General features: G+C 40.7%; 1 protein-coding gene and 1 pseudogene across 1 annotated transcript; one reads left to right on the top strand and one right to left on the bottom strand.

The window, feature by feature from the left end:
• The first annotated feature begins 41,098 nt into the window (after nucleotides 1-41,098).
• On the top strand, nucleotides 41,099-265,294 carry SYTL5 (synaptotagmin like 5). The gene is made up of 19 exons (XM_060292910.1): nucleotides 41,099-41,210; nucleotides 142,169-142,647; nucleotides 174,805-175,014; nucleotides 195,320-195,435; nucleotides 196,863-196,971; nucleotides 200,066-200,200; nucleotides 212,062-212,203; nucleotides 218,030-218,162; nucleotides 219,804-219,910; nucleotides 221,450-221,542; nucleotides 222,372-222,437; nucleotides 226,147-226,325; nucleotides 228,491-228,590; nucleotides 230,191-230,352; nucleotides 238,932-239,040; nucleotides 240,582-240,717; nucleotides 243,548-243,756; nucleotides 244,687-244,831; nucleotides 264,055-265,294. The coding sequence occupies exons 2-18, from the start codon at nucleotides 142,529-142,531 to the stop codon at nucleotides 244,827-244,829; spliced, it is 2,268 nt and encodes a 755-aa protein (XP_060148893.1). The 5' UTR covers nucleotides 41,099-41,210; nucleotides 142,169-142,528; the 3' UTR covers nucleotides 244,830-244,831; nucleotides 264,055-265,294.
• On the bottom strand, nucleotides 153,771-154,946 carry LOC115841151 (E2F-associated phosphoprotein-like; annotated as a pseudogene).
• Nucleotides 265,295-271,800: the final 6,506 nt, after the last annotated feature.

The following is a 271,800-nucleotide window of genomic DNA, read 5'->3' as shown; positions in this document are numbered from 1 at the left end:
TTGCGGAGCACAGGTTCCGGACGCACAGGCTCAGCGGCCATGGCTCATGGGCCCAGCCGCTCTGCGGCATGTGGGATCTTCCCGGACCGGGGCACAAACCCGTGTCCCCTGTATCGGCAGGCGGACTCCCAACCACTGCGCCACCAGGGAAGCCTTGGAGAACATTAATTTTTAAATTGGCTTACTTAGGATGAACATGGATCAACAATGGGGCAGGGAATAGAAGATACAAATGGCCCAGGAAGTTACTATGCTGACATACGCTTTCTTCCATTCCAAAAACGCTGATCAATAATGCAGATGTATGAGGAGAAATGCCCTATCTATGAGGATTGCTATGCTATGAAATTGGTCTTCGGAGGATTGAAAAGAACAGGATTTGAACCCAGGCTGCAAATCAGGATCACAGGACGAGGTTTTTAAAAGTCTCTATGCTGGACACCACCCCCCGAGATTCTCATTTAATTGTTCTGAAGAAAGGGCCTGGCATCAGTAGTTTTTCAAAACCTTCATCCAGATGATTATAACATGCAGTCACGGCTGAGAACCCTTGGTACAAAATCAATTTTAACCCCACCGCCATGTCATTAAAACAAGGTAAGTTCACTTTTGCCGATAAGGCTTAAATACAGTTTTGCTGGAAGTTCGGGCAATAACATTAATTCTTGGGATTTTTTGGTGACCTATGGTTTGGTGATTCCTTCATTCATCAAACGTTTGCTTAGCACCCACTGTGTGCTAGGCATTGTGTTAGAGCAGCGGTTCTCAATCAGGGGTGATTTTTGCCCCCTCTTGGACCCCAGGGATATTTGGAAGCATCTGGAGACAGTTTTTTTTTTTTTTTTTTTTTTTTTTTTTGCGGTACGCAGGCCTCTCACTGTTGTGGCCTCTCCCCTTGCGGAGCACAGGCTCCGGACGCGCAGGCTCAGCGGCCATGGCTCCTGGGCGCAGCCGCTCCGCGGCATGTGGGATCTTCCCGGACCAGGGCACGAACCCGTGTGCCCTGCATTGGCAGGCGGACTCTCAACCACTGCGCCACCAGGGAAGCCCTGGAGACAGTTTTGATTGTTATAACTAGGGTGGATGGTACTGCATATAATGAGTAGAGGTCAGGGTTGCTGCTCAACGTTCTACGATGCACAGGACAACCCACCCCCACGACAAAAATTATTTTGCACAAAATATCAATAGTGCTCAAGTTGAGAAATCCTATGTTAGATGTGGGTGAATGGGAGAAAGTCCCTGTCTCTCTGGAGTTTATGATCTAGTGGAAGTAGCAGGCCAATATGCAAATACTATATATTTTGTGCATATATGTGTGTGTCTGTGTATGACGTCACGTAGTTTGTTATAACTGTTACAAAAATGATTTAAGCAAAGTAAGGGAATAAAGTGTGATCGGGGAGAGTCTCTTTTACATGAGGTGATGAAGGAAGGCTCCTCTGAGAAAATGATGTTTAAGCAGTCATTTGCATGTCAAGAAGTTAGATGAGAACTTGGGAATTAGGCTCGAAATTAGATTAGAAACTGGAAGTTAGTGTTTTCTCAGAGAGTGAGAAATAATTAATTAGGAAAATATGATAAGACTTAAGGCCGCTCCATTGGGCTTTGTGGTCGTTATTTCCAAGTGAAAACAATTATTGAAGTTACAGGGCTCTAGCCACGTTCAGCTCTTGGAAGCAGGTGCAGAAGAGTAGCGTTAAGGAGGGGGTGGATTTTTCCAGGTCATTCTAATTGAGAAGGAGTGGCACATGGGATCCGAAGGCATTTTCAGTGAAGAGACTGTGCAGATAGCTCATGGATTCTAGGCTGGGTAAGTAATGATGGACAGAGGAAAAGTGATAGGGTCTTTGCTTTCAAGGTCCAAATGGGGTCAGAAAATTACTGTGGTGAGGGTTCTAGAAGAAGTGAGATGGGAAGAAAGAGAGTAAGGGTCAGAAATTCAGATGATTGAAAATAAAACCTTTTGAGGCCAAGATCTAAAGAGCAAGGAGGAGCCTCTCTTACTTGGTGCCTCCTTTATAGCCCACTGTGGGCAGCGAAGCCAGGGGACAGGGGGATTCCTAGGAGTACAGAAACTTTGTATATATGGGGTGTTCTGAGCGCATTGGCTGTGAGGAGTGGCGCGAGCCGGGCGGGGCGAGTAAGCAGGCACCAGGGAAGAAAAAGAAGGACTTTTCCATACAGGTTGATCCTCTCCTCCAAACTCATAAATTCCATATGAGATGTCGATCTCTTTTTCTTGTCCTTGTCTCTGTGTGAATTTTTTTTTTTTTTTTTGCGGTACGCGGGCCTCTCACTGCTGTGGCCTCTCCCGTTGCGGAGCACAGGCTCCGGACACGCAGGCTCAGCGGCCATGGCTCACGGGCCCAGCCGCTCCGCGTCATGTGGGGTCTTCCCGGACCGGGGCACGAAACCGCGTCCGGTGCGTCAGCAGGCGGACTCCCAACCACTGCGCCACCAGGGGAGCCCTCTGTGTGAATTTTTATTATGATTTAGTACTTGTTCATGTAGCTAAAGGTGAAATGACATTTATGTCTCTGGTATGCTCTGCTTGTCCTCACAATTTCATGACAACAATGAGAATGTTGGGGGCTAAGGTTTGGAGGATTCATTTATTTGTATGTTTTGCTCCCTCCTGCTCCTGCCATTTCTAGCGAAGGTAGTAACTTTTGAACATTTTCTTAACTAAAAATTTTGTGTATGTCATGGGCAATCCATGCCCCATCTCATCCACAAAGTGCAAAGTTGAAACAAATCTAAAGACTCAGAATATTTCCTTCCATTACAGAGAAAAATAATCTGTTTCTTATTGTCTTTTAGTGAGAAGAAAGGCTGACCTTTTCATTCAGGGTCTATAGCCTGACCCTGCTGTCTATTATAGCGCTTTATTGCACTGATGGGAACTATAAACGGGTTAAAAAATAAATGTGCTTCATGAATCTGCTCTGTACTGATTTAGGGAAAGTACAGGTGCAAAGAGACCAATTAAGTCTCACCCAGCCCTTCATTTCTGTGATTCTTCTGAACCATGTCTCATGAAGTACATTTCTTGATGATTTTGAAGGCTTGGAGTAAAGTATTTGCAAGGATAAAATGCCTTCATTAAGTTTAGTCATTTTGCTCATCAAAATTCTGCAGGAAATCATTCATTGTCCAAGCTTACATGCTAATGACCCTCTTCATAGGCAAAGCGCATTATAAATATTTATTCGCAGGCCAGATGAGAACTTTTAAAGTGGTTAATTTTAAAACAAGTTTTGTACAGGGAGAAAATAACACTGAATATGAACAAAATGAGCATTTGTGTCACGGTTTCCACATAATAAAGCATTCGCTAAGCACGAGTACTAATCACACATATATATTCAACACATCATACAGCCTGGTTTTCAAATGCATAATCAAATATAAACATATATAGTTTAACCTCAGTCGACCTTAAGGGATTGTGGATAGATTTTTGTTTTGTTTTTTATTAATTTTTAATTTTTTATTTTTTTAACATCTTTATTGGGGTAAAATTGTTTACAATGGTGTGTTAGTTTCTGTTGTATAACAAAATGAATCAGCTATACATATACATATATCCCCATATCTCCTCCCTGTTGCATCTCCTTCCCATCCTCCCTATCCCACAGGACACGGGGAGGGGGAAGGGTAAGCTGGGACGAAGTGAGCGAGTGGCATGGACATATATACACTACCAAATGTAAAATAGCTAGTGGGAAGCAGCTGCATAGCACAGGGAGATCAGCTAGATTTTTTTTTTAATTTTATTGAAATATAGTTGATTTACAGTGTCGTGTTAATTTCTGCTGTACAAAGTACAGTTATACATATATATATTCTTTTTCATATTCTTTTCCATTATGGTTTATTACAGGACATTGAATACAGTTCCCTGTGCTATACAGTAGGACCTTGTTGTTTATCCATTCTATATACGATAGTTTGCATCTGCTAATCCCAACCTCCCAATCCATCCCTCCCCCACCCCCTCTCCCCTTTGACAACCACAAGTCTGTTCTCTGCCTGTGAGTCTGTTTCTGTTTTGTAGATATGTTCATTTCTGTCATATTTTAGATTCCACATATAAGTGATATCATATGGTATTTGTCTTTTTCTGACTTTGCTTAGTATGATAATGTCTAGGTCCCCTCATGATAATGTATGATAATGTCTAGGTCCACTCATGTTGCTGTGGGTAGATTTCTCATGATAACGATCATCATTATATTCCATTCTCGTTAGGTAAAGACATGGATGACACAGATGTTGAACAATGCACTGCAGCAGCATGATTTAACACATTTCTCATTCCTTTATTCCAAGATATAAAAATTAGGAATCAGCACCAATTAAAATGTTCAGGGTTCAGCTGTCTCCTTCCAGACAAAGACAAGTGCATAGAGTACAATAAAAGCTGTTTATAAAGGGTTTTCTGCCCACGTAGTCTTAACTCTGTTTCGCCCCTAGTTAACGTTTGATAGAATGTAGGATTCAGAGCCTGGAGAATGCCGGCCTTTATGGCAAGGACATCAGGCCAGCGTGGCAGGAATTCGTTCAGATGTGAAGGAGGCCCTCACTGGGGGATTTTTACTAGAGGTGTCTCTCTTGGAGTCACTTTAGAATTTGGCTTTGGCTGTTTCTTTTAGAAGTTATCACAAAGTGAAGAAAGCTATGGTTTCGATTCCTTGTTGACTAACCGTTTAACACAGTTGAATGCTTCAAATGATCTAGCTCATCTGCCTTTTCTCTACCTAAATCCAGGCTGGTGGGAAAGCCCTTCAGTGAACGGAGTGGGGCCTCTATAACTCTGTGGTTTCCATCCACAGTGGGGTTTCTGGAAAAGCAGGGGAAACCTCTGTATTATTCTCTGGTCGGCTCAGCTCTGGCTCTCCATCATGGCCATTACAAACATTCTCCCCACTCTCCGACCCTCTGACTCCAGAACATTCCTGTCAGAATTATCAGAAGATTGCTTCCCACTTCACCAAGAAACTGAATCCATCACATGAGACCTCCTTTAACTTCTTGCCACCTAACGTAAGAACACACCTGCAAGCCAAGCTATTCCTTGCTTCTCTTATAAGAGAAGTGGTTATCTCTCTACCAGTTCTTTGATGTTTATTCTTTCTGTCTTACAGACTATGGTAAGACACTTTTTAAAATTCCCCCTTTGTTTATAATCCCCCTCCTTCTAGGGTTTATTGTAACTGCAAAACTGCGTGCAACTTTCATGCAAGTATAAACCCTGTGAGGGTGTGGACAAAGAAAGTCTCCTGCCATATCAGTAAATAAGGGGTGTTGTGGCCACCACGCCATCAGCTGCTGCTCCCACACCTGACTGCACCCTGAGGGGACTCAGGACGGAGAAAAACAGGATACTGGCCCTAGATATTTAAGGTGCATATCAAAGGAGTAATTTCATTAAGCCTCAGCTCTTGCATCTTCCCATACATAGAAAAGCAGTAAATTCATTAACTTGAGAAGTATGATTTTTCTTTAATTAGCAGTCATCTTTTGATGTTCAACTACCTGGTTTGTTTTTGTTTTTGTTTTGCAAAAACTTCTATACATCCTGGCTCCTCCCTTACCTCTTTGGAATAGTCCCTCAGTTATCTGAGGGGCTGTATCCCAGGCTTAAGTCCTCAGAAATGCCCCCAATAAAATGTAATTCATAACTTTTAGGTTGTGCATTTTTTTTCAATTGACAGTTTTGACGGACAATGAAGGGACCCAGGGCAGGCTTCTCTCCTTTGCCTGAACACTACGTGGAACCTGAGCCTTGGTACAAGGAGAGGCCTTTTGTGCATGTCCTCCTCCTTGGAGAGTCCAGACGAATTTGGGTGAGTCTTTCCTGGCTTTCAAATCTCCTGATTATTGGTTGATGATCCAGAGTTTTATTTGGCAGTGTCTAACAGGTGCCTGGCTCCGCAGGTGAAAGATACTGGAAGAGCCCAGCTGAAAGACCCTGGGAGTTGCTTAGTTGAGAAACACTGAGCCCTCTGGACTGGTTGATTGGGTAAGAGGCTGGTCTAACATCTTTCCTAAATGAGGGGCGTCAGAAGGCCAGCCTCCAACTAACACCCCAGCCAGGTTTATGTACTTACATAACGTACACTTAAAAGTTCTTAATTGGGGGCTTCCCTGGTGGCGCAGTGGTTGAGAGTCCGCCTGCCGATGCAGGGGACACGGGTTCGTGCCCCGGTCCGGGAAGATCCCACATGCCTCGGAGCGGCTGGGCCCGTGAGCCATGGCCGCTGAGCCTGCGCGTCCGGAGCCTGTGCTCCACAGCGGGAGAGGCCACAACAGTGAGAGGCCCGCGTACCGCAAAAAAAAAAAAAAAAAAAAAAAAAGTTCTTAAATGGGAATTAAAGGAAATCTCGCCTTGAAAATGGCCAGTATGGGGCTCTTTTATTGCATATGCAGTTAAGTTAGAGAAAGCCAGCTTGATTAAACATCTTTTCAGAATTCTGACCTTAAAGAAACAAAAGCCCTTCTAGGGGGAACTTGCATTTCTCTCCCTGTGTCTTTGAGATGTAAATGTTCTACTTGATCTTCTTAGGTGGTTTTCTTGTGTGTGTGTGTGTGTGTGTGTGTGTGTGTGTGTGTGTGTGTGTGTGTGTGTGTGTGTGTGTGTGTGTGTGTGTGTGTGGTTTGAGAGCTTGGTCTCTGCCAACCAAAAGGTACATACATGGTGTACATTTGGCAGCCAATCAAATAGACTGAGATTCTCAGCACACTTGTCTGATTGTGCCAACTCTCAAGGGCTTTTGCCATCTTAACCTTCATTGTGTCAGCCTGTACTTAGACTATTTTCGGGAGAATACTTTCTAGATCTTGTATAGGTGGCAACTTCACACTCTCTTGTGGGGCCGCCTCTTACATCTTATTGGTTTGAGTCACTATTTTATTTATTTATTTATTTGGTTGTGCTGGGTCTTAGTTGTGGCAGGCAGGCTCGTTAGTTGCAGCACATGGGCTCCTTAGTTGTGGCATGCAAACTCTTTATTGCGGCATGCATGTGGGATCTAGTTCCCTGACCAGGTATCAAACCTGGGCCCCCTGCACTGGGAGCACAGAGCCTTGAGCCACCAGGGAAGTCCCTGAGTCACTATTAAGAAATATCTCGTTAATGGCCAGACAATGGATCCTTTAAACTGGAGAAGCTTCTAAATTGTAAATTTTTTAAAACTCTCATTATAAACAGCTGTTTTATTGGTACCAATGAAAAAACAATTTAGAAGTTGGAAAAAATATATGTAATGGTTAACCTAAGAACTCTCTTAATTTAAAACAACTTAAAAAAAACTGGTTTGGGAAGGCTTATTTGTGGTCTCTGCTTTCCCACAATGAGTCTACAGATAGTAATAAAAACATTAGGATAATTAATGTTAATTAGGTTGATTAACAGAGAGATAAGAAAAAACTGAAGGAAATTCTAGAGACTTCCTCCCAACAAGGTAGAAATTTTAAAGGGACTCATCCCAAGAGGATAAAGAAATCTTTAGATGGTTATTTAAAAATGGGATAAGTAAAACAGGCATTAATGGGATTAAAACAAAAGGTTTTGATACAACATTACCTAAGGTTGGATGGGCCGAAGGGACCCCTTATTGGTTCCCAACATTAAAGGGCCCCAAACAAGTCTGCTCTATTTACCTCAGTTTAAATATATATATATATATTTATATAAATATATATATTTATATATATAAATATATATAAATATAAATATTATATATAAATATATATTATATATTTATTATATATAAATATATATTATATAATATATATATTTAAATATTTAAAATATATATATATATATTTTTAAAAGACTGCAAGACAATTACACTGAGATACCTGACCAGCAATTGCTTGGGGCAACAGTTAGGCCAATTAATCAAGTTTTAAAAAAATTAACAAAAGGCCTGAGTCCTGTGGCTCAACCCTCATTGGGGATTCCAAGTATTAAATGGTCAGGATAAAAAGAAAGGTTTCTGGACTCCTTGTAAGAACAAAGGTTCCTGATGGGGTCCGAATAGAAACAAAACTTAAACGTATGAAAGTTGATAGAATTGAGATGAAAGCTTATATAAACTGGTATATTTAAATAGGCTTTATATAAGATGGTTACATCTCTTTTGCCTAATTATATTGTGGGGTAGATATGTTTCACTGGGGAATGCTTCCCGTGCTTGATATTACAAGACAGGGCATATAAATCTGCCCCTCAGGAAATATTAATTAAACATAGTCGTTGTTTCTGGATGGAAAAATAAGGGCAAACTAATATGAATACAGAAAGTTGTGGAAGGTTTTTAGTAAGGGAGTCCTGAAAAAAAGGAGTTTTGTGCATGGTCAGCTGGGATTAGATTAAATTTAATTAGGTAAATGGATTTTGTTATTAAAAGTAGGCTGGTGTAGGACTGGATTTGGTTCCTCTCTCTTATGAGAGCAAAGTTTTCTTGGAATACTGCTTTTGATAGCAGGTTGTGTGAGTTTCTTTGCTTTTAAGTGATCTATATTTGCTTTTGAAATCTTTTGTCATTTTGGTTAAGTGAATGAGTATTGTTTGACTGTGACCTATGATCCTATTTGACCGAGTGCTTTGAAACCTTTTTGATATTTTTGACAAACTTCCCAAATTCTAACTGAAGTTCTTTTCATACTTGAAGAAACCCTGAGGCTCTCAGAGAGGAATGTTAAACTAATTAGGCTTATTTGGTATGTTAAATTACTTTAGAAGCATTGTCAAGTAATCGGAGATAAACCTTCTTAGGTTATATTGTATGGGGAAATGTCATGAATATAGATATTCCTGAAGTTATATGGAATTCCTGAAAGTCTGATATGTCCTGGTGTAATGTTATCAGTCATAATTCTAGTTATTATCTTAAAGTGTTGTATGTCACAGAACTATCCAAGTTTCTTGTCAATGGCATTGTAATCAGATCTTTGACCATGCTATTTTATTTATTTATTTTTTAAATTAATTAATTTATTTTTTGACCATGCTATTTTAAATCTTTCGCCATTTATAGATAATCATTGTTTTACTCTGATGCTTTTATAAAATGAAAATCTTCAAGAAGATTAAAAAAAGAGACTTTTTGACAAATATAAGTTTCTGTTAACTTTTAGATCATACCATTGTACTGGGTAAGAAATAACAAAACTCTAATGGAAAACCTGATGACTTCATCCAGATCAACAGAAATTAATTACAGGGGACTGAATGTTCTGATAAATATTTATAAAACTTTATGACTATTTCTCTGAAAAATACTGGCTGTTAATCTTTGTTTTCCAGAAAAACTTTTCTCTTATGCTAACTATGACCTACAACAAGTTGATAAAGCATAGCTTTTGTAAACAAAGGTGAAACATTTATCTTTTTGTGTCTGCCTGCTCCCTCCAGAATTTGGCTTCTCCAGCTGGCTCCCCTGTGGTCTTGATAGCTTATTGTGACTAGATAACAACTACTTATACTAATCATTGTTCCACTTCTCTCTTTTTATTTTCAAATTATTTATGCCTGGTGCCTCTCTCTGCTGTACTATGACTTTATTAACATTACTAGCTGTATTACTTATATCCTGTCTATTTTATAAGAATGTTGTCTCTTACATTACCAAATGTGTAACCGGGCCTCCAACAAAATTAATGATGGTTAAACATGTTGAGGCAATCTATCTATCTATCTACATACACACACAGACACACATGCACACACACACACACATAGAATAATCGTAATAGTGCAACTCTAGGTATGGGAAGAAGCAACAAGAAAAAACATTTCCTGGATCATAATAGACCAGTAAGAAAGGCAAATCCAGATAATTTTAGATTATCAATAGGGCCTGATCCAAAAATTAGCACATTGTGTGTCTTATCAGCAGAATCTTTGCCTGATCTAGGAAGGAGCCTTCCTAGTGCCATGGGACAAAATTGGTCATGAAATGCCTCTCAAATGTTGGTCAAATGTATGACCAAGGGGAGGCACTGTGGACAAAGAATGTTGCCTCCATATCAATAAACAAAGGATGTTGAAGCCATCAAGCCTTCAGCCATTGCAATCAACTCCCAATGGTGCACCCTGAGGGGATTCAGGATGGAGAAAAACAGGGTACTGGCCCTGGGATAGTTAAGGTGCATATCAAAGGAATAATTTCATTAAGCCCACACTCTTGCATCTTCCCATACATAGAAAAGCAGAAGTCTGTTGACTGGGTGAGCTGGGTTTTGCTGATTTGGGCTGGGCTCAGCTTATTTCAGCCTGGATCATTCGTACATCTCTGTTTAGATGGCAAGTCAGCTGGTGGCTTGCTGGTCTAGGATCGTCTCAGCTGGGATGACTACACTCTGCTCATCGTGGCCTCTCATCTTCCATCAGGCTAGCCTGGACTTATTCTCACACAAAGGAAAGAGTCCAAGAGAGAAAGCAGAAGTGTGCAAGGTTTCTTGCCACCCAGGCTCGGAATTGGAACCGTATTATTTCTTCTGCATTGTGTTGGCCAAAGTAAGGCACAGTTTGGCCCACATTCAAAAGGTGGGGGAAAGGACTCCACCTCTTGGTGGGAGGAGCTGAAATATAATGCAAAGGGTATAGATATGGGAGGGGAAGAATTGGAGCCATTTTTGTTATCAATCGACCACATTGTTGGTTTTTTTTTGAGTCATTTACTGAAATTCAAGACCATGGTATGGTAAATCATGATATCTACTTCATGAAAACAAGCATAAATGCTTACAGCTTGACTAAGTGGTTTCTCTTAGATTACTTACATGAGATGATTTGAAATGTCAGTAGTTGGTAGTCATAAATACGAATGGATATAAGCCACCTAGTAGCTGGAATGGTTCTTTTACTCCAGGTTGTATTGCTAACCCTAGTAGCTACTATGCGTCTTGAGGTCTTTTGTCCTTTCTTCAATAACTTTATCCTCATCTCGCCAGCCACGTAATGACATACGGACTCATCATTGAATTGCTTGGCTATCATGTGCCTGATTTATTCAGCAACTTGTTATACTGGTGAAGCTCAGGCAGACAGTAATAACTTCCTACTATTTTCATAGGAGAAAAGGAAGAGAACTTCTCGTAAATCCAGTGATCCTTCATACATCCGAAACAAACAACCGCTAGCCTAGTATGCTGAAAGCTGTGACCACAGATTTTCCCCTGACTGTTTGCCCCCATCCCGATCACACACAGATCTACCTGTGTCAGCATGGCTCGTTCTCTTCCCTTTCCCCCTCTCCAAGTTCGCTCTATGTGAATACAGGTTTGGAAAAGAATAAAAGCAGAACACTCAGCCTGCTTTCTCTGGATGAGTGAGTTTCTCTAATAGTGACACTCCCGAGTGCCACACAGAAGCTGTTGTCAGGTTGTGGGACCTGAGGCCACAACTCCCTCACCAGTTGTTCTTTGATGCGTCACTTCAGGAGCCATGAAACAGACGAGATTTAAGGGCAAGAATAGCTCTTCCCTCAGTTCAATGAAACAATCTGTCCCTTGAAAGTCACTTTATTTCCAATGGTACTTTCCATGCCAGTGTGTTAAAAATATCACTGAATCAAGCTTTTTATTAACTTGTCAGTGTCTCCAAAGTGTTCCTCAGAATCTCCGTGGGGGGATTTTTCTTGTCTTTTAAACCTACACGTTGCCACATAGGCTTTCCTCCCTAATTAGCACTGACAGGTTCTCTTTAGTGCAAATATCCCCACTCTCAGAGCACAGGAGAGCAGGTGGGTGGAAATAGAGCTCGATCATTTGCTAGACACAGAAAGAGAAACCAAGAGTGCTAACGGCATATGGCTGTGATGGGAATATTGAACGAATGAGTCCATGGCAGTGAAGCCATACAAGTCAACAGCGGACTGAGATATTAACACAGGCTGCTTATTCTGAGAAAACTGGAACATCTTGGATCCTCTGGGGACTGAGATTTTTCCTACTATTGGAGTGAAGAATCATTTTGGCCACATCCAAGTTTCAAATAAAAAAACTAATTTGCAATTTCCATATAACACTTAAACATACTATTAAAAGTGAAGATAGGGCTTCCCTGGTGGCGCAGTGGTTGAGAGTCCGCCTGCCGATGCAGGGGATACGGGTTCGTGCCCCGGTCCGGGAAGATCCCACATGCTGCGGAGTGGCTGGGCCCGTGAGCCATGGCTGCTGAGCCTGCGCGTCCGGGGCCTGTGCTCCGCAACGGGAGAGGCCACAACAGTGAGAGGTCCGCGTACCGCAAAAAAAAAAAAAAAAAAAAAAAAGTGAAGATAGTGGACTGTTGGACTGCTGGTTTCAGCTTCAACATGTAAAGAGCTTGGAAGTTGTCACTCTCATCCTTATGACAAGAAAAAGCTGAACTGAAAAAGCAGTGATTTTTCTTGGACCCGTCAGAGAACGGAGGTTTCAGGGCAAACCACCACCTGGAGAGAGAGGCACATTCAAGGAGTCACAGCTGAGACCTGTTTACCTGGCGAAGTGATTAGAGCCATAAACTGGTAGGAACACTTTCATAGTGATTTTGAGGAATTGCTGGAGGCTGAGTATGAACTAGGTTGAGAGGGAAAAACTCTTGGGGGATGCAGTCTTGTTGGGTCGGGGGTGGCAGTACTTTCTTGGGAATTACCTCTAAAATCCCCTCCAGGTTCTCATGGCAAAAAAGAGCTGGAAAAGATCCCCTGGTAGTTCTGACAGTGAGAAAGGAAGAGTTAACCATTGTGAACTGTGCCCAGAGTATTCTCCGTGACACGCCTACTCTCCAGGGAGAAATGACTTTACCAGAGACTTATCCCACTTTGAGGAAGGGCACTTTCCCCTACTCTACTCCCCTCTAACCTTCCTTTCTCACCAAAAAAGGGAAAACTAAGGCTAAGAAATGCTTGTGAAAGTCACAGCCCAGGGGCACAAGCCCATCAAAAGAGCAGCAAAATGCAATGAAGACCCTCTCGGAGGAGGAGTACTTAGGTTAGCCCGAAGTCAACAGGGGAGGCGCAAACCAAGACACTAGAGGAATGTGAAGCCTCTGGCACCTGTAGCTACAGCAAATATTAAACATAGCACAGGGACTTCCCGGGCGGTCCAGTGGTTAAGACTCCACACTTCCACTTCAGGGGGCACGGGTTCTGTCCCTGGTCAGGGAACTAAGATCCCGCATGCCACGCGGCATGGCCAGAAACAAACAAACAAAATAACATAGCCCAACTCCTAGCCAGATTAACATGAAACCTCACACTAAAGGTCTACTTACCGCAGTTTCTATTATCTGATATATCATGTCTGGCTTTCAATAGAAAACTCCAGCTATGTTAAAAGGCAATAAAAGTCACAGTCTGAAGGCACAAAACAAATGTCAGAACCACACTTATCTGAATTATCAGACGGTGAATTTAAAATAACTATGATTAATATGTTAAGGCCTCTAAATGGACAAAATAGACAACATAGAAGAGCAGACAGGTAATTTAGTAGAGGGGTGGAAGTTTTAAGAGAAAAAAGGTTAGAAATGAAAAACACTAACGGAAATGAGAAATTCCTTTGATGGGCTCATTAGTGGACTGGACACGGCTGAGGAAGGAATCAGTAAGCTAGAAGATAGGTCAATAAAAATTTCTCAGGCTGAATTGAAGAGATAGCATACTGTTTGAAAACCTTCAGCAACATATAAAATAATTTTCACCATAATTATATCCGCCAACAATTAAAACATATTTTGAGAAGCAATATGAGACTACATGACTTTCAAGAGAAAAACTGTGTTGGTTTACATGTTTCAATAGGTTGGTAACTTATAAGCAGCTAATTTTGAAAGAGGAGGAGGGTTTCTAGCAAAGGCATTATAATTAGTGTCTTATTTGAGACAACTGGAATTATTAAGAAAGCAGTCTGTGTATACCGGTTTGGCTGTTTTAGCAGAGACTAAACAACAATGGCTTTAACAAGAAGGAAGTTTTATTTCTTTTCCATATGAAAGTCTAAGCTGACAGAACAAAAGAATAAAGAAGCTCTGGTCAGCAAAGTTACCAAAAGGTTATCATTCCTTTCTTCTTGTTGCTTTGCCAGCCCCTAGGATATTTTCCTCATCCTTGGAGCCTAAGGAAGCTCATCGTCATCACAAAAAAAAGAAAAGAAAAGAAAAAGAAAATGAAGTAGAAGCCAGGCATCTTCCTTTTAGGGATGTGACCCAAGAGTTGCACGCCAGAACATGGTAGCCACACCTAGCTGCAGGGCATCTGGGAAATGTAGTCTTTAGCTGGGTGGCTACCTACCCAGCTTAAAAGTAGAGGTTTCTAGTACTAAAAAGAAGAAGAAAGAATGAATATCGGGGACATTTAGCACTCAAAGCCACAGTCCACTCTCTGGTCACCAAAAATCCATGAATACCAATTTCCCCTATGGAAACAATCCAAAGGGCCAGGCAGTTACTTTACCTGACTCAGAACCCAGCGTCTCCTGGTGATGCACAGTTCTGACTTTCATGTTTGGATGTGACTTCTCATGGTCTGGCGACCTATGAACTTAAAGACAAATCATCAGCCTTCTCATCATCTAATACACCGTGCTGAGGAGGGATAGGATAACCATACTTAAAGCTCTTCTTTTGGAAAAGGGAAGAATGGGAAACACATGATACTCACTGTCCACGGCAGTTATCAGATTCTGCTGTACAGCAATTGTGAAAAGTTCTTTCCTGTCAGTGGAGTGCCACTGGGTTCTACTCTGGAAGTAACTCTCTTGTTACTGGAATGCCACATTTGGAACGTATTGGGAAGTGTACCCTTCCTGGGGGTTGTGCAGTTTTTTATAGCCTAATTCCTACTGGTACAGATTTGAGGGACTAGGGGTTGTCTTAGGGTTTAAATAGGTTTTGGCATTATAATTCCACCAAAAAGTTAGAAAACTACTAGTTTATTTGATTTCAATCAATTCCGTGTAAAAATAAACAGGGACAAGTAGTTTTAAGTTTGCCAACACTTTATTTACTAACTTCTGTGCTCAACTCTTGTCCTCTTCCTCAATTACGTTTCTTCTTCCTCAGTACAATGCTGGCTATCTTGAAGGCACCTAAAACAATGAGCAGAGAAGGTAAAACATGTTAATCTGAATTTTCCTGCTGGTCTGACTCCTATGGCCTGGCCAAGAACAATCATGTGAGATGCTCTGGAGAAAGGCTGGGAGCCACAGTCTTCTTTGTGGTGTTGGGAGTGTGGAAGCAGTTGGTTTTTCCAAACGTGCAAAACCTTAAATTGTCAGATTCTCAATCAATTTAGATTGTCGGCTACAGGCTGAAAGCATCCGTTCATATAACTGTATTCCATTCCGTTTTTGTTTGCAAACTGGTTAATTCTTGCCTGTGTTTAGTTCTTAACTGTAGTACTTTGCTAAAAGAAGCCAAGATATGCCAACCAAATGACTTTTGTAACCACTTCCCCATGAGTTACAAGTTCAGTAGGCAAATGGCTTTCCTTTCAAATGCACTGACAATAGGTTTACCAGATGTTTGCTATGACATAGTAAGGGTCACCATCTATCCAGCCCACATGATGTGTTTCCTCACTGCCTGCTGCCCAAAATGTGCAAATAGCACGTATTTCAGATTCTGTTACGTCAGCCCTGTTCCTGGTAGCAAACTCCATGTTAGTTTGTTTGGCTGCTTTAGCAGAGATCAGACAAAAATGATTTTTTAAAAGATACACAGTTTATTTTTCTCTCACAGAAAAGTCTGACATGGAAGGTAGACTGAGGAATAGGGAAACTGCTTTTAAAGGTCATCCAGGGACTTCCCTGGTGGTGCAGTGGTTAAGAATCCACCTGCCAATGCAGGGAACATGGGTTCGAGCCCTGGTCCGGGAAGATCTCACATGCCGCAGAGCAACTAAGCCCTTGCACCACAACTACTGAGCCCTTGTGCCACAACTACTGAAGCCCACACGCCTAGAGCCCGTGCTCCGCAACAAGAGAAGCCACCGCAGTGAGAAGCCCACGCACCGCAGTGAAGAGTAGCCCCTGCTTGACACAACTAGACAAAGCCCACGTGCAGCAACGAAGACCCAACACAGCCAAAAATAAATAAAATAAATTAATTAATTAAAAAAAATTTAAATAAATAAAAGTCATCCAGGGACCCAGCTTTCTTCTCTCTTTTTGCTATACCAATCCTCAAGGATGTTGTCTTCACCTCTTTGGTTAAAATTGGCTCACCACTACTTGATCTGTGCTCTGGACTACAAAAACTGGAAAAGGGGAAGTGGAATGCAAGAAGCTTCCTTCTAAGAATGTGCCAGAGATCTCACACATTACAGTTAATCCTTGAGCAGCACAGTTTGAACTGCATAGGTCCACTTACTCGTGGATTTTTTTCAGTAGTAAATACTATAGTACTATACGATCTGCTGTTGGTTGAGCCTTTGAATGTGGAACCACGGATACGGAGGACCAACTCTAAGTAATACTTGAATTTTCAACTGCGCAGAGGGTCAGCGTCCCTAACCCCCGTGTTGTACAAGGGTCAGCTGTACTTCCACTTAATGGTGTACCAGAGCTGCCTCGCACCAGCTTGCACAAGCTCACAAGAGGCAATTGTTAAATTTTCAAGAACTTTGTTAGCCAGTTGTTAAACATAGCCATTGTAAAAAATTAAATATATAAATTTACCATTAAACAAATTGTATTGAAAAAGTAAATACTCAAAGCTTGTCTCTTCTCAGTTACTTTACTGCACTTTACAATTCTCTATGTAATTGATGTTATTTGCATCTATGAATCCATACAGTGAGAATACAATATAATGCTATTGCAAATCATTTCCAAAGTGCGTTCAGTGACATTGTAGCTTTCAATCAGATATGGTGGGAGTATTCACAACATAGAAATCAGCAAATGCTACAAATCTGGGTTTCTCCTCCCTTACACCCAAGAGCTGGTGATTAAATATTTACCAACACATAATTGCTTCCACTATATCTCTTTGGCCAGAATTTACTCATATGGCCACACCTAGTTACAAGGGAGGCGAGGACATGCAGTTTCTAACTGGGTGGCCATATGCCCACCTATAATTTAGGGATTCTGTTACAAGGAGGAAGTGGAGAATGCATATTGGAAGACCATGAGCTCTCTCGTGTTTTGATGTAGAAGAGGAAACTCTGGTCAGGTTTCCAGAACTGAGATGCACTCCATCAGTAGTTCTTTGTAGAGATGGTAATAAACTCAAAATGGAGATTTTAGTGCTTGTGTAGTTCACCATCACAGGATTAGTGGAGAGGGGAGCAATTTCAGTTTATGATAGTAGACTGAGCACATAAGACAAGCCTCCCTTGTCCTGTGTCCTGTTCCCAGAAAATGCAAAAAATATATTAAAGTATAAATAAATGTATAAATGTGCCAGAAAACAAGAAAGTGAACCCTTTGTACCTCCAGAAACTATGAGGAATCACTGAGATGAAGAAAGATGATGTAGGATTTAAGAATGTACCTAAAACCCAAAATATGCCTAAGTGATGGGAGCATTTTGAAAACTGGAAACCACTCACAGAGAACGACTTTCAGGGAAATCCAAGTTAAGACATTGAGTATACTCTGGAATAAAAGAAAGTCTGTACTTTTGATTTGCTAAGGAATTGGGATATATGGAGGTACCTAGCCCCTGCCTCTTCCTTTCTCAATGTGTTCTTATAAAGGGCAGATCTTGTTTTAAAGTTTGAAGTCTGGGGGTATTTTATTTCAGCTAATATACCAAGCTCTACAATTTAGTGCCCAATAGAGACTCCTAAGGCCAGAAAACATATGATGAGCGACTGAGTGCAGTGCTTATCTTGGGTATTTGCTTGCAGAGTAAACATTCATGCAAGCTGTTTGCTCTTTCTATATTAAAGTATAATGAGGATATTTGGACTATGGAATATGGTCAGAGACTTGTCTTATGCATACATGAATTATATTAAATGAGCATTCTATCCAAACATTTTATCCTTAAAATCATGTTAGAACCAAGTACAAAAAAAAACAGAAGTAAAAATATTCCCAGGATGATGGATGTTAAACTTCTTTCTTCCTCCTCACAAAAAATAAAAAATTGTAGGTGTCTGTTTTTAGCAGCATTTTCCACAGGAGATCAGAAAAGCCTTTACAGGGTTATGGATGAATTCTTGGGGTTTGATGATAAGTTCCATGACTAACGCGTCTATGGATTTAACAGAGCTGGAAAAGACTGTACAGATAAACAATACTTTAGGATATTGGGCATTTGGATTCTGGAAGGAAGAAATATAAAATTACAAAATTATATTCAAATGATTTATCTATTTCTTTTTTTTAAGGAGTAAATAATTGTTTTTATTAAAAAAAATTTTTTTACAGTAGGTCCTTATTGCTTATCTATTTTATATATAGTAGTGTGTACATGTCAATCCCAAACTCCCGATCTAACCCTCCCCCCAACCTTTCCCCCCTGCCGCAACCATAAGTTCATTCTCTAAGACTGTGAATCTGTCTTGTAAATAAGTTCATTTTTATCATTGTCTTTCTTATTTTTTGATCATTGGACACATACTTGTAATAATATTAATTGAGCACCTACTATATATAAAGTGCCACTAAGTCGTAAAATAAACACAACAGTGCCCTCGAGGAGCTTGCAGTCTAGAGCAGAATATAAGAGAGACATTTCAGGTCAATTTTTTTGTAAAAATATTGACAGCAAGTACTTATGGACTGTCCCACATTTAGAACAGATGCTATCTTTCTCAACAAGTTGGGGGATTTGGAATACTAGGCAAGAGAGCTAGAATTCCACAATTTCTTCAGTATTCAAAGGGCACAGCCTGAATGTCCTAGTTTAGAGGGAGAGAGAAATCCTTTGTAATAAGCCTGCTTTTCCCTAATTGGGCTGAATGAGCATAGGAGGGAGAGAAGACAGGACTGAACAGACAATTTTCCACAAAAACTTTGCAGTGTTGCCTTTAGCTCTGACGGGAAGCAATTTTAGTAATGTATGCGTATTTCCAGTCTTTTCCCTACTTTCTCCTTTTGAGAATCCTGGGTTGTTGGAGCACTGATGCTAGAGTATGACGTGGAGAGAAGAATTGGAAAAAGTGAAAACACTAAGTTAATTTACGCATGAAAGGGTATAGAGCTACTCCCAGAAGATGAGAATAGTCTGGAAAGGCTGGCGATCTGTGAGAGAAAGGCACCTGGGAGATTTATGTGAGGAGAGAGCATGAGGAAATCAACCACAAAGGAACTAGCAGACTCACGCCTTCAAAAAGGACTTTGGGGAAGTCTTGCTCCCTGGTGAAGCTTAGTTCTTCTTTACTGCTTCGTGAAGAGACATCAGGAAATGCCTTCGCGGCTTTACAATGCTTTTTAGAATCAGATGTGTGGGGTTTCTGCACGTGTTTTGTTTGTTTGCTTGTGTTGGATGTCACTCCACTACAATATGGGCCTTAAGCAAGGGGTGAGAATAGCCACGTTAACTGAGAATAAACGGGAAAAATTCTGCCACCCACAAGGGTGCACTCTGAGGGGACTCAGGATGGGAAAGAACTGGATACTGGCCCTAGGTAGCCAAGGTGCCTATCAAAGGAATGATTTCAAGGAGCCCAGTCTCTTGCATCTTCCCATACAAAGAAAAGGGCTAACTTCATTCACTTGAGATGACTGGTTTTCTTTCATTAACACCATTCTTTTGATGTTCCTACTACTTGGATTTCATTGCAAATCCTATACATCCTGGCTCCACCCTTACCTCTTCAGAACAGTCCCTCAGAGCTGCCAGAGAGGCTGTCTCCTGGGCTTAAGTCCTCAATATGTCCACTGAATAAAACATAATTCTCAACTTTTAGGTTGTGCATTTTTTTTTCAGTCGACACTGTAATCGTGTTCTCTAACTTATTAGTTGGTACAAACCTGCTCTTCCTTCCAACAGGTAGTTGCATCTTTATATAGAGGACTTCTAAAGATTAAGTATGCTTCGACGCCTAACGGAATGGTAAGATTTCAGCACAGAAACATATAGTGCTGGGGAGGTGGAAGGGGAAGCTCTTTTTCAAATATATCACAGAGGTCTTTCTTGAGGACAAAGCTAAACATATTACTCCAATGTTTAATCTTTCCATTTCATATTTAATTATGCTTTAAAGAATAGTACCAATTTTCTACTTGAACAATAACTCTCCCCCCATCTCACTTCTCCAGTCCTATTTTCATCCTTATGTGATAAATGGACAAACTTTCTCAATTTGACTTTTCAGAGCATTACTCTCTAAGTATATAGAAAATTGAGGGAATTCCCTGGTGGTCCAGTAGTTAGAACTCTGCACTCTCACGGCCAAGGGCCTGGGTTCCATTGCTGGTCAGGGAACTAAAATCCCACAAGCCATGCAGTGTGGCCAAAAAAAAAAAAAAGAAAGAAAGAAAATTGACATTGGGTTGTTCAAATAATGCCTTTACAGCCTTATACTAAAGTATTTACTGGGACTTCCCTGGTGGCCCAGTGGGCAAGACTGCGCACTCCCAATGCAGGGGGCTCGGGTTTGATCCCTGGTCAGGGAACTAGAGCCCACATGCATGCCTCAGCTAAGAGTTTGCATGCCGCAACTAAGAAGCCCGCCTGCCACAACTGAGCCCACATGCCACAACTAAAGATTCCACATGCCACAACTAAGTCCTGGTGCAGCCAAAATAAATAAATAAAATTTTAAAGAAGTATTTACTATAATTGAAATAGAAGTTTCAAATCTAGATGCAAATGTTACTGAATGCAAGTGCATGTGCCCAACACATACTGAGGCCAAACAAACTGAAACGTTGAAGTTTGGAGCAGAGAAAGTTTATTGCAGGGCCATGCAAGGAGAATGGGTGGCTCGTGCTCAAAAAAATCCAAACTCCCCGATGGTTTTTGGGAAAAGTTTTATAGGCAAAATTTTGGATGAGGCTGCAGGGTGTGTGACTTTCTTCTCATTAGTTGGTGCTGGGGTAACAGGGCGGTGCTCCAGGACTCTTGTGCTCAGCCTGAAGTTACCATCCTCCACCTGGCTGGGGGCCATAGTTCCTGCAGAAGAACTTAAAGGTATTAGGTATTGATATATCCCTTCGGCAGGAGCCAGGATCCTGCACTGTCATTTCTTGATTGTTCCTCCTTTGTTCCTGTATTCCCTCACTTCCCTGATTAGCAACTGTTTGAATCTGCTCTTTGGAACTCAGGGATGTCTAGGGGCTGAAGCCTTTATCCTGCAAATAAGAAAGGGGGACAGGGAAAGGCTTTTGTGCCCAGGAGGGCCCCACAAAGTCCTGCTCCATTACATAAACACATAGCATAAATGATTTAACTTTTTTTCTCTCAGATTTAACAGTTCATACTGGACATTACAAAATCCAGGATTTTTATACTAGAAATGCAATTAAAAAATAATACCTCACCTTGGGCATTCTAAGGTAAATTAATGTTGTAATGGATGGGAAAGAGAATGGGAACTTACTAAGAAAGAAGACCAGAAAGATAAAATGTAAGGTAGTGGGAATTACAAGTAGTTTATTTTTTATTTATAGTTTTCTAGCTTTTAAAAGTGAGAGTGTATAATTTAAAAAATCATGAGAAAACTAATTTCATTAAAAATTAAATATGAATAAGAGATCTACTTTTATAATCTTCAGAGAGTTAACTGAATCTGCTAGGATTACTGGATTTAAGAACCAGTTTTAGTAACTGTTTGGGCCAATTGTTTCATTTTGGGGATGAGGTTATTGAGGTCAGAGAGGTTCAGCGCCTTGCCCCAGCTCACACAGCGAATGAGTTGGCAAATCTGGGTATGGAATTTGGATTTCCTGGTGTCTCATCCAATATTTATTCCACTGTGCCCCCAATCAATTCTACATGTCCATCTTCACAGGCTATTAAAGACAGAAGATGTGGCAGGCTCTCTGTTAGTTTTATTTTTTTTTAATGTTGTCAAATAGAGCTGTATTTTGTAATGCAAACTATACTGCACAATGATAAACACTTCTCTATTGTAAATGTCAAGATAGAAGATATTGGGCTGGCCAAAAAGTTTGTTCGGGTTTCGCTATGCCATCTTATGGAAAAACCCGAATGAACTTTTTGGACCCAATAGAAAGTCAGTGTGTGGGGCAGCTGTGTTGCTAGCCTAGGTGGTGGAAGAGGGCAGCTCTGCCATGTGCCCTGGGAGTGTTATCAAGAAGTTCAGCATAGAGACTGTTCCTCCGACTCTTCCAAAGCTCATTCTGTGAGCTTTTCATATTCATTTACAATTCTCTTTCTGCTTAATTAGATTCTGAAATTTGAATCCCAGAACCTATCAAATAAGCTTGCCTACAGCATCACAGCCAGTAACAGGAAGATCTAGAGCTTGAAGCCAGGTCTGACCCTCTTGGTTGACAGTCTTCAATTCTAAGTTCCTAGAAAGAAAAGGGAGAGGTTTACCCTGACCTTATTCCAGAGTGAATTTCTTTAGTTTTCAGAAGCAGTTATGTTGCAGGAAGGGGGACCCCTTCCAGGGCCCGAAAGTGGGCTCTCGTCTAACACTCGGAAATGAATTGTCTGAGGAGACACACGTGCTGAGAAAGCAAGAGACTTTATTGGGAAGGGGCGCCTGGGCGGAGAGCAGGAGGGTAAGGGAACCCAGGAGGACTGCTCTGCCACGTGGCTCACAGTCTCGGGTTTTATGGTAATGGGGTTAGTTTCCGGGTTGTCTCTGGCCAATCATTCTGACTCAGGGTCCTTCCTGGTGGTGCGTGCATCGCTCATCCAAGATGGATTCCTGCGAGAAGCATACTGGGAGGTTGGTAGGACTTATGGACTGGCATTTCCTCTCTCCTTTTGACCTTTCCCGAATTCTTCCGGTTGGTGGTAGCTTGTTAGTTCCGTATTCCTTACCAGGACCTCCTGCTGTAAGATAACTCATGCAAGTGGTTACTATCTTTCCTGGCCAGGGTGGGAACTTCGGTCAGTGGTTCCCCTAGCAATCATACCATAAGTAGAGAAGCTTTGGGAGACAAAAATCTCTAATCAGACACTTTATTGAAAGGATTGTTGGTTCCACTGAAAAAGCTGGAGTTATGAGCAGAATGGGAGAGGATATTTGCTGATTCCTTTGTCAGTGTGGCATCAAGGGAAACCTAAATGGCCTAGATGTTAAAGGAAAGACATTAGGCTGCAGAGGATACTGAATTAACCACAGCAGCCAAGAGTAGTAAGCAGACAGGTAGTGGGAGTGTTTTTGCAGAGTTACTAACAGGAACTGTAAGTGACCTGGAGAATACTCCTGTTACCGAATGTAATTTTGTGTGCCCGACGCACAGTGAGGCCAAAGAAACCAAAATGTCAGAGTCTGGATCAGAGAAAGGTTTATTGCCGCGCCAGGCAAGGAGAACGGGTGGCTTGTGCTCAAAAAAACCCCGAACTCTGATGGTTTTCGGGGAGAAGTTTTTATAGGCAAAATTTGAGGGGAGGGTTGCAGGGTGTATGATTTTCTTCTGACTGGTTGGTAATGAGGTAACAGGGCGGTGCTCCAGGAATCTTGTGCTCAGCCTGAAGTTACCATCCTCCACCTGGGTGGGAGCCTTAGTTCCTGCAGAAGAACTCAAAGATATTGTTATGTATATTCCTTCAGCAGGAACCAGGATTCTGCTTTAATCATTGCACTATAGTTTCTTGATGGCTCCTCCTTTGTTTCTGCATTCCCTCACTTCCCGGATTAATAACTGTTTGAATCTGCCCTTTGGAACTCAGGGAAGGTCTAGGAGGCTGAATGAAACCTATTTCCTATAAACAAGAAATGGGGGAAAGGACTTGTACTGGGAGGGGCCCCATAGAGTCCTGCTCCGTTTCACTCACCGTGAAGTGGTGGAACACCATCAGGCCCCGTGGGACTTCCAGTTGCATCATTTGGCTTGTTGCATATTATGTAGTGGAATTATTCTTCTTTACCATAAAAATCCCTTGTGTTGTGTGGCCAGAGCTCTCTACTGAGCAGTCCAATGTAGACAACTATCTAGGTTTTTTTTCTTGGAGGTTCATACTAAGAAAGAAAAGTTAAATTGTCTCTTCTACTACAGATATTGTTAATCTTAGAGATAGTTTTAGATGACACATAGGTTTTAATGTTTTCATAATAAGGTTATATGAAGCCAAACAACTCCTGGATATGGGATAGGCTCGTGTTTGGGGGATCATCATACAAAGACTCTTTATTAGAAACATTTAAAAGCAAAGTACAATTTGCCTAATAATAGCCCACCCAGTAGAAAAGAATTTCTTTAACTTCTCTTGAATGCTTTAATCTCTACTCTGACAAAATGAACGCCTGTTGGCAATTTAACAGTTCCTTGGTTTTTAGCTGAAACAAAGTCAAATAAGTGGAGTGCTGTTAATGCTTGAGGTAAGTGTGCAGTCTTGCAAGACTGGATTTAACTTGTTTTCCAAAACATATCACTTTAAATATATGTGATAAAAATATATCACAATTATACTTCATTTAGATTTTTTCTGCATTATTTTATCTTTATTGTGTTATACTGATGCCTGATATCCCCAAACCTATGTGTATATTGGCCTTGCCACTGTGAGAGAGAATTAAAAGCGAATCATGTGTGAATGAAAAATGTTGCCTGCCATATCAACAAACAAAGGGTGCTGAGACAATCAAGCCATTAGGCACTACCACTGCCCTGACGGTGAGCCCTGAGGGAACTTAGGATGGGAAAGAACCGGATACTGGCCCTAGATGGTTAAGGTGCATACCAAAGGAATGATTTCAATGAACCCAGACTCTTGCATCTTCCCATACAAAGAAAAGGGCTAAATTCATTAAGTTGAGATGTCAGGTTTTCTTTCATTAACACTAATCTTTTGATGTTCTAAGTACCTGTTTTTTGTTGCAAAAACTCCTACACATCCTGGTTCCTACCCATCCTCTTCCCGAGCAGTCCCTCAGAGCTGCCCGAGAGGCAGCCTCCCGGGCTTGAAGTCCTCAGAAAGTCCGCCAAATAAAACAGAATTCTCAACTTTGAAGTTGTACAGTTTTTTCAGTTAACAATGCGTCCTCTTAAGTTTCATATTTTTATTTTCCTCTGTGTAAGAATCATCCCCAAACACTCCAATTAAAGATGGTCAAAGGATCTAAATAGACATTTCTCCAAAGAAGATATACAAATGACCAATGAGCACATGGAAAGATGCTCAACATCACTAATCATTAGGGAAATGTAAATCAAAACCACAATGAGATACTACTTCATACCCACTAGGATGGTTATAATTTTAAAAAAAAAGATAATAGTAAATATTGATGAGGATATGGAGAAATTGGAACCCTCATAGGGTTCCACCCTCACCCTCGTAGAGTTAAGCACATGACCCAGCAATTCCACTTCTAGGTAGACACCCAAGAAAAATGAAAATATATGTCCACACAAAAACTTACATATAAATGTTCATAGGAGAATTATTCATAATAGCCAAAAAGTAGAAACAACCAAAAACGTCTATAAACTGATGAGTAGAATGTGATATGTCCATACAATGGAATATTACTAAGTAAAATAAATGAATGAAGTACTGACACATGCTACAACGTGCATGAACCTTGAGGACATTATGCCAAATGAAGGAAGCTGGTCATAAAAGAACACACATTGTGTGCTTCCATTTATGAAACACCCATAACAGACCATTCTGTAGAGACGGAAAGTAGATTATTGGTTGCCTAGGGCTGAAGAATTGGGAGAAAATGGGGAGTGATTGCTGATGGATATGGGGTTTGTTTTTGGAGTGATGAAAATATTCTAAACTTGATTGTGGTGATAGTTGTACAACTCTGTGAATATACTAAATACTATTGAATTGTATTCTTTAAATGGGTGAATTTTGGGAATTCCCTGGCGGTCCAGTGGTTAGGACTCTGTGCTTTCACTTCTGAGGGCCTGGGTTCAATCCCTGGTAGGGGAACTAGAATCCCACAAGCCATGTGGCATGGCCAAAAAAAAAATTTTAATGGGTGCATTTCATGATATGTCAATATATCTGATATATACATATATCTGACATATGTATATGGAAATACAAAGGGCTTATCATGAGTACATATGTTTTAAGGCAAATATCACAGATTTACATATAAAAAAGAATGACATGGCTCTCTTTTTCCTTCATGGGCCTCTTGGCAATAATACGCAACAGTCTTTTAGCATCACCTTACTTTTTCTGGGCATCTGATAGATGTAGGGAAAAGGAAATCTTGGAGGAAAGAATGCTTAGGGAGAAAAGTATACATGCTAAACTTGTCCCAAATTGTTCATCTCTTTGGAGAAGTAAGATGTGAGTGAAATAGATGAAGCAATTTATGCTGCGGTTTAATTCAACAACTATACTAGAGCTCCTTAATCAGCATTGCAGTGAGGCAGGAGCTGTGGGGAAACAATAACATGAAAGACAGAGAAAGTACTGTCGAACTGGTTGATGGTGCATGAATAGATGGACGTCAACTATTCATCTGAGCGCTAAATGTAGTACAAGCCATAGATGTACCAGGGATGAAGGGGGAGTTTAAGCAGAGCAGTAAAGAATAGGTTGCCCTCTGGGTAGATAAATAACAGCAAAAGGTATAATTTTATTCAGTGCATTTAAAGCACATGACATTGGAGCTGGTCCATGTTAAAGCAATTTCTCAGACAAAGTGATTGCCAGTATGTGTCAAAGGTTTTATTCAAACTTGCAACAAGTGAATGTGAAGAATCTTTGTGGAATTGGAGTTTTTATATATATTTTTGAAGTATAACGTACATGCAGTTAAATATGTTAATCTTGAGTGTACAGCTTGATGAAATTTTACCCTTGTGTAACCACAATCCAGATCATGGTACAGAACATTCCCACCACTCCAGAAAGCTCCTTCATGTCTGTTCCCAGTCAATACTACTTTGACTCACCCAGGTAACCATTGATGAGTTTTGCTTATTCTTGAACTTTGTAATAAATGAAATCATACCACATGTCTTCTTTTTTGCCTGGCCTTCTTTTGCTCTACAAAAGATGCCTGTGAGCATCAACAGTGCTTTCATGTGCAGCACTAGTTCATTCCTTTTTATTGCTGTGTAGTATTCCACTGTATGAATATACCAAAATTTACTTGTCTCTTTACCTATTGTTGGACATTAGAGTTGTTTCTAGCATTTGGCTATTAGAAATAATGCAGTCGTAACCCTTCTTGTACAAGTCTTTTGGTGGAATGTGCACTAATTTCTCTTCAGTACATACTCTGGAGTGGAATTGCTGGTTCATAGGGTTTGCATAAGCATAGCTTTTGGATAAACTGCCAGTTTTCCAAAGTGGAGGTACATACTTATACTCCTTCCAGCAACGTCTGAGAGTACCAGTGGAAGTGTTTTTTTTTAATAGAGTAAGAGTGTTGTTAGATGCTGATGTTAAACTAAGTAATAGAAAGAAGATCTGGTTCTAGGATACACACAAGAAAGATATTTGGTTCTGTGGTTAATGCATTGGGAGCATAAATTTAACTTCCCGGACAGGGCTCTAAATCTAATCAACATTTATCAGAAAAGTGCTCAAACATTTTTATCAGAAATGTAAATACTTCCTAGGAGAGATTGTTAATAGCATCCTCAAAAAGTTCTACTCCAGTCTACCTCTGCTGAGATTTGAGAAAACTTTTGTTCTCACAGACCTAGGTTCAATGCCAGATATGCCATTTAGTAGTTTTATGACCTTTGGTAAATTAAACTCTTTGTGCCTTTGTTTTCTTAGCTATGAGATGGGGACAATAATATCTATCTCACAGGCTTAGTCTAGAGTTTTGGGTTTTTTTTAAAAGATTTATTTATTTAGTTATTTAATTTTTTTTTTTTTTTTTGCTGTGTCGGATCTTAGTTGCAGCATGTGGGATCTTTGTTGAGGCACGCGGGACCTTTTCGTTGCAGCGTGTGGGCTCTTTGTTGTGGTGCGTGGGCTTCTCTCTAGTTGTGGAATGAGGGTTTTCTCTTCTCTAATTGTGGCGCATAGGCTCCAGAGCATGCGGGCTCTGTAGTTTACGGCATGCGGGCTTTAGTTGAGGTGCGCAAGCTCAGTAGTTGTGGCACATGGGTTTACTTGCCCTGCGGCATGTGGGATCTTAGTTCCCCAACCAGGGATCGAACCCGTGTCCCCTGCATTGTAAGGCAGATTCTTTACCACTGGACCACCAGGGAAGTCCCTAGTCTAGGGTTTTAATGCCTGGCACAGAGCAAGTGTTCAGTTGATTCTAGCTCCCTTCCTTTCTTCCTTCCTTTCTTCTTCTTTGAGAGGTTAAGTGAGTTGATATGATGACAGCATTGTGCCCATGTAATAATCTTAACAAACACACAAGTATAGGGTGACATTGGGGAAAGTGGGAGAGTATGGCCGGAGATGAGAAAAGAATAAAAAATGTAGGAGGGGGCTTCCCTGGTGGTGCAGTGGTTGAGAGTCCGCCTGCCGATGCAGGGGGCACGGGTTCGTGCCCCGGTCCGGGAGGATCCCACATGCCGCAGAGCGGCTGGGCCCATGAGCCATGGCCGCTGAGCCTGCGCGTCCGGAGCCCGTGCTCTGCAACGGGAGAGGCCACAACAGTGGGAGGCCCGCAAACCGAAAAAAAAAAAAAATGTAGGCGGGTAAGACATCACGTCCCCATTAAAAATATAAAGTTCTCCATAATAATGATGACAATGGGGGTGGAGAAGTGGTGAGCAGAATAGAACATCTGATATTCTGAAAATTAAGCCTCATTGTCTATATCAACATTAACCACACACATACACACACTAGAAAAGAGACTGATTCAGCCTTAATGATACACTATAAGTAGATTTGCATTGAACTGAAAAATACGTCCATGTGGAAGTATATCAAAATTAAAATCTCATCTGCATATATAATATGAGTTAGAGCAAATGTTCACTGCATGATAATCCTCCCCCCAGGAGAGGCCATTAGGTTGATTTGCATTCATTTAAATGTTCATGTGGGATGTTGATTTTGTCTGTGTAAATTACTAGAGCAGTTAATACATGTGCTATTAAAACACTTAGAAGACTGTTCAGAATTTGTAACACACAAATGTGGCAATGGATGCGCCCAACTCAAAGGAAAGCTTCTCACGTAAATAGACTCCATTTCTCCAGTGTGGGCAAAGAAACTGAAACTAATTACTCCACACAAATCTCTCCCCACCCAGGGTTACTTTTGTGGCAGGGATTCACGAATGAATGGAGACTCATTTTTACAGTAAGCAAAATAATAAGTAAATTACATGATACGTTAGAAGATGTGGTAGATTGCAAGTATGGCCACGGATTTTTCCCACCCGTTTGTACACCCTTTTATCATGTTGTTTTGCGATATGACTTTGCAGCTCTTCTTATCAAGCATTGGAGTCTGTTTCTCAACCCCTTAAATCTAGGCTGGTCACGTGACCTACTTTGGCCAATAGGACCTTAGCAAATAAGACACAAACACAAGCAACGTTTGAAAAGTGCTAGCTCACTGGGGCTTACTCCCTTACTGCTCTTGGAACCCTCAAACCACTATGTGAATGATTCCAAGGAGGACTGCTGGAAGATGAGAAAGCTACATGGAAGAGAACAGAGGTCCCTCAGCCTGCCAACCACTAGAAATGTGAATGAGGCCATTCCGCATTGTGCAGCCATCAGCTGGCCTGCCAGCTGACCGCAGACGCATGAGCAAACCCAGGAGAGGTCAGCTGAGTCAGTCCAGGCCAGAAGAACTGCACAGCCAACCCACAGTCTACAACCTAGATAAAATGGCGGTTGTTTTAAGCTGCTAAGTTTGCAGTATTTTGTTATGCAGAAGTAGCTAACTGGTACTGCAGGTTTTAAATACTTGAGAGAGAAAGAGAGCAGAGAAAGAGGGATTAGAAGTGTGTATGTGATACAGCCACTATGGAGAACAGTATGGAGGTTCCTTAAAAAACTAAAAATACAACTACCTTATGACCCAGCAATCCCACCACTGGGCATATACCCTGAGAAAACCATAATTCAAAAAGACACATGCACCCCAATGTTCATTGCAGCACTATTACAATAGCCAGGACATGAAGGCAACGTAAGTGTCCATCAATAGATGAATGGATAAAGAAGATGTGACGCATATATATATGATGGAATATTAGCCATAAAAAGGAACGGAATTGGGTCATTTGTAGAGACATGGATGGACCTAGAGACTGTCATACAGTCAGAGACTGTCATACAGAAGTAAGTTAGAAAGAGAAAAACAAATATCGTATGCAAGGGAGACGCAAGAGGGAGGAGATATGGGAACATACGTATATGTATAACTGATTCACTTTGTTATAAAGCAGAAACTAACACACCATTGTAAAGAAATTATACTCCAGTAAAGATGTAAAATAAAAATAAAATATATAAATTCTTTAAAAAAATGGTTCTGAAGAACCTAGGGGCAGACAGGAATAAAGATGCAGATGTAGAGAATGGACTTGAGGACACGGAGGGGGGAAGGGTAAGCTGGGACGAAGTGAGAGAGTGGCATGGACATATATACACTACCAAAAGTAAAATAGATAGCTAGTGGGAAGCAGCCGCATAGCACAGGGAGATCAGCTCGGTGCTTTGTGACCACTTAGAGGGGTGGGATAGGGAGGGTGGGAGGGAGACGCAAGAGGGAAGAGATTTGGGGATATATGTATATGTACAGCTGATTCACTTTGTTATAAAGCAGAAACTCACACACCATTGTAAAGCAATTATACTCCAATAAAGATGTTAATAAAAAAAAAAAGTGTGTATGTGGATGTCTGAGGGGATATGTTGCCATTTTAAATAACTTTGTTGGGAATTCCCTGGCAGTCGGATGGTTAGGACTCTGTGCTTTCACTGCCGAGGGCCCATTTCGACCCCTGGTTGGGGAACTAAGATCCCACAAGCCGCGTGGCGTGGCCTAAAAAAATTTTTTTAACTTGAAAAATAAAATAAGTAACTTTGTCAGGGAAGGCTTTGCTGAGCAGATAACATTCGACTAAACATATGAAGGAGATACGGAAGTGACTCATGGGGTTATTTAAGAGAATAACATGCCTTGAAAAGGAAATAGCAAGTAGAAAGTTCCTGAGGCACTACGTGTCTGGCTGTTTTGAAGAAAAGCAAGATCAGAGTGTCTGGAGCACTGTAGGAGATGAGGGCAAAGAGGTAACAGGAGGCCAACTATTCCCGGAGTTCCCTATTGACATCTGGGAAGAGCCTTCCAATATATAGGACATGACACCCCTGTGGCTTGCCATGTCTGATAGGAGACCACGCTAATGAATCAGTCTAGAGGAAGAGAACTGACACAAGCTGGGCCAACCAGGTTCTTCCGCCTGGAAATTTGAAACTTGGGACACAGGAACCCAAGATTGGGAGGTGTTAAGGGCTGAAGTTACCTTACTTGCTGAACTCAGGAGACCCAGGGTCCACACCCAGATCTTGCTGTTGAATTTCTAGAGCTGGCTTGCTTGTCCATGTCAAGGTTTAGGAGCTGAACTTGTTTGTGAGGCTGTGGAACAGCCCTGAATCATTACAGTGAATTTGCTCTGACTCTCAATCTTTTTTCTTAAATAAGACAAAGTTAATTTCTGTTGCTTGCAAATGAAAGAACCTTAACTAATGCAATCATCTGTGATTTCTCTCTTGTTGTTTAATATGCGCCTTTTCTTCTGAAATGGATTGTCTGAAATTGAGACAAGAATAATTTCTTCAATTTGTTTCATATCCTTCATCTATCTATCCAGCTGTGCTTATAGGACACGATAATAACAGCTAAGTATATTCATTCAGTGTCTGTAATGTGGTAAGCACTGTGCTAAGTGCTTATGTAGATTATCTTATTTAAACTTCACAATAATTCTATGAATAACTACTCTGATTATCTCCATTTTTACAGATGAGGGAACAGAGGCCAGAGAGGTGACATGGCTAATAAAGGGTGGAGTGTGGACTCAAACCCAGACAATCTCACCCCAAAACCTACATTCTTTCAGGACCCGGCACTGAGAAGGTACTTAAAGATACTTGTGTATTTTTTTCATTGAAGAGTGCTAAGTACCCACAAAATTACTTTCTGGGGTGATCACCTGGCCTTCACCATCCAGACAGGGTTTTGCCAGCCTCCCTCCACTGTGGGCAGAGAGGTTTCATTCTAGGAACTTACTATCCGTGACAAGTTAGGGGGTGTGATGTACAGACCGCTGAAAAGCATTCCTGCTCAGAAAGTGTTCCTTACCCCATCAGGGCCAGACATGACAAAAATGGGTCACATTTTGGGTTAATATTCTTGTTAAGATGCAAATAATTTATGCAAATGTGAGTAAGCATAACATGACATGAATTCATTAACATACATCAGTACCTATTAATTTACCAGGGAAAAAAACAAAGCTCGGTGAGGGCAAGGCCTGCGGCTACTCTGCTCAGTTTTGCATTACCTCGCGCAATGCCTGACTCACAGTATGTGGTCAATAAAAAATTGCCAAATGCATTGGATGGATGAATGAAGAGTTAGGCATCAGAGAATAAGGGTCCAGCTAGGAGAGTTTAAATACATAGGGTTTAAATCTACTCCTAATGGATGCATAGGAACCTTATCGTGTGAATTTTATGATTCTGCTGATTTGTAGGGGTTTCTATGCTGTAAATGTGCACAGGGTGAACTTAGATGAGACCACTCCCCTGTGTTTTGGAGGTAGGTCTCCCCGGAAGGGTGAGATGATAGTTTCATTAATAACCCAGACAAGACTGACAGAGAGAAATGCAGTGGGAGAGCCATGTTGGGTGGCAAAGCAGGAACATGTCCTTTGACTCTAGTTTGAGGACAGAATAGACATCTACTGTGTCAGCCGTAGGGAGCTCGAATGTGGATGAGAAACCTGTGTGGAGAAGTTGCCTGGTACCGTGGGGAAGAGCATTGTGGTAGAATACACTGATGGCTCTAGTTCCTTGTCCCTTCCTATATAGATGGCCATTGCCATCTAACTTTGCGGTGCCTTCCTGGGTTGGGTGCACTTCTCTGTCCCTTGACTTTGAGTTCAGCCAAAGGATTTTATAACATAAAATTTGGCCAAGAGAATGAGGAGGCAATGATGCTGCACAAGTTCTGAGCCTGGCAAGAGACTCTGCAAGTTTTCTCTTGTGTCTTGCCCTTGTACTATTACCATAAGAAAAGTATGCAGGCACCAGCCTTGTTGTCCCGTGTGATAACAGACTCAATGCAGCAGAGTCACCTCCAACCAAGTCCAGCCTAAATTAGCTGACTCTCATCTAACCTGCAGATACATGAGAGTAAACGATTCTGGTTTTAAGCCACTGACTTATTTTTTTTAACATCTTTATTGGAGTATAATTGCTTTACAATGGTGTGTTAGTTTCTGCTTTATAACAAAGTAAATCAGTTATACTTATACATATGTTCCCATATCTCTTCCCTCTTGCGTCTCCCTCCCTCCCACCCTCCCTATCCCACCCCTCTAGGTGGTCACATGGCTAGGGCTAACTGATACAAGCACCAGACTTGTAGAAGAATAGACCTTAGTCTGAATTCTGGCTGTTTCACTGACTGGCTATGTGCCCATGGACAAAGCATTTAAACATTCTGAGCCTCAGTGTTATCATCAGTAAAATGGGCACAATAATACCTACCTTATCTTTTAAGGCTGCTAAGAGGAATATCAAAGACACATGTGAAAATCTTCATAAATAAATACTAGATTAATGCTTTTTTCTTTATTACTGGAGATCACTGATTCTTTCTACAATACTTTTTATTTTTTTCTCTCTTGGTATGTTATAGGATTCTCACTTAAAATTTCACATTGTCACAACTGTTCTACCCCATGCCAAAGTTTTTCTTTTTTCATTTTAAGTCATGTATTTATTTATCTTTTATGTTTTAAAATCTCTTTTACTTTTTTAAAATTGAACTATAGTTGGTTTACAATACCGTGTTAGTTTCAGCTGTACAGCACATGCCAAAATTTTAATGAGCGAACAGTGAGCCTCTGGGGGCCACAGTGGTAGTGGGAACAGCTAGAAGATTGAAAGACCCTCAAGAGGAATAATGGAACTCAAGTGGGAAAATTCAATACCTCCCCACTTGATGATGGTGCTCTAGCATTTGGTGTCATAAGAAATCATTTCCTGATACTTAGAGGGAAGAACCATCTTTTTTTTTTTTTTTGCGGTATGCGGGCCTCTCACCGTTGTGGCCTCTCCCGTTGCAGAGCACAGGCTCCGGACGCGCAGGCTCAGCGGCCATGGCTCACGGGCCCAGCAGCTCCGTGGCATGTGGAATTCTCCCGGACCGGGTCACGAACCCACGGCCCCTGCATCGGCAGGCGGACTCCCAACCACTGCGCCACCAGGGAAGCCCCTCGGGAAGCTTTTGAAGAGAAACCTAAAGTTGTTGAGAGAGCGAGCCCTGATGATATTTGGGGGAAGAGAGTTCTAGGCAGAGGGAACAGTCAGTGCACCAGCCTCACATGTGGAAGGAAGAGCAGGGGGGCCAGTATGAACAGAGTGGAGGAAACCAGGGAGACAGTGGAAGAGGACAGGTTTAGAAAGATGGCAGGACTTAGATCATGTAGGGACTTAGTGACCATTGCAAGAATTGGGGTTTTACTCTGAGGGAGACAGAGAGGCAATGGGGAATTCTGAACAGATAAATGACGTGTTTGGAATTGTAATTTTGTTTAAATTAATTAATTAATTTTTGGCTGCATTGGGTCTTCATTGCGGTGCACGGGCTTCTCGTTGCTGTGCCTTCTCTTGTTGCGGAGCATGGGCTCTAGGCACGTGGGCTTCAGTAGTTGTGGCATGCAGGCTCAGTAGTCGTGGCTTACGGGCTCTAGAGCGCAGGCTTAGTAGTTGTGGCGCACGGGCTTCGTTGCTCTGTGGCGTGTGGGATCTTCCCGGACTAGCGCTCGAACCTGTGCCCCCAGCATTGTCAGGCGGATTCTTAACTACTGTACCACCAGGGAAGCCCTGGAGTTGTAATTTTTTGATAAATCAAGGATTGAATTATTAATAAATTGTAGAGAAGAATTTTAATTTTTTAATAACTCAAGGATTGAATTATTAATAAATTGTAGAGAATAGACAAATTTCATGTTCAGAAAAACTGCAAATAATTTATGCAGATGCCTCACATTCAAGGAGATGGAATATAACTTCCCACTCCTTGCAAGTGTGGATTGTGGGACTTCCCTGACAGTCCAGTGGTTAAGACTCCATGCTTCCACTGCAGGGGGTGCGGGTTCGATCCCTGGTCAGGGAACTAAGATCCCGCATGCTGCACAGCAAGGCCAAAAAAAAGTGTGGGTTGTGATTTTCTTCCAAATAATACAGTATGAAAAGGGAAAACACAGTAACTTTAAAGTAGAGAAAACTGCCAAACACTTCCTCAGCCAGGTGACCAAGGCCAACATCAACAACGATAGGTCATATTGCATATACTATCAATACCCTTGTATATACTATCAAGCATATGTACTATCAACATGGCATTGTATTCTTTTTTTTATGTTGGGGGTAGGAGTTTATTAATTAATTTGTTTGTTTTTGCTGTGTTGCGTCTTCGTTTCTGTGCGTGGGCCTTCTCTAGTTGTGGCAAGCGGGGGCCACTCTTCATCGCGGTGCGCGGGCCTCTCACTATCGCGGCCTCTCTTGTTGCGGAGCACAGGCTCCAGACGCGCAGGCTCAGTAGTTGTGGCGCATGGGCTTAGTTGCTCCAGCGGCATGTGGGATCCTCCCAGACCAGGCCTCGAACCTGTGTCCCCTGCATTAGCAGGCAGATTCTCAACCACTGTGCCACCAGGGAAGCCCCATGGCATTGTATTTTTAAAGGATCATTCCAGCCACTGTGGGAGAATAGACTAGAGGGGGCAAAGGGCAGAAGCAAGGAGACCACTTGGGCTGTTTGTAACAACACAGCAGAGATGATGGTGGCTGGACTAGGATGGTGGCAGTGCAGGTTGTAAGAAGTGGCTGGATTCTAGATGTGTCTTGAAGGTAGAATAAGCAGGGTTTGCTAATGTATTGGATTCGGAGTGTGAGAAAGAGAAGTCAAAGATGATCCAGCAATCCCACTCCTGGGCATATATGCAGAGAAGACCATAATTCAAAACAATAATGCACCCCAATGTTCATTGCAACACTATTTACAATAGCCAAGACATGGAAGCAACCTAAATGTCCATCGACAGATGAATGGATAAAGAAGATGTGGTATATATACACACAATGGAATATTATACAACCATAAAAAAGAATGAAATAATGCCATTTGCAGCAACATGGATGGACCTAGAGATTGTCACACTGAGTGAAGTAAGTCAGACAGAGAAAGACAAATGTCATATGACACCACTTATATGTGGGATCTAATAAAAAATGATACAAATGAACTTATTTACAAAACAGAAGCAGACTCACAGATCTCGAAATCAAACTTATGATTACCAAAGGGGAAAGGGGAGGGGAAGGGATAAATTAGGAGAATGGGATTAACATATACACACTACTATATGTAAAATAGGTAAACTATATAGCACAGGGAACACTACTCAATATTCTGTAACAACCTATATGGGAAAAGAATCTGAAAAACTAAATGCTGGAGAGGGTGTGGAGAAAAGGGAACCCTCTTGCACTGTTAGTTAGAATGTAAATTGATACAGCCACTATGGAGAACAGTATGGAGGTTCCTTAAAAAACTAAAAATAGAACTACCATATGACCCCACAATCCCACTACTGGGCATATACCCTGAGAAAACCATAATTCAACAAGAGACATGTACCACAATATTCACTGCAGCTCTATTTACAACAGCCAGGACATGGAAGCAACCTAAGTGTCCATCGACAGCTGAATGGGTAAAGAAGATGTGGCACATATATACAATGGAATATTACTCAGCCATAAAAGGAAACGAAATTGAGTTATTTGTAGTGAGGTGGATGGACCTAGAGTCTTTCATACAGCGTGAAGTAAGCCAGAAAGAGAAAAACAAATACCGTATGCTAACACATGTATATGGAATCTAAAAAAAAAATGGTTCTGAAGAACCTAGGGGCAGGACAGGAATAAAGATGCAGACATAGAGAATGGACTTGAGGACACAGGGAGGGGGAAGGGTAAGCTGGGACGAAGTGAGAGAGTGGCATGGACATATATACACTACCAAATGTAAAACAGATAGCTAGTGGGAAGCAGCCACATAGCACAGGGAGATCAGCTGGGCGCTTTGTGACCACCTAGAGGGGTGGGTTAGGGAGGGTGGGAGGGAGACGCAAGAGGGAGGAGATATGGGGATGATATATGTATATGTATAGCTGATGCACTTTGTTATAAAGCAGAAACTAACACACCACTGTAAAGCAATTATAATCCAATAAAGATGTTAAAAAAATAAAAGACCTACTGTTCTTTAAAATTAGAAAAAAAAGAATCTGAAAAAGAATGGAGATATATATATATATATATATATCACTGAATCACTTTGCTGTACACCTGAAACTAACACAACATTGTAAATCAACTAGACTCCAATAAAATTTAGAAAAATAAAAAAAACAATTTTCTTTGATTGCAGAGGAAAAATAATGATCTAAGGATTTTTATCTTGGGCATCAGTATGGATGGAGTTGCCATTCGACAATATGAGGAAGACCTCAACAGGAGAAGATCTGGTTGGAAATATCAAGAGTTGGATTTTGTACAAGGTAAGTTCCAGATTCCTATTCGTCATCCAAGTGAGGATGTTAAGCAGGTTGCTGGATAAGTGTCTGGAATTCAGAGGAAATATCTGGACCAGAGATAGAAATATGGGCGTTATTAGCAAATAATTGGAATTTTAAAACACAAGCCTGGATTAGATCACAGGTGCTTGATAAATATTTGATAGGTAATAAATAAATATACACTATCTCTTCTGGTAGAACACATTTTCTATAAGAATTGTTTATATGCAATTGCAAATAGGGAAACAGTGTCTGTATAACGCGGAAATTGTGTTGGAGTATAATCATAGCCTTGAGCATGAAAGGAAAAAGGACTTAACTTGGCTGCTGCACAGTCAGAAGCCTTCTTAGCTTTACTTTAAGAAAATGAAAAGTGACAGTTTGCACCAAGGGCTTCCTCCCTAAGGAATCCTTGCATGGTTCTTGCTCCAGGTAGATTGCACTTCCTCCTGTGCTTACCCTAATGGTAGCCTCATGTCTTCGAGCTCCACTTCCGTGTGCGCTGTCTCAGCTCTATCAAGTCAGAATTTCCTCTCTTTTGGTTTCTTGCACTTTTAATATCCCCTGAGGCAGCCTCTGGCCATACCAAGCTGTGTGTCTGAGATATTCATTTTTTTATTTTATTAGTGCTCTGCTAATAAAGTTGCATAAGTTTTGAGTGATCTGCCCCTAACTCTTTTTTTTTTTCCTAGAAGCCTTGTTAATTAGTGTGTTATTTTGCAAAATGAGAGATTTTTCAGGGCAATGATTGTATACATGTAGAGGACATGTTATTTTTGTCCACATCTTTCCTAGCATCTTTTTCTTTAGGAACTGTACATTCCTCGTCAGGTAAGGCTATCAATCTATCCATCACGTTCCTCTCCAAAACAGACTGACAGGAATGGGCACATGACCCAGGGTAGCCAATCAGAATACACTACCTACCTGGCCCATGGTGATTGGTTCAGGAATTGACACATGACCCAAGCAGAGCCAATCCCTGGAGCTTTGCTGGAGCTATTAGGAAGGAGAACTCTTTCCTCTCTGGAGCTGTCTTGGACATTATCTGCCTAAAGAAGATGCCATCACAAGAGAAAGGAGGTACAAATTAAGCATTCAAAGTAAATTATTCAACTTCTGTATATTTCTCCCATCATTATTTTCTTGGAAAACTCCTAGTCTTTCTTCAAGGCTCAGTTCAATTATCTTCTGGTGAAATGTTTCATGGCCACCGCACCTCCTCCACGGAGGGCTGTGAGCTCCCTTCTCATGCCCACACCACTTTGTACACATCCCTCTTATAGCATTGCTGCGGGAGTTTATTGTCTGCTCTCCCTTCCCCCACCCTTTGGTGTATAGTGTATGGCATTCTTGACATTAGTTACTTTGCCTTATTCATCTCTGTAAGCCCAGGACCTAACACAATGTCTAGTACATGGTAGGTGCATAGTAGCTGTGAGTTGAATTGAATGGATGACGTTATGATTCTAGTAATGCTTATGGTTGATCATCTTGCATGAAAAGAGACATTGTCTTAGATACACACACGCACACATTCTAGGGGAATATAGGATTTATGATAGGTAAGAATTTTGATCCAGGTACCTAATAGCTTAAAACAAAAAAGCAATTCATTGAGATGAACCTTGAAAATAAGATAGCAAGGGAGAATGCAGAGTAGGGGACACTTTGGAAGAAGAGAAAAAATAAAGTTGGAAAAGAAACAGCACCTTATAAACTTAGAGAATAGAGATAGAGAAGCTGAGGGATGATATTATTCAGGAAAGTAGGTATAGATAAGGAAGAAAAGTAAAAGGAAATAGTTGGGAAAAGATGAAAAGTATAGAGGTGTTGGTGGAAGGCAGGGGTGGGAAGGTCCTGAATGTTAGACCTTTGAGCTTTCAGTAAAAATTTGTTTTCCACTGAGTGTCAGGCTGTATGCTGGGTTATTGGAACATTGAAATGAATGTCATAGTCTCTGCCCATTGTGGGGGAGATGTAGGTTTATAATGGTGGTTAAAAAAAAAAAGCAGTGGGATGATGAGAAGGGGTGTGTGTTGGGGGAGATTACCCACTTTTCTGAATGGGCAGCAACGTTCCATTCTTGACCAGAGTTGTAGGAAGTATGGCAGCTGAAATGCTGTCCTTAAGTTGGGAAAATGTGCCACTCTCTCCCCATTCTTGTCTCTTTCTCTCTCAATTCTATAATCCCTCACCCTTGCCGATACTAATGGGATTCTTATTCTACATGCTCTTCCTCCCAGTTTTGATATGATGGAGGCGGGACTGTGGTCTCATCGCCCCCCTCCACCCAGCAGAGCAAGATTACCTCTACCAGAAAAATGCCAGGCCCCAAGGCAGAATTTCCAATCCATATTTGCCAGAAATATTACTTCTATAAGTCCTGGCACTATGTGGCACCTTGACTGTCCCAGCAAAGCTTGGGTAGGGCCTAAGCTGCTCTTCCCACCCCAAGTCAGAATAGGAGGGTGCCCCCTTGCACCAGGGTCCCATCATCGCCCCTGCGCTCTTCCAGGACCCTGGAGGATCTGAGAGGGTAGAGGTTCATAGCCACGTCTGCAAGGCAGGGTACTCCAAGCATATGGGAGTCATCTGTGCATTGGCTGTGGTGGGCAGTAGGGGGTCCCCAGTCATAGACACCACCTGTGAGAGGGTCTGGGCATTGCCAAATCCAGCCGGCAGGTGGAAAGTGTGTGGGATGGGCGGCCCTGGGGGCAAGATAAGGGCCCGTGGAGAGGGGAGGCCTAAAGGAAAGGATACACCTGGGATCTTGAGGCGCCAGCTGTGCTCGTTTCTGGGCTGGGTGGGTTCTGGCGCCACCACAGTGGGGACACCGAGGGTGGCAGGGCAGGGTAGGGGGGGCCGTGCCGGGCTGGTGGTGCGTCCCCGGAGCCGGCCGGCACTGCCTGGGGGAGGGCCTTGGCAATGCCGTGTCCAGATGGCACACGGGCGGTGTGCTGAGCTCAGATGGGCAGCCCAGGGGCAGCGGGTCCCGGGGTGGCGGCGGAGAGGGGAGACCCACGACGGAGGCGCTCGTCCTGCAGCGGTCGTCTCGAGGGGTGGGCTGTGCCTGGCGCGGCTCCCGCTGGGTGGGCTCTGGCGCTGCCGCCTAGGGGCGTCGGGCAGAGGGCGCTGTGTTTAAGGGCGGCTGGAGACGCCCCCCAGCGCTCCGACCAGGTACCTGCCGGGGGCGGGCGGCTCAAGGGGCGCGCGGCGCAAGAGGCGGGCGCCGAGCGCGTGAGTCACTCGGCTCACCCGGGTTCGGAGCGGGACTTCGCCTCCCGCCTGGGGTCTGCGTTCATCTCCAGCTTCAGCGACTCACCCCTGAATCCCGGCCCCCTACTGAGGCTGGACGAGCCGCCTTTCCGTCTAGGTGACGGTCAGGTAAGTTTCTCGTCTTTGGATGCTTGGGTGACTCGGGCGGGGGGGGCCTCCCAGTCTGTGTCTCGGTCTGCCTTTGCTTCCACCCTCTGGTTCTCTCCGTTGGAGACTGAAAGTTCGATTTTTAAAACGCCAACAGAGAAGATCAAATCCATGCCCAGACCCCAAACAAGCCAAACTCTGGGGCCATATTCTTAATTTCCCGGGTATCTTCAAATGTCCGGATGCGGCGTTTATGGGGCTAGGAATGTTCTATTTGTTTCTTGTGTCTCCCTCCTCCCCCACTTTCTTCCTGGGTGATTCTCCGAGGTGGCGTTTGGGGGGCGGAGGTGGCAAGAAAGCTGGAAGGGTGAGCTGGAATCCCTTGCCAGGGCGGTTTCCTCATTCTCGGCGAGGTGGCAGATGTTTTACTGTAGCCTGAGTTGGGATCTTGGAACAAGCCTCCCCAGCCCAGGACGTGCCAGAGCAGTAAGGTAACCGCAGTTGCTGCATATCAATCTCGGCACCATTGACCGAATCACAGTGTTCCGGAGGCACAATTAATGTGAATGCCACGATCATGTTGAAACAATTCACTGAAGGACTCTCTTGAATATTTTATTTTGAATGTATTGTATTCCAGGAAAATTTTAGGAGGTTACCGCCGGTCTTATTTTCTGAGGTGCTTCAAAACCTGTTATTTCCTTTGCAAGAAAATCAATGAGCACTCTTTCTTTATAAGGATTTATAAGAATGCAAAGCTATATGTTAGTTTTCCTTTTCCTCTGCCAGTGCGTGTGGCTGAGGGTGGCGGGGGCGTGGGAGGGGGAATGCTTCCATTAATTGCCTTTAGAAAAAAATCACAGCGGGGAGGGTGCTTCCCCCTTTCTCTACCATTAAGCGCAAGTGTTTCTGTGACTATTAAATAGGTACCAATTGTTGCTGTCGTTTATTGCTTAAAAGTAGCAGAGGAAAAACCTAGAACGCGTGCATTTGTGGCTCCTGTTGACGGCTGATTGCTTTATCATCTGTTTGGTTGGATGCAGTGTTAACAGGTGGTCTTAATTCACGGCACAATTCTTCTAGATGAGCAACCCTGCTGATATGGGAGGAAAGTAATATGCCCCCTCGCTCCCCACCAGACCAAGTCTTTCTCTAGCTTTGGGGGAGAGAGAAAGACGGTGGGAGCAGCATTCCTGGCAGTTGATTGGGTGGCCCCTCCTAAATTGCTCTTTCCTGAATCATCATTTGGTTTATAATCTGTGATTATAGAAATGAACCTTCATCCCCCCTCCCCCCTTGGAAGAAAATCAATAAAACCTGAGACATTTAGCTCACAGGGGTAACTTTTTAGAGTTAAGTGGAAGCTGCGATGATCCTTTCTTCCCAAAGCTCTTCCCAGGGAGCCCCGCAAGCTGAGTTAGGTTTCCCACCTTTCAGATAATGTGACTCTTCTCCTCTGTATCTTGTGACTCTTGGTTTGCACACCAGTTTTGCTCAAGATAACAAAATTTCTTGGAAGGCAGGGTAATATCTGTGTATCCTTGGAGCCTATTAAATTGGTGTGTGTGTGGGGTCTGAATGAATGAATGAATACATGAATCTGGGAGTTTAGATAGGGTTTACCATTCCTTGACCACCACCTGGGCATGCTTTTTCTTCACTCCTAGAAGATAATCCTTCGAATTCAATGATTCTCAGAGTGTGGATCCTCAGACTGCACTGTGTTGTGAATAAATAAGAGTTTGACATATATGGAAAACATTTACGTATTAATTGTGACTTTTTTTTTTGCTGCAAGTAACAGAAAAGTCAACTGAAAGTGGCTTTAACAAATTAGAGAAGGGTGACAGCAGGTGATCACTGGAGTTGGCTCAGTGGTCCAACAGTGTCAGGGTTCTGGGTCAATGCCTTACCCTCATGGTTTCAAGATGTGGCTCTAACAGCTCCAGACATTTACATCCTTATCCCATGTTCAAAGGCAGAAAACGGAGTAGAAAGGGGTAGAATAATTTCCCTCATGCAACTTGCTCTTATCAGAGAAGAAATAGCTTTCCCCAAAATTCCCCAACAGAATTTCCCTTGTATTTCATTGGCCAAAGCTGGGCCACATAACAGTCCTTAGTGGCAAGGGAGGCCAGGAAAGTGAGTATCTGGCTTTTTAGCTTGTATAGTGGGAAGGAGGTTGGGGAGAGGGGCTTTATAGATGGCTTTTGAGAGTTAACGGCAACTCTGCCGGACTCTCATGAAAGAAAATGGTTCTGTTTTAATCAGTGATTATATTACCGATTGGTCCAACTAAAGCATTAAATATTAATCAAAAGCACATTCAGAACAGGATTATTTTCCCCCTAGGGTATGGTATTTTAAGGGTGCTAAATGACTTTTGTAGATTGTGTTAACTTTTAGAGACTGCAGGGAGAAAAATATATTTCTATATATAGAAAAATATATATATATACAGCTTGTATGGTTTGCATTATAGTAAGTGTGGGTCAGATCCTCCAGCTCCTGACACAGAGTAAACATTCAGCAAATAGTTGTGCTGTGAGTAGACTACTGAGTTCGGGAGCTTCACAACTTCGCAGGGACAAGCGGAAAGGGGTTTACCAATAATAATAAAAAAAAAATTAGTGGTTTCGCACCAATGCCCTGAAATTCTGGCTTACACAAACCCAGAGTCTTGAATTTGGATCTTAGGAGTTTGGAGAGCAACTTAAGAGGAGGGGCAAGACGAACATAAGAAGTAGTAGATACTGACAATTTAGGGCGACCGATTTTCTTTGGGAGCCTGCTCTATTCCTTACTGTGGAAGATGTACTGCAGAAAATGGTTAAGATGATTCTTAGCGCACACGAAGAAGTTTAAGTTGATGCCGAAAAAGAAGAGAACATATATCACTGCCAGCTTGGATTCTTGACTCTTTCCCAGTAGGAGTCCTGATATATTTACAGAAGGACCAGGTTTGAGGACATACTGACTGATGGGAGCTCAGCTAAGCAAGTAGCAAGAGATTGAGATCTAACAATTGCAGAATCCTATGCCTTAGATTTCTCACCAGTCAAAGGAATGAAGTAGACTGTCGGTGGTTCAAACTGGTGCACTTTAAAAATCACCCGGGGAGCTTTTTAAAATCCAGATTTATGGGCTGACCCCTAGACTTTTCTTTTCTTAATTGAGTTTTAAATTTATTTATTTTTGGCTGCGTTAGGTCTTCGTCGCTGCATGTGGGCTTTCGGTTGCGAGAGTAAAACAGCAGACTGTCTGTAAATGTGAGACTAAATGGTTTAGGAACATCCAAAACTTATGCTAGTGACCTGGGTATAATTTCAAGAATATGACTGTATTTTACAAAGTAGAAACCCATCCTCCAAATAGCTATATATTTCTTTGGTGTGCTGGTCACTCTACCTATAGTATCTCATTTAACCATTGTAACCTCTAATATATCAGATATGTGTGTGTGTCAGTTATCTACTGCCATAATAATGCTGCATAACAAGCAACCACAGAATCTCAGTAGTGTATGACAGTAAGTGTGTATTATAAGCTCATGTGTCTAGGTCAGCTGGGGGTGAGCTAGACTGTCTTGCTGACCTTCGCTGGGATTGTTCACATGTCTTAGGGTTACCTGGGTATTGGCTGATGTAGGCTAACTCTGGTTTTTCAGTTTTATATATATATATATATATATGTACTTGTTTCTACATTCTCTTCCATTATAGGTTATTATAAAATATTGAGTATAGTTCCCTGTGCTATACAGTAGGTCCTTGTTGGTTATCTATTTTATATATAGTAGTGTATATATTTTAATCCCAGACTCCTAAGTTATCCCTCCCTACCCCTTCCCCTTTGGTAACCATAAATTTGTGTTCTGTGAGTCTATTTCTGTTTTGTAAATATGTTCAGTTGTATCATTTTTTATTAGATTCCACATATAAGTGATATCATATATATTTGTCTTTCTCCATCTGGCTTACTTCACTTAGTATGATATCTCTAAGTCCATCCATGTTGCTGCAGATGGCATTAGTTCATTCTTCTTTATGACTGAGTAATATTCCTAGACTAACCTTGAATGGAGCAACTGGTGTGCCTGTACTCAGTTTCACATGTTTCTCATCCTCCAGCAGGCTACCCTGAGTCGTGTCCTCAGGGCAGCAGCAGAAGTGCAAGGAAGAGCAAATGGAAATACACAGGGCTCTTGAGGCCTAGACTCATGACTGTCATATTATCACTTCCACCTTATCCTGTTAGTCAAAGCAAGCCCCATGGTTAGGCCCAGAGTCAGAGTGGGAGGGCCCTACAAAGTTATGTGACAAAAGAGATGGATGTAGAGGGGGTAAAGAACAGGGGCTATTTTTTGCAGTCTATCACAGAGGAAAAAAAGTTCAGAGACATTAAATAACTTGTTCAGATCACATTACTTACAAGAGGGGAAGCCAAGACTCAAAAGCAACTTTGATGCCAACGTTTAACACTGTTTCCTTTATTTATTTAATAAATTTATTTATTTATTTACGTTTGGCTGCATTGCAGTCTTCGTTGCTGTGCACAGGCTTTCTCTGGTCTTGGCGAGTGGGGGCTACTCGTCTTTGCAGTACGCGGGCTTCTCATTGCGGAGCACGGGCTCAAGGCGCTCAGGCTTCAGTAGTTGTGGCTCGCGGGCTCTAGAGCGCAGGCTCAGTAGTTGTGGTGCATGGGCTAAGGTGCTCCGCAGCATGTGGGATCTTCCTGGACCAGGGCTCGTACCTGTGTCCCCTGCATTGGCAGGCGGACTCTTAACCACTGCGCCACCAGGGAAGTCCGTAACGCTGTCTCCTTTATAACACATTTCTCTCCTACTTTTTGTTGTACCCTATTTACAGAAAAACTGCTTCAAGAGAAGGTATATGTTCAGCCTAGAAGATAAAAAAATTCTTTGTACTTTGTTACAAGTGAGATTTTATGCACACATGTATATATACATAATATTTTTCTATTTGCTCAATTTATAGCATTTTATGTTTTTAATTTTTATAAATGTTCTCTATTATCTCTATATGGAGCAACTAAAATATTTCCATTTAAACAAAAAAATGGACTCAACTTGTAATCCCGTAGATCTTAAAGATAAAAGAAGGTTTCATCCTGCCCCCATTTGCTCTGGGGCTGTTATCAGAAGAATGGGTCTTGTTAAACCATTTCCTTTTCTTATGACTTTTTCAAAGTTATACCACGTGTGTAGGGCCTCTATTCAGAATGAATTTGCTGATGCCATAAGTGTTTTGAGTTTACCCTCAGGGTTTTCACACATTTTCCTGGTGAATTTTGCCAACAGTTGGTAAAACCTCCCAGCACTGTTACCTGTGGTATTTTCAGCTTCATCATCTGACCCACCAGGTTAGATGAGCTCAGTTGTGGAGATGGATGCAATAGACTGTCTGAGCCTAATGCCATTAAATAGTTGAATTGTATAACTAATTCTGTTTCTCCTGATTTCATGCTCGGCAATCAGCCTTATGATTCTCCGTGTCCATTGCCTTCAGGGAGCGAACAGCCTGGTCAGGCTGTCTGGTCTGTGTGAAAGTTATATTTCTCGTTGTAAATTACTAAGCTGCCCCTCTGCCTTTAAACACTTATGAGCGTTATAGAGGTGAGTCGGCATCCAGCACCTTCAAGCCTGATAAATGCGGAGACGCTGATAAGATCAGTTATCTGAGCTTGTACTGCTCAGTGCCAGGCCTGACGATGATGCCTTGCCAAAGTGAATTAATACCAGCTAGCATTTATTAGTCATTTTCTGCATACCAGCAACTGTGCAGTTTTATTTATATGATCTCATTTGGTCCTCATAACAACTTTGTGAGGTAATACTTTTATTTCCACTTTACAAATGGGAAGACTGAAGTATAGATTAAAAACTTGCCCCACATTAAAGGGGTACTTTGGCAGAGACCTCTGATCGCCTCTCAATATCCTTTCTCGCCTTCTCCCTTAGGGACAGAATGCAGTTTTATTCCTGGGGGCAGTCCATCCAGTGAGCATTCTCTGTGACCCAGCATCTCTTGCACCAGGGTGTGATCCTATGACTGAGTTGTGCCAGTGAGATAGAATTGTTACGTTGTGTGGGGACTTCTAGGAAGCCTGCCTAAAGAGAGTTGGCTTGGCTGGGAGGACGGCCCTTTTCATACTTCCTGTTTCCTCCAGCTGCTAGCCTGGAATGCAGGCATGATGGCGAGAGCCAGCTTGGACCCTAGAGTGATGTCTTGGATGTATGTCAGCAGTGAAGTTGTCAGAATAGAAAAGTAGAAGGAATCTGGGCTCGTGATGGCATCATGCAGCTACTGTGCCAGCTCCATTCCAGAGATCTTTGCATGCTTCCTGAAAATATTAGTGTTCTCTTAGCAGAGAAGAAAGGTAGTGATGGCTATTGGGTAGGCAGTGGACAGCGTTTACGCGCTATGTGCCAAATGCCTGATATTTGAACTGTGATAAACACACGTGTTTGCGTTCCGTCTCTGCCACTCACTAGCTGTGTGTATTGGGCACATCTTGTGCCTCACTCTGCATCCTTTCAGCCTACCTTTTAGTCAAGCCATTGATCCAGTAACCAGTTTCATGTGGGTGTAACCAGACAGGACCTTGCCTGAGCCTCACAGTGAATATTTCACTTTCTACGCCAAGCCTTCTTTGACGTTTCAACACAGAGGCCTGCTGGAACCGCCTGGCACCCACTTGGGTATTACGGAATGTGACGGTGTCAAAGGCCCATGAGTCATTCCTTGACTAATGTGGGCTGGGAGCCAGGGATAAACGCTCCTTTCTCCCATCCTTGGCTAGATAATTTGGAGCTGCATTTTAGTATTGTTGGCTTCTAAGAGGTTCTCAGAGGGTCTAAGCAAGATGAAGGCCCCAGTTGCCTACAGTTTGTGGCCAACTCAAAAATATGCCCCTGTATTGATTTTCTCTCTTTCTGGTTCCATTTCCCAAATTCCCTAATTCTATTTTCTGAAATCAATTCCCAAAATAAATTACTTGCCTGCAAACCCTTGTCTCAGGCTCTGCATTTCAGGGAGAACTCAGGTTAAGACATTGTATAACCTTGAATTAAGCTGTACTGATAAAACTTTGGCACTTGCTGACACTTTTATGCCCCTTACATGATGAAGCAGTGTACTATCTTTAGTGTGCAAAGACAACAGTACATTATGAAAACTGATAGTATCATGTACTGCTGTGTACACGGATCAATAGGAATTGACTACCTTGTTGATGGGAGTGCACATTTGGTGAAATCATTTTGGAAAATAAAACTTGGCACCGTCTTGTGAAGTCGAGCACACATATACTCTTTGACCCAGCAATTTTATTTCTAGGTATAACCCCTAGAGAAATTCTTCTGCATGTGAACCAGGAAATCTCCTGAGGCATGTGCTTAGCAACATGGCTTATAATACAGAAATACTGGAATACCTTAATTGTTCATTGATGGGAACATAGATAAATTAAAAAGTTTGATATTTCACAATAGAATAAAAATGAACTAACCACTGTTATATGCAAGAACATAGCTGACTCTTAGAAACAAAATACTGAATGAAAAACTAAGTTACCAAAAACTTCATGCAGTTGGGCATAATTTTTATAAAGCTCGAAAACAAACAATAATAAACAATACCTTGGGAGGAATCATACATACATGATAAACTATAAAGCAAAGTAAATCCCAAATTCAGGCTAGTGCTTTCCTCTGATGGGGAGACAGGGATGGGAGAGGTAGGAACATACAGTAGATGCACTGGCATTCAGAATGTTCTAGGTCTTGCATTGGGTGATGGGTTCATTAAGGTCATTTATCGTTATTCCTTATACTTTATTTATAAGTGATATAGATTATTTTGTATATATCAGATAATAATTTTTAAAAAATACAACTACCACCTACAAAGATGCTGTGCTAACAGAGCACGGCCTTGGTGAAAGCCTGCTCTAGCCCTCACTCTGAGCTGATGGCTCTCAGAGTCAGTGTTCTTCATCATGTGATGTGTTTCTTCCCTTTGTGTTTCCAAGTGTATTATAATCAGTTAGAATGGCAGGGCACAAGATTCAGTTTCCTTATGGCCCTTAAGGGTTACGTCCTTTAGTATCTTTAGAAAAGAACAGTTTATTGTGTCCTCTGCTCCATCATCCACTTGCCTGTGGTTTCTGTATGTCCTGAGGCTCCTCCCTGCTCTCTGCTGTACACCATCCAACTGTCGTTTTACTGCTGCTCTCAGCACTGCACTCATGGGCTGCAGTCCCACTTGTTTCTATGGAGAGAGAGAGAGAGAGAGAGAGAAAGAGAGAGAGAGAGAGAGAGAGTAAGAGAGTATGTATGTATTGGGAGGCAGTGTCATGGTAAGGAGTGATGAGGCTATTAACGTGACATTTCTCTCTAGTTTCAAACCTGCTTTCTTTGACAGCACTACATACAAAGCTGTAAGGTTGTACCAGATTTTAAACTCTAGGCCAGGGTTTATAACCTTTACAGCATTTTTGTGCCATGGACCCTTTGATGAAGGCGATGGACTCTTTACCAGAATAGTGTTTTAAATACATAAAATCAAGCGGATTGGATTACAAAGGCAACAAATTATATTGAAATACAGTTATCAGAATATTAAAAAAAATTGTGATGTACTTCTTTATTAACTTACTACACAACAGGATCTAGCGGTGGGCCTAATGACCACCCAAATTTTAAAGTGGTAATGAACATAAAGGATGTTTCACTATATCAATAACTAATGCGACATGCAAAATATCTGTGATTTCTATTGGTGACAAAGTCACAGATGCTCATACTATTGTGGTCTGTTGCCTGTATCCATATTTGAAGCAAATACTAAATTTCAGGTAGAGATTAGTGAATATTAAGGATGTAATTTTTTTCCATCCAAATTCATGGACCCTCTAAAGTCTATCCATACACCCTTGGGGGACCGTGGATCCCAGGTTGAGAAACTTGCTGTAAGCGAAACAAAGGAAATTACAACCGATGAAGGAAATGATTTAAAGGGAATACCCAATATTATCTAAATCGTAGTCCACAAGGAAAGCACTTAACTCCAACCCTTCTTGGGGGGCAGGAGAGGCACAATGCATAGCAATTGCCTTTGGGATCTCACAGACCTTCTCTTTGAGAGGAACTTCCTCTTCATTGTCCCTGCAGACAGGCCTCCATACTTCCCTTAGAAAGTCCTGCTTCTTCTCAGAGGAGTTGGCCTTACCTTTTTTTTTTTTTTTTTGCGGTACGCGGGCCTCTCACTGTCGCGGCCTCTCCCATCGCGGAGCACAGGCTCAGCGGCCATGGCTCACGGGCCCAGTCGCTCCGTGGCATGTGGGATCTTCCCGGACTGGGGCACGAACCCGTGTCCCCTGCATCGGCAGGTGGACTCTCAACCACTGCGCCACCAGGGAAGCCCGGCCTTACCTTTTGATTCATCCGTCTCCCTTCTCCACTCTATTTTCCCCACTCAGGGTTGTCCACCTTCAAATAACTCTCTAGTGATGACCCGACAGCAATGTACGCTGGGCTTTGGCTCCCTGAGTCTCTTCTCCTTCAAGGCCTCTCCACCATGGTGAGCTGTAGTGAGCAGAGCACGTGTGGGTGCCCCTCCTAACTCCCCAGTAAAAACACTTATTCTCAGAGGTAGCTGAGTCTTTTTAAAAAAAAAAATTTTATTGAAATATAGTTGATTTACAGTGTTGTGTTAGTTTCAGGTCTACAGTAAAGTGATTCAGTTATACACACACACACACACACACACACACACACATATATACACACACGTAAATATGTATATTCTTTTTTAACATTCTCTTCGATTATAGGTTATTACAAGACATTGAGTAGAGTTCCCTGTGCTGTATAGTAGGTCTTTGTTGGTTACCTATTTTATATATAGTAGTGTGTATATATTAATCTCAACCTCCTAATTTATCCGTCTCCCCCGCCTTTCCCCTTTGGTAACCGTAAGTTTGTGTTCTATGTCTGTGAGTCCATTTCTGTTTTATAAATAAGTTCATTTGTATCTTTTTTTTTAGATTCCACATATAAGCACAACTATCATCGTGTGAGACTTGTCTTTCTCTGCCTTACTTCACTTAGTATGATGATCTCTAGGTCCATCCATGTTGCTGCAAATGGCATTATTTCATTCTTTTTTAATGGCTGAGTAATATTCCATCGTATATATGAACCACATCTTTATCCATTCATCTGTTGATGGACACTTAGGTTGCTTCCATGTCTTGGCTATTGTAAATAGTGCTGCTATGAACATTGGGGTGCATGTATCTTTTTGAATTCTGGTTTTCTCTGGATATATACCCAGGAGTGGGATTGCTGGATCATATGGTAGCTCTATTTTTAGTTTTTTAAGGAACCTCCATACTGTTTTCCATAGAGGCTGTACCAATTTACATTCCCACCAACAGTGTAGGAGGGTTTCTTTTTCCTTCACACCCTCTTCAGCATTTATTATATGTGGACTTTTTGATGATGGCCATTCTAACTGGTGTGAGGTAATATCTTGTAGTTTTGATTTGCATTTCTCTAATAATTAGCAATGTTGAGCATCTTTTCATGTGTTTGTTGGCAATCTGTATGTATTCTTTGGAGAAATGTCTGTTTAGATCTTCTGCCTATTTTTTGACTGGGTTATTGGTTTAGCCCAGTCTTAAAACAGAAGGAAACAGAAGCATTTCCCTGACTGCCCCATAAATCAAAAAGCTGTTCAAATGTATAGTGAAGCTTGCACTCTGCAATTATTATGCTGATCAAGGAGAGTTCCTTATTCATCCCACAGCTTCTTTCAAATGGGCTCATTACTGAGCCATAGGCCTTTTTTTTTTAAAAACGTCTTTATTGGAGTATGATTGCTTTACAATGGTGTGTTAGTTTCTGCTTTATAACAAAGTGAATCAGCTATACATATACATATATCCCCATATTTCTTTCCTCTTGCGTCTCCCTCCCTCCCACCCTCCCTATCCCATCCCTCTAGGCGGTCACAAAGCATGGAGCTGATCTCCCTGTGCCATGTGGCTGCTTCCCACTAGCTATTGATTTTACATTTGGTAGTGTATATATGTCCATGCCACTCTCTCACTTCGTCCCAGTTTACCCTTCCCCCTCCCCATAGACCTTTTAATGTCTGTTCTCTGAGCTTCACTAACACCTGGCTTCAGTGTGAAATTTATGTTTGGTGGATTCTGATTGGGTACTTAGATATTGTCATTGGTATCCTCCACAGTACCTAATTGACTGATTCACTGATTGATTATTTTAACGATTTTTCCAGAATCAGTAGTGATTTTTTTTTACCATTTTTCAGTTGAAGTATAGTTAATTTACAGTGTTGTGTTAGTTTCAGGTGTACAGCAAAGTGATTCAGTTTTATATATATATATATATACATACACACACATATATACTTGTGTGTATATATGTATATATACACACAAGTATATATGTGTGTGTGTGTATGTATATATATATACACACATATATATTTGTGTGTATATATATGTGTGTGTGTATATATATATATGTATATACTTTATCAGATTCTTTTCCCTTATAGGTTATTACAAGATATTGAATACAGTTCCCTGTGTTATACAATAGGTCCTTGTTGTTTCTCTATTTTATATATAGTAGTGTGTATATGTAGTAATGATTTTTAAATTTTATTTAAAAAAATTTTATTGGAGTACAGTTGATGTAGTAATGATTTTTAATATATATTATTTTGGGGGATAGTTTTGATTTACAGAAAAATGGTAAAGCTAGTATAGAGTTTCCGTACACCTATACCCAGTTTCTCCTATTATTACTATGTTACATCAGTATGGTATATTTGTTGCAGTTAATGAACCAGTATTGTACATTATCATTAACTAAAGTCCATACTTTATACGGTTTCCTTAATTTTTGCGTAATATCCTTTTCCTGTTCCAGGATCCCACGTTCCATTTAGTCATCATGTCTGCTTAGCCTCCTCTTGACTGTGACTGTTTCTCAGACTTCTCCTTGTTTATGATGATCTTAACAGTTTTCAGGAGTCCTGCTCAGGTGTTTTATAGAATGTTCCTCAGTTGGAATTGGTCTGATGTTTTTCTCATGAGTAGACTGGGGTTTTGTGTTGGGGATGAAGGCTGTAGAGGTGAAGTGCTGTTCTCATCACATCATATCAAGAGTACATACTGTCATCATGACTTATCGCTGTTGATATTGACCTTGATCACCTGGCTAAGGAGTGTTTGTCGGGTTTCTCCACCGTAAAGCTACCCTTCTCCCACTTTACCATACTGTTGTCTTTGGGAGGAAGCCACTATGTGCAGGCCGCACTTAAGTTGTGGGGAATTATGTTCCATCTCCTTGAGGGTGGGGTCTCTGTATAAATTATTTAGAATTCTTCTGCATGGGAAAGTTGTCTCTTCTCTCCCACTTACTTGTTTCTTCAGTCATTTATTTATATCAGTATGGAGTCATGGTAATGAATTTTTAATCACATGATCCCAATCTTATTTATGGCCAGTAGCATGAATTTCTGTACCAAACTATGGCTAGGCCTATAGTTTTTAAGCACACAAAAAAGAGTAAAACAATGGTTACACATGGATTTTGTTTCACTCTTTGTGTCTTTCCTTTTATTGGTCAGATTTTTGGTTTAAAATCTAACCAAAAGAACAATTCAGTAATGTGGTTAAAAAAAATTCAACCATCAAAGAGCACACAGAGAAAATTAGGACTACTTCCCACCCCATATCCATGTATCCTTCTCAGATGCATCTCCTATTAACGGTCACTGGTATTTTTCAGAGATTTTCAATACATGTATTAGCATATTTCTATTATTTAGCTTCTTTAGACTCTAAAGCAAAGGGTCGGGAGAGGGAGAGCAGGGTAATGAAAGAGAAATAAGAAAGGCGAGGGTAGGAGCAGACCAAAGGTGATTAGGTCAATCATAGAATTCTTAGTCACTCTACTTGCTTGTAAAACAATTCATTTTTCCAAGGTGTTTTCTTGTGGAGTTTTGCCACATTTGTGCATTTTAACCCCTGATTATCAAGCAGTGTAGCTGTATCAGGCAAGTTTCTTAGCTGAAAACAACCAAGTCCTCTCTACCTAGTTTAAGCAGAAGAATTTATTTGAAGGTATTAGGTGGTATGGTGTTTCTGGCCCCAATTCTCTCCACCTCTACCCAGGCCTTTTGGACATGTGACCTTGTAGTTTTTTCTCACTCAAGGAGACTATTTCTATGTGCCTTGAGTCTGAGGTTGACCACGTGACTTGCTTTGACCAATGAAATGTTAGTAGACATGATGCACGCTGAGGCTTGAATAAGCATTTGCACATTTATACTTTTGTTTCTGTTCCTCTGTCATCTTCAAGAGAACATGCCAAGCTTTGCCTACTGGAGGATGAGACACACGGGATGCAGAGCTAGGTCATTCTGGTTGTCTCAGTTAAAGGTATCCTAGATGGGCTCTCAGCCAGTTGACGCCCAGACATGTGGGTGAGCTGAAGCGCAGCTGACCACAAGACATATGAGCAAGCCCAGTCTGGCCCATCTGAACCCTACAGATTCATGAGCTAAATAAATGCTTATTTTTGTATGTCACTGAAATTTTGGCCTTGTTATGCAGCATTACTGTTGCAATGAATAACTGATACAGTAGTTTACAGAATCCCAAGGAGGTCCAGAGAACCTGGTGTGGATGTTATTTGACTAGGAGAACTGCCAACTACACCCAGGATGTTTCTAGCAGAAACTTCACTCCTGCTGCCTTGTAGTATTCAGCACCTGAATAGAATAGAAAGAACCTTTACCAGTGTTGTTTAGAGGAACCAAATGCCTCCAACCATTGCTTTCAAGAATCACTGCTATCCCTCACAAAGTTTACTTCCTCATTCCAGTCCTCCTGTGGATTCATCTGACCAGTAGAATCTAAATCACACCTGGAACCTTAGCTGCAAGGGAGTCTGGAAAACGTGTTTTTTTAAGTTTTCTAGCCTGTGCTGTGCAAGAAGACCTGCTAGAAGGGGTTTGGAGTAAGTGTGAATGAGTCACTCTCCAGTATCTGCCACAGAGGCATAGAGAAAAGAACTCAACATCCTGATCCCCTGATTGTCTGCCATCACCTCATAGGGACAGTCAAGGTTCAACACTCCCAGGACTTGAAATTATGAGGGGAGGAGCCCTGGACCCTTCAATTGCTCTACGCCAGACTTGCTATAGCAGTCTTAGGTCTCAGAAAGCAGTTTGGTTCTGATACTGTTGACTGAAGGTACTCCCTGCCTTTTCCTCCCTTGGCATCTGGCAGGGCGAGTAGCACGTGAATAACTCCAGGTAAAACAATATTTTAATTACATTGGATACTGTAAACAAGGAGTTTGACCCCATTTCGCTTTCCCTGTAATAAGTGGAAAGTTGAAAGGAAAGGCATATAGAAAAGCATATTCATCCTCGCATGTAGAGAAGATGTTGAGGAAGAAATGTATCCCTGTCTCTGTCCATACCCTATATTCATATGCCAATTCCTTTGACCTAAGTATCCTAAATACCCAAAGGGTGACAGTGGTGGGCTGATGGATTTGAAGCTCACCCTTGCCCTCCAACTTCACTTCCACCACAAGCTAAAATGGCCCTCTCAAGTGTCTGGTCTGGGTCACGTGGCATTAACTGATTGATAGAAGACATTTCCATTAAATGAGAAGGCTTTGGGTGTAGGTGTATTTATTTGTTAAGTGCCAGTTGTGAGACTGGCCCACATGAAACCTTTATTTGTTCTTTTTTTTTTTTTCCTCTGAAGACCTTATTCCAACTAAATATTTGCTGAAACATTTTGGTGACCTTTTTGCGGTTTAATTTAATAGGCAAAACCATGCTATTGCTAACAGTACAAATACCAAACAATACTGCATTTGTGCAGTATTGTAAGGGGGAATTTTAGTACACCTGGGTGAAAAATGAAGTATATAGCTGTATAGCCAATATGTGGATCCTTGACTAGTTACCAATGAAAGTAGGAATTGGAATATATGTATAGGAATATATATATATGTGTGTGTGTGTGTGTGTGTGTGTGTGTATATATATGCTTTAGAAGAGCATATAGTCTATAAACATTCCCAGCTATGGCAACACGACCAGGACATTTACTTGGAGGATCAAAAGATATTGTGATATTGGCAAGATGCTGCTTGGTCCATATGACCTTGTATATTCAGTCATAATGCTTTGTATGTGTGGGGTACCAAAGCGGTGTGGCCTCTGGCCTGTGGGCTTGGCTGATAATCTCATTTCATCCTCACACCAGCCCTAGGAGGTTGGTGCCATTATGATTCCTATTTGGAGGTGAGGAAACTGAGGCAGGGAGAAATGAAGTAACCTTATGTCACAAGCTATGAAATGGAGGGGCCAAGATTCACACTAGGACATTCCGGCTCCCAAGTCAGTGCTGTCAACCTCAACACTGCACTGCCTTTCCTGATGCCCGCTTGGTGACCGTCACATGATCCTGTAAACCTCAGCGTTTCCCTAGTTAGAAAGTTTAAGCAGCAAATGGAAGGGATTGCTAATCCAGGAACAACTTTTGTTTTTCTCACTGTGCTACCGAGATGTTCAGAACATCCTCTTGGTGGAAGAATTAAGTGGGAGGAGTATAAGTATGATATTCCCCTAAGGCCACAACATATAGGACTTCAGAAACATCCATGTCATTAAGATCAAATCTGGTCTATAAGTACAGGCAGAGCCAGGATGTGAGTCCACACTGAGTAAAGCACAGAGGTTGGAATTTTGCTATTGCCCTCTATTGGTTAGAACATGAGTGTGGTACTTTACCTCTCTTACCTGGCACTTGGTAAATACTAAAGTTTTAGCAGTTATTTCTATGCCATAATATTTCCTTAGCCCTTTATCTTTCCTTATGACAGAGCACAGTGTAACTAGCTTTTATGTCGATTGGAAAGCTGCCTGCTTCCACCTCATGGAATTAAATAGACATGTTAGTAAATATGAGAAGGAACAGTGATGATGAAAAAATGGATCCCCAAGAGTCTAGATGGTCAGGGTTACTTTGTTTCTTTTGTTAATACAATGAGTAGTTGGAAGGAAAAGGGGTGAGTCACGCTGACGGTGAACTACCAATTTAGGATTTGTTTTAATTTATTGTTTTATGGCTGTTGCTTGTTTCCTGTTGCTATCATTTCTTATTCATGGGGGGAACAACAATCCTTTTTTGGCTTTGTGAGTTTCATAGCTGAGACATTCACTTCAAAACACACCTCATCAATCATCTCAAACACGAAAAATCAAATTTCCAAAGTTTTCCAAAATGATGTTGGGTGGAAAGCCTCTAGGTTAGAGCCTCTAGGTTAAAGGATTTGACAGTTGACGGTCCATTTTAAAGGGGAGAGTCTGAAGTAATAAGGTAAGTAAATATTAGCCTAGGGAAAGTGTGGATGTCCTTTTTTTTTTTTTGAGTGCGGATATACTTTATGGAGTGTTTAAATACAAAATCTTTTTCCACTTTGTACTGTGCCTTACCTGGGACTGCTGAATCCATTTTCCACCTGTACACATTCATTCTTACATCATGTGCGTTTTGCCAACAGCCTTTATTACCCAAAGGCCCCTCTTCTATGATGTAATCCAAATGTGTCTAAATTCTTCAGTCCTCAGAGGTTGGCGGAGGCATGGCATTGCCTCTCCCTTTAAGAAGCCAGAAACATGTTATTTGCCATGCCGGGAGTCAGTTTTCTCCTCCGGTATGCTGCAGGAGCCCTGAGTGTCATTACACGTATCACAAGTTTGTCCTGATTGTGTCTTGTCCCCTCACTTAGCTGATCACACGTATCAGCTTTTCTCCCAGTCACCTCTGCTGCCTAGTGACTGAGTCTCCATGCTGCTGCCTGTCTCTCACCCCTCCCATCCCCACACTGTGGACAAGGGCCTCTTTCTGAAAACCCTGCTCCCAGAAAACTGTCTTGTTTAAGGCTTGGAGATAACCTCAGGGGAGTACAATGCAGAAAGGAAATTTTCAACTGGGTATCAGCCATATTGTGCTTTTAGTCCACTGGCCCTGCCCCTTCATTCTGCTTACCTCCCGTCCTGCATCTGTGCTGCAGAGGCCCACCTGTGCCCCTTCCGTGAGAGTCATCCTTTTCATATCCTCGATCCTTTCTTCTCCTCCATGCCAGAAGCAAAAGCCCTTTACGATCATCATGAGCTTTGCCAAATGGGGATCATAAAAACACCGTTGTCCATCATCCTACAGAACCCATTGTCCCTCACATGGAAGCATCAGCTCCTGGGTTTCTCCCACTTGTCCAGTTGTATGCGTGTCATACTCTCTCACCTGCTTGGCTACAAACACTCCCCAAAGTACTGTCTTCAAGAAGGAAAGAAACACTTTCGGGGTTCTACTCTGAAGAGTACGTACAGCTACGGGTTCAAAGACAGCATTTTCTTTGTCCCCTTGTCCAGTGGTTTACAAAGGGTGAATATGACTATGATGGAATCTGGAAGAAAGGTAAACTTAAACTATAAAAACAAACCACTGTGCACCTTCTCAAGGACACCTGAGACCTAACTCTATGGGTCTAATTCCCCCAAATTTCACAGAACTCATGTGCCTCTCAGTAGGTGGAGTTCCATGTGTTCCAAAACAAAACAAAATCAAATCCACCAGCAGGGCCAATCAAGACTTTGATTCAGAGAACACTTAAGCCCACTTAGTCAATACTGTGAATTTCAGGTGCAGGTGCTATTTTTTAAGTGCTTCTGGTTTAACTCTTTGTTAATTACCCGATGGAAGCAAGTGACATTCTTAGTTACTATATGGATTTTTTTTTAGTTTGGTGTTTGAAAAACATTACTGTCTGAGGAAAGACTTAATTCTAAGCTTTTCAGGTTGTTTCATTCAGTCCTTTTTTTTTTTTCCCCTCCTGTGCAGCTTGTGGGATCTCAGTTCCCTGACCAGGGATTGAACCTGGGCTATGGCAATGAAAGCCCAGAGTCTTAACCACTAGGCCACCAGGGAACTCCCCTCAGTCCAGTTTTTAGACATGTGTTTAATAGGTTCCTGCTAAGGGTCAGATATTACCAGACACCAGAGGTGATTCAGACCCAGATCCCACTCTCAAAAAGCTTACATCACCTCCTGGGGAGAATCAACATACATATTGTATATGTAAATAAATACAAGGTAGAAGGTCACGAGTGCCCTAAGAGAGGTGTGGATAAAAAGTCCATTTACAGCACTTAATATTCAAGATCAGTATGATTCTTCTGATTGGCACCTTCTAGTAGCTACCTAGGGCATCCCACGTTATTTGCATGTCTTCGGATCTCAACAGACTTCGGGTCAAATCCTGCCTCTGACACGTAACAACTGTATGACCTTGGAGTGTTCCTTTATATTCAGTGAAGTTCAGTGTCCCCGTTTATACAGCGAGGTCAATAATTTCTCAGAGAGTGATGTGAGGATTACATGAGATGACACGTACAGCGTATAAAGTACTTGGTCCATGGTAGGTGCCTAGCAGGTGTCTTCTTTCCCGTTGCTCCATAAACAGACCAAATAGATGTAAGTGCCCTAATGTATGAATATGTATTGGATAGGCCAAAGAAGTGGGAAGTCACAGCTTCCATTCTGAGGATATAAAAACTTTATGACATATTTAAAATTTACTTTATCACGAGGTCTTCCCTGACTGCCCTAAATAAAATACCAACATAGTACCCCTAACTTCTTTTCCACTTTATTTTCTCCCTAGCACATATCATCTGAACTATTATATATTTACTTGTTTATTTACTGGCTGTCCACCCCCTTCCCCTTAGAGAATGTATGTTCCACAAGAGCAGGGGCTTTGCCATTCAGTTCACTGCTGTATCCCTGGGGCCTAGAACAGTGATTAGCATATAGCCAGCACTTAATTAATATTTATTAGATGAATGAATGTAGGGATTAAAACAAATTTTAAAGTAAATTTGGTTCTTTTTCTTTTCATTGGCTTCTGTGATAACGTCAAACTTTTTGGCAAGTGAGTTGGCATCATGGGTACGTTGGATACTGAGGTTTTGCATCTCCATCATGTCTGGCAGTAATGGTCATCTCTTAGCTATTTACAGTTTTTTCCTGCGTGCTATCTGCCTGTCTCCAGAAACCCCCTCTACCCTTGAAACTTATCAATCTCTCTCAACTCTGGTGGTTTATTTCCTGCCAGGGGTATCCCTGACTTCATGTTTGTAACTTCTACATCTTTGTTTATTTTCTCTCTCTGGGGCTCAGTGGCTTCTGTGTGATGGTGGTCTGTCACATTTCCACCAGTAGGTGCCAGTATCTGATATGACTTGCAGAGACAGATTTACCACTTATGGAGGATTCTTTTTCTGGAAACTGTTCTCTTTTGAGGAGAATTCAGACAGCACAAAACCTTCTCTCTGCTTGTAGGAAGCCTGGGTTGAATCTTATTGACCTATAAAAGATGACATAATTGGAGGTATTGTATTCCTTTTTTTCTCCATTGTTCTTTTAAAGTAGATAATAGAGGTTTTATTGACTATATTTACATGGTTTCAGAAAAAATTAAATCAATTTCCTGCTTATTGTGCCAACATAATCGCCAAAAACTATTTTGGAAAAGGCACACAAAAGTAAAAATAATATAAAAGTGAGTGTAGTATTTTAAAGTTTTTTGTAAGATAAAAAGGTTTGGTTTCTTAAATTAGATGACTTAAGTGGAAAATATGCACTTTCAAGATGAATATTTCAGTAATACAAAAGTTAAAGCTGTATTATATGCCAAGATTTAGAATATTAATGTATCCCTAAGAATCTTATCCTTGTTTCTACCAGATATAGGAAGAGTCTCAAATAGAGGTTTCATGTGTTCCCTTTTAAAGTTTTGAAAATAAAAATTCAGTGGGTAAATATTTAGAGAGTAATAACAATGACTAGATTTAATGTAATGATTTAAATTCTGGTTGGACTAAATGTCCATCAACAGAAGAATGGATAAAGAAGATGTGATACATATATACAATGGAATACTACTCAGCCATAAAAAGGAACGAAATTGTGTTATTTGTAGTGAGGTGGATGGACCTAGAGACTGTCATATAGAGGGAAGTAAGTCCCTCTATTGTAAAGCAACTATACTCCAATAAAAATTAATTTTAAAAATTCTGGTGGGAAGGTTATTCCATATTAGAAATCTCTTCATATAATATTTATCAAATAAAATTTAAGATTATGTCTTTTTTAAAATTGAAGTATAGTTGATTTACAATGTGTTAATTACTACTGTACAGCAAAGTGATTCAGTTATATATATATAGTCTTTTTTTTATATATTCTTTTCCATTATGGTTACCATAGGGCATTGAATATAGTTCTCTGTGCTCTACAGTAGGATCTTGTTGTTTATCCATTCTATATGTAATAGTTCGCATCTACTAACCCCAAACTCCCAATACATCCCTCCCCCGCCCTCCTCCCCCTTGGCAACCACAATTCTGTACTGTACATCTGAGTCTGTTTCTGTTTTGTAGATAGGTTCATTTGTGTCATAGTTTAGGTTCCACATATTAAGTGATATCATATGGTTATTTGTCTTTCTCTTTCTGACTTATTTCACTTAGTATGATAATCTCTAGTTGAATCCATGTTGCTGCAAATGGCATTATTTTGTTCTTTTTTATGGCTGAGTAGTATTCCATTGTATATATGTACCACACCTTCTTTATTCATTCATCTGTTGATGGACATTTAGGCTGTTTCCACGTCTGGGCTATTGTAAATAGTGTGGGGTGTTATATTTCTGAACAGAAGTCTCTGACACCATTTATCCTCACATAAGTAAATGCAAATTCTTTATGGAATCTTTCTGATGGATATGTCTACACACTGTAAAGCTTTAAAAGGTGTATTTAAATCAACCTCAAAAGCAATTATGCCATTTCATTTCCCAAATGTTCAAGGAACTCTTCCATGCATTTGGACTACTTACCAAAATATTCACAATCACGGTTCCCAGTGTCCACTGAAAAAAAGTGCACAACCTAAAAGTTGAGAATTTTGTCTTACTGGGGGCATTACTGAGGACTTAAGCCTAGAATACAGCCTCTCAGATAACTGAGGGACTATTCCCAAGAGGTAAGGGAGGAGCCAGGATGTATAGGAGTTTTTGCAACAGAAAAAAAAACAGGTAGTTAAACATCGAAAGGTTACTGCTAATTAAAGAAAACCAGACATCTCAAGTTAATGAATTTAGCGCTTTTCTATGTATGGGAAGATACAAGAGTCTGGGCTTATTGATATTATTGCTTTGATATGCACCTTAACTATCTAGGACCAGTATCTGGTTTTTCTCCATACTGAATCCCCTCAGGGTGCACCACTGGTGGGTAGCTGCAGTGGCTGAGGGCTTGATGGCCGCACATCCTTTGTTGACTGAAATGGTAGGCGATGTTTTTCTTTTTCTACACCAGTTTGCATCTTAGTTTTAGAGAGATTTGTTCAAGGCTCTCTGGTTTGGGGGAATAGTTTAATGTTAGGTGACCTCAACCAAATCAGGACACTTAAAAGAATGATAGGGGTTGCTGTTAATAATTATGCCAGCATGATAGATAGGCATATACTGAGACCATTCCAGGCAAACTGAGATGTATAGTTGCCCTAGATGAGTGGGGCATGTGAAAGCAAACTTTTCCATTGACAGTAGCATTTGCCTGGGAGAGATCAAAACTAAATGTTGTTTCACTACAAGTGGTCCTACGCATTCTGTTCAAAGAATATGAACTTCAAATGACCTAGAATACTAGACCATTACTTGACCTGACTGAAATCTCTTCATTGACCAGTGAAAAATGGGACCCGTTTTAAACAGTTGTATCTAGACCTAAAGACTTACTCTGTCCTATCCCTAGTGCTGCTTTTGGATTTGATCCTTAATTAACATACACCGCCAAGAAACCTAGCTCTTAAAAACTACTGATTTTAACCCTCTTGTGAAATATTCAGTGAATTCCTTTACTAGCATGTGTTCCTTGACTGGCCAAGGATATTTTTAAACTCTGGAACAGAAACCCAGCAGGACCCTGTGGAGTCCTCCTAGGCACAAAAGCCTTTCTGTATCCCCCATTTCTTCTTTGTCGGAAATAGGCTTCATTCAGCCTCCTAGACCTTCCCTGAGTTCCAAAGGGCAGATTCAAACAGTTTCGAATCAGGGAAGTGAGGGAATGCAGAAACAAAGGAAGATCAATCAAGGTACAATAGTGCATCCTTGGGGCAGGGTTCTGGTTCTCCTGAAGGAATATACATAACAGTATCTTCGAGTTCTTGTGCAGAACTAAGGCTCCCACCCAGGTGGAGGATGGTAACTTCAGGCTGAGCACAAGATTCCTGGAGCACCGCCCTGTTACCTCATCACCAACCAATCAGAAGAAAGTCACATGCCCTGCAACCCTCACCCCAAATTTTGCCTATAAAAACTTCTCCCCAGAAACCCTTGGGGAGTTCAGGGGTTTTGAGCATGGACCACTTGTTCTCCTTGCTTGGCACTGCAGTAAACCTTTCTTTGCTCCAAACTCCGACGTTTCAGTTTGTTTGGCCTCACTGTGTGTAGGGCACGCAAACTTCCATTTGGTTAACAGAACTCTCCATTTTAATATCTGACACTCCTATGAGAAGAGTTAAATCCTTAAATTCTCCCTTACCCTTGAATTCTTTGATGAGTCTCAGAAATAACCTGGTTTGTGAGATGGACTATTAGAACTCAGTTCCAACATTTCTAACTGTTCAACTTTATTCCCTCACCTTAGAAACTCCCAAGGGATGGCAAGCAGAGGAAAATGCATGCCAGTGTGAAAGGCAGTGGAACTGTTACTGGAAGGGGGACCCTTTCCGGGGCCTGAGAGTGGGCTCTTGTCTAATACTCGGAAATGAATTGTCCGAGGAGACACACGTGCTGACAAAGCAGAAGAATTTATCGGGGAGGGGCGCTCAAGGGGAGAGCAGGAGGGTAAGGGAACCCAGGAGAACTGCTCTGCCACGTGGCTCGCAGTCTCAGGTTTTATGGTGATGCGGTTAGTTTCCGGTTGTCTCTGGCCAATCATCTTGCTTGTGCCCAAATTTGGTCTGACTTAGGGTCCTTCCTGGTGGCGTGCGCATCTGTCAGTCAAGATGAATTCCAGCATAAGCGTTTCTGGGAGGTTGGCGAGACATATTATGGGCTGGTGTCTCCTCCCTCCTCTTGGCCCCTCCCGAATTCTTCTGGTTGGTGGCAGCTTGGTGTTTCTTATCGGGACCTCCTGTTGTGAGATAAGTCATGCCAGCGGTTATTATTGAGCCTGGCCAGGGCGGGCGGTTTCAGTCAATGGTTCCCTAACAGAACTGTTCCCTTGCTCCAACTCTTCCTAGGATAACTGATCCGCCTGTCTTACTGATCCTTATGAGAGACCAAAGCAGGTGAACAAAGACAGCGGAGATTGATACCTGTTTGGATGTGAATGGGGAAGATGATTGTGTGCAATTTTACAAAACGGGCAGAATTAATTCAGCAGTACTCCTTATGTGTTATCTTCTGCTTCCCCTGGATTCCACCTCCCATCGTTGGTTGTGTCATCCTGACTTTTACTGGAAGTGAAAAAAAAAAAAAAGGTCTAAAAGTATGGCTAATCCTTTAAACAACTTTAGAATACTTTCAAAAATAGTTTCAGAGAAGACACAATGCAAATGCTGAGGTCTGGCTCAAACCTTAACTTAGAGCTAGTGATTTTTTTGTGTGTGTGGTTAGCCATCTTATTTCTTATTTGGAAGGTAGAATTTAAGTGATAAGTTACCATGATACAGTATCGTCATCCAGCCTAACAATCAAATGGTGCTTTAGAATACATGAAGCCAGAGCAAGATTGCTGCTTTAAAAGCTCCCTGCAGTTTGTGCTTGTAACTTCCATGGCGAGGACAGAATTTATCATGGGACACCTGAGCTTTTGTGTATGGGGGGAAAAAATACCACTTTAATGCATCTCTTGGTTATTCAGAGGCAAGGCCCAGATCCTATTATGCATAAAAATGTAAAATGCTGTCTTCTTTGGAGCACAGCTGTGTCTCTGAAGGATTATTATTTTGTTAATAGACTTTTCTCCTCCTTTTGCTTCCTTTAAAGGGAGTAAGTTATGGGCCCAGGAATTTGTGGGAGAAAGCAGGAGAGGGAGTCTCTAATCTGAGGAGAAAGGGGCTTTCGTCCTCAACAGCAGGGGTATGCTGAGTGGATAAACAGGAAGTGAGGTCAGTATGAGACCCCTAGGAATGGGTGTGACCTGTGGGCTCTAGAAAAAAGAAGTCTCGGGGCTTCCCTGGTGGCGCAGTGGTTAAGAATCCGCCTGCCAATGCAGGGGACAAAGCTTCGACCCCTGGTCCAGGAAGATCCCACATGCCGCAGAGCAACTAAGCCCGTGTGCCACAACTACTGAGCCTGCGTTCTAGAGCCCGCGAGCCATAACTACTGAGCCCGTGTGCCACAACTACTGAAGCCTGCAGACCTAGAGCGTGCGCTCCGCAACAAGAGAAGCCACTGCGATGAGAAGCCCGCACACTGCAACAAAGAGTAGCCCTGGCTCACCGCAACTAGAGAAAGCCCACACACAGCAATGTAGACCCAACACAGCCAAAAATAAAATAATTAAAAAAAAAAAGTCTCAGAACAAGGGTTTTTTTTGGGTAATTTTGTTTATTTATTTATTTATGTCTGTGTTCGGTCTTGCTGTGCGTGGGCTTTCTCTAGTTGTGGCGAGTAGGGGCTTCTCTTTGTCGCGGTGCACAGGCTGCTTATTGCGGTGGCTTCTCATTGCGGTGGCTTCTCTTGTTGCAGAGCACGGGCTCTAGGTGCGCGGGCTTCAGTAGTTGTGGCACACGGGGTCAGTAGTTGTGGCTCGTGGGCTCTAGAGCGCAGACTCAGTAGTTGTGGCACACGGGCTTAGTTGTTCTGCGGCATGTGGGATCTTCCCGGACCAAGGCTCAAACCCATGTCCCCTGCATTGGCAGGTGGATTCTTAACCACTGCGCCACCAGGGGGGTCCCCTCAGAACAGGTTTTAAAGCTTTCAGATTTGTGTAGCAATTCGCCTTTGACCACGTGAAGAAGAAGTGGTGTGCACCATCCAGAAGCTATCTTTGACGGGAGAGGGGACATATATTTATTGTTTTCTTTTTTCCTTCATGGTCGCTGGATATGGAACAGTCATCTTTTACAATGAAGTGACCAATAGTACAGCAACAAGCTAGAAGGAGTCTGGGCCCCTGATACCATGAAACTGTTGTACCAGCCTAACTGCCTTTGTCTAGACTTTTACATTAAGGGTAAAGACATTTCTACTTTTTTAGCTGCTTCTGTATGTGAACGTAATCCTGATAAATATAGGAACGTACTCTGAATTCACTTGAAATGAAAATATTTTGTCTTAATTGGTAAGTATATTTCCAAACAGGGAATATATAGGAAAAAAGTAAGGATTGTATCAGTTATCTGTCAGTACATAATGCTGTGTAACAACCACAACATATCAATACCACAGCACCACTTTCTTCCATGTGTCCCTCATCCTCCAACAAGTTAGCCCAGGCATAGTCTCATGATGATGGTAGACACACAAGAGAACAAGTACTTTTCCAAGCCTCTAGTTGTCTCATGGTTGTTAACGCTCCATTGTCCAAAGCAAGGCATGTGCCTGGACTCAGAATCAAGGGGAAGGAAAAGATATTCTGTCTCTTGCTGTGAGAAGCTGCACGGTCACTTGGCAAAAGGCATGGATACAGAAATGAGTAAAGCATTGGGACCAGTAATGCAATCAGTCGAACCTTAGTATTAATGTTTAGTACCAATAATTTCTCTATATTTGGTATTTAATGTATTTGTGATATTGAGGAGAATTGGGCACGTTAGGGAGTGTGACAGACTTAGATTGTGATTCCAATTTCAAATGTATAATTTTGTCATTAATTTTAATCTTTTGATTCATAGTCAAAAGGTGTAAGGTTACTTAAGTAAGCAATATTGAAGGTCTAGAGAACTTGAAGCTCATTATATTTTTAAATTGAATTTTTAGATTTTTCTAGGATTTGATACTTATGAAAATACTTCATTTAGTGCTATTCTTAGATGTTAGCTCTCTTGAAAGGCTTTTCCTGACCAGGCTATTAAAAAATGATGACAGTATCTTCTTACCTTGTCGTCTTTAGTGCACTTATCACTATCTGGCATTATATTATATATTTTAAAATTACTAGTTTTACCCCTAAAGTATACTTTCCATAAAGGTAATAATTTTGTGTTGCTTCCTGCTGTATCCAGAACACCTTAAAAGTGCTTGGCATATAGAATGTGTCCAAAACATTTGCTGACTGACTGAATGAATGAAGCTTTTAGTTTTCGGTCATGCATTTGAAATACTTAAAAAGGAATTTGAATATAATACATTAATGAATGTAATTTAAATCTTGTAAGTGAATTAACTGATTGTAAACAGGACTGATTGTTTAAGGAGTTCAGTCTGCTCAATTTGAATTGACTATTAACCAAAGATTTACTAGTCAGTGACTTAAAATTTACTACATTTATAAATAGGATAATAGGATTTTCAAATCGATCTCGAGCATGTAAAGGAAGGCTAGGTTGCTCAATGTGACTTTAGTAATTTGAATATTAATGTAAAAAATTTAAGATAACAGTAACTGGTCTTTTCTGAACATAAAATCTTCCCTGGGACATAAAGGGCCTCACATTGTCTCCACAGAGTCTTTATAATGCACATGTGCGGAAGCATGAAACAGTAAACATATGATTCCCAGAGAAGGAAAGAGTAAGGAGACACTGGTATTGCTGTAATTGGGGGGAATGATGATGGTGTAACATAGGAAGTGTAGAGGTTGAGGAAAAATGGAGGAGGTAGGGGGCTCTATTTTAAAGAGATGATGGATAAACCTTTCCATGTCTTCAAAACTGAAATTGACTGTCTCTCGGAAAACCTGAAGATCGGGAAGACATTAGAATTATGGAGGAAAAAGGAGAATATCTAGGAAAAAACATGGTGACATTCCTGCTATAAATCCACTGAAAAGTGGAGCATATAAGTAATTGTCAAAGGCTTCATAATGAAGGCACCCACTGGGAGTGCTGGAATAGCAGCAGTGGCAGTCACAGAGTCTGTGGTTTCCATCACAGCAGAATTGCCTGTCTCTGGATTTAGTTATCCACCACTTTGGTTATACTGCCACATATCAAAGTACCTCAAAAGCTAGTGGCTTAAAACAACCATTTTATTTTATTTTAACTTTTTATTTTATACTGGAGTATAGTTGATTAACAATGTTGTGTTAGCTTCAGGGGTACAGCAAAGTGTTTCAGTTATGCATACACATGTATCTATAGCAACTGTTTTATTCTGCTTATTGTTTTGTGGGACAGGAATTTGGGAAGGGCTCAGCAGGGTAATTGTCTCTGGTTCAGGTGGTATGAGCTGGAATAGCTGGGATTGGAAGATTGGCTTCCAGGAAGGAATTTTTTTACTCACATGTCTAGTATCTTAGTGGTTTTTGGCCTCTCACTTTCCATATGTTGTATGATTCTTCAAGGCCCCTTCATATAACTTGAGATTCTCACAGCACGGTGGTCTCAGGGTAGTTGCTCTTCTTACAGGGTGGCCGACTTTTAAGTGGCAGGAACTGGAGCTTTCTGGCCAGTTAAGGCCTACAAGTGGAACTGGAATAGCATTCTTTCCACTGATTCTATTGGTCAAAGCAGTCACAGGGCCTGCCCAGATTCAAAGGGGTGGAGATACAGACTCCGCCTTTTAGTGGAGCAGTGTCAGTATCACATTGTAGAAGAGCCTGTGGAAAAGATGTCAGTGAAAATGGCAGAGAAAGGACCTCTGAAAATCTCCTCCAGAAAAGCAATGAGAACACTGGCAAAAATCGTCAGAATCAACTTTTTCAGGACTCCGGCAATTAACTAAAGGCTTGCAACAATCCAGGGAGGGATTGTTTATTCAAGAACATTGTTTATTCAAGAACAATGCCTGAATCTCAGTGAGAACAGTGAGCTTTGTGGTATTTTAATTTTCCATATTCCTACTCCCTTCTCTTCAGCTCCATAGTAGCCTTGAAAACCAATAGGTGATAATCAGAGTGAAAAGCAGTATCCTGGCAGCCACCAGAAGGCGTAGAACAGAGTTGGAGCACTTACAGAGTTACATTCCCAGCGAATTATCATTATTTGCCCTGTGCGGTAGTTGCCTAGAAGACTCCACTCTCCAGGCTGTCTTTATTTGACCTGATTTGACTTGGAGCTTGCTCAGTGTGCAAAGCTTTTTCTTCAGAGCATTTGCTTAAAAAAAAAAAAAATCAGAGACAGTTGTTGAACTTTGTAGCTACCTGACATGGTAGACAACAACTTGGGGCAAACAATAGGCTAATAACCAAATAACTTAAGTGGAAAAACTGGGGCATGAGATGTCCATAGGGGACTTTTCTAAAATTCTGAGTATGTCAGAATTCTTCAGGCCATACACATATATAGGGCTGTGTACACGCTCAGGAAAAACCTGAGAAAACTCTACGCTCTTATGTCTGACTTATCTTAAGTCATGTGCAAACAGGAAATAAAGGCTAAGGTAACGTTGTAAACTGTCTGGCTGCGTATTGAAGGCATGCCTGACATGTGCACAGAGCCCCTCAACAAAGATTAGGAGACATATTGGTTGTAGGCATTTAAGGAAATTTCTGTCCAATCATTAGCTGAACACGAAGCTAACAAAGCAGAGACTTTAGTGGAAACATATGACAAAGAATTCAGACTTCACAGAGTTAAGTTCACAGAAGTCACCAACAACAAATTTTAAGGAGGGGAGAAATCAATTTCTCGGGTTGCAACATTATATTATTTAAAATTTCCAGTTTTTCAAAAAAGTTATGAGGCATGCAAAGAAAGAAGAAAGTATGGCCCATCCACAGGGGAAAAATATGTAGTAATTAGAAACTATCTCTGAGGAAGCCCAGACGTTGGAGTTATTAGACAAACACTTGTAATAAGATATTTTAAATATATTCAAGGAACTAAAGGAAACCATATCTGAAGAACTAAGGGAAAGTATGAGAACAATGTCTCACCAAAAAGAAAAAGCATCAATAAAGAGAGAAATTGTTAGAAAGAACCAAATGGAAATTCTCAAGTTGAAAAAGACAATAACAAATGAAAAATTCAGTAGAGGAGCTCAACAGTAGATTTGAGCAGGCAGAAGAAAGAATCAGTGGATTTGAAAATAGGTCAATTGAGATTATTTAGTCTGAGGAGCAAAAACAAACAAAAAACAGTAGAAAAATAAACAGAGCCTAAGAGACCTGTGGGACCCCACCAAGCAAACCAACATAATCATAACGGGAAACCTGAGAGGATTTGTCAGTACCAGACCTACCCAACAAGATGCATTAAAGGGAGTCCTTCATACTGAAATGAAAGGACACTAGTAAGTTTCCCAAATCCACACAAAAAAATAAAGAGCACCAGTAGGACTTCTCTGGTGGTCCACTGGCTAAGACTCGTACTCCCAATGCAGGGGGCCTGGGTTCAATTCCTGGTCAGGGAACTAGATCCCACATGCTGCAACTAAGAGTTTGCGTGCTGCAGCTGAAGATCCCGCAGGCCACAACTGAAGATTCCCGCAGGCCGCAACTAAAGATTCTGCATGCCACAACTAAAGATCCTGTGTGGCACAACTAAGACCCGGCACAGCCGGAAGATAAAAGCACCCATAAATATATATATATAGGTAAATGTGTAAAAGACAATGTAAATGTATTTTTTGTTTGTAACTCTTTTACCATATCTGATTTGAAAGACAGTTGCATAAAGCAATAATTGTAATTCTGTGTTGACGGGCAGACAATTTATAAGCTGTAATTTGTATGAGCATAACAGGACAAAGGGTGAAGAATGGAATGGAGAAAAATTGGAGCATTTATTTATTTATTTATTTATAAAATATTGTTTATTTTTGGCTGCATTGGGTCTTCATTGCAGTGCGCAGGCTGTCTCTAGTTGTGGCGAGCGGGGGCTACTCTTTGTTGCAGTGTGCGGGCTTCTCATTGCAGTGGCTTCTCTTGTTGCAGTGTGTGGGTTCAGCAGTTGTGGCTTGTGGGCTCTAGAACACAGCCTCAGCAGTTGTGGTGCATGGGCTTCGCTGCTCCACGGCATGTGGCATCTTCCCAGACCAGGGATTGAACCCGTGTCCCCTGCATTGGCAGATGGATTCTTAACCACTGCGCCACCAGGGAAGTCCCTGGAGCAGTTTTTGTATACTATTGTAATTAAGTTGGTATTAATTTGAACTAGATTGTTTTAAGTTAAGATGATAATTGTCATTGCAAGGGCAACCACTAAGAAAATAACTCAGCAATATAGTAAAATAAATGACAAGGGAGTGAAATGGTACACTAAAAAATATCTTTTAACACAAAAAAGGCAGTGGTGGAGGAATAGAAGAACAAAAAGACATAAGACATATGGAAAATAAGTAGTGAAATGGCAGGAATAAATCTTACCTTATCAGTAAACACATTAAATGTAAATGGATTAAACATTCCAATTATAACACAGAAATTGGCAGAATGGATAAAAAAATGATCCAACTGTATGCTGGCTACAAGGGACATACTTTAAAGTCACAAACAGGTTGAAGGTTAAAGGATGGCGAAACCATGCAAACAGTAACCAAAAGAGAGCTGGATCAACTATTCTAATATCAGACAGCATAGACTTTAAGACAAAATTGTAGCAACAGACAAACACATTTTACAGTGATAAGTCTCAATCCACCAAGAAGATATAACAATTATAAACACATATATGCACCTAACAACAGAGCCCCAAGCTACATGAAGCAAAAACTGACAGAAGAGCATATGTGACAGAGGTATCATTGTGGCTATCTTTAGAAAACATAATCTGCCACATCCACATATATTAAAAACGGGGAAAATTACACAACTTTTAGAATTCACATTATCTTGTTCCAATAACTCTCATTTAGATATATGTTGTGAAGATTAATGGGCTGATTACCCCTCAAATCTCAAGATTGTTTATTGAGCCCAAATTAGCATCTAAAGGCTGAGGCAATGGAGAGTGTATACAGTTCAGATGACTTTAAAAAGAAAGCACCCTTATGTCTAGGTTGGTCATCTCTTTTGTATCAGTCTGCCTTCCCCTGGAGGTCTGGATACCATGTATTGATAGCTAGGTATTGTGAGGGCTGTGGATGATTGAGTATCCTCCAAATTATGGAGGGCATATTTTTATGGTCTTCCAGGAAGCTGAGGCTTCCTTCATTGGACATTTGGAATGCTGTTCCTTACCCAACAGTGGAAATAGTCTATGTTGTACTAGTGAATTGTCCCCAGAAGGGGACGGTATGTGTCAGTGTGTACATTGATAGATGTGATAGGCAGGTAGGTAGAAGTGGCCCCCAAGATTCCAGGTCTCAGTCTCTAGGACCTGTAAATATATTTGGATGTCACTCCTGTTGTTGTGTTATAAGACACAGTTGATCTTAAAAAGGTAGGTTATCAGATCGGGCCTAATCTAGTCACATGAGCTATTAAAAGCAGAAAACTTTCTTCAGCTGGTGGTAGAATAGGAGGGCAGAAGGGAGGTCAGAACATGAGAAAGATTTTTTTTAAAAAATTATTGAAATACAGTTGATTTACAACGTGTTAATTTCTGCTGTATAGCACACTGATTCAGTTGTATATACATATATATATATATAATTTTTCATGATCTTTCCCATTATAGTTTATCATGGAGTATTGAATATAGTTCCCTGTGCTATACAGTAGGACCTTGTTGTTTATCCGTTCTATATATAATAGTTTGCATCTGCTAATCCCAAACTCCCAATCCATCCCTCCCCCACCCCCTGTCCCCCTTGGCAGCCCCAAGTCTGTTCGCTATGTCTGTGAGTCTGTTTTTATTTCATAGATAGGTTCATTTGTGTCATATTTTAGATTCCATGTATAAGTGATACCATATAATATTTGTCTTTCTGACTTACTTGACTTAGTATGATAATCTCTAGGTCCATCCATGTTGCTGCAAATGGCATTATTTCATTCTTTTTTATGGCTGAGTAATATTTCATTGTATATATATGTACCACATCTTCTTTATCCATTTATCTGTCGATGGACAGGTTGTTTCCATGTCTTGGCTATTGTGAATAGTGCTGCTATGAACATTGGGATGCATGTATCTCTTTGAATTATAGTTTTCTCTGGATATATGCCCAGGAGTGGGATTGCTGGCTCATATGGCAACTCTATTTTTAGTTTTTTTTTTTTTTTTTTTTTTTTTTGCGGTACGTGGGCCTCTCACTGCCGTGGCCTCTCCCATTGTGGAGCACAGGCTCCGGACGCGCAGGCTCGGCGGCCGTGACTTACGGGCCCAGCCGCTCCACGGCATGTGGGATCTTCCCGGACCAGGGCACGAACCCGTGTCCTCTGCATCGGCAGGTGGACTCTCAACCACTGCGCCACCAGGGAAGCCCTACTTTTAGTTTTTGGGGGAAGAACATGAGAGATTTAACACACTGTTCCTAGCCTTGAAGATGGAGGGGACCACTTGATAAGAAATGCAGGTGGCCTCCAGGAGCTGAGGGAGATCCTCAGCTGACAGCCAGAAAGGAAATGGGAACCTGAGTCCTACAACTTCAGGGGAATGAATTTTGCCAACAAAGTAAATGAATTTTAGTTTGAAGTAAATTCTCCCCAGAGCCTCTAGATAAGAGCGCAGCCTAGCCCACAACATGATCTCAGTCTTATGAAACCCAGAGCAGAGAACCCATATGAGTCCACCCAGACCTCTGACTTACAGAGCTGTGAGGTAATAAATGGTGGTTGTTATAGGCTCGGTTTATGGTAATTTGTTAAACAGCCATAGAAAATGAATACAGTGGATTGAGTACCAGTGTACTCCTGTTATTTCTCGTCATCCTCCCACGATCACATGAATGAGGTAGGCACTGGATGTTGGCTATAACGCACTAGAAAGGTATCTGTGATGGGCATCACAAATTCAGGGATTTCCCTGACACAAATGGAAAATCTGTGGATTTAATGATTTTCACATATGTGATATGGGTTTGCTTTACTATTGTTTCAAAACATTGTCTTCCATTAAGGAAGGGAATTGGGTTATAATCCTGCCTGGGTTTTTCTACACAATATTTCTGACAAGTGATTGGGTGAGTATGTGAGAAGGGCCTACCTAATCCGTGTGTACAATTTCCACTTCGTTTTTAAAGCAGCAAGTGATGGTAAGGTATCTTTTACTGAGCCTGCAGAATTTGAAGGACTTGTTTAGGGAGACCTTTTTGTGCATGTTTTTGGAGACTTCTTTGGAAAGTGAGTAGAGAAACTTATTTAGGGATATCCTTTATTGTGAAATTTTCCCTCATTGAAAATGTCCCTGTACCAAGCACAGGTGATAAACATCTCATTGTTGGTCATTCTGCAGCCACACCAAAGTCGAAAATATTTCTGTTCTCAGGTGCTGGCTCTCACCAGTAGTAACAGCCTCATCTTGCATCTTCGCATGAATCAACCCATGGCTGACTTTAAAGGCCGGCTTTCAGCAAACCCTTCTTTGCCTTGAATTTTTCATTCTTTTATATTTCACCATTGTTCATAGGGTCAAAATGCCTTAAAGCTTTGGTTTGAATAGAAAAGGAATTTGAAGATCCGTGGAGCTGAACTGGATCCTTAACCCACAAAATAAGAATTTTCCATCTGTGTCCATTCATTCTCAGTGTCTTTCTTTCCCCCTCCCTCTCTCCCTTTATCTCCTGGTTTTTTAAATTAATTAATTACTTAATTAATGGCTGTGTTGGGTCTTCGTTGCTGCACGCGGGCTTTCTCTAGTTGCGGCGAGCGGGGGCTACTCTTCATTGTAGTGCATGGGCTTCTCATGGAGGTGGCTTCTCTTGTTGTGAAGCACGGGCTCTAGGCACGCAGGCTCAGTAGTCATGGCTCACGGGCTCAGTTGCTCCGCGACATGTGGCACCTTCCCAGACCAGGGCTTGAACCCGTGTCCCCTGCACTGGCAGATGGATTCCCAACCACTGCACCACCAGGGAAGTCCCATGTGTATGTATTTTTAAGGAATAATTACTTGCTCAGAGTATTTTCGGAAGAGCTCTTTTATGTAGGAGGACTTTCAAATATCATTTGGTAAAACATATTTGAATTACAGTTGACCCTTGGACAATGTGGGATTGAGCTTCCTTGCTCCATTTAACATACAGATGTTTTTAACAGTAAATTCTGTAGTACTGCAGAGTCATGGTTGGTTGAATCAGCGGGTGCAGAGGAACCACGGTTACAGAGGGCAGGCAAGCTATGTGCAGATTAACCCCCATGTTACTCAAGGGTCAACTGTAGTGCATTTCAGGAACACTCAGCATGTAAAGCAGAGGAGATCTTCATTTACTTTTACCTTTCTGAAGTTTTCGTATATGCGTTCAGTCCTCAGAAGCTGTACTTGGAATTGTTTATAACCAGGAGATATGTAATGCTTTCCTAATTCAGACCATTGTGTTGCTTTTTTGGTGGTTCTAATAATTATTGAAATTACCTTTAATGTGTGATGTGTGTTCAGTTGGTTGTCATTTAGAATAGCTTACTCAATAATAGTTGTATTTCAAAAGTTAGTCATTTAATTGTACTAAATATTGGCTTTTGACCAAACAAAATAAGTTCTTTTTCTGAGAGCTTTTTAGGCTATGAAAGTATAAAGACGTTTGGAAACATACCTTGGATATGTGTGTTCATTGTCAGGTGAATTGAAGTTTTTGAATTGTTTAATTAGTGGTACATATGATGGATATTATCCATCCAACGTGTACTACTAATTTTACTTTTATAGCAGTTACCAAAATTGACTCTGAGGTAAAGAGCCTGAGTAGAACAATAACAATGGAAAAAACTGAATAGGTGCAGGTTGATCAGATCTTAGAGGATGAAAGAATTTCATAGCATAAAAACAAGTCATGGATCCATTAATGAAAAGAAAAATGGTTGTGATGAATTAAAAATTTAAAAGTTTGGAACATCAGTATACACCAAAGAAAAGTGGCATCTAAGTAAGAGGCCCAGTTCTCTTCTTACGAAATACCTGTTTAGATGTGAAAGTAAATACAAACTCCCAACCTTAGAACTTTTGGAAATAAAGAGAAATGGAGAGATTTTGAAGCTATTTAGGAGATAGGATTTAGAGGATGTCAGGGTTCTCTAGAGTAACAGAACCAATATATATGAAGGGAAGTGGCAACAGGAATAGAGAGGGGTTTTGGATTCAAGACACATGTAAAACATAGATTTGCAAGACCTAAGGACTGTTAGAATATGCAGGTGCAAGTGGGGCAGAAGAATTAAGGATGACTTCAGGTTTCTGCTTTGGTGAATTCAGTGCTACCAGCTAAGATGGAGGGGGCAGTTGTGTCAATCAGCTAATGTTTAATAACAAACCACTCCAAAACCCAGTGGCTTAAAACAATTATTTCTTCCCCCGCATCCTTCTGCACTTGACTGGGATTTACTGTTCTAAGCTGGGCTTCTCTGGACTTGGCTCCAAGTCGCAGATTGGGTCCAGTTTTTGTTTACCCAGCTTTCATCCTTCTAGGACCTATGGGCTAGTCAAGGCATGTTCTTTTTTTTTTTTTTTTTTTGCGGTACGCGGGCCTCTCACTGTTGTGGCCTCTCCCGTTGCGGAGCACAGGCTCTGGACACGCAGGCTCAGCGGCCATGGCTCACGGGCCCAGCCGCTCCGCAGCATGTGGGATCTTCCCGGACCGGGGCACGAACCCGTATCCCCTGCATTGGCAGGCGGACTCTCAACCACTGCGCCACCAGGGAAGCCCGGCATGTTCTTTTAATGGCAAGGGCAGAAATGCAAGAGCCCAAGTTCAGCCACGCAAATACATGTCAAACCCCTGCTTGAGTTATATCTTGAAACATTCAGTTGGTTAAAGTAAGCCATATGGATAAGTCCAAAGTCAAGGGACAGGGAAGTATATGGTAGGAGGAGCTTCAGAGTCATGGCAAAGGACATGGATACAGAGAAGGGTGAAGAATTCAGACTGATAATTTAATACCCTGATGGGTATGTGCTTGATGTATTTGAGGAGGACAAGACTGGAGGTTAGGAGACTATTGCTGTACTTCAGAGGCGACAGGAGTCCAGGGCAGTGGCAGTAGGAAAGGAGAGGGGATGGTGGATTTGAGAAGGGTTCAAAGAGTGGATATTGTTGTAACATCAAGGCCAGATTCAGGGGGAAGAGTCAAGGATGACACTAGCCTTCTAGTTTGCCTGACTGGGGCATCGGAGGAATGATGATGGGTTCAGTTTAGGAAACATCGAGTTTGAGGTTGGATGATCAGGTACTTTATCATCCAAACCAGGACACTTCTGAGAATGTGAAAGAGTACTATTAATAATTATGCCATAAGGGTCCTGTCCTGAGACTGACCTCAGGAAGACCGGTTGATACTCACCCTATAGTGAAAAATCAAGATAAAGTTATTTAGCATCAAGTTGATACTTAAGTGCGAAACACAAGGGAGAGGTCTGATCTGGTGATAGAGACTTGGGAGTCATCAGCACCTAGTTCAAGGTTTAAGAGCATGAGCCTGGTTGAAATCATCCAAAGGAGCATATGTAGAGTGAAATGAGTAGAATGAGAAGAGGGTACAAGGTTGTAGTAGATAATGGGTGAGGGACTTGAGAAGAGAACAAATAAGAATTTGGCTTCAGCCAAAGAGGATAATTTAATGGATCAAATAGTCATATCAGGACAGTCAGGGTGAGAGCTGGCTTTGGGTGTGATTGAAACCACCAACTTGAACACTGTCATGTCTTTTTTTCCTCAGACTCTCTATATATGTTGGCTTTTTTCAGGCTGGGTGAGACTGTGAGGCTAGAGCTGTGGTCTCAGGCAGCTCTAGGCTCATATATTCTTTTAGCTCCAAAACCAGAAAGAAAAGAGCTTTTCCTTGATAGCTCCAAATGCAAAATAATCGTGGAGGAAGAATCTGATTGGCCGGGTATAAGTCACATGCCCATGTTTGTACCAATCACTGTGGCCAGGCGCCATGATTGGCAGCTCCACCAGAACCACAAGAAAGGGGAGTCTTGTTATCAGAAGAATGAGGGAAGAGAAGGAAGATGCCCTGGGAGGAAGGAAACAACTGATGTCTTCCAAGATAGAGATTGGAGAGTAGAGTCACAAAGGTCATGGGACCAGGAAGTCTTAAGAAAGAGGAATTAAATACAACTTCAAATGCAGTCAACAGTCACTACAGTCAATTATTCCACCTGCAGTAATATAAAGACTGACTTAGTCCTATTGTATTTGACAATTGGGATTCATTAGGGCAGTTGCAGGAGAGCAGTGAGATAAAAGTCAGGTTACAGCAATTTGAGAAGTGACTGGGAGGTGGGTTGGACACAGAAATTGAGGACAAGCATTTCAATAAATTTAGTAAATGTGAAGAAGATACAAACTGTGCAGTAGATTGACCAACAGTGTACATATTTTAGACTTGTTTACAGGGTAAGGTTTAGGAATAAGTGAAATTGGAGATTTAAGATAAAGAAGAGCATGTTTGCTGGAACAAGGTCATGGAGCAGGGATGAGGGGAGGAGGGATGAGGGGATAAGGTCGAGGAAGAAGAGGTGAAGGTACTGGATTTGAAAAGGAGGAAGGTTGGAAGCAACCTAAATGTCTATCAACAGATGAATGGATAAAGGAGATGGGAGACACACACACACACACACACACACACACACACACACACTCTCTCTCTCTCTCTCTCTCTCTCTCTCTCTCTCTCTCTCTCTCTCTCTCTCGAATATTATTCAGCCATAAAAAAGAATGAAGCAATGCCATTTGCAGCAACATGAATGGACCTAGAGGTGATCACACTAAGTGAAGTGACTCAGACAGAGAAAGACAAATAGCATATGATATCACTTATATGTGGAATCTAAAAAAGATGATACATGTGAACTTATTTACAGGATAGAAATAGACTCACAGACATAGAAAGCAAACTTACAGTTACCAAAGGAAAAAGGGGAGGAGGGATAAATTGGGAATTTGGGATTAACAGATACATACTACTATATACAAAATAAACAACAAGGACCTACTGTATAGCACAGGGAACTATATTCAATATCTTGTAATAACCTATAATGGAAAATAATCTGAAAAAGAATATATATATATTTATAAAACTGAATCACTTTGCTGTATACCTGAAACATTGTAAATCAACTTTACTTCAATTTAAAACAATGTAACGAATAAACCTTTATTTAGTGATACTACAAGTCTTAGAGGTCATTGCAGCAAAGTCTTATCAATAGCTAGAAATATTTTGTAGCATAGCGTAAAGAACACAGAATCTGTTGATCACAAATGCAGTATGAGATCCAGGGCAGATGAGTTTTCCTCTCTCTGTGAAATTGGGACTACAGTTTCTTCTTTTATACCTTACAGTGTGGTTATAAAAAAAAAAAAATCAAAGAGGGAATGTAACAAAAACCTTTAAAAATAATAAGTGAGATTATAATTTGTTGAGTAATAGGTTTTTATTGACATCATATTTATATTCATTTGGCACCATAGCATGGATTATTTAGAAACTGTTGATGACACATTGGTCTCTTTCCAGTGAACTTGGAGGCATAGTATAAATTGGTTATACACTATATGAAAATTTGTTTAAAAATATCTAAATGCTTCATACTTTTAATTTATGTAACAGATTTTAAGACTGCAAAGACAAGGATTCAAACCATTTACTGTATTTGCAAAATTAGTGAGGTGAATAACTGGAATTATCTGTCAGCACCATCTGTATCTCTTTATCCTGGAAACGTAACTAGACTGACATCTGTTAACTTGTTTCTGTGCTTATCATTAGGATTAAGAGATGACAGCCTTGAATTTTTTAAGTCCAGGGGAATTGCTCATGTCTTCTTAGTTGGAATTCACCTTTATCCAGTGATTTCCTGACCAGTAGGTATAAGGAAGGTCTCAGATTTTAAGTAAGTGGATTTATGGTTACCTTCCCTCAAAGGAGTCTATGAATGGCTTAATACCTATTTCCTACCTGGGGACTTGAGTTCAAGGTCAGGCTTTGGCAAGGACCCATTCACTCTTCTACACTGAACCCCAAGTTTGCAACCTGAACATTTGTATTTTTTGGAGTTTCTTGGGTATCACCGTAGTGTGATTATGAGAGGAACAGGAGACAAATGCAGAATTTAGTCATTTATTGGTAGCCTGTTTCCTATGGGGAATCATGTTAGAAATGAACACACACACATTTTACCGATTCTCCTAAACCAACTCTGCTGCTTGAACTATGCGGGAGAGAGAGAAAAATAGGAGTGTGTGGCATAATCTTGCAATTCCAAGTCAGGCTTTTTATTTAACATAAAATCTCATTTTGAGACCCAGGAGAGGAAATTATATGACTGTAGCTAGAGAGCTTAGAGTTGCTGGTTTTTGCTTATGCTTAGTATAATTGGGGGCACTTTCCTGAAAATCTATGCTTAAATCAAGTCATATTAAATGAAATAGAGAAGTTTTTTTTTTAATTAATTAACTAATTAATTTTTTGGCTGCGATGGGTCCTCGTTGCTGCGTGCGTGCTTTCTCTAGTTGCGGCGAGCGGGGGCTACTCTTCGTTGCGGTGTGCGGGCTTCTCATTGTGGTGGCTTCTCTTGTTGCAGAGCATGGGCTCTAGATGTGTGGACTTCAGTAGTTGTGGCATGCGGGCATAGTTGCTCCGCGGCATGTGGGATCTTCCTGGACCAAGGCTCGAACCCATGTCCCATGCATTGGCAGGTGGATTCTTAACCACTGCACCACCAGGGAAGCCCGAGAAGTTTATTGTTAAAGTAAACTGAGTGTGAAGCTTTTTATAAAGTATATATATAATCACTTAATTTGCATGCTCAAATGTTTTTTTTTTTTAATAAATTTATTTATTTATTTTTAGCTGTGTTGGGTCTTTGTTGCTGCACGCAGGCTTCCTCTAGTTGTGGCGAGCGAGGGCTACTCTTTGTTGCGGTGTGCGGGCTTCTCATTGCGGTGGATTCTCTTGTTGCGGAGCACGGGCTCTAGGCACACAGGCTTCAGTAGTTGTGGCATGCAGGGTCAGTAGTTGTGGCTTGCAGACTCTAGCGTGCAGGCTCAGTAGTTGTGGCGCACGGGCTTAGTTGCTCGGCGGCATGTGGGATCTTCCCGGACCAGGGCTCGAACCCGTGTCCCCTGCATTGGCAGGCAGATTCTTAACCACTGCGCCACCAGGGGAGTCCCGCCCAAATGTTCATATATCAGGTTTTCTTAAATGAAGATTTTTTTTTCATTTAGATAAGTAATTTTAACTTAAGGTACCTCTATTATCATTTTTATTATTATATTTGAATTAAGAGGAATTTCTTTTATCTAAAGAATGGTCCATTTTGTAAGTTACAGTGAAATTGTGCTCATAAATTCCTTGTTTTTTAACTATAGATGCTCATTTTAGGACTATGTTGAAGGCAATTTACACTGAGTTTATTCACAACCGGCTTTACGGCAATGTTGAATGTCCGCTTCTTTTTAAAGAATTGTAACATCTTAAAGGTTCAGTGCACTAAAACTTGCATTTTTTAAAGAAAATCAGCCAATTTAATTGTCCTGATACAATTTGTAAGTGATAATTTTTTTAAAAAAAATCAGCTTTATTGAAGTTTAGTCTACATGCAATAAAATTCACCAATTTAAATTGTATAATTTGAAAGTTTTGACCAATGTATCTTTCATATTTTGCCTTTTCTAGAATTTCATATACATGGAATCATATTGTTATGTAATCTTTTGTATCTGGCTTCTTTCACTTTGTATGATGCTTTTGAGTTTTATCCATACTGTTACTTGTATAGTAGCTTTGTTCTCTTTTATTGCTGAGTAATATTCTGTTGTACAGATATATTACAATTTGTTTATCCCTTTACCAGTTGATGGACATTTGGATTGTCTCCAGGTTGGGGCTACTGTGAATAAAGCTGTTAGGATCATTTGGATTACAGGTATTTCTGTGGACATATTCGATAATTTTCATTTCTCTTAGAAAATAACTGTTAGTGGGATTCTGTGTGTTTATGGTAACAGTAAGGTTTAACATTAAGAGAAACGGCCAAATTGTTTTCCAAAGTGGCTCTACCATTTTTCGTTCTCAGCAGCAATGTATGAGAATTCAGTTGCTAGCATATGGTATAGTCAGTCTTTTTAATTTTAGCCATTCCTGTAGGTGAGTAGTTGCATCACATTATGGTTTTAATTTGCTTTTCCATAATAGATGATGGTGTTAAGCATGTCGTCATGTGCTTATTGGGCGTACATATAGCTTTGGTGAAGCATTTGTTCAAACCTTTTGCCCATTTAAAGAAGTTGTTTGTTTGTTTTCTTATTATTGAGTTTTAAGATTTTTTTAAACACTTGTTCTGGGTAAGAATCCTTTATCAGGTATATATTTTGCAAGTATTTTCTTCCAGTATGGCTTGGCTTTTCATTTTCTTAAGAGTATCTTCCATAGACTAGAAATGTTTAGTTGTGATGAAGTGCATTTTATCAGTGTTTTTTTTCTCTTGTGGTTCATGCTCTTCGTGCCCTAAGAACTCTGTCTAACCCAGGGTCACAAAGATTTTCTCCTATGTGTTCTTCTACAAGTATAATTTTAGCATTTATATTTAGGTCTATTACTCACTTCAAGTTAGTTTTTGTATACGGTATAATGTAAAGTTTGAGATTAAATTTTTTCCAAATGGCTGTGTAATTATTCCAGCAACATTTTTTGGAGACTACCCTTTCCCCATTGAATTACCTTGGCACATTTGAGTGTGCCAAATCAGTTGAGTGTGCGTCTGTGTGTGTGCGTGTTGGAGGGTCTATTTCCGGACTCTCTAGGTCCCTGGTATACATGTAAGATAGTTTCTGAGCTGTGAAAAATTTGTTAGTACCCATTTTCACCACCGCCACCATATTGCTTACACTGTTCTCTGTGCTAAGTCTGTATCATATATATTTCTGTCATTGAATATATAATGTACTATAATTGTTTGTCCATAGTAATTATAATAATGATAATATAATAATGTATGTGTCTTTCCTAGTAATCTATGAGCTTCTTGAGGGCAAGGATTGTGTCCTATTATATGTTCTGTGTGCTAATACTAGGTACATAATAGGCATCCAATACATATCTATTGAATTTCAATAAGTAGAATATAGAAAATAGGTTAAAAGATTAAATCTTTAACCTATATGATTGTAATTAGTGTTATTTTTATAAAAGCTAAGCTAATTTTCTTACCTTGTTGGTTGTCTAGTACTGATACATAACACCAATGTCAACTTTTTTCCTGATAGCATGGATAGTTTAATTTTGACTAGTTGGTTAAGGTTTTCTTCTTGGAATCTGTTCTTTGATTTGATAATAAAAACAGATTATAACTATTAGGATATGCCAGTCACTGTACTAAATGCTAACGTGTATTATCTCATTTAATGTTCATAACAACCCTATGAGGCAGATACTACCATTATCCTTTCTTTAGATCATGGAACAGAACTAGGAACGAAAGTAACTATTCCAATATCACACAGGTGATCAATGGCAGAGGGAATGAGGGTAGCCCTTAATTTAAACACGATGCTATAGTCATTGCCTGGCTTCATCCAGGAAGGTTAAGTTGTTAATTAACTTTACCCTGAATTAAGTGTTGTCAGTCATCAGGGTTTGAAATATGGTACTGTATCCTTGATAAAAAGAGGTGCTGAACTTATCATCATTGAGTGTACGGGCAGTTAGTTACTAGGCAACGTTGATTGTTTCATTTCGTATTTCTCAACAAGTAATATTAAGTGTCTTTTATATCTTGCTCAAGATATTATAGAAAGTGTCATGATGTGACATTTAGCCTGACATCTCCCCTTTACAAAGACGTTCCTTTGGGCATGAAAGCTATTTGTCCTTCTGAGCCTTGTTTGAAATATAAATGCCACAGGGACAAACTCCTAGTCAGCTAATACCTCATTTAATTACTTACTCTAGACTTTAGTAACATACTGGAAGCAGGATATGCATCTGGGAAGAGTGGAAAACCTTGGGAAGGATGGGTCTTACAAGCAAAGAAAGCCTAAAACTTTTCATAGTTTCCATCTCAGTATTTCCTGACTCTAATGGGGGCCCAAATCCTACCCCTTCACAGCTTCAATTTTTCTGATACGTATGAGTTTCAAACCAGTTTTCTCTAATCTCAGGAATGGTGCTCCCTTACCCCATCCCAAGACTGAAGAATTCTTATGTGTAGCTTCCCTTCTCAATATGCCACTGATTATCTTTGAGAATTTCTCGACACATTCCTTCTTTTCCACAACAGTCTCTGAAATCTGGCTTTGTGGTGATGCATTCATTCCAATAGTTATGACAGTAATACGAGGTATATTGTAAGCTAACTTTAAATAGCATTTATCATCCACTGTTCGCCTCACTTTACATTGACTTTCATTAATCCTCACAATGAGTGTATGAAGCAAGTTTTATTATCACCCTCATTTTATACATGAGAAATGTGAGATCACATGGTCCGTAAGTGGTAGAGACAGGGCATGGATCTAGCTTTGTTTGATGGAGGAACGAGCACTCTTTTTTTTAAAATTTTATTTTATTGAAGTTTAGTTGATCTACAACGTTGTGCTAATTTCTGCTGTACAGCAAATTGGTTCCATTATACATATATATATATACAGTAGGAACTTGTTGTTTATCCTTTCTATATACACTAGTTTGCATCTGCTAATTCCCAGACTCCCAATTCATCCCTCCCTCACCTTCCCTCCCACTTCACAACCACAGGTCTGTTCTCTATGTCTGTGAGTCTGTTTCCCAGATGAGTTCATTTGTGTCATATTTTAGATTGCACGTATAAGTGATACCACGTGATATTTGTCATTCTCTTTCTGACTTACTTTACTTACTATGATAATCTCTAGGTCCATCCATGTTGCTGCAAATTTCACTCTTTTTTATGGCCGAGTAATATTCCATTGTGTGTATGTACCACATCTTCTGTATTCAGTCGTATGTCGAGGGACACTTAGGTTGGAGGAACGAGTACTCTTAATTACTGCGTCATAATTGCTCACAGAAATCCCAAAATGTCTCAGAAATGGATCTGAAACCAGTTTTTGAGCCAAACAGAAGATAGTATTATAATCATCACAACTTTTATATCATACATTCCTGCTCATAAAGCCGTATCATATCCGCATATGATTTGTATGCTGCCATTGGTTTTTTTCTATGAAGTTAAGTTTGCAGCTTACCAGTAATGTTAGAAAGACATTGGGGAATTTAGGAAATGTCTTCTTCAGGAATAAGAAAAGGAATCTGATAAGATGACCTTGGAATGAGTGACAAGATCAATTTCTTTGCAATCACTTTACTGGGTCACCTCCCTATGTTGTTTTGAAATGAGTATACTCAGCTTCTTGACTAAATAATAGGAGAGGGAATTGAGAGGGAATAATTAAATTTACTTCTAACCTGTCTGATTCAGAATGTGTCAGTTCATTTAGAAAGCTGTGTCCGGAACAGACTCTTACATCCCCTGAACATTTGTGTGGTTCCACCTGAAGGTTAAAGGATGAAGTGGATGGTCTATTTGGGCCTTTCTGAGATTCAAAACAAAAGAAAAGCAAAAAACTACTAAGAACTCGGAAGTCCTGTGTTCTAACCCTGCCCCTTCACTACTACCTGTGTAACTTGGAGCAGGAATATCTCTGAGCCTCATTTTCTTCATCTATTAAAAAGATGATTAGACAACAACTAAAGGACCTTCTATATCTAAAATTCTTTGAGTTTGACTCTATTTTTACTGTTTTCTAAATCTTTATTTATAGTAGATGCCTTACATTAATATTACTACTGAAGAATACCACAGAACAGTGATTCTGAAACTTTTTGGTCTTGAACTTTTAAAAATGATGGAGGACCTTAAGAGCTTTTGTTTATCTGGGTTCTATCCGTCAGTATTTCCCAGATTAGAAACTAAAACTGAGACATTTTTAAAACATAAGAATACAAAAGCACATGTTCCATTAGCTGTCAGAGCGATGGCACCTTTGCAGGTCATATAACCTCTGGAAAGTTCCACTGTACACTCCTGAGAAAATGAGAGTAAAAAGGCAAATAAGTCTTGGTATTAGTATGAGAATAGTTTTGACCTCACTGACTCACTGAAAGGATCTTGGGGATTCCTAGGGTTCTTGGATAACATTTTGAGAACTGATGCCATAGAACTTGTGTATTTAATTTCTTCATGAATGGAAGCAAATTAACATTTAGATAGTCCAGTTCACTATTATTTGCCCCACATTCAGCTCTGGTTCCTTCCTCCATTGTGGGGGACAGGCTTTATAGTGATAACTGAAGGATTAATTTGAAAAAGAGAAACACGCATTGTGGGATAAATGTTGTGTACTAAATAACTTGAGCACGACTTAGATAAAACAAATTTAAAATAATAGAGTATGGGGCTTCCCTGGTGGCGCAGTGGTTGAGAATCTGCCTGCCAATGCAGGAAACACGGGTTCGAGCCCTGGTCCGGGAAGATCCCACATGCCACGGAGCAACTGGACCCGTGAGCCACAACTACTGAGCCTGCGTGTCTGGAGCCTGTGCTCTGCAACAAGAGAGGCTGCGATAGTGAGAGGCCCGCGCACCGCGATGAAGAGTGGCCCCTGCTTGCCACAGCTAGAGAAAGCCCTCACACAGAAACGAAGGCCCAACACAGCCAAAAATAAATATACATTAAAAAATAATAATACAGTATGGTTTCTAGTATTAACTTCCAATCCTACTGTGCTAAAAATGGGTGAAACCGACAAAGTGTATGTGAAATGTCTCTTTGGTACATCTTAGGATTTTTTTCTCTTTAAGTCTTCTGTATTCTAAGTCATCTACTGATCCTCTGCTGTGAGCCAACCTCCCCCCGCCCCCCTTCCCACCACCAACTCCCACTGTACTGCTTCTGCATAAAGAATTTTCTCTCAGTGGTAGAGGATTTTCATCGTCTCCGTAATTGCTTAGAGTTCAAACTTGAAGTCCATTGTTCTCTCCCACTGTAATGTATTGTTATAGCTACGTTGTTCTTAGCATATTGTTATGTAAGTTTGCTAATGTTTAAATTTAATGAAGCTCTTTGCCCTTCAGAGTCACCTGAAGTGGATTACTGATGAATGATCTCAGTCTCTTGACTCTAATAGGATGGTAGAGAGGTATGATGGTACATCTTGGCTTTTTGTTGGAAAAGAACAATTTGAGGTGGAATGCCACTGAGAAAAAAGTCTTCTCCAATGCTGAGTCAGTGCTGTTAATTTCTTTGTCATGTTATTATCCCTCCTTAGTATATATTGTTGATGCTTCACCCATAAAACCTCAATACTTATTCCTCTACAGGCTGACAGTTTCTTATTGTAAGCATGTGTGACTCTGCCTGGGAACTTTTTCTGGCTATAGATATGTGCTTTGGAATAAAAGGGTAGGCAAAAAAAAAAAAAAAAAAAAGATTCCAGGGACTTAAAGCCTATGGAGGAAGCTCAACCAATGATAGGTAGGAGTTTGTTAATAAATAACTCCAGCTCCCTCACTTTCAGTGGAGATAATTCTGAGGCGTGTTCTATGCATTCTCCTAGATATCTCCAGTGGAACTGAGCCCCAGTTGGTCATAGCTGAAGCCACTTGGTTTATGTATCTTGCATTGATTTCTCTTCTCTTCTCTGACTCACTACTGGTATTCCCTGGGATCACCTCCCATTTGTACTCAAATTCTTGTCTCAGAGTCTCCTTTGAGGGCATCCTGAACTTAGACTACTTAAAACCCGCTTAGGGACTATCCACACCAACACTTCTTGTTCCAGTAGCGCTAAGGCTCATTTTTAATCCAGGGCTGGTCACTGTCCCACAGTAGCGGCCAGAGCTTACAGTCAGCAGTGTCCTGGTAAATGTTTAACAACCAGTCCCCGCCACCAAACGTCCCTCACTTATAGCTTTTGTTGATCACTGTGGTATTCGTACTCCCACCATGGCTGATTTCATGCTACCAATATGTCACTGAATGCGAGACTGAGAAGAGATATACACATTTGGCTCTCATGAGCCCATAGAAACTAGCTGTAGCGCTCCAGTGCTCACTGGGGTAAACTGTCAACAAAATGGGGCGCTGCAGAGATGAGTGTTTGAATGCCAGAGTGTTAATATCATCTAATCATATTTCCTCATGGAATAGATGAGGACCCTGAGGTCCAGGTGAGGAAGGGATCTGTCCATTATCTAACGCAGTTGGTTAGGGAGACCAAAAATCAGGTCTTTGTGGTTCTTGTCTATTGATGCAGATGACAGAGCAGAGTTTGGGTCATAAGGGGCGACAAAAAGGATCTGGTTTTCCAAGTTCAGTGATAATGGTGAAACGTGTTGAGGGTGTAGGATCAACAAGGAGATAGGATTAGGTCAGGAAAAATGTGGCTAGTGCATTCATAGGTGATTTTTCTACTCTCCAGCCTTCCACAAATATTTATTGATTGCCTCCAATATGCCTGGAATGATGTTAGGAACTAGGGATTCAACGTTGTACAAAACAGACAGTTCCTGTCCTCCTCCAGCTGACATACTAGTGAGAATAAAGATGCCAAACTACTAACTGCAAGTAGAATAAGTATTAAGAGAAGTACAGGGTGCTGTGTATTAACAGAGACCTAACCTAATCTGGAACTTCAGAGGAGAATTCTAGGGAGAGCAAACAGACCTGAGGCTTATTTGAAAGACTGATTTGCAAAGCCAGATTAAGGGTGGGAAAACAGTGCTGGAAGTGTAATAAAATAGAGACAATGAAAAGAACTCTCAGAGAGCTTACTGTTTATGATTGTAAGGAATATTTAATTTGCTGTTTGATGTAGGATAGGTTTGGGGAGTGAGAGATGGGGAGTCATTAAACAGATTTAACCAGGGAAGTAGCATGCTTTAGTTTATGTTTTTAAGAAGATCCCCCATGATTATGGAATAGAAAAGGAACCAAGCTTGGCGAAACCAGGAGAGTTACTCTGGTATCATTAGGGCCCCATAAATATTTGGTGGGTGGTCACTCCAATAATTCCATAACACTCTGTTGGTTTAGCTTAGCAGTTTGATAGGTAGATATAATATCAATATTATCTATGATATTTAACTTTTATTTTTACTTGCCAATGTAATTTCTAATCTTTATACTACCCTAGTAAGTATCTGGCTATAAAACCAGTACCTTAAAATGTAATAATAACAGTACAAATGCCAGGCACTAAGTACTTTACAAATATTAATTCATTTAATATGTATGATAACCCTATGATCTGTACTTTTCTTTATTTGAACGAACTAAAGCCCAGAGAAGAAATTTGTGCAAGGTTGCCTAGATAATAAGTGGTAGGGCTAGAATTCAAACCCAAGCCTTCTCACTGCAGTTTCTGAGTATTCTCCGCTGTGTCATAATCACATTTTGTAGTTTATCATCCATGTGGGTAACTAGTTGTAACAATTTCAACAATTATATTCTCTTAGTGAAATAAATTCTCTTCAGACATGTGATTTGCCAGTTTGACTATATCTGTTTTATAACTTTGTTACTTGGTTGGAATCATTGAACTTATTTAGATAATCAGAGTCCAAAAGTCATAGACCCTTTTTCCTCTCTTATTACTTAACGAACACATGTGTGGTACTTATTATGTAGCAGAACTATCATAAATGTTTGACAAACACTAACTCATTACAACCCAAAGCTGCATGTACTGTCATTTCCATTTTAGAGGTGAAGTAACTGAGGCACCAGGAACTTAAATAATAAGGCTAAGGTCACACATTTAATAACAATTGGGAACCAAACCTAGGCAATCTGGCTTAAAGGCCATGCTTTTAATCTCTAGACTGCCTGCTTTCTTACCCAGAACAGTTCAGGTTAGTCCAAAAACAATTATAATTTGTTAAATGATGACAATGGGTGTTTCACCTTTTTAGACTAAATGTTTTCAGTTCTTCTAATCTTTCCTGATAGTACAGTTTGGCACTTATGTGCACTGGTTATTTTCAGTTTGAGATAGGAAAGACAAGGTTGATGAAGTGAAAGCAATACATTATTCTGAACTTTTCGTATAAAGTACTTGAAGGTTAATTCTATAGCCTATAATTGTTTAAACCTCTCACAGACCCCAGGAGGGAAGAGCCATGATTGGTGCTCCATAATTTGTTTCTTGATGAATTGATATGTCTTTGATTTTTACATTAGAACTGATGTACTGAAGGGCTGCCTCATTTTAGGTCCTACCACATGAACAGCAACAACAAAACCCCCTATTTTGCATTATTAGATATATCTAAATATGAATTACAATAGGACCTCCATAAAAATTCTTCTCGTGTCACGTATGAATGCTAGAGAATAGTTAGCATCCTTAAAAAAAATTGTATTTAGCTTTTGTAAATGGAGCTATAATGGCTTATGATTAAGGAAAATCACTTATCAATGTCATCTGTCAAATTACATCTTTGTCATTACCATTTCTTAAACAAGTACTTGAAACAAGTACAAATCTGCACTGTGCAATTCTGTGTCTTGATGGGCTCAGGTAATAAGAGTATCAATTTAGCTTTTATTTTTTTAAAGAATTGGCTTTCTATTATATATTTTTAAATTTTATTTATTTATTTTTGGCTGTGTTGGGTCTTCATTGCTGCATGCGGGCTTTCTCTAGTTGGCGGCGAGCTGGGGCTACTCTTTGTTGCGGTGCACGGGCTTCTCAGTGTGGTGGCTTCTCTTGCTGTGGAGCACGGGCTCTAGGCGCGTGGGCTTCAGTAGTTGCAGCACGTGGGCTCAGTAGTTGCAGCACGTGGGCTCAGTAGTTGTGGCTCGTGGGCTCTGGAGCGCAGGCTCGGTAGTTGTGGTGCACAGGCTTAGTTGCTCCTTGGCATGTGGGATCTTCCCGGACCAGGGCTCAAACCCATGTCCCCTGCACCGGCAGGTGGATTCTTAACCACTGTGCCACCGGGGAAGTCCCTCATTTTAGCTTTAAATAACATTTCTAGTTTGGGGAACATTTTCAGATAATCTCTTTTGATCTTTTCTGACTTTCTATACTACTCTCACTTCACTGATACTGTTTTTCCTATCAAATTGTAACTCCAGGTGTTGCCACAATAGCCAGAGAGGACGTGATGTGGGGTTTTACTGTAAATATGTTGGGTTGAGCTTCAAGTCAGTAAAAGGCAGCCTTTTAAATGATACCATAAAGGATTGAATGACTCGTAGTACACTTTTTATTTTTGTAGGTGACTAATGCTTTACAGATGTGTGATTATTTGGTGATCACAATGACAAAGAATGACTTTGCCCTCGTTTCCTGGATTTAATCCATCCCTTCCCTCTCCCTACTTCCCTTGATCTTGATAAGATCCACTTTGACTGTATAAGTGTTTTCACTACCCATATTCCTAAAATGGCCTCCTGGCTATTTGTTTTTCCTGGGGCTATTGTTGAACTACCCAATGGAAAACATGAGCTTCTTTTTTAAAAAAATATTTATTTTATTTTTGGCTGTGTCGGGTCTTAGTTGTGGCACGTGCGCTCCTCATTGCAGCACGTGGGCATCTCTCTAGTTGTGGCATGTGGGCTCCAGAGCACATGGACTCTGTAGTTGTGGTGCACGGGCTCTCTAGTTGTGGCCCGTGTGCTCAGTTGTTGCGGCACACGGGCTTAGTTGCCCCATGGCATGTGGGATCTTAGTTCCCCAACCAGGGATCAAACCTGCATCCCCTGCATTGGAAGGCGGATTCTTAACCCCTGGACCACCAGGGAAGTCCCCAACATGAGCTTCTTGAGTTGAAGAAACATCCAGATCTTCTGGGGAAAGGCACCCAACCAGGATCTCCTGGGCCATTTAATTATTTAGCAGACACTATTGAGGACCCAGTAAATTCTTGGCATTGGGCTTGGCATTAGGTATTCAAAGATGAATAACTTTGACCCAACCTCAAAGGGCTCTTGGTCTTTTGAAGAATATGAAACCAGACTGAGAGGTAGAGTGAGAAGTACTTGAAATTGATACATGGATATTCTATTCATCAGCTGTCTTTCCTGTGTAAATTGAGGAGAAAGAGAATGAATAGTTATTAAATATTTAACATAACGACATGCTTTTTATATATTATCTCATTTAATTTTTCCCCAGTTTGTAAAGAAGGGTATAAATCTGCAAATTTTACAGATAAGGAAACTTAGAATCAGAAAGGTTAAATAATTTGCTTAAAGTTACAGAGTTGGCAGGGCTGAGGTTGAACACAGGTTTAGGCTGAAGCTCAACCTGACATATCGGAGATATCTGTTCCCAGTGTCTGAGCTCGTGGATCCCCATCACTCCAGCCTGGCTTTTCACACCGAAAAAGAAAATCCTAACAACAACCACAACAAAAAAGGTGAGAGAGAAAAAAGCCAACAAAACACCAACAAAGTAAATTGGAGTAACAGCTAGGGCTTAAAAAGTATGGAAATTTAGACTGAAGGAACAAATTCTATCTTGTACTGTGGATTAACATATAACATCTTGTGAACAGCTATGTGAGATGTGAAAATGCATAGGCTCTGGAAGTTGGAACTTTAATGACCGTAAGACCCTTTTATGTTAGGATGGTTTACGTCATCTGCCATTTCACGGCTCTAAAGGCCAGTCAACTATTTCAAGCAATTTCAGTGACAGAAGATACATATAATATTTGAGATAGTCCGTTCCATTTTTTTAAACTACTGTCATGGTAATGATGAGCAAACTTCAAATACCTGTGACTTCTACTTATGGGTCCTAATTCTGTCCCTGAAGCAACATAGAATTTTACTAATTGAGCAAATGCTTTTTGGCTATGTCTCAAGTATGAATTGAAGAGAATTCTTGGCCTGCAGGGAACGAAGATCTGCTGGGTGTCTGAATTTGCAGTATTCTGGTTCCCGGGATAGTTTCTCCTTATTGTGTTTTGTGAACTTGTTTAGTGTCAGTAGATCCCTGATCCACACTTTTAGTGTGCTGACAGGGATCAAGTTTCTGAGCCTGGGCTGAGGGTGGACTCCTTGAGGTATTGCTTATCAGTGTCATGACTAACACTCTAGCACATATCTCAGTAGCTGAGCCATTGGGACAAGCCACTCTGACCTTGCTACATGGAACATGCACGTCTTTATCTTTTTCCATGTGCTGATTCAATTAAGCATAGAATGCCGTGGGAACAATTAGGAGGGCAGCTAGCCCAGATTTGGTGCGAAAAGGTTTTCTAGATCCAGCAGACATTAGAACTAATATCAAAGGACAGAGGAGGGGCTTCCCTGGTGGCGCAGTGGTTGAGCGTCCGCCTGCCGATGCAGGGGACACGGGTTCGTGCCCCGGTCCGGGAAGATCCCACATGCCGCGGAGCGGCTGGGCCCGTGAGCCACAGCCGCTGAGCCTGCGCGTCCGGAGCCTATGCTCCTCAACGGGAGAAGCCGCAGCGGTGAGAAGCCCGCGTACCGCAAAGACAGAGGAAGAGTTAGCAGGCAAAGTTGGATAATTGGGGTGAGGAACAGGGCACGTTCTAAAGAGAAGTAACACTATTTATTATGGCACCGAGATGAGAGAGAACGTGCCATGTTTAAGCAACAAGAAAGGATTCAGTATGACTTCTTTAAAATTTTTCAACTTTATTGAGATATAATTTATGTATAGTAAAGTGCACCCACTTAAAGTATACAATTTGATAGGCTTTTAAAAATTTACTTTATTGTGATGAAATTTATAATATCATGCACATATTTTAGTGTATAGTTCGCTGATTTTTTTTTTACATTGTGGTATGAAATACATCACATAAAATTTACCATCTTAACCATTTTTAAGTGTACAATTTGGTAATGTTCTGTATATTCACATTGTGGTGCACAGTCTCTTTTGAATAAAGCCATACTGACTCAACCTCTTTCATAGGATTTCAACAAGAAAAATAATATAGCATTCCCCTTTATATTTTCATGATACTTGGATTGAAAATGTATTGGTAATGAGGACATTGATCAAATGAGGTTCAGATTGTAATCATTAAAGCCAATTTATTTTTCTCTATCACTATCCCACTAAATTTAATGGAAATAGTTCTTTTTCTTGTCCAGGATGAAATGTGAGCAGGCTTTACAACTTTTTTTCATCACTTACAGATAACAGAAAATCTTGTGTTCACTATAAGGCCATGGACTCAGAATAATTTAATAAATTGTCTGTGGCCAAGAAATTCATAGGTAAGGCAGTTGTAATTAAAATGAAATTCCTTTGATTCTGAGTGTGGAAATCTTTCCCACATACTTTCCTAAAAATATATAGCACTAAGGATAAATGTGAAGGAATGAGTAGTAAATGAAAGTGGCCATCACTGGTCTCTGGAGATGGTTCTCCACTGATGGGGAAGGGTTTGAAGAGTTTATTCACTTTCATTGCTACATAAAATTTCGCGGTATAAGCATACCACTGTTTAATTATTATTTCTGAAGAATTAACTACTGTGTTGTTTCAGATATTTTGCCACATCGAACAGTGTGGTAGCAAACATATTTATCATAGTTCTTGTGCCTGTGTGCAGGAGTTTCTCTAGATAGTTTATTACAGAGTAAAATTCTTGGGTCATAGGGCGGTGAAGATCTTCAACATTTAAAGACATTGGCCAATGGCTGTTTAGGAGTTTGTCTCATTACTATCTTTATAAAAACCTTCAAATGTTTATTAATCTGATGGGTATGAAATTAAATTGTACTTCATCGGCATTTTAATTTGCATTCCACTGATCATGAATGACATACTAGTCAGATTGCGCCTCTATAACAAGTTACCATAGACTGGGTGGCTTAAACAACAAATTTATTTCTCATAGTTCTGGAGGCTGGAAGGCTGAGATCAGCTTGCTGATGGCAGCCTTCTCATCGTGTCCTCACATGGTGGGGAACGAGAGACTCAGCAAGCTCTTTGGTGTATCTTTTTATTAGGGCACTAACCCCATCATGAGGGCCCTACCCTCATGACCTCGTCTAATTCTAATTACCTCCCAAAGGCCTCATCTCCAAATAGTATCATATTGGGTACTAGGGCTTCAACATGAGGAAATTCCATAAGGTTTGATCCGTGTATACACCCATGAAACCACTGCCACAATGAATTTACAGAATATTTCCAGTTTCCTAGGGCCCCTTGCCGTCAATCCCTCCCTCCACCCCTGGCACCAGCACAATTATTTGCTTTCTGTCTCTATGGATTAGTTTGCACTTTCTAGAATTTCATGTAAATGGAATCATACAGCATGTACAATTTTGTGTCTGGCTTCTTTCACTGATTTTGAGATTTATTCATACTGTTGTGTCTATGAGTAATTTGTTCCCTTTTATTGCTGGGTGGTATTTCATGTATGGATATTCCCCATTTTGTTTATCCTTCACTTGTTGATGGATATTCACATTGTTTTCAGGTTAGGGCAATTATGAATAAAATCTTGTACGAACATTCATGTACAAGTTTTTTTGGGGTCATATATTTTCATGTTTCTTGGGAAAATGCCTAGGAGTGGAATGGCTGGGCAGTTTGGTAAATGTCTAGCTTTTTAAAAAATTATTATTATTATTATTTTTGCTGTACGCGGGCCTCTCACTGTTGTGGCCTCTCCCGTTGCGGAGCACAGGCTCCGGACGCGCAGGCTCAGCGGCCATGGCTCACGGGCCCAGCCGCTCCGCGGCATGTGGGATCTTCCCGGACCGGGGCACGAACCCGTGTCCCCTGTATTGGCAGGCGGACTCTCAACCACTGCACCACCAGGGAAGCCCCAATGTCTAGCTTTTAACAAAGCTGACAAAAATTTTTCAAAGTGGTTTTACCATTTTACTTTCCTACCGTTAATGTATAAGAGTTCCAGTATTTCCACATCCTCTCTAACACGTGATATTGTTGTTGCTGTTGACTTTTTATTTTGGTCATCCTAGTGTTCATGTACTGGTATCTCGTGTTTTAATTTGCATTTCCCTAAAATTCCAGATATATTTTAAAGATGTTGGATATTTTTTCATGTGCTTACTGGCCAATTTTGTTATCTTCTTTTATGAAGTTCCTGTTAAAGTCTTTTGCCCATTTTTAATTGGGTTGATTTTTGAAGCATAACATAGTTTTGTATATTCTAGATACAAGTTCTTTGTCAGACATATGTATATTGTATTTTCTCCTGTTCCTTGGCTTACCTTTTAATTTTCTTAATGGTGTCTTTTAATTTTGATAAAGTCCAATTTATCCTTTTTTAATGGTTCATGCTTTTGGTGTCTTACTAATAAATCTTTCTCTAAACCAACATCACAAAAATTTTCTCCTATTTTCTTCTAGAAGTTTTCTAGTTTTAGCTTTCATGTTTCAGTCTGTGATCCATTTCTAATTTATGGTACATCATATGTAAATGTCATATATTACTATGATTATATATTATATATATCACAGTACATTATTATATACATCATACATAATATCTAAACTAATATATGTGTGTATATATCACATAATATAATAAAAACTAATACACATGTTATATTAATATATAAATATATAATTATAATACTATAATTATTATATGTATTATATTAGTATGTATATATATTAGTTTATATTATATATGATATATATATATGCACACACTATATTATGATAAGATGTTAATTAATTAATTATAAGTAAGGGCTGAGGTTCATTTTTCCCATATGGATATCCAATTATGCAAGCACCATTTGTTGAAAAGATTATCATTTCTCCATTAAATTTTCTTGGTGACTTTATTGAAAATCAACTGACCATATATTTTGGGTCTATTTCTGGACGTTTAATTCTGTGTGTCTATCATTTCACCAATACTATACTGTCTTTATGACTATAGCTTTATAATAAGACTTAAAGTCAGGTAATGTATGCCCTGCAATTTGTTCTTCTCTTGAAAACTGTTTTGGCTATTCTAGGTCGCTGTGACTTGAGCTGTAGAGGTAATTGCAAAAGATTAGGACTGAGAGTTAGGCTGAGGCCAGATAATACAGGGTATTATTAGTCAGGCTACAAAGCTTTTGACCCCCAAACAGTGGAGGAGTATTAAAGAATTGCTAGCAGGGGAGTAACATGGTTACGTTTGCGTTCTGGAAGTCATTCTGGGAAACAAGTGGAGCATAGATTGAGGGGATAGGACAAAGGCTGAAAGACTAACACCTAGGCTGTTTTAGTAATCTTGGAAAGAGATGGTAAGGCTCTGCTTTAGGGCATTGAAGCTATAACAGTGGTGTCCAGTAGAGTTCTCTGGTATGATGGTAATGTTCCAGAGCTGCTCTGTCTGATGCGGTAGCCACTGGCTGCATTTTTCTACTAAGTTCTTGAAATGTGTCCAGTGAGACAAAGGAATTGAATTTTTAATTTTATTATTTTATTTACTGTAAATCTAAATTTAAATGTCTACATGTGGCTAGTGGCTACTGTATTGGACGGCACAGAGCTCGAGGAAGGAATAGACTTCAGAGATAAGGAGAAAAAAATGGAAAGGGTTTCATCACTGATGGAAGTCAGAACACATGGGACAAGGGTAAGGGGAGAGAAAGAAGAAGATGACATCCAAGTTACTGCACTGTAGTGAATTAACTAACATCTGTATTACCACTAGAATATAAACTTAATGGGTGTGGGGACTTTTTTTTTTTTGAAGTATAGTGATTTACAATATCGTGGTAGTTTCAGGTGTACAGCACAGCGATTCAGTTATATCTGTATATATCTATCTATACTTTTTCAGATTCTTTTCCCTTACAGGTTGTTAAAGAATATTGAGTAGAGTTCCCTGTGCTATACAGTAGGACCTTGTTGGTTATTTTATATATAGTAGTGTGTCTATTTTAATCCCAAATTCCTAATTTATTCCTCTCCTGCATTTCCCCTTTGGTAACCATAAGTTTGTTTTCTCTGTGAGTTTGTTTCTGTTCTGTAAATAAGTTCATTTGTGTCATATTTTAGATTCCACATATAAGTGATATCATACGATATTTGTCTTTCTCTGTCTGACTTCACTTAGTATGATAACCTCTAGGTCCATCCATGTTGCTGCAAATTGCAAAATTTTGTTCTTTTTATGGCTGAGTAGTATTCCATTATTATATATATATATACACATATATATATATAGAGAGAGAGAGAGAGTATTACACTACATATGGAATATAGTGTGTATATATATATTTATACGCGTGCACGCGCACGTGCCCACACCCATACCTTCTTTATCCATTCATCTGTCGATGGACATTTAGGTTGCTTGGAACTGTCTTTCTTAGTGTTTTATCCCTAGCACCTTACATAGTACCTAGCATATAGCAGGCACTAAGTGAATGTTTGTCAAAGGATGAAAGGAAGGGAGGGAGGGAAAGTAATCTGATAAGGCATTAACCACATTCAATATGATAAGGGACTGACGTGAGAAGAAAATCCAGGAGGAAGTCGTTAATGATAATATCTAATGTGTATTGAGGACTTACCGTGGTCAGGCACTGCTATATGTTCCTACGTGCATTGTATCATTTAATCTGTACAACAGTCCTCTGAGTCAGGTATTATTCCCATTTTATAGATACAAAAACTGAAAATTAGAGAAAATTAAGGAACATGAATAAAGTGACTTTACCAGGTGGCAGAGTTAGAATGAGGTTAGTTTGGGCCAAGTGGTGGGACAAACATTGGTAGCTCCAAGACAGGTCTGGACTCCAGATATATATATATTTTGGAATCATCAGTAAAAGATGTTTACTGAAACATGTGAATGGAAGTGTTTGTTTAAAATGAATGAAAATAGAGATCTGTGGGGAGAGAATCCTTGAAAGGGAACTGAGAAGTACTGAGAAAAGATGTATGTATGTATGTAAGAGGAAACGCAGAGAAGATCATATCCCAAGAATTGAGGGAGAAGAAGCGTTGAGGAAAGGGAGGGAGTGGCCCACTTCTCACAGGCTGGAGATCTCCATGTATTTCATGGACTTAGTAACTGGAAGGTTACTGGGTCCATGGCAGAAGCAGTTTTCTGAACTGGTGGAGACAGATTAAAAGGCACCAAGTAGTATATACAAGATGCAGTGATAGGACATGAAAATCTTTTTTCATAAGGATAAAAAGATAAGGTGGTACCTGGAGATGGTACTGTGAGTTGTCCATGTTGTTGTTTTAAGAAGGAAAATATTTGAGCATGCTTATGAAAGAAAAGGCTATTGTGGTGGAGGGGGAGGTTGAAATGTCATGGCTGGAGAGTAAGAACCTTGACAGTAGATTTTGTTATCTACAGTAATGCTGCTTATTGTGGTTGACAGACCCATGCCAGTCCATGAACTCTGAGTTAGTGGCCTGAGACACAATAAATATGGAAATGAAAAATAAACATTTAGAAATTTTAATAGTTTTTTGACACAGTCATTTGATACCTATTGAATATAAATATTTAAAAACTAGTAGCATGTACGTTGTATATCCTTCTTAGGTCATTTCTGCTTTTGCAGTGATTCACTTTTATTATGTTTTATAAAAGCATAAGACAAAAAATTGGTCCTCAGTGGATTGGATAGTTTTTTAAAAGGTCCTTTGTCACAGTTTGAGAACCACTGTTAAAAAAACAAACAGGGCTTCCCTGGTGGCGCAGGGGTTGAGAGTCCACCTGCCGATGCAGGGGACACGGGTTCGTGCCCCGGTCTGGGAAGATCCCACATACCGCGGAGTGGCTGGGCCCGTGAGCCATGGCCGCTGAGCCTGCGCGTCCGGAGCCTGTGCTCCGCAACCGGAGAGACCACAACAGTGAGAGGCCTGCGTACCGCAAAAAACAAAAAAACAAAAAACAAAACAAAAACAAACAAACAAAAAACAAAATAGTGAGGGAATGATGAAGCAGGCATGGTAAAATGTTAACATTTTGGAGACCTGGTTGAAAGGTATCTGGGAATTATTTGTACTTAAAAAGAAAATTCTATAAGTCTGAAATTACTTCAAAATAAACTGTGGGTTTTTTTTTTTAATGCTTTAAGACTAATGAATGTAGATAACGAATCAGGGGATTAATCTTAAGGAAAAGAATCTACAACTCTTCCACCGAAGTTAAAAGGTGGGAGGGAAGCATGAATGTGGATTAGGTTAAGTTTGTAACTGGAGCTCCAGGGTCATAAGACCACCTGTGCCTGAGACGGGTGGAGTCTGTTCTCTCTCTGTAGAGTAAGTGAGTACTTTTGCTGAAAGGAAGTGCCTTAGCTCTGTACCCTCAGAGGCTGACCCTGAGACAAGGTTTGTGTGCAAGTGTTTATTTGGAAGTTCGTTCCAAGAATCACCATTAGTTTTAGTTAAGGAATCAAGATAGGGAAGAGAAGTAAGCCGATAAAATGTGTGTTACGGAATAGGTTTCTGCCGTGGGCAACGGGGACTCGGTCCTTCTGGGAAAAGCTGAGAAACAGTGCAGAACATGCATCAGGATCATCCCATCCTAGGGGCAAGAGAACTGAGACATTTGTCCCCCAACTGCCATCTCTCATCTCCTGAGAGCTGCAGTAGGGTGAAGCCGGCACAAGCTGGAAATGGTGGGGGCTGAGGGGTTATTTGCAGGAGCTGACAACATCTGCTATGATGGGATAGGAAGTGAGGGAAAACAAGGTTTGAAGAGAGGAATGGAAGTTCAAAAATGATACCGGTGGGAATGGGCAAAGGAACCAACTAGGGAACGTGTGATTGATTGCCACGATTGCCATGCAGGCTTGAAAACTTGGTGAAGGTTGGAGTCCATGGATTTATCACCGTATCAATCCTCCCATGGCCATAACGGTGGGTCATGTATAGAGGCTGTGAAAGGAGTCAGGTATTTGACTTTTATTATTTTCCTTAGCAACTGCATAAACCTATGAGCACATCTCACTGAGCTTTTGGACTACAAGAGCAGTAGCTCATGTCTTTTCAGATGAAGTACTCTCAAGCTTGGTTTTTTTCTTACGTATTTAGGCTGTTGATTTTGCAAACCTCAGTATAGAAATTTATATCTGTATCATTCCATTGCTTTCAGGGTTTGCAGTCTTTAGATATCAGTAAGTTCCACAGGGTAATGAGGCCATATCTCCTTCAGCGCTGGATCTATGTGCCAACCCAGTACATAGTAGTGGGTATTATGTGAAAATAGGATGATCCCTGCTGTCAAAAGCTCAGAGACTTGCAGGGGGACAGGAACTTGTAGAGAGAGAAGCAGGGAACAGTGGATTGAGTGCTGTGATAGAGGTTTCATAGTAGAAGCTCAGTTAACATTTTTTGAGTGACAAGGAAATGTGATCCAATGTGCTAACTGTCCCTCTTGTCATGATAAGCTTATCATTTTCTTAGAGTAAGTTAGCAACTATGGACTTAAAGTGGTTTCAAGGAAAGATGGAGATAGTTGCCATCATCATGGTGAGAAGATTTTCTTAACTCTTCCATAAGCAAACTGGCCAAAATGGAAGACAGCACTGAACCCATTAGTTTCCAAATTTGTTTTTATGGGAGGGGAGAATGCACCACAAGAGTCAATTTCATTTTGTTAACTAATTATCTCATGATTACCGAGCCATAGCAGTCACATTGCTTCTTCTGTGGCTATTAAATTTAACAGAGAAACATCATTTAGGCCTCAAGGAATGTAACTCAGTAGCGATGAAATGTTTATGATCTGGGAATGATAAATAACTCATCTCACCTTGCTACTCCCCCCAAATAAAGGTCTTTAGTGGCTAGATTGTAACTATTTTAGTTTTTTCATTAGTCACACAACAATGTCTTAACAGTTATTTGCATATAACACTAGAGACAAATATAGAAAAATTCTAGTTCTTGTTGTATCTCAAAGAACTCGACATATTTTGTTTACCAACATTCTTTCATTCTTAACAAGATTTCCACTTTACTTTGGAAAAAAATCACTGCTTATTCACTCAGTCAATATTTTGGATTTTTGTTTTGTTCATTTTAATTTTTTTCACACAGTATTTTTCAGCACTGATGATATTCATAAGCGTGTGCTAGAGACAAAGCATATTAAGTGAAGAAAAGAAGATTTCTGCCATCAAAACGTTCAGAGCCTTGCAGGGGAAGAGAGCCCTGTAAGCAAGCAGGAATCGTGATGGAAGTGCCATCGTAGACTGGGAACAGAAGAGAAAATCTCTTTAGAGAACTTAGTGGAGACTCGAAGAGGGCATCACGTTTTTACTTGGTCTTAGGGGATAGGGAAAACATTTTGTAGACATCCGGGAGAAGGAAGATAGCTTGGGAGTTGGGAAAGGAAGGGGGAGGTGGAAGTAGGAAGGACATTCCAGGCAAAAGGAAAAGCAGATGAAAATCAGAGATCACGGTAGGCCATGGAATATTCTGGAAATAGATAAGCATAGGTTTGTGTGTGGAGGAGGAGATGGGCAGAAGAGGCTAGAGGGGTGGGCTGGGGAGAGATGGCGGAGAGCCCTGAGGGATGTGCTGAGAGCTTTGTACTCTAAATGCAGGGCAGCAGGGACTGAACAGTAGGGGGGCACTTCTGTGGCCACCTTTAAGATACAAGATGGACTCCTGCCCCAAACTTGGTTACAAAGTAGAGATCAGTGATCTCTCTCCCTGTCCCTGTCCCTCTCCCTGTCCCTGTCCCCCTCCCTCTCCCTCTCCCTGTCCCCCTCCCTCTCCCTCTCCCTGTCCCCCTCCCTCTCCCCCTCCCTCTCCCCCTCCCCCTCCCCTCCCCCTCCCCTCCCCCTCCCTTCCCCCTCCCCTTCTTCCTCTCCCCCTCCCCTCCCCCTCCCCAAGACACACACACCCCCCCAAGAGGGTGTGAAAAGATGCATCACTCATGTAATGAGGCTCTCTGGGCAGAACAGGCTAGCTCCCAAGTAGGTCCTAAAATGGATTGAGCGAGTGAGCAGGGAGAGAAGGCTGGCTCGGGGTTTTACGGTGGTTAAGGAGGGAGTGGGGTGGGGTCAGCATAAAGGTTCCTACGCATGGGGAACTAGCACCCAAGGAAGAAGCACCCAGACTTTCTTATAAGCTTGCTCATTTGTGGGACAGGAGGAGAAGGGAGTGGGGTGAGGCTTAAAAGCTGTTAGATTTGCGGGGGAAGAAAAAACAGGAACAGTAAGAAGATAACTTGGAAAAGGATGAGGCTAGACCAGAGGAACCTGCAGGAGCCGATGACAAATCGCCGGGCAAGATGACCTGACTGTGACAGTGCAAATCAGGATGGTTTGAGGAATGTTTCCGAGGAAGAGTTGAGACTGGTACTCAATGAACATGGTAGTGAGTGAGAGAGGCTGCTCCAGGATGACTTTGAGAGCTGGTTGTACAGCTGGGGAAACAATGAAAACAAAACTAGGAGATATGAGAGGAGGGACAGGGGGTGGGAAGGAGACCAGGAGTTGTTTCATGTGTTTTGAAATGTCATGGCCATCCTTTGAGAAATGCACCACAGTAGTCGCAGACTCTGCCTTTTCCTGGGTCATCTTGAGCACCGGTGGCCCCATACCGCACCCCAAAAAGTGAAGCTCCTCTGCGAAGCCCAACTGAACATGATCCCCTTTTCTTTTTCTAAGGAACGTTTATCGTTCCTTATTACAACAGTAATACATGTTTCATGTAAACAATTATGGAATATAGACAAGTATAAACAGGAAAATACAAGTGCCCCATAGTCCCTCCCTGTGGAAATGGTAACTAACATCATATTAGTGTATTATTTTCTAGAGAGGGACATTGGAGACCAAATACAAGAAAAAGTTTGTCTAAAAATGTGAGAAGAAGCTTCAAAGAGGAAGTAATGTTTTATGTGGGTCTTTGAGGATTATTTTAAGAACATTTGCTGACCATAAAAGTGGGAGAAAGTGAGCTTGAGAGTGGAGGTATAGGAGAATAAGGAAGAATACACATTTTAACTTTTTTTTTTTTTTTTTTCTGTACGCGGGCCTCTCACTGTTGTGGCCTCTCCCGCTGCGGAGCACAGGCTCCGGACACACAGGCTCAGCGGCCACGGCTCACGGGCCCAGCCACTCCGGGGCACGAACCCGCGTCCCCTGCATCGGCAGGCGGACTCTCAACCACTGCGCCACCAGGGAAGCCCCGGAAGGATACACATTTTAAGGTTGAGATCATATCGCTCATTGTGGCTTATGACCCAATATTTTAACTTAATATATTATTTAACTTAATATATTATGAGCACAACTTCTGTGTGAAATTTTTGCAGTGAAATCTGTATGTAGGAAATATATCGTATAATGTCTCTTGCATTTAGGAAAGACCAAATTGGAGATTTTTGAAGCTACTTCCTGAAACTGGTGTTTTGGGACTGTTCCTGCCATAGCAATCTGTTAACCGGCAACTCAGACTGTCAGTTTCTGAGCATTGGGCTTGCTGGCTTCTCTTTTGACTTAGGCCCCAGAGGTCAGCAAGTGGGATTGCCTGAATTTGTGTGACTTGCCTGTATTTGAAAATTTTGACATGTTGATAGATATTTCAAATTTTCAGTTGTTGTAATTAAAGATCTTTATAGATCAAAAATTAGAATTCCCAAGGACTCAGAAAGTGAACTGCAAGTTTTGGTTTGGTTTTTTTTTTCCAGTTTCATTGAGTAAATCGTTGGCATACGGCACAGTGTAAGTTTAAGGCATATAGCATGATGGTTTGATTTACATATATGATAAAATGATTACAATAGGTTTGGCTAATATCCACCATGCAGATTTTGCTCTTTAAAAAATGTGGATATGTTGTGGCAGAGAAGTCAGCTGCTAGACTATGAGGCCCCAGGGATGTGTGCTCTTGTAGGTCAAGAAAAGGGACTCTGTGATGGAAAAATCCTCTAACAGTGTTGTCGGATTCTTTAGTTATCTTTATTAGAAGATTCTATTGATAGTTAGATGTGATCAATTTCCTGTCCAGTGATTTTGACATTTTCTTTGTGTTTTGGCTGAAGTACACTAGGTAGTCGGTATTTCTGTCTCTGGAAGTAAAGCAAGGAAGTTTTTAGATGTGACACTACCCACTCTTCTTTCTCTCGCTTTCTGTGTCAGACCTGATCAAATGTCTGGAGAAGGAGGATCTCACTTTGCAAGTTCAGCCTTCATGCAGTGTTGCTTTTAAATGCAGCGATGGCTCCTTCTAATTACAAGCAGATCTTCAATCTTACTGTTTTGCTTGCCACTGTGAATTTTGAGAGTATTTTTTTTCCTGTAATGCAGTAAATAATTGGCCACTTCTTATTGCCTAAAGAATTAAGCTTCACTTAAGCCTCTCCATAGGTCAGATTCTTCCAGTAGAGCTCATTTTTGAGAATCACTTTTTTTTTTTTTTTTTTTTTTTTTGCGGTACGTGGGCCTCTCACCGTTGCGGCCTCTCCCGTTGCGGAGCACAGGCTCAGCGGCCATGGCTCACGGGCCCAGCTGTCCCGCGGCATGTGGGATCTTCCCGGACCGGGGCACGAACCCGCGTCCCCTGCATTGGCAGGCGGACTCCCAACCACTGCGCCACCAGGGAAGCCCCTAGCTATTATATTTTAAAGAAAGCATTTCATAAACTATGTTTTATATATGTATATATACACACACACAAACACACACACAGGAAACTTGTGGCCACTTCTGCAAACAGTCTACTACACAGTATTACAACCATTCAGCCCCCACTTCCTTGTTTTTTTAGGACCTTTTTCTGTTTTCACACTAGTTAATTTAAATATATATATGTAAATTGTGTTTCTGTTTATCCAGATTTGAGAAATGGATCTAAGTGCCAGGAAGTCTATTAAAGTCCAGATTTTTTATTGCTTCTGGGTGGATACAAGGTCATCTCAACCTCCCCTCTTTCTTGCAGTCATGTTCAGTTACACTTACTACCTTTTATTTAAAACACCCCAAGTACTTTACCAGTTTAGAGATTTGCCTTTCTGGAATGTTCTTTGTCTTACCACTTTGCTGCCTCATTCCCTATTCTTGTGCCAGTTCTTAGTTTTAATGTCCCGTCCTCAGAGAATTATTCCTTGATTACTCCATCTAAGTTACATCCCCTTACTGTATCTTAAAGTAATTTATTTGTAATGTATACTTTTTAATGTAATGTAGTTCTCAATTGAGAATAATTTTGCCCTCTAAGGGGACATCTGACAATGTCTCTAGATACTTTTTGGCATCACAACTGGAGGGTGCTATTATCATCTAGTGGGTTAGAGGCGAAGGATATTACTAAACATCCTGCTATGCCACGAACAGTCCTCCTACCCAACAGCAAAGAATTATCCAACTGCCAATAGTGCTGAGGTTGATAAACTCTGCTTTAGATCATGCACCACAATTTGGAATCATATATTTCTTTGGGCATTTGTTTAACATTTGCCTTTCCTACTAGACTGGATGCTCCATAAGGATGAGATAATGTCTGTGTTGTTTAACATTGAATATCCAGCATCTAACTCAGTGCTTGATCCCAGGTAGCTGCACAATAAACATTTGTTAAGTGGAGGAAGGAAGAGCAGGCAGGAGGCAAAGAGAAAAGAAAATACTTTATAAGGAGGTACACAGCCTATACCAGTTAGAAGCATATTTGCCTGACTTTCAAATGTCAGAACCTGTATTTCTTTGTGTGAGGGTTTTTATTAGGTTGTGAGCCCACCCTGCCCAATTGCATGATAGTCCAGAATGCTGGGGCATTGTCTTCCCCTGGAAAGTGTGTTTTCTAGTGTTCCCGAAAGTTCTTCAATGATCATAAGCTGATTAATAATGAACACTTTGTTCGTTTCCTTCCCTTCCCCGTCTAAATTCCTCACTTCCCTACTAGAGTTTCCTGGGAATACCTCCTGTGATAGGCTGAATAGTGGCCACCAAAGATAACCAGGTCCAAATCCCATGAATCTGCGATGTTCCCTTATATGGCAAGAGAGAAGTCACAGATTGAGTCAGCGATATTGAGGTGGAAGATGATTCTGTATTATGTGGCAGAGCCCAAGTGTAAACACACATGTCCTTATTAGAGGGAGGCAGAGATAGATTTGATCCAGAAGGAGGAAATTTGACCACTGAAGCAAGATGCTACATTGCTGGCTGTGAAGTTGAAGGAAGGGGACAAGAAATTCAAGGAATGTATAGCTCTGGGTTCTGGAAAAGGCCAGGAAACAGATTGTCCTCTAGAGCCTCCAGAGGGAGCATGGCCCCGTTGGCAAGTTGTTTTCAGCCCAGTGAAACCATTCTGAACTTCTTACCCCCAGAGTTGTACGAGACTACATATGTGTTGGCTTAAGCTACGAAATTTGTTTTAGCCATGGGAATCTAATACAGATTTTGGTGCCAGGAAGTAGGTTGCAGCTATAACAAACACCTAAAAATGTAGAAGTGGCTTTGGAATTAGATAATGGCTATAGGTTGCAATAATTTTGAGGAGCATGACAGAAAAATTCTAGATTAGTTGACTGTTAATAAAGATATGAATGTTACAAGTGCTGCTGGTGAGGGCTCAGAAGGAAGTGAGGAACACAGTAGAGAAAGCCTGTGTTGTCATAGAGAATCCCTAAATCATCATAAACAGACTATCGATAGAAATATGAATGTCACAGGTGTGGCTGGTGAAGATTTATTTTTCTTTTTAAAATTTTAATTTTTTATTGAAGTATAGTTGATTTACAATGTGTTACCTACAGGTGTACAGCAAAGTGATTCAGTTCTGTGTGTGTGTGTGTATATATATATATATATATATATATATATATATATATTATTTTCCAGATTCTTTTCCCTTATAGGTTATTACAAAATATCGAGTATAGTTCCCTGTGCTATACAGTAGGCCTTTGTTGGTTATCTGTTTTATATATAGTAGTGTGTATCTGTTAATGCCAAACTCCTAATTTATCCCTCCCCCTTATTTTCCCTTTGGTAGCCATGTTTGTTTTCTAATGTCTGTGGGTCTATTTCTGTTTTGTATATAAGTTCATTTGTATCATTTTTTTTCTAGATTCCACATATAAGCAATATCATATATTTGCCTTTCTCTGTCTGACTTACTTCACTTAATATGATAATCTCTAGTTGCATCCATGTTGCTGCAAATGGCATTAATTTATTTTTTTATGGCTGAGTAATATTCCATTATATGTATGTGCCACATCGTCTTTATTCATCTGTTGATGAGCATTTAGGTTGCTTCCATGTCTTGGCTATTGTAGGTAGTGCTGCGATGAACATAAGTGTGTATGTATCTTTTCAAATTATGGTTTTCTCCAGATATATTCCCAGGAGTGGGATGGCTGTATCATATGGCAACTCTGTTTTTAGTTTTTAAGGAATCTCCATACTGTTTTCCATAGTGGTTGTACCAATTTACATTCTCACCAACAGTGTAGAAGGGTTCCTTCTTGTCCACACCCTCTGTTGGTGATGATTTAGAAGGCAATTTGGAACATGATTTTGGAAACTGGAGGAGAGGGGATTCTTGTTACACAGTGGTATAAATTTTAGGTGAATTGTGTCCTACAGTTATGTGGAAAGCAGAACTTGTAAGCAATGAATTAAAAGTTTAGCTGAGCAGATTTCCAAGGAAAGTGTTGAAGGCATGCCCTTGTTTCTTCTTGCTACCAGTAGTAAAAATACTAGAGGAAAGACATAAATTGAGGGAAGAACTGTTAAGCAAAAAAGAAAGAGGACTTGTATATATGAGAAATTCTCAGCTTATCCAGTTTGCAAAAGTACATTAAAATGAAAGGATTCACTGTCAGGAAAGTGTCCTGTAGAGATAAAATCAAGGATGTAGCTAGACATTCTTCTGCTAGTACCTCCACGGGATCAAAATATCAGAGTATTCAAACAGAGGGCTCCTTGAAGCAAAATAGGCTGTGAATCATGGATGACCCTAGCCATCTCAGCAGAAGCAAAGAATAGAGATGGGATTTTCCAGGAGGGACTCTCTGAATGAGGCTTTTGTCTAAAGGCATAACTCCCCAAGACACATATGGGAGACCACGATTTTGAGCATGTTAAGTCAGCATTAAAAATGCCATCTCTAACTGAAAGAAGGGATAAAAGATGGACTGAAAGGAGGCTGTGGGACTCCCAAAATTTGACAAGCAGAAAGCAGGCTGATAATAGTACTCAGTGGCAAACATGTGCTCCATTCAAAATACAGGCAAGATGCTTCCGAAGGCAGAGATTAGGGCCTAGGGGGCGGAGCTGTGGTCATGGGTAAAGTCATGGAATCAGAGGGATGAGCTTCAAGCCACACAGGATTATTCCCAGGCCTTGAAACCTATGGAGGTTTGCCTGCTTGGATATTGAAATTGCTTGAATCGGAGAGTCCATTTTTCTACTTTCTCTTTTGGAATGGAAATGGCTGTAACTGTTATCAGCTGTAAATGAACAAAAACAAAGCAGAAACACAAACTTAGATGAGAGGAAAATTAAAATGAGAAAAAAAAAGAGAAGGAACATCTCTTGGTGCTTTGGCTTCACCAAGGACAACCAAGAAGAGACACATCTGGGCTTAAACTGAGCACCAAGTACACTTCGTCCTCTCTTTACAATATTTACCTGGTTCTGATAGATGAATCCATTGAGCACCTCATTGTAACTTCCAAAATGATCAAAAGAGATTTTTCAAACTGTATAAAATCAAGACACTCATAGTAAACATGAAACGAACATGAGTTAAAAGATTCTGTTTTACTTAATGAGGGAGTGGGAAAATGAGAATCCAAACATTAGATATAGGAATATTGATCAAGAATATTTAAATGAATGTGTACATGAAAGCAAAACTGGTTTCATTACATCATGAGAAGGGGACAATTTAATCTCTACTATACAGGATATCTTATATGTTTATCAGTAATGTACAACTAACAAAAGGTCGTAAAAGACCTCAAAGACAGTACAAGGCTAGAATCAGATAACGTGGTGTGGTGTCCTAAAGGCAGGGAAAAGTTTGCCATTGAAGCATAAATTTATTTCTACAATGTTAACGTCAAGTACAGTTCCCTCGATATCAGGGTCCAGTCAGGGTGAGCAGGTTCCTGTCATGGGTGTGTCTTGGCTGAGGCCTGATTAGGGCACAGTGGGAACCAGTGACATCCCAAAGTTTAGGATGTCACAAAGGCAGCTCCCTGACCAATGAGGGACTAGATCACAGGGATATAATGTGCCAGGCTGCATGCCGGTGTCTTGGGAAGCCACCTTATTGAAGAGACTGTCTTTTCTCCATTGTATATTTTTGCCTCTTTGTCAGAGATTAATTGGTGAGTGTGGGTTTATTTCTGGGCTCTTTATCCTGTTCCATATGTCTGTTTTTATGCCAGTGCCATACTGTTTTGATGACTGTAGCTTTGTAATATTGTTTGAAGTCAGGGAATCTGATTCCCGCAGTTCCGTTCTTCTTTCTCAAGATTGTTTTGGCTATCTGGGGTCTTTTGTGTTTCCATACAAATTTTGAAATTATATTTTCTAGTTTTGTGAAAAATGCCATTGGTAATTTGATAGAGATTGCATTAAATCCATAGATTGCCTTGGGTAGTATGGTCATTTGAACAATATTGATTCTTCCAATCCAAGAACATGGTATATCTTTCCACCTGTTTGTGTCATCTTCAATTTCTTTCATCAGCATCTTAAGGTTTTTGAAGTATAGGTCTTTGACCTCCTTACATAGGCTTATTCCTAGGTATTTAATTCTTTTTGATGCGATGGTAAATGGGATTGTTTCCTTAATTTCTCTTTCTGATACTTTGTTGTTAGTATATAGAAATGCAATTGATTTCTTTATATTAAATTTGTCTAAAAGATAATTTTTAGAACAAAATAAAATCATGATGTTCTTACGGATGTGAAATGAACACATGTTAAGAGATTTTACTTGAGTCCTGAGAGAACCAGCAGATGTTATAACCATTTAAAAACAATACAAAGAACAGACACAAGAATATTGTTCAGTAATATTGAAATGTGCCCAGAGGTCAGAGCCACAGGCGCTATGATGGAGACTGTGTCCCAAAGCATTGAACCACAGGCCAAGGGCAGAGCTTCAAGCCACAGAGGAGTATTTTCAGGCCTTGAAACTTCATGGAACTTTCTGGCTGGATTTTGAAATCGCTTGGGGCTAGTGATCCTTTCCTTTTTCTCTCTTTTGCAATCAGAATATGCATAACTATAATCCTATGCCTGTCCCACCGTTGTATTTTGAGAGTAGACCACTTGTTTTCTAGTTTCACAAGTCCACAAATGGAGCACAATTTTGCCTGAGAATCTCACTCATACCTTATCTAGATGGTGAGATTTTAGACTTTGAGTTAGTTCTGAGATAGTTTGAGACTTTTGGGGTCGAAGTGTGGGGTGAATGTATCTTGCATGTGGGATGGACATGAATCTCTAGGGGCCAGAGTGTGGACTTAGACCCCAAAATATATCTAGGTTCTAATCCATAAACCTGTAAAGTTTACCTTATATGGCAAAAGAGATTTTGCAAATATGATTAAGTGGAGAATTTTGAGATGGGGAGAATATCCTAGATTTTATGGATGGGCCCTTAGTGTAATTGTAAGTGTCCTTATAAGAGGATGGTTGAGGGAGAGATTTGACACAGAAGAAGGCACTGTGGCCACCGAAGCAAGATGCTGTACTAGTGGCTTTGAAGATGGTAGAATGGGCCACAGGCAAGGAATACAAGGAATGCATCTCTAGGAGCTGGAAAAGGCAAGGAAACAAATTCTCCCCTAGAGCCTCTGGAGGGAGTGTGGCCCTGCCAATACCCGAGTTTAGCCCAATAAAAGTGATTTCAGACTTCTGACCTCTAGAACTGTAAGACAATGATTGTGTGTTGTTCTAAGCCACCAAGATTGTGATAATTTGTTACAGAAGCCATGGGAAACTAAGACACCTCCCAAATAAAGTACTTTTACTTGAATCCATGTCTCAGCATCTGCCTCTAACGGAACCCAAACTAAGATGCCAGGTGAGGGTAAAGGATGCAGCAGCCAGTTAATTTATCCCATCTCCCTTGAAGTTGTTTCCCGCCACCTTCCTGTCATATGATGCATATGATTATGTTTTGAGATGGCGTAAAATTGTGCAAGACTGTGTTAAGACTAAACAGAACACATAGGTTTCTTATGACAACTTAAATTTGATCGAAGATGAATCTCCTTGGGAGACTCACTTTGACTATGATGGAGTAACTGGTAGTGGAGTAGCCGTTCTGCCAAAAAGAATCACAAAAATGGGCAAAATATATGAGCTGACTGTTTTTGAGCATTGTACGATGGGCAGCACAATGTTGTGGTTCCAGAGAGGAAGGAAGCACACGAGGTGGCTCAATCATTGCTCCAGTTCTCTGCCTGGGGAAAACATCCCAATGGCACAGTGAGCTGGAATCTAGGCAAAACACAGTGGTATTGCTGGGCTGATGAGGTAGAAATCAGAATTCAGTAGACCTAGAGAAGCTAGAATTTGCAAGACAGGCCATCAGAGAAGAGGGAGCTCTATAAAGGAAGGTCTTCAAAAGTTCATTTGGAGGTTTACCAAGAGTCTTTGGCTGAGGACTGGGCTGCATATTCACAGGGCAAGACTACCTGAGACTGACCAGTGGGTACAGGATTAAGAGAGGAAGAGAGATATTACCAGTTGATCCATGCTGGGGGGTGTTGGAGATCCAGGCAACAAGAGTGATGAGTCGTTGATAATACCTTGATAATAATATGCTGGGTATCCAGCTGAGAAACCAGAAGCCTTAGGAGTAAACATTATGCCCCAGTGTAAGGCCTATAATAGATTCACCCTTAAAAATCCTAAAACCCAACCCTTACAAAATCTGTAGAAGAGATAGAATTTGGAGGCTGATTCCTCAAAAGTAATCAGGCTTAGGAAATACCTTAGACTTTCTGCATATCTACTTTAACAAAGCATAAGACCAAACGTATTGAACTACCTGTTAGAACAAACATCAACACTCTTGAGAACCCAGAGTTTCTAAACATATCATCCACATTGTTCAATATACAATAAAAATATTCAACATGCAGAAAACAGGAAAATACGGCCTGTTAGTAGTCAAGAAAAAGAAGTCAATAGAAAAAAGCCCCAAGATGGCCCATTGTTGGACTTTTTAGACAAAGACTTTAAAACAACTATTCTATAGTCAAAGAACTAAAGAATATAGTAAGTCCCCTACATACGAACCTTCAAGTTGCGAACTTTCAAAAATGCGAACGTGCATTCCATCAACATCAGGTGTGAGTGAAATTGCAGCTTGCCCTCCATCTCCTATTGCTGACGATCCTTCAGCTCTAACATCTCCCACCTCCTCTCCCTCCTCCAGTCACTAACTCTTTTGCCTGTTCACTCGATGCCAGCCCCTGTATGCCAGCTGTTGTACTGTACTACAGTACTATACTTTTCAAGGTACTGTACTGTAAGATTAAAAATGTTTTCTTTATTTTTTGTGTTTTCTTATGTATTATTTGTGTGAAAAGTATTATAAACCTATTACAGTACAGTACTACATAATCTATTGTGTTAGCTGGGTACCTAGGCTAACTTTGTCAGGCTTATGAACAAATTGGACTTATGAACACGCTCTCGGAATGGAGCTCGTTCATATGTAGGGGACTTACTGTATGTTCAATGAATGAAAGAAATATGGTCTTAATGAATGAACAGATAGAGAATTTTAACAGACAAATGGAAAGTGTAAATAACCAAATCGAAATTGAGAACTTACAATCACCAAAATAAAACGTACCAGATGGGCTCAACAGCAGCTTGTACGTGGCTGAAGAAAGAGTTAGTGAAATTGAAGATGGATTAGTAGGAATTATCTAATCTGAAAAACAGAACAAAACATTTATCCTTGAGACTTTTTAAAGGTATTGTATTGGCTTCTCCTGTATGACTCTTTGAACTTACGGAAGTAATCATTTTATTGGTACTTTAAGCTAGACTCCTGTTTTTTTTGTTTTTTGTTGTTTTTAATTCCCCAGGACCCCAAAGGGCCACTGCAGCTATAAAGAGGCCTGCTATGACAATATAAATGGATACTCATCTTGGGGAAATAATCTTCCAAAATTTTTCAACTTATGATGTAGCAAGTACTAAGAAAACTTCACTCATTATCTAATGTTTAGCTGAGCAGCCACATCCTGTTATAATTATCTTCTAAAAGTCATAAGTACACAGTGCAGTGTCATGGTTAGATACATGAACTGTGGTGCTGAAGTGCCTGGATTTAACTTGTGGCTGTACCATTTACTAATTGGGTAACCGTGGGCAAATTTCTTAGTTCCCTCATCTGTATTATGGGGATAATAATAGTTCATACCTAATAAGTTTTGGAAATTGTGAGAAATGATATATGTAAAGCACTCGGAATAGCACCTGGCATGTATGTGTTGGCTGTTACCATTAGATATATATTTTTTCCCAGATCCTTTAATAATAAGTGTTTTGGGGGAATAGAATATTAAGAGAATGAGTCATCTTTAAAACATTGATTTAAACAGTAACTCATATCAAAAATCTTCCTAAATGTGCTTTAGAGGATAAAACAGCTATTACCTTTCGCCTGTTGATCAACAAAGGCATTCCTTTTTGAAAGTAGAGATACCACCTGCTTCTTCGGAATAGCTATCCAGCACAAGCAAACATTACTGTGTGCTACTGGGTGTGTTCACTGTGTAAATAGTTTGTGGGAACACAAGAGGCTGGTTTTTCAAGTTTCTGCTCCTAGCACTCCAGGAGCATCACGTAGTCCAGCATTCTACAGTTTGTGTGTCTGAAAGAAAAGTGAGCCTACAAAAATGTTCTAGCCATCAGATTGAGGTAAGAATGTGTCTAGGGGTCTTCAGTGTGGCATCTGCTTTTTTGATTTTTGTATTTTTGTGTGTTTGTGGGGTGGAGTTTGCTTGTCAGGAAATGAAAGACTCCTTTCACCATTTGATTAAAAGGAGAAAGAAAGGAATATATACAGAAGGAACGTTTTGGCCATTGGGCTGCTATGTAAGTTTGATGGATTGAGGAGGGAAATATAGATATCTTCTTGTTATTAGCACTTAATTTAATCCACACATTGAAATATGGCACTAGATCCCACTGAACAAAGGAGCAATTACGTATCGTAATGACATAAAGAAATCAAGTTCACAGCAGAAGTAGAGTGTCAAACAGCAGTCATCTTGCTCTGAATTTCTTTCATTTGTTAGAAAAGTCAGGCTTTATTTAGCACTGTTGAATTGTTTTCTGCACTCAGTCCTATTCTCGATATGTTTAAATATCTAGTATGGATATATATTTTAGTAGAAGGATTGCTAAAGTTGGAAAGCCCCGGAATAATTTCAACATGAACATGATGTTTTTAACACAACAGGAAGATGAGATACTGACTGTGAATATGAATATAGTACACTAGAGAGATGAGTCAGGTTTTAAAAGATTTTTCTTTAATATAGATTGTTTTAATTAGCAATGCTGTCTTCCTCATTTAAGTGAAAAATACATTTTGCATATCAGACCATTTGGAGAACAAAGGAGGTATCTATTTAAAGCATTCAAAGTCATGAGTAGAAAATATTACTTATATATGATAATATATTTAAAATATTGGCCTCCTTAAAATGTCTTTTAAGCATAGGAATTGAGTGTTTAATTTTTTCACTTTATAATAAACTGTTTATATGTTGTTTAGACAACAGCTTAAACACAAGACTGTTATAATTTAAACCCCATGGCTTAAGTGCATGAAGACATTCAGTTGGACACTAGTGAAATTCTTAAATAGATCCCTACATCCCTGAGTGTATAAATACACGTATACATATATATTTACATATGGACAATCAGGGAAACAGATAAGGGAAGAGGTGAGAAGATGTCTTTTTGTTGTCAAATCATATTTATTCTGTGTACTTAGGATTTCTGAAATGCTCTGCCAGCCTTTGGGAATTAGCTGTGTTGTCATTCAACTTATTCAGGTTCGATAAAGTCTTCTAATAGGTTTAGGGAATAAAATAATATGAATGAAATAGTTATTTCTACTTCTTTGTGTCCTGGAGGCACATCTAGTATTTCTCTTGAAATCATTTTCTTATAATCATTTAGTATGTTAAGAAAAGGAAAAGGAAATGCAGCCTTAATTTGTGAAATGAGCAGTTTGTTTTACCTATAAGCTTCATTATGCAATGGCATATGTTATGACTGTCTTGCCAGCATATGTAAACACTTAGCTTTAATCCTTTCTATTTAGAATTTACTTGTAGCAACGTTTTTGTACATCCCATCTGTTGCTTACACATCCCATGTGTATGCTCTCACTCTCACACATTTACCCACACACACATTCACAGGACTTAACTTCTCTTGAACCTGGGTCCACTCCTGGCGACGTCTTTCTGTGGGTAGCACCATCACTTCCTTTGACCTCTGTTTCTTTACCCTGCTTTCTCCCATCTTCCATCATGCCTAACCCATGGACATCTGATTCTACTCACGATAGTGCTAGTAAAGCAGGTAGGTCCCCTTGCTTCCATCACTTGTAGAGTTGGCAACGGTAGTGGCTGCCATAAGTTCTTGAAGGTCATCTGGAAGTCAGGCAGAGCTTTTAGAGGTACAAAATCTGGTAAATATATAGTGTACCAGGATAGGAAATCCACCTGATCTGGTGTGTCTCTCTTTTCAGCAAAAACACATCTCTAAGAAATGGTTACTAAAATCTGCCCGTACTGTTCTACTACCCACTTTCTCTGTTTTAAAATCACACTTTCCTTAAATTGCCCTATGGCATGACATCTACCTCCATCGCTTTATTGATACTGTACTTCCAAGGGTCATTTGTGGTGCTTTTAGGAAATCTAGTTGCATTCATTCATTCATCTATTGATTCACCCATTCAGTAACTGTTTATTTAGTGACAACTGTGCATGAGCACTGCTAGGCACTGAAGTTACAGTAGGAAACACTTAGGTCTGCCTTTAAGTACCTCCAGTCTAGTTAGGAAAGATGTCAATTTACCCAAATAATTTATTACAATTGTGATAAGTGCTGTGAAGTATACTTATTCAAATCCTCGTTCTGTTTGACTCCTTTGCTTTATGTGACATTCATGATTACTTCCTACGTCTTGAATTTTCTCCATCCTTGTTATCTGTGACTCTCTACAATCTATTCAGCTACTTTTCTACCACTTTCCCTTTTGTCTTACTTCGTCTTCTCTTCCCTAAGTGATGGTTTCCCCCAAAGTTTAGCGTTTGCACCATAATGTATTACTTCTTTCCTTTGCCTGTGACTTCTCATCGACTCATAGTTTTAAATATCACTTCCCAGTGGATGCCTCCAAGATACCCATTTCTAGGTTTTTCTGTCTGCTGTATATTTTCCCACTTGTACTTCCAAGTGCAACTGTCACCAAATGTTCTTCATGGTTGGAGCCAAACTCACTGTCTTTTATGTGAAACCACTTCCTCTTTCATCCATGTTTCTGCTAATGGCATTGATGATCTCCTGGTTTCTCACATTTGAAACCTAGGAACCAGTTTTGCATCTAACTTTTCGTTTGCTCTCAATACCTAAGCCATTACCAAGGCCTTTTATTTCTTTCATGATAATCTATCTAGCATCTATCCTTTCTCATCTCCCTGTTCTGTTATTTTTTCTTTTATTCTGTATTTTCTCATCCTCTCCTCCCTGAGAGTTATCTAGAATTCAAGGTCTTGGTTAGACCCCAGCTCCATCAGAAAATCTCTACCCAGAAAGTCCCTATTTTATGGGTATCTTCTTTTTCGAAACCTTCAGAACAAAATCTTGGGAGTGATGGGAAGAACACAGGCTCTGGTAGCCAAAGACCCAGGTTTAAATTCTGATTCTACCAGCCACTACCTCCTTTACACTTTATCTCTCTGTGAGCCTTTGTTTCCTCATACTTATCCTATCTCACATAGTGGTCACATGAAGATAAGTTCATGGAGGTGAAGTCATTTAAAACTATGAAGCATTATATAAATATTACAGTAAGATTTGTTAATATAAGAATAACTCAGGGGGACTTCCCTGGTGGTGCAGTGGTTAAGAATCCACCTGCCAATGCAGGGGACACGGGTTCGAGCCCTGGTCCGGGAAGATCCCACATGCCGCAGAGCAACTAAGCTTGTGCACCCCAACTACTGAGCCTGCGCTCTAGAGACCGCAAACCACAACTACTGAGCCCGTGTGCCACAACTACTGAAGCCCGCGTGCCTAGAGCCCGTGCTCGGCAACAAGAGAAGCCACCGCAATGAGAAGCCTGTGCACCACAATGAAGGGTAGCTCCCGCTCGCTGCAACTAGAGAGAAAGCCCATGCGCAGCAACAAAGACCCAACACAGCCAAAAATACATGAAAAAGAATAACTCAGGAGCAGGGACCAAGGTCCTGGGTCTTGACTACCGAGGCAGTATAGTGTAGGGTTAAATTTGAATCCCAGCTCTGCTACTGACGAGCTGTGTGAAATTGAGAAAATCTAGCTTCTCTTTTCCTGAGTTTCTTCATCTGTAAAATGGGAGTAATAATAGTTTGTACTCATAGGGGTGTTGTAGGATTAAAAGGGTTAATAGATGTAAAATACTTAAAAAAAAAAAAACAGTGCCTGGCCTATAATAATTGCTCCAAAAGTGTGGAAGGTGGTGCTGGCAGCCAGTGGGGCAGCATGTGGATATAAGGTGGGAGCGAGTTATTAGAACTGAGTCACCAGGTGAGGATCAGGTGTATCAAGGATGGAAGCGCAGAGCCGTGGAGTGGACAGCTATACCTGGCTGAATCCCTCGTGATTCACATCACAAATGGCCCTGCCATCTGAGGCAGAACTGAGCAGATGCACATAAGGAGATAGGAACATTCTGAGCAGCCATTCGGGGCTCAAGGATGGGGATAATGGTGTTTCAGGCACATTTTTGTTGTTCTTATTAAAGAGAAAAGAATGGTAAGTAGTTTGCCCTTATAGAGTCATGAAATATGGTGATATGTCATGGAATCAAAGTATCAGTATCCAAATGTTAAGAAAACAGACTTATCCTCTGTATTCTAGAAATCTCTCTCTCTCTCTCTTTTTTTTTTTTTTTTTTTGGCCACACCGCACGGCATGCGGGATCTTAGTTCCCTGACCAAGGATTGAACCCGTGCCCCCTGCAGTGGAAGCGCAGAGTCATAACCACTGGGCCGCCAGGGAAGCCCCTAGAAATCTCTTTCTTTAACAAGCATAGGCTTAAAACATTTCAGAGTGCAAGGGACCTTAGAAATTCTGTTCCTCTCAATTTATAGGATCATTGGCCAGAGTATGTATTTTTACTAACACACAGTATTCACTTTGAATGAGGATTTTTTTTTTCATGTTAAGAAAGGACAAATAACACTTAGAATATTCCAGGGGTGGTTCTAAGTGCTTTAGATTGTTTAACTCATTTAATCTTCACAAGAACCCCATGGGATAGGTATCATCATCCTCACCCCATTTACGGAAGAAGAAACAGGATCATAGAGGTTATGCATAATTAATGAGCAATTGAGCTCAGCTTCAGACCCAGGCAGCCCAGAATCAGAGCCCGTATTCTCAGGCATTGTGCCCTATCATCTCAGCACATCTGTGCTCTAGCGTCTGGCTCAAGAGGGCAGGCTGTGGTGTCCTGGGCAGATGTTAAATGTTGCAGTTCCAATTTTCCTTGACAACTGGTATTAAATGTTTGATAGTGTTTCATAATATATAAAAATAATATTTATACTAGGTATTCCCCTATCTGTTCAAGAAGAGTCTGATTTTTCTCACGCATGATTCTGTACGTGAGCACCACAGTTGTCAAATAATTGTAAGTTGACAGCTACTTTGCACTGTACTTCATTGTTGCTTCTGCCATGGGGATGCTCTCTTGCATGTTAGTTCCCATCTTTGCTTTTGCTAACAAAAGTTTAGGCTCAATTTTTAGAGTTGCCACTGTTTCCTTTTGAAACTACTTCTTGTACACGTAAATGTTCTCTCACCTTCGTTTTTTTAAAAAACAATTTTCTCTAAGCATTATCAGCTACAAAAATAATTTTCTTCTTCACTGAATAAAAATATTAAAATCCGACTTACCTTCCCTGAACCCCTTAATAACCTTATTCATTTCCATGTAGGCACAGTACCATTTGTAACTCTTGTTAAGTTTAATTTAGCAATTTCCAGTCCTTGTAACAGTTGACTTATTCAGGCTAATTTGATTTAATCTTTCTAACCGAATGCCAGGAAACACTCTGTTCCTGCATTATGAACACGTCCAATTCATTTAAGGATTTCTGGTTTATGAAAATAGACTTTGGTGGCATTTTTGTTTTTGGTGTTGTGCAGTCAGAAAATATTTCCAAGAATCAGGACTTGGAGGGAAATTAAGATAATGATTAAAAAAAACCACTTGAAGATATATTTCATTTTAAAGGAAGCAAAATCCTTAAAACCAAACAATGTAAAAAATTATTTAACATTGACAGTGTCTTCTAAGAATGGAAGATTTTACCAGAAAATATAGTTGACATGGGGTGGGAGGAGGGGTGTGTATGGGTAGAGAAATCATATTTGGAATCTAGCCATCAAATAATGATGTTCCAGAGTTCAAAAATAGACTTTAAATCTAAACATACTTTTATCTGGATTATAAAAGCCAAAGTTCAGCAACAGCCCACTTGGTAAACACAGACCAAGAGAGAGCATATGAAATATATTTATTTAATTCAAGTGTCAGAATATAGACAAGTCCATTGATATATCTTCCCGAGATCTGTGTATAGAGAGCAATAGATTTTAGTCTCCTAGTGTGAAATTATATTAACATATGATTTAAAAATTTGAAGTTAATTTCATTTAAAGCAAGTGATATGATATCAAGGATGAATTTTCTAAGCAGTAAGGGCCTAAGGGAAAATAGGCATTTTTTTCCCCCAACTTTCAACAAATAATGGTGTATTCAAGGATGTATTCAAATGAACTTATTTACAAAACAGAAACAGACTCACAGACGTAGAAAACAAACTTATGGTTACCAAAGGGAAAGGGTTGCGAGGTGGGGAGAGATAAATTAGGAATTTGGGAGTCACAGATACACACTACTATATATAAAATAGATAAACAACAAGGACCTACTATACAGCACAGGGAGCTATATTCAATATTTTGTAATAACCTATATGGGAAAAGCATCTGAAAAGGAATATATATGTATAATGGAATCACTTTGTTGTATACCTGAAACTAACACAGCATTGTAAATGAACTATACCTCAATAAAAAATTAATTAAGAAAAAAATAAATCAAGTGATACGATATCAAGGATGAATATTCAAAGTAGTAAGGGCCTGATACAAAATAGGCATTTTCCCCCAACTTTCAACAAATAATGGTGTATTCAAAGATATCTGTACCTATAAATAAATGCATAATTTTTAAGTTATAAATTTTGGCTGGAACTAGAAATGTATTAAAACATATTTTGTGACAAAGAATCACTGTCCTCTAATTGAGAGACCAGCTCAGGAAAAGTAACTTAACTACGAGGAAGTTGTCAGTAACATGGAAAAAAAAAAAAAAGACTGGGATGTTCTCTTTGTAGTAGCCATGTTCCAGAAGGAAGAATTTAACCTACTTCAAACCATTCACAGCTGTCATCTAATTTTGTTGGCTATTACTGAGTTTGAGCTCTAAACACAGGAAGGTTATTTCTAAATCAGTTATACAAAACAAACGAAACAGCTATTGATTTTCTTTCAAGTGAATTCCTGTTTGTCTCATTGTTTTTATGAGTAATAGTTATATATATGGCTTTATACTTAAGCACAGTAGGATATAACTAAATATTAGCACCAGTCAGATCTACAGAATAGGTTCCTGAACAATGAAGATAAAATCCAGTGGTAGTATGTGATTGATTATAGTGTGAAAACTATTGAACCTGGGTCAGCAAACATAAAATGTGGGTCCAGTACTGCCACCAATAATAATAGTAACTCTTCATCCTTCCTGAGGATTTCCTATGACCTAAGGACTATTCAAACACTTGCTTTTTTTTTTTTTTTTACATCTTTATTGGAGTATAATTGCTTTACAATGGTGTGTTAGTTTCTGCTTTATAACAAAGTGAATCAGTTATACATATACATATGTTCCCATATCTCTTCCCTCTTGCGTCTCCCTCCCTCCCATCCTCCCTATCCCACCCCTCCAGGCGGTCACAAAGCACCTAGCTGATCTCCCTGTGCTATGAGGCTGCTTCCCACTAGCTATCTGCCTTACGTTTGGTAGTGTATATATGTCCATGCCTCTCTCTCGCTTTGTCACAGCTTACCCTTCCCCCTCCCCATATCCTCAAGTCCATTCTCTAGTAGGTCTGTGTCTTTATTCCTGTCTTGCCCCTAGGTTCTTCATGACATTTTTTTCCTTAAATTCCATATATATGTGTTAGCATACGGTATTTGTCTCTCTCTTTCTGACTTACTTCACTCTGTATGACAGACTCTAGGTCTATCCACCTCATTACAAATAGCTCAATTGCATTTCTTTTTATGGCTGAGTAATATTCCATTGGATATATGTGCCACATCTTCTTTATCCATTCATCTGTCGATGGACACTTAGGTTGCTTCCATGTCCTGGCTAATGTAAATAGAGCTACAATGGACATTACAGTACATGACTCTTTGAATTATGGTTTTCTCAGGGTATATGCCCAGTAGTGGGATTGCTGGGTCGTATGGTAGTTCTATTTGTAGTTTTTTTAAGGAACCTCCATACTGTTCTCCACAGTGGCTGTATCAATTTACATTCCCACCAACAGTGCAAGAGGGTTCCCTTTTCTCCACACCCTCTCCAGCATTTATTGTTTCTAGATTTTTTGATGATGGCCATTCTGACCGGTGTGAGATGATATGTCATTGTAGTTTTGATTTGCATTTCTCTAATGATGAATGATGTCGAGCATTCTTTCATGTGTTTGTTGGCAGTCTGTATATCTTCTTTGGAGAAATGTCTGTTTAGGTCTTCTGCCCATTTTTGGACTGGGTTGTTTGTTGTTTTGTTATTGAGCTGCATGAGCCGCTTATAAATTTTGGAGATTAATCCTTTGTCAGTTGCTTCATTTGCAAATATTTTCTCCCATTCTGAGGGTTGTCTTTTGGTCTTGTTTATGGTTTCCTTTGCATGTAACCAAGATCATGTCTTGGTTCAGTCATGTCTCCAAGATCCGGTGTCTAACAAATTTCAGAGCCTGGATTTGAACCAGAGTCCCTATTCTGTGCCAGAGTTACCTTGGTCAAGTTAAGTAACTTCTAAAGGCATTTCCCTGGGATATTTTTTTCCTGCTGCCCCAGTTTTTACCTTTCTCCCTGGTTCACAGGCTCACACAATCTGTGCTGGTATCTATAAAACTGTCACTGATCTGGCCCTGTGCGCTAGTGTCTCAGGGGTTGTCATCATCTCTGTGACCTTCTGTCAAGGTGGGGATGGGGGGAGGCTGCGTTCATCATTACTCAAGGCTCTTAGGTCTGCTGGCCCCTCAGCACTTCCGGTTCCCTCAGCCATTGCTAACTCCCCTCTCCCGGCTGAGCTGATCAGACCATCCTTGCAGGAGCCCAAGTAGCATCAGGCCCTTCCTCACCTCATTTTCCTCTACTCTCTGCACACCTTGACCACTGCTGGAGCTTTCATGTCCTTTCTTAGCCAGGAGAAGCCGCCCCAGTGTCATCTCTTATATTCCTCTCTACACTCCCATAATAAAACTCAACATTCAGGCCTCCAAGCTTTGTTCTTGGCAGAGAGAACACATAGTTTGAGGAACATCAGAAGAGAAAGAAAGCATATTGCAGGTCACCTTCCAGTGTTGTTCCCCAAACTATCTGTGCTAAAGAACCAGTTTCTTTGTGTTTAATTTTCCAAGCCACCTCAAACTAATACTTTTGTAAAATTCACTGTACAGCGAGGTGAGTCCACAATGACACACTCCTTTGTCGTGTCAATGTCAGATTCCTATGAAAGTTCTTAAACGCTCTCAATTTTGCACACATCTTGCCGCAGGCCAATAACCAACAGTTTATGACCAGCACCAGTCCGTGAACCACATTTAGAGTAGCACTGTCCTAGAGACCTCCTTTCTTGGGAAAAAAGAACAAAAGGATCTGTGTTTACTGCAGTCCATCTTTCATTCTGCAGGTGTGCCTGTATGTCCAGCTTTGTATGGTCCTTTGGTGCACAAATATGTACCCTCCAAAAGCAGGAGTGCTGGGCATTGGTATAAGGTTGACCAAGACAAAATGTATATATATATAAATTTTGTATATATATGAAGAAAAAGAACATATGTGTATACATACATCTGTGTGTTATATAGTATATAGTTATATATGTATATATATGTGTGTGTGTATGTTTATAAATGTATATATTTCATTCTACGCTACAGTATGATGATCACAAACATGGTCACTAGAGGAAGACTGCGTTAGTTTGAATCTTAGCTCCACCACTTTTGAGCTTTGTGGCACTGAGCAAGTTATTTAATCTCCTCTGCCTTATTTTCTCTATCTGTAATAATATGGGAATAGCAAAAATAACTCAAAGGGTTGAGGTAAGGATTGAATGAGTTAATATATATAAAGCAACCTTAGAACAGGGCCTGGTACGTGGACGTGAGTGCTGCGTGGGTGTCTACAGTCATTATTACCGTGAGCCATAAGGAAAAGGAGTTAAGGCAGGTATAATAATGGAGCAGGAAATATTCAGTCCAATATAAAATATAATACAACATGGACAATAGAACAGGTATGGTTAACTATGACTTGGATGATGTGAAGTACGTAATGATTTCTTTTTGGCTTTGTATTTGATGTCTGTGACATTCCATCGTGTCACATAGACATTTTGCATTGGCAGTTACTTTTTATCCCCCCAGAAACCCCATGAGATGGGTTTTGTTATTATCTCTACTTTACAAAAGAAGAAACTGAGGTTCAGAGAGGTTAAGTAGCTCAGCTTCTGTAACACAATAAGTAGCAAAGCTGGTGTTTGAACTCAGAGCTTTCTAACTCCAAAACCTGGAGTCCTTGCAATTCTCTACTTGAGCTGTCTACTGGAAAACTATGGGAAGTTTTAAAAATGCAATGCCTCGCTCCTAAACCCAAAAATTCTTTAATTTGATTTTCTAAAAATAGCCTTATCAAGATATAATTCACATACCATACAATCCACCCATTTGGAGTATAAAATTCAATGTTTTATAGTATACTCACAGGTTAAACGCCATCACCACAATCTAATTGCAGAACATTTTCATCCTGGGGTGGATCTGGCAATAGAGCCCCTGGAATCTTCACTTCAGGGCCAGAGACCCTGTAAGAGTTCTTGAATGGATTTCAGACGGTTTGAGAATGTTTTCTAGGATCCACAGCTTTCATTTTCTTCTTTAAAGGGATAGAAATGCAGCTCAGATAGTATCAAGAAACTAGACCAGTGTGTTCTCAAACTTTAGGGTGCACACAAACCACTGGGGGCTCTTGTTAAAATTCACATTCAGGGACTTCCCTGGTGGTGCAGTGGTTGAGAATCCGCCTGCCAATGCAGGGGACACGGGTTTGATCCCTGGTCCAGGAAGATCCCACATGCTGTGGAGCAACTAAGCCCATGTGCCACAACTACTGAGGCTGTGCTCTAGAACCCGCGAGCCACAGCTGCTGAGCCCGTGCGCCACAACTGCTGAGCCCGTGCGCCACGACTACTGAAGCCCGTGCACCTAGAGCCCGTGCCCCACAAGAGAAGCCACTGCAATGAGAAGCCCGGGCACTGCAACAAAGAGTAGCTCCCGCTCACTGCAACTAGAGAAAGCCTGCGTGCAGCAACGAAGACCCAACGCAGCCAAAAAAAAAAAAAAATTCACATTTAGTAGGTCTAGGGTGAGGTCAGGCCTACTTTTATCACTTTGGTTATAGGAGTACTAACATTGGATCCCAGTTAAGTGAAATGTTATCTGTCCTAAAATCCCATTCTTCTCATTAGTAGATATGTGTTATCAAAAAACCCTCAAAACAACTGTATTCAATCATTATTATTATATTTTGAATTTTGTCAGTAAAATATTTGTGGACATTTGTTTTCTTGTTATGTAAGTAACTACAGTATAGCCATGACTTTGCCTCTTGTAACAAAAAGCCTAATATATTTACTGGCTGGCCCTCAATAGAAAGTTTCCCAACCCCTAGCGTGGAGCATGGTGTAAGGCCACATCTGAGGTGCATAAATCTTGTTCATCTTACTCTCCACGGTTCCTTACTGCATTTTTCAGACTTGGCATTAACAATCAGACTGATAGGAATCCGAAAAGTGAGGGGCAACAAGCTGGCTGTATATACGGATAACCCCCCTCCCCCCGCCCAGGGGAGCCATCTGGGCCTGTGAGAATCAGCTTCAGGTTTAGTTTAAAAATAGATCTTCCTGGGTTGCAAGCTACTTGCCTGAGTAGCATGGGTGAGTTTCCACAAAGGACCCAGCGTCTTCTCAGCTAGGTCATGTGAATAAGATTTTAGAAGCAGGATGCCCTAGGAGTAATTTGCCATCCCTATAGAGAGTTTGGTTAATTGGGTGACAGTTAGCTGAACGTATGGGTAGAACATTGCTTCTTCTTGCACCAACTTTAAAGCTGCTTGGCACCGAAGGGGTTTGCTCAGAGCTCTGAACTTGCAAGAGCTATTCGACCGTGCATTTTATATATATGATATTCCTGCTTATTTTCCAACACTAGCTCACTTTGGCTCCCGTGAAAAAGACCTGCGCCACACTCATACTAGAACATAGATGACTCTTCAAAATTCTGCTGGCTTCAAGTGGTTTCCTACACCATAACCTATTGTAGAGCTTCCTCCCATATGTCCATCGTGAACTACTGCTCCCTTTGGTCTTGGTCAGTGACAACTTTAGATCTCCTAACAGATAGCTGATTTTCAGGCTATTTATCTACCTTTTTTTTTGGATGCAAGAGCTTGTCCAATAATCAACACTCACTGCAAATAATCCTTGTTACCACAAGGCCCATAACTGTGGTCAGATTTTAATATGCTCTGGGGGGGACAAGTACAAAGTATGACCTTGAAGGAATTAGATTATCCCCCCAAATAATTGCAAGGTTTACTAATTTATATTATTAGAAATTAGGAGAGGGCCAAGGAAGATGTGATGTAACACTGGATTGGGCTGAATTTACGGATAGGGTGCATTTTCCAGAGTTTCTGGGTTTAGTGTGGTGCCCAGAAACTCTGGAAGTCATGTAGCCGCAGGTGTTTGTAACAGTTTACTTGAGAGGTTAATGGAAATGTGAACATAATGGTGGCCTCCACTGACTCTGAGTGATAGACTTGACTCCCAATTCATTAGACTCAACTGCGTCTTTCGCTCTGTTGATTATCCCCTCCCCCTAGTCTCTTTCATCAGCTCATTTGTTCCTCTACCTCTTCTTTAAAAATTATTGTTCCTCATGATCTTATCCCTGGCCCTCTTCTCCTCCTGTGTATTCTCACTTGCATGATTTCAGCCATAATGTAGGTACCAGTAATTCTCAATTAAACCCCTCTAGTGTAGACTTCTCTGATAAACTCTAGTTCCATATTCCAGTGCCCTTCTGGACAGGTCTTTGGTTTTGATATTTGCCTCCTAAGCTCCTGGACGCCAACATCTTCAAATTTTAATTAATTTTTTTCCTCTCAACCTTTTTTATCTTGTATCCTCTGTCTCTGTGAATAGCATTACCATCAACGTTCCTAGGCTTTACCCCAGTCCTCTCGAATCAGGATCTCTGGAGATGGAACCTCAGGAATCTCTTTTTGAACAAACACCATAGGTGGTTCTTATGTACACTAAAATGTAAGACTCTTCGCGGTTCTCCATGCCAGAAACCTCAGTCACTCTATTCCCTCTTCCTCATCAGCCACATCCCGTTGGTAACTGGACCTTATTAGATCATTCCCAAATATCTGCAAAATGACCCTTCGTTCCTTTCCCACTAACACAGCTTTAGTTCCCAATCTCCCCCTGGCCCTCCTGCTCAAGTCTCTTCACTGTCCCCATAACTTCTACTCTCTCAGGCAATCACTCAGTACTGATGTGTTTCAAAACACACATCTAAAAGAGAAATCTGACTGTGCTATTCCTAGGCTTAAAAGCATTCAACAGTTTGATGGCATGCGAGCAGTTTTCAGACTTTTTAAGGTCATGGAGCTCTTTCTTCAAATAAACTCCTGGCAGGAAATCCAACTGATAGAACAGATAAAAGCAGGGCAGCTCTGTTTGAAGCAGGGATCGGCGTCACAGGCTTGGCCATGTAACCTACCTTGCTGTCTTTCCTAAGAAACCATTCCCACAGACAGTTTGGAAAACACTGGATAAAGTGCAGGTGCTTTATTTGGAAACAAAATTCCTCCCTGGCTGGCAGCCCTTCCTCTCACCTCTCCACCGTGAACTCAGGCCCCAGCCCTGGGATGATTCACTGTTCCCTGGACTAGTCATGTGTACTTGTGACTTTTCACATTTACTCTCTTCACATTGTACAATGACCACTTTCCTTTTCCCAACTGTCCTTTTCTTTGCGTTCTCAAAGCCAAGTTGGCATTTATGACTGTGTTTTTTTGTTTTGTTTTTTTAATGTTTTTGTCTCCACTACAAAATAGACAAGCTCTTTGGGAACAGAGCCCATGCTTTCTTCATCTATGTATTCCCTAGCTCCAGCAGTTTATTGCACGAACATTTCTATGCTTTGTAACCCTTTGTATCTGTTCTTTGCTTTGGTTTTCTTCCAGACTGAAAATGCCTTAGTGAATTAAGCGTTATTTTAAATATACATTTATTAACCACAAAGCCGTATGACTCTACCACTGATTTTTTTTTCCCTGTTCAGCAGTGAAGCATGATCAGTGGATATATGCATTGTGTATCATGGCATATGAAGTTGAGCTAATATGGCTAGAATATAGTTTTGACAGCAATGACATTTGCTGTTTTTTAAACTGATTTTATAAGTAATATGTATTTATTGTGGAAACATGGAAATGAAGACAGTTATAAAGAAGAATCTAAAATACAGCTATAATATAACTAACCAGAGATAAACTTAATATTTTGACTTATTTCCTCTCATTCTATTTTCTATAATATTTAGTTGTGTAGGTATTTCCTTTAGCACAATTGGAATCATACCGTATAAGTAGCTTTATGTCCTGAGTTTTTCCACTTACCTTCATGTTATGAACCTTCCAGCATGTTATCATATGTCAAAGAATCTTAGCATTATTAAAAATCTTATTATTTTAATAAAAATTGTGGCATTTCTAAGCGATTGCTAAGAAGTTTGTAAATTCTTAATAGAAAGTCTAGGAAGCCAGAGAGAGAGACCTTCGGGAATTTTGTGAATTGAAGGGAATGGAGATATGTTTTTACTGATCTTTTTTAATGACATTGCTAATTTCAGTGTAAGAACAGAAAGGATGGAGAGGTCTAAAATGTTTTGAGCATCTGTTAGGTGCCAGATACTGTGCTAGGCACTTTGTATACATTAATTCATTTTAAGATTCACAACAAACCGAGGAAGTGCATGTTAATATTCCCATTTTACAGATGAATAAACTGAGATAACAAAAACTTAGAATAGCTTGTCTATGTTATCCTCTCAGCGAGTAGAATGAATCCCATTAGTTTCCAAAGCCCCATGTTTTCTACAACACCAACTCTGAGAGGCTACATAGAGCCAGCCTTTGATTCTGAGGGCTTTGTATTAGCATTGCTTACCCCATGGACTGTAAAATCTTCTGGTGACTACAGTTGATGAATCCCTTAAATTACCCCCACCCCTTTGTCCATTAGAATATATGTATTTTTTCTACATAGAACATATATATTTTTTTCCTATAGTCATTGTTGATTGCCTAAGGTATCAACTGTCCCTCAAAAAAGTTTGAGTCTCTACTGCAAATAATGGGGCATCCACAAGTCTTGCAGAAATACTGTGAGGAGGCTTGCATTGAGAACATTCTCCTCTCTTGTTCTATTAACCTTTCATGAGTCCCTGGAACCCATTGGAACCAGTTTTCTCCCAATACCCACCAGTACCCTTGATACCGTTTATAGAAGAGTTTCAAATAATTTACACTTCTGCTGACTGTGCTACCATTTCACTGATTTATGCATCTGTGTGTGTAAAATAATAATGACTTGTGTCCTTAGGTCTGAACAGCTGAGCATTTCAAACCCTGCTTGCTTCTCTTCGTATAGCTAAAGGTGCCTACACTTGTACTGAGCCATTAACAAAAAATAGGGAGTCATGGTACACATGCAGTTTTTCCATTCCCATCAAGAAATGGAAGAATGCGTGATCCTTGGTCTTCAAATTCCTGGTAACCACAAACTTCCATATCCTGTATATGAGGAAGTAAGACATGGGAAGCTAAAAGGGCCACAAATTCTTTGCTACTCCCCTTCCTTTGGAATCTGATTCACCCCCTTCAATCTGAGATGGCTTTTGTGATTGACTTGACAAATAAAAGATGGCAGAAATAATGGTAAGTCCTAAGATATCTTGCAGTTTCTGCTTGGGCAGAACACTTGCTCTGGGGGAAGACAGCTGCCATGTACAAAGTCTTGACTACCCAGCGACCACCATGAGGGAGAAGCTACGTATAAGTATTGTGGTCAACAGCCCCAGCTGTGCTCCCAGCCAGTAGCTGACGCCAGCTGCCAGTTATGTGAGTAAGTCATCCTTAACATCCCACCTAGTCCAGCCTTCAGGTGACTTTCAGCCCCACCTGCCCTTTGACTGCAGTCTTGTAAGAGATACCAAACGTGTGCTTCCCAGTTAAGCCCAGTCAATCCACAAAACTGTAAAAAGATAAGTTTTTGTTTTAAGCTACTAAGTTTTGGGGGTGGTTTGTTACTGAGCATCAGCTAACAAACATGAAGGAATGATTGTACATGTTGTATTTGGAGCTAATAAACTCCACTTTCATCGAAGGTTTCCAAGGAAATGCTGATCATTGGTCTTCTTCCTACATTTTGTATGATGGAGCCTTCTCTTGTCCTCATGTTCTCCCCGGTAATTTTTTTTTAATTGACTGAAACAGATATTTTTCTGTTTATTTTCCATACATCTGCTCTAAGGGTGGCAATATTTAATGAAATTCTGTAACATAGAATTATTAGAAGAAGGTTAACTCTTTGTCTGATTAAAGAGAAACTACCACAGGTTAACAAGAAGGCATCCATGGCAAGGAGGCCACCATAATGTCAAGTAGTACATTCCACTCTAAATCCACTAGCAGTGCGGTGGCTGCCACAGAGCTGGAATATTGTCCAACTTCTTCATCTCAAGCATCTGCCCAGAGTTTAGTTTCTTTTTTACACTCCATTTTGGCATACAGCATCACCTCACGCTGAGATTTTTATTTTAGGTGTTCCTTCTAAAATGTCTGATTTTTTTCATCTCATTCATTAGAAGTCTGAAATGAGTCTTATAAAGCTAAAATCATGGGTTTGGCAGGACTGTATTTCCTCTGGAGGCTCCGGGGAGAATCCATTTCCTTGCCTTTTCCAGCTTCTAGGAGCTGCCTGCATTCCTTGGCTCATGGCCCCTTTCTCCATCTTTGAAGACCATCACTCCGACCTCTGCTTATTTCATCACACTTCCTTTTCTGACTTTAACTGTACTGCCTCCATCTTGTAAGGACCCTTGTAATTACACTAGGCCCATCTGGATGATCTAGGATAATTTCCCCATCGCAAGATCCTTGACCTAGCCACATATGCAAAGGTTCTAGTGACGAGGACATGACCATCTTGGGGGCCATTATTCAGCCTCTCACAGATACCTGAGCTAGACTAAGAGGCATTTAAGCAGATACCTGTGGATGCTTAGCAGTTAGAAGATGAGGGGAGGGGGAAAGTGTTCCAGGCAGAGTCTTGCAAATTGGAAGATCTGGAGGTGAAGAAGACCATGGCTTCTTTAGAGGAATGAAGTGTTGAGTGTGGTTAAAGGATAGATATGAGAGAGAGGGATAGGCAAGAGTCGGATCCTGAAGGGTTTTCTTTTAAACCATATTAAGCAAGTTTGAACTTTTAAGGGCAAAGGAAAGACACTGAAGGATTTAAGCATAGGAGTGACAATGGTCTCATTTGTGTTTTGGAAGAATCTGATGTAGGAGAGCGAGAATGGAGGTGGGAAACTGTGATGCTGAACAGTCAGGGTGGTATCACCTATTTCACAATATGTCTAAAACCAAAATCGATTATCACCCACCCAAACCGGCACATCTCCCCAACTTCCCTGTTGCTGGCAGTGTCACCTGTATTCTTCTAAGATCACATTTAAAAAATTATTTTTGGCTTCTCTCTCTTTTGCTTCTAACCACACCTTATCGCTTCTTAAAAATCTTAGAGACATAAATAATATATGATTATATGAACATGTATAAAATAAAAAACAATATGTCAATAAGCCCCCTTTCATCTCTTCTCCAACCTTTGACAATCCAGCTACCATCTTTATAGGCAACGTGATTAACAGATCAGTATGTATCATCCTGTGCCTTTACCTATACATTTACATGTATTATATGTGTGTACACTGACCGCAGTACATTACATCCGTATGCATTTAAAAGCATAAATATCTTTCTGTTTTCAGCTAACAATGTAGCTTAGTTATTTACATGTCAATACATATTTTTAAATACCTCACTTCAATATGGTACCATGATATTACTATAACTTAAGGCTATTTCCGAATTTTCACTCTCGATGATTACGCTGCAATGAATATCTCTACATTATCCTCATATGTACACACAGGTATCAATTTTTCTGCAAGATAGATTCTTAAGTGGTCAAAAACATTCAAAACTTAATTTAAAAAACTTTATTGAGGTACGATTGACATAAAAAAGCTGTACGTATTTAATGTATACAACTTAATGAGTTTGGAGGTAAGTATACATCTATGAAACCATCACCACAATGCCGTAGACATATCCATCACCTCCAGAAGTTTTCCCACATCCAATTTATGTATGTATGTATGTATGTATCGTGTATTTACGCTAACACGTAGCAAAGTTTTAAGTAAACAGCACCGTATTGTTAGCTGTGGGCCCTGGGCTGTCCTGTAGACCCCTAGGAGTTAATCATCTAGCATAACTGAAATCTTGTACCCTTTGACCAATTTTGAAAAATTCAATTCATCCTCTAAAAAGGTTGACAGGAACCATAAAGGCTGTGAGATTTTACCCTACTTTCAAGCTAAGAAGTAGGCCTGTCACTATTTTATGTTTGGTGATTGAAGACACACACTCCTGGGTCATATACAATGTATTTTATTCCTCACAGCAACTCTCATGCGCTTCACATTTGTGTTGGTTCCCCTTGCCCGCAAGTGCTCAGGTGAAAATTGTGCATGCAGTGAATTTGCATAACAGCTGAAGAACCCTGAACATGTATCCAAATTTTTTACAGTGGACTACAAGCAAATCTGCCGTCTGCCCTTGAGGGAGAGTTTTGCTTTATTAAACAAATTGTAAGCAGATCTTCCCTTTGCTCCAGAGAGAGACATACTATGTCTTTTACTGGTCGCTCTGCAAACATTTCTGGAAGGATTGTCCGGAACAAAAGGCCATTTAGTGCCTCTGCTCACAAGACATGTAAATATGGAGGAACCCATGGAGAATTCTCTCTCAGCTAAGGGTTGAACCTATCTCCACTTCCACCAATGGAGCAATGAGTATGCCCATTTCCACGCACCCTCACCAAACACTGGATGATAATTGATTTTTGTTTTTTACATTTTCATAACCTAATAGGAAAACTAAAAAGTGTTCTCCTTGTAATTTGCATTGAATGACTAGTGAGCTAAATAAGCATCTTTTCATGTTTATGTGGATTGCTTGTGAATTGCTAATACTGTGGGTTACACGTTTTTATTTTTGCCCCTTATTTTACCGGTTTATTTTCTTGTAATTTGTAGGAGCTCTTTATATTTTCTAGATATTAATCCTTTTTCTGGTTTATATGGAACAAATCTTATTCTCCCAGCTTGTCTCTTGTTTCTTTTCACTTTATTTATACTGGCTTCCTTTGTACAGATATTTACAATTTATATATGGTCTGTTCTGTGAAACTTTTTCAGAAATACAGAATTGTATAGGTCTCGATAGTTAAAAAGCATGCAGGGGAACTACCAGATATTATGATCTAAGTGTGTCTTCGAATTTTTCTTTCAAGTCTTTCTCTCTTGAATTTATTTAGGTTCTTTCCTAACCAGTTTTTTTATTTTAAGATAGACAGTCTTCTCTTTAAAAATATCAAAATACATGATGCCAAGATTAAGAACCAATAATGGTAAATATCTTTTTCCAGACTGAGGGTTCTGTGAAAATTCACAATGAGCATCAGAGCATTAAAGATTCTGAGAAGTTGTGGGGTTCTGTTGTTCCATGGAGGCCCTGAGAGGCAGTCACTGTCATGGTTGGAAGCAGGGTCCTTGAAACCAGACTGTCGTGAGTTACTTACTGACTGTATGACTTCGGGCTTGTTAATTAATTTCTCTCTGTCTCAGTTTTCTCATCTATAAAATGGGGGTATTAGACTTTATTTTGCGAGAGGGTCGTAAGGATTAGTTGAATTATCTAAGTATTAGCTGTTGTGGGACATTTTGAGGATGCTGTTCCTGGAGCATCACTATAAAGCTGATGGTATTGTTAGTTGAGCTTCCTATTACTGTTTGGAGAATCAATACCATTTTGAAAAAAAATTCAACTGCACTCCCATGGAATGTGCCACACAGACTTGTCCACGTGAGAAGAAACTGCTCTATTGAAAATAAATGCCTGGGCTTGCCTCATGGCGCAGTGGTTAAGAATCTGCCTGCCAGGGACTTCCCTGGTGGCCCAGTAGTTAAGAATCCCCCTGCCAATGCAGGGGACACGGGTTCGAGCCCTGGTCCGGGAAGATCCCACAGGCCGCGGAGCAACTAAGCCCATGTGCCACAACTACTGAGCCCAGGTGCCACAACTACTGAAGCCCGCATGCCTAGAGCCCGTGCTCTGCAACAAGAGAAGCCACTGCCATGAGAAGCCTGCACACCGCAACGAAGAGTAGCCCCCGCTTGCCACAACTAGAGAAAACCCACGCGCAGCAACGAAGACCCAAGGCAGCCAAAAGTAAATAAATTAAAAATAAATTAAAAAAAAAAAAAAGAATCTGCCTGCCAATGCAGGGGACACGGGTTCGAGCTCTGGTCTGGGAAGATCCCACATGCCCACTAAGCCCGTGCACCACAACTACTGAGCCTGCGCTCTAGAGCCTGCGAGCCACGACTACTGAGTCCGCGGGCCTAGAGCCCGTGCTCCGCAACAAGAGAAGCCACCACAATGAGAAGCCTGTGCACCGCAATGAAGAGTAGCCCCCGCTCGCTGCAACTAGAGAAAGCCCGCACACAGCAACGAAGACCCAACGCAGCCAAAAATGAATAAATACATAAATTTATAAAAAAAAGAAAATAAATACCCGCAATTCTGTAGCATCTGCCTTTGAGTGTTTCAGCTTGGGATTCATAGCAAAGGAACTATTCATTTCTCTCCTCACAGCATCTTTATCCCTCTGGCAGTTCTCGCCGCTTGACAGACATGTGTAGTCTTGCCTGCTCACCTATTTGAAAGGCACTCCCAAGTGAATTTTGCATGTGTTATTTAGCTGGTTTTTCTAAGCATCCTGAACATTCCTATAAATGTGCTGAAAATCCATCTCACTGTTGTGTTGTCACACAATAACAGGCAAACAGGAAGTTAATTTTATTTGTATTAATTTCATCCTAAGAGCACTTTCAGAAACATTCTATTTTTATTTTTTTTTTCAGTTGGTATGTAAGCATGTTTTATTTTTTTAAAGAAGGATTGTATGATACACGTTGTTCAATAACCTGATTTTTTAACTTGACATATAGTATGCATATTTCCACCTTAATAAAGATATTAAGTTATATCGGTGTGCGTATTTCCTGTTATCTGACATTGTTTCTAATTTGCAGCTCTCAAGCAGTGCTATGGCAAATCTCGCAAGTGTCTTACTAGTTCCTAAGGGTACATTTTATACTTGGAATTGGTGGGTTAAGTTCCTGCCCTTTTGTGGTGGATTTTAAAATACTTTGCAGTTTTTTTTTTTTTTTTTTTTTTTGCGGTGCGCGGGCCTCTCACTGTTGTGGCCTCTCCCTTTGTGGAGCACAGGCTCCGGATGCACAGGCTCAGTGGCCATGGCTCACGGGCCCAGCCGCTCCGCGGCATGTGGGATCCTCCCGAGCCGGGGCACGAACCCGTGTCCCCTGCATCGGCAGGCGGACTCTCAACTGCTGCGCCACCAGGGAAGTCCAGTTCCTGCACATTTTAAAACATGATACATGTTGCCAAATCACCTCCAGTGGTAAGTCTTGGAGTTAATGTCCTTCATATTGCATTAGAAACAGTTGCCTGCAAAAGAGCTAAGTTATCACGGTCTCTGTTTCATAACTATTATAGTCCCTCTGGCATTACATTTTTTTTTTTTTTTTTTTTTTTGCGGTACGCAGGCCTCTCACTGTTGTGGCCTCTCCCGTTGCGGAGCATAGGCTCCGGATGCGCAGGCTTAGCGGCCATGGCTCACGGGCCCAGCCGCTCCGCGGCATGTGGGATTTTCCCGGACCGGGGCACGAACCCGCGTCCCCTGCATCGGCAGGCGGACTCTCAACCACTGCGCCACCAGGGAAGCCCGGCATTACCTTTTTTAAAATGAGCATGTTATTGTGGGGTCTTTTTGTGACTAGCTGAATTTATAACTAAGTAACAGTGCAATGAATTTTTTTTTGTCTGTCTCATAATCTTCTTAAATGATGGAAGAAGCATAGCTAAAAACATTCTTCACAAAGATAAATCTTGGGATAAGACTGGGTTATAGCTTCCTTAGCAGTTATCACTGTGTATCTTATGGTTATTTTGTGAAGACGATAAAATGTATAGAGGATCATTTGTGACATGTCATCCTTCCTAGAGGTCTTGAGATATAAATTACCCACCTGAGATTAGGAAATGTTATTCAGTCATTTAAAAAATAATTTATAGTTATTCTAATTTCCCTTTTTTTAAATATCTTTATTGGAGTATAATTGCTTTATATTCTAACTTCTAATGCATTTTTCTGTAGAAAATGATACACAGTATCTCAGTATGTTTGAGCTGCTACAACAAAAATACCATAGATTGGGTGGCTTAAACAACAAACATTAATTTCTCACAGTTCTGGTGAGGGCCCACTTCCTGGCTTTTAGATGTTGACTTCTTCCTGTGTCCTTACAGGGCAGAAGGGAGGCGGAAGCTCTTGTCATTCATGAGGGCTCCACTCTCATGACCTAATCGCCTCCCAAAGGCTCCACCTCCAAATACCATCACATACGGGATTAGGTTTCAACATATTAATTTTGAGGGGACACATAATGTCTATAGTGCACAGTGTAGTTGTCATAAATATAATTTTGAAGGCTTTCATTTACCATTATCACTTTCCCCATGTGTTTCCTTTCAATTTTTTAATGAAAATGTTCATACATAAAGAAATATTGAAAGAAGTACAGTGAACACTCATGGACTTGCCGACTGGGTTCTGCAGTTGTTAACATTTTGCCATATTTGCTTTATCTCTATAGTTAATACTTTTGAAATTATTTGAAAATAAGTTACAAATATCACACTTATCAACTAAATACTTCATTATGCATCTTCTAAGAGTAGAAACATTTTAAACAATATTCTTATTAATAACCACAATATCATTGTCATACTTAAAAGAGCTAGTAATTTCATAATATCTAATATCCGGTCCCTATTCAAATTTCCTCATTGTCCTAAGAATGTTTTTTTATAACTCTTGTTCTAAAGGATCTAATCTAAATAATCAAGGTTTATGTATTGCATTTAGTTATTTGGTTATATGGCTCTTTGGTCTCTTAATCTACAATAGTTCCTCCATCATCTTCTTTTTTTTTATATCATTGACTTGGAAATGTGTTGGCCAATCCAGAATATCAAGTACTCCCATTTTATATTTGTAAAACTCCCTATTTTTAAAGCTGCATTTCAAGTACCCCATAATGCGATACGTTCAGATATACCCTTTCCTTTGACTAAAATACCAGCCCTCTATTAATTTTAGGTGTACGTTACTCAAAACAGATGCTTTTTAAGAAACTTATGTCTTTGTGTGGTGCTGTGAGAATTTTTGATTATTGCATCTTGAGTGGCACCGAGCAGACTTAATGACCTGTCCTGAGCTATCTATGCTGAAAGGCGGCAGAATGCAAACCATCTTATCATCTTTTTAAATATTTTAGCTCAGTTCGGCAAGGCTACTGGCCAGAGAAGGAAAAATCTGTATCTGAAATGTTAAAGGAGAGAGATCTGTTTAAGTGAAGGTTTTGAAGAATAAAACAAAAATGAACTCATCTCTCCTGACTAGTGTTGGGTACATTTAACTAAAAGAATGAGACTCACCTCTAGATAAAATGCACTCGTGATTATTTTCACTCATTTTTTCACTTGATTAAAGTGTGTACATAGTGGGTAAGGGATTCAACAGGAGGGGCTATGAACTAGCTGAAAACAGGCACCCAAAAATGGTACACACTGGGACTTCCCTGGCGGTCCAGTGGTTAAGATCCCAAGCTTCCAAGGCAGGGGGCACGGGTTCAATACCTGGTCTGGGAACTGAGATCCCACATGCCGGAAAAAAAAAAAAAAAGGTGCATACTTACGTAAGCTCATCACAACCCAGATGCTGGTCCTCCAAAGGCTCAGAAATGTGATTTGGTCAGCATACAGAGAACGGATCAGACATGGGTTCAAAGCAGACACAGAGGGTTCCATTGGCAGGACCAGGCCATCCATTCCCTGAAGGGAGAGCTCTAGGGGAAGCCAACTTAAACCAGAAGTGTCCAGGAGGAAGTAAAACTCAAGCAAGAGGAAACAGTTGTCTGCTCTGAGTGATTCATGACATGAAAATTTGTCAGACTGAAGCCTCATCACCCAACATGGAACGTGTACTACCAGGAATACATAGGTTATTTTCATTTTGAGGCCCAAATGCTTCTGCTCTGGTCAGAGTCTGGATCTAGCATCTAGCCCCCTGGAACTCCTCTCTCTCTGGCCAAGCTTACTGTCTCCTCTGCTCCACCCTGTATCCTTCTCCAGAAGGACTGGATGACCATCATGTCCATTCCATGTTAGTAAAGTATACTCACAGTCCGGTCCTGGCTTATGCAGGAAACATCCTGATTTTCCTGATAAAATTTTAGCTACTTCTCATCTCCTTGGTCACTCATTTATAAATCATCTCTAGCAATCCAGGTATAGATGGGTAAAAATCCACTTAGGGCTAATTTTGTTCATTAAGCTCTCACTGACTAATTTCATTTTTCTTATAGCCATGCTTCGTTTCCCATCTTCTCTGTCACCTTCCTGTGCTACCCCCGTGGTGTCACTACTCCCCTCCGTTTATTCTCCTCATGAGTAGACTCTTGGAATTTTAGAGGGCAGACTTGCATCAACTTAAGCCCGAGGCAAGGAAAACCAGAAGCTTCGAGTCAAGCATTTTATAGCTCCCAACCCTTTAAATAAATTCTAAATACAACTCTATAGAATATTCACACAGGACATTCTAAATCTGACATTTCAAATACAAAATATGTCTTAAGTGAACCTGGCTGTCATGATAAGATGTTCATTAACTGAGTTACCAAGTGCTTTTTCTATTTCTGCATGAAACCAGATGAGACACACAAGGGTTAGAAAAACTGCTGTGGTCTTTATCTGAGAGAGACCACAATTGACAGTGATGTAAAAACCAAACCTTTCTATGTCTGTGGGTCTATTTCTGTTAAATAAGTTCCGTTACCAAAGGGGAAGGGGCGGGGGGAGGGATTAATTAGGAGGATAGGATTAACATATACACACTACTATATATAAAATAGATAACCAACAAGGACCTACTGTGTAGCACAGGGAACTATACTCAATTTTTTGTAATAACCTATATGTGAAAAGAATCTGAAAAAGAATACACACACACACACACACACACTGCATCACTGTGCTGCACACCTGAACCTAACACGACATTGTAAATCAACTATACTTCAATTAAAAAAAAAAGAAACAAAACAAAAACTCCAAACCTTTCTGAAGAGCCCCTTTTACTCTTAACCTTGTTGTTTCCTCTTCATGTCAATCTTGGGGTCCTCTGGGCCCTGTAGCCTCTAGAACTTTGGAGATGGAGGAAAGGACTGGAGTATATTTAGAGAGTCTACACTCTCTGAGACCTAGCCAGTTTCCTCCAAGGCGGATAGCTCTTGGTCTGTAGGAAGCAGTTCAGTTCTGAGTCATTTCAGCAAAGTTCTGGTTTCGTTATACAATGTAGAGAACAAACACATAGGGACTTTGGAAAGTTAGAGAGGCCCTGGACTAGAGCCTGTCCTTTCAGATCTGAGAATTGGAGTCAACCTGACCTTATGGTAACCGGGAGGTCCCAAAGCAACCTTTGAGTAAATATCTCATTACCCTTAGAAACCTGGCTAGAACCAACCAAACCAAGTGTAACCTGCATACGGATTGTAGTTCAGAGACCTGAAGGGAAGCTGAGGAACAGTGTCGTGGGATGATGCCAAATCACAAAACCCCGTAGGTCACACTAAGAGCCATCGTTCTTAAGGGGATGCGCAGAGAGAATACAGGTAGCAAGCCAATGAAAGAATGTGCCCAAGAGTTAATATGATGGAGAGGGCCTGGTGAGCTTATGTTGACAAAGGGATAGTTTTAAAACATCTATTTGGTGGTGTGTTAATACAGAGCTGGGCTAACTCATGAACAACCATGTACATCGTAAGATATAAACCTATATTGAGAATAAAACATCACCCAGTAGTTGAAGTTCCTGTGTTCTCCTCTCTGATTGCATCTCTCAGAATTCCCCATGAATTTCCTTATATTTATACTCCAAATGTATGTGGTCCTAAATTAGACGTAATGTCTTTGAAAATTATTTCCTTCATGCATATGCTATTATTCTGCATGAATTCTTCTGCAACTTAAGTTTTTGCATTCAACATGTCTGTGAGAGAGATTTAGGTTGATATGTGCAGCACTGATTCATATTTGTTTTGCCGGTGATGCTTTTTTATGTCGTGGTCCTAGTTTTGGGGAGGGAGGGAGGGAAGGCGTGATGGAGCCACTCAAGGGACCTGTCCTGTGTCGACAGTCCAGACTGTGCTCTTAGAGTCCCAAAGCGGTGACCCATGGATCAGGTGCAAGGGTGGTAAACGGGATCTGGCTGGTAGAGGAAGCTCTTTATAATGGAAGAAGCAGAATTGACATAGAGAACCTGGAATCAACTAAATATAAGTACTCTTTGATGGTAATAAATACAATAAGTATTTCATAAATGCATGTTTACTGATTAAAAAGTGTTTTTTGAGTTAGGCACATCACTGTTTCAAAAATTAGACACTCTTACAAGTGCTCTGAGGAAAATGGCCTAATTTTCCTCTCCTTTGTTTTTTCCACCTTTGCAGTGTTTTCTGGATTCTGTCCCAGCGGATCTGTTTCCTGCTCTGTAACTTTCTGGGTTGACGTTGAGCATCATTAGGGAAACTCAGCTACCACTGGACTGTACACCACCACGAAGGCTTTGGAGATCTTTTCAGTTAAAAGAAGAATGATTTTCTTGAAATGTAATCCCAGTGGAGCTTGTTTTCTGTGTTGCCTGGAAGAATCCCTACCTACCATCAGCAGTTCTTCAGAGACCTTATAAAAGCCTCTCTACATCAAGCAACTGAGTGACTCTGGGTTGTTCGGGGAGACCTTAAGAATTGTGGATATCAATTCACCTGGAAGATTCAACCACTGCTACTCAGAGCTACTGCTGAAATACCATGTCTAAGAACTCGGAGTTCATCAACCTGTCATTTCTATTAGATCATGAGAAGGAGATGATCCTGGGAGTCCTAAAGAGAGATGAATATTTGAAAAAAGTAGAGGACAAGAGAATAAGGTAATGTTCTTTTGTCTGCCTTCCTTGACTGTTTTCTGTTTGAAGCAATTTAGATCAGAAATGGGGCAACTGCAACCACATTGGTGACACGTGTTAGTCAGTGACTTCGTAGATTGCAAGCAGTAGCACAAATATTAGAAAACGTCTTTGGCATTTTATCATTTATCTAGAAGGAAGGATGGAATTGAGCTGTAAATAGGTTGATGAGAATGTCAATTTGCCAATGACATCATAACTCATAGGTAAGTGGAAGGACTGCTCAGGTTTGAGAACCAGCTCTGGGATGTACTAGTTGTGTGACCTTGAACCAGTGACTCAACTTTTCCATGCCTTGGTTTCCTCATCAATAAAACAGGGAGAATAGTAGCACTCATCTTATAGGGTTGTTGCAAAGATTAAGGAAGATAATGTGTAGTGCCTGGTACTTAAGTGCACAATAAATGTTAACTATTATTTATTTATAACGCCTTTCTTAGGTCAGTCTTAGTGGGAATTTGCTTTGACCAGAGCTGGGAGAGGAAGGGGATCTGGAAAGTGAGAAGTTCCCATTGTATCCCAGAAATCATCTGAATTTCTTGAAATAAGTTTCTGTGTGAGGAAAGTTGAGTAATGTGGGCAGCGTTGAGTTTCACATCCGTTGTAGGCAGGGTTGATATTTAGCTGAATCCCCAGGTGTGACCTCATCTGTCTTTCAGCCAGTATCCATTCTGATTGGTTACATCATCTGTTCTGAATGATCAGAGCATCATTCTGATTGGTTGCCACATTCATTCTGTTTGGTTGCTGCCTGTCGTGTCCTGCTTGTTAACTATATTTGGTTAGGGCTTCCCTGGTGGCGCAGTGGTTGAGAGTCCGCCTGCCGATGCAGGGGACACAGGTTCGTGCCCCGGTCCGGGAAGATCCCACATGCCGTGGAGCGGCTGGGCCCGTGAGCCATGGCCGCTGAGGCTGCACGTCCTGAGCCTGTGCTCCGCAGCGGGAGGGGCCACAACAGTGAGAGGCCTGCGTACTGCAAATATATATATATATATATATATATATATATATATATATATATATTTGGTTATTACGTCTCAACTCTGAGTAGAGGAGCAAAGATAAACAGAGTTCCCTCCTCAGTCACTGCCTACTACTGTGCAACGTGTAGCTTTTGTATATTGCATGTCTACCAAAACTGCAATCAGAAGCTTATGTTTGTTTTACTTGAGGAGAAAGCTCATCATAAGATTATCTTCACATGTTGCAAAAATATTCAACGTGCCTAAAGGAACTAGGATCCTTAGAGTTGGAAAGATATTGAAATATTCTTATTTCATAGTGAAGAGCTCAGAATTTTTATTTCCATCATTTCAAGGTATTCCGCCAATCTTAAAGGCTTTGATTAAAATTATTGCACTTTTTCTGTGCTTAGAATTCAGGTGGCAATGAAATGCAGTTAATGATTTTCAAGAAATCAGTAATATTTTTGGCATTGGTAGTCCAGTCATGAAAAGTGACTGAATTTTCTAATGGGCTGCAAAAAGTTATGTTGTTTATGGGGGGCAAGGTACAAAGCAATTATTGATAACATTCTCAGGTGAATTCAAAATCACCCTGTTTAGGAAAAAACAATTTAATAACCAGATCCCAGGAAAGACTGAAGTACAATGAACAGGACTTTGTTCAGAATATTTGTTCCTGTCATTCTCAATAACTATTAGTAATAATCTATTACACTCCTTCTTCCTTTTTCTATCTTCCCTTGCCTTCTTTCCTTATTCTCTGTAACAATTGTGTCATACACAATAGAGCTATCAAGAATAAAGCTGTTGATTTCTTGGCTCTTTTAAACATTTAGAGGATAGCAGAAGAAAGGCTTTTTACAGATCTAAGAGATACTTTTATAGAAAATAGATTCTTTTTTGAAAGTGGCAATGTCTTGTTCCCTTCTTTCATAACAACACTGACTAATATTTAGTTCGTGCATTTTTTTTCTGCATTGTCTCATTTTGTTCTGAGCTACCAAGACAGGATCCCAGGCCAAATGACTCAAGGCTCTGCCACTCTTCACAGCTTCCTGTACTGAGAAGCCACGCCAAAGTGGGTGGCATGGGTTTAGAGTGCGTTGCTGTTGAATCACCCATCTACGTTCGTTGATTCAAATCTTAGTTACACCATGAAGTCTTCGTGTCACTTTAGACTAGTTGCCTCCATAGATCTAGGTTCCTCATTTGACAAAACAGAAATAATAACATTAGCTACCTCATTAGGCTGTTGTAAGGATTAAATAAGCTCATATTACCAAGAGCTTAGAACAAGGCTGGCCTACAGTAAGCACTTAATAGTCGCTGGCTAACATCATTACGCTTATTGTTGGTTTGTGTTGCTCTTGATTTATGAGTTGTTGTGAATACCATCAGTGCTCCACTCCGATCCTTTTGAGCCCCTTTCTTGGATCTGTGCTCTCATCTCCCAGTTTCCACGTGCTTTACTTCTAAACACTGGCACCTACTACCTTCTTTAGAGGACTACCTTTGGGTGGCTGGAGTTGCCCATAGGAGTAGAGAGCCACAAATGCCAGATAAACTTGAGTTTCTGTCCCTACTGGGCCGCCCCGGGCCAATGGCTGATGGGTACAGAAACCCTCGCCTGAATGCAAGACCGACTCTACAGTGCAACTTCTGCTTCAGGGCTCCCCATGGGATCATGCTGAGACTGGCCTTCAGGTAAAAATCACAGTCTTCCTTAGTCCCCCTTCTCTTCCCTTTCCTGCCTCCCCTACTCCCTTATAGATTCCTCCTGAGAGCATTTCAGAAATCACTTGCACAGGTATCTACATCTCTGAGTTAGCTTCTCAAAAGCCCAAGCAGGAGATTTGGCAGACCAGTCAGTGAACTTAGTCCATTTTCCTTGATATCCTCCAAAATCATCAACACAAAGAATTTATGGTGTAGCAGATTTTACTGCAACTGTAAACATTCGTGCTTGCTATTACAGCCATTGTTTTCACTACGCCACAGTGGTGTAGGTTGACATTTTTGTGGGAGTCTGGAGGAATAAGTAAGCTATTATGGATAAGATAGAAATTGAAGGAATGGTTTCACAGAAGAGCTAACATTTGAGCTCAGCCTTGAAATGGGAAAAGGATGTTGACATTGGCGAGTATAGATCAACTGTGTTTCAGCTGTTTACCATGACCCACAAATTTGCCTTCAGATTCCGCTAGTAAGTTTCAGAAGGAAGTGGAAGCCAAAGAAAATTTTTAAGAATTATGATGATTACTAAGAAGAAACTGATCTGGAAAGTTAGTACATTGGAGTTTGGGAAGCAGTGGATTTCTTGTTTGTTTGTATATTTATTTGCTTGAGTAGGTTGTCCTTAGAGATAAGGAAAATAGAACAATGAAAGAGTGTAAAAATGGTATCGAATCAACATTTTAGGCCTGTTGCCCAACTGTGCTCCACAGTCCGTATAGCCACTGAAGTGTGTGGCATTAATTAAGGTGGTGAAGCCGAATCTGGCCTCTGTACTCCGACACCTAATTAAATCGCGGAGACAGAGTTTTGGGTGAGGTAGAAAAGAATAGCTTTATTGCAAAGGGGGGCACTACGGGCTAACGCCCTCAGAACTGTGTGTCCCAATGCAGGGGGTGAGGATAGGGGGTTTGTGAGGAGTTTTATAATCGGGGGGCTGGGTTGCTGATAAGGAGCAGGGTGCGTGCAAGGCCTGCGTTCCTTCAATCCAGAGATTATCTGGAGTCAGGTGATGATGCGTGAACTGTGACCTTCTCTGGAACGAAGAGTGCTTCATCAAGTAGTTAACATCTTCCATTTGGTGGGGGTTTTAGTTCCGCAGAAGAGCTCAAAGATATTGTTATGTGTATCCCTTTAGGGGGAACCAGGACCCTGCCCCAAGGCTGCACTATTGTGTCTTTGAACTGTCTCTGCATCCCCTCCCTTCCCTGATTAGCAACTGTTTGAAAGGCTTTCCGTGCCCAGGAGCCCCACAGAGTCCTGCTCGGTTTCAGTGGGACTGACCTCTAGGTGCTTCTGAAGGTGCTTTGCACCCAAAGGCACATGAAAAGTCTGATAGTTACCTCCAGGCATGAATTGTAGGCTGGGAAGAGATATTTGCCAACTACCAGAGCATTCTAGGTTGATCCAAGAGGCTCAAATATATTTATTCTTCTCCTTCCGACTAAGAAGGAAAAAGAGGTAGGAGATATCTAGACACAGGTTTCAACTATTAGAAAGTAAGTTTTTAAGATATTCTCTGTGAAGAACAAATCACTTAGATGTATTGATGGCTTTAATGCAATGAAGAAAGAGGGAGGAACTGATGCAAAGAAAATTGAGCTATCAACAGTAATTGCAAATGGAAAAAAATACCGACCATTTGGAACCACAAAATTAAAATCTTTATTGATCATTTTGTTCCTTAGGTTTTTCTAACTTTGGAAGAACTCAGCCTAACAAATATGAATACATGCCACATAGTATATATGCCACATAGTATCTCATTAAAAAATTCTTACCCTACTTGATTTTTCACACCTAAAAACAAATACTGTTCAATGTCTACTTTGTGGTATTGGACTATATATAAGAAATCTTCAACTTATAAGTGACTATGTTACCGAGTCCAAGCTCACTCTGCTCGCCGCACAACAGGCCAATAAATCGGGAGACGAGGTGTTGAGGCAAGGAAGACGACTTTATTTGGAAAGCTGGGCATCTGAGAAGATGGTGGACTAATGTCCCAGAGTACCATCTTATCGGGGTCTGGATGCCAGTTTCTTTTATAGAACAGAGAGGGGGAGGAGGTGAGGAAGTAATGTAAAAAGGCCATAGACAGGATGTCTTGCAAAACATCTCCTGATTTGGCCAGCCTCAGAGAGGGGATGTGTTTATTTCTTCTTTCTTGGAGCCATTCACAGGTGGGCAGGGTCAGAATGTTTCCCTGTGAGCTGAACAAAGGCACTTTACTTTAGTTTAACGTTCAGGCAGAGGGGCACGGTTCCCCAAGGGAGGCCATTATGTATGCTAATAGCTATAGACAACATCCTTTTGGTGATTATAGTAACAAAAAGCAGCAGAGAGCAAAGGTTAAAGTAGAAGAAACAGTTCCAGCCCGGAGTCAGATTTTGTTCTTCCCTGTTACAGCTGTTCATTTCAGCAGTTCATCTGTGGGCTGTATTGTCACTCAGAGGCTGTCATTTCCATTTAGCCGCAATGCAGGAAAACGTATCTGGCCTTATGTTCTGTTTGGCACCTCTTCTTGGGCTTGTGTCAGTGGTGAACTCTGTTGGTTGTCTTACTGCGTACATTTCTCTTTTCTTCATCCCTACCCAAAACTCAGTTTTGCTCAGCTCCAGCAATGGATTTTTTAGGACAGTCCCTTGAATTTTTTAGGACGGTCCCTTGACTGGGATTCCTCTGCCAATTATTATTGGTCTGGTGGTGGACATGAGACCGAAGATGACCCACTCAGACATATATGGCCTGAATTTATGGAAGGTTCCCTTTCTCACTGGATGGGTTCAATGAACCATGTCATCCTGGTTGCTGCTGAGTATAAAAGCCAGCACAATGATGAAGCGGAGCCAATAGGTTGGCAGAAAATTATTGTCAGCATCCTGATATGCTAGAACCTGCCACACTTCTGGCCTTATTCTTTAAGCAATATAATATATTTCAGTGTTATTTATAGCAGTTTGGATCAGATTTTCTGTTACGTGCAGCCAAAAGCATCCTACAACCCCCAGAACTCAGGAGTAATCAACATTTGTTGAGCGTGTTCTATGAGCCAAGCACTCTGTATTCATTGTTAGAATAATGGAGGTGAGCAGGGACACAATCTTAATGCTTGTTGGATCCATAAACATAAAATAGTTCGCAGTCATGGATCAGGCTTTATCTATGGTATAAACCAAGGATCAGCAAACTTTCTGTAAAGGGCCAGATAGAGAATGTTTCAGGCTCTACAGGGCATATGCTCTCTGTTGTGACTATTTCACTCGGCCTTTGCAGGGTGAAAGAAGCAATATGTAAACCAGTGGATGTGGCTGTGTTCCAATAAAGCTTTATTTATAAAAACAGGCAGTGGGCTGGATTTGGCCCAAGGGCTGTGGTTTGCTGACCTTTGGTGTTGAAAACAACACCTTGGTACGTTCTAGCCTTGGGAATAGCTGCATACACCTGAAAGCTTGATAAGCCATCTTGGGGAGAAGCAGGACATTTATAGCCTAAGAGAGAAGATGGAGTTGGACTAGAAGCCGTCAGCTAATAGAGGTAGAACATGGGCTTCTGCCTGGGAGGTTAGATGATTTCAAGGCGTCCTTCCACCTCTAGGAGATTTTGATACCTCACCCAATTTGTAGTGGCTCACATGCTGGACAGCTTCAATGTATTTCATTGCCTCTGTAGAAGAACAACAAAATGATCTGGAGGTATAGAAAATAGCAAGAAATAGCAGGAGGTTCTGCACAATTGAAAGGGACAGATTACAACTCCATTTTCCCAATGAGGTAAGAAGTATTAATTTCCCTATTTATAGGTGGGGGAACTGAAGTGCAAAGTTAAATAACTCATCCGAGATCACACAGCTAGTAATTAAGTAGCAGAACTGTGATTTGCATTCCCCACAGTCTGGCTCTAGAGCTCACACCCCACTCTTAGGTCACTTTTAACTTCTGAGTGATATATCTGATCTCTCAGGGGGGCTAGAATAAAAGAGATGTCAAACTCCCCAGAGCCTTCCTCACGCCGGAGAATGGATTACTCAATTCACAAATGGATACTCATTTAAGCCTCATGTCAGCCCTGAGGTGTATGTCCTATTATAATGTAGTATAGCTGTGGCAACTGAACCTTAGATTAAATAATTTGCCCAACTGGTAAAGATGAGAGCCGAGATTCTCTCATTCCATTTTGCTTCCTTTTCCTCTGTGCTGGGATGCTTCTGCGGTAACTGCACCCATTCCGACCCTGTTGAAAGCCCACAGCTTTACTAATAGCTGTCAGAGAAATGGAACAAAAGAGAAAACATTTCTTTAGCCTGGTATTTACTGAAAGCTCTGACCTGTAAGCTGTATAACACTATCCAAAGTTATTACGACTTTTACTGAAGCGTTGCTCTCACACAATAAAAACTGACAAGAGTTCCTTATGTTGTTCTACCCTTTATGCTGACTGAGAACCAAAGTGCAAGCGTATAATGATTCGTTCCACACAGCTAGCCCAGCTGAGACGGGCCACCAAGCAAACCAGAGGTCAGTATCATCAAGAGACCACAGAGATCAGCCTGGGAACTGCCATCCACCTTATGGCTTTGTCTTTGGGTTTGATTCCATCATTTTACAGCAGGATGGGGGAAGAAAGAGAAGGAGGGAGAAACAAAAGGGGAAAGTGCATTTAAATTGGCTGTTTGGAATCCTGCAGATAAGCTAAATATTTGGTTCAAATGGATTTGAAGCGATTTCAAGAATTATCCATTCACCCGGCAAGTAAGGGCGACCAACAAGTGCCAGAAACAATATCTTAATACCCTACAATTGTTTGATCTGTGGGGCTGTTTTTTCAAATCTTATCACTACCACCAAGAACAGAATCGGCTTGACCTTCTCAAGAGCGTAGACTCACTGTCCCCATAAAACACCAGGAGAACTATTAGAGTGAACTTCTAGTTTGGTAATTTCTTCTTCTTATTGTTACTTTTTTTGCGGTACACGGGCCTCTCACTGTCGCGGCCTCTACCGTTGCGGAGCACAGGCTCCGGACGCGCAGGCTCAGCGGCCATGGCTCACGGGCCCAGCCGCTCTGCGGCATGTGGGATCTTCCCAGGCCGGGGCATGAACCTGTGTCCTCTGCATCGGCAGGCGGACTCTCAACCACTGCGCCACCAGGGAAGCCCACCTCTAACATTTTAGATTTCAGGAATATGACCGTTGTATATCAACAGTTTATCTGAAGGTTCCTATAGTAATAGGAGTTAGGTTTAATTGATTTAACTGTGTAATAAGATTAGGCTGACATGCATTTAATAATTTTTCTAATCATTATTTCATTGCAGAGTAATTAAGCATAACTGGTAAAGATTTCATGCACATATCTAAAATTGATAAAACTTCTAATGGCAAGAGATTTTTTAAGTTTTTAAACTCAGTAATGCACTAGGATCTATAAAGGGCATCAATATCTACAATATTTTTGTATTATAAATTCTTAATTCACAATTAAAGAAATATTTAATATCTTCTGATACATTTTTCATTATGGAAGTAGTTATGATTATTATAGAAAATTAGAAAATACATATAATACGAACTTTATAAACTCACATGAGATCCCTCTTCCCAGAGATATTTTCCATTTTTGTTGAATTTGCTTTCTGTTGCTTTTCTTTGTGTACATGTAATTTTCACATAATTGGAACCACATTATATATGTAAGTTTGGATCCTCTATCTTTGCTTAACGTTATTTAATGAACATTTTTGATGTCATTCAAAATTCTTTTGAAGCATCATTTTTATTAGCTGGATAAGATTTCATAACACAGATGTGCAATATTTTAACTTCTAATTTCCATGGACATCCTTATTCTTAAATCTTCTGTCTTAATTTTTTATTATATTATGATTCATATTTTGATTTATACTTCCTTTAAATTGAAAAATTGTTTTCCAGAAATGTGTCCATTTCCTCTTCACCAGACTGTTACATTATATCACTGCCAACATCAGAATTATTGTTATAAATTACTAATTTGATAGTGTCCTATGTTAATTTGCATTTATGTGATTATTAGTGTTTTTACATGATTGTTAGCCATTTGTATTCCCTCTTAAGTGGATTTTTTATTCGCATTGTCTATTATTATTGGATGTTAGTGTTGTTTTAGCATTTATTTGTATGAGTTTATATTTGGGAAATAATTTCCAAGATTCAGCAAAAATTCATTGAGTACTTATTATGTGCAAGGCATAGGAGATGGAGATGAAGTAATTTCTAGTTTAACAGAAGCGAAGTTATATTTTATTGGATTTTTCAAAGTCTCCACTTTCACAATAACTTACACAAAGAATATGTCAATTTGATTTAAAATACAAATAACTTACATCTTTGCCAGACTCTCTACAATTCGTATTTTAAAGGCAGGATTTGCATTCTTCTCTACTTCTGTAACAGTATACATGCTATTTATTGGTATGGAAATTAGGGTAAGTTCAGCTCTGAGCGTCAGAAAATCAAAATAACAGTGGCTTAAGTAAGAGAGAAGGTTTTTTCTCTTTTTTTACCTTGATGAAGTCATGAGGAAAGCAACCCAGGGCTGGTAATGGTGGCTTCATGCTCATCCGAGGCCCAGGGTCCTTCTAATTGGCTGTTCTGCCCTCTTCAACATGGGCTAACACACCTGTTAAAGTAAAAAATTATTCTGACACTTATTAAAATGGTAAGGAAGACTCTATTCAGGACTATTGCCATAGATTTCAAGACTATCATGAAAAAATAAAAGTAAAAACAAAGACTGTGGTAGTAGGAGAGGGAGATCAGGTTCAACTCCAAATACAGCAAAAGCAGATGCGGACATATAGCCAGTAAGTAGGGTGAGGGGGTCAATTAATGGAAAATTACTTAAGTGGAGACATTGATGGTAAGGGAATTCTTACTAAATTGACTTAACAGAATTCTTACTGAAGGCAGGCCAGAGTGATGTCAGATATCAAGGGGGGCACGGGATTCTCGCTGAACTGATTTAGTAGGACTCTTACTGAATCTGGGCTCTGCAGGTTGAAGACAGGGCCCAAGGACGAGGTCTAGTCGAAAAGAGACCTCAGAGGAGCCTGTCTAAAGTTTGGTCAAGGAAAGAGTCTGAGTCACACTTCATGGTCCAAGATGGCTGCTCCAGCTCCCATCATACTGCCCTAATTCCAGGCAGCAGGGAGAAGGGACAAGGGCAGAGAAAAAGACAGTTTCCCTTTCCTTAAGGCCATTTCTGAGAAGTTTCACGATGCCCTTGCTGACATCCTGTTGGCCAGAGTGTAGTCACGTGGCCATACTTAGCTGCAAGGAAGCTTGCATATTTAAATGTAGTTTTTACTCTGCGTGGCCATGGGAACAACTCACCTTTGGAAGTTTTATGGCTCTAAAAGGGTAAAAGGAATGTTGAGAGACAACCAGCAATTTGAGAAACTGGGTGCAATTAAGATCATGCATCTTACGGATCAGATTCGTTTACTCCTCAGCACAAATCTCATCTTCCTCTTTATGGACTCTGAAAGCAATTAAATGTCAGTGGTGATTTTCAGTGAAGCATTTAACAAAAAGATCATAGCACGTAAAACAACATTTATATTCATCCTCAATGAATGTCAAAGAAACGGTGATTTGACATTTTTTGTACCATGTACTGATAACTAGGAAAACTGCTGAAAGTGTTTTTTGAAATAATCTTTATCTATGGAAATATAAGTCCCCATAAGCATCACCTAAAGAGGTAAATGGGAAAAATTAAGTACTGATAACTGCCTTTGCTGTGCATGTAACTCCTTTTTTGCTGCGTTTAAAATTATTTAGTTTACACAAATTCAATTTAGAGACAGTTGAGAAGTAAACTTCAGCTATCTCTTTATAAAAGTTAAAACTAACCTGTATTCAGCAGCAGAAGTAGTTTTAAAGAATTTTTCAAGGGCAACATATTCTCTTTAAATTATCTTTTTTGTGTATGAATGCCCAATTTCCTCCCATCAAGTCAATTCTGTCCTTTCATTGTCATAGCAATAATCTTTAAAAGCCCAGTATTTTATCCTTTTTTTTTTGTTTTTTAAAACAAATGCAGGTTTCCTACTTCTTATTGTACTGATTCTGTCTCCACATCCTCTCTCTCTGAGTAATTTACCATGTGGATAACAGGACTTTCTCCTGGTTTTTTTTTTTTTTTTTTTTTTTTACCTGTAACTCCAGAACATTTTAATTCTAAAGAGCTTTAATAAATAAAAAGCCCCAGTTTCCAAATATCTATCAAAAAGAGAATGAATAACGACTCCCATCAGAGCTGGGGAAAAAATTTTTTTTAAAAAGGAAGGGGAGGGATGAAGGTAGATAACCTTCTTTTTTTTCAAAAAGATAAAGATAAAACACTGCTTCCTCAAATAACCACTGAGAATGTCACTTGAGATGAGTAGGCAGGAGGAATATAACTGTCCATATTTGCCTTGCATACAGTACTGGGCAACTAAATGCCAACTTAGCTATTTAGGAATGGCTTGCTAAAACGTTGAAAAAATGAAAGACTTCATCCTTGTCATAGACCGCCACTTCGGTGGAACATTCAGTGCACATGACTGGGTGATAGATTTCTTCCACATCTGTCTCTGCCTGCTCCACAGCGTCTTCTTGGTTAGACCTCATCATCTTATGGCCTCGCCTTTTCTTCCTGTTCTCTGGGGTTTTGTATCTTAGAATCTCTTCTTTGTTGATAGAACAATTCATTACAAACATTGCTCTATACTGTGTTTTGTATGATTCATGCCTTTTGGCAATCAAGACACAGGGTGGTCATGCAGGCCGGGCAATTCAAGACAGCATCACTATTTGGAAAAGGCTGTTGTTGTTGACGTGGCCGCTGTATTCCAAAACCATGGTAGCCGCTTCTCTGTGTATCAACCCAGGCCTGATCTCTGTCATCTTTTTCAGGATCATATAGCAATTCATCATTTGTTGGAATTCTGTGTTGTTTCTTCTTCTTTTTCTCGGTCACCTGTGCTGCTTTGTCTTCATCCTCAGAATCAGAATCAAAATATATATCGTCATAGTACTTTGTCGGAGCTGTTCCAACTTTCCCATTTCCTGAGGAAGACCCTGTTTCTAGAGAGGATAACTTGTCCTCCATTGTTTTTATGGTGGAATTTAATTCGGCTTCCATTTGTTTTTCAAATTCATCTTCACTAGAGGATTCACTTTCTCCAGTAAGACATTCTCTAAGAAGTTTTCGTTTCTGGTCAGGAGTTCCACCTCATCTTCAGAACATCCACCTCATCTTCAGAACAGTGGCAACTGTCACAGGAATATAAAGCCTCTTTAAAGACATTTAACTACATGGGAATTCCCTGGTGGTCCAGTAGTTAGGACTCCGTGCTTCCACTGCTGGGGGCCCGGGTTTGATCCCTGGTCGGGGAACAAAGCCGGCTCCTCGTCACTAGGCTCTTCAACTGCGCAGGGGTCATAGTCATCTTGGAGGCGGTTCATGGCGGCCTGCCCCCTCCGATACCGTCCACAGGCGTCGGCAGAGTACCTGCTTTCTCCGCAAGTCCCTTTCCTAAAGCGCTCCAGCACTACTCTCTCCTGGTTTTTTTTTTTTGCGGTACGCGGGCCTCTCACTGTTGTGGCCTCTCCCATTGCGGAGCACAGGCTCTGGACGCGCAGGCTCAGCGGCCATGGCTCACGGGCCCAGCTGCTCTGCGGCATGTGGGATCTTCCCGGACCGGGGCACGAGCCCGCGTTCCCTGCATCGGCAGGCGGACTCCCAACCACTGCGCCACCAGGGAAGCCCAGTGATCCTAATTTTTAACATCTCAGACAAGGTGGCACAGTATTGGTCCAGTGCTATTTACTATGCCCACTCTGTGCTTAAATGCTATATTTAACTTAAACGAATATATCCAACGTGCTATCATTCCACCATGTAATCAATATAAAATTATTAAAGAGATATTATACATTATTATTTTTGGGAGGGAGGGAGGTTCGCGGGCCTCTCGCTGTTGTGGCCTCTCCCGTTACGGAGCACAGGCTCCGGACGCGCATGCTCAGCGGCCATGGCTCACGGGCCCAGCAGCTCCGCGGCACGTTGGATCTTCCCAGACCAGGGCACGAACCCATGTCCCCTGCATCGGCAGGCGGACTCTCAACCACTGCGCCACCAGGGAAGCCCTCTCCTGGTTTTTAAAAATTTATTGGAGTATAGTTGATTTACAGTGTTGTGTTTAATTTCCACTGTATAGCACAGTGACTCAGTTCTACATGTATATATATTCTTTTTCGTATTTTCCATTATGGTTTATCACAGGATATGCTTCCCTGTGCTATACAGTAGGACCTTGTTATTTATCCATCTATATATAATAGTTTGCATCTGCTAACCCCAAACTCCCCATACTTCCCTCTCCCATCCTCCTCCCCCTTGGCAACCACAAGTCTGCTCTCTACATTTGTGAGTCTGTTTTTGTTTCATAGATATGTTCATTTGTGTCATATTTTAGATTCCACATATAAGTGATGTCGAATGATATTTGTCTTTCTCTTTCTGGCTTACTTTGATCAGTATGATAGTCTCTAGGTCCATCCATGTTGCTGCAAATGGCATTATTTCATTCTTTTTTATGGCTGTGTAGTATTCCATTGTACATATGAACCACATCTTTATCCATTCGTCTGTCGATGGACATTTAGGTTGCTTCCATGTCTTGGCTATTGTAAATAGTGCTGCTATGAACATAGGGGTGCATGTATCTTTTTGAATTATAGTTTTGTCTGAGTATATGCCTAGGAGTGGGATTGCTGGATCATATAGTGACTCTACTTTTAGTTTCTTGAGGAACCTCCATACAGTTTTCCATAGTGGCTGCACCAACTTACATTCCCACCAACAGTGTAAGAGGGTCCCCTTTCTCCATACCCTCTCCAGCATTTATTATTTGTAGACTTTTTAATGATGGTCCTTCTGACTGGTGTGAGCTAGTGCCTCACTGCAGTTTGGATTTGCATTTCTCTAATAATTAGCCATGATGAGCATCTTTCTACTGTTCTTGATACTCAAGAAAGGTATCCTTTGGGTTTCAGATTAGTAGAATACGTCCTTGTTCCTTGTCAGGCCAGGAAATTGAGATGATATTTATTTCAAGGTGTTCCCAGGTGGAAGACTTGGTTTGATAGTTACATATGAGATCAATTTCTGCTATGATTTTAAGACTATAGATAATAAACAGTTGCCTGTCTGTTCACATGGCTTTGAGAGATCTCCTGGTATGTTCCTATGAGCCAAGTGTTTTACTACCGGAAAGTGCTTGGTATCATCTGCAGACATGAATATTTCACAGTGCCCCCTCTCCTTGAGACACTTTCTTTTCTTTTTTCTTTCTTTGGCCACACTGTGCAGCTTGCAGGAACTTAGTTCCTTGGCCAGGGATTCAACCCGGGCCCAGGACAGTGAAAGTGCAGAGTCCTAACCACTGGACCACCAGGGAATTCCCAAGACAATTTCTAAACACAATTAAATCGACACAAATCGCAAGTTTTCTTTCCTTCTTTTTAAAAAAGATTTATTATTTATTTTTTAGTTTTTGGCTGTGTCGGGTCTTAGTCGTGGCATGCAGGATCTTCACTGAGGCATGTGGGATCTTTCATTGCAGCATGCAGGCTCTTTGTTGCGGCACGCAGGCTACTCTAGTTGTGGCGTGCAGGTTTTCTGTTCTCTAGTTGCGGCGCGCAGGCTCCAGGGCACGTGGGCTCTGTAGTTTGCAGCACGCAGCTCTCTAGTTGAGGCACATGAGCTTAGTAGTTGTGGTGTGCGGGCTTAGTTGCCCTGAGGCATGTGGGATCTTAGTTCCCCAACCAGGGATCGAGCCTGCGTCCCCTACATTGTAGGGCGGATTCTTTACCAGTGTACCACCAGGGAAGTCCAAAGATTTCTTTATTTAGTCAAGCGTTCTTTCAATTCTGTTCCTTATTTACGTTCTGTGAAGTAGCTTTCTATCTGAGTGAAATTTTCCCCCAATTCTTGGATGGTCTTGATTGTTTTTAATAGCCTTTGACTTGAAAACTAATCAAAAGCTTTATAAAGTTTATAGTGGTGTTTGTTGAGGAACAGTTCTGTTGGGGATTATTTGTCATGAAAGACTTTGTGATAAGAGGCGACTTGGGCACGTGGCATTTAGTGGGAGAAGCAGGGCAGGCAGAAGAAGCCCTTCATGTTTACTGAGGCTGAACTTTGTGTTCAGCCTGGCTTTGCACAACTAGGAAAGCAATAGCAGTCCTTAATATAAATACAGTGTTCTTTCTGAGCAACAATATTTTAATACATTGAGAGGCAATGAGGGGAGCCTGGTGTAGGAAAAAGAACAGATTTGGGCAAATAAAACTCTGGATCTGAATCGACTGCACCACTTAATAGCCCTGTGAAGTTTCCTTTCTGAGATTCGACTTTCTTATCTATAAAATCAGAATCATAATGTCTTTCTCATGGGTTACTGTCAGCATTTAAGAGCATGATACTTAAAACAGAGTGCCCGTCATTATTGTGGCTAAGCCTTATGATGGTTAGCTCTTAATAATAGGTTCTACACACAGAATCTACAATCAAAATGAAAAAGTCACATTTTTGTATTCAGAGTACGGAAAGGAGGTCTGGTCACATCTGGGTTTTCCTTAGGCAAATATGAAATAGCCCCAGTGTTGACGGCATTGCCTCTGGATGTGAACAAAAGACAGGAGTGGTAGGAGGCATGCAACCATTGGCATCAGGCTGCTGTGACATTATTCTGCCCGCATATATTATTTCAAGTGATTTTTGTCTCATTGTTTCTGGTTCGGGCAATAGTTTTCGTTAGTCGCCATGGTTTTGCTCTCTTAAAGGAATATGAAACTCTAGCTTTAGACAGGAATTTAGCCGGCAGGCACTGCAGCAGAGGCTGAAGCAAAACCTGATAGCAGCATCTTTGCAAGTGTACAATAATAAAAAGAGCTAATATTTGCAGAGTTCTTATTGTATTTGTTTGGGAAATAAGTTTGGCTGTGGGTGACAGAGACACGTTTTAATTATGGCTTAAACAAGATGGAAACGTAATACATTGCTCTCTAATGGAAAAGTCTGGGCTGTTCGGCGGATTTGTGACGTTGTTAATGGTGGCTCCATTATAACATGGGTCTGGGTGCCTTGTCTTCTGTAGTTCTACCATCTTGAGAGTTTGGCGCTTCATCCAAGGTGGCTCACCCCTAAGTTCTCATCCCAGCCTCTGGGAAGGAAGAAGGGTTCGAGGGACAGGGATACCGCTTTTCCATTAGGGCCATAACCTAGATAGAGGTTGCCTGTATCATTTCTGATCACATCACATTGGCCAACATTTAGACTCATGGCAAAACTAACTGCAGGTCATGCTGGGAAATATAGTCTTTACTCTGAGTGGCCATGAGCCTAGCTAAACATTCCACTAATAGAGAAATGGAGAAGACAGATTTGGAGATGCATACTAGAATGGTCTATTCCACAACTACTGTGTGCCAAGCTGTGCTTCACACTTTACTTATGCTCACGACAGCATCATCTTACTTAATGGTCCCAAGAAACCTATGAGGTTGTAACTACTATGATTTTTTTTTTTTACGCAGGGAATATTTCGAGACACAGGTTAAGTCTCTTTAAGTCTTGAGACAGAGAGGCTAAGTAATTTTCTTAAAGTCTCCAAGGAAATAAGGGGCAAGGCCAGGATTTGAACCCAGGGAGTCTGACTTCAGAGCCTTATGCTCTGGACCTCTGTACAGTCCACGCTTGCTCATTATTTCTCTTGAGCCTTGATGTGCTCTGCTAGATGAGATTGAGGATTGTGTAAAGATGTCAAGGAATCAAAGAAGCTTTGTGAAGCTTCTGTGGCTTCCTCTTCCAGGCAGCTAATTGCTTCTCTTCTAAAATTCCTAGCGTATTTGATGCAAAATAGTGTTCAGGATAATTAGGTCTAGACAGGGTAATAGAAGAAAAGTAATGCCACACACAAGTGACGGGAATTTTAATGAAAGCAATTCCTGATTTGAAAGGAATGTGTCTGTGCAGTGATAAAGCAAGCAGTCTTTGTAATGCATTGAACATTTTTGATGATGGGATAGAAAGAAAATGATTTCAGTATATCACTGGAATATAGAAATGAAAATATTCTATCATTCAACTACTGAAATGCCCAAGGTCGCGAGGCCCCTCCACAAGACCACCAGAGTCGAGAGTCAAAGCCAAACGGCAAGGGTCATTTATTGCAGGTTCGAACCTGGACCTCCGCGCACTCGTTGCCGGTGACGCTAAGAGGTCCTGGCGGAGTTTAGTACAGCTCTTTTATAGACCTGTACAAACATAGTCGCCGATTGGTTGACTTTTAAACAAAGACACTAGTCGCCGATTGGTTGACTTTTAAACAGAGACACTAGTCGCCGATTGGTTGACTTTTAAACAAAGACACTAGTCGCCGATTGGTTGACTTTTAAACAGAGACACTAGTCGCCGATTGGTTGACTTTTAAACAGAGACACTAGTCGCCGATTGGTTGACTTTTAAACAGAGACACTAGTCGCCGATTGATTGGTTGGACGGTTGCGGGGGGGGGGGGGGGGTCAGCAGGCGTAATTACAGAAGCGAGCGGCTGGTTAAGTTTCGGTTTCCTGAGGTTTTGTTTCTTAATTAGAAATACTTAAGGCGGGGCCATGGTCACAAAAAGAAATAGTGCAAACAGGAGGACTGATACAACCCTAGCAGTGCTGCGGCCTCCACCAGCCCAACGGCAGGGCGTCGGGAGGCTGTGCGCCCAACTTCAGGCGGCACTCCCAAATGTGGCAAGCCCAGCGCCGCGCCCTGGAATGGTCCTTTTTCGGCCCTTCCCCTCCGGAAAGAACAGAAAAGAAATTCCAGGAAAAGCACAAATTGAATGCAGGGCGTCAACTCAGTCCTATTCTCACCAAACTAGAACATAGCCCCCTCACTACAGTTGAGATCGTTCATCTCTTCAGTCTTTAGGATTTCAACTCTATATAGGTCATCAGTTCGCATGTTAATACACATGTACCTGTGTAGCAACAAGGAAACATAAAGAATAAACTGATATTTTAAAATACAAGGGCATCCTGAGTTTATCTCAAATAAAGAATTGGTGTTAGCTGGAAGTAAATGTCTTCAACAACTTTTTTCCTTTTTCTTTTTCTTTGTATTTTTTTAAATTGAAGTATAGTTGATTTATAATGTGTTAGTTTTGGGTGTACAGTGTACAGCTCACCGTTGGCTGATGGCTGCAATTGCTGATGACTGTGACATCCTTTGTTTACTGATAAGGCAGGCAATATTCCATTTATTAACAGTGGAGTGCTTCAGTTATACATGTATATGTGTATCTATTCTTTTTCAGATTCTTTTCCAGTATAGGTTATTACAAGATATGAATATAGTTTCCTATGCTATACAGTACATCCTTGTTGTTTATTTTATATATAATAGTGTGTATCTGTTAATCCCAAACTCCTAATTTATCCCTACCCCCCTTTACCCTTTGGTAGCCATAAGTTTGTTTTCTATGTCGGTCAGTTTATTTCTGTTTTGTAAATAAGTTGATTGGTATCATTTTTTAAGATTTCACATATAAGTGATATATTGCATTTGTCTTTCTCTGTCTGACTTACTTCACTTAGTATGATCATCTCTAGGTCCATCCATGTTGCTGCAAATGGCATTATTTCATTCTTTTTTATGGCTGAGTAATATCTTTTTCATAATATTCTTTCTCTTTGTATTCTTCATTACTTTTTAACAGTTGATTTGGGGCCATATTTACCTCTACTACACGTTTTCATCCATCTCCAGTATTCTTTGTTTCTTTTCAGGTAAGAACAAAGAGAGGAAATGGTTAGACTTTAAACGTTTTCAAGAATCACAATAGTTTTGCTTTGTCAACAAAAGTGTAGGAATGAGGTTAAGGAAGATGGGAAAAGTTCTAAAAATCCTTACCAAGTAATTAAGAACATTCTGTAGTTTTCTCAGGCTCATATTACTTTTTCGAAATGTGTTTGATTTCAGTTTTAGCAAATTTTAATTTGAATTCTTAGCCGATCTAGCATTGTACATTTTTCTCTTCTCATTCTCTTTTTTAATAATAATGGCATCATATTGTAAAGGTCTCTATAATTCATGAAGCACACTACCATGCTTAATTGCCTCTGGCTCTCACAAACACCCTCGGAGGAAGATAGGAAAGGAATTACCATCTTCATTTTGAAGTTGAAGTACTGAGACCCAGAGAGATTAACTGGAATGCCCAGTGATACCTAGTATGGCTGAGATTTTCTCCCCCCACCCACTCCCTTTCTTTCTCCCTTCTTCCCTCCTCCTTTCTCCTTCTCTGTCACTCACCAGCTTTTGCTTATGCTCTCTTTTATTCATTCAATTAAATGATAGCTGTTATGTTCCCAGCACTGCTTATGTGCTATAAAATGCAAAGCTGAACAAAACAGATACAGTCTTACCCTTGTGGAGATTACAGAGGAGTTGGCAAGACATTAAACCAGTAAAAACAGCCAAATAAATGTACAATTAAAAATTATGGTAAGTGCTGTAAAGAAAAAGAACACAGTTCTCTGAGTTAGAATAAGATGGGAATCTGTGGTAGATTTGGTAATCAGAGAAAGCCACTCTGGGGGAACAGCAGTAAAGCTGAAATAAAAGAATATATCGAAGCCAGCTAGATGAAGAACTAGGCTATACATTTATGAGTCAGGGCACGCGAAATGATGCTGTAAGAACAGCCCCAGATTCTTAGTGCCTTATAACAATGAAGCTTTATTTGTATCTCATGCTCCATGTCCATAACAAGATGGCTAGGGACTCTCTTTCATGGCATCCTCAGACCAGGACTCAAACTTACAGGGTACACACTATTTGGGACATTGCCATTCTTCATGCAAAGAAGAGGGTTTGTGATAAACCATGCACTTGCTCTTATAGCTTTTACCTGGAGTCACATATCACATTTCATGGACCAGTGTGAGTCACGTTACCACATCTAATGTCAGGAGGGCAGGGATCTGCAGTCCCAAGTTGTTCCACTTTCCCAGCCTCCCTTGCAGCTAATGGTGATGCTGTGACAGTGTCTGGTCAAGGGAACCTAAGGAGGACTTCATTAGGGAAGTCCTTCTTGATGGAAGGAATTCTGAATCAATTTTTGCTTTTCTATTAAGATACAGGTGTAACTGACACGCCCTCCCTATTCTTCCTGCCTTAAACTTGGATGCTCTGCTGAAGATGCCTGGCCATTTTACGTAAGAATGATGAGCCATACCTTGAAGATAGGGCACCATCAGAATGAAATGAATTCTTAATGACCTGATTTTGCAGCTGAGCTAATACAAGCAACTACCTAATTCTGGATTTCTTGTATGTGGGGGGAAGAAATGAAACCAATTTTTTAAGCCTGTTACTTGGAACCAGAAGCATTTCTAGCTTATGTGGATGAGAGAGATGAACAGATACTGTGCTTATGTTGCAGGAAGGGGGACCCCTTCCAGGGCCCGAGAGTAGGCTCTTGTCTAACACTCGGGAAAGAATTGTCCGAGGAGACACACGTGCTGACAAAGCAAGAGACTTTATTGGGAAGGGGCGCCTGGGTGGAGAGCAGCAGGGTAAGGGAACCCAGGAGAACTGCTCTGCCACGTGGCTCACAGTCTCGGGTTTTATGGTGATGGGGTTAGTTTCCGGGTTGTCTTTGGCCAATCATTCTGACTCAGGGTCCTTGCTGGTGGTGCACACATCCCTCAGCCAAGATGAATTCCAGCAAGGAGGATTCTGGGAGGTTGGTAGGACATATGGACTGGCGTCTCCTTTCATCTCCTTTTGACCTTTCCCGAATTCTTCCAGTTGGTGGTGGCTTGTTCTGTATTCCTTACCAGGATCTTCTGTTGTAAAATAACTCATGCAGATGGTTACTGTGGTGCCTGGCCAGGGTGGGCAGTTTCAGTCAGTGTTTCCCCTAATACTTACAGCCCAGAAACTCACCTTTCTCAGATACCTTCCTGAGACTGGACCAGCAATGCAGGAACCAAATGAGGTCCACCTTGCTTTGTGAGTGGGGGCTAGTAAAGCAGAGGAAAGAGACATCTTCCATCCTGTTCCTCTCTCCTAGCTCCCTGTACTTCCCTTTCTCCTTGGTACTTATTCTCCAATTGCACACTTTCTTTTCCTGGCTGCAGTTACCCTCCCATTATCCTTTCTCTTCTTCTTGAGCGTCTGAAAATCGTTGTGTCCATTTAAGGTGAAATTATCCTAGATATGATTGAATTAGGTCAATTTCTCAGAGATTTGAAAAACCAGTAAGCTGGGACTCAGGATGGGAAAGAACTGGATACTGGCCCTACGTAGCTAAGGTGCATATCAAAGGAATGATTTCAACGAGCCCGGACTCTTGCATCTTCCCATACATAGAAAACCGCTAAATTCATTAACTTGAGATGTTTGGTTGGTTTACTTTACTTAACGGTAAACTTTTGATGTTCCGACTACCTGTTTTTTGTTTGTGTGTTTGTTTTTTTTTGTTTTGCAAAACTTCTATATTTCCTGAGTCCTCCTTTCCCTCTTCTGAGCAGCCCCTCAGAGCTATCTGAGAGGCTGCCTCCTGGGCTTAAATCCTCAGAAAGTCTGCCAAATAAAACAATTCTCAACTTTTAGGTTATGCATTTTCTTGAGTCGATGTGCTTAATATTTGATGCCGGCCTATGGAATTCTCCCCAGCTTTTTCCATAGTCTCAGAGTTAGCTCTCAGGATATGTGGGACAATTAACACCAATTGCCTTAGGAATTCCCAATTGGTGTGTTTGGACCTTGAAGTTCTTGCTTCCCTGTGGCCTGATTTATACAGAGTCCCAAGTCTTTTCAGACTCTGGAACTGGGAGCTCAGTGAAACCCAATTGCTAAATAAAGTCCTGTGAATAGAACACAAAGAAAGATGCAATATAAATGTTTGACTTTATGGCCATAATTTCTCCAAGTGGTCTCGCCCACTGTAGGTAAGGAGCTGCTAAGTGGTTAAACTTCAGGCACCTGATCATAGAATTTATTTCCGGAAGAGAATTAGTCTCTTGGAGTATCCTGCAATACCTCCTGTTCTCAGTTTCTTATTCTTTGGCCCACCAGCCTGCTGGGATAGGACTCAGTCTAGGATCGTTCTTTGTTTTACTCATTTTGATCACGGTGTTTCGTTATCATTGTTGCATGAATTGGTACAGGCAGTGTTTTATTTCTCCTGTGCCCTGAGGTGTTTAAAGGTCTAGGCAGTGTTTTATTTGACTAGGCAGTGTTTTATTTCTAGGCAGTGTTTTATTTCTCCTGTGCCCTGAAGTGTTTAAAGGTCTAGGCAGTGTTTTGACTAGGCAGTGTTCTATTTCTCCTGTGCCCTGAGGTGTTTAAAGGTCTGTTATGCTCTTCCAAATAAGACAACTGCAATCTTCAAATGAGAACTCATCCTGTTATTTTAAAACTTGTAGCCTTTACAGGTTTTCAAAAGTAAATTGTGTGGAACTTTTCTTACACTCAATTTCAGGAGCCAGTTGCTCATGAAAAAAGGACATAAAGGCCATAAAGCTCTAAATAAGGGATTAGAAAAGCATGTGTTGTGGGTTCTGGTCATTTGTGTTCAGTTGGACAAGAGAGTGAGGACTCTTTTTTTCTTTTCTATTGTGGTTTATTACAGGATATTGAATATAGTTCCCTGTGCTATACAGTAGGACCTTATTGTTTATCTATTTTATATATAGTACAATAGTTTCTATATGCTAACATCAAACTCCTAATTTATCCCTCCCCCAGGCTCTTTTCCTTCTGGTGACCGTAAGTTTGTTTTCTATGTTTGTGAGTCTGTTTCTGTTTCATAAATAAGTTCATTTGTGTCATATTTTAGATTCCATGTATAAGTGATATCAAATGGTATTTGTCTTTCTGACTTACTTCACTCAGTATGGTAATCTCTAGGTGCGTCCATGTTGCTGCCAATGGCATTATTCTTTTTTATGGCTGAGTAGTATTCCATTGTGTGTGTGTGTGCGTGTGTGTATCACATCTTCTTTATCCATTAATCTGTCAAGGGATATTTAGGTTGCTTCCATGTCTTGCCTATTGTAAATAGTGCTGCTATAGACATTGGGGTGCATGTGTCTTTTCAAATTAGAGTTTTCATCTTTTCCAGATATATGCCCAGGAATGGGAATGCCGGATCATATGGCCACTATACTTTTAGTTTTTTAAAAAATTGAAGTACAGCTGATTTACAATGTTGTGTTAGTTTCTACTGTATAGCAAAGTGATTAAGTTATACATATATATATATATATATATATTCTTTTTTATAGTCTTTTCCATTATGGTTTATCACAGGATGTGGAATATAGTTCCCTGTGCTATACAGTAGGACCTTGTTGTTTATCCTAGAGTGAGGACTTAAGAGTGCCCTGTATGGCTGCCTGTTGCAGCAGATGAATCATCTTGCATCATTTGTCCTCTTCTTGACTGACATCAAGGATACTGGGAGTCCTTAGTAGGTGTCCTGTTTTGACTCATTTTCGTATCTGAAGTACAGAATGCCTAGCACACAATAGGCACTCAATAAATGCTCACTGGATGAATGAGTGAGACAAAGAACCATAGGTTTTTGGAAACCTCACTTTTAAAGTTCTCCATTTATGAATCTCTCATTAGGCTAGGAATTCAAAGACTTGCTTTCTGATTTTATCTCTACTGCTTACTATCTTTAACATGAGGCTCATAATATCTCATAAACTACTTTGAAGGCCCAAAAGAGGTAATAGTTTTAAACATTTAAGGATCTTATGATCTACCACACAATTGAGTCCTGAGCAGTATATATAAGAAACTAAAGCCATCGCTCCTGCCTTTGGGGAGATGCTAATCTAGTTGGGTATAACAAAGCAGAGAACCACAAGCGTAGAAGGAGGTGGTATGAGATGTGTGTGATGATCCGGGGATGTCTGGGGGTATTTTTGTTTGTCTGTTTTTGGTTTTTTCTGGAAATGTATTGAAGGAGGGAATGGAGCTGGATAACAAAAGAATGGCATGTCTGTGAAGCATTTAAGTGGGAGTGAACCTTTCTTCTAGAGGAGTGTTTTCCAAATCTGGCAGTGCATTAGAATACATAGGGAAGCTTTAAAAAAAATCATTGCATGGGCCACATCTCAAACCGATTATACCAGAATCTGTGGGGATGAGAGTTGGGAAACAGTACTTTTTTTTTTTAATACATCTTTATTGGAGTATATTTGCTTTACATTGTTGTGTTAGTTTCTGCTGTATAACAAAGTGAATCAGCTATATGTATACATATATCTCCATGTCCCCTCCCTCTTGAATCTCCCTCCCACCCTCCCTGTCCCACCCCTCTAGGTGGTCACAAAGCACCGAGCTGATCTCCCTGTGCTATGCGGCTGCTTCCCACTAGCTATCTATTTTACATTTGGTAGTGTATATATGTCCATGCCACTCTCTCACTTCATCCCAGCTTCCCCTTGCCCTCAAGTCCATTCTCTACATCTGCGTCTTTATTCCTGCCCTGCCACTAGGTTCATCAGTACCGCTTTTTATATGTGTTAGCATACGGTATTTGTTTTTCTCCTTCTGACTTACTTCAGTCTGTATGACAGATTCTAGGTCCATCTACCTCACTACAAATAAGTCAATTTTGTTCCTTTTTATGGCTGAGTAATATTCCATTGTATATATGTGCCACATCTTCTTTATCCATTCATATGTCAAGGGACACTTAGGTTGCTTCCATGCCCTGGCTACTGTAAATAGAGCTGCAATGAACATTGTGGTACATGACTCTTTTTGAATTATGGTTTTCTCAGGGTATATGCCCAGTAGTGGGATTGCTTGGTTATATGGTAGTTCTATTGTTAGTTTCTTAAGGAACCTCCATACTGTTCTCCATAGTGGCTGTACCAATTCACATTTCCACCAACAGTGCAGGAGGTTCCCTTTTCTCCACACCCTCTCCAGCATTTATTGTTTCTAGATTTTTTGGTGATGGCCATTCTCTGGTGTGAGGTGATACCTCATTGTAGTTTTGATTTGCATTTTTCTAATGATTAGTGGTGTTGAATATCTTTTCATGTATTTGTTGGCAGTCTGTATATCTTCTTTGGAGAAATGTGTATTTAGGTCTTCTGCCCATTTTTGGATTGGGTTGTTTGTTTTTGTGATATTGAGCCGCATGAGCTGCTTGTATATTTTGGAGATTAATCCTTTGTCAGTTGCTTCGTTTGCAAATATTTTTTCCCATTCTAAGGGTTGTCTTTTCATCTTGTTTATGGTTTCCTTTGCTGTGCAAAAGCTTTTATCTTTCATTAGGTCCCATTTGTTTATTTTTGTTTTTATTTCCCTTACTCTAGGAGGTGGGTCAAAAAGGATCTTGCTGTGATGTATGTCATAGAGTGTTCTGCCTATGTTTTCCTCTAAGAGTTTGATAGTTTCTGGCCTTACATTTAGGTCTTTAATCCATTTTGAGCTTATTTTTGTGTATGGTGTTAGGGAGTGTTCTAATCTCATACTTTTACATGTACCTGTCCAGTTTTCCCAGCACCACTTATTGAAGAGGCTGTCCTTTCTCCACTGTACATTCCTGCCTCCTTTATCAAAGATAAGGTGACCATATGTGTGTGGGTTTATCTCTGGGCTTTCTATCCTGTTCCATTGATCTATATTTCTGTTTTTGCGCCAGTACCATACTGTCTTGATTACTGTAGATTTGTAGTATAGTCTGAAGTCATGGAGCCTGATTCCTCCAGCTCCGTTTTTCTTTCTCAAGATTGCTTTGGCTATTCAGGGTCTTTTGTGTTTCTATACAAAGTGTAAAATTTCTTCTTCTGTGAAATATGCCATTGGTAATTTGATATGGATTGCACTGAACCTGTAGATTGCTTTGGGTAGTACAGTCATTTTCACAATATTGATTCTTCTAATCCAGGAGCACTGTATATCTCTCCATCTGTTTATGTTATCTTTGATTTCTTTCATCAGTGTTTTATAGTTTTCTGAGTACAGGTCTTTTGCCTCTTTAGGTAGGTCTATTCCTAGGTGTTTTAATCTTTTTGTTGTGATGGTAAATGGGATTGTTTCCTTGATTTCTCATTTTGATCTTGCATTGTTAGTGTATCGGAATGCAAGAGATTTCTGTGTATTAATTTTGTATCCTGCACCCTTACCAAATTCATTGATTAGTTCTAGTAGTTTTCTGGTGGCATCTTTAGGATTTTCTGTGTATAGTGTCATGTCATTGGCAAACAGTGACAATTTTACTTCTTCTTTTCCATTTGTTTTCCTTTTATTTCTTTTTCTTCTCTGATTGCTGTGGCTAGGACTTCCAATACTATGTTGAATAATACTGATGAGAGTGGACATCCTTGTCTTGTTCCTGATCTTAGAAGAAATGCTTTCAGTTTTTTACCATTGAGAATGATGCTTGCTGTGGATTTGTCATATATGGCTCTCATTATGTTGAGGTAGGTTCCCTCTGTACCTCCTTTCTGGAGAGTTTTTATTATAAATGGGTGTTGAATTTTGTCAAAAGCTTTTTCTGTATCTATTGAGATGATCATATGGTTTTTATTCTTTAATTTGTTAATATGGTGTATCACACTGATTGTTCTGTGTATAATGAAGAATCCTTGCATCCCTGGGATAAATCCCACTTGATCATGGTATATGATCCTTTTAATGTATTGTTGGATTCTGTTTGTTAGTACTTTGTTGAGGAATTTTGTGCCTATGTTCTTCAATGATATTGGTCTATAATTTTCTTTGTTTTTAATACCTTTGTTTGGTTTTGGTATCCAGGTGATGGTGGCCTCGTAGAATGAGTTTGGGAGTGTTCCTCCCTCTGCAATTTTTTGCAGGAGTTTGGGAAGGATAGGTGTTACCTTTTCTCTAAATGTTTGATAGAATTTGCCTGTGAAGCCATCTGGTCCTGGACTTTTGTTTGTTGGAAGATTTTTAATTACAGTTTCAATTTCATTACCTGTGGTTGGTCTGTTTATATTTTCTAATTCTTCCTGGTTCAATCTTGGAAGGTTGTACTTTTCCAAGAATTTGTCCATTTCTTCCAGGTTGTCCATTTTATTGGCATATAGTTGCTTGTAGTAGTCTCTTACGATCTTTTGTATTTCTGCAGTGTCAGTTGTAATCTCTTCTTTTTCATTTCTAATTTTATTGATTTGAGTCCTCTCCTTTTTTTTCTTGATAAGTCTGGCTAAAGGTTTACCAATTTTGTTTATCTTCTCAAAGAACCAGCTTTTAGTTTTATTGATCTTGTTGTTGTTTCTTTGTTTTTAATTCATTTATTTCTGCTCTGATCTTTATGATATCTTTTCTTCTACTAACTTTGGGTTTTGTTTGTTCTTCTTTCTCTAGTTCCTTTAGGTATAAGATTAGATTGTTTATTTGAGATTTTTGTTGTTTCTTGAGGAGAACTTGAATTGCTATGAACTTCCCTCTTAGAACTTCTTTTGCTCCGTCGCATAGGTTTTGGATTGTCGTGTTTTTGTTGTCATTTGTTTCTCGGTTTCTTTTTTGTTTTTCTTTTTTTGCGGTACGCAGGCCTCTCACTGTTGTGGCCTCTCCCGTTGCGGAGCACAGGCTCCAGATGTGCAGGCTCAGTGGCCATGGCTCACGGGCCTAGCTGCTCCGCGGCATGTGGGATCTTCCCAGACTGGGACACCCCCTGCATCGGCAGGTGGACTCTCAACCACTGCGCCACCAGGGAAGTCCTGTTTCTAGGTATTTTTTGATTATCTCTGATTTCTTCAGTGATCTCTTGGTTATTTAGCAGGGCACTGTTTCTCTCCATGTATTTGTGTTTTTTTTCTGTTTTTCTCCCCTGTAATTGATTTCTAATCTCATAGCATTGTGGTTGGAAAAGATGCTCAATACTATTTCAATTTTCTTAAATTTTCCAAGGCTTGATTTGTGACCCAAGATGTGATCTATTCTGGGGAATGTTCTGTGTGCACTTGAGAAGAAAGTATATTCTTCTGCTTTCAGGGGGAATGTCCTAAAAATATCAGTTAAATCTATCTGGTCTGTTGTGTCATTTAAAACTTGTGTTTCCTGGTTTATTTTCTGTCTGGATGATCTGTCTGTTGGTGTAAGTGGGGTGTTAAAGTACCCCTCTATTGTGTTACTGTCGATTTCTCCTTTTATGGCTGTTAGCATTTGCCTTATGTATTGTGGTGCTCCTATGTTGAGTGCATAAATATTTATAATCGTTATGTTTTCTTCTTGGGTTGATCCCTTGATCATTATGTAGTGTCCTAGTGTCCTTCCTTATCTCTTGTAACTATCTTTATTTTAAAGTCTATTTTATCTGATGTAAGTATTGCTACTCCAGCTTTCTTGTTATTTCCATTTGCATGGAATATCTTTTCCCATCCCCTCACTTTCAGTCTGTATGTGTCCCTAGGCCTGAAGTGGGTTTCTTGTAGACAGCATATATAAGGGTCTTGTTTTTGTATCCATTCAACCTGTGTCCTTTGGTTGGAGCATTTAATCCATTTACATTCAAGGTGATTATCAATATGTATGTTCCTATTATCATTTTCTTAATTGATTTGCTTTTGTTTTTGTTGGTCTTTTTCTTCTCTTGTGTATCCCGCTTAGAGAAGTTCCTTTAGCATTTGTTGTAAAGCTGTTTTGGTGGTGCTGAATTATTGTAGCTTTTGCTTGTCTGTAAAGCTTTTGACTTCTCCATCGAATCTGAACGAGATCCTTGCTGGGTAGAGTACTCTTGGTTGTAGGTTTTTCCCTTTCATCACTTTAAATATGTCCTGCCACTCCCTTCTGGCTTGCAGAGTTTCTGCTGAAAGATCAGCTGTTAACCTAATGGGGATTCCCTTGTATGTTATTTGTTGCTTTTCCCTTGCTGCTTTTAATATTTTTTCCTTGTATTTAAATTTTTTTTAACATGTTTAATTAATTAATATATTTATTTATGGCTGTGTTGGCTCTTCATTTCTCTGCGAGGGCTCTCTCCAGTTGCTGCAAGTGGGGGCCACTCCTCATCGCAGTGCGCGGGCCTCTCACTATTGCGGCCTCTCTTATTGCGGAGCATAGGCTCCAGACGCGCAGGCTCAGTAATTGTGGCTCACGGGGCTAGTTGCTCCGCGGCATGCGGGATCCTCCCAGACCAGGGCTCGAACCCGTGTCCCCTGCATTGGTAGGCAGATTCTGAACCACTGCGCCACCAGGGAAGCCCTGTATTTAATTTTTGATAGCTTGTTTAAAGTGTGTCTTGGCGTGTTTCTCTTTGGATTAACCTTTATGGGACTCTCTGTGCTTCCTGGACTTGATTGACTATTTCCTTTCCCATGTTAGGGACGGTTTCAACTATAATCTCTTCAAATATTTTGTCAGACTCTGTCTTTTTCTCTTCTTCTTCTAGGAACCCTGTAATTTGCATGTTGGTGGGTTTAATGTTGTCCCAGTGATCTCTGAGACTGTCTTCAATTCTTTTCATTCTTTCTTATTTATTCTGCTCCCAGCAGTTATTTCTACCATTTTTTCTCCCAGTTCACTTATCCATTCTTCTGCCTCAGTTATTCTGCGATTGTTTCCTCCTAGAGTATTTTTAATTTCAATTATTGTGTTGTTCGTCACTGTTTGTTTGCTCTTTAGTTCTTGTAGATCCTTGCTAAACATTTCTTGTATTTTCTCCATTCTGTTTCTGAGATTTTGGATCATCTTTATTATCATTACTCTGAATTCTTTTTCAAGTGGGTTGCCTATTTCATCTTCATTTATCTGGTCTTGTAGGTTTTTACCTTGCTCCTTCATCTGTAACATATTTTTTTGTCGTTTCTTTTTTTTTTTTAATGGGTGGGGCTGTTCTCCTGTCTTACTGGTTGTTTGGCCTGAGGCGTCCAGCACTGGAGTTTGCAGGCAGTTGTATAGAGCTGGGTCTTGGTGCTGAGATGAGGACCTCTGGGAGACCTCACTCCGATTAATATTCCCTGGGGTCTGAGGTTCTCTGCTAGTCCAGTGGTTTGGACTCGGAGCTCCTACCACAGGAGCTCAGGCCTGACCTCCGGCCTGGGAACCAAGATCCTGCAAGTCATGTGGCATGCCAAAAAAAAAAAAGAAAAAAGGAGCAATACAATAACAAAGAATAAAAAATAAAATAAAATTAGAAAGATAAAAAATATATCAGGAAAAATTAAAATATAATTGCAACAAGGTAAAATAAAACCACAACAGAAAGAGGAAAAAACAAAAAAAGGCGAACAAGCCAAAAGGAGCAGAACAATAACAAAGTATAAAGAATAAAATAAAATTAGAAAAATAAAAGATTTATTAGAAAAAGTAAAAATATAAAGAAATCAGCAAGGGAGAACAGAGCCCTAATCTAAAAGAGGAAAAACGGGGGAAAAAAAGCCTTGGCTGTGGCGGGAGGAGTTTAGGTGGGAGGTGGAACTTAGGCAGGGGTGGGGTCTAGGGTGGGGCGGGACCTGCATGGGGGTGGCTGGGGTGACGTTTGAGCATGGGTCAGGGCCCAGGCTCAGGACCACAGCCGGAAAAGGCCTTGAGGGTGGAGCCTAGGCAGGGCAAAGTTCAAGCGTGGGGCAGGGCCTCTGCTTAGGACCTGCAGGGAAGGGGAGAGGCAGCACGTGGAAAGGAGGGTTTCTGGAGTGTGGAGTTCCGGAGTTGGGAGGTAGGGCCCTGAGTGAGGGTGTGTGGGTGGGGTTTAGGCACAGTGTTGGATGGGGTCTCTGAGTGCAGCAGTAGGGCCCTGGGTGGGCGTGTAGGGGTGGGCTTGGGCTCTGCACGGCAGGAGGGAGGCTCCAGAGAGCAGAGAATTAGGCCCCGGAGCCCAACAGGCTCCCTGGTGCCTAAGTGGATAGGGAAAGCGCTGGCTGCATTCCCTTCCGTTCCTCCACTAACCCCCCCACCCCACGTACCCTTCTGTTCTCCTCCTTCCCCGCTGGACCCCTAACCTGTGAGTGGATCCCGCTGGGTGTAGGAACTCCTCCCCTCCCCCAGCCACCCCTCAGGTGTGTTGGTCCTGTTGGTCCGGCCTTTATTTTTGCTCCCCCTTCCCTCCCTCCCACTCCCTCAGGACCTGCGTGGCTGGAGGCGGCCTTGGTGGGCAGAGGATCTCAGCAGGCTCCTGGGGGCCCAAGTGGGCAGTGGAAACCTGGCCACACCCCCTTTTGGTCCTCTGCCCTTCCAGTGGTTCCCCAATTTCCCCCTTCGGGTGTGGGATCCCTTCCCCTCCCACAGCCACCCCTCAGGGGCGCTGGTCTTGTCCTGCCTCCACTTCTCCTCCCCCTTCACTCCCCCTCACTACCCCCCACTCCCCACATCCTACCTGGTTGCTAGGGGGTTCCTCCTGTCCCCTTAGGTGTCCGTGGTCCCCAACTGGTGCCTGTGAGGTGTCCTAGTTGTGCGGAGATGTGAATTCCGCATCCTCCTAGTCCAGCATCTTCTCATTTAATCTTAAAAACAGTCCCAGTAGAATGTTGGGCTTCCCTGGTGGCGCAGTGGTTGAGAGTCCGCCTGCCGATGCAGGGGACACGGGTTCGTGCTCCGGTCTGGGAAGATCCCACATGCCGTGGAGCGGCTGGACCCGTGAGCCATGGCTGCTGAGCCTGCGCGTCCGGAGCCTGTGCTCTGCAACGGGAGAGGCCACAACAGTGAGAGGCCTGCGTACTGCAAAAAAAAAAAAAAACAGTCCCAGTAGAATGTTAATACTCCCAATTTAGAACTGAAGAGACTGAAGTTGAGTGGGTAAATCATTGTTTAAGGTTGAACAACTAATTCATGATGGAACCTCTATTCAAAGAAAGGCATATCTAATAGCAGAGCCCCTAGGTCAGTGGAAGTTGTTGGAAACCCTCATTATGTTAAGCGGAAGCATTTTGACCTGAAATGATGGACAGTGTCTTTGCAGCAAACTCTTCATTGGCTCTCTTAAGGAAAGTACCCATGTTGCCAAGCTTGATTTCACACTCTCGCCTCATGTAATATATCTAGGCAAGGAGAGAACATGGTATTGTGCATGCCTGTAGACTGGGGTTGTATTCCCATGTTATGGTATCAAGGATATCCTGGAGAAGATAGAGTAGAATGTAAATAAATACTAATAGCAAAATAGTAGTGCTAGTGGAAGATGTCAAATTAAAACAGAAACATTATGTTTTTCCACTACTGAGATCAAAGGATTATTGATTCTGGAGGGAGAAATTGTGTTTTTTGAGTCATTTGACTCTAACTCCTTGATTCTTTCAAATATTCTTGCAAATGAAAACACCCCTTAAATGAAGATAGCTCTGCTCCTCTGGTTTGTTTTTGGGGAATTTTGTAAGTGATTTTTTTTCTCTTCCTCCAGGAAGCTGAAAAGTGAACTTTTGGAAGCAAAACGTAGAAGTGGGAAGACTCAACAAGAGACCAGCAGGGTCTGTGCTCACTGTCAGAGAAACCTGGGCTTGATATTCGACCGCGGAGACCCGTGCCCGGCCTGCTCACTCAGAGTGTGCAGCCAGTGCCGGGTCTCAGGCCTTGATGGAAGCTGGCGCTGCACCGTCTGTGCCAAAGTCGCGTGAGTTTCTTGCCTTTGTGTGGAAAGTCAGTTTTGATGACTGAAGGGTTTGGAGTGGGGGAAAGCAAGAAGGAAGAAGAGTATTTAAAAGGTAGGGATAGAGAGTAGAACTAAAAGTGTAGCCCAGCCACAGGCTCAGCACTGCCTTGGCAGGGTGTGGTGTGTGTGAGAGAGAGAGAGAGACAGAGAGAGAGAGGAAGGGACAGACAGACAAAAACGGAACAATATGCATATTTTTTTAAACTATAAAACACAGTACAACTGGAAGCCTCACAGAACATGGTCTCTTGCTGCATCTGAAAACCACCCTCTGGCTCTCTTAGAGCCATACCTGGCTCCACATGGCTTCTCAGAAGGCACAGACAATTGCCCTTGAGACATTCTTAGACATTTGGGGTGACTGGCGAGATGAGTATTACATATCCAGCCTGCTCTTCACATCAGCTGAAGTAGCCCCTGAATTTCCTCCCAAGCTAGTTCTTGAGAAAGGGTGAAGGGAGACAGCTTTATCATTCGCCTCCGTGTTTAGCCTGCGGGAATGTCATGGCTGTGGGTTTCCGTCTGCCAGCCAGGGTGCACATCAAGAGTCATTGTTTTCTAAGTTCAGTTGAACTGGAGTCCAAGCACGATAAGGTCTCTACTACTCCTTGGGCATGCCGAGCTCCATCCTTTTAAGAAATCTGACCCTGGATCAACTGGTACGTTTTCTCCCTCCCAAGGTCCCTTCATCTCTTCTGCTCTGGATGGCACGTAATAATCTCATCTCCAGGCAACTCCATGTTGACCTCTCTTTCCTGTGGTTGAGGTCGGGGATGCTGGCATCACATCAGGTTTACCTGGTTTGGTTGGGTTTGGTTTATCTTTTATCCTCACTAACTCATTCTCTTATAGGAGTTAAGAGGCTATCTTGGGAGGAAAAGTGAATAGTTTAGTAGTAAGAGTGAGTGACCTTCATTTCCAACTTCTCTGAATGAGGACGACTGTGTTCTATTGAGGTCTCCTGTGTTCACTGATTGCATTATTTAACCAATGTTATTTCTCCTGTACTTTTTCATAAAATTGATCATAAATTGAGCAGTTCATATTATGTTTCCACACTACATTGAGATAAGCAGCTCTAAAGAAATGAACCATTTACGTTATCTCATTTCTTTCTTTGGATACATTACTTTGATTTACCTAAGCAACCATCTTCAGTTCTTTGTCTCGCGTAAATTCCTCTTCATACTTGCCTCTTAGTCATTGGCAAGCATCATTTACCAGATCTGGGGGAATGAGCACTGATGGAATCATTGACATAATGTGTTGCAACGTAGCTTTTGTTGATATTGGTATTCTTTTTCTAAACTGAGTTTAGTCATCTGCAAATCAAGATGCAGAAATAATCCTGGGTACCTTCCTGTTTTTCCCATGAAATCAAAGTATTTACTTTGGATATTTCTCCATATACATATACAGAAAAGCATCAATAATGCACTTTGCTTTCTACTTAAAAGAAACATGATACATCTGTGACTCATGTAAGTAATGCAGAAGTTGCTCTTTTAGACCCTGGACTCTTCCTAGAAAATTTGTTTCTGTGTGGGATAATGCTTTCTCCAATTCTGCTTTCGTTTACTTGGCATTTCAGAGTTGGATATAAAGGTTCTTCCAGTATAGTCAAATAATGAGTTATAGAGGAAATAATTAATGGACAGAATTTCCTCAATTATAGTTTTGCTTGTATACAATTTTGCAGGAGCATTTGTCCCTCTCCACCCTTAGTGACCACTAGAGGACAACAAATCAAATTAACAAGAAGCAAATGAATAGAAAGAGGAAAACTTGGAAAGAGGCTAGCATCCTTTCTGTTTATGAATAAAAAACATGCACATGGTTTTTTTAAAAAACTAGAGTTAACTTACACAAAAGGGCACAAATGACAAGTGTACAACAGGATTTCTCAGTTTCAACATCACTGATATTGTGGACAATATGATTCTTTGTGGAGGAGGGAGGGGGAGGGGCTGTCCTGTGGACTATAAGATGTTTAGCAGCATCCCTGGCCTCTACCCGTTAGACGCCAGTAGCACTCCGCCCTTTTCCAGTGGTAACAATGAAAAGTTCCTCCAGACATTGCCAAATGTCCCCTGAAGAGCAAAAGTCACTTGGGGTTGAGAAGCAGTGGTGTGCAGCTTGGCAAATCATCACAATTTCTGTGTAACTATCATTCAGGTGAAGAAATAGAACATTACTAACACCCCAGAAACCTTTCTTCTTCCTCCTCGCAAACACTAGTCCCTTCTTATTCCCCAGGTATAAATACTCTCCTGCTAACACCATAGGTTAACTTTGACTTTTTTATATTTTATATAAATTGACTCATACAGGGTGTGTTTGTTTCTAAGTACTTTTGGTCAACAGTATGTTTGTGAGACATCCATTTTTGTTGCATTTGTCTACTTATTTTCACTGTTTTATAACTTATAGGTTGTTCCAGGTTATCCTCTCACTAGCAATGCCTGGAAGTTGATTACTTTATATTTTTACCAACCCTGTTTTTTGTTTTTCTATTTTCATAATTTTGTTGGGTGTGCAGTAGATTACTTTGCATTTTTCTTTATTACTATTGAGAATGAAGATATTTTCATATGTTTATTGACCATCTGAACATCCTTTTTTGTGAAGTACTAGTTCAGGTCTCTTTTTTTCTATTAGATTGTCAGTCTTCTATTGACTAGTGTGAAGGAGTTCTTTATATATCCTGCATACAAACAGTGTTGGTTCCTTGTGTTGGAGATATTTTTTCCCAACTTCTGATTTGCCTTTTTCTTCTCTTACTGGTGCCATTGATTAATAGAAATCTCTAAGTTTTCATAACTCAATTTGTTCATCTTTTCCTATATGAGATTAGTGGGATTTTTTTTCTGTGTTCTGTTTAAAAAAACAAAACAAAACTTTTTCTAACTCCCAAATGATGAAAATATTCTCCCATGCGATCTTCTGTAATTGTTATTATTTTAGCTTTTATCTTTACACTTACAAAAATGAGTTCCAACTAGATTGTATATGCTGTTAGTTAGGGCTTCATTTTCATATTTTAATATGGGTATCTACTTGACCCAGCACCATTCACTGAAGATTATTTTTCACTGCTGTACAGTGTTAACCTTCACAAATCAAGTATCATTTCTGAACACTCTATTATGCCTAACATTGTGCCAATGACACATTATTTTCATTATTGTAGCCTTATAATAAAATTTTATATCCACTAGACTTCCTACTTTTTTGTTTTTGTTCAAAACGCCCTGAGTATTACTGGCCTCTGGTATTTTCAAATATGTTTTAGAATCAGCTTTCCAGAAAACAAGTCCTACTGGCATTTTTATAGGGGCTGCATTACATCAGTAGATACTTTTGGACAGATTTGATGTCTTTCAGTATTTAGTCTCTCAGTCGACAAACACTATGTGCCCCTTCATTTATTTGCCTTTAATGTCTCTCAGTAATATTTTATAGTTTTCCTGGTCTTATACATTATTATATTTATTCCAAGTATTTGATTTTTATGTTATTATAAATAGTATGCTTTTAAAATTTTTGTTTTCTAATTGTTGTCGATATGTAGAAATACGAATTGATTTGGGTAGTCTAATCTGTATCCAGAAATCTTGTTAAATCACTTCTTAATTATAACAGTTTCTGTGGTGCCTTTCAGATTTTATTTCTGCACAATTATACTATCTTTTCTAATACTTATATCTTTTTTTCTTGCCATATTGTATATTTTCAATTTTATTGGTTTCTTCCTTGCTCTTTCTTTTGTTATACTTTCTTTGAATTTATTTTTGATTAACAATTTTTTGATTCAGGTATTTAGATACTTGATTTTCCAGCCTTTGTTCTTTTATGACATATACATTTAAGGATATGAATTTCCCTGTTTTCACTGCTTTAGCTGCATCCCACACATATCAATTATTTTTATGATATTCATTTCATTCTTTCTATTTGCTAATTTCCATCATCATCTTTTTCTTTAACTATGAATTATTTATGATTGTCTTTCTTAATTTATAATTTCCTAGAGATTTTTCTGTATCCCTTTTTGATACTGAATTCTAGCTTAATTCCACTGTGGTCAGAGAACATACTCTGTGTGGTTTCAGTATTTGAAATTTGGCCCAGAATAGGGTCAGTTTTGTTAAATATTTCCTGTTTCCTTGAAAGAAAATGAATTCTGCAGGATTGATTTGAGTATCCTAGTTATGTCTTTTAATGATGTTTGTTAACTGTGTTGTCCAAATCTTCCATATCCCTACTGATTTTTTTATCTATATATTCTGTCTGATATTGAGAGAAATATATACTAACCTCTCTCAATAATGATTGTGGATTTTCTATTTTTCCTTTTAGTTTGATAATATTTGCTTTATATATGTTGAAGTTAGAGTCTTGAGTGCTTAAATATTTAGAATTATGAGATTTTACACATGTACAGAAACCTTTATAATTATGAAAAATCTTTCCTTATCTCTAGTTATGATTTTTTCCTTGAAGTTTACTTTGCAATTAGTATGGCTGCAATAGCTTTCTTTGGTTAGTGTATGTTTGGTAAATCCTCCTTATTCTTTACTTTCAACCTCTCTGTTTCCTTATGTTTAACTGTGTGTCTCTTGTAAGCAGCATATAATTGCATGCACATGTTTTAAATCTAGTCTGACAATTGTCATTTAATTAGTATATATGTTCCATTTGTAGTAATGAAATAACTCACATATTTTACTTAAAATCTGCCTCTCATTTACTCATTCTCTCTTTGTCCCATCTATTCTGTTCTTTTATCTCTACTTATTTGCCTTCATTTAGGTTGTCTAAGTATTTTTCTATTTATCTCCTCTAATATCTATACATTTTTTATCACTCATCTAAAGATTACTCTAGAGATTACAACATACATTCTTGACTTGTTAAAATCTAATATTAATTAGTACTTTTGGTACTTCCAAGACAATAGCAGGACCTTAAGACTCTTTAATTCCCTTTACTCCCCTCCTAGTGCTATTGTATATTTTAAATAGCTGTATGTCTATCTATATCTGTGCACACACATATACACACATATGTATTTATACTTACAGATATATATAGCTTGTCCTAGTCCATTCAGGCAGCTGTAACAGAACATCATAGACTGGGTGGCTTTTAAACAGCAGCCATTTATTTTTCGTAGTCCTGGAGACTGGGAAGTCTAAGATCAGGGTTCTTGAAGATTTGTTGTGTGGTGAGGGTCTGCTTTCTGGTTCATAGCTGTAGTCTTACTGTGTCCTCACATGGCAGAAAGGGCAAGGGAGCTCTCTGGGGTCTCTTTCATAAGGGGATCAATCACCTCCCAAAGGCTCCACCTCCAAATACCATCACATTGGGAGTTATGTTTCAACATTTGAATTGTGGGGGGGATACATTCAGTCTATAACATACTTAATCGCACAAGATATTATTATTTTGTAGTCAATATTCACTTAACTTTACTACATAGTTACCCTTCTTGTTGCTCTATATTCTTTATTACTACATCTCTGTATTTCTATCTGGCATAATTTTCCCTCTGCCTAAAGGGTAACCTTTAGCATTTCCTTTAGTGTAAGTTCGCCTAGTGATAAATACTCTCAACTTTTGTTTTTCTTAGCATGGCTTTATTTCACTCAGTTCCAAACATGTTTTTGCCAGCTTATTCAATTCTTGGTTAGAAGTTGTTAACTTTCAATAATTTGAAGATACTATTCCGTTGGCTTCTGGTTTCCAGTGTTTCTGTTAAAAAATCAGATGTCAATATACTGTTGCTCCTTTGAAGGTAATGATATTTTTCTTCAATTACTTTTAATATTTTCCCCTTTTCCATTGGATTTTTAACAGTTATTATACCACACCTAGGTGTGATTTTCTTTGTATTTATCCATCTTGGACCCTTAGTCCCTGAGAGAGCAGATCTGTTTTCAGATCACATTTATTCCTAGGGAAGAGTCCTACAAGGTCTCAAAATATACCTATTAGATAAGAGAGGTGATTGATTTTATATATTATAAATAGTGGAAGTAAGAACACTAAGAGGATAGAATGTGTGTTAGTAGAGTTGGATTGAATAAGTATCAAAGTTTGTCTGTTTGTTTTTTCCACCCAGCTCTTTTCCCACCAGACTCTGCCCAGGTGTGGTTTGCCATTTCAGGGCAGTGAAGAAAGGAAATGGGATTTTAACAAATGACTGACCTTCCAGTCGCAGGGTCTGAGGACTTAAGGAATTTCTCAGTAACTATTTCTTCAATTCTTATACAGTATTCTTTTATTTGATCCCTAGTATTTAATCATTTCCATTTTTTATTCTATTACTGTTTACCTCTTCCCTACACCCTGGGCCCTCATTTGCTCAGACAACAGTAACTAGGGACTGTGACTCATGGGTCTTTCAATCAATCAGGAGTTGCCTCAAGCTTCTGTATGGGGAGAGTAATTTTGTCTTTAATTTCTAAATGCCAGTTGTAATTACTGAAACATTCTTTTCAGTACAAGACCCAAGGGGCTTGTGTATTCGTGCATTGCTAATGGAAAGTTTTGCCATCAACTCATCTGCTAGTCAGTATGGATGGTAACTGCGGGTCTAATTCACACGAAATTTCCCCTAAATCTTGTCAGATCAACATTAGGTTATGTATAGAGAGAGAAACTTTTAATGTGTTAAGTCAGTGGAATTTGCAAGTTGTTCATTATGGAAGTTAGCCTACCCAAACTAACATAACCCCTTGCTGTGTTTTTTCCTCTTAATATTTATATGCTATATACTTTACTTATCTTGTTTATTATCTTTCTTCCTCCACTAGAATATAAGCTTCATAACCATGAGGGCTGGGTTTTTTATCTGTAATGTTCAATGAAGTAGTTCTAGTGCCTAAAAGAATCCCTATAGCAGGTACTCAATGAGTATTTGTTAAATGATTAGATGGATGGATGAATAAGCAAATGAATGGATAAATGAATGAATGAATAAATGGCAGGGTCCCACTTAAAGCATGTCAGGCTTAAGCAAGTTATGAAACAAATGTGGTTTTCTTCTGTCAGGAGAATGGAATTAAAATACACGTACACACACACGCACACACACACACATATATGCATACACGAGAGACGTGCCAAATACATTTGCCTTCTGAACAGAGCAAATTTCCAGCTGTCACTGAAAGGTGTAAGACAAGTTGTTGTCAGAAGGGTGTAAGAATAAATAATAACAAATTGAAGGTTCTATGTCCTCCTTAGGAGATGTTAATGCATCAATACAGAACTTCTGACCCACTTGTACTTCTTTTATTGGTATAACAATAACTTAATAAATGCAACTATCCACTTATCCAGTTGATCTATCCTTTGACCCATCCATCCATCCATCCTACAACATTTATTGATAACCTATTGGTATAATAGGGGATAAGGATACAAAGATGAATAAAACATGGACTACACTCAGTGGTTTCAGAGTCTAAGGAGGAAGATGAGTTTATTACATTATTGTCTCAAAGTAGAGGAAGAAACAGAGCTCTCATTGGTTCTTACACCTCATTGACAACAACAATTAATAGTTGTTAGCATCTGTGACAGCTGGAAATTTACACGATGAGTGTTTAACTTGATATAAACAAAATCCCTCCTCATTTTTTAAAGCTGAAAACAGAGACCATTATTTCTTCAATATTCCAGCTATGAGTCTACGAGGTCTCAGAGAGTATCTGTCAGTGCTGGAAGTATCTTATTTGCTGTTCATGGAGTGGTTTTCAAAAAGGAAGTGTGAATGATATTTTATTGGCAGTGAATGTCCTTTATTTGTTGTGAGAGAATGCTGCAGTGCCAGTGGGCTGTCTCCATGTTCAATAGACCATAAAATTGAAATTCCCACCGTGACCTCTAAGAGATGAAATGAGTCAGAAAGTGACTCATTCTCTAATCAGTTGGAAACACAACCTTTATTGTCATTTACCTTGGATTGGATAAAAGTAAAGAGATTTTATTGCTGTAGCACTGAAAACGATTACAGCAAGGACGGATAGAGGGAGGCTCCCTCTTACAGTGGGCTGAGCAACCCTTGACATTTTCTCCAACCCCTTCTGGTTTTAACAAGTTGGTTGCTGTTGGTCTAGTTTTAAAAGTAACTCTATAGAAATAGAATGAAAGGGATCCCCGACACAGCCAGTTAGTTCATGTTGCTATCTTAATGAGACCTACAAAATTCCACATGATTATGTTAGCTGAGGCAGTTGCCATGCAACACAAAGACAGTCATAATGATCATTTTTCCTAATTAGCACCTCAGTTGAACTCAGAAAGACCCCTAAGATAAAAGTGACATGACAGAGATCCCCCAAATGAAATAGTTCTAATATGATATTGATGAGCTGATCTTATATATATTCATGCCGTGCGGTGACATTTCATGCTGCTGTGTCCTTGTGAAAGTCTTTGTAATTTTAAAGGAGGAACCTGGTGGTTGTGTTTTTGATGAATTTGTAGTGATTACTGCAAACAGATGAAATATAACTGAAATAGACAAAATATTAGTCTCAGTAACTTAAAAGAGGATAGTACCAATGGTTGGAAGATACACACAGAGAGTGCAGGAGGAAATATATAGTGCTTTGTTATGAGGAAGAGAAATACAGCTCCTGACATCCGGAAACTGATGTGACATTTACATGTGGGCCTTGATGTTGTTGGGAGCTGATCTGGCGCTCACAGGCAGGCTGTGGCGTTCTCCTGGTGGACATAAACGACCTCAGAGCACCAGCCTCCCACAGGATCACTCTGCAACCAGGATGAAGTGAGAGAAAATAAGAATACTTCATGATCTTGTCTAAGTATAGACCAAAACAAGGTGACTGGTCAAGCCACAAAGTATCAGACATCCCCCTCTCTTGGCTAATGTGAATCTCCTGCTACCTCCTTACCAATTACAGCTTTAGCCTTTTAGTTGGCCCATCTTCTTGATAAAACTTAAGATACCAGTCATAGCGTTGTCCCCACTTCCTGACATCACCTAATCTAGAGCAAATCCCTGTTGCCTTGAACTCTCCCCATAATTACCTAACATAACCCCAAATTCTATATTAAATCCTTTCAAACGCCCTCTTACTGAGACTTCCTGTGGTTCTTCATGGCATGTGTTTTCCTTCATTGCAATGAACAAAAACCTCAACTTGTTCAACTTGTTCTTGGCGATCTTTTGGTCTCATGGGTATTGGCAGTTGCCACATAGTCATTTCAAAATCAATCCTAGTTTAACAAATTTCTATAATCTAGTTACAAGGGAAAGATTCACATCAGAGTAACCCCACACTGACCCACAGATTTTGGGGGTGGTAAGAAGCTGTTTTGAGCGCCTTGACATGCTATTTTCAGTCACTTATTAATCATATACAAGAGCCCTCCCCTGTTTTTAGAATGCTCTGTTCACTGTGGTTTAGTATCTTAATACCTACATAAACTAGAGGGACTTTTTTTTAATATGGAAGTGTCATACATATCAAGGCACTCTGCATGTACTGTTCAGAGAATAATAAAAGAGTGTCTGTATTCAGTACCCAGTTTAAGAATGAGAGCATTCTTGTTTTGCATTTTTTATTCCCTTGCTTTATGGTTTTACTGTCTACTTGGATATATCCCTAAGTAATATATTTTCTCATTTTTCATTTTTGAATTCTATAGAAATGGAAATCATACTGTGTGTATTCTTTTTTTTTTTAACATCCTTATTGGAGTATAATTGCTTTACAATGGTGTGTTAGTTTCTGCTTTATAACAAAGTGAATCAGTCATACATATGTTACCATATCTCTTCCCTCTTGCATCTCCCTCCCTCCCACCCTCCCTATCCCACCCTTCTAGGTGGTCACGAAGCACCGAGCTGATCTCCCTGTGCTATGCAGCTGCTTCCCCCTAGCTATCTATTTTACATTTGGTAGTGTGTATATGTCCATGCCACTCTCTTACTTTGTCACAGCTTACCCTTCCCCCTCCCCGTACCCTCAAGTCCATTCTCTAGCAGGTTTGCATCTTTACTGCTGTCTTGCCCCTAGGTTCTTCATGACCATTTTTTTTTTTTTAGATTCCATATATATGTGTTAGCATACAGTATTTGTTTTTCTCTTTCTGACTTACTTCACTCTCTATGACAGACTCTAGGGCCATCCACCTCACTACAAATAACTCAATTTTGTTTCTTTTTATGGCTGAGTAATATTCCATTGTATATATGTGCCACATCTTCTTTATTCATTCATCTGTTGATGGACACTTAGGTTGCTTCCATCTCCTGGCTATTGTAAATAGAGCTGCAATGAATATTTTGGTACATGACTCTTTTTGAATTACGGCTTTCTCAGGGTATATGCCCAGTAGTGGGATTGCTGGGTCGTATGGTAGTTCTATTTGTAGTTTTTTAAGGAACCTCCATACTGTTCTCCATAGTGGCTGTATCAATTTACATTTCCACCAGCAGTGCAAGAGTGTTCCCTTTTCTCCACACCCTCTCCAGCATTTATTGTTTCTAGATTTTTTGACGATGGCCATTCTGACCAGTGTGACATCTCACACTGGTCAGAATGGCCATCGTCAAAAAATATCTCATTGTAGCTTTGATTTGCATTTCTCTAATGATTAATGATGTTGAGCATTCTTTCATGTGGTTGTTGGCCATTTGTATGTCTTCTTTGGAGAAATGTCTGTTTAGGTCTTCTGCCCATTTTTGGATTGGGTTGTTTGTTTTTTTGTTATTGAGCTGCATGAGCTGCTTGTAAATTTTGGAGATTAATCCTTTGTCGATTGCTTCATTTGCAAATATCTTCTCCCATTCTGAGGGTTGTCTTTTCATCTTGCTTATGGTTTCCTTTGCTGTGCAAAAAGCTTTGTGACTTTTTTGGCTCAACGTTTTTTTGTGAAATCTATCCATGTTTATGTGAATACCATTCCGTTCATCTTCACTGTTGTATCATTCTATAATGTATCTGTTTTCTTGTTGATGCAGATTTTTGTTGTTTTAGTTTATAATGTTACAAAAAATGCTGCTATGGCGTTCTTGTACATATGGCCTAACAAACATGTACAAGAGTTTCCTTGGGTAAGGTTTTTAAACTGTGAGTTATGACCTATTGGCGGGTCATGACCAGCATTTAAGAAAAAAAGGAAACAAAATGTCAGCATATATAAAATTATATGTATGTAAGTATATATATACTTGTGTGTGTGTGTGTGTATGTGTAGTTTTTTTCTGGATTGTGGTATAAAACATACTTTTTTCTTTCCAATTCCCCTTTCCCCCATCTCCTGCCTCCGATAACCATAAATCTGTTCTCTTTTTCTATGTGTTTGGGGTTTTTTTTGAAGTATAATTGACCTCCAACACTATGTTAGTTCCTGGCGCACAACATAAGTCTAGTTTCCATCTGTCACCATATGAAGATATTACATTATTATTGACTGTATTCCCCATGCTGGACATTTCATCCCCTTGAGTCATTTATTTTGTAGTTGGGAGTTTGTACCCTCTAAATCTCCCTCACCTAATTCACTCATCCCCTCGCCCCCCTCCCCTCTGGCAACCAGCTGTGTTTCTTACCGTGACCTCTGCCAAAAATGTTTGAGAAGACTCCGGTAAGGAGTGCACCTAGTAATGAAACTGAACAGCAAATGGTATGAGCATTTTCAGCCTTATAAGATGATAAGTTGTTTTTTATAATCGTTGTACCAATTTAAACTCCACGAACATTGTATAAAAGTTTCCTTTACAATCTTACCAACACTTGGCATCATGAAGAATTTTAATTGTTGTCCAACTGGTAGATATAAATGGATATCTTATTATGATTTTAATTTGAATTTTTCTGATTACTAATGAGGTTGAGCATCTTTTCATAGGTTTATTGGCTGTCTTGGGTTCCTCTTCTGTGATATGACTATTTATATGTTGCCAAATTTTCTATTAGGCTGTTAGTCTTTACTGATTTGAAGGTGTTTTTTTATGACCCCCTTCATCTCTAGAAATGCTTTTGCCTTAAGGTCTATTTTGTCTGCTATTCATACAACGATATCAAGTTTCTTTTGGTTAATATTTACGTGGTATATATTTTTTTACCATTTGCCTTTCAACCTTCCTGTGTCCATATGATTAAGATGAGACTGTATAGCGTATCTGCTATTTTAAATTATATGTTATATGTATTTAAATATTTGCTATACATATATGCTGTATGTATAATGTCTACATATACCTGCTATGCATATATGATATATAATTGTTAAAGTTTAATTTGACAATATTTTTTCTTAAACTATAGTTTAGTCTACTTATATTCATTGTAATTGCAATATTTGCATTTGTTTCTATTGCAATTACTGTAATATTTGCTTTTATTTATATTATCTGTAGATTGATTGAAGTACTATATTTTTCTCATTCCATTTTATCCTCTCTACTAGTGTAGATATTATATGAATTTTTATTTTTAGTGGTTACCCTGGAAATCACAACATTCATATTTAATTTTATAAATCATTAGTTATGGCCTTCTTCTAATCAGTAAAAGGAACTTGGTATTCTTAAACTCCAAATATCATCAGCCTGGCTTGTATATACTTTTTGTCCTATGTTTTAGACACACCTTATTTTCAATTCAACAATTTAGATATTATCATTTTTGTTTTACATCAACATTTGTTTAGATTTATCCACGTGTTTTACCAATTTCACTTTTCACCATTCCTTTTTTTTTTTTTTTTTTTTTTTTTTGTGGTACGTGGGCCTCTCACTGTTGTGGCCTCTCCCGTTGCGGAGCACAGGCTCCGGACGCGCAGGCTCAGTGGCCATGGCTCACGGGCCCAGCTGCTCCGCGGCACGTGGGATCCTCCCGGACCGGGGCATGAACCCATGTCCCCTGCATCGGCAGGCGGACTCCCAACCACTGCGCCACCAGGGAAGCCCTCACCATTCCTTTTTATATCTCAGATCTACTTTAATTAACTCTTCTTGAAGTAAAGTCTTTAGAAGTTCCTTTAGTGAAACTCTATTGATGGTAAATTATCTCACTTTTTATTTTACTGAAATTTTTTTGTTTTACTCTTATTCGTAAACAGTGTTTTCTCTGGATATACAGTCCTAGATTGATAGTTATTTTCTCTCAGAGCTTTGTAGGTATCATTTCACTGGCTTCTGGATTTCATTATTTCTACTGAAAGTCAACTGTCATCCTAATCATCATTCCTCTGTATGTAATCTGTTTTTTTCCCCCTCTCTAGCTACGTTTAAGATGTTCTCTTTATCTGTAGTGTTCTACAGTTTCACCATAATATGCCTAGGGGTTTCTTTTTATTTTCCTGTTGGAAGGGAAGAAAGGAATAAATATATACCATCATCTCCATGAGACCAGGGTCCTTGTTTGTCTTTTTCACATCTGTACTCTTAGCCTTAGCACAGGGCTTAACACATGTAGGAATGCAATAAATATTTGATGTGTAATGCATAAATTTATAAATAATTCTAGTTTCCTTATGAATAGTAAGAAAGAAACTCATCTTATTTCAGCATATCTAATAAGCGTGTCTTATCTCAGATGTCTCTGGTCACTAGTAGAAGATAAAGGAAGAAAATGAATCTTTTGGTCACTGTTCTTCTTTTTTAGGATAAGATTACCTATTTTTCCCCTGTAAATCTAAGGACAACTTAACTTGACTTTACAAGTGAAAGTTTGAACTCCCATGAGTTTAATGTTAAAATTAGGGCCTAGCAAATTCTGAATACTCAGTAATCATTAATCAGAAATAATGAGTGTAACTCGATTTCAGTCAAACTCACTCTTTAGAGTATGACCTATAGGAAACACATCGTCTATTCTGAGCCTTGTATTTCTGAAATATTAGATTGATGTGGCAGAGAAGAATATAACTTTTATAGTGGATGTCATGTTTATTTTCTTTCCTCTTTTACCCCTCCTTTATTCCTGTCACTCTGCCCCCAACACAGAGGCACACTGGCAGGCACGTGTACATGCACACACACACAATCATAGCCCATCATATGAAATGCTACATGTTATTCCTTGGCTTCTGTACGTTTTCACCCTTACTCAAAGCCTTGTCATACCTGACAGCTTCAAGTTCTTTACTGACAATTTTGCCAAATATAAAGGGCTTTCGGTATAAATCCTGTTTTTGTCATAATACTGTGTAACTTTGGACAAGTTATTTAACCTCTGTGAGCTTTGATTTCCTCATCTGCAAATTGAGAATAACATAGCTACTTTATGGCTTATAGTGAGGATTCTAGGTGTCATGTGTAAAGTGGCTAATGCATGACTTGGTGCGTGGTACACACTGACTCAGCCTTAGCTCCCTGTTCTTCAGCTAAGCCTTCCATCTACCTCCAGGACTTGAGAAGGTGGCAAAGGCATGATCCCAAGAGATTGTTCTGATGTTGCAGAGTTCTGAAACGACAAATGACTCAAGTCCATATCTGAGTCGAGCAAATATAAGGATTATAGTTATTGTTCTTATAAGGATAGCAAGAAGTAATGACTGACAATTCTGGGAAGATCTTATTTGTGTTAGGTGTTGGCAGCTCTAGGCATATATGGTAAAGATGATATGGAGGCCCATTTCCTGGGGCATGTAGACCTGGTGTGGCCCTCTTTCCCCTGTCACACATGAAATGGCCATCGATGTGGCCATTTCACCCTATATCTCAAGAACATACCAAAAAACAAAGACAAAAAAACCAACTCAAACAAACAAAAAATACAAGCTGAGGCTTTGGCATGCCTCTCTTAGGTGGTTCTCTATCGCTGATCTGTATTATTCCCCTTGCTCTTGTTTCTTTTTGTGTCAATTCTTTGTTCTATTGCAGAGGTTGGCAAACTTTTAAAAGAATAAGATGCCAGACAGTAAGTATTTTAGACTTTGTGGGCACTGTGGTCTCTGCTGTAACTACTCAAGTTTGCAGTTGTAGCAGAAAAGCAGCCAGAGACAACACATAAACAAATGAGCATGGCTGTGTTCCAATAAAAGTTTATTAATAGACACTGCCTTTTGAGTATAATTCATATTAATTTTCACATGTCATGAAATCTTCTGCTTTTGATTTTCCCCAACCATTTAAAGTGTAAAAACCATCTCTAGCTCGTAGGCTGTACAAAACAGGTAGTGAAGTGAATTTGGCCCCCAAGCCATAGTTTGCCTACCTCTGCCCCATTCTTCCTCTGAATTTTTCATACATATCTTCTTAGAACCCATGCAAGTCATTTCCTGAGTTGAATACTAAAACAAATAGGTTTTTATGTTTAATGATTCTGTTAGTTTTCTGTGGTCACCATCACAAATGGCCACAACTTAGCAGCTTAGAACAATGTAAATATATGATCTTGATGCCGAAAACTCGGCCTCTGTGCACCAGTGCCGAATTGAATCTTGGAGACAGAGTTTTGGGTGAAGTAGAAAAGGCTAGCTTTATTGCTTTACCAGGAAAAGGGGGACACGGCAGGCTTGTGCCCCTGAAGAACTGTTGTCCCAACCTGAGAGGATTTGGTGAGGAGTTTTATAGCAGTGGTTCAAGGAGGGGGTTACTGTTAAGATTAGGGTGTGTGCCAGTCAGAATGGCCATCATCAAAAAATCTAGAAACAATAAATGCTGGAGAGGGTGTGGAGAAAAGGGAACACTCTTGCACTGCTGGTGGGAATGTGAATTGGTTCAGCCACTATGGAGAACAGTATGGAGGTTCCTTAAAAAACTACAAATAGAACTACCATACGACCCAGCAATACCACTACTGGGCATATACCCTGAGAAAACCATAATTCAAAAAGAGTCATGTACCAAAATGTTCACTGCAGCTCTATTTACAATAGCCCAGAGATGGAAACAACCTTAAGAGCCCATCATCGGATGAATGGATAAAGAAGATGTGGCACATATATACAATGGGATATTACTCAGCCATAAAAAGAAACGAAATTGAGCTATTTGTAATGAGGTGGATAGACCTAGAGTCCGTCATACAGAGTGAAATAAGTCAGAAAGAAAAAGACAAATACCGTATGCTAACACATATATATGGAATTTAAGAAAAAAAATGTCATGAAGAACCTAGGGGTAAAGCAGGAATAAAGATGCAGACCTCCTAGAGAACGGACTTGAGGTTATGGGGAGGGGGAAGGGTGAGCTGTGACAGGGCGAGAGAGAGTCATGGGCATATACACACTAACAAACGTAGTAAGGTAGATAGCTAGTGGGAAGCAGCCGCATGGCACAGGGATATTGGCTCGGTGCTTTGTGACAGCCTGGAGGGGTGGGATAGGGAGGGTGGGAGGGAGGGAGACGCAAGAGGGAAGACATATGGGAACATATGTATATGTATAACTGATTCACTTTGTTATAAAGCAGAAACTAACAAACCATTGTAAAGCAATTATACCCCAATAAAGATGTTAAAAAAATAAAATAAAATAAAATAAATAAAATAAAATAAAATACAAAAAAAAAGATTAGGGTGTGTGCAGGGCCTGCACTCCTTTAATCTGGCCTCAGGTAGTCTCTTGATGAGCTTCTCTGGTTCCTTTAATCTGGCCTCAGGTGGTCTTCTCTGGAATGAACAATGCTGACATCTTCCATTTGTTGGGGGTTTTAGTTCTGTAAAGAGCTCAAAGATACTGTTATGTGTATCCCTTGAGGGGGCACCAGGACCCTGCCCCAATGCTGCACTGTTGTTTCTTGACTGCTCCTCCCTTGTCTCTGCATCTCCTCCCTCCTCTGATTAGCAACTGTTCGAATCTGCCCTTTGGAACACAGGGAAGGTCACAGAGGCTGTAGTCTGTTCCCTACAAACAAGAAACAACAGAAAGGCTTCCGCGCCCAGGAGCCCCACAGGGTCCTGCTCGGTTTCAGTCTCACAGTTCTGTAGCTCAGGAGTCTAGTTTGGCTTGTTTCTCTGCTCTTGGTTCACTAGGCTGAAATCAAGGTGTCCGCTGGCTGAGCTCCTATCAGGAGGCTCTGGGAAGATTCCACTTCCAAGCTCATTTTCATGGGCAGATTCTGATTCCTTGTGGCTGTAGGAACGAGGCTTCTGTTTCCCCACTGGCTGTTAGCTAAGAGCCAGCCTTTGCTCCGAGAGGCCTGTCTCTCTGATCCTTGCATATGGACCTCTACATCTCAGAGCCCTCTTCTCACGTTTGCAATCTGTCTGACTTCCCATTCGGCAGCATCTCAGTATCCAACTTCCTCCTCTTCTTCCTCTGTTTTTAAGGGCTCAGTGATTACAGTGGGCCCGCCTAGATAGTCCAGGACAAGCTCCCTATTTTAAGGTCAGCTGATAGGTAACTTCAGTTCCCTCTGCAAAGTTCAATCACAGCAGTACCTACATTAGCATTTGATTGAATAATTAAGGGACAGGAATCTAGAGGCAACATCTTTAGAATTTAGAATTGAACAATTACCACGTAGATTTCCAACATAAGTACTGATGTATAAGTCTAGATCACTTAAGATGTATCCAGAAATAATTTAACCCATTCAAGTATTCAGTTTGGGTGTATTTTATACAGTTTTGGAGCTAATCCAATAATCCTTGCTTCTCAGTAGATGATCTAGCCACTTGAGAGGAAATTTGAGATGTACATGCTATGGTCATTCAATGAATAATTTGCTCCAAGGATGACATTTTCACTTTTTTCCCAGTAGTAGAACTGGGTTTCATAGATAACTTACCTTTGTTTCCTACATTCAGTACTAGTTCAGGATAATTGCTGTGGAGAACAAATTGACATATTTTTCTGGAGTGATTTTTTTTTATATTTAAGATCCAATTGTCAATTTCTAAGTCCAACCAGGTACTGAATCTCATGGATATAATACTCTAGGGCTAGAAATCTCTCTTTGACTCCTAGCTGCTTTGCCTCAGCCACCATGTCAGACTTGTCACCGATCTTGCTGATTTTCATCCTCAGTTGTTACCTGAAAACTGGGTTTGCCTCTTGGTGGGTGTTGAGCCAGTAGACACAGCCAAGCCAAAGATGGGGAGAAGAAGGAAGGATTTATTATTACTTGAAGCAAGTAAGGAGAACACCAGGGATCGTTCTCAAAAGAGTGTCTCCCCAACAGCAAAACTGGGGAAGCTTTAAGCTGAGTACATGCATACTCATGAGGGAGCTGCAGCATAGAATTGGAGCAAGTTGACAGAGTCCAAGCTTCAGTTGATTGAAGTCAGGAGGGGCGACATTATCATTCCATCCTCCACCTGGGTGGGGGCCTTAGTTCCTGCAGAACTCAAAGATATTATGTGTATCTCTTAAGGAACCAGGACCCTGCCCCAAGGCTGCACTTTTGTTTCTTGACTGCTCCTCCCTAGTTTCTGCATTCCCTCCCTTAAGATCATTAATTACTGAGACCTGTTCCAGGGCAAGTATTTTAGCCAGGCTCAGATCACAAAATGGCTTAGGCCAAAATGGGTTCTACGTCAAGAAAGCCATTCCTGGTTCCCTTTCTCCAGGGACCCCCTAACCTATCTGCTTCATAGTGGCCCAAGTATCTTTATCTTTCTTTTCACTTCTTGCCCGCATGGTACCGTGATTCACATCTTCATCATTTCCTATCCTATCTGTTGCAATAACTTCTTCATTGGCCTTCCTGCTTCTGGTTTCTCCCCCTTACAATGCTCCAGAGATGCTGTGATTCAACCTGAAATTTACAAAAACTGCCAGAGTTCCCTAGCATCTCCAAAATGGCATTCCAACTCCTTCACTTGACATTCAGAGATTCCCATTATGTGACCCAATCCTACCTTTCAACCTCATCATTTTCCATTACAGTCCTCCATAGAGGTGTTGGGACAAGTAGTAAGTGAACATGGGCCATGTTCTGAGAATGGTAAATAGGTCTGTGTAACTGGGGTAAAGGGTTTGTGTAACCGTTGCAGATGGGTGTGATTATTCAAAGGTCCTTCTTTTCCACATTCAACTGATTGTGAAACCCAGACAGGTCCTTCTACCACCTACGTTTTTAATTTGTCTCCTCCTCTCTATTAGTCTTGCCATTGCCCTAGCTCGGCTTTTGCCATCTCTCTCCTGGACTGTTGCCATGGCCAACCTGTCTCTTTGTCCCATTCTCTCTTTACTCTAACTCAGTCATTATATTACATCAAGGTATCGTGCTAAAACAGAGTCTGATTGGGACACCCTTGGTGGTCCAGTGGTTAAGACTCTGTGCTTCCACTGAGGGGGCACAGGTTCTATCCCTGGCCAGGGAACTAAGATCCTGCATGCCGTGCATCATGGCCAAAAAAAAAAAAAAAAAAAGAAAACAGAGTCTGATCATGGCCCCTTTATAATTCAAAACCTTCATTTGTTGCCCAATGTTGTCATTAAAGATTATTTACCCACTGATGCAGTGGTTAAGAATTTGAGCTATAGCATAAAAAAATGAAATAGTGCCATTTGCAGCAACGTGGATGGATCTAGAGATTATCATACTAAGTGAAGTAAGCCAGACAGAGAAAGACAAATATCATATGATATCACTTATATGTGGAATCTAAAATATGGCACAAATGAACTTATTTACAAAACAGAAACAGACTCACAGACATAGAGAACAGACTTTGTGGTTGCCAAGGGAGGGGGGAGGGATGGGTTGGGAGTTTGGGATTAGCAGATGCAAACTGTTATAAATAGAATGGATAAACAACAAGGTCCTACTGTGTAGGACAGGGAACTATATTCAATACCCTGTGATAAGCCACAGTGGAAAAGAATATGAGAAAGAATATATATATGTATAACTGAATCACTTTACTGTATAGCAGAAATTAACACAACATTTTAAACCAACTATACTTGGATAAAATAAATGTAAAAAAAAAGAACTTGAGTTATAGGCCAGACTGCTTGGGATGGGATCCTGGCTTTACGTGTGAGACACATCATTTCGTTGCTCTAAGTCTCAGTTTCCTCCTCTATAAAATGGGGATAATAATGTTTACAGAGGGTTGTTATGTGGATAAAAGTATACTGAGTATGAAGAGCAATTAGCAGATACCTGGTACATAGTACGTATGCAACTAATAGTGGCCATTAAAATCACCATAATATACTCCAAAGATTGAGATGGACTCTATAAATAACTATAGGCTATTTTTTAGCCTATAGGCTATAAATAACTATAGGCTATTTTTTACTTAATTAAGGATTTTTGAGAGTTTATTTGGCTAAAGAATTGAATTCCAATGCTGTCCTCTTTTCTTTTGAGTAGGCAGCTAAGGATTGTAACTGGCGAATGGTTTTTTGAAGAAAAGGCAAAGCGTTTCAAGCACGTCAGTGTTCTGGGCACTGATGTTGTCCGGCAGTCCATCTTAAGAAGAAGTCCAGGTAACTGAAGCAAAACTGTTTTGACCTTCATTTTGGCAGGCTAAATACCTTCCCTATGTTATGTAGCAAATGAGAACAGTTGAATTTCCTGAATCCCTTGGGTCATTTCAAACCTCAGTGGCATGAAATCTCAGTCTGCAGTTCATACAAGGGAAGAGGAAGTCGGTAGAAAATAAAACCCACAGTGATTTTTCATATACGTGACACACGGAGATTTCCAGGGGAGGCGTTTATCTTCATCACAGACGGGTCTTTTCCTGAAGGCACTTCCAATATTTTACTGAACATTTAAGAAAGTGACATAAAACAGGTGAATTACATGATTCACATTGTGAAAGCAATCCTTGGTTTTTCAACAGGATGTGTTTCAGATTTCATTTAAATGTTGTTTTTTCTCATCCAGTGATTCTCAACCAGGGGCTGATATTTTGTACTGTGCCCCCCTCCGTCAAGCTAGGCGAGTGTTGAGATATGCAAGGGCGCATTTTTGATTGTCCCAATGACTATGGGGGAATTAATGGCATTTAGAGATGCTAAATGGCCTGAAATTGCGCAAGACGGTTTCACTCAATGAGGAATTATACTGTCACCAAATGCAAATAACACCCCCCCCTTGAGAACATTACTCTGTGCCTTGAGACTACAATTTAATTGGTTAAATATTGAGTGAACCTGTGTTTAGGATCATGTTTCTCAGGTATGCTGTAGTAAAGGTGGAGCAGGTGTCTTTTGGTCTGTTCCTAGGGTATCTCCCCTTTCAGACACTGGAGACAAATGCCCTTATTTTTAAGTCTGGCGGGTAGGGCTGGGAGGCTTGGACCTGATTCCAGTGCCACTTCTGGGTGTCACAGTAGCAAGGAAGGGCTTTCCCAGGTGGGTAACGTCAGGTCTGATGCCACAGTGGGACAGAGTGGAGTTAGAAGTAAGCAGTTAGCTCTGGCTGCTTCCTCCGCTCAAACCTCAGCACCTTCCAGAGTGTAGACTGTCTCTCAAGTCACGAGGTGTGTGCACAGGTGTTGGCCTCCCGGGAAGTCTGGCTTATGTGTTCAAAAATCAGGGGATCGTTTCTAGTATCCCATGCTAGAATTCAGTCTCTAGGGATTTGGAGTTCTCATGAACCAGGCTCCCCTTCCCTAAAAATATTTGCAGAGGGATCATGTATAGTTGCTCCATTGCAGTCACCCCTAGAAAGCGTATCTCAGCAAAACTCCCACAGATGAGCCCCAATCTTAGTCCTCACTTAACTGTGGAACACTCAACAGATTAGAAATAAGTGCGTGGCCGGGAAACATGGATGGGCACATCACTGCCAATTTTTTAGACTTCTGTGTCCTGTGCTAATGTAGGAAAGTGAATGAAGAATAGAAAATTGCTCTCATTTCTGGCCACTTCATATGTAAATTTGTCTTCTGGTTGTCTTTCATGAGGAGCTGAAGAAATACAAAGCCAAGAACAAACCCACCAGAACGCAGAAAAGTCAGACGCTTCGCTTTCTGCTGGGCGGAAGGCCAGCCACGATGGGCCCAGGAAAAAGGGGTAAGACCCAGCCTCTTCAAGGGAATCTTTGACCTTTGTTCCAGTCACTTGTGAAATAGATGCCTTAGTTTCTCAAGTCTAATGTCACCTAAGTGACCCAGAGAAGGTCACAGACTCATCCGAGGTAACCTTCTCCTATCATTCTCCTCAGGAAATGCAGTTTTAATTACTTTCAGTTTTAGATAAAGGTCCCTTCTGACCTGAACCTGTAAGAGTTTTTCCTTCACTTGACATATCTGGTCCTTTACTTCTGGGTAGAAGGTTTCATGCTAGGGCCAGTCTTGTCTTTAAGGAGGTGACAGCTGCCTTTGTTGTAGGGTCAACATACCTCCCCCGCACCCAACCTGAGTGCTGACGCAAACTGAAACCTCCAAATCAGAGATTTATGAATAGGGCTTAAAACATTGTCTCCCCTCTTTGAAATGCGGGCCTCCTTAAGGAAGAAATCATTTGCCCACCTCACTGACTTCATTCAGAAAGCAAATATGTGTCAAGTGTTGAGAATAGGAATGGGAGGCACACAGGGACACAAGATTCAGGGAGGCGCTGGGAAACTCGGAGTGAGAAGGTTCCATCAGGGAGAGTCAAGTGGCCCCCAAAATGCAGGTCATAAGGACCCAAAAAGCAAACTGTTGCCTTACAGCCCTGCCTGTTGTAGTCTCCATTTCTCAGGCAACTGGTGGCCAGTTTTGTGGCCGAGGGAGTGAGAATCCTAATCTACACCAAGTGGCTTTATGGTTCTTTCTGGGTAGTGTGGCTTCGTTCTCAGCAGGAGCCAATGTGAGGGGCTGCCAGTGCCTGAGCCTTCATCTGTCGCTACAGAAAGTCCATTTTGTTCTGTTCTGTTTTGTTTTTTAAAGAATCTGGAACTGTGAGTAGACATGAAACCTAAATGTCATTTGACTCAGAGACTCATGACTAACCATGTCTTTGTTAATTAGCAGAGATGAACGGGAAAGATAGCCTAGAGGGACCATACATCCTATGTGTTGAGTCTTCCTACCACGTTAAACCCATTTGTCACTCCTCGAGGCTCCCATGGTGCCTTGTACCCACGCGTCACTCGTCACTCGTTACTTGGTGCGCTCTGACACAAAGCCCCTCCCTGCACAAGAATGTAAAGTAAATGAACTGGTCTCGCTCAATACCACCCCCGTTTAATCGTAAGCTCCTTTAGTGCTGGCCCAGTGTCTTTTTTGCTTTTGTGCTACAGTATCCAGCATGGTGCCTGGCCCATCGAAAAGAATCAGTGGTCTGATTGAATCAAACTCAGAGCCCACAAGTGCTTCTAGGAGCTGTAGTGCACAGACCCCAGGCCAGGCATCACTGTGTGGGTTACAGAATGGTGGGCTTGGAGCTAGGAGACAACAGTGAGCCCTGCTAGAACTCAAAACTGGCATGGGATGCTTCTGTCTTCAAGGAATATAACACCTAGTCGGGAAGAAAAGGTTCAAAGGTCCACACCTGAAAAGTTAATTTGTACAGAAGGATTTTAGAAAAACATAAGATGACAATATGAGCTGCCTGAAAGCCTTTCTAAAACAACAAGACAAGGAATTAACTACAAGAGATAGAATATGGAAATAAATAATTTAAATTTTAAATTTTAAATTTATTTATTTATTTTTTGGCTGCATCGGGTCTGGGTCTTAGTTGCGGCATGCGGGCTCTTCCGGGCGTCTCTCTGGTGGTGGCACATGGGCTCCAGCGTGCGTGGGCTCTGTAGTTGCGGCACACGAGCTCTCTAGTTGTGGCTCACATGTTCAGTAGTTGCAGCATGCTGGCTTAGTTGCCCCACAGCATGTGGGATCTTAGTTCCCTAACTAGGGATTGAACCCACGTCCCCTGCATTGGAAGGCAGATTCTTAACCACTGGACTACCAGGGAAGTCCCAATAATTAATTAAATATTAAATAAGTGGCTTAGATCATTGATGTCGGGAGGGCACAGGGGCCATTGGGAAAGACATGAAATTCTAAGTGGGACTTGATGAGGACTTTGAAAGATGGATGGGGCCAGGATAACAAAAGAGGAGGAACAGTGATTCCAGGTGGAGGAGACACCATAAGCAGCACTGCAGAGGTAAGGACATGCACAAGGTGGTTCTCAGAGCAGCATAAGTTGACGTTATATTAACTGCTATTCTCACCAAAAATGTAATTTTCCAGTTAGATGAAAGCTTCTGACACTTTGACGAGACATTCTTCTAGTGGTCTTTGAAACAGAAACAACTCGGCAGATTCTATTAAGATTGTCCCAGTACCTCTGGAATACTTTTTCCCCCTGAGAAAACTGGAGCCTGTAAAGTAAACGAACTGGTCTCTCCAGATACCATCACAAAAAGAATATAGCTTTGGTTTTTTAATCCAAGTGCATTTGGTTTTTTAATCCAAGTGCATTTGGAAAGATCCATGTTTGAGGCCTTTGGTAGCCTGGATTGTGACTTGAATCTTGGTTTCTGAAAAGCTCTTTTTAAGTTCCTAGTAATTTAGTGCAATGGGCATGCGATCAGATTTCATCTGGTATGAGCCATTCCATTGTTCAAACTTATTACCCCAGGGACATGGGTGCCGTCACTTATTCCACAAGAATTGTCTGGGTTCTAGTACGTGCCAGGCATCTCTCTAAACTCAGGGGACCTAGCAGGGAACAAGAAGAACAGAGTTGCTGCTCTCAGGGAGCTGCGGTCTAATAAGTTGCTACCTCAGTTGGTCTCAGAGGATCACCCTAGCTCTCCTCCCTGAGCAAGGTGAGTTCAAGCTCCCTTTTCTCAGTATCCTATAAACAGGCTCTGCCCAGGCGTTGCTTCTCCATTCTCAGGTGACAGTGGCGAGTCCCCAAAGTCAATGGTCTTCTTAGGAGGGACAGAGGCCTGGCTTACCAGCAACTGGTACAGCCTTGGGAGCCTACCAGAACCTTTGACACTATACTGCAGAAGCCCTGGGGACTGTCCAGAATTTCTCAGCCCCAAGTCTGCTTGAAAGAAGAATTATTTACTGTTGAAAGTACAAGAAATGGTATTTTTGAAATGATATGTTTAAATGCTTTCTTGTCTTGCTTTTAAATATATATATACATATATGTATAATTTCAGATTTCTTCTTAGCAAGTTCAGATCAGCAACCAGAGGAGAAATTGTAACTTCAAAAACTGAAAGTGGGCGGAGCTACAGCTTGGACTTAGACAGCCAAAATTTTCGGAGTTTAAAGTCAGCCCCTGGTTCAGACAGGTAAGACACATACAGATTGGCCAATGGGATAGCCTGAGGATAAGGTTGATGAATTTCCATCCAAACAGTGCTTCTGGACACCTGTAAAGTATTCCCTCTCAGAGATCTAACGCATAATGTGAAAAGCCAGGAGGATATATTTTAGTTGAAATGGAAAGCACTTACACTTCTGGAATTACAGCTATTGAAATCATCTGTGTTACCTGCACGGCTGAGACTTGATGTTTTGAGACTCAGGGCTGCAGTTCAGATGGAGAGATCCAGGAAAATAAATTATTTTCATTGATTTCTTGATATTTTTCTGTTTAAGCTTCTGAAAAAGAAACCTCTAAGTGTCATACATTCCTTGCAGCTTTTTTTTTCAAATAAATTTATTTATTTTTTTATTTATGGCTGTGTTGGGTCTTCGATGCTGCACGCGGGCTTTCTCTAGTTGTGGCAAGCAGGGGCTACCCTTCGTTGCGGTGCGCGGGCTTCTCATTGCAGTGGCTTCTCTTGTTATGGAGGACAGGCTCTAGGCACGTGGGCTTCAGTAGTTGTGGCTCGCGGGCTGAGTAGTTGTGGCTCGCGGGCTGTAGAGCGCAGGCTCATTAGTTGTGGCACACGGGCTTAGTTGCTCTGCAGCATGTGGGATCTTCCTAGACCAGGGCTCGAACCCCTGTCCTCTGCATTGGCAGGTGGATTCTTAACCACTGCGCCACCAGGGAAGTCCCCTGCAGCTTTTAAAAAATTAAAAATAATTTCATTTGAATTGCCTCAGAGAATTTCCATAAATTCCACTTCTTTCTAGTTCCACCACCTCTAACTTGTTGTCAGTGGGCCAGCTCCTCAAATCTCCTATGCATAGAGCTATCACCTTGTCAAGAAAAGTAAAGAGAGAAAGGATAGCCAAGAGCGTAGTCATTTCATATCAGGCTTGATGTTCTTTATCCTGTTGGGGCATAAAGTCAAGGCTTATTTTCACGACCGGTGTATTATCAAAGGCAACGATGAGAAAAAGATCTACCCTCATGTTTCATTAAGAGCACAGTTACTCTTATACTGATACCTTTTTCCCTATAGCAGCGGTCCCCAGCCTTTTTGGCGCCAGGGGCTGGTTTTGTGGAAGACAATTTTTCCCCGGGGGTTCCGACAGTAACGCAAGCGATGGGGAACGGCAGATGCAGCTTCAATCGCTTGCCGGCTGCTCACCCCCTGCTGTGTGGCCCGGTTCCTAACAGGCTGCGGACCGCTACTGGACCCCTGCCCTGTAGCATTCCTCTAAACCAGTGTCACTTTATGTAAAACTGCACAGAAAAAAATAAGCATAAAATAAATCACTTCTCATCCACTATCAAAAGATTATCACTGTATTCACTCTTTTCCAAATTTTTAAGAATGTAGATTTATTTCCTTTATGATAAAAAAAATACTTTAAACCCTGGTTGCGTTTGTCCTTGAAGTCATTTCCTTTGACTTCCCTTGGGGTAGCCCCCTGTCGTGTCCCACGAAAACTTTATATAAAGAAAAAAGCTCATTTTGGGTTTTGATTGCTGAATTCCTGACTCTCAGACAGTGATCAAGATTATTTAGGGATGATAAGCATCTCGCTTAGTGTTGCTATTTTTTTTTTTTTTTGGCGGTACGCGGGCCTCTCACTGTTGTGGCCCCTCCCGTTGCGGAGCACAGGCTCCGGACGCGCAGGCTCAGCGGCCATGGCTCACGGGCCCAGCCGCTCCGCGGCATGTGGGATCTTCCCGGACCGGGGCACGAACCCGTGTCCCCTGCATCGGCAGGCAGACTCTCAACCACTGCGCCACCAGGGAGGCCCAGTGTTGCTATTTTTGTTCAGCCTCGTGGGGACTCAGTGGAGGAGCCCTCTTGGTTCATATTTCAGGCTGGCATTTAAAAGGGAAAATATATATACATAACGAGGAAAGATGGAGTCCCCCGTTAAAAACACTTAAAGTCTCCTGGCCCAACAAACATTAAACTATTGCATTTTAAATTAATTTGTCTTACAGTTACTCAACAAGAGTAAGGGGCATGCTCTCCAGTATCCCATTGCTTACGCCGTTCTTTCAGAATCTACCTGCCTAGGTTTATTCCTTGTGTCTTAACTACTGCTGGGTATAAATACAGTTGACTCTGGAATAACACAGGGGTTAGGGGGCCGACCACCCCCCAACACACACACTTTGCCCAGTCAAAAATCCGAGTATAACTTGACAGTCAGCCCTCTCTATCCACGGTTCCTCTGTATCCAAGGCTTCACCCAACTGTGTATCGTGTAGTACTACAGTATTTACTGTGGGAGGAAAGTCCGTGTATAAACGGACCCATGCAGTTAAAGCTATAAAGCCATATGGACTTGTTTCACCAAAGACTGGTGCATTGACCCAGGGGTTTTCTTGTTGTAAACTGCAAGGTCGTCCCTAAGTAGATTTTATATTTTAAATTGTGAATACCCGAGATGGTTTATAGATAGAATATAGCAGTCAGGGTGCTTTGGCTGAAGCATGCCAAGAACAACGTTTTCGCATGAAGGAAGAGAGTGAGGATGTTTGGGAGATCAGTAGAACAACATGTCCTTTTCCTAGAACGTGTATTTATCACAGTGATGACTCATTAATGGACTGCCATAGCAAGATGAATTACCTTATCCCCAAATTATTCCTTAGAAAAGTTGGGGCAGGAGGTGGCCCATCTTCTCTTCACTCCCGTCACGTAAAGATGTTAGCTTCTTTTTGTTTGCTTGGAGCTGCAATAATTCTGCAAAGCCAAGTGGTAAAGCTGGCAGACTCTTTTCTCCTTAGGTTCTGCAAGCAGAATTGCAGCCTCCCTATAAATCCTTTTTAATATGGAACAGTACGTTCCCCAAAAGAGAACTGCAAGATTCTGGTCTCTTTGGTCTATTACCTGACCCAGCTTAGCAATTAATTCCCCTTTCTCTTCCTCAGTGCACGTTTCTTCATAGTTCGTTGCTCTTTTCCTGAAGCAGTTGGGCTTGGGCATCCTTTTTTAAAACTCATAACGTATCAGAGTAGAAATGATGTTTTAGTAGATGCCTGGTTAGAGTTTATTTCTTTTCAGTAGTTTCAAAGCAGGGAAATGTGTGAATGGCTTAGTCAAGCCTCAGCAGCCTCTCAGAGGAACATGGCAAATGGCTCTTCACTGGTTGCTAGGGACTTGACACATGAGGCAGATGAGATTTTTTAAAAAGAATGTAAATGTGAACTATAATTAATAAACAGAATGCTCTTCAGGGCAGTGATTCCTAATTCCTTTCACGCTGTGATGACTTGTCGATATGGTGTGATTTGTGAGATATCTATCTTAAATCTTACTCTCCTAGAAACGAACCCTCAGGCTGTTAGACCTGCGCGGTCTCCTAGGAGTTTCGACTCGCCCAGGAAACAACAAGAGTCGGAAGTCGATGCAAAACGCAAGAGGTTTATTGAAGGCCGGTGCACCGGGGTTCCTTGGTCCTCACGCAGGAGGTCGAAGAAGGAACCCTTTTGGGCGCGAATATGTCAGTTTTATAGGTTCCCACTTCCCCGTATGTAAATTATAGATTTGGTTGTGTTCTCCTGCTGATTGGTCCCGGCTTAGGCTCGGACCAGAGAGGGAACTTGTCCCCAGCTGCCTGATTGGTCTTTGACAGACACCTTTTTTACATTTTGTTATCTCCCTCCTTCTCGGAAGGGGGCCGGACATCCTGGAAATTCACCCATTGTCTAAGAAGCCCCTATTGTCTGGAGAGTTCTTAATCATTAGCTGGAACAATGTCCCTCGAGTCCCACAAGGCAAGGATTCCTAAGTGAGGAATTTGTTAATTGAAATGATTCCAGGAGGAACCAGTAAGGGAATAAGAAAGACAGAATAAAGAAACGGAGGAAGATAAGCAATGTGCTATCTCAGGTGAGGTCTGAGTTTGAGAACACAGCCTGATCCTGCAAGGGATTCTGGAACATAAAGGTTTTTCCATTTTGAGCAACTGAACCATTGCACTTCTGTCCCAATCAGTCATTGTCTGTAGGTTCCCTTAGACAGGGTTTCCATATTTAGCAAATAATGTCACAGGATGCCCAGGTAAGTTTTAGTTCCAGATAAAGAACTTTTTAAAAAGCATGTTTCATGAAATCTTATTTTCATATACTACGTAAATAGTAGTATATTTTTATACTAAAAACTTCTTGATTGTTTATCTGAAATTCAGATTTAACTGAGGGTCAGGCGAGGCATACCTTAAGGCATGTCTTGGCCTCCAGTGCTAAAGGCAAATCTCTGAAGGTCATAGGTGCAAGCCATTAGCAGAAAAGCACCCAGAAGCTAGGGATGCGTGTGTGGAGCCTGGTACAATGGATCTGAGGGGATCTGGGTGCGACATCAGTAGTGTCCCCTAAAAGACAGAAAGGAAAAGTGGAACTTGGAAGTGAACATTTATTCTGTTCAGTAACAAATGGATAAAGGATGCTGCTGTGCTTCTCAGCAGCATTTCTATCATGACATTGGGGGATACGGCAAGCATTTAACCATGGGAACCTGTACCTTCTGATAACCAACCAATTTCTCATATCCCCCCCAGCACCCCCTGCCCAAGCACATTCCAGTTTTCTCCACTTGTTCTTTTTTTTTTTTACATCTTCATTGGAGTATAATTGCTTTACAGTGGTGTGCTACTTTCTGCTGTATAACAAAGTGAATCAGCTATACATATACACACATCCTCATATCTTCTCTCTCTTGCGTCTCCCTCCCATCCTCCCTGTCCCACCCCTCTAGGTGGTCACAAAGCACCAAGCTGATCTCCCTGTGCTATGCGGCTGCTTCCCACTAGCTATCTGTTTTACGTTTGGTAGTGTATATATGTCCATGCCACTCTCTCACTTTGTCACAGCTTACCCTTCCCTCTCCCCATATCCTCAAGTCCATTCTCTAGTAGGTCTGTGTCTTTATTCCTGTCTTACCCCTAGGTCCTTCATGACATTTTTTTTCTTAAATTCCATATATATGTGTTAGCATACGGTATTTGCCTTTCTCTTTCTGACTTACTTCACTCTGTATGACACACTCTAGATCCATCCACCTCAGTACAAATAACTCAATTTCGTTTCTTTTTATGGCTGAGTAATATTCCATTGTATATATGTGCCACATCTTCTTTATCCATTCATCCGATGATGGACACTTAGGTTGTTTCCATCTCCTGGATATTGTAAATAGAGCTGCAGTGAACATTTTGGTACATGACTCTTTTTGAATTATGGTTTTCTCAGGGTATATGCCCAGTAGTGGTATTGCTGGGTCGTATGGTAGTTCTATTTGTAGTTTTTTAAGGAACCTCCATACTGTTCTCCATAGTGGCTGTACCAACTCACATTCCCACCAGCAGTGCAAGAGTGTTCCCTTTTCTCCACACCCTCTCCAGCATTTATTGTTTCTAGATTTTTTGATGATGGCCATTCTGACCAGTGTGAGATGATATCTCATTGTAGTTTTGATTTGCATTTCTCTAATGATTAATGATGTTGAGCATTCTTTCATGTGTTTGTTGGCAATCTGGATATCTTCTTTGGAGAAATGTCTATTTAGGTCTTCTGCCCATTTTTGGATTGGGTTGTTTGTTTTTTTGTTATTGAGCTGCATGAGCTGCTTGTAAATTTTGGAGATTAATCCTTTGTCAGTTGCTTCATTTGCAAATATTTGCTCCCATTCTGAGTGTTGTCTTTGCTGTGCAAAAAGCTTTGAAGTTTCATTAGGTCCCATTTGTTTATTTTTGTTTCTCTTTCCATTTCTCTAGGAGGTGGGTCAAAAAGGATCTTGCTGTGATTTATGTCATAGAGTGTTTTGCCTCTGTTTTCCTCTAAGACACATTTATGCCAAATCAAAACAGAATTCAAAATATTAATGACTGAAATCCTCCTTTACTCAAGGTACCATCATACACTTACTCAGCCATCTCATTCATAGATTCATTTCCAAAAATCTACTGGGTATGTTTAATAATTATTTACCAAAAGTTACATATATTTAAGCAATTTGGTTATTACTAGGTATCTTTATTATTAATGATTGTAGCTATAACTCAATCTAAAGGATTTAAAAAAATACTGACAACCTTATAGTCACAGAAAATTGTTTTAAAAATTGAATTTAAAACCATATGGGTGCATTTGTCATATAGAAGTATGACAGAATGATTAATAAAAGACTTTATAGCATAAATATGTATTACATTAGGATACAGCTCTTTGGGGAAGTGGACTGGAAATATGATTTAAAGAAGAAAGAGGACTGATAGGAAACTTCTAATTATTAATGATGACCTTGTTCTGCGTTTTTTTTTTTGTTTGTTTTTTTTTTTCGGTACGCGGGCCTCTCACTGTCACGGCCTCTCCCATTGCGGAGCACAGGCTCTGGATGCGCAGGCTTAGCGGCCATGGCTCACGGGCCCAGCCGCTCCGCAGCATGTGGGATCTTCCCGGACCGGGACACGAACCCGTGTCCCCTGCATCGGCAGGCGGACTCTCAACCACTGCGCCACCAGGGAAGCCCCAGCCATTCTTTAGAAACTAGACATGGGAACAGAATTTTGTTGTGATTGTAAACGACCAAAATATTATCAGACTGAGAGTTCTACCTGTTCTTAATTTTCTTTTCCCTCATACCCAGAGTCCTTCCCTCATGATGACTGTCTGCTCCATTTTAGAGAGTCTTTTTAAAGGAAGCAGATTCATTGAGGAAACCGTAAACATTTAAAAACCATCAAACAAATCAGCTTTTGTTTTAGTAAATCAAACGATAAAGCCTCTTTACATACTTAACACTAAGATTCATCGAACAAGATTTCACTGAGCACCTACCACATTGTATTATATTTGTCCTTTCTCCAAAAAGGAAAAGGAAGGAAAACACGTGTAATTCAGCCACAGAAAGCTAGTGGCTTCAGAGGAAACTGCAGCTAGAGAAACTGCTTAATGAATTTCCACTTCCTCCATTTTTATCTGCTTCTCTAATTCAGAGTTCAAGAGCTCTTAGGATGGTTCATTTGTGCCTAAGTATAACACACACACACACACACACACCCAGTACCAGAAATTCATTCCTTTGGGGTGTGTTGACCTCTCCAAAGAGTTTGGTTTTTAAATGGAGACACACACAGGGGCCGACAAACTTTTCTGTAAAGGTACAGATAGTTAATATTTTTTGGCTTTGTGAGCCAGATGGTCTCTGTCTCAACTACTCACTGTGCTGTTGTAGTGTCGACTGAAAAAAAGTGCACAACCTGAGAGTTGTGAGTTAAGTTTTACTGGGGGCAAAATGAGGTCTGTCGTCTTGGAGACGGCATTTCAGAGAGTTCTGAGGAAGTGCTGCAGAGAGACAGGCGGAAGGTCAGGGCACTATGTGACTTTAGGGAAGGGGGACGTGCAGTGAAGCACACATGTTGGCAGAGGCTGGCTGCTAGTCACGAGGAGCAGACGTCACCATGAAGGATTCTAGTGCTTTCCTAGATACAAAGAGATGCAAGAATTGGGCTCATCAAATCTTCTCCTGAAAATATCTAACTCTCTGAAGAGCTGTTCTGCCAGTTTTGCCCAGAGCACGGAGGGCCTCATTCCTGATCTCCACCTTGAATTCCTTTCAGGGGGTGTTGGAGATCAGTGGCTGCAGTGGTTAGTGACGTCATCCTTGTAGAGGCAGATGGCAAGCGCCAATTTGTAGTTGGCAGGCGCATGAAAGCAGCTGAACACAAAACAAAAAGTGACCGTGCATGCCTGCATTACAATAAAAGTTTATTTATGGGCACTGAAACGTGAGCTTCACATAATTTGCACATCACAAAATATTCTTCTTTTGAGTTTTGGGTTTGTTTTTTTTCCCCAACCACTTGAAAATGTAAAACCGCTCTTAGCTCGTGGGCTCTCCAAGAACAGGTGGTGGGCCAGTTCGATACAGGGGCCATAGTTTGCTGACCCCTGATGCCATACATCCACTCACTGACACAGAAAGCGTCCTTCCCTTCCTCACAATCTAAGCTGTGAGGACAGCTCCGCTCTCTTGATGCGAGCACCGTGCTGAATAAAGAAAGTCGTGCTGTGAGAGGAAACGACAAGGCGGTTGGAGAGACGCCTGAGATCAATGAATTTAAAGTCATCCACAGTTTAGGCCAGTGTTTGTCAGCTTTGGCTGGTGGTAGGGGACGCGGGAGCCGCGGAAAAACACGTGGATGCCTAGATCCCGTGCCCAGAGGCTCTGATGTGGTTAGTCTTGGGTGTGGCCTGGGCATCGGGATGTTTCAAACCTCCCCGGATGTTTGCGATGTGCAACCAAGGGTGAGGGCCACCCAGCTCACGTACGACGGTGTTGACAAAGACATTGCATTTGGGGATCACCAAAAACTGGAAGGTCGAGCCACGTACAGCTTTTTTCCCTTTTGTTTCTCCTTTTAACACCTCTTTCCCATTTAACAGGCTCACGTCACTTTCTAAGTACAACCTCCCTTGCCTGTCCCTTCCATACTTATTTCAGATCTGAAATAACCAAAAGAAGTTAGGACAGCGCGTAAACTGCAGAACGAATGTCATGCCACCTCTGTGTCATGTTACGCCCTAGCCTCATTGTCCCAGCGAGTGTCGTATCTCTCAGGTTAATGCTGCCTTCAGCTGGTCGTTAGGGGAGCGTTCATTTACCCAGGTAGGCACAGGCTCAACCTTGTCAGCCTGCTCTGGGAAGGTTGAATCCTGGGAAATTCTTTCCGGGCTCCAACTCCTGGGAGACTTCTCTGTAAACCAGAAAGGCGACTCGTTAAATTAGAGTCTCTGTCCCCTAAACTTGGATTCTTTATCTAGAAATGGATATATCTAGGAAGCCATTTTCCAGGTTTTGGGCCAGCATGAAATTAGAGATAACAAAACAGAAGGCTTTTAAAAAGCATCTCATAAGCTAAAGTAAATGACACTCTTTTTTACCCTAGGGAATGTGTTTTTCAAGTAACTCAGAATTTCCAAGCTCCCCAGACAGTGTCATATTCCCCATACTTCGGGCCCTATTAGAACGAGATAAATGTATCTTTTTCTTGTCGGTTTCCCCCTAAGCCGAGTTCAGCTTCAAGGTTTGGTAGCACTGATTGCTAATACTTCTAATTTAAATATCAGTAACAAGATATCGGGATCAGAAATAGCTCTTTCTTAATTGAACTTTAAATTTCTCTAATTTAGGCTTGAGGAAGCTTTTATCCTCTTTCTATTTAAGAGGTGAAGATTCATGTATTTTATGTCAGATTTTACATAATGTCTAAAAGAGTTGGCACCCAAATATTTACGATATTCCGCCTCATTAGACTAAGTCTTTTCTAGTTTAATCAACTGAAACGTTCAACTGAGAGGAAAATATTTTTAAGAAGCTTACAGTGAATGTCAGGGATAAATGTGAAAGTATATGCCATTTTTGAGATAATGCTTCTGGCAACAGTAATTTCCAGTAGCTGGCTTATGATCCCAAGACTTTTTTCCTTATTACAGGATAGCCTCTTGAATGTCATCACCACAATTAATCAACTTCCACCAGAGCTTCCACATAAGTAGGACTTTGGGTCCTAGCAAGGCTAATCCGTGATGGGGACTTTTCCAAAACTACCTGGGTCTGAGAGGACCTTCAGCACAGACACAAGCAGAAATACCCACGTAAATCCCCTTGGATCATAACGTCTGGGCTCGTTTCTGCAAGATTCAGTCCTAGCCTTTATTTTTTAAGGAGATTTTACCTAAAACAGGAGGGAGAGACATTTTTGTGGTAGTATTGTTATAAGAGTAGAGAACCTATGAACACAGGGCAGGATCACTGGGTAGGTCTCTAAGACCCTTCTAAGTTGGACTTCTGAGAATAAGTAGCATCACTTGGGAAAGGTATGAATATATTTAACTGTTGTCAAATGTAGAACTGTAGCACCCGAGATAGGAGGACTCAGGTAAATCACCAAGGAACTGAGAATTTCAAATTGTATCAATGTCCTTAATCACAAAATTTTATTTTCTTGTTGTTAGACTCAAAAGACACAGTCATAGACCCCTCCTGAGCAGAGTCCACAGTACTATAATTTATTCAAAGTACTGCTTCTAGAAAGAAGCAGCAGGCTCTGTTTCTGTGTAGGATCGAAGGACTCCTACCCAGAAAACTTTCCTAGCTCTCTTAATCGAATTGTAAGAAACAAACTCTCAGGTCTCCGATCCTTTCGTTATCTTCTTCTTGATAGCATCCTTCTACATTCTGTCCATGTAGAACCTGCCTGGTTGTGACAGTTTGATCTTGGTGAAATGATGAATAAGCAATGTGAGAAACTAGCATGAGCATGAGTGTAGGCTTTGGATAAGCAGACAGTTCTGTTTTTATCCTGACTTTGTCATATACTAACTCTGTCGTGTATGCACACACACACGCATGCATGTATGGAGTAATTGCTTAACCTCTCCAAGACTCAGTTTCTTTATCTTCAAAATAGGGATGTTAATACCTTTTTTTTTTTTAACATGGATGTTGCGGAATGGGGAGTGTCAACCACCTAGAAAATACTCAGTAAATGCAGCTGCTATTTGCATAATTATCGAGAGTGTTGGTGGCTGCTCGTATCAATTAGGACATATTTGGTTTTGGTGGCTTCTCTGGTGCAGAGCCTTGAAAACACTTACAAGCTGTGGTTGACAGCTCCGCTGGTCATTGCTGATGCTTTCTTCTGCCAGATTTATCTTCTAGTAATGACCCGTGCGCCATCATTCTTTTTAAAAAGTCCCCCTCCTTTATTCCTATAAGTCTCTCCTCTTATGGGCTCAACTGTGAGCACTAATCACTATTGTGCTTTAACAAGAAGAGGTTTATTATTATAGGTGCACTTATAACTTATTAAAATAGTAACTGAAAGAGTGAAATTCATCAGGGCTTATATTTTCCCATTTAGCATATTTTGTACTCACTGAGAACAAAGAATAAAAGAAGAACAAACACTTCTCTTAAACTAATTTGTCAAAACTTATTTACTTACGAAGCTCCATTTAATAAGAAAATTGTGATCACCTCCAGGCAGGAACTGTTTTTTCATTAATCATTATTGAATGGCATTGAATCAGGTTTAGCAAACATGAAAGTGAATCAAACCCATTAACAAAATGTCATTATTTTTATCCTACATTCATTAAATGTGCCATGAGTCAGTCACTAAAAACAACACTGAGAAAATATAATTGCCAATCTTTGATTACATAGGCACCGAGTGCTTCCTGTGCACCAAGATCCTGTGAAGCTGCTAGAGATATCATGATAAATATATCATCAGCTCTGTCCCCAAGGAGGTCACAGTTGAAAGAGGCGCCAACGCCCACGTATCTGTTAAAGACCAAACAAGACATTGTGTAGGCAACTTCTACATAGTTTGGCAAAGACTGTAAATTACCAGAAATTGAGTAGAGCAGGGGTTGACAAGGCCTGTGATAGACAGGGAAGGCATGACTGGGGAGGCTGGACTTCATTTGGCCCTTGAAGGATGGGGAAGATTTGGATAAACAGAGAATGGCAAATAGGGCGTATCAGGTGGGGAGAACGTGAGCAAAAGCCTTAGAAGTGGAAGCATGAGCACGAGCATGGTAAGCTGAAAAAATTGTAGGGAACCTGGGCTGGCTGGGAGTGTGCTGGTGAGCAGTGGGAAGAAAAAAGGGTGGAGAGGTAAGTTCAATTACGAAGACCCTGGAGTCAGACAAATGACGTTGAACCACATGAGCCCCTGAAGGTGTTTGCATGTTTCCATTGTTTTCTTGGAAGCTTTTCCCTGACTGTGTCTTTCGTTGCTGCTCTGCTTCCATTTTAAAGTCAGAATATTCTTTCGCACTTAGGGGAAGCACTGGTTCATCAGGTTCCAATGAGCAGGAAGCTGGTCCCGGAACTCCAAAGAGTATCCGGAGCAGTGGTGTGACCCCAGTCACTCAGAGGTCACCGGCGCCAAGCACACGCAGCGTGACCTCAGTCAGCAGTCGAGTAAGTACACGGATGTGAAGGAACACTCCCCCTTCTGGGACTAAGCCTCACCACCATGGCATGGCTGGGCTTCAGCTCTCTGTACCTGAGACCATGTTGTTTATCTTGTTTAACACAGATGCTTCTTTATCAGGACTGAACCTCCTGCATCCTTAGCTCCCGGCAGGAGGCCTCAAGTGAGAAGGAAAGGGAAAGAGCAGGTTCAAAGGTGGAATTTGATGGGGGTATCGACAGCTATGTGGTTTCAATAAAATATAAATAATGTTCAGCAGTCTCTGATTTTGATCTTCCACGTTGCTTGTCAAGATCTTGACTGTTCTAAAAATTTTCCAAACCAATTAAAATTAGGAAACCTAGACTCTTGAAATATTTTTATCCTTTTTTTTTCTATACATCCATTAAAATAAACACATAATGGAGACTTAAATCGCATAGTGTGTGTGTGTGTGTGTGTATAAGCTGTTCTTTTGAATGAATGAACATCTACTAGATTTTTTGATTAAGCAGGAAACTCCATATATATAGCTGACATCTATATTTAAGAAATCTTTATATACAAACTACAATTCTTTGATTCAGCCAGTATTTAATGAGGGCCTACTATATGCCAAGCCCTGGTCAAGCAAAGACTTGAAGGAAGTGGAAGAATTAGCCGTGCAGGAGTCTGGGGCAAGGTTTTCATCCATGCTGGGACAGCACTGATATTCAGCAAGTACGTTACAGGAAGGTTGTTCCAGTCACTTTATGGCTGACCTCCATCTTGCATAGTCAGTGCCCTTACTTCATCAGTGTGGAAGAGATCTCTAATGCCCCTGGAGGAGCAGCCAGTGCAAAGATCCTGAGGTGAGAGCATACCTGGTGTGTTCAAGGACAAACAAGGAGGCCAGCGTGGCTGTTGTGAGTGAACGAAGGGAGGAGTACTAGGAAATGAGTTCAGAGGGGTAGTAGGGCCAGGTAGGGTCTTGGAGACCACCGTATGCACGTCGGCATTTACTCTGGATAAGACGGGGGCAGTTGAAGGGTTTTCAGCAGACCAGTGAGATCATCTGGCTTCTGTTTATACAGGAACTGGGGGCTTTTCTGAGAAGCAGCTGTAGGGAAATAAGAGTGGAAGCCAGAAGGCCAGTTAAGAAGGAGGCCATCGCATTACTGCAGGCAAGAAACTGAGCTTTGGAACAGGGAGATAGACATGGAGGTTGTGAGCATCCAAATATAGATATTTTTAAGGAAGAGCCAAAAGGCATTCAGACAGATTGAATAATAATTAATAAGTGTCTTTAAATACTTATAGTCTAAATTTGCTGATAAGATAAAAGGCATATTTAAACTTTTATCAATATTTATACTAAGCTTAGCAAGCAGTACGTCCAGAAAAGGGCACGCACAGTTGGTGATTGCACTCACTGCTTTGGCAACCTAACAAGGAATGGTATTCAAAATATTTAGCAACTGGTATGGCATGGGCACTGAGCCATCAGAACAGACCCTGGCGCAAGGTTGGGCAGCATCCTGGGGGCCCTTCCATGCCGTGCAGTATCCTGGATTGCGGGGAGAACTACGGTTGTGGAGGAGGGGAGCACAGGGAAGGGGAGATGGACTGGGAGTAGCTCTGTTTACCAACTGATACAGAAGTATTTAAAAAAATTGAACAGCTGGTACAGCTGTACCCATGGGTAGCAGCAGACTATCAGTCCAGTAACTAGTAAGTTAGTCAAGTTCGTTCTCAAAACAAGGCTTACCTTCCTAAGTACCGTCATCGGCGGGATGGGGGTGGGAGGGAATCACCCTTGTCATGTGCTAGTACCCTCAAAACTAACAGCCTTTACATGAATATTTCTTTATTTTTTTATTTTATTGAAGTATGGTTGATTTACAACGTTGTGTTAATTTCTGCTGGACAGCACAGTGATTTAGTTATACATATATACTTTTTTTTATTCTTTCCCATTATACGTTTTTTTTTAACATCTTTATTGGAGTATAATTGCTTTACAATGTGTGTTAGTTTCTAGTGTATAACAAAGTGAATCAGCTATACATATACATACATCCCCATATCTCCTCCCTCGTGCGTCTCCCTCCCACCCCTCTAGGTGGTCACAAAGCACCGAGCTGATATCCCTGTGCCATGTAGCTGCTTCCCACTAGCCATCTATTTTACATTTGGTAGTGTATATACGCCCGTGCCACTCTCTCACTTTATCCCAGCTTACCCTTCCCCGTCCCCGTGTCCTCAAGTCCATTCTCTACATCTGTGTCTTTATTCCTGTCCTGCCCCTACGTTCTTCAGAATCTTTTTTTTTTTTAGATTCCATATATATGTGTTAGCATACGGTATTTGTTTTTCTCTTTCAGACTTACTTCGCTCTATATGACAAACTCTAGGTCCATCCACCTCACTACAAATAACTCAATTTCGTTTCTTTTTATGGCTGAGTAATATCCCATTGTATATATGTGCCACATCTTCTTTACCCATTCATCTGTCGATGGACACTTAGGTTGCTTCCATGTCCTGGCTGTTGTAAATAGAGCTGCAGTGAACATTGTGGTACATGTCTCTTGTTGAATTACGGTTTTCTCAGGGTATATGCCCAGTAGTGGGATTGCTGGGTCATATGGTAGTTCTATTTTTAGTTTTTTAAGGAACCTCCATACTGTTCTCCATAGCGGCTGTATCAATTTACATTCCCACCAACAGTGCGAGAGGGTTCCCTTTTCTCCACACCCTCTCCAGCATTTATTGTTTCTAGATTTTTTGTTGATGGCCATTCTGACTGGTGTGAAGTGATACCTCGTTGTAGTTTTGATTTGCATTTCTCTAATGATTAGTGATATTGAGCATCGTTTCATGTGTTTGTTGGCAATCTGGATATCTTCTTTGGAGAAATGTCTATTTAGGTCTTCTGCCCATTTTTGGATTGCGTTGTTTGTTTTTTTGATACTGAGCTGCGTGAGCTGCTTGTAAATTTTGGAGATTAATCCTTTGTCAACTGCTTCATTTGCAAATATTTTCTCCCATTCTGAGGGTTGTCTTTTGGTCTTGTTTATGGTTTCCTTTGCTGTGCAAAAGCTTTTAAGTTTCATTAGGTCCCATTTGTTTGTTTTTATTTCCATTTCTCTAGGAGGTGGGTCAAAAAGCATCTTGCTGTGATTTATGTCATAGAGTGTTGTGCCTATGTTTTCCTCTAAGAGTTTGATAGTGTCTGGCCTTACATTTAGGTCTTTAATCCATTTTGAGTTTATTTTTGTGTATGGTGTTAGGAAGTGTTCTAATTTCATTCTTTTACATGTAGCTGTCCAGTTTTCCCAGCACCACTTATTGAAGAGGCTGTCTTTTCTCCATTGTATATTCTTGCCTCCTTCATCAAAAATGAGGTGACCATATGTGCATGGGTTTATCTCTGGGCTTTCTTTCCTGTTCCATTGATCTATATTTCTGTTTTTGTGCCAGTACCATACTGTCTTGATGACTGTAGCTTTGTAGTATAGTCTGAAGTCATGGAGTCTGATTCCTCCAGCTCCGTTTTTCTTTCTCAAGATTGCTTTGGCTGTCTTGAGAAAGAAAAACGGGTATACCATGTTCTTGGATTGGAAGAATCAACATTGTGAAATTGACTCTACTACCCAAAGCAATCTACAGATTCAGTGCAATCCCTATCAAACTACCACTGGCATTTTTCACAGAACTAGAGCAAAACATTTCACAATTTGTATGGAAACACAGAAGACCCCGAATAGCCATTATGCTTTGTTGTAGGATACTGGCTATAGTTCTCTGTGCTGTACAGTAGGACCTTGTTGTTTATCCATTCTATATGTAAGAGCTTACATCTGCTAACCCCAAACTCCTAGTCCATCCCTCCCCCAACCCCCACCCCCTTGGCAACTATAAGTCTGTTCTCTATGTCTGTAAGTCTGTTTCTGTTTCATAGGTAGGTTCATTTGTGTCATATTTTAGATTTCATATATAAGTGATATCTTATGGTATTTATCTTTCTGACTTCACTTAGTATGATAATCTCTAGTTGTATCCATGTTGCTGCAAATACAAGAATACTTTATTAAGCAACACCTAGGTTTCCCTAACAGAAATTCCCTACAACCGTGTGTACATAAATATATATAGGCAGTGTCTATATTGATCTCACTTTTGCATTCCAGCTGATCTAGGTGGTCTTTTCTAAGACAAAAAGAGACACAAAGAGAAATATTTTCTGTTGAATAGACTTAATACAGCACAGTACTTTATGAAACAGGTTTGCTCTTTCATGATGAAGGGAAGACCTATGTAGAATTAGATGACAATCGAGGTCACAGCTTCTCAATTTCTCCCATTTCTCAGCATCTCTTTGTTTCAGTGTTCTTGTCTGCCTTAGTATGTGAGAAGTACATTTTTAAAATGGAAAACTCTTAGAACATGAAAGTCTCTAACCTGTCCTCTGCTGTGATGTAACTTATTAATTTCAGGCTTCACATCCTGAATCTTCAGGGTATGTGTTACATGTTCATCACTGTACAATATTAATTGGCCCGTTAGTGCTCAATGTTAATGATACTGCAGGGTGCCAGTTCGAAAATTTGCTGTCAACGTAATTGCAAGTTGGTCTCGCTTCTTTGGAGAAATCCATGTGTGACCAACTTTTTGAAGAGGTGTTGAAAACGGACCTATCCTTTTGACCTCCATCACAGCCTTTTGATAAACCTTAGTGGTCTGTAGCAATTAGAAAAGTTAGGAGCCAGATTCCTCCTGCTACAGGTAGTATGTGTTGGAGGATACTCAAAGATCAAAACCAGTCTGTATTGAAGCTGCATTGATTTGCATGCTAAGGAAGTGAGAGTTCCATCTTTCCCGAATGAGTTCATTAACATCTCCTCAGTGTCTAAGGCATGGGGAAAAGATAGGGCAACAAGAAGGGAATGCCTTTCTGTAGGACTTTTGAAGGGGGAACGGAAGAGTCTCTCTTAGGTTCGATCATTATCACACCGTGGTATCATTTTCATGGAAACTTAACCTCAGCCCAGTTCTCAGAAGCCCAAAATTAGTTTTTCAAAACTCAAGCAAATTTGGAATGATGCAGTTGTGAAGCCCCTGTGGGCACAGGCAAAGTCGGGACAGAATTTTCCTTTATAATGAAAGTAAGTGTCTGAATTCTGTCACGTGCACAAGCGTGTATTAGCAAGCAGGTTCCAAAAAAAAATAAAATAAATCACCTATTCCTGTAAGCTGGGGAAGTCCCCATTCTTTATCCTTTTATGAACTTTAGTAAGTGCCTTGCATGAAATTTCATTCCCATAATGACGTAAGCGACCATGTTCTGATCATCCAGCTTACTAGATGAGAAAGGTGGCATGGTCTTCTGTTAAGTGAGGGGTGCTGGAAGGAAGGGGTGGTTGAGGAGAGAACGTGTTGACCGTGAGGACAAATGTGGGACCAAACAGAGTTCTAACCCCGAGCACTACTCCGAGGCTATGAAGCTTGCCAGATTCTTATACATAGTTCGTTTAAGTTTGGAGGTACTTGTATTAATACCAACTTTCCTGCTAACCATATGTTAGAACACTCACTCATTTTGTCAATGAATAATTATTTCAAACACCTTTTGTGCTAGTTAGCAAACCTCTTAGTATATATTTTAGAGAGTAATTATTGATAGTAAGTTTTAGTGTTATATGGACTCCAGATATCAGCTTGCTCCTCCTGAAGAGTAATAGACATAGATGCGGTTATACTGGTATATATTTATATGGAAGGATTTGGAAGTCAGTTACAGTCAATCTAACGGGTTTGGGGTTTTTTTTTTTTTTTCATTTCTACTCTGTGAGAAGGAGCACGGTTTTGAAAATTCCATGGATTTGGCTGCCACTGAAAGCACCTCCGAGGATCACACGAAGAGTCATCACCGAAAAGCTTCCGGCGCACCTTCCATAGCAGTGTCCACGGCCTCCCTCTCCTCAGGTGGGTATTTGCCACATGACTACTGTGTTGTAAACAGGAATAAATCGGGTGGAGCTGACTCCCTTGTGTGGCATTAAATGGATGTTTCATGCCTTAGAAAATAATCATTCATGGAGGGAGGCCCACTCCATAAGAACTGCTGAAAAGCCTCTTGCATTCCATGCAAAATCCATGAATCTTGGATTTGGCGGGAGTATACAGTATACAGTCATCACTGCCAGGTGTCCGAGCTATACCAAATGTCAGTAGAGGAGTGCAGGAAATAGAGCTGGGCCATTTGATACGAAAGATAAAGACACATGCCCAGAGTTCAAGACGATGATAGTTCCATTGATATGGGCGTCAGAAGTGCCCTGTATCTTGACAGATTAATCATTATTCCATGGTTTAAATAGAGTTCTTTGCAAGCAACGTTAAGGGATTATTAATAACCCTTTTCATTTGTATGACACCTTCAAAAGTATCATTTCACTTCAGTATCACAACAACCCTGTGAAGCAGAGATTATTTATGTTGCGATTTTGTTACCTACAAATAAGGAAACTCTTTAGAGAAACATGTCATAATTAGGAAGTTTGTGTCCCACGTGTAGATTTGAAATCATGACAAAATCCTCAACAGAAAGAAATTGCCACTTACTTGATGATATTTACCTAAAGCCCAAGGCTGGATTCTCTGTGCTGAGTTGGAGAGCCTCTCCCAGCCAGGTAGCTCTGAAGGGTTGTCTAAATGTTTATGCTTATTGTTGCATTTTGTTCAGGACTAGAAAATCGGTTCACCCGTTAAATGAAAAATTTTAAAGTAGCCAACCTCATAGAGTGCATTTCTACTACTTCTACTCAATAGCTCCTGTGTTTGGAGTACATACTCTGTGTCAGGTGCTATGCTAAGCAGTTCTGTGTCATTTATCATTTCAAACTTAATTGCTCTCTTGCTGTCTTCAGTCTTTCTCATTTATAAGCCACTATTCTATCTCAGCAGTGCTTTGACATAGAACTGTTTTATGGAAATAAACTGTGTCTTGGTAAGCTATCCACAGCATTACTGAGTTTTGCATTGTTCTTTATATTTTTAAAAGCAAGAAATTCTGCTCATGAAAGAATGTTCTGGTGCCTAAAGAAATAGAACTTCCTCTCAGTTTCCCTACAGCCATTCCCTTTTTGTGTGAAAGGAACTTGCTGTATCATTTCATTGCATTTTATGTCAGATATGGAAACACAGTAGATTCTCTAAATATTTAAATAAAGAATGGTTAATGTTTTATTTTTTTGGTAAGCTTAAGGGCCCATCCTGTGAGAGTTTTCCAAAGTGTATGAGCAAAGCAGAAACCTTAAACAGCTTAAAACATTAGTATTTTATAGTAGAGCATTTGCCCTCCTATGCTCAAAGGAGAAATGAACACATCAGTGTTGGTAAGTCAGTCCAAGGAAATTTCAAAATACTGTTCAAAAATGGAAGTATGAAAAAAAAATGGAAGTATGTTAGCATAAACAGCACGGAGTTACTGACTCTGTTGCTTTCATGACACTGTCTATGCCCTATGCCGAGAAAGAATTGGAATAACGATGAAACATTCACAATGAAAAGCGAACCCTTCTAACAAAACAAGATGATTCACATCTTTCCTTTTCTTTCCTCCAGACCAGAGTCGATCTGAGTTAGATTTGAATGGGTCATTTACAGAAGACTTAGAGGATACTGTAAGCATAAGAAGCAAGTCTGTCCCTGGGACTTCAGACAAAGACTTGGTAAGTTGGGTGCGGGAGAGTCTAATGATCATGAAGAAAGGGCGCAATCTTGTTCCAAACCTGTCCACTTTGAGGTGAGGATGAGTTGAGAGTGAAGTGAGGATATACAATAATTTCTTCCTATTAGTCTTCACAACTAACATACAAAAACAGCCAAAGAATAATTTAGAAAAGGTAACAGGTGGGTGGGGTGGTGGTGGGATGAATTGGGAGATGGGGATTGACATATATACACTAATATGTATAAAATAGATAACTATTAACCTGCTGTATAAAAAATATAAATAAGATAAAATTCAAAAAAGAAGGATTGGCGATAACAAGTGTTAGTGTGGATGTGGAGGAAAGGGAACCCTTGTGCACTGTTGGTGGGAATGTAAATTGGTGCAGCCACTATGGAAATCAGTATGGAGGTTCCTCAAAAAATTTGCAAAATTTTGAACTACCATATGCTCCAGAAATTCTACCTCTGAGTATTTATCTGAAGAAAATGAAAACACTAACTTGTAAAGATATCTGCACCCCCATGTTCATTGCAGTATTATTTACAATAGCCAAAACATGGAAACAACCTAAGTGTCCATCAGTAAATAGATGAATGAGTAAAGAAGTGGTGGTATATGTATACAGTGGAATACTATTCAGCTACAAAAAAGAAAAATCCTGCCATTCGCAACGACATGGATGAACCTCTAGGGCGTTATGCTAAGTGAAATAAGTCAGAAAGACGAATACCGTGTGACCTCACTTATATGGAGCATCAAATAAAAGAGAATGTAATTCCAACAGGATGCAAAATATTAGTTTCACATGTGGGGGTGAGAGGAGTGCCAGGGAAGAGAGGAGAAGCAAAAAAGAAAGGTGTCCATGATTTAAAAAAAAAAAAGTATGCATGATATAATCCATTTGTGTGTGTGTGTGTGTATCCTATCCATACCATCAAAAATTTTTTAAGTTTGATCATTAATGTTAGTGGAGATATAAGTTTTTTATATTACTTGAAATTTATCTACATTGCTTAAACTTTTTGCTATAAAAATGTATTACTTAAATAACCAGGAAATAAACGGTGGGAGAAGAAAAGTAGAATCTGGGATTTTGGACAAGAATCTAGTATCTAAAATAGTTTATTCTATTGGAGAGATTTTCAAGATACATTTCCCCATTTTGACGGTATATATACACACACACAAATGTGCCCCAATTTTTTAAATTAAAAAATAACTTTAAGTACATTGCTCAAAGTGAATCATTTTAGTGAGCAGGGAGGTAGTTATTGAACGCCGAGGTCTGTGTGATTCCAAATTTCGTATTCTTTCCATAAGGCAAGCATCCCTAGGAAGGAGACCCCAATCCTCTGATGGTGCAGTTCAGGTACCATCAGAGTGGAAGGCAAAAGAGAAAAACGTAGGAATGGGGTGATTTCTAGATATTTGTATCTGATTTTTCAAGTATTTAAGAAAGTGGTTTTTTAAGTGAAAAGACTTTCTAGGAAAGAAATAAACCAAACCACTGATATTTTTTCCCATCCTTCCTTAGGACTACTTGGAAGAGACAGAAGAAGGCATTGATGACTTAGCGTCCTCTCGGTTTTCTGCAAACACCCACAGTCTAGCAAGCGGCCTGTCAGCCGTAAGCAATTCTCTAGCATGCACTGGAAGAGTCTTCCTCCGGTGATTTTCTGTGCATTTCCAAAGGAGAGAATAATGTTCTTCAAAAGCGCGTGATAGTGATTTAAAAGTCATTATAGTCTCCTGCTTGCTCTTTGTGCACAGAGTAGTTTTCACTCAAATTTTGTGGTGGCTTTTCCTAAGGCTTCTGATTCCTTCCCTCTCCTACTTTAAAAACCTCTCCTCACCCAGGTTTTTTTTTTTTTTTTTGCGGTACGTGGGCCTCTCACTGCTGTGGCCTCTCCCATCGCAGAGCACAGGCTCTGGACGCACAGGCTCAGCGGCCATGGCCGTCGGGCCCAGCCGCTCTGCGGCATGTGGGATCTTCCCGGACCGGGGCACGAACCCGTGTCCCCTGCATCGGCAGGCGGACTCTCAACCACTGCGCCACCAGGGAAGCCCCTCACCCATGTTTTAAAACCTATCACTCCCTAGTTCAGAGTCTCATCAGCGGAAGCCTATGAATTATCTCAGTTCTCAGCTGTTAAATTTCCCTGCCACCATTCTCTCAACTCCCCAACTATCCTCTACTCTACCGCCAGTCACTTTCCTAAAACATGTACGCAAGTAGGTTTCTCTCCTACTCACACATCAAGTCCATAGCTTTCCACTGCCTGCGGAATAAAATCCCTTCTTACTTTGGTGTTTGAACCCTTCTTTGAGAGAGCTTTAGGAGCTCCCGTGTCCTTATACCCATCTATATGCCTACAAGTCTTGTCTTTGCTTCTCTGATTTCTGTCTGTTGCTCTAATACCCTTTTTTCTTTTGACCTTTGGGTGGCTTCCTTAAAGAATTCTCAAGCAGGCTCTGACAGGAAGTGGACCTACCTAAGTGTGCCTGACGCTGACTCAGACACTGTGAGTGTTCAAGCTTTTCCTTTTTTCCAACCACACTTCACAAAGTTCATGGTACAGGGACTCTAATTAGGTAGGCAATTTTTCCAGCATTTATCTCTTTCTGGCTTGTGTACAGTTAACCAGAGGTTCTCTTTTAAAAGGTAAATAACATGATCGGAATCCAGGGATTCCAAAGAAAGAACATTTGTTAAACATTAGAATCTGAGGAACAGTGAAAAGATACATGGTCTAAAATGATTTACCACGAACAAGCCACCTTTAGAGTAAACATCTCTCTTTAACTCACAGCATTGGCTTGGTTAAGAGCGTAAAGTTTGGTTAGTAGTAAAATTTCTGTAACTTCTTCAGTTTCTCCCAAGCGTCAGCAGTTGTGGGTTCTTAAACTGTCTTTTCTATATATGGATGTCGTGCTTACAGAGGACCCTCTTTGAAGAAGTGGCAACAAAGGAATGTGGTGTAGATACGAGTCAGTGATACAAGGAGGCAGTGAGGTATGGTGGAGAGGTCCTCAGACTAATAATCTCGAAATCTTGGCTTTATGTTGTCAACAAAAAAATTAATCAGTCGGTCTAAGAAAGAAATGGGAAATTTTATTAGAGCCCAATTGGGGATTATAACCCAGAAACAGCATCTCCAAAAGCTCCAAGAACTGTTCCACCCTTGTGAACTCAAGGCACAGTTACCTAAGTTTTTTGAGACAGAGGGCTGTACATTAAATGATGTATTATTGACAGTTTATACAATTCAGATCTAAGTGTCATCATGCCCCCTTACAAGAGCAAGAAGGAATGTTATCTTTTACTGAGTTTCTTATTGATGCTAGGAGAATGTTGCTTTCTGTGGTTGAGCAGTTATTTCTGCCAATGGGGGAGGTCTGGTCGATGCATAATACAGATACACAATGTACAGTGTGGGGAGAGAGGAGGCCAAAGGGTAAAGAAGATTTTTTATGTTTAAATTTTTCTTATCTTGCCATAAAATACGAATTTTATGTCACAGTCTCTTGGCACTGCCAACAATTTCTGTGAGCGAGACTTTACTTATATGTAACATGAGGGGGTTGAGGCTTATTCTTGAAGCCCTTGAAGCTCAATGCATGGTCCGTGGACCAGCAGTATTGTATCACCTGGGACAGAGACTAGAAAACGCTGTCAGCTCACAGAGCCGCTAGTGTCTCAGTGATAATTTCATAGCACTCCTAGGCCCAAAGTAATACCTGACTAGCCCATTTATTAAGTAGTTAGCTTGAAAAACAAATTTAATAAGTACTGGGGTCCTAACAACTTAGTAGCCGTTTGAAAAAATAATATACATAACTTGAAAGAAAAATAATATTTTTATTCCAGTCTTAAATAGCCCCTGATGGGATGTGCGTGCCTGATGGGCACTACATGACTTGTCAGATCTTGGAATCTGATTGGGTAGCATCATTTTCATTTCCTGTTCCCCGTTGATTTTTGTGCAATACTTGCTTTTTGTCATAGCAACTGCCCCAAACTCAGCTTCACGTAGATAGGACTTCATTGAAAAGAATAAGGTGGAATTTAATGTTAATACTGTGAACCACTGTTCGTAGTTTGCATGGTGTCTGGTAGCTGTCGCTGTGTTTCCCTTGAAATTTTAAAATATCCTTCTTTGCCCCTGTGAGTTGGCTCTGCTGCTTTGGGATGCCGAGACACACAGTTTGGGAACTGTGGACCTAGGAGTTTGTTAGAAAAGCAGAATCTCAGACCCCCCCGGGACTGAATAGATCAGAATCGTCATTTTAACGAGATCCCCAGGTGACCTGTATGCAATTAAAAATATATATATTTATTCATTTTGGCTGCACCGGGTCTTAGTTGTGGCAAGTGGGATCTTTAGCTGCAGCATGTGGACTCTTAGTTGGGGCACACATGCGGGATCTAGATCCCTGACTAGGGATCGAACCCAGGCCCCCTGCATTGGGAGCGTGGAGTCTTACCCACTGGACCACCAGGGAAGTCCCGACCTATATGCAATGGAAGTTTGCAAAGCACTGCTCAAAGACACTTGCTATCATGAAAATTTTGATGTTTTGTTTTATGAATAAAAAAGATGAAGTAGGTCACTCACTGGCTTTCTTTAAGTTTTAATCTCCACATAATTATGGAATCCTTGGTTTGCCCTTGCCCTTGACTTAAGCTTGGAATAGATACTAGCCACATCACCCACTTCCTGTTTTTTGATCAGTCTCTACTCTGAGCAATTGGAGGAAGGTAATGACTTTTGTTTTATGTATAAACAAAAAAGTATAAAAAGTAGGAAGTCTAAACTCTCTTTGCACTCACCATAGTCCTTCCCAGTGGTTCACAGACAGGCTTTTGAAACTCCTGGGTCACTCCTGAAAGCCTTCCAGGTGGCCTTTTGTGACAGTCGTGTTGCTAAGACATAGAGTTTGTGCTGCTGGTACTACAGGATAATTTTGATACATTTAATTTAAAACATGTCTCTTGCTATTAGTGTGTCATCAGAAACTTCATTCATTCTGGTACATTTGGATAGAGTTTCTTTTTACATTTTAATTTTATTTATTGGTTGCTGTGTTATTTTCTTCTTCAGTGTTCTGTTTTGTGGGTTGCTATTTTATAGATGCGTACAAAGCCATGGTCTTATTACTACCCATGTGGCTGTACGGCTGCTCAGGGGGGAGCCTGACAGCTATGGGCATGTGACGTTCTCCTGGCATGCCCTTGTTAAAGATGCAGTTTTGTTACTGAACCGAACTTGGGTCTGCTCGCCTGGGCACGGTAAAGGCAATCTGCTGACACCAGATTGTGGTGAAGGAAAGTACAGTGTAGATTGTAAGAGCACCAATATAAGGAGGACAGGCGGTTGGTGCTCTATAAACCCCAGAACTCCCCAAGGGGTTTCAGCAAAGCATTTTTAAAGGCCAGGTGAGGGACGGGGGTTGCAGGGTATGTGATCAGCTTGGGCACAGTTCTCTGACTGGTTGAAGGTGTGCAGTCTTTAGGCTCCGGAAGGTCTGGGGGCCACGTGTTCATGGTCATCAAGTAGTTAATGTCTTCCAATTTGGTGGGAGTTTTAGCATCTGTAAAACAACTCAGGAAGTGTGCATCTGATACTCTTATCTGGGTGCTTCAGAGAGGAGCTATAGCAGAGGATATGGGGGCGGGTCTGTCCTGGGAAGGCCCCATAGGGTCTTGCTCCGTTAGAGTTCTGGCTTCCCAGAGACTGATGGGGTACTCTAGGTAGATGTCAGAGACAGAGGCTTGTGGCTTATGCTAGCACAGAAATAGGAAATGAGTTTTTCTTTGTCCTGGTCAATGCATTCTAGACCTTGAAGTAGACTGACCTTGAGTCTACCAGTGAAAAAGGAGAATGCTGCAGGGATGAGGAGAAGAGATATGATGGGAAATGCCTCAATGACCCTGTATTCATTAGAAGCAGTGAATAAACACAGGGTATTCACTAACCCGAGAAGACAATAATGCTTCCCCTCTCAGCAAGCTTCCTGACTTCCTTACTAATGGTCCTAGCTCTTGTCCTTTTTCAGGCTTGGATTTTATACAGTACCAGAAAGACAAGCGATTTTTGCTTTCTTCCTTTCACCCTAAACTTCCCTGCTCGTTATAGACAATGGGAACTGTAACTGAATGAAGGGAGGTAACCTCTGTGAAGAGATCACTAGCATAACACTAGATGCCTCTCTTCATCTTGTTTATTTCAGACCAGCCTGAACAGCATGATGAGTGTTTACAGTGAAACAGGAGACTATGGCAACGTGAAGGTCAGCGGGGAAATCCTTCTCCACATCAGCTACTGCTACAAAACTGGCGGGCTCTACATTTTTGTCAAGAATTGCAGAAATCTGGCCATAGGAGATGAAAAGAAACAGAGGACAGATGCGTAAGCATATACCATATTCCTCAGACTATTTCGGTCACTGCATATGTGAGTATGTGTGTTTGTCACATGTGTGTTTCTTTTTCAGAAGCGTCTTAGCATTCCTCTAGATTCAGAAGGTTGATCGTCACTTTCTTCCTGTGCCAAACTTCTAAATATTCTTTGATGTGCGTGTATAATGGTTGCATTCGCGGTTACCTGATTTTTACTTTTTTATTTTATTTTATTTCTATTCTATTTTATTTTATTTTATTCTATTCTATTCTATTTTAGTTTATTGTATTGTATTGTATTCTATTCCATTCTATTCCATTCCATTCTATTCTATTCCATTCTATTCTATTCTATTCTATTCCATTCTATTCCATTCCATTCTATTCTATTCTATTCCGTTCCATTCTATTCCATTCCATTCCATTCCATTCTATTCCATTCCATTCCATTCCATGCTATTCTATTCTATTCCATTCCATTCCAGCACTGCATGGCTTGTGGGATCTCAGTTCCCTGACCTGGGATTGAACCTGGGCCACAGCAGTGAAAGCACCAAGTCCTAACCACTAGATGACCAGGGAACTTCCAGATTTTTAAAAAGCTATTACTCAGTGTGACTCAGGACTGACAGATTTGTAGTTCACACAGAGGCAGCTCTTTGAGATAGAAGGCTGACACATTGGCACACCCCAGGATGTATAAGAGCATCCTGTTAATTTTTGTTCTGGGAAACACTCCAGAGAAAATTACCAAGCTGTTCACCCAATTGAACAACTTGAGAGGGCAATTTTGAAGCTCTCAGGATTTCAGGGACGAGCCCAGGAGGGCAAGGATGAGTATAGCACATTGGAAAGAAGCTAGGTACAGAGATATGCCATGCCTTCCCAGGACCACTGCCAGGTCTGATGATTCACTAGGAGGACTCCCAGGTCTCCACACATAATCAGCAAAGGGAAAAGGCATATGTGGCAAAGTTCTAAAGAATCCAGGCTTAAGCTTCCAAGTATCCTTTCTCAGTGGAGTCACATGGGATGTGCTTAAGGTGCTTAAGTCCTCCAGCAACGAATTGTGCCAACACATGTGAAGTGTTGTCTACCAGGGAAGCTCATTGAGAGACTCACCTGGGCATATAACAACAAATTCCCAGTCTCCCAGAAGGAAAGCAGGGGTTCAGCAGAAGCCATATTATTTCCACAAATATTTTAGTCACAGTGAGCCACTTATATCTGTTCTGGGAATGACGAGAATCCTCCTGAAATCCAGGTTCCCACATGCCAGCCAAGAGCCGAACTTATAAGCAGGCATTTCTACGGAGAGCAGTCTCAGACCTGCTGTTCACCTTTTCTCTACATAAAGATGACCTAGGTTCAGTAAACAACTCAGCAAAGCTGTTTCCAAATTAGACAAACAGATGGATTCTGAGTACAAATTGGTCCACTTACCTCCTCAGCTAAATATCAGAGAGCTTCAGGACCAATACCATCATTTAGACTAGATGGAAAGGGATCATCTAAAGCCCATCCTGAAGATGTGCTTCAGGACTCTGGTAGCATCCTTTCCATTTCAATCTTGTACATTTCTGAGTCTGCCATGATGCTTCGCTCCAAGAGACTCCTGGGACCGCTCAAGGCAAGGTATTGGGTAGAATTGCTGTTGTGATTTCTGGTTGTTATTTTTCATTTCCTCTTTGCACCATTTTTCTTCATCCATCCATGGCCATTGACTCCACCCATCAGAAGTCGTGACATCTGAGTGGAGAGGAAAATAACCCCATATTTTGTGAGACCATTGATCATAATAATAGATTACATTTATTGAGTAGTATAATATGTCAGCTTCTTGTATGTCTCAGCTAATTTTATCTTCACAGTGCCATACGTAAGCTCTTGAGTTCACCGAAACCAGTGAGGCCTGGAGTGATTCAAACCCAGCTGGCTTGACTCCAGAGCCCACACCCTTTACCACTCGACTTTAATGCTTCTCTCTTATTGAAGGTCCAGAGTTATATTTCAAGGTGTCCTGTTATGTAGACAACATTCCCTTTGGTTCTGTCTCTTATACTCACTAGCCTATTCCCTTTGCCTCTTTTATTCACTGATGTCCCCGAGCATTTCTTGCAAAGTAGATGTTTCCCAAGAATTATTTTCACTTCTTTATTTTTTTACCATCTACAGTTATGTCAAGTCATACCTTCTTCCTGACAAGTCTAGAAATAATAAGCGCAAGACCAGAATCAGAACAGGCACCAATCCAGAATTCAATGAAACACTAAAGGTAAGGAAATATTCTCTCAGAGTAACTTTAGTGATACAGTTTACGGCCTCATTGAAACTACTGAGGATTTGCATGTCAAGGCTTATATGTATTTTAGCAAAGTAGAATTTGAATCAATTAGTGTGATACCCTTGGCTTTCTGTTTCTGGAAAAGAAAAATGTAAACCACTCTTAATCTGTTTTTCTCTGGTGCTCCTGAAATTGCACCTTAAGTAGAGACAATCCAGGAAAATTACATCGGACCTGATACATCCTGTCAAAAAGTATGTTTCACCCTTGGGAAAACTGTGTTTTTTCTAGTTTCGCCTAAAAGAAGTTTGTCACAGTTTTGACAGTAACATAGCAGGTCTGTACCCACTCACTGTTCTGCTAACACAGCGTGAAGATGTGCTGTTTCTTGTAAGGGTTTTGGAATTTGGCTAAATTTAAGCATGTGGTTAGTGAACAGTGGAGATGCAGGGCTGGATTCCAGAACTCTCAGAGACGGTGGCCCAGATAAGAGATGACCCAGGCCCCGATTCTAGAGAAATGACTTTTCCCTATAGGCTTCCATGTAACCTCTTCTCTCACCCTGGACCAATCTAGCCTGGTAAGAAAGATCCAGGGAGATGGGGATGTAGACGTTATTGCCAGTCGCAGAGTAATTTATGGATCTTGTGCCCAGAATGATGGAGTCAGAGTCCATCATAGGAGGAAGTTGGTGAGCTGGGGCATGTGTCAGCGGGGTCATATGTGAAAGAAGGAACCAATATCAAAACAGATCAAAGTGAAAATGAATGAATATAGGCAGAGGGTGAATCCAGCAGCCATGGCAAGATAGCAAAGATGAGCCCAAGCAGAAGAGAAAAACAAAGTGACATGGCAGATCCAGGAAGCAGGGGGCCCAGGTTAATCATGCCGGGAACAGCAAGGATGGGGTAGACGCAAATCCGAGATCAGGAGTCAGTCGGTCTGAAGTATGTCCCAGGTGGTCATTTGCTTAGGATAATCAGGAGGTTTTGAGGGTGTATGGGCTTGTGGCCCTGGATAATGTTCTGCTGGAAAAGGCAAAACCACGCCAACAATATTTCCTTTCTGCTCAACCTACGTATATATCGATTCATCCCTGCACTTAGGCTGAACTTTATGAGGTTTGGCATTTGCAAGTTTCTCACTGTCAATACTATCCTGGATTTGGGGCTTCTTGTTATAAATAAAATAAGACAGATAAATTAGAGAATTGATATATTAAACATTGTGCTTACAAAGTAGTTGTTGACAAAATAATTAGGCAAATGAAAAGCAGGTAAAACTGAAAAGGGGACAAGCTTCATCACCTGACACTTTTTATACAATATCTGAAATGTATCGACTCTCCCCCCCGAAACAGTCTGTTGATATATGGTTCAGTGCTAAGGCTCACACAAAATGATTTTATGGAATAGAACCTCGGGTGTAGCAGAAACGAAGAAAAATGAAGATTTTTTTTTTCTCTTGGGTTTGTTTTGTTCATATTACTAATGTATTTGATCTGAAAGCTGCTGGTAGTAAATTTCAACCTGTCCTAGAAGTGGGCAGAGCCCTCCTTATGGAGTGTGATGTTGTAAATCTGATTTTGCAGTATACCATCAGCCATGCCCAGCTGGAAACGAGAACTCTGCAGCTCTCAGTCTGGCATTACGATCGATTTGGACGAAACAGCTTCCTCGGGGAGGTGGAGATTCCTTTTGACTCATGGAACTTCGAAAATCCAAGTGATGAGTGGTTTGTGCTTCAGCCCAAGGTAGGAAATGCTTCCAGATGAGTCAAACAGTTACACAAGTAATGAGCAAAACTGATGTCACAGGCCTAAAGAATCTGAAGGCTTCCAGTTGTCAAGCGATAATCTGAAAAGGTTAGTGCAGCTAATTTGGGAATAATATAATAAATGCAAATCCATTCTTTTGGAAAGCCTTCTTCTTCGATACAGACTGTCTGTAAAATCAAGCCCCATAGTCATATATCTTATTAATTTGATCTACTAAAAATGTAGTCATCATTCGAAGGTTGCCGTGGATAAACAAAAGAATACATTCTATGATCCTATTAGAAAGAGAAAGCGTTCATTTTCACATAGACAAAAACAGCTCCATAGAGCACGATCAGTCTCAAAACGTTCTCTCTCTTCCTCATTCTCCACAATTCAGACATGAGCAGGTGTGCTCTTGCCGTAGCTCACATGAGGAAGTGACCAGCAGCTAAAGTATCTGGTTTCCTACATTCCTACTTTTGAGATTCAGAACCCAGGTCTTGAGTTATAGTCAGAAAAAGAAATCTCAAAGCTGGTTCTAGAAATTAAATGCTACTATAGTATGTTCTAAACTAAACCAACAGTACCTGAGATTCACTCTATGCAATTGGTATCTCTACATTTACAGTAATTTTTGAAGTCAAACGTGAGGTGGAAAAAAGGTCACATTTACGTAACGAAAGATTGTTCTTTATAGAGAGAAGGGCAAAAAGAACATGATGGTAAAGATAGTGGATGCAGCTCAGACTTCCTGGGTTCAATCCTGGCTTCGCGACTCTGTGTAACCTTGGGCAAGTTACTTAACTTCCCAGGCCTTGGTATTCTCACTGGTGATAAAAGAGTTGGACATCAGTTATAGGGATGCTGTGAGGCTTGAAGAAGCCTGCTATGTGATGCTTGCAGTATTGTGTCAGGCACATTGTAAACTTCTCACTAAATGCTAGGTAGTATTTATGTTACATTGGAGTCCTTATATTGCAATTAACAGAAACCCCAGCTCATGCTACTCAAAAAAATAAAAGGAAATTATGGGCCAGCGATTATCAAGCGTGGCTTAATCCAGATACTCAGATCTTAGCAAGGCCCTGGAGTCTCTTGGTCTCTCTTCTCTGTGTTAGCTTCACTTGCAGACTTCATGCAGTGTGGACCTCCCTCACTAGCTCCAGGTCTGCTTCTCTTGGACACCATGACAGCTGCAAACCTCTCATCCTTGCCTCACACTGTCCAGGAGAGGAGAGAGTTCCTCCTCCTCCCAATAGTCCAGCCAATGCCCTGGCTCTGGTTCCTAATTCTCATTACATTATTTGCCCATCCTGAGCCAATCATTCTGGCTAGGGAGGTGAGATACATTGAGTGGCTTAAGACAATCAGGACATAACTCTGGTCTTGAAGGTGGTATTGCCCCCAGAGAAATCCTGGTACAGTAGTACTAAAAAAAAAAAAAATGGTGAGTGGATGCTAGACAGCAAAAAACAAGTGACCATCGTCAGTAACACTTGTTGATCATCATCAGTAGCAGCGTCGTTCACGTCTCATGGTTACAACCATCAGTGTGGGGTTAGCATAGCTATCCCCATTTTATATAAGGAGACTGAGACTCAGAAATTAAATACAATATTCTAGTGGATTTTATAAGTGTTGACCTTAAACTTGGTGTAAATAACTCATGGAAAATCTTTAGGAGGTTTAATTGGGCTATGGGGAAAATGGACAATGAAATAGAAATCCTCAAACAGGAAATAACCTCATTCCCATGACTAACGTAAATGTGGTAGAGATAGGAAGTGCAGTGTTAACAAGTCCATGATAGCATAACATTTCTCTGACATTAAATATGAGAAATATTTGGTCATTACAGTACTAAGTTTCTTGGAATTCAATGAAAAGCCTCAACATAAAGGATAGCAATTAATCTGACTTAACAGTCTCCTATCACGTGCTTCCTTTTGTGTAATGGGTGAGCATCAAAGAATCATAGAAAATGTCCGACATATCATACGATGCGTGACACTGATGAAGGACAAGTAACATGTATCTTAGTCCATGAAGTTAATTTGTCTGTCAGAAATATAACATGAAAGCACAGAGGGGCTCTTTGGAAACCAGCTTGGAGGGTTTCCAGTCAGTTTCTTGGAAATGGTTGGAGAATTTGCACTGAGATGATATCAAAGCTCTCCCAGGCCTCTCCCAAGCATCCTCTGTGCTTCGGGGTCAACAGCTTTCCATGGTAATCACCTTCACATTGACACTGAGTGGTTTGACTTTCTATCATAAGGGAGAAGCATCTCTCTGAGGCCGCTCAAAGTGGAAACATCCTGATGGTGTTTAATGGCACTGGAACTCCTTTGGTCCTCTGCCAGAGGCTCTCTTTACAAGTCTGTCCTCAGGCTATTGTAAATTTTTCCCACATAGGCAGAGAGCCAGAAATTCCTGGGAGCGTATGTACCCCCTGCCACAAGGCAACCCTTAGCCAATAACTGATAGGTGGGGGAGTTTGAAAGCTCCGTTGCATTACTGAGTGGGAAAAGCTCTGAGGCGTTATACTCCAGAGCTCTCCTGCTGGATCTAGCTGCACCTTTGCCTGGCTTCCTCCTCTTCCCCAGCCTATTTCCCCAACCCCTTCACTGGCCTGTCCTGGGAGCACTTGCTTAATAAGTCACTTGCATAAGAATCCTCCCCTCAGGGTTGGCTTCTGGGGAGCGCAACTGAAACTGGTGTCTCTAATCCCTGTCATCTTTTTCCACCAAGCTCCCTCTGACACTTACAGAGGAAAGGCTGCAGATTATTCAGACTTGCTTAGATACCATGCCTTCCGAAACCAGGGAGGCAGGATACCAAAACATGCTCTGTACGCCGACTCCTGCTTCGTGAGTGGCTCGTCCTCGGGCTGAGCTGGGCTCCCTCTGGTTGATTACCAGCCGACTCTGAGGACTGTCATTTCATTCTCCGTCTGCCCCTCAGTCATTTCAGTGCAGGAGTCACTTCATCAGCTGCAGCTAGAGCATGGGCAGCCTTGGAGACTCGATGCTTCTTGTAGATTATCCAGCTGAGGAGCTGAAGTGTGAGCTACAGGGACCAATTTCCTTAGTAATAGACGATCGGAATTAACAGTCTTTAAACATTCAGAAATACTGACATCCTTTGGCAGTGGGAAGGCTGGAAAGACACAGTGCCTTATTGCTTATCGACTCTGTGTTGGTGAAAAGTCCCTGGACACCTTCCTTTGGGTTTTTTTGTTTTTGCGGTACGCGGGCCTCCCGCTGCTGTGGCCTCTCCCATTGCGGAGCACAGGCTCCGGACGCGCAGGCTCAGCGGCCATGGCTCACGGGCGCAGCCGCTCCGCGGCATGTGGGATCTTCCCGGACCGGGGCACGAACCCGTGTCCCCTGCATCGGCAGGCGGACTCCCAACCACTGTGCCACCAGGGAAGCCCCTTCCTTTGTTTTTGCTGGGTCTTACAACCCATATGGAGGCCAACGCAGATGGAGAAAGAACTCAAGATGCCAGATGTACTTACTAGAAAGTAGTTTCACAGTCTAACTCCCATTTACTGCATGACGTGGGACTGTTTATTAGCTATAACTCGCTATCTTACCGGAAGGCATGTTAGGTAGTTAGACAAGAAGAGTTTGTCAGTATAAATTGCCTTTCGAGTGTTCCCAGAAGGTGTGATTATATAAAGGACCTTTGAAAGTCAACAGCAAGCTTAAGTGGTTTTCCAAGGAAATCTTCGCCATCCCACCTTCAGGCAGAGCCAGTGTAATATAAGGTCCCGTGAAATGATTGCCTAGCTAAAGGGCTCTCTCTTTATGTGGCAGTTTGAGCAGACTTATGTCCATGATACATGACCCCACCTTAGACCTGTAAGTGTCTGAGTGGAAACTCTGCTTCCTACTCTGATGGAAAGTGGATCTCTAGCTCTTCAAAAAGCCTTCTGGAGCAGAGGAAGATGTCAGTGCTTTACCTATATCCCCATTTTCATGCATACATGGCTCCCCATGGCTGTCCCTCCTGCCAGCCAGCACCTACCAATCTGTGTAGGAGAGGCGTCCTCAGGCTGCTGCAGTGGGCTTGGAGTGTGGGCATGGAAAGCCAGAAGAGCCTAGGTATTTAAGGCTTCTGGGGCTTGAGGGCAGAGCCCTTGATCAATAACTGATGGGTGACTCCCTTGCCTCTGATTGAGACAGCTCTGAGGTGTGACCTGTCTTATCCTCAGAGCTCCCCTGTGGGACTGAGCAAAAGTTACTCTCCATGAAACTTTGCCTCATATCACAACCTTGGTAAACCTCTCTTCACTTTGTGGGCCCACTACCCTACTACCCACCCTAATAAAACACGATAACAGGAATTCGTGTCTTCAGGTCTCCTCAGGACCCCAGAGTAGACAGCTTGTTTACGTCTTCCTTGCTGCTTCTTCCCTGCACACACAGTTCTGATCACACCTGACTCCCTACCAGTCCTTAGACACATTCTGTGCAAGCCCCACTGTACTCTGCTCATCCTGCTTTCTTAACCCAGACTAATCATCTCCCCCCACCCCCCTTCGTATGTCATCATCTCTCCCATCCTTTAAGGACCAGACACGGGCCCCCTCTTCACCCCGTTCTGGATTATTCTCTTCCCACAGTAGTTTCTTTGTACTTGTATTGGGAGCCACTGTCATCATTTGTCTGGCATTGAGCTTGCTGTGTGGTAGAAGCCCTCTTCTCCCAGCAATCAGGACCAATAATAGTAGGTCAGTTCATAGACTAAGTCACGGAAGTCAAACACATACCCGCTCCCCCAGTGCATTTCTTAATCATGTATTTTAACTTAAAACAAATACATGTGCATTCATTTTCAGGTCTTCTAATATAGGGGCACTTTGTTTTGTTTGAGTATGGTTTCAGTGATTGCAATTCTGTCATATCCTCCTGGCATAAATTCTGACCCTAATGTATCCTAATCAACAGTTGCTAGTTTGCGTTTCTCTAAAGTGAAACAAAAACTTGAGAGTACTTTCAAAGTCAACCAAGTGCAAAAACCTTTCTACATATTCACCATCTTGTTCCTAATCTTTTACAGCTTGGAGCCCAAATATAATCCAATAGCAAATTTATTTTCAAATCTTTAGTTCTGATAAGTCGGTCAACCTAATTTTTATAGTAGCAGCTGTCTTTTGGGACTCTTCAATTTGTGACATTCAGTTATATAATTACAGCCACAAATAGGCCTGGCATAGAGCTTCGGGGACTAATGCAGCTGACTTAAGCATGCACTTCAGCTGATGGGAGCGGGCACGCACGGTCTTTGTAGAGGATTCTGCTCTTCGCTGGGAATGGAGAGCATTCGGGCAGATGAACAGAGCTTCCGTTGAATATATATCTCCTGGATAGAATGAAAATTCATTGAAAGCCGGGTCTCTCTCCATGTCCCCGTAGCACTTAGCAAAATGCCTTAAAATCATTACTACAAGAAGCCATTCCATATGTGTTGGTAGAATTGAATAAACTGTATTGAATTCTGCAACCTTTTTCTGAGTAGGAGTTGGTTGACTAATGTAAAATGGTAGTATGCCAGGACAGGATGTTGCCTTGGAATTTCCTTGCAAGCGTACCAAAAATACCCCAAGATATTAGCTATGTGCAGACTGTAAGATGACTCCCTCCTTTGGATTTCTTTCGTGTGTGACTATAATGCCATAAGACTTCACCTTTATTATTTTCTACTCCCACAAGATTTGAGGACTGTGTTTATACCAAGTCACCAGTGTATTTGAATTTCAGCTAGAAAGTAATGCAACATTAATAAATCCCAATAATGCATGTTTTGATCTCTACAAATACACTACACGTTAGTATGTGACACCTGCACATATAATTTTTTCTGCCAATATATTTTCCTACCCAAAGATCTCAGCTGAAAGCAAACAGAGCTTGCACTGGTTAACTGTTGTTGTATAGAAAGCTACCTTAAATCTTAGTGGCTTAAAACAACAATTTATTACTATCGTTCTTGATTCCGTGGGGTGACTGGACTCAGCTAGGTGGTTCTTATTTAAGGTCTCTCATACGGTTGAGGCTAGATGGTAGACTGAGGCTGAAGTCATCTGAGGGCTTGACTGGGCTGGTTGCTCCAGTTGGCCGTCTCATACTTGATGTTGGCTGCCAGCTAGGTAGGCACTCAGCTAGGCCTGCCGACTAGAGCACTGACGTGTGGCTTCTCCATGTGACTTGGACCTCACATCATGGGTTCCCAGAGGGAGAATCCCAAGAATATTCATTCCAAGAGAAGAAGTAGAAGCCGTTCATTTTAAGGCCAGGGCCCAAAAACTGGTACGTTATCACTTCTGCCATATTCTACTAGTCAAAGCAATCGCAGAGCCCACTCAGATCCAGAGAGGACAAATACCTCACCTCTCATTAGCCATGGTACCAAAAAAGCAGTTGATCTCTTTTATCTGTCATAATATCCATTCTAATTTTCCATTTGTGACTTTCACATAAACTAAAATTTACTGAAACCATCAAAACAATTAGAAAAGTCCTCTTACAAGGCACTCAAGTTAAAATAATTAAATATTAGATGGATAGTCTGTTCCACCATCTAATATCATTTGTGCCCCTGGCAAGATAGCTGAAAAAAATACTTCAAATGACTTCCCCACCTTTACTAATAAGTTTTAGCACCACCAAGAGGAAGCAAAGTAAGGCAAGGATTCCTTTTGTAATGGTATCAGTCTTTTTCGCTGAGGCTTGAACAGCCTTGGGCTTTCTTGTGGGTTTTGGGGTTTCTGAATTCTTTCAGTCTGCCCTCTCTCAGAAGAGAGCAGTTCTCAGCCCTTGACTCATTGCTCAGCAGTCAAGTTCCTGCAGGAAAAGTCTGAGGAAAGTACACTACTTTTCTTACCCTATTTATGAAAAATCAAAGTTCCGTTGACTCAGTGGCAAACGGGAGACCTATAGAACAGAGGCTGTGGGTATGTGCTCACACTGCATTTTTAAATTTTAAGTTTGATTTTGAGAAGACTGTAGATCCCCATGCTATTGTAAGAAATAATACAGAGAGATCCTATATACCCTTTACCCAGTTTCCCCCAACGGTCACATCTTACAAAGCTATAGTGCAATGCCACAACCAAGGTGGTGACATTGATACAATCCACTCATCTTATACAGATTTCCTCGGTTTTCGTTTGTGTGTTCGTGTATTTATTTCTGTGCGGTTTTGTCACATGTGTAGCTTTGTATATTCACCACTACAGCCAAGATACAGAATGGGTCCATCCCCACAAGGATCCTTCATGCTCTTTTATAACCACACCCACCTCCCCCCTGCCACCCCCATTCCTAACCCCTAGCAACCATGACTCTATTCTCCATATCTATTATTTTGTCATTTCAAAAATGTCATGTAAATGGAATCGTATAGTATGTATCCTATTAAGCTGACCTCTTTTCACTCAGCATAATTCTCTAGAGATTCACCCAAGTTGTTGTGTGTTTCAATAGCCATTCCTTTTTCTTGCTGAGTAGTACTCCATGGTATGGCTGTACCACAGTTTATTTAACCAGTTATCTATTGAAGGACATCTAGGTTGTTTCCAGTTTTGTACTGTAACAAATAAAGATGATACAAATATGTGTGTACAGATTTTTTTTCAGTGTGCACAGTCTTTTACTTCTCTGGGATAAACGCCCAAGAGTGCAAATTGCTAGGGTGTATGGTAGTTGTATGTTTAGTCTTTTAAGAAAATGCCAAACTGATCTCCAGAGTGGCTGAACCATTTTACAGTCCCACCAGCAATGTTGGAGTGAACCAGTTTTTCCTCATTGAGTTTTAATGATGTGAATTACCAGTATAGCTTTTCATAGTTGGTGGCTGGCAGCCCAATATGAACCAGACATTACTGCCTACTTGCCCCTTCTTGGACACTTAGGAAGGCCTTGAGACATCAAGGACAGACAGAGAGAAGAATCTTCTGGGGCTGTTTTCAGTGACATCTTTATTCCTGCCTCATACCCCAAATTATTTGGGTATGTTCAATGATGGGTCCAGTTCTCAATCCATCACAGGCACTCAGTGTCCATTGATTCACCGAACGTGTGTTATATATCTCCTCTCAAATTCCTTTTACTTTAGCGTTAAATGTTTTTTGGGGGTTTGTTTGTTTGTTTGTTTGCGGTACGCGGGCCTCTCACTGTTGTGGCCTCTCCCGTTGCGGAGCACAGGCTCCGGACGCGCAGGCTCAGCAGCCATGGCTCACTGGCCCAGCCGCTCCGCGGCATGTGGGATCTTCCCGGACCGGGGCACGAACCCGCGTCCCCTGCATCGGCAGGCGGACTCTCAACCACTGTGCCACCAGGGAAGCCCTTTAGCGTTGAATGTTATACTCAAATAGCTTCATAGAGTTTTCCAGCCTCTCTTTTCTCATGCCTGAGGCATCTCTTGAACCAATAAGTGCCAACATAGTTGAATGGGAATAAATTGTCACATTTACGCTACCAAGTAAATATTGTACATTCAAATATGGGCTACAAAATTACAAACCAAGCATTCTCACTTTTTCTTTTCACCTGTCTCCTCTTGGCCAGGTGGAATTTGCTGAGGATATCGGCCTTCAGTACAAAGGAGAGCTGACAGTCATTTTACGTTACATACCCCCAGAGGAGAACCTGACACCTCCACTAGGACAGCTTCAAGGTAGAGAAAACCAATCAATGACTTTGATCAGGGACATTCCATTTCTAGCAGTGTGGAAATAGGGATCAGGGGACTGTGTTACTTTTACATTACACAGATGAAATGGAAAGGTTTAGGTGTCACTGTCGTTTAAGGAGAGTCGAAAAGTATACACTGTGTATGGGGAAGGGTGTCAGATTCTTAGAAGGAAAGGACAGAGTTCATACTTAGAGACCAACCTTAATGTTGAGATTTGTTTCCTGGAAGTCCAGGACATATAGGATCTTCCCCCCTGCCGGGTGGAGTGGGGGGGTTAGGGGGAGATGGGGGATGGCCTGCTGAGAGGGGAGGCGCAGAAAGATGCTGTCTGGATTTATCATTCACAGCTGCTCAGGGCATCCTGAGAAAGGAATTAACCTGGAACAAAAAATACAAAGGAAAAATCCAGATGGAGTCAACTTTTTTTTTTTTTTTTTTTGCGGTACGCGGGCCTCTCACTGTCGTGGCCTCTCCCGCTGTGGAGCACAGGCTCCGGACGCGCAGGCCCAGCGGCCATGGCTCACGGGCCCAGCCGCTCCGCGGCATGCGGGATCCTCCCGGACCGGGGCACGAACCCGTGTCCCCTGCATCGGCAGGTGGACTCTCAACCACTGCGCCACCAGGGAAGCCTGGAGTCAACTTTTAAATCCCTTTTGCCCTTCTTCTTTCTTCAACTCCTACAGGCAGCCTCCTTTATCTTTCTTTTCCTATCACCCTTGTCATTGTGACCCTGTGCAACTGAATTACTATCTCTCAGCCTCAGTTGCCTCACTTCTTAGGGATATTGCAAGAATTGAATAGGTTCATTCATACAAAGCACTTAGAACAGTGTTAAATAAAGGTGGTGGTGGAGGCGGTCGTTATTCATGTCGAGCGTATGTCATCAGAATAAAAATGTGATGCGGGAAGAGTTTCCTCTCACCCCCAAATGTAATTGTGTCTGAGCTATAGCCTTTAGAGCTGGCCCAGCATGGAGTTGAAAATGTACGCGACTAAAATATCCAAGACGGGAGTTAGGAATTTTCTCTTTGGGGGTCTTGGCACATGTGTGTGGCTTTCATTGTAGCTGTTCCTCACAGAGAGCAGGGATGTGGCCCAGGCAGCTCTCGGGGTGTTTTCTATTTTATCCCTTTATATGTTATCGGGGAGTATTTAATTTTTTTTAATTTATTTGCTTATTTTTTTCAACGAAACTGAAAGATATATCCAGAAGGAATGCAGTGGTGTAAAAGCATTTAAGTGATTACATGGAAAAGTATACAATAATGTAAAGATCTCGTTCACTCTGAAAATGAAATAAATCTTTGTGGATTTTATTTGTAAATTTTGAAATGGAACCCATGATCTATCTCTTCCCTTCTTTTCTCTTTCTCTTCCCCTCCCACCATTCTCATTCTCTCTTTCTCTTTCATTCTCTCTCTTCCTCCCTCATTCTCTGTCTCTCTCTCTCTCTCTCTCTCTCTCTCTCTCTCTGGCTCTCTCTGTGGCTCTCTTTCTCTCTTTTTCTCTGATGGCTGATGCAGGAAAGAAGCCCTTTAAACGAGGAAAGAAGAAGGATTCTCCTGTCATCTCTGGAGGAATCCTAGAAGTGTTCATCAAAGAGGCGAAGAATTTGACAGCCGTGAAATCAGGAGGCACTTCTGATAGCTTTGTGAAGGGGTAATTTTGTTTGAGCTCATTTTCGATGGTACTTAATGGGAGATGAAAAGGTCTGTGATCCATGAGACGGTGGCTGTGGGGCTTCTGTGTTGTTCTTATTCTACATGTGTGCTAGGAAAGAACTCCCCTTCACTGCTGGCGCTTACATTGAAAACAATGCAAGAGAGATCTGCTTATTCTAGCTCTCAGCCTGCTTCTAGCATATTTCAGGATGTCCTGTGACTCTCGCCCTCAAGACTGGCAAATTTTCCTGTGAGGTTAGTTTCTCACAGGAGGAGAAAGTATGGTTTTCTACATGTAATATACTTGTATTGTGCTTTTTTATCATTTGGTGCTAACTGTATGCAACGTCAACAAAAATATTGGATCCTTGGTATTTTGCTGTCTTGGGGGAAATTGTAAAAAGTGGAGATGTCAGAGCATCATCCCTAGAGATACCCACTGGAGAGTGCCTTGGGGAAACTCCAAGACTGCCTCTTGGGCATTTGTGCCCACTTTGTGGAGCCCTGGGCAGTTTCTTGAGGGAATGCAGCCCTTTTAATGGACATTCTTACCCGTTCAAGGCAACCCAAACAACAAATCCCTCCTGATTTCTATTTGAGATTTTTCTCCTATAATTAGAAGAACTGGAACCAGCAGGATATTTTTCATTCATTGCAACAAACACATACATGCACACGTTCCAAGCACTAAGTCCTGCAGTTCCAAAAATAAGACACGGTCCCTGCTCTCACAGAGCATCACAAAATGCATAAGGTAAAACAAAGTCCCGTGATGCCAGCCATGAGGTTAATTCTTTGAGTCAGATGACAGTATCATTCCTCTCCTCAGTCCTTCTTAGAAAAGTATAATTTTTCCTACAAGGAAATGAGTCAATCCTTTATGCTCACACAGTCTAACTTTGGTAAGGGCGGTAATAAGGAGAAGCAGATGTCTGGGGCTTCCCCACTGGTGAGTGTGTGTGCCTGAATCCTGGTCCATCTGTCCTTGACTCTTTCTCCCAGGAGGTTTAAGCACAGAAGAAATGCTTTCTGTGGATTCTGCCGTTGAAATTTTCTTCCCCAGCCCTACCATCTAGCTCTGGCCGCTTCCTGCTCACTGGTGGGATAAGGGTATGGCTTCTCGCCCATGAACTCATTGTGGGCTTGCACGGATGACTTAACATCTTCTGGAATAGTTTTTACTTTATCATGTTGAACATTTATGAAGCAGAGATAATAAAGGACAGTATCATTCATTCATTCATTCATTCATTTATTTATTTATTTATTTATTTATTTATTTTCCTTTTTAAAGGCCAGTAACTTTCTAGTGAATTCTCTCCCTAGTTACACTTAAACATTGAGCTGATTTTAAAGGGACCTCAGATTTTTTGAAAAAGAGCATGAGAGAGCAAGAATAGACCTTTGTGTAACATTTAATCTTATATATCAGTAAATATTAGGTCTGTCCGTGAGCCAACATAACAGTGGCTTAAACAAGACAAAAGTTTTTTCTCTCATATGTAAACAAAGACTAAAGGTAAGTATCCCATTGGCCAGAGCTTAGTCACATGGCTATGTGAGCTACAAGGGAGGCTGCGGAATGTGGTCTTTATTCTGGACAATCTTGTTTCTAACTTTAAAAAAATGAGGATTTTTGTGTGTGTTTTTTGTTGTTTTGTTTTTTTAGAGAAATAGGGAGAGAATGAATTGGGAGGTAAGCAGTCTCTGTTTGGTACAGGAAATGAAATCTCAAGTGTCATAATGTATCTTCTTTATTGTAAGGTCATTTGTGGTCTTTTTCAGGTTTGATGTACTAATTTCATACCCATAAGTCTCCTTCCCTAAAGTCTGCTCCCTGACTCGTCAGGTACTGTGATCAAAAACAGAGTAGAGAAAATGAGACAGTGAAGGGAGGGAAACTGATAAAAATATGTTACTAGGCAGGTTACCACTGTGAGCAACTGGGGCTCAGTTCCACTTAGGAAGGAACTCTGTGGAATGTACCTTAGGATCATCCCTTCAAGGGACAGGGAAGCTGGGAGACTCATCCACCAATTTCTAAAACTCATTGGTTGAGGGTTGCTCCTGGGGACATTAAATTCCCAGTAATTCCAGGGTTTCCTGCACAGAAGCTGAGTCAGCTCACAGAGCACCAAAGTCCTTAATTAGAGAAGCAAAGAGACACAGGCACTTGAAGTAGGAAGCTGTCCACATGCCAGGAAGTGCTCATCGTGGCTTCATGTCACCTCAGAGGTGGGCCAAAGGTAATAGGAGGCAGAACATTATTACATAGTGTCTTCCACAGGAGGTATTTTCATTTCAGTAGGAGGGAAGGACCAATACAGGATTAGAAAGTAGAGGACGGGGGACTTCCCTGGTGGCACAGTGGATAAGACTGCGCTCCCAATGCAGGGGGCCCGGGTTCCATCCCTAGTCAGGGAACTAGATCCCACATGCATGCCACAACTAAGAGTTCGCATTGCCACAACTAAGGAGCTGCCTGGAGCCCGCCTGCCACAACTAAGGAGCCCACGTGCCGCAACTAAGACCCAGTGCAACCAAATAAATAAATAAATAAATATTTTTTAAAAAAGAGTGTGGGCATTTTACTGTTGCCCCACTTAAAAGAAATAATAAACCATTCCACTAAATAAACCCAGATTTAAGCATATGTGATGCTGGGAAATAAAATCAAATAGACACAGATAAACACACACACACACACACACATATGCATGCACGCATACACACACACGAGGAATTATGGGAAATTGACATGACTACGCAAGGGTGCCTTTTTCTGCTTTACTGTCTCACTGATGGCTTGATTGTGTTTTCTCCTGCAGCTACCTGCTCCCTGATGATAGCAAAGCCACCAAGCACAAAACTCTGGTAATAAAAAAGAGTGTCAACCCTCAGTGGAATCATACTTTCGTGTTCACTGGCCTGCATCCCCAGGATATAAAGAATGTTTGCCTAGAACTTACCGTCTGGGACAAGGAGGCCTTTTCCAGCAACATCTTTCTGGGAGGAGTTCGTTTGAATTCTGGAAGCGGTGAGGGACTTGGTAAACCTGAGATAGTCTGTGACTTGGCATGGGGCAGGGGAGTGGTTCCTGCAGGTTTGATGTGTCCTAAGTATATATGTAGTTTCCTCTTAGCCGACTCTCGAAATTTCCACAGATGCTCTATTACTTTAGCCAAGGATTGGTTCATTGTTAAAATTACTACTATGTAACTTTGTATCCTTCAGCTACAAGTGTGGGGTGTATAATGCTTATATTCAGTCCTTTCATAAAATACCATTTACACTTTAGTCTAAGTGAATTTCAACTACTTTCTTGAGCCTTACTTCAGGATTTTCTCGGGAGAGGATCACTAAGACAGCACATGCTTCTGACCGGGGAGAAAAGGACTTCCAAGACGAACTTGACTTCAACCTCTTCTCAGTTTTGTCCACGCTTGCAGCCATTACACTGCTTGAATCGAAAGGAAATCCATTTTTCCCCTAAAAAATAATGTCTCGTGTTGTTCAAACAGGTCATGGAAACACACCACTGATTCCACAAGACACAGCTTTAACAGGGCGAATTGGGGAGGGTGGGGGGAATTACAGCAGTAGAGCACGTGTATAGATTCGGCAGAGCCAGGACTAGCTCTGCCACTAAAACAAAAACTCCCAGTCAGCCTGTTCTTCTGTTGTGTTAACTCAGTCTAGATGAGCCAGCTTTCTACTTAAACTACCAAAGTGAGGGAGAAATGAGCCCCTAGGGCCATCCTGGTTTGTTCCACATCATCTAGGCAGAGGAGAGTAACGCAGGCTACAAAGGATGTAGTCCATGCTAACTCCACTCACTAGATATGGTGAGAACAAGCCACTGAAGGGCTCTCTGGTCAGCGGGTCCGCCTCAGAGGTTGATAGGTGTCTTCCAGAAGATCAGAACGTTTCATTTGTAAAGTGTACTGCTTCCCTTTCCCTTCTTTAGGTGTGAGCCATGGGAAGACCGTGGATTGGATGGACTCTCAGGGGGAAGAGCAACGCCTCTGGCAGAAGATGGTAGACAATCCTGGGACTCTGGTAGAGGGCGTGCTCATGCTCCGTGCCAGCATGGGGAAGAGTAAGCTCTGAAGGTACCAGTTCTCCAAAATGAGGCCTCTTGGGACTGTCTGGGTGTTATTTCCTACCAGTAGCAGGCTTGGGACCTGGAGTCTGCTTCCCTGCCATTTCTTACCTGAGGGTATTGGGACATGAGAGGAGAGATATCAGTGTTATGAACACCTAGAGTCTTGCCGGGTGTGTGAAAAAGCATGTACCTCTCTATGTGCATGGGCCAGGGCTTTTTTGATTGCATGATAGAAAGTATACCACACTGTCGTGTCAACAAGCAAATTGTGCAATGATTCATAGGTTTTATACCGTAGGGGAAATGGTGCGTGCTTATTTGAAGCTGCAGTTGAGATTGGGAGTCCCCAGACTTTTTCTAATTGTGAGTGGCTTTACGTTTTCTCAAGGTTTGAGGGAAAAGGGGGCCACTTGGAATGTAGACCACTTGAAGAGTAAGAAGAGGGGATAGTGGGAATCCCCATGATCCAAAGAAGGCATTGTGGGTATGGACGCTGGGGCAAGGGCATGGCCCTCTTATGGTGGCCAACTTGTAGATTAACCGGGTAGGTTTTCAAGGTGAACTGAGGTTTTTCTGTGGTGACTATGTAATTGCTACTGTAAATCATCCCACTTTTGGGAGTGAAGAGAGCTAAATCATTACACCAGAACAATAGATGTAAACCAGGATTGACCCGGCAAACTTGGGAGGTAGAGTCACCCTAATTATGACCTAGCCATCGTAGACATTTATTTTATAAAATGTTCTAAGCTATTAACTAAGAGGGAATAAGAAGCAATGCACATTTTTCGGCCCCTACTTGTGTTATGTCTACGATATCCCATTGCTCAAAGGAAGTCATATGGCCAAGCCCCAAATCAAGAGGCAGGGGAACATACTCTACTCACACTGAAGCCAGGGCAAGAGCGAGGATGCAGGAAGGAATGAAGGAATGTGGCCAGGAGTTCAATCTACCTTACCTTCTGTCACCTGGGATTCCAGAGACTTTAGCCACCAAACTTAGATATGAAGGGAGTTAAAGCTGAAAGGGACCTCAGACCTGGTTCCTCATTTTGAAGATTCCAAATCTGCAGCCCAGAAAGCAGAAATGACTTGCCCAAGGTATTATAGAAGCTGTGAGTGTATCCAGACTTAAATCCAGGGTGTGACCCCTAGGCCAGTGTTCTTTTCACTGTGGTCTTTGGCGTGATCCGATGCTTATCGTGATGGACAGGAGGACCTAGACCAAGGGAGGTGGAGCAGAGTCTGATTATTTGTGTATGAACGTAACTGACCCAATCCTCTTCTGGAGTCATGTTCGAACCCCTCAGCTCATTTTTTCACTCGAATTCATGTATTGATAAAATCCTTAAAAGGATAGATACTGAATTTTACTAGTAGGAAAGCTAGAATCGTCTTCAGGCTTATTCTAGCTAATTGTTCCATATTCTGAATTTCTTCTTGAATTTTGAAAACAGGTTTAAGAATATATTTAGCATTATTCTTAGAAAGGGGAATAAGCAATCCATATTCATTATTATTAAAAAAAACAGGCTCTCTAATTCTAGAAAATTGAAGTTATTAGTCTAGTGTAGCTTAGTGCATATGGTACATTTTTTTAAACTCACACCCATATCTCTATGTTGCCCTTCTTAAAAACAGAAAACAAAAAGTGTACCATCATCACTACTTCCTATATTGGAAATATAAATTGTCTTCAGACTTGATACGACTGAGTATGTCTTCAGAGACATTTTAGGGGAGGTGAGAGAGGGTGGCGATGGTGAAGCCTGGAGACACCTCTAAAGTCGACAAAATGAGGCAGATTTATTCACTAATAATAAAAGTGGCAAAATTAATCAATTCCAAAATTTATAACTCGAACTCAAGATGAGCATGAACTTTATGTATTCAGACCTTTGCCACGGTCAGAGCAGTTCTGTGTCGTGACTTCATAAAATCCAACATCTAACTGGGTATTTCCATAACGCAAGACCCAGGTGTGCCTAAGTTCATCAGAAACCCGTTGGTGTGGCTCTTAAAAATAAAAGGTAAATTGATCTTTAGGTTACTCTTTTTTAAGTATAGTGTAGAAGTACAAAAAATATTTTTAATCTAAGTGATACATGTGAATGGCATAAAACTCAAATGGTTCAAAATTGTGAAAATTAAGTCCTACCCCTTCCTCTTCCGTATCAGAATATATTGACAGCCTCATTCTTTTTTATGGCAACAGGGTATTACATTATGGGATATATTAAATTTATTTAACCAGTCCTATCAAATGCCACATTAAATATGGTTAACTAAGCTATCTATGTTTGGTGGCTTTTCTAAGCAATCTTTTTTTCAAAACTAAACACTTTGAAATTCAGAATGAGATGTGTATATTGCACAGCGATTCTATTTCTGGGTATTTATCTTACAGAGATAGATACATATGTGAGAAATGAGTACATACAAGGGTATTGCTTGCAGAAGATTGGAAACAACCCAAAAGCCCTTCAATAGAGGCCTTTGGCAATATCATACATGCCTAATTTTTCTGTTTCATTAATTGTTCCCTTTCCTTCTCTGTTAAAGATTGTTAACATTGGATTCTTTGATGCTTGTTCTTTCTTTTCTCCTCCCTTTATCCATCCTCTCCGGCATTATCATGTATTGTATGCTCATGGTTTTATGATTACTTATATGCTTATAACTGCAGATTCACATCCCGAACCCAGATCCTTCCTCTCAGCCCCGGATCCAACCGCCTATATGATATCTCCACCAAGATAGCACATGCTCTTGACATACTCAAAAATGAACTCTTTATTCTACCTTCTCTCTTACACCCATGTCTTTCTACTCCAGTACATCCTGTCTCAGTACCTGGTACCATCGTCCACCAGGTTATGCTAACTAGACACTGGATAGTAATCTTTTTTTTTATTGACATATAGCTGACTTAACAATATTATGTTAGTTTCAGCTGTACAACATAGTAATTTGATATTTCTATACTACAGTTATTCTAAAACGTTGAGAATATTCTATGTGCTGTACACTACATCCTTGTAACTTATTTATTTGATACCTAGCAGTTTGTACCTCTTAACTCCCTTCATCTGTTTTGCCCCTCCCCCCATCCCTCTCCCCTCTGGTAACCACTACTTTGTTCTCTGTATCTGTGAACTGTTTCTTTTTTAAATTTTATTTATTTATTTATTTTTGGCTGCGTTGGGTCTTCGTTGCTGTGCGCAGGCTTTCTCTACTTGTGGCAAGCGGGGGCTACCCTTCATTGCAGTGCGTGGGCTTCTCATTGTGGTGGCTTCTCTTGTTGCAGAGCATGGGCTCCAGGCACGCAGGCTTCAGTAGTTGTGGTGCGTGGGCTCAGTAGTTGTGGCTCGCGGACTCTAGAGCACAGGCTCAGTAGTTGTGGCGCACGGGCTTTGTTGCTCCGCGGCATGTGGGATCTTCCCGGACCAGGGCTCGAACCCGTGTCCCCTGCATTCAGATTCTTAACCACTGCACCACCAGGAAAGTCCCCTGTTTCTGTTTTGTTATATTTGTTCATTCGTTTTATTTTTCAGATCCTACATATAAGTGAAAACACAGTATTTGTCTTTCTCTGACTTATTTCACTAAGCATAATGCCCTCCAAGTCCATCCATGTTGCTGCAAATGGCAAAATTTTGTTCTTTTTCCATTGTATATATCTACCACAGCTTCTTTATCCATTCATCTGTTGATGGGCACTTAAGTTGCTTTCACACCTTGGCTATTGTGAATAGTGCTGCTGTGAACATTGGGTGCATATATCTTTTCAAATGAGTGATCTTTGATTTATGCCTCTTCCTTACCCCGAGGCAAAATCAATCAGGGCATCATATTGATTCTACCTCCTAAATATCTCAAAAGCCTGTCCAGTTCTCACCATCTCCATGCCACCACCCGAGTACAAGCCACCGTTATGCCTCTCTACGATTATTACAGGTTTCCTAGCCGCTATCTTTGCAACCACTCTTGCCCTCCCTCAATCCACTCTCCATACGGTGGCCAGATTTTCCCAGCATGTTATTTTTAAATGTTCAAACATGCAGAAAAGTTGAAATGATTTTACAGTGAGCCCTTATACCTACCACCTAAATTCGATTTCTACCGCTAGCTATACTTTCTCATCATTGTCTATCTGTACATCCTCAAAGTGCTCTTTTAAAAAAATGCACATCTGATCATGCCTTAAAACCCTCCGTGGCTTTCCATCGCCCTGAGAATAAAATCCAAATTCTTGCTCGGGGCCTGCCAAGCCCTGTCTGAGATGGTTGCTTCCTCCTCTCCAGCTCACCCCGGGCCATGCCTCTTTCTCTCTCCCCTGCTCTTCAGCCACGCAATGCATTTTTCTGCTTCTCAATCGTGCCAGCCTTTACTCCATCTCATGGCCTTTGCAAAGGAATCTCCTTGCTTGTTCTCCTCATTGGCCTGATTTCCATTCATCATCCAGGTCTTGAACATTACCTGCTCAGGGAAACCTCTCCTGACCCCCTTCTGCCTGACTAGGTCACAACAGCCTGCCTCTCTTTCCCCTTCATTACATACATCGCCATTTTCATAAATGATTCACGTAATGAGTCCTTTAATGCCTGTGTCAGTTCACTCCCCACCACATCCCTAGAATGTAAGATTCAGAAGGGCAGAGACAATATTTATATTTAAATTGTTTCACAGCTATATCCCCTGTGCTTAGTTCAGAGTAGGTAATTTGAAAATATTTGTGGATTAAGTGAAAATGAAAAAAAAAAAAAGTAACATCAGAGAATGTGAGACCAGATAAGGAAACTGGGACCCACATAGATCAAGAAAAATCTCCGACTGTGATTGCCGATTGATCTTTTAAAAGCAACGTTTCTATAAGTACTTTAGTTACAACCCTAAACAGCTCATTCCAGCTTCTCTTGGCATAGATAAAAGCAGAGTGAGCTCTCCAGCCCAGCATCTCAGCTTCTCAGAAGAAGAGACCATGGCCTTGCCTGGAAGATCCTACTCCTTATTTGGAGCGCCCTCAATTTTCCCTCAGTTGAATCAGACAAGTTGTAAAGGGACATGGGCAACCTTACAGGCCTGACCTGATCCATTCAGTTTGTAAATAGCACCCGCAGGGTATGTGGAAGATCCAGTGAATCGGCTCTCATTTTGCTTATGTTGTTACTGTCATTGGAATTATCAGGAGGTAGATTTTCCAGGTCACAAAAGCACCAACAGCAAAGATATTTTGATGGGACTTTTTATTTTGGCGTCCTTTTCCTTAAGAAATTTAAACAAGTATATGACCAGTCATCATTAAGTATTGATACATAACTAATGTGTGAATTGAGCCCCCTCGATTCACAGTAATAGCAGCAGCAGCATCACCTGCTACCCCAACGTTTCTGTTGTGCGGGGGAGGAGAAACCTGTGGAAAAAATAAGGGCAAACCCACTTTTAGAAGCAAAGTGGATGAAGATATCAAGTCCCAGAAGCATCACAGAAAGAAATACTGTGGCATTTTGGGCTGTGATCAGTGTTTGTTTTTTCTTCCACGTAGATATTTCACCCTAAACTGAGCATTGCTTTTAGAAGTTGGCAGAAGGGCTTTCCTCCCACAATGGTATATTTATGGCCTCTGAAATTAAAGAAAATAAATAGGACGAGGAAGTTTATATAGGCAAAACTATAACAAAAATCAGATCTTGCAAGGTTTGAGCAAAGAGCCGTGGAAATTGGGCCACATCAAGGATTCCAAAAGATTATCTGAATCATCTGGGGTATGAATTTAATACATTGATTCCAGAGCATTGCTCCAAACCTACTGAACAAAGTCTCCAGAAAACTTCATCATTTTTATCAAGCTTCTTAGGTGATTCTAATAAAGTGGATCACAGTTTGAGAAAGACTGCATTAGAGGACAAATTATCTTGACTCTATTATTTGGACCCACTCTACATCATGATGACAGATTGGCTTTGGCTAACTTGGACATTATTAATTGCAAGGCAACCATGGTGAGGTGGAAGGAGCCCAAACTTGAACTCGGATTGACATAAGCTCAAGTCTTGACTACTTACCAGGCATGTGACCTCAGTCAAGTTAATTATCCAATCTAGGCCTTGATCTAGTTGCCTGTAAAATAGGGATAATTGGGCTGCCTTGTAGTAATTGAAGATATCAAATGAGGTAATATATGTGAATATGCTTTGTAAATTTTAACCCACTGTGAAAAACAGAAAAGGTCATTATTAGTGATCTAGAGATAGCAATCTGCAGTTCATAATCTCTTAGGCCCTTCTTTTCCTGGGTGCTTGGCTAGGTCTTGATCATTCTATGTACAATGAAGTGGTCTCCAGTGTACAGCAACAATACAAAAAAAAAAAAAAAACCCTTACTTTGTTATGTCACGCATTGTGGAATTTCCTACTGCATCTGATTAGATAGTAAGTCTTGCAAAAGTGTTTAATTTGAGGGAGAGAAAAACTGGTCCGTTTTTCGTTAAGATGTTGTGGAACCCATAAGCCAACTATCTTTCCACCCTTTTCCTTAACGTTCTTTCAGTGTAATGACCGTCTCTTTCTATGGCCCATTGCTTCTCCCCTATGTCAGGGAGATCACACCTACCTTCTTCACAGGGATGTTGTTCAGAATCACACTTTTTATCCACAGAAGGAAAGTTACCATCCTCTCAAAAGAAATTCTATAGAAATACAAACTGCTGTTGTCATTATGAGGAATGCGTAGTGTTTCACAGATTAGCAATTGGACCTCATTTACCACATTAGAATTTATTAAACTATTCTGGCAGAGGGTTCCTTTCATACTTGGAGAAGGGAGGTGGAGTATATAGTTAGTATTGCCTATAAGTGACAAAATAGATCATATTTTTCTCTCCAGTATTTCAGCACAAGAGGATAATTGTCTCTAATCGTTTTCCTTTTTCTCTGATTGAGGCAGACACTAATAAAACAAGTAAAATATTTTATTATAATAGTTATGGCCAAAGTTTAAATCATGGGTGTTTGCTGAGGAAAAAAAGTCCGTAGAAGAGCAGAGAAGTAGATATGGATTTGAATCAAAATATTTTCTTTTTATCCCTTTGTTGTTAGATCTGCTTACTTTGGGAAAGGAATCTGACTCTTCTTTCTAAGCATGTTTTTCTACTTAGCCAGAGGTTCATTTTGTCTTCAGAAAGTTGAAACTTGTTCGTGCAGATCCATGGGAATTGATGAGTCCTAACAGTAAAATTTTTTGAATCTTTCACATTTGGAAACAAGGAAGGAAGGGAGCCATTCCACCACAAAACAGTTTATGTCAATCATTTATGTTTGAACTGTAGTTAGAGTGATTGAGTGTTGGGAATATATTTTCTTTTCCATCCTTTCCAATATTCATTATTCATAAATTGACATTTTTGAAGAGAGATCATTGGCTTTCAGTTGATATGAAGAAAGAAATGTCTAGACTTTCCTGAATCTTCTTGCTTTTGACCTTCTTCACTACCCACAATTAATTAGTCCTTCTTGATTCCTAAATATCGTCTTACATTGTGCCTCTGACTGATGGGGTGCAGCCCAGAACCTTAGGAGATGCCCTCAATGCTTTATGCCACTTGGATTAATGGAAATGTTATTATTAATTTTCAGCTCTTTCCTATCACCTCCGAACCCAGCTCTGTTAGAGTCATTTTTTTTGCAAAGCATCTGAATTCGCAAAGCCGGGTTGGGGTGAGGGGGGTTGCCCTGGCTGCTTCCCAGGGTGTCAAATTTTAAGGGGTACTAAACATCCCTGAAAAGGTAATGAGGTAGGGAACTCCTCTCAAGAAAAGTATGGTATTAGCAGGAAGAAATAATGTCTGCTTGAGTAGATAAGTGAGGAGGGGACCCCATAGCTGAAGAGCAATTCATGGTTGATGAAAGACAGGTCTGATGAGAGACAGGGTTTCTGTTTTGCTGAACGGGGGATATAACTTGGGCCAGGCATGAATTGCTAAGGACATAGGGAGAGGGGGTTTGCCTCCACTGGAGATTCCCCTCCATTGGAGATATCCTTTATCCCTTCCACCAGGCAGGATTCCTCAAAATAAACAGTGTAAATGAACCTCTGAGGCGGGCACCACATCATCGAGGCAAGAACTGGCCCAACTCTGAATGCGCTAGGTCCCCGTTCCTGGATTGAGTGTAGCTGTCACAGGCAGGCTGTTTTGCTCTGGGCCTGAAGATGAGTCCAAGGGTTTAGTGGACTGGAGAGGGAAGACACACTTTCAGTACCCTAAGAACAGCTGAGGATCACTGGGTTCCTGGGACATTGGAATGGCAGCTCTCCTTGGGAAGAAGTATGAGCGGTAATTTTCCAAACTCTGCCAGTGACCAGGTCACCTATATCTGCCTTGTCACTGGCACCCGCCTGCTTTGGCTGCCAATTTACTCTCCTAAGCTCCTGCTCTGATACGAAGTTGATCTCTTTGTTTGTTTTTAAATTAATCGACTTTAGACTGAGAAGTTAGAGCAGTATTAGGTTTACAGAAAAATTAAGCAGAAAGTAAGAGTCCCATATACTACCACTCCCCTCCCCCTGCAAGTGTCTCCTGTAATTAACATCTTTCATTGGTGCGGTATGTTTATTATAATTGATTAACCAATATTGGTACATTATTATTAATTAAAGTCCATAGTTTATATTAGGGTTCATTCTTGGTGTTTTACAGTTGTATGGGTTTTAGCAAGTGCCTAATATCATGTATCCACAATTACATTATCATACAGAATCATTTTGCTGCCCTAAAAATCCCCTGTGCTCCAACCTCTTGCAACCACCGGTCTTTTTTACGGTCTCTTTTTTTTTTTTTTTTACTGTGTCTATATATTTTTCAGGATGTCATGTAGTTGGAATCATACAGGATATAGCCTCTTCTGACTTGCTTCTTTCACTTATCGATATGCATTTAAGGTTCCTCCATGCCTTTTTGTGGCTTGGTAACTCATTTATGTCTTTTTTTCATTGTGGTAAGAGCACTTAACGTGAGATCTACCCTCTTAACAAATTTTTAAGTGCACGATACAGTATCACTGTTTTTAGTGGGGGAGAGGGAGAGAGAGGGAGAGAGAGAGGGAGAGGGGGAGGGAGGGAGATGGAGAGAAGGTTGAAAGATCTAAGAAACAATAATATTTTTAAAATTCCCTTGGGAATTCCCTGGCGGTCCAGTGGTTAGGACTCCGTGCTCTCACTGTCAAGGGCCCGGGTTCGATCCCTGGTCAGGGAACTAAGATCCCACAAGCCTCACGGCCAAAATAAAAAAAAAAAAAGAAAATTCCCTGGAGATAATGGGAGGTCTACATTCATTTTGCTAGTTTTCTTGGTTCTGTTGTTGGCTACAAATTACTGTTCCTGTTTACTTGTTTTGCCACATTTAGTACAAAATTAGTAGCAATGCTTAAACACTTAACATGCCTACTTCTAAGCTTCTGTATGGAATATGCACCCCAGACCAAAGCTTTGTGCCACTCTGTACTTAGTGCAAAGTGTAATGTCTTTTTCATTAAATTCACTTTCCTAAGATCTCTCCTGTGTTCTATTACAAGTTATTCCTGGGTACTTGAGGATGCATATCCTTGAAGATGCGTTGTGTGTCACCTATTCCTCCTGCTTTTTTTTTTTTTATGTCTAGTACTTTCTTTCTTTTTTTTTTTTACGTCTTTATTGGAGTATAATTGCTTTACAATGGTGTGTTAGTTTCTGCTTTATAACAGAGTGAGTCAGTTACACATATACATATGTTCCCATATCTCTTCCCTCTTGCGTCTCCCTCCCTCCTACCCTCCCTATCCCACCCGTCCAGGCGGTCACAAAGCACCGAGCTGATCTCCCTGTGCTATGCGGCTGCTTCCTACTAGCTATCTACCTTACGTTTGGTAGTGTATATATGTCCATGCCGCTCTCTTGCTTTGTCACAGCTCACCCTTCCCCCTCCCCATAGTGACATTAATCTTTAAGGAACTACCACTTGCTGAGTTCTGGCGAAATGTAAGAGAAAACCATCCACAGTTATCTAAATAAGGCTATTAAACTATTTCTCTTTTCCAAATATATGATTCTGTGAAATCAGATTTTCTTCATATACTTCAATCAAAACAACATTGATACTGCAACAGACTGAATGGAAAAGCATATATGAAAATCTAGAAGTCTGCTTTTATGGCGCACTTTGAAGAGACTTGCAATCATGCAAAATGATGCCACACATCTCGCTTTTTTAAAAAGTTTGAGAAGCATATGTAGTTTTTCTAAAAAATGTGCTATCTACATCAACATGAGTTTATTTTTTTCCTAAATGAATTGAAATATAAATTAGTTAAAACTTTTTGAGTCTTAATTGAGGTACAACTGACATATTAGTTTCAGGTGTAAAACATGATTCAATATTTGTGTATATTGTGAAGTGATCACCATATGTGTAGTTAACATCTGTCACCATACCTATTTACCAAAATTTTTTTTTCTTGCGATGAGGACTTTTAAGATCCACTCTCTTAGCAACTTTCAAATGTGAAATACAATATTATTAACAATAGCCACCTTGCTGTTATTACATTTCCATGACTTACTCACTTTACAGCTGGAAGTTTGTGCCCTTTGACCCCCTTTACGCATTTTACCAACTACCTCCATCTCTCTGGTGACCACCAGTCTGTTCTTGAGCTTGGGGTTTGTTTGTTTTTTAGACTTCAAGTATAAGAGGTATCATATAATATTTGTCCTTCTTGGGCTTTCTTACTTCCCTTAGTATGATAATCTCTAGGTCCATCCATGTTGCTGCAGATGGCATTATTTTATTCTTTTTTATGGTTGAATAATATTCCATTGTATTGTATATACCACAGCTTCTTTATTCATCCATCAGTGGACACTTAGGTTGTTTCCATAGCTTGGCTATTGTAAATAATGCAGCAATGAACATGGGGGTGAATATGTATTTTTTTGAATTAGTGTTTTCATTTTCTTCAGATAAATAACCAGAACGGGAATTGCTGGATCATATGGTGGTTCTATTTTTAAGTTTTTGAGGAACCTTTATACTGTTTTTCATAGTGACTGCACCAATTTACATTCCCACCAATAGTGCACAGAGTTCCCTTTTCTCCACATCCTCACTAACACTTGTTATCTGTCTCGTCTTTTTGATAATAGCCATTCTAACAGGTGTGAGGTGATATTTCTGTGCTTTTGATTTGCGTTTCCCTGATGATTAGTAATGTTGAGCATCTTTTCATGTACCATTGGCCGTCTGTATGTCTTCCTTGGAAAAATGTCTATTCAGATCTTCTCTCTGTTTTTAATTGGATTGCTTGTTGTTTTGCTATTGAGTTGTATGATTTAATATATTTTAGATATTAACCCTTTATCAGATATATGATTTGCAAATATATTCTCCCATTTGATAGGTTGCCTTTTCATTTTGTTGATGATATCCTTTGCTGTGCAGAAGCTTTTTAGTTTGACTCTTTTTGCTTTTGTTGATTTCACTTTTGAAGTCAGATCCAAAAAAATCATTGCCAAGATGATGTCAAGAAGCTTACTGCCTATGTTTTCTTCTAGGAGTTTCATGGTTTCAGGTCTCACATTTAAGTCTTTAATCCATTTTGAGTTGATTTTTGTGTACAGTGTAAGACAGTGATCTAGTTTCATACTTTTGCATGTGGCTGTTCGGTTTTCCCAACACCATTTATTGAAGAGACTGTCCTTTCCCCATTGTATATTTGTGGCTCCTTTATAGTAAATTAATTGACCATACATGCATCGATTTATTTCTGGACTCCCTTTTCTGTTCCATTGGTCTGTGTGTCTGTTTTTAGGCCAATACCGTACTGTTTCAATTACTATAGCTTTGTAATGTAGTTTGAAATCAGGGAGTGGAGTGTGATGCCTCCAGCTTTGTTCCTTTTTCTCAAGATTGCTCTAGCTATTCAGGGTCTTTTGTAGTTCCATATGAATTTCAGAATTGTTTATTCTGTTTCTGTGAAAAATTACATTGAAATTTTGATAGAGATTGCATTGAATCTGTATATTTCATTGGGTAATATGGAAATTTTAACAATATTCTTACAGTCGATGGGCATGGAATATCTTTTTGTTTACTTGTGCCTTCAGTTTCTTTTATCAATATCTTATAGTTTTCAGTGTACAGGTCTTTCACCTCCTTGGATAAATTTATTCCTAGGATCTTTTTGTTTCCTTCTAGTGTATTCTTCATTTCAGTTATTGTGTTGTTCATCACTGATTGTTTGTTCTTTAGTTCTTCTAGGTCCTTGTTAAGTATTTCTTGTATCTTCTCGATCCGTGCCTCCATTCTCTTTCCAAAATCTTGGATCATCTTCACTATCATTACTCTGAATTCTTTTTCAGGTAGATTGCCTATTTCCTCTTCATTTATTTGGTCTTGGGGGATTTTACCTTGCGCCTTCGTCTGCTTGCTGTACAGTAGAAACTAACACAACATTGTAAAGCAACTATACTCCAATAAAAATTAATTTTAAACAAGTAAAAAAAAAAAGGTGCCGTGCTCAATAAATATGACACATGAATGAAAAAAAAATTTATTCCTAGGTATTTTATTCTTTTTGGTGCAATTGTGAATGGGATTGATTTCTTCTCAGTTTTAATTTCTAGCACAGTATATATTGGTAGATGTAACTAACATAAATGAAAGTGCTTTGGAGTCCTCCAAAGGTTTGAGAGCTACTGGTTTAAGGAAATGTTTACACACATAGGCTAGCCTCATTTTCGCTATTGCACAGTTAAATTACTAATTCATCAGTTTGATCTTGTGGAGGTTTGGTTTTAGGCTTTGTTGAGCAGATCTATTTCAGTTTACCTTAGACCAGAGGCTTAGTCTTTATTTCTGGGTTTTCAGTGGAAGCCCAACTTGTTCAAAGAGGCCCTTTACCTTGCTTGATTCAGTCTCTGGCACTGACCAGCTACTGAGATGTCTGTTCAACTGTTCTTTCAGCTGTTGTTTTGCCCCTGGACTCCTTGGAGCTTTGCTCTGCACATGCACACTTCAGGGGTCAGTTAAGGATTTGAGCTGAATTTATAGGCATATGTGGAGCCTCCCTCCCTGTGGCTTTCTCTTCTCTCATGTCTCCTCCTCAATTTCTAGCCTCTCTAGCCACTCTACCTCTGTCTTGCGAATCCTTAGCTCAGTAAGACTGCATCCTTCTGCTTGAGCTCCATGTCCAATTCACCAAGCAAATGGAGGAGGCTTCTGAGGAAAAGCCCACTAAATGTGGATCTCATCCAGTGTGCTTCCATTCTTTGAGGGTCGTATCTTCTGTAGTCTTTGCCTGCTTTTGGTTGAATTCCAGTGAACTCAGGTGACTTCTTTTGTTGTTGTTGTTTTTCCAGATTTATAATTATCAGCAGGAGAGTTCGTATGGTATGAGCTACACTGCTGTTAAATGAAATGGAATTACTGTCTTTTCTCATATTTGAACCAAGATCAGCAAGGCCATGTCCTCATCTGTGGGGAGAGAGCAGTCAATACCATGTCCTTGAAAAATATGTCCTCCTCCAGCTGTGCCGTGTTCTAGAAACTCTATTTTCCCACAATCCACATACTGATTCTAATTTTAGATTGTCTTATCTATGTGCTTCTGATGTTGTTCTGTCTAACATCCTTTGCTTGTACTTGCATTTTGTTATTGATTCACATCATTATATATGTCTTTTTAAAACATGCTTTCTGGTTTTTGACCATTTTACATCATTGTGGACTTATAGTTCCAGTTGACATTGATCGTTGTCATATATTTGGTATTCATACTGTAAGCAGTTGGCCTTTATTAGCTCTTTCTTCAGACTTATTTATTCCTTCATTTTTTACTTTTTTGTTGAAGAATAATTTACCTACAATGAAATGTACCTATTTAAAGTGTACAGTTGGATGTGTTTTGAAAAATGTATACAGCCGTGCAACCCACATCCCTATCAAGATAGAACAATTCTAACACCCCATGATGTTTCTCTTATGCTTCATTGCAATCAGTTTCTCCCCTGGTAGATGAAAGCACCGTTGTGCTGATTTCTGTCACTACAGACTACTTTTGTCTGTTTGCAAATTTCATATAAAGGGAATTATATACAATATGTATTCATTTGGGTCAAGCTTCTTTCACTCAAGATGATTTTGAATTTCATCTCTATGTTGCACATATCAGTAGTTTGTTCATTTTTATGGCTGAGCAGTGTTCCATCTAGTCAGTTTATATATTCTCTTGGGCCGTTTCCAGTGGGGATTATGATGAATAAAGCTTCAAGCCTTTTTGAAGCTTTATTTTCTGTTCTCTTAAGTAAATACCAAGGAGTGGAATCGTTGGGTCTTAGGGAAGTATGTTTAACTTTATAAGAAATTACCGGTTTTTCCAAAGGTATTTTATTGTGGTTTTCAGTTTTTATTTCCCTGATGACTAAAGATGTTGAACATCTTTTCATGAGCTTTCGGGCATTCATATGTCTTCTTTTTGAACTGTCTGATTCAATCTTTTGCTAATTTTTTTTTTTTTTGGTGTACGCGGGCCTCTCACTGTTGTGGCCTCTCCCGTTGCGGAGCACAGGCTCCGGACGTGCAGGCTCAGCGGCCATGGCTCACGGGCCCAGCCACTCCGCGGCATGTGGGATCTTCCCGGACCGGGGCACGAACCCGTGTCCCCTGCATTGGCAGGCGGACTCTCAACCACTGCGCCACCAGGGAAGCCCTCTTTTGCTAACTTTTTAACTTGTATTTTATTATTCACTTGCAGGGGCTCCTTATCTTCACTTAAAAAAAATATTACCTCAGTTACCTCTGAAAGTATTCTGACCTTCTGAAAACAACAAGATGTCTCAGGCTCCCTTTTGAGTTTTCCTGCCCCATACATGGAACCAACTACAGTTGACCCTTGACCAACACAGATTTGAACTGTGTGGGTCCGCTTATATGTGGATTTTTTTCCAATAGTAAATACTACAGAACTAACTACATGATCTGAGGTTGGTTGAATCCCTGGACGCAGAACCACAGACACAGAGGGCCCACTTTAAAGTTATATGCAGATTTTCAACTGTGGAGGGGGGCTCAGCACCCCTTACTCCCACATTGTTCAAGAGTCAGCTGTACTCTCTAGGGAATCCTGTCACCTTCTTGTGGAACTCATGATGATAATCTGTGTAACCTCTCTTAGACCCTGAAACAGGAAGAGCCGGGCCCAGCCCTCACCATAGAGCCAGTTCTGACCAGGGTGGGGGGCTGGACCTAGATCTTCCTGCCTTGAAGTCTAGGACAGGATACTTAGAAATCACCAAGGGAGTCAGTTCTGGCCCCAAAACATTGTACCCTAGCATGGGAACCTCAAAGCCTGTCCAGTTCATCCATGCTGATTTCTGTAATCCTCCAGTTATAAGCATGAGACGTCTTGCCGGTCCTCTCACTAGTCTTCTGTTGTCCTGTCATTCTCATACTGCTCTGAGTAGGCCCCAGCTGAACTCCCTCCCGGACCTTTCTGTGATTGATGCCTTCTGCACCACTGCCACACACATACACACACACACATTTCATAGTAAGCTAACCTTCCTATATCTTTGGTATCTTTTCAGAACAATCCTAAGTAAATCCTGACTTTCTCCTGCACCGCTTTTCAAAGAGGATATTGTTCTTTCTTTCTTTCTTTTTTTACATCTTTATTGGGGTATAATTGCTTTACAATGGTGTGTTAGTTTCTGCTTTATAACAAAGTGAATCAGTTATACATATACATATGTTCCCATATCTCCTCCCTCTTACATCTCCCTCCCTCCCACACTCCCTATCCCACCCCTCTAGGTGGTCACAAAGCACCGAGCTGATCTCCCTGTGCTATGCGGCTGCTTCCCACTAGCTATCTATTTTATGTTTGGTAGTGTATGTATGTCCATGCCACTCTCTCACTTTGTCACAGCTTACCCTCCCCCCCCGACATATCCTCAAGTCCATGCCCTAGTAGGTCTGTGTCTTTATTCCCGTCCTACCCCTAGGCTCTTCATGACATTTTTTTTTAAACATCTAAACAAGCTAATCTCCCTGTGCTATGCGGCTGCTTCCCACTAGCTACCTATTTTACGTTTGGTAGTGTATATATGTCCACGCCTCTCTCTCACTTCGTCACAGCTTACGCTTCCCCTTCCCCATGTCCTCAAGTCCATTCTCTAGTAGGTCTGTGTCTTTATTCCTGTCTTACCCCTAGGTTCTTCATGACATTTTTTTTCTTAGATTCCATATATGTGTTAGCATATGGTATTTGTCTTTCTCTTTCTGACTTACTTCACTCTGTATGACAGACTCTAGGTCCATCCACCTCACTACAAATAACTCAATTTCGTTTCTTTTTATGGCTGAGTAATATTCCATTGTATATATGTGCCACATCTTCTTTATCCATTCATCTGATGATGGGCACTTAGGTTGCTTCCATCTCCGGGCTATTGTAAATAGAGCTGCAATGAACATTGTGGTACATGACTCTTTTTGAATTATGGTTTTCTCAGGGTATATGCCCAGTAGTGGGATTGCTGGGTCATATAGTAGTTCTATTTGTAGTTTTTTAAGGAACCTCTATTACTGTTCTCCTTAGTGGCTGTACCAATTCACATTCTCAACAGCAGTGCAAGAGGGTTCCCTTTTCTCCACACCCTCTCCAGCATTTATTGTTTGTAGATTTTTTGTTGATGGCCATTCTGACTGGTGTGAGATGATGTCTCATTGTAGTTTTGATTTGCATTTCTCTAATGATTAGTGATGTTGAGCATCCTTTCATGTGTTTGTTGGCAATCTGTTTATCTTCTTTGGAGAAATGTCTATTTAAGTCTTCTGCCCATTTTTGGATTGGCTTGTTTGTTTTTTTGATATTGAGCTGCTTGTAGATTTTGGAGATTAATCTTTTGTCAGTTGCTTCATTTGCAAATATTTTCTCCCATTCTGAGGGTTGTCTTTTGGTCTTGTTTATGGTTTCCTTTGTTCTTTCTTTCATACTCCAATATTTCTTGGTTGAAGGGTACTGCCGATATCTTCCCAGTTCTCCACCGCCCTTTCCAATTATTGTTCATTTTTAACCTAACCTAAGCAAAAGACTTTGTCTGAGATTCCTGCCCCCAGCATATGACTTTCCATCAACCTCCCCTTACAGCCTCCAAACTACATTCTGTTCTCTCCTCCACACTTATATAAGCCTTTGGAACTTGAATCTCATTTATCTTCTCTGCCTTAACTCTTGCCAAGAGGTCTTATCATTCATGTGGACAACCCATCCAAGTCTCTAACATCCCAATTCCAAGGATGTTTTCCTCCATTCTTTGGCTGTCACCACCTATTTTCTAAATGCCTCCTATCTTTATACCCATTACACTCAATGTTCCACCACCTGGGGATCACTAGCCCTTCCCTGTATTCTTTCAATATGTTAGTCCCATTACTGTCCTTATTTCTTTTTAGACTGATCCTGGACCTCGTTGGGTCATCACGTTTTCTCAGTCCTACAGTCAACTCCCTCAACCTTGTCCTGCCACCTTTAGCACAACCTTCCATCCCTAGATCAGTTCTCCAACATGCCTTCTCTCTTCCTCCACCTGGATGATTAGCATTGCTGAAGAAAAATGGTCATTTGTGCTGATTGGTTTCATGATGGCTTGTGTGATATTTCTCCAAGAGGTACTTGAATATCTCCATTAACTATAGAATTTCAAGGAAGAAAAGTCCAACAAATCTAGTGTTTGAAGACTACAGGTTTTTTTTTTTATTTGCCGCACTGCACAGCAGCATGTGGGATATTAGTTCACTGACCAGGGATCACACCTGCACCCCCTGCATTGGAAGTGTGGAGTCTTAACCACTGGACTGCCAGGGAAGTCCCTGGAAACTACACTTTTTATTTTGCTGTATCACTCAAGATCTAATTTCAGAAAATAGAATCTACTACGGCTAGAGTTAAACAGAAAGGATTTCCTCCTTATCTAGAGGTGAGACTGAAGAAATATACTTTATGCTGAACTCGGAGAACACCTCCCTGAACCAGTTGGGACTGCCAAGGGAGCGGCCAAGAAGCTATAAGATCAGGAATTTGCCTACCAAATTGGGAAGCTACCATTTGATTTGCTTGTTGTAGAACTACTCCATTATTGCTACCATCAAGAAGCCATGGTCCCAAGGGGAGGGGAGAGGGTAAGCTGGGACGAAGTGAGAGAGTGGCATGGACATATATACACTACCAAATGTAAAATAGCTAGCTGGTGGGAAGCAGCCGCATCGCACAGGGAGATCAGCTCGGTGCTTTGTGACCACCTAGAGGGGTGGGATAGGGAGGGTGGGAGGGAGACACAAGAGGTAGGAGATATGGGGATACATGTATACGTATAGCTGATTCATTTTGTTATACAGAAGAAACTAACACAACATTATAAAGCACAACCTCCAGTAATGTGCATGCTCTGCATTTATCTTCTCTTTCCACGCATTGATTTAGTTTCACAGCCAAGTCACACTTGAGTGCCTCTGACTGATGGAATCTTTTTTTGTTTCTTTTTAAATTTTTTTATTGAAGTATAGTTGATTTACAGTGTTGTGTTAATTTCTGCTATACAGCAAAGTGATTCAGTTATACACATATAGAGACATTCTTTTTCATATTCTTTTCCATTATGGTTTATCACAGTATATTGAATATAGTTCTCTGTACTATACAATAGGGCCTTGTTGTTTATCCATCCTGTATATAATAGCTTTCGTCTGCTAACCCCAAACTCCCAATCCATCCCTCCCCCAACCTCCCCTTGACTGATGGAATCTTAATCACTTCTCAGACTGTAGCTGCAAAGGACTCTGGGGAATATAATAGTTTGTATGTCTTTCATCATCTACATGCTAAAAAGGGTTGAATACATATTAAGCAAACCTATATACATTATCGACCATACTGCCCCTGTCCTAAAGATCACTGAATGAGTCTCTAATATAAAAGATTTTAGATGCTGTAGAAGGTAGTCTTCAAACTGCCCCCCCACCACCACAGTGATCCTCACCTCTTGGTATCCATACCCTTGTATACTCCCCTCCCTCACTGAATAGGGCTGACCTATGTGATGAGTAGGATTCTATGGAAGTAACCGCCTTCTTTTGAGGCTAGGTCATAAAAGATATTGTCATTTCTACTTTGTTCTCTCTTGGATCACTTCCATTGGAAGAAGCCAACCACCTTGTTATGAGAACACTCATGCAACCCTGTGAAGAGGCCCACTTGGGGAATAACAGAGATCTCCTCCAACAACCACTGCCAACTTGCCAGTCATGTGAGTGAGCTGCCATGGAAGTGGATCCTCCAGCCCCAATCAAACCTTCAGATGACTGTAGCCCTGGACAACATCTGACTGCAACCCCATGAGAGACTACAAGCCAGGATTATTTAGCTAAGCTGCTCCCAAATCCATGACCCAGAGACATTGTGAGAGATAATGTTTATTGTTATGTTGTTACTAAGCTTTGGGGTAATTTTTAATGCATAAGTAGATGCATAATATAGTTACCAGCATGTTGGACATTAATCTTTTCTTCAATGTGCTTTGGATGATCTCATTGCCTTTTTTTATTCCCCACCCCATTCATCTAAGTTCAAGCCCAAGAGCTGACGGCTTGTAGAGGTGAAATCTGCAGTTCTCTGGGAATGGCCTGGACTCTTCCACCTTCTGGCTTAGCCTTCACTAAGCCTTCTGATAATGGTCAAGCAGTTCCTCTTAGACCAACCTCCCACAGACAACTGTATGTGGACAAAATATAAAAGAAAACAACTACCTGAAGGTACTGAAGAGCGACCAAAAAACAGGCAGATAGCAGAGGGCGGTCATCACTTGGAAGGGGGTACGTATGCTAGGTGAATCATCAGGGTTTGCTGGGTTTTGTGTAAGGGCAGGTTGCTATATGCACCATGCTGGGGTTGGGGAGGAGGCTTAAATGAAGATAGTCTTAGTGGTTTGAAGAACCAGAGGAAAGGGCAGGAGCAACCATAGCAACTGAAAAGTCAGAAGGGAAATCCCAGAAAGGAGATAACCAGAAATGGGCAGCAGAGAAGGGGAGCTCCAGATTCTATATATAAACTACCCAAATTTCTCACTGGTCACTGTACCACTCATGTGCAGGCCGGGAGTAAGGGGCAGGTTCCAAGTAGCCTAGGGAAGTTTAAAAGAACTGAACTGAGATTCCAGCTGCTGTCTACCGAAACAGAGCTTGAGTTCCGCCAATTTAATTGCCTGCTGCTTCATTACACACACACACACACACACACACACGCATGCACGTGTAAAAGTGCTGCGGTACCAAACAGTATGACCAAGCAGAACTGAGGATTGTTTGTTTTTATGGGGTCCAAAAGACACATAGAAAAGTCCTGTAAGATTTGCAGTGAAAAACCAGTCCTCTAGAAGAGAGCCTATTAATCTTTGAAATGGCCCCAAATTTTGGTGTAGGTTATGTATGTATGCATGCATGTATATATATGTATTTTTTATTGAATAAATTTGACACGTAACATTTTGTGGATTTAAGATGCATAATGTGCTACTATGATATATTTATATATTGCAACATGATTGCGATTGTAGCAGTATTTATGACTTTACATAATTTTAGTATATATTTTTGTCTATATTCATTATACTGTGAATTAGATGTCTGTGGCTTATTTACTACTCATTGCAAGTTTGTACCCTTAAACAACATCAGTCTTATCCCCTACCCGCTGGTAACCACCATTTCACTCTGTTTTTTACAGGTTTGACTTTTTAAGTTTCCACGTGTAAGTGGTATCATGCAGTACTTGTCTTTCTGACTTATCTTCCTTGGCATAATGTGCTCAAGGTCTATCCATGTTGCCACAAATAGCAGGGTATCTTCCTTTCTCTCAGCTGAATAATGTTCCATTATGTATATATGCCATATCTTTATTTCCATTCATCTGTTGATGGGCATTTGGGTTATTTTCATATCTTGGTTATGGTTAATAATGCTGCAGTAAACACAGGAGTGCCTATATCTCTTCAAAATCCCATTTTCATTTCCTTTGGGTATATACCTAGAAGGGGAATTACTGGATTGTATGATAGATCTATTTTTAATTTTTTGAGGAACCTCCATATTGTTTTCCATAGGGTTGGACCAACTTACATTCGGACCAGCAGTGTACAAGGTTCCTTTTTCTCCACCTCCTCACCAGCACCTGTTGTCTCTGTCTTCTTGAGGATCGGCATTCTAACAGGTGTGAGATATCTGTTTGTGGTTTTGACCTGCATTTCCCTGCTGAATAGTGACATTGGGCATCTTTTTGTGTGCCTGTTGGCCATCTTGATGTCCTCTTTGGAAAACTGTTCCAATTTTCTGCCCATTTTTTAATTGGATTGTTTGTTTGCTATTGAGTAACTTCTTTATATATTTTGGATGTTGACCCCGTATCAACTATATGATTTGCAATTATTTTCTCCCACTCAGTAGGTTGCCTTTTCAATGTGCTGATGATTTCGTTTGCTGTGAAAAAGTTTTTGAGTTTGATGATTTTTGCTTTCGTTGTTTGTCCTTTTGGCACCATGTTGAAAAAAAATCATTGCCAAGTCCACTATCAAGAAGCTTCTTCCCTACATCTTCTTCTAGGAGTTTCATGTTATCAGGGCTTATATTTAAGTCTTTGATCCTTTTCAAGTTAATTTTTGCAAGTGGTGTAAGACAGGGGTCCAGTTTCATTTTTCTGTTTGTGTTTCTCCAATTTTCCCAGCACCATTTTTTTAAGAGACTATACTTTCCCCATTGGGTCTTCTTGGCTCCCTTATTGAATATTAGTTGACCATATATGCTGGAATTTATTTCTGGGCTCTCTGTTCCGTTGGTCTATGTGTCCATTTTTGTGCCAATGCTGTACTGTTTTTACTAATATGGCTTTGTAGTATAGTTTGAAATCAGGACGTCTGATACCTCCAGCTTCGTTCTTTTTTCCAGGATTGCTTTGGCTATTTGGGGTCTTCATGGTTCCACACCAATTTTAGGGTTGTTTATTCTATTTCTGTGAAGAATGTCTTTGGTATTTTGATGATTGTACTGAATCTGTAGATGGCTCAGGGTAGTGTGGGGATTTTAACAATATTAATTCCTCCAATCCGTGAACACAGGATGTCTTTCCATTTGTTGGCGTCTTCATCGGTTTCTTTCAGCAAAGTCTTGTAGTTTTCATTATACAGAACTTTCCCTTCCTTGGTTAAATTTATTCCCAAGTATTTTATTGCTTTTGATGCTATTGTGAATGGGATAGTTTTATTTCTTTGTTAGATGCTGCTTCATTAGTGTAAAGGAATGTGATTGATTTCTGTATGTTGATTTTGTATCCTGCAACTGTACTAAAATCGTTGATTAGTTCCAACAGTTTAAACTGACTCCTTGGGATTTTCTCTATATAAAATCATATCAACAGCAAATAGTGACACCTCTTCCTTTCTGATTTGGATGAATTTTATTTCTTTGTCTTGCTTAATTGCTCTAGCTAGGACTTCCACCACTATGTTGAATAGAAGTGTTCAGAGTTGACATCTTCGTCTTATTCCCGATCTTAGAGGAAAAGCTTTCAGTTTTTCTCCATTGAGTATAATATTTTTTGGGCTATGAATATTTTTTAATTGAAACATCTCCAGAGCCATTCCTGCTCCACAGTCCACTATGAGCAAGCCAGGGAAACTACATTATCAGGACAGGATTTCTTTTTTCTTTACTAGCTTTCTTTTGGAGTGGCCTTTTTCCTTTCTTCTTCTTCTTCAGCAAAAACATCTTTTTTATGTTTTTACTGAACCATTTCAGATTCACTCTTCCACACAGTGAGTTTGTTATATGTGGCCTTTATTATGTTGAGGTATGTTCCTTCTATACCCGGTCCGTTAAAGGTTGTTTATCATGAAAGGATGTTATATTTTGTCACATGCTTTTGCTGCATCTATTGAAGTGATCATGTGATTTTTATCTTTCATTTTATTTATTCTTTTTATTTATTTATTATTTATTTCTTTATAATAAATGTTATATTGGCTGTGTTGGGTCTCCACTGCTGCGTGCGGGCTTTCTCTAGTTGCGGTGAGTGGGGGCTACTCTTCATTGCCGTGCGCGGGCTTCTCATTGCAATGGCTTCTCTTGCTGTGGAGCATGGGCTCTAGGCACATGGGCTTCGGTAGTTGTGGCACACGGGCTCTAGAGCACAGGCTCAGTAGTTGTGGCACACGGGCTTAGTTGCTCCGCGCCACTTCCCTGGTGGCGCACAGGCTTAGTTGCTTCCTGGACCAGGGCTTGAACCCATGTCCCCTGCATTGGCAGGTGGATTCTTAACCACTGCACCACCAGGGAAGTCCCCTATCTTTCATTTTATTGATGTGATATATTACATTTTTTGATTTGCATATGTTGAACCATCCTTGAATCCTAGGGATAAATCCCACTTGATCATGGTATATCATCTTTTTAATGTGTTCTGGAATTCAGTTTGATATTTTGTTGAGAATTTTTGCATCTCTATTCATCAGGGATGTTGGTCTATAGTTTTCTTGTGGTATCCTTATCTAGTTTGATATCAAGGTAATGCTGCCTTTGTAGAATAACTTTGTTAGTGTTCATTTCTCCTCAGTATTTAAGAGTTTGAGGAGGAAAGGTGTTAATTCTTCTTTAAATGTTTAGTTGAATTCACTGGTAAGCTATCTTGTCCTGGAGTCTTCTGTTTCGGGAGTTTTTGATTACTGAATCAATCTCTTATTATTGGTCTGCGCAGTTTTTCTGTTTCTTCCTGATTTAGTGTTGGTAGGTTGTGTATTTCTAAAAATGTATTTCTTCTAGTTTATGTAATTTATTAGCATATAATTGTTCACAGTAATCTCTTATGATTGTATGTATTTCTGTGGTATCCTTTGCAATAATATCTCCTTTCATTTCTAATTTATTTGAGTCTACTCTCTTTTTTCATAGTTAAGTCTAGCTAAAGTTTTGTTAATTTTGTTTATCTTTTTATAGAACAGCTATTAGCTTTGTTGATCCTTTCTATTGTTTTTCTGGTCTCTATTTCATTTATTTCCACTCTGATATTTATTATTTCCTCTCTTCTGCTAACTTTGGGTTTAATTTGTTCTTCTTCTAGTTCCTTGAGGTGTAAAGTTAGGTTGAGATCTTTCTAATTTCTTAATATAGTCAGCTCTCTGTATCCATGGGTTCTGTATCTGGGGATTCAACCAACCATAAATCAAAACTGTTTGAAAAATTCCACAAAGTTCTAAAAAGCAAAACTTGAATTTTCTACATGCCAGCAACTATTTATATAGCATTTACATTGCATTTACAACTATTTACATACCATTTACATCGTATTAGGTATCATAGGTAATGTAGATATGCCAGAGCATATGGGAGGATATGCAGAGGTTATATGCAAATAGTATGACAGTTTATGTAACGGACTTGAGCATCCCTGGATTTTGGTATCCAAGTGGGGTCCTGGAACCAATCCCCTGCAGATACCAAGGGATTGAGTGCATTATGCATTTGTTGCTATAAAATTTCCTCTCAGAAATGCTCTTGCTGCATCTCACAGGATTTGATATGTTGTATTTCCATTTTCATTTGTTTCGAGACAATTTTATTCCTCTTTTGATTTCTTTGACCCATTGGTTATTTACAAGGGTGTTTAGTTTCCACATATCTGTAGAGCTCTTCACTTTCCTCTTGTTGATTTCTAGTTTCATACCATTGTGGTTAGGAAAAATATTTAGTATGACTTCAGTCTTCTTAAATTTGCTAAGATCTGTGTCCTGTCATATATGTATTCTGGAGAATGTTCCATGTGCACTTGAGAAGAATCAGTACTCTGCTCTTTTTGGATGGAATATCCTGTATATGTCTCTTCAGTCCATTTGTTCTATATCTATGGTTCATTTCCAATGTTTTCGTATTGATTTTCTGTCTGGAAGATCTATTCTTTACTGATTGCAGGGTATTGAAGCCCTCCACTATTACTTTACTCTTATTTATCCCTTAAGACATAATAGTATTTGCTGAATATATTTCACAACTTAGGTGTTGGGAGTATATATATTTACAATTCTTTTATCTTCTTGATGTATTGACCTCGTTATCATATAATGACCTTATTTGTCCCTTATTACCATTTTGTTTTGCTTGAAGTCTATTTTGTCTAAGTATGGCTAAGCCTGCTTTCCTTTGGGTTCCACTTGCTTGCAGTATCATCTTCCATCCCTTCACTTTGAGCCTATGTGTGTCTTGAGAGCTAAAAAGACTCTCCTGTAGGCAGCATATAGTTAGGTCTTATTTTTTTTAAATTTATCCAGCCTCTCTGTGCCTTTTGATTGGTGAGTTCAATCCATTTACATTTAAGGTGATGATTGATATGTAAGGATTTACTACTGCCAATTTTATCTTTTGACTTCTGGTTATTTTGTCTCTCCATTGTTTCTCCTGATAGCCTAATGGGGGGTTTCCTCTGGCTGCCTTTAAAATTCTTATCATTGACTTTTGACAGTTTTATTATATGTCTTGGAGAAGGTGTTTTTGCATTGAGATGATAAGGTGTTCTGTTAGGTTCGTGGACTTGTAAATCCAGTTCCTTCCCCAGATTTGGGTAGTTCTCACCTATTATTACTTTAAATAAGATCTCTGCCCCCTTCTCCCTCTCTTCTCCCTCTGGTATACCCATTCATCTTAATTCTCTCTCCTCTTATACCTGAATCATTTCTAAATTCCTATCCTCAAGCTCACTTATTCTCCCTTCCATCTGATCTGCTCTGTTTCCAGTGCTTTCTAATGCATTCTTTTTCTCATTTATTGAGTTCTTCAGCTCCAGAATCTTTGTTTGAAATTCTTTAAAAAATAACCAGTCTCTGTGGTGAAATACTACTTCTGTTCATTAATTTTATTCCTGAGTTCACTGAATTGCCTTTCTGAGTTTTCTTGCAGCTCATTGAATTTGTTCTTAACAGCTATTTTGAATTCTTTATCAGTTCGGTTGCAGTATTCTGTATCTTTGGATTCAGTTCTTGAAGAATTGTCATTTTCTTTTTGTGATACCCTGTTAACTATGTTTTTTTCCATAGTTTCTGATAAAATGTGCCTCTGCTGCTGCGTTTGGAATAGGGAGCACCTGTCTTATTTAGGTAAGGTTTTGTTTACTTCAATTCAGGAGGTTGGTAGTTAAGACCCTTCCTTTTGTTTTCCAGAAGGTGGCACTATAGCAAACGTTTTGGTTTCTCTTAATGGGCGCTGACTCCCTACTAAGGTTGGGAATGTACATATGGGGGAAAAAAACGGGGGGGGATTTTTTTTTAAAGGTGGCAGCAGAGTGTGAGGGGATGTGTGCTTAAAATTTGGGGCTTTGGGTGTGCCCATGGCCTGGTAGGGGGTTCTTCGAGGGGGGGTTGGATCCCAGAAGTCCATGGGCAGACCTCTTGCTGGCATCTCAGGGCAGATAGCAGGAGATATATTCCTTCAGTTCCCTTTCCCTCACCACAGTCATTGATATCTCTCTTCAGATATGCAGGGTGTTGCTCAAGAGCAACGGGACCCTCCAGCTGCAGCCCACAGGGACGGATAGCCTTGCACTCACCCCCTTTTACTTTTCACCTCGTTTGCTAGAGAGGTCACCGCTGGTGCTGCCACTACTGCTTCTGCAATTCCCTTAGCTCTGTAGGCTCTTCTGAGGTCCTATCCACCCACTTTCGTATGCACAGATAGATGGCGTTCTTCTGAGGTCCTATCCACCCACTTTCGTATGCACAGATAGATGGAGTTCTCGGGTGTCCTGGTGTGCTGTGCAGGGGCGCTTTTGTTTACAGATGTCCAATTACACGTTAGAGGGGAGGAAAAAAAGGAAAGGCTCATGTTACCATGATGCTGACGTGACTCTGGATATGTAA

Source organism: Globicephala melas, chromosome X (assembly GCF_963455315.2).
Source record: "Globicephala melas chromosome X, mGloMel1.2, whole genome shotgun sequence".
Classification (NCBI taxonomy): Eukaryota; Metazoa; Chordata; class Mammalia; order Artiodactyla; family Delphinidae; genus Globicephala; species Globicephala melas.
Note: the sequence above shows the minus strand (reverse complement) of the source record. Positions and strands in the feature narration are given on the sequence as shown.

What these genes read in the sequence shown, in the direction of transcription:
- SYTL5 (XM_060292910.1), top strand. Translation starts at nt 142,529, where the DNA reads ATGTCTAAGAACTCGGAGTTCATCAACCTGTCATTTCTATTAGATCAT. An exon ending in GTAGAGGACAAGAGAATAAG is followed by an intron (nt 142,648 to 174,804) that starts GTAATGTTCTTT and finishes CTCTTCCTCCAG; the next exon opens with GAAGCTGAAAAGTGAACTTT. An exon ending in TAGCAAGCGGCCTGTCAGCC is followed by an intron (nt 221,543 to 222,371) that starts GTAAGCAATTCT and finishes GCTTCCTTAAAG; the next exon opens with AATTCTCAAGCAGGCTCTGA.